This window comes from Cervus canadensis, chromosome 7, assembly GCF_019320065.1.
Source record: "Cervus canadensis isolate Bull #8, Minnesota chromosome 7, ASM1932006v1, whole genome shotgun sequence".
NCBI classification, from domain to species: Eukaryota; Metazoa; Chordata; class Mammalia; order Artiodactyla; family Cervidae; genus Cervus; species Cervus canadensis.
In genome coordinates, this window is record NC_057392.1 from 6,028,547 (window position 1) to 6,316,904 (window position 288,358).

General features: G+C 43.9%; 1 protein-coding gene across 1 annotated transcript; it reads right to left on the reverse strand.

Moving 5' to 3' along the window:
- Nucleotides 1–24,141: 24,141 nt before the first annotated feature.
- Nucleotides 24,142–199,460, reverse strand: CLSTN2 (calsyntenin 2). The gene is made up of 15 exons (XM_043474112.1): nt 199,234–199,460; nt 197,448–197,656; nt 190,600–190,749; nt 152,964–153,149; nt 139,953–140,201; nt 132,324–132,445; nt 77,242–77,404; nt 61,682–61,848; nt 52,739–52,887; nt 48,186–48,403; nt 40,233–40,403; nt 39,613–39,758; nt 39,361–39,484; nt 37,925–38,109; nt 24,142–35,656 (listed from the first exon to the last, which is right to left on the reverse strand). The coding sequence occupies exons 1-15, from the start codon at nt 199,458–199,460 to the stop codon at nt 35,453–35,455; spliced, it is 2,670 nt and encodes an 889-aa protein (XP_043330047.1). The 3' UTR covers nt 24,142–35,452.
- Between the last annotated feature and the right edge of the window lie 88,898 nt (nt 199,461–288,358).

The following is a 288,358-nucleotide window of genomic DNA, read 5'->3' on the forward strand; positions in this document are numbered from 1 at the left end:
CCCGTCCCCACACCCACCCCATGAACTCCTTAAAGGCAGTGGGAGAAGAAAATGGTCCTTCTCATCATGAACTCTCCACTGTCTTAGCACAGAATCCTAAGTAGGTGTGCGATTGTATGGTTGCTATCAACAATCTAACTGTGCAATTAAGAAAACAGTATTAAACACTGGGTCTAATTTTCCTTTATAATATTTCCAGCTGCTTGCCCTTGGGAAAAGCACTTAGTCCATTTGGGCCTCAATTTCCACATCTGCAAAATGGGGCTAATAAGAATACAACTTCATAGATTGTTGAGACGATTAACTATAAATATATGCACTTAGATTGGGCTTGTGCCCTCTAGTGGTTATTTTCACTGGAAGTGCCATATAGTTATCTCCATTGGAGCAGAAAAGACTGAAGAGCCTTCAGCGAGTAGCCAGTAGAGTTTTCTGACAGTTGCATGCTCAGTGTGAATGTCCCTTTCTGCCCTGGGCCATGGAATTTGGTCTCCATGGTGGAGGCCTGGCTTCAAGCAAAGCTTCTGCTCAGCACTTGGGGAGAGGGGAGAAAGCAACAGAACGCAAAACTTCAAAGAAACAATCAAGTTTGCAGTCTCCCTTTGGAAAGTACAGTTTGAGGTAAGTCATTGCAACCACGCCCCAGGGCCATTTAAACATGCCTGGGAGAGAACGCCTTTAAAAATCTGTTAAATCCCTGAAGCAGGAGCATTCAGAACAGCTGTAGTCTGGGACTCAGGCAGCCAACAGGAAAACAGACTGTGAAGACCTGGCAATATGGGAGTCTGAGCAACGTCACAGAGCCACCCTTTCCAAAGAGCCAGCATTAGGGGAGGAGGAGACTGCTCACTGTTTTATTTGGTCAGCAAGAATGCTCTTAGTTTCATGAGCAAGCTCATGAACCTATATCTTTACTCCCACATGCACCAGGGGAGTCTATTTCAGGGGATTATTCATTTCCATGATGTTGGCTTAGCCAACACAGAGGTAGGGCTCTTTGCTGGACTGTGTACATGCAGACAAGCATTCCCAGGACATTTGCCCATCTGTGGAAGGCAGGAGGCATCTGCAGGTTGATGACCTGGCAGGAGCTGAGGCAGATCCCCCAGCTCCAGGTAACGTAGCCTTCGGGACAAGAAAGGACTCTGTGTTTGCAGAGGAATAAACTGTGAGGTGACTTAAGGAGTCACAGGGACAGGGCAATAAGAATCTAGTTGGCTCCCAAGCTTGCTCCTTTTTCCTTCAGTGAGCAAGTGCTGAGGTGTCCACATAAGCTGAGACAGTGCAAATGAGACCGACTGGGACCTGGGACCTAAGACCCTTTACTGCAGTGCTTATACCTGGACAAATATCTCTTGGAGCAACAGAACACAAAGAAACTACAAAGAACTACAAATAACTTTATGTACGCTGCAGCATGAATCCCAGTAAAGACTTAACCTGAATTCCTCATCTGGCCTCTTATCAATTTCTATTGATTAAAGAGTTCAAGGACCCAGGTCAGTAACATAGAAACTTGGAAACAGCAAGTTCTCCCATCAGGGAGTGGATCCAGCATTTGCTTGATTTTTACTGATTATGACTACAAAATTAGATAAAAATGGATATTTATTTAGAATAAGACAGACATTATATCAAATTTCATATATTTAAAAGCTGACAAAATCAGAAAAATAGCATTGAGCTTAAATCAACAATCAGACACAGTTCTATGATGCTTTTCACAAACATATTTTGATAGTATATACTTTGATCATCTCTTCATGTGGGAACAATTTTATAATGTTATTTTCTAAGGAAGAAAGAGATGATTCAGTCATTCCTTTTGCCTAGTTTGTCAAAAATTGCTTTATATTATTGGTAGTTGAGGAAAGTTTCTTTCATCCTCATGTATCATCACAGTAATGGCATGTAAATGGGAGGATTGTAAATTAAGAGAAAACTATCTCCAGTGTAAGGATTATATAATCTATTTCTCTTGCTGTTTTTTTTCTTGTTCAGTGATGTTCTGATTCTCGTCATCTCTTTTATCTCTTCTGCTGTTTTTTAATCTATACATTTTAAATATCATAACTCCTTCCTTATCTTCCTCTGGACCATCAGTGTTTTAGCCTAGAGTGATATAAGAGGTTTTGACATTTTGAAGCCTGTCTTTCAGTTGATATTTTTGACTTCCCCTAGGACAGTTTCCTTCTGTCATATTTTTGTTTTAGAGTGATCATTAATTTTGAAAATTATACAAAATTGATCTGTAATTAAGAATTACACAAAGGACATGGAAATCCACTTCTGTGACGCCAGTTACTGTTGTTCAGACCCTCAGTCCTGCCTGACTGTTTGTGACCCCATGGGCTGCAGCGCACCAGACTCCCCTGTCCTCCGCTGTCTCCTGGAGTTTGTTCAAATTCATGTCCACTGAATCAGTGATGCCATTTAACCATCTTATCCTCTGCCACCCGCTTCTCCTTCTGTCTTCAATCTTTCCCAGGGTCAAGGTCTTTTCCAGTGAGTTGGCTGTTCATATCACATGGCCAAAATATTGGAGCTTCAGCTTTAGCATCAGTCACTCCAATAAATATTCAGCACTGATCTCCTTTAGGATGGACTGCTTTGATCTCCTTGCAGTCCAAGGGACTCTCGAGAGTCTTCTCCGACACCACAGTTCAAAAGCATCAATTCTTCAGTGTATCATCCAACTCTCCCATCTGTACATAACTACTGGAAAAACCATAGCTTTGATTATACTGACCTTTGTCAGCAAAGTAATGTCTCTGCTTTTTAATATGTTGTCTAGGTTTGCCATAGATTTCCTTCCAAGGAGCAAGGTTCTCTTAATTTCATGGCTGCAGTCACTGTCAGCAGTGATTTCAAAACTCAAGAAAATAAAATCTGTCAATGTGTCCATTATTTTCCCCACATATTTGCCATGAAGTGATGAGACCAGATGCCACGATCTTAGTTTTTTGAATGTTGAGTTTTAATGCAGCTTTTTCACTCTCCTCTTTCACCCTCATCAAGAGGCTCTAAAGTTCCTCTTCTTTTGCCATTGGGTGGTATCATCTGCCTATCTGAGGCTATTGATACTTCTCCCAGCAATCTTGGTTCTAACTTGTGATTCATCTAGCCTGGCATTTCACATGATGTACTCTGCATCTAAGTTAAATAAACAGGGTGACAATATACAGCCTGGACATGGTCCTTCTCCAGTTTTGAACCAGTCTACTTTTCCATGTCCAGTTCCAACTGTTACTTTTTGAATTGCATACAGGTTTCTCAGCAGACACATGAGGTAGTCTGGTATTCTCATCTCTTTAAGAATTTTCCAGTTTGTTGTGATCAATACAGTCAAAGGCTTTAGCATAGTCAATAAAGCAGAAGTGGATGTTTTTCTGGAATTCCCTTGCTTTTTCCATGATCCTGCAGATGTTGGCAATTTGATCTCTGGTTCCTCTGCCTTTCCTATATCCAGCTTGTACATCTGGAAGTTCTTGGTTCACATACTGTTGAAGCCTAGTTTGAAGGATTTTGAGCATTCCCTTCCTAGCAAGTGAAATGAGTGCAGTTGTACAGTAGTTTGAATGGCAGTACTTGGTGTTTAACTGCATAATTTTGAAATAAACTTACTTTTATACTCCGTACACTGACTATGTAGGCGTTTGGCCAGACAAGTTTCTTCAGGTTGTTTTTTTGTGTCAATGCTAATTTTGTATGCAGTTTTATCTGTAGCTTCCAGACTTTTTGGAGGACAAATTACGTCAGCTATACTAAGCTGTACCTGATGTATGGGGAGGTTTAAGACATGGTATTTCCCACATAGACATGTTCTCTGTTTGCATTATTGCTACAGGTTTGTGCCCTATAACACAAGAATCAAGATAAAATTTACTGTTACATTCCATAAAAAGGAATTTTAAAATGTGTGCCAAGTTTATAATTGTATATACAACATTATTAATTATAACCCTGAGAAGAGGGACATTTTTATCTGGGTGTGGATGAGCTCCAAAGCCTTTGCTTACAACTGTTTCTTCCTATGATGATAAGAGTATTACATATTTGGCTCTGGCTCCATGCATTCTTTTTTTTTTTTTTTTCGGCTGTGCTGGGTCTTTATCGCAGTGTGTGGGGGCTTCTCTAGTTCCAGCCTGGGAGCTTAGTTGCCCCGTGGCATGTGGGATCTTAGTTCCCCAACCAGGGATCGAGTCCATATCCTGTGCCATTAGAAGGGACATTCTTAACCACTAGACAACCAGGGAAGTCCCTGGCTCCATGTGTTTTAATTTTTTTTGTTGTGGTTCACCTGCAGATGCAATGGAACATGTTTATACTGTCACCCCATCTCTGGAACTTTGTCCCTGACTCTGGAGGAGTTGGCACACATAGGTGAAAGCGTATCCCATAGAAGAAACTGCAGCACTTTTGTAAAATGTCCCACTCAATCCAAACTGAATCTATCCACAGCTGCTTCGGTGCCGCCTGCATGAAAGGAAGTGACACGGGGAAGTCAGATGGAGAGAGATGGCAGTGTGAACCCACTGTATCTTACTTATCTGATGTCAAAACTATCTTATTTTTGACAAATAGCATGACCATGAGGATACCAGAGCCTTGGGAAGGAACACTGGGCAAGTGAGGAGACCTGAGGCTAGAGCATCCTCAGCTTCATGGAGAATCCACCTCTGTCCATCCATAGAGAGGGAAGGAGGAAGAGAGAGAGGCTAGTAGACAGACATGGCAGGATAATTTGATCCTTCTGTGTCCAGGGAAAGCACACGGCAGTGGGGAATCAGAGAGGAGGGGACCTAAGTCAGTGTGGGTGGCAGGGAAGGTATTCTTGGGGAGAGAGTGTCCAAGCTGGAACCTGAATGATGGCCAGCACTTAGCTAGACAAACCAGTTGAGAGAGATGTTTCAGCTGGAGGGCACAGCATGAGCAAGGGTCCAGAGGTGTAGATGTCCACAGAGTCCAGGGATGTACAAATAGCTTGTGCTGTAACTCAGAGTGTCAAGAGAGAAGGGGACAGAAAAGAAGCTCAATAAAAAAGCAGGAGTGAAGTCACAAAGGGCCTGGAAGACCATGCTCAGGGGATTCTACCTGGGTCATGGGGGGATATTTTGAAAAAGGTAGATGGGATTTGCATTTAGAAAGCTCACTTAGAGCAATGTTGAATTGCATAGAAGTGGGGTAATTAAAACCAGGGCCGGTGCAGTAGTATGGATAAGAGTAGCTTTGTGTGGGAAGAAAAGGTCCAAATGTTAGGGGAAAAAATAAGAAAAAAATGAGAAAAAAGACTTTGTATGTGTGAGGATTTCGAAGGATAGTGATCTAAGTGTGTAAATTGATGTGATGTGGAGAGTGGGCAGAGGAAGAGAGTAGCTTTGTTGGGGAGGCTGGATGAGCCGCTTGATATTCTTACAGGGCATCTCTGTGAGGATGAACCAGTTGCATCTGCAGAGTGCTGGGGAGGCACGTGCAGTGACTCCTGGAAGTTAGTGAAGCTACAAGCATGCGTGAACTCTTCCAAGGAGAGTCTGTGGCATGGTAAGAGTTGAGGACATAGCACCAAACCCTGAAACAGTAACAGTGAAGGCAAAGAAGTGGAGGGATATGCATTGGAGATTGTGAAGAAATGGTCAAAATGTAGGAGGAAGATCGGTCTCCAGGGAAGTTTTCTTGGATTTGGGTGTGATCCTAGGACAGGTTAGAATCAGACAGAGCTTCCAAGGAACCAGTGATGGTTGGGAAGTGTTAGTTGCTCAGTTGTGTCTGACTCTTTCATGATCCCATGGACTGTAGCCTGCCAGGCTCCTCTGTCCATGGGGATTTTCCAGGCAAGAATACTGGAGTGGGTTTGCATGCCCTTTTCCAGATCTTCCCAACCCAGGGATAGAACCCAGGTCTCAGGCATTGGAAGGCAGATTCTTTAACCGTCTTAGTTACCAGGGAAGCCCACTGATGGTTGGGGAAGTCCCCCAAATGGCAAGCATGATTTCCATTTTAGAATTCCAGGTTACTTTTCCATGTTGGCATCATCTGGTTTATTGTGCCACTAATTTAAAAGAGAAAACAATTTCTATTTTATTTGTGTTTTTCTTCAGGGGGACTCAAGAAAATACAAAACAAGAGGACTCTCAATATCAGGTAGACATCCATGCAATCAATAGAGAACATAGACATATACAAGATAATTATAGTTTTATATTGCATGCTATTTAGGTGAATACAGTTATCCATTCTTCTACTTAAATTAGCCAGAATAATGCTATATAACTTAAAACAATGAAGGTTTATTTCCCACACATAGTTCATATCTACCATGGTCAGTGATCTCAGCCCCACATGGTTACTCAGGATCCAGGCTGGCAGAAAGTCTACCATCTTGAAGCTACACCATTTGAAACATTTGACTTCTGTAGTCTCTTTACTAGGGAAGAAGAGAAGTCCTGGCTTTGTCATGTCCTGGCTCTAATTTGCTTTGTCCCAGAAGGGGTATGAAACACTTTAAGTCATAGTCCTCTGGCCATGTAACTGCCCATATAACTGCATGGAGCTGGGAAATGTGGAGGAGTATATGGTGACCAGTACATATCTCTGCCATGCTCCATGTTATAAAAATCCAAAGTCCCCAAAGCCAATTTACATCATAAAATATATACAAAAACCAATAATAAAATACCTTACAATTAATATTAGCAAGTATTAGTAAAATGCTTTTATTGAAAATCTAAACAAACATAAATGGAAGTGCATCTATGTCTGGTTTCATTAGAAGCAATTTACTTCTTTAAAACCCTAGTTATTTAGATGCTGACATGTTATCTGTAACACTACCACATTGTCATTACATTTATATATTTTCCAAGCTTCTAATCACAACTTGTTCTTTCTGGTGATTGGCCTTCATCCAGCAGCACACCAAGAGTCACCTCATTAGAACAACAGACACTTCTATCACCCAGGGAATACTAAGCATTTTAAAAGCCCTGTTTAGGAACCAGGGGCAAGGACTAATATATGTATTTTCTACTATTTCATACCTTGAGGAAATTTTCATGCTATTTTATATTTATCTAAAGCTCATATTACTATGGCACAGAATAATTTTGGAATGTTACCAGTTTCTATAGCATATGGAAAGGAGAAAGCAAGGGAATTATTGCTTATTATTATGCTTATTTCTTATTGAAAGGAGGAAACGAGGGAATTCCAGAAAAACATCTATTTCTGCTTCATTGACTGTGCTAAACGCTTTGACTGCATGGATGACAACAAACTGTGGAAAATTCTTCAAGAGATAGGCATACCAGACCACCTTACCTGCCTCCTGAGGAACCTGTGTGCATGTCAAGAAGCAACAGTTAGAACTGGACATGGCACAATGGACTGATTCCAAATTGGGAAAGGAGTATGTCAAGGCTGTATATTGGCACCCAGCTTATTTAACTTTTATGCAGAGTACATCATGTAAAATGCCAGACTGGAAGGTCCACAGCTGGAATCAAGATTGCTACAGGAAATATCAGCAACCTCAGATATGTAGATGATACTACTTAATGGCAGAAAGCAAAGAGAACTAAAGAGCTTCTTGATGAGGGTGAAAGAGGAGAGTGAAAAATCTGGCTTAAAACTCAACATTCAAAAAGCTAAGATCATGGCATCCAGTCCCATCACTTCATGGCAAATAGATGGGGAAAAAGTGGAAGCAGTGACAGATTTTATTTTCTTGGGTTCCCAAATCACTGCAGATGGTGACTGCAGCCATGAAATTAGAAGATGTTTGCTCCTTGAAAGGAAAGCTATGACAAACCTAGACAGCATATCAAAAAGCAGAGACATCACCTTGTTGACAAAGGTCATATAACCAAAGCTATGGTTTTTTCAGTAGTCATGTACAGATATGAGAGTTGTACCATAAAGAAGGCTGAGCACTGAAGAATTGATGCTTTTTTTTTTTTTCATTTATTTTTATTAGTTGGAGGCTAATTACTTCACAACATTGCAGTGGGTTTTGTCATACATTGACATGAATCAGCCATGGAGTTACATGTATTCCCCATCCCGATCCCCCTCCCACCTCCCTCTCCACCCGATTCCTCTGGGTCCTCTCAGTGCACCAGGCCCGAGCACTTGTTGCATGCATCCCACCTGGGCTGGTGATCTGTTTCACTATAGATAATATACATGCTGTTCTTTCAAAACATCCCACCCTCACATTCTCCCACAGAGTTCAAAAGTCTGTTCTGTACTTCTGTGTCACTTTTTCCATTTTGCATATAGGGTTATCGTTACCATCTTTCTAAATCCCATATATATGTGTTAGTATGCTGTAATGTTCTTTATCTTTCTGGCTTACTTCACTCTGTATAATGGGCTCCAGTTTCATCCATCTCATTAGAACTGATTCAAATGAATTCTTTTTAATGGCTGAGTAATATTCCATGGGGTATATGTACCACAGCTTCCTTATCCATTCATCTGCTGATGGGCGTCTAGGTTGCTTCCATGTCCTGGCTGTTATAAACAGTGCTGCGATGAACACTGGGGTGCACGTGTCTCTTTCAGATCTGGTTTCCTCAGTGTGTATGCCCAGGAGTGGTATTGCTGGGTCATATGGCAGTTCTATTTCCCGTTTTTTAAGAAATCTCCACACTGTTTTCCATAGCGGCTGTACTAGTTTGCATTCCCACCAACAGTGTAAGAGGGTTCCCTTTTCTCCACACCCTCTCCAGCATTTATTGCTTGTAGCCTTTTGGATAGCAGCCATCCTGACTGGCGTACCTCATTGTGCTTTGATTTGCATTTCTCTGATAATGAGTGATGTTGAGCATCTTTTCATGTGTTTGTTAGCCATCTGTATGTCTTCTTTGGAGAAATGTCTGTTTAGTTCTTTGGCCCACTTTTTGATTGGGTCATTTATTTTCCTGGAATTGAGCTTCAGGAGTTGCTTGTATATTTTTGAGATTAATCCTTTGTCTGTTGCTTCATTTGCTATTATTTTCTCCCAATCTGAGGGCTGTCTTTTCACCTTGCTTATAGTTTCCTTTGTTGTGCAAAAGCTTTTAAGTTTCATTAGGTCCCATTTGTTTATTTTTGCTTTTATTTCCAATATTCTGGGAGGTGGGTCACAGAGGATCCTGCTGTGATTCATGTCAGAGAGTGTTTTGCCTATGTTCTCCTCTAGGAGTTTTATAGTTTCTGGTCTTACATTTAGATCTTTAATCCATTTTGAGTTTATTTTTGTGTATGGTGTTAGAAAGTGTTCTAGTTTCATTCTTTTACAAGTGGTTGACCAGTTTTCCCAGCACCACTTGTTAAAGAGGTTGTCTTTTTTCCATTGTATATCCTTGCCTCCTTTGTCAAAGATAAGGTGTCCATAGGTACGTGAATTTATCTCTGGGCTTTCTATTTTGTTCCATTGATCTATATTTCTGTCTTTGTGCCAGTACCATACTGTCTTGATGACTGTGGCTTTGTAGTAGAGTCTGAAGTCAGGCAGGTTGATTCCTCCAGTTCCATTCTTCTTTCTCAAGATTACTTTGGCTATTCGAGGTTTTTTGTATTTCCATACAAATTGTGAAATTCTTTGGTCTAGTTCTGTGAAAAATACCGTTGGTAGCTTGATAGGGATTGCATTGAATCTATAGACTGCTTTGGGTAGAATAGCCATTTTGACAATATTGATTCTTCCAATCCATGAACACGGTATGTTTCTCCATCTGTTTGTGTCCTCTTTGATTTCTTTCATCAGTGTTTTATAGTTTTCTATGTATAGGTCTTTTGTTTCTTTAGGTAGATATACTCCTAAGTATTTTATTCTTTTTGTTGCAATGGTGAATGGTATTGTTTCCTTAATTTCTCTTTCTGTTTTTTCATTGTTAGTATATAGGAATGCAAGGGATTTCTCTGTGTTAATTTTATATCCTGCAACTTTACTATATTCATTGATTAGCTCTAGTAATTTTCTGGTAGAGTCTTTAGGGTTTTCTATGTAGAGGATCATGTCATCTGCAAACAGTGAGAGTTTCACTTCTTCTTTTCCTATCTGGATTCCTTTTACTTCTTTTTCTGCTCTAATTGCTGTGGCCAAAACTTCCAAAACTATGTTGAATAGTAGTGGTGAGAGTGGGCACCCTTGTCTTGTTCCTGATTTCAGGGGAAATGCTTTCAATTTTTCACCATTGAGGGTAGTGCTTGCTGTGGGTTTGTCATATATAGCTTTTATTATGTTGAGGTATGTTCCTTCTATTCCTGCTTTCTGGAGAGTTTTAATCATAAATGGATGTTGAATTTTGTCAAAGGCTTTCTCTGCATCTATTGAGATAATCGTATGGTTTTTATCTTTCAATTTGTTAATGTGGTGTATTACATTGATTGATTTGTGGATATTAAAGAATCCTTGCATTCCTGGGATAAAGCCCGCTTGGTCATGGTGTATGATTTTTTAAATATTCTGTTGGATTCTGTTTGCTAGAATTTTGTTAAGGATTTTTGCATCTATGTTCATCAGTGATATTGGCCTGTAGTTTTCTTTTTTTGTGGCATGCTTTTGAATTGTGGTGCCAGAGAAGACTCTTGAGAAACTCTTGGTCTGCAAGGAGATCAAACCAGTCAATCCTAAAGGATAGTTCAGTACAGTTTAGTCACTCAGTTGTGTCTGACTCTTTGTGACCCCATGAACCACAGCACGCCAGGCCCCCTGTCCATCAACAACTCCCAAAGTCTACCCAAACCCATGTCCATTGAGTTGGTGATGCCATCCAACCATCTCATCCTCTGTCATCTCCTTCTTCTCCTGCCCTCAATCTTTCCCAGCATCAGGGTCTTTTCAAATGAGTCAGCTCTTCACATCAGGTGGCCAAAGTATTGGAGTTTCAGCTTCAACATCAGTCCTACCAATGAACACCCAGGACTGATCTCCTTTAGGATGGACTGGTTGGATCCCCTTGCAGTCCAAGGGACTCTCAAGAGTCTTCTCCAACATCAGAGTTTAAAAGCATCAATTCTTTGGCGCTCAGGTTTCTTTATAGTCCAACTCTCACATCCATTCATGACCACTGGAAAAACCATAGCCTTGAATAGACAGACCTTTTCCACAGTTTATTGTGATCCACACAGTCAGAAGGAAATCAGCCCTAAATATTCATTGGAAGGACTGATGCTATAGCTGAAGCTCCAATACTTTCACCACCTGATGCGAGGAGCCGACTCACTAGAAAATTACCCTGATGCTGGGAAAGATGGAGAGCAGGAGGAGAAGTGGATGACAGAGGATGAGATGGTTGGATGGCATCATTGACTCAATGGATATGAGTTTGAGCAAACTCCGGGAGACGGTAGAGGACAGGCGAGCCTGGCATGCTGCAGTCCATGGGATCATAGAGTTGAACACAACTTAGTGACTGAATAACAATGACATACTTTAAAATTAGTAATTAAAATGAGCTTAATTACAATAGCATCTTATTTTTTTATTTTGAATTCATCTTGAAATTTCTGAAAGCTGTGATTTGCAGCTCTTTAAAAGTACTTGCATATAGGCCATTTTTCCCCTGGTCAAAACACATTCATTTCTCAAGAATGCTGTTTTGAAAGAAGTTTTAAAAAACAGTTTTACAAATGGATTTTAGACATTCAATTGCTGTTTTTATATTGGATATTTAAGAGATACCTTTACTTATCAAAGGGCATTCCAAGTACTTAGTGGTAAAGAATCTACATGCCAAGGTAGGAGACACAAGAGATGGAGATTTAATCTCAGTCCAGAAGATACCCTGGAGGAGGAAATGGCAACCTGCTTTGGTATTCTTGCCTGCTGCCCCTTCCAGTTCTCTCATCTCTGTTCCAGGCAGGAGGAATAGAGAAAGGTGAAGTTGCCTTTTAATTCAGGCAAGAACATCTTCCTCAGGGTCTTCCAGCTATATCTAATTGCCCAAACTGAGTGATGTGACCATGCTTAGCTGCAGGGGTACAGGATGGTTGTATAATTTTAACTGTTCTGTTCACAAGTAGGGAAGTGAGAGTATTAACCATATAGGCAATTAGTAACATTTGCTGAACTTACCTGAGTTAAAATAAAGCTACTTATGTAACTAAAAAATTAAGAAGTATATATTTATTTGACCAGTGAGTAACATTCAGTGTTATTTATAATTGGCCTTCCTGTAGAGAGCCATCTTGGAGCATTTCTCAACTCCAGTCTTATATCTTTCTATATCTGACATCTGGGTATTTACCTCCTTTTAAATAAAATGATCTTTGGTTATTTTTAAAATCGAGTGAGGAGGACACTTTTGGTTAACCTATGAGATAACCAGGCAGATATAAATAGATCTAAATAAGGAAATGCTAGAAACCTTAATGGGGCTTCCCAGGTGGCTCAGTGGTAATGTGCCAAAGAATCTTCCTGCCAACAAAGGAGATGCAGGAGCTGTGGGTTCCATCCCTGGGTCAGGAAGATCTCCTGGAGAAGGAAATGGCAACCCACTCCAGTATTCTTGCCTGAAAGGTCCCATGGACAGAGGAGCCTGGCGGGCTACAGTTTATGGGTTTGCAAAAGAGTCAGACATGACTTAAATGACTAAAAAACAATAATAGAAGTCTTAACACAGATCCAAGTGTATCGAATGATTACCAGAGTCTGAAATGTTGTATTTCCCAGCTTTGTTCAATAATATGTTTTAATTTCTTTTGAACTTGCTCATGTCAAGTCCAAAGCAAGAGTTCCTCATCAGTGGTCAGCTCTGCCTCAAGTGGTCCATCTCCTGTTTCTACCATTGTCAACCATTCCTTCCAAGGATGCATGTCAATCTGCACCCGCTGGTAGAAGGGAAAGAACCTGCAGAACTGACTGTTCATAGCCAGTTTCTAACAGTGGCTGGCTTCCTGTCCATGCACATGCCACTGGTTAGAACTTCATCTTGGGACCCATTAAGAGCCCTGTCGCAAGGATGGGGCACTGTAAACTGTTTGCCAGGAAGAAGAGCAAAGGGGTTCAGAAAGACAGCTGGGCTCTGTCACATAACTGATTTGCCTGGTCAACAATTACCTTTTGGCAAACACTGGTTGAGTCTGGCAAGGTTGGTGGGGCTATATTTCTCTCCTCCACAATTTTGCTGCGGAAGAACCACAGAAACATGTTTTAAACTCAAGTCTGATCAATGTACGAGAAGTCACAAGACAGTCACATGAGCTCTGCCTATAAAAAAGGAAGTCCTCATTCTCTATCCTTAATAACTGCTATGAATACTTTGAGTGAAAGGTTCACTCCTGGGCAGACCCTCAAATACTTAAAATATTCTGATGGCAGGAGCAGCCAGCCATTAAGCTGGGGGGCTGGATGAAGTGCTCTGTAAAGTGGGTGCTCCCAGGACCAGGGAACTCTAGACCTTAGTGCTGGTCTGAAGGAAGCGGGCTGCTATGCTTGCTTTCTTACTGTTTTTTTTTTAATAATTTTATTTAATTATTTATTTATGTTTTTGGTTGTGCTGGGTCTTTGTTGCTGTGCTCGGGTTTTCTCTAGTTGAGGTGAGTGGGGGCTACTCCTCATTGCGATGGTTTCTCTTGTTTTGGAGCATGGGCTTTAGACATGCGGGCTTCACTAGTTGTGGTGCATGAGCTTAGCTGCCTTGCAGCATGTGGAATCTTTCTGGACCAGGGATGAAACCCATGTCCCCTGCATTGGCAGGTGTATTCTTAACCACTGGACAACCAGGGAAGTCCTCTTACTGATTTTAATACAAGGGCCATGGAGATCCAAACTCTCTCTGTAGGCAGCCATATATCCAGAACCAACCCTCATTTCATCTATTCAAGTTCCTTTATTGTTATGAGTAATAGTAGCAGTAATACTAATTTGGACCTCAGGTGCAAAAGGGCTGACCCAGTGCACCCTTCAGCTCCTGTCGTGCTGTCATTATTGTTCTCTGTTCAAAGTCCCGTTCCTCTCCTGTTCTCTTCTCCGTTGCATAGGTAATCCATGTAATGTTCTTTTATCTGTATGTGTTCTTGAAAGCATGTGTAGTTTTGTATGCCTTTTTAAAAATTTTATATTTACTCTATTGGGTTAGAGACCTCATTCTACTATCATTTTTTTTTCTGCCCTTATCACTGTTCTTTCATGATATGTTCTTACATGTTGCTATGCATGTTGGGTTGGATTTCCCAGGAAACAGACTATGAGATAGAGATTAGCCTGAAAGAAGTTTACTTGGAATGTTCTGTGCTTCAGGGTCAAGCCCTGGGACAGTGGGGAGGAGAGAGGAGGGAAGAGAAGCAGGACTGGGCAGGGGGAGGACCTGACCTGTGACCCAGATGATGGGGACCTCAGGGGGAGCTCTGGAGCTGGGACATTCCAGCAGAGTTGCCCTGACTTAAGGCAATGGGTCCATCCTCAAGGCATCAACCAGTTACTGGACCTGGGCTGCCCTGGTAGCGTGACTGGGAGAGGGGTTGACAGCAGTTGTCAGAGAGGACTGTGGGTAAGAGTATCAGTGGCCAACAGTTCCTGGGCCTGGAGGAACTGTTCAGTTCTGAATGCCTCTGTTCTGACAGAGGGCGCAGAACACACTCTACTAACTGCCATGCTACACGCTAAATCCAGGTTGTTCTTTCTAAGCCATGCTTCATAGCCCACCATGTTTACTTGCATGGCTTCAGATGGCCTGGACTCCCTGGTACCAGAAATGATGTTACAACAAACATCTCTACTTATCAGGTGGATCCAAGATGTTTCCCTGGGGATTGTCAAATGGAGTTTGATAGTGTTGGGTGCCTATATTCCCACCCGTGGTGCACAAGGGTATTTGGGCTTCATCAACTTGAAGTTATATAACTCTCTAATTTTTGCCATTCTGATGGGTCTGTGATGTTTGAATTTGGTTTAAATTTGCATTTCTATCATTTTTAATGGGTTTGAGAATATCGTTATACACCTTTTAGCCCCCTGAGTTTCCTCCTTTTTGAGTTGTCTGTTCACATTCTTTGTCCATTTTCTCTCGGGTTCTTAAAAATATTTCTGATCTCTCTTTAGCTGGTAAACAAACCTCCTGTATAGATTTTAATAATGATATCTAAAGAATTTAAGCAACCCTCCCTGGAGTGTGGATTCCTGTTCAGAATATTTCAATATTAACTAACCATTTTCTCTCTCTCTCTTTCTCTCTCTCTCACACACAATGCTATTTATGATGAAGTATTTTTGAAGAAATTCTCACTTTGATTATATAACAATTGTCTAGTTAATTTTAGCTGAGGATTTCTTTGGAGTGGCTGACAGTGTATGTGTGTGTGTTTAACTCTCACTGTTTTCTCTGTGCCTATTATTAATCCTTTTACATCTAAATCTACAAAACTTATAATATTTTCAACATTTAGGGGTTAGAACTTCTCAACTTATATTCAACTGAATCTATAAAGGAGCTGAAGGAGGTAGAAAGACTGGTTTTTCTTCTATCTCTCTTGCAGTCTCCCCTGCTCTCCTCTTTTCTGTCTCTTTCTGGTATATTGGTCAAAATAAGGCCTTGGAATCCCTGAAGTCTATCATTTTGGGAATGTTTTTAAGGTACATTATTTCATCTAAGACAGAATATCCTATACCTGAGGGAAATGTTTTTCATCCCAGAAAATGTAAAGCCTTTCCAGACATGTGATGTGCACACAAGCTGGGCCACGATCCCAAACAGGTTCATCTTCAGACTCTCCTTTCATAGCTCGAATGGCAACCCACCCCAGTATTCTTGCCTGGAGAATCCCATGGACAGAGGATCCTGGTGGGCTACAGTCCATGGGGTTGCAAAGAGTTGGACAGGACACGACTGAGCGACTAACTCTTTCACTTCACTTTCATAGCTCACCGCCCACACGGGGGAGAAACACCCTCAGGGTGGTCTGCCTCAGCTTTCCCCAGGGGAAGTTTATGTCGGGGGATGAATCTAGTCACACCCATCTGCTTTGGGTTAAAATTTTCACTGAATACAGACCAAATCCTCCTGCAGTCTTTCCTGCAGAAGCCTGGGTTGTCTTTAAGATGGGCTGACAGTGCAGACTGTGTCCTCCCACACCCACGAAAATTCAGAATAACTATTCCAGCTAGAGCACAATATTTTAAAAATTCTTTTCCCCCTTGTTTTTGGGCCAAGCCACATGGCATGTGGGATCTTAGTTCCCTGACCAGGAATTGAACCCATACGGTGAAAGCACAGTGTCTTTAACCACCGGACCTCCAGGGGAGTTCCTAGTGCACTGTTCTGAAACTGGTATCTTAAATTCATTTCCGAGCTGGAAGTGGCTTCTATTTACCTCATTGATACCACCTTTATCCTTGAGTCTAGATACCATATTTCCTCTTGGATGAAGGAACTTGGAAAGTCTGGCAGCACAACTGGCAGGGATGGTGGACATGCACCCAGGTTGCCCATCTCAGAAAGCGCTCACCAGAGCCTTCTGGTAGTGAGCAGTCTGCCCCACTGTCCCTCTGTCAAACTTAGCCAGAGTTACCTTCTAGTGGAAGAAGCATGCTTCTAGCTGTGTTTGGATCAAAATCTGCTAGCACCAGTCTCTCATGCTACCTTTTGGCTGCTGTTGAGAAGCAGAAAGTGTGCACCAAAGGGTTTTTTTAAATCAAAGTGTGCTCCCGCCAAGTGACAGAGTGGACATATTTTTGTCAAGTGAAAAGTTACCCCTCTTATCATTCATTAGCAGGAGGAAAATGCACAATGTAGTTTTTAAATTTTTTAAACATGTCATGTCTGAGAAGGCTCATGGCTGCCCATCATCTGCATTACAGGTAAACAGCTACATTTCCCAGAAAGTAGCCTCTTTCTTGAGATCACTTCAGGCTCCCCCCCGGCCCTCACCTTACCCCATATTAGTTAAGTCTGATGGGCACACGCATGCGCTCTGGACTGCAGGATTCCCCCCAAGAAGGAGTGGAGGATGTGTGTCTGTTACAAGTAGGTGGTGGCCAGCTTATTAACCGTATTATAAGCCTTGCAGTGGGTCTCCCTTTATCTTGCAGTTATGGGGGTCTCTTGGTGGATTTCGAGCAAGGAAGTAGCATAATCTTAATTGACAAAATCTGAGTCCATTTGGATTAGAGTAGCCCCAAGCTTAGTCTACATACTCACTGACTCTCTACCAGTGGGCTCATCCAGGCTGAGACACGGCATTTCAGGAGGTAGAGTCACAGGAAGTTTGGAGTGAAAGTCTTAGGGGAAGAATGCAGAGAGGAAAGTGAGATGGAATTCCTTCCAGATCTGCAGCCCATATCTGAACTCCCGCCTTGGTTCATTCATGCTGGAGAAGGCACTGCTGGATGGTGTTTCTGGAAGCTCAGTTTCTCTTGCCATCCCAATCATTCTGTTCAGGAATATCTGCTGGCTTCCACTAGCTGATGGTGCCTTTCTCGTTTGCAAATAGAAACCTTGACCAATTCACTTCTCTTTTCTCCCTCTTCTTAACTTAATCCTGGGAACTTTGGCTTTCTGATGAAGGTAATCTACCCTGGCATAGATGCCTGTAGCTTCAGAGGTGCCTCCTTTACAGTGTTCATAAGTACGATTATACTCTACTTATGAGTTATTTAATAATTGCTTCTGTCCTCCACTCGGCTGGTCATCCAGTGAAGGTGGGAAGCTGGTGTTGCTGGTATCCTGGTACCTAGCATGGTGGATGGTTCACAAGAGTCATTGTTAGGATCATGGAACAGCTTTGGGCAACTAACAGACAAATGAATGAATGAAGACTCCAAGTTGTTCTCAGCATTGTCATGGATTCCAGGATTCAGAGGTCAACAGAGACTTTGAGGACACTTAGCTGGCATTACTGCTCTGGGAAAGGAGACCCATTTGCCCTTGTTTCTGAGTATGTATTTTCATATAGTTTCCTTTCCTGTTGGTTTTTAGACTTCCTCTGGTTTACATACTTTTAGCATTTCTATTATTTTTAGAACTCTAGTTGGCTAATCAGGGCTTTTCAGTTCCTATCTGCTGTGTACTTTGGGAATGGTGGTAGCCCAAGGCACTAAAAAGGAAAAGAGCATTCTTCTCTGGGCTCTGGCACCTGCCATTGGCTTTCTCAAAGGCAATATTTTACTCTTCAAGGCTGGTTTTTTACTCTTCAAGGCTGGTTACCTCTTAGCTGCATGGGCAGACACTTGGTTCAGTAGCCCAAACACATTCTGAAAACCACATCTGTGTGGGAATCTGGATTCTGCCATTCACCAGCTGTGTAACCTTAACAGGAGACCTCCTCTCCTAGTTCCTTCATGTACAGGATGAGGGTGAAGGTTCTTTCCACATGGGGCTGTTGGAAGGATTCAGTTAGAAAATACCAATGAAGTGCCTGATCCACAGCAATACCTTCTCTTTCCAAAAACCTCCACATCAAGGAGATAAAGTGGAGATACCTATTGAGAGTGTTGTTCAGGGCAGACCCCAGGACCACTGAATGAATAGATGAGAGAATAGACAAAGGACGGACTGAATGAGTGAGGGTGTGACCCACACTATCTCTGACTAAGGGAGACTGGAGATCAGAACCATGATGTAAATACTCAGTGAATGCCCGTAGAGCTGGACATCGTGGGAGACTTGTTTTTTATTGGAGTATAATTGCTTTTTAATGTTGTACAAGTTTCTGCTATACAATGAAGTGAGTCAATCGTATGTATGCATATATCCCCTTTTTGGACCTACCTTCTACCCCCCTAATACCACCCATCTAGGTCATCACAGAGCACTGAGCTGAGCTCCCTGTGACTTACAGAAGGTTCCACTCACTATTTTACACACATGATAGTGTATCTATGTCAGTTCCAATCTTCCAATTCATCCAACCCTCTTTCCCCACACCCTGTGTCCCCAGGTCTATTCTCTACGTCTGAAAACAGGTTCATCTGTATTATCCTTCTAGATTCCACATATGTGCATTAATATGTGATATTTTCTCTTTCTGACTTACTTCATTCTGTTTAATAGACTCTACGTCCATCCTTGTCTCTACAAATGACCCCCTTTCATTCCTTTTTATGGCTGAGTAATATTACATTGTGTATATGTCATCTTCTTTATCCGTTCATCTGTAGATGGACATCTAGGTTGCTTCCATGTCCTGGCTATTGTAAATAGTGCTCCAGTGACATTGGGGTGCATGTGTCTTTTTGTTTGGCAGATTCTTAAAGGAAATTACCTCATTTAATTATCACAAGAATCTCTTAAGAAAGGTATCATTATCACCATTTTGTAAATGAGGAAATGAAAGCTCATGGAGAAGGTCACATAACAGTGGTACCATGACTAGTACGTGGTTTTATTAGGGAATCATGAAAATGGAAGGCCCTAGATATATACATGTGTGCACAGGGGTATTTGCAGATATGTATATGTGCCTATGGTGTTTAACTTCATCCCAAGAAAACGGTAGGCCCTGATTACATGCCTGTGCAATGATTAGATGACTATAAATGTTGGTGGTAATTAGAAGGGACAAGGCAGATGAAGGGAAGGGTAGAACAGGAATAATGGTTTTGACAATGTGGCCTTGAGGAAGGGAACTCAAGGTCAATTCATGGAGGACTTCCGGGGCTGCCTTCCTATATTTTAGGGAAGAGAAAACTGGACTGAAGGTTCTGAGCAAGGTCAGAGGGGTGTGCCTGAGGATTCCAGGAGCCATGGCTGGGGGCCTTGTGTCCAGCGAGGGTCCTGGTGAGATTCATGGGCACATGAGGAAGTCTTTTCAATATGACCAGTGTATACGAGCACTCAGATCTTTTCCTTTTAAAGGTTTTTGAGTAGCTCCATAAATATGGAGCTCATAGACTATAGGCATCTGCTTTTGGACTGATTTGTTATTTCTGTTTAGTCACTAAGTTGTGTCCAGCTCTTTTACGACCCCACCATACTCATCTGCCCATGGGATTTTCCAGGCAAGGATACTGGAGTGGGTTCCCACTTCCTTCTCCAGGGGATCTTCCTGAACCAGGGATTGAACCTGGGTCTCCTGCATTGGCAGGCAGACTCTTTACCAATGAGCCACCTGGGAGAGTTAAAAACACCAGTTTGAGCCTGAGTGACCCTGAGCTTTATCATCATGTAGCCTCAGATTATGCACTTGGCCTCTCTGTACTTTGTAAATGGAGATATAAATCTAATAAAATTTTTGTGAGGTTAAAGTAAAATAATGCATATAAAGCACAGCACAGTTCCAAGTACCTAGTTAGTGCTTAATAAAATACATATATTAATAATGATTCCCATGACAACATTTGTTAGAATGGAAAGCACTTCTAAGCCATAGTCCATTTGGTTTTATTTTAAGATCATTACAGGGGCTTTGCTGGTGGTCTAGTGGTTAAGAATCTGCCTTGCAATGCAGGGACATGGGTTCAATCCCTGGTCAGGGAACCAGGATCCCACATGCTGTGGGGCAACAGAGCCCGTGCTCCACGACTAAGAACTGACACAGTCAAGGAAATAAATATTTTTTTTAAAGAAGATCATTACAAAAACACAGAGAGGCTCTTTGGAGGCCTGTCCCTTGGTTTGCTTTGCTAACATGCTGTGGTCTCAGTTGGGTGGGACTGACCCAGAGTTTCAAGCTGGGTGTTATCATGGTGACCAACCAGTGGCAAGGAAGAGAGTCCCTGCAGGTGCTGTGGCCACCCGTGGTACCCGGTCTTGAAGCTCAGTGAACCCTTTACCTTCTCCACTTCCCTTTGGCGGCCCAGCATCCCAGTGTGCAGGACACCAGCCAGCTCCAGCCTGTACGTGTCACCCTTCTGTTGGCCAGGCAGCACTGCTGACATCACACCCCGACGCTGGCGCCATCAGCAGCAATCCATACATGCTTGGGTTCCACAACTTTTCTTGGCCGATTGAACCTGAGATATTGCCTTCATGTGCAAGATCAAGAGCATAGAAACTGAAGGGACTTCCCTGGTGGTCCCTTAAGACTCTGCGTCTCCAATGCAGTGGGTATGAATTTGACCCTCAATCAGGGAACAAAGATCCCACACACCACATGGCCAAGAAAAGAAAAAACAATGATCAAAAAAGAGGATTCACACTGGAAGTTAAGGTGTGATACTGAGTGGGCTGTTGGAGCAGATAGGTATTGAGGGAAGTGGAGCTGGGACTCAGAGGTGTCATGCTTGGCATGAAATTAACTGCTTGGTTCTGGATGATTCCCTCAGATGAGGCACTGACAAAGGGAAGAACTATGGGTCTGGGCTCCAGGTCCTTATCTCAGGCTAAAGGCAAAATTTCCCAAAGTGAATGCTGGTCAGAAGGATCTTTAGGAGGGCAAGCATTCCACAGTCCAATCAGTTTGAGAAACTCTCTTTCCTACATTTTCTTCCAGATTCCCAATGCATGTTCTGAAAATTTCTGGCCTTAGGTCATGGGTACAGGTGCTCCGGGAGTCCTCTTGATACCTGAACTGTAAATAGTGGTGTGTGAAAGTGGCCTTGAAAAAGCTCACCATTAGGATCTCTTTCTAACCCTGACTTTAGTGATATCACGTTGGTGGCTTCAGATCAGCCAAAGAGGGAGTAGTTATGTCATGGGAGTCAGCAAATGCTACAAATTTGAACTCTTTTCCCCAGAACTGCTTGATAGACATCCTCCAGTACACCATGGCCCAGAGACCTGCTCGCCTTGGTCACGTCTTTGAGTACCCACATAGCTGACCATGACCCATAGGACCAAATAATAGGAATCAAGGGTGGTGTGATGATTCTTTGTTTCTGATGAATTGTACTCACCTGATCCACACTAATATGGTCTAGAATAGAGGTCACAGAATGGTCAACTGAGTCCTGAAGTCAGCCTGCTAATCCATTTTGGCTGGGGGTTGGGGGGAGGGGAGTCCATACAACATTTGTTAAAACCCAGGAATTAGTGGCCAAAACTTAAAATCTGGTCTATTCCACATGAAAACCCAGGCTTCTGACTGTCTTGAAAGAGAAAATCAGAAGCTCTGGCAATCTTGAGCAATACCCTTGCACTGAGACAGGGGCTGGGGCTGAGAGTCAGTCACCCCTGTGGACTTGCGCACATTTGTCTTTACACTGAAGGCCCCATCTAGGTAACTGTTCTCCCTTTGGCTACCTTTACCTCTGCAGGCATGTGAGTTTGGCTTATAACAAAAAGTCAGTCCCGCGCTCTGTTCCTCCCACAGTTGGCTTGAGGTGCTTTACAGTAGGAAGGCCATGCTCCAGGGTGCAGAGGTGGGTAGGATCATCTTCCACTGGGGAAATCAAAGTGGCATTACTGATCTATAGCCCTGAAGCTCAGGGGGGAACTTTCTATCAGAGATCAGACTTCCATGATTTTGGGTATGCGAGAATGGATGGCATTACAGGTAGTAGGACCAGCAGGAGCAAAAGCATGGAGATAGGAATGTTCACGTGTGCTTCGGGAATTCCAAGACCTAGGATTCCTGCTAGGCAATTGGGTGATATAAGGGTGAAAGCGTAGACTGGGCCAGGTCACAGAGCCCCTTGGATTGGAGGTTTAATTCAGTTTAGCTTCATAAATGCTCTCTGAGCCCTTTCTAGCCCAGGTTCTCCACTAGAGCATGAACACAGGTCTGACTGAGATGAAAACCTCTGTCCAGGACTTTTATCCATAGTGTAGTCATTTATAAGTTGGTTTTTGTTGGTGTGTGTGTTTGCCATGGACCCTCATCAGGTTTACCTAACGTAAAGCCCTTTATTCAAACCTGATAAACCAGAAAAAGTTCAGTTAAAAAAAAATCTATCTTGTTTGACCTGAGGGACAAGGAAAGCCCTGGAGTTCCAGGGGATTTCCATATGAAGGGTAAGTTCCTAGAAGTCTCTGTAGCCTGTCTGCCTGGGAGGGCACCGCCCAGCAGAGCTTCACTCTCATGTGGACACAGTCAGAGAGGGAGGCCAAGAGCAGGCCGTTGTGGAGGCTGAGGGGTGAGGGGATGCTTTTGGAAGAGATGAGAGGGAATAGGCAGGAAAGATAATGAAGGGTCCGTTTATCAGACAGCAAGACCATGGGCCCAGTTGTTTCAAGAACAAAGGAATGATGAGAACTGTCAAGGGCCCTCTCTATATAGGGCTCCAGAGATGCCCAAGGATAGGGGTGTGTGTGTGTGTGTGTGTGTGTGTGTGTGTGCACTTGTGTATAAGTGTACTTGTGTGTGTGTTATCCAGGTGAAGATGGAAGGAACCCCAAACAGACAAAATCTTCTCAGGCTTCTTGCTGACTCTCTGAGACATAATACAAAAAATACAGTTCATTGTGTCTTCACATAGAACAGAAGAGCTCCTCTTAGGGTGTGAACAGCCTGTATTTGGGGGATCCTCATAGATGGGGAGATGTAAGCAGGGGTAGGAAAGGAAAGGGTGGCAAGGGTAGGTAGATAGCATATGGCTGGAGGAGGGTAGCCTGAGGTACATTAAAAAAAAGGGTCTATTGGTGATGTTTGCTGTGTTGCATGCAATGTGAATCCCTTCCATGACCTCAAAACTTCCAAGAAAACTGACTTTTCCTTCCTTCTCTCTGGAAGCAAAAAGTAAGACTTAACCCCTGGGTGGGCCCAATATAAATTAGGAGGGAGAGGCAGCTGTATCCGCGACTCACATAAAAGTCCTCTGGATGTCCACTGGGTTTGGATGGGAAGACAGCCCATCTTCAGGTTTCAAGAACAAGGTGGACCTGACTGGCACCTGGGTGTAAGGGAAGGTCAGCGGGAATGGAAGAGCAAGAAGCAATAGGCTGGGGAGAGAGAGAGAGGGGGAGAGTGCTGGCCTCAGCCCCACCTGCCCTCTTCAATGCCCCCAGCTCTCTTGGGTCTCATCTTCATCTTAATTAAGATCACACACATAGAGCTCCAGCGCTTTGTAGGTGCTCAGCAAACACCTTAGCACCGCCTTTGCATTGGTCTCCAGTAACAGTGCAGCCCAATTCCGCTCTGTGGGTAACAGGGTGCCCTGATGGAGCCCAGAGAGGGGCCAGTTTGCCATGTCACCATCCCTCAAATCGTCCCACGTCCCTCTCTCCCCCAGGCATAGATTTAGGACAGAGCCCCAGAGACTACTGACCCAATCAAAGCTGTTCTTAGCATCTCACCTCATCAGATAGTCTCGAGAACAAAAGCTCTCCGAGGTCACCTTTACTGTGAAATTTGAAAATCATATTTATTCACCAATTCACAGAAAGTGTCATAATGACCACCAACATGAATCAGTTTGTAGGCATTTACAAGCCAAGGCTGAAAATAAATATCTGTGTTGAATAGGCATTTAACAAATTACTTGGAAACAGCAAGAATCTGAATTGTTAGAAATTCAAAGTTTGTGATTCACACACGGGTAAGATCACAGTCATGGGAAGGAGCCCAACAGATTCCTATGATGGTTCTTATTTCTTCTTATATCTTTATATACATACAGCTTCTCGGTGCGCCTCACCTCGTGTCAGCCTGGAGTGGATCCGACAACTCAATTAGGCAGGGGAGGGGAGCTGAGAGAGGGTGGGGGGAGGCAAAAGGGCATTTTCCTCTGTGACTGGGCAATCTTGCTCAATGAGCAAGATGACAGCATGATCCCCTGAAATTAGATTCAGTATAAATGCATCTTTCTAATGAGATAGTCCAGAGTTTGCCTTTTATCACACTCATACACACACAATAGTATATTTAGTAAATAAACCCATTTTCTAAATTGAAGGAATTCACTCTGAGACAGCTAGAAGATCTCAGAAGTCTGACATGTGTCAGGTACACACTGGCCCAGCCATGGAGCTGCAGATGGCCATGGCGAGAGGCACTCTGGCCTCACTGGCAGAAACTGTCTAGACAGTGATGGTGATCAAAGGTGATTCTATAGAATGATGCTGCTGGCCCTTCCTCTGTCTATAGTGTCAACACCACAGAGGTTCTGAGGAGAGAAAGCTCACAGGACCTTTCCCCCACCCACTGTGGTCAGGCAGATTGGAATAAACAGTCATCCAAGGCTTCTAAATGCCGGTGGTAGCTCTGGATAAGGGAGAAGAAATCTCTAGACCTTTGAGATCAGCTGAGCCCAGAACCTTTTCATTTAGCTCCAGAACTGAAGTTGGCAAAATTCCACAGCATTTCATTGAGTATCTAGGAAATGGCAGAGACCACAGGAAGAGAGCCCCTAGCCCTGTTCCTTGTAGAAATATCTTGCTGGGAGTTATGCAGATGTGGCTTCAGTGGTACTGACTGACTTACTGTAACATTCTGTCAGTGATCACTACCAGAGAGCCTGACCCAAGACTTGCAGCTGGCTGACAGGATGCCGAATCTGTGAATCCACAAAAGCTTCTCATCCAGCTGTGATGATCTACAAGGGGGATGTGGCTGACCTGCTTCTCTGCAACTCATTTAACTTGGGGTGTGTTGATTCTAGGGCTTCCCAGGTGACTGATTGGTAAAGAATCTGCCTGCCAAGCAGGAGATGCAGGTTCCATCCCTAGGTTGGGAAGATCCCCTGGAGAAGGAAATGGCAACTCACTCCAGTGTTCCTGTCTGGGAAACCCCATGCAGAAGAGCCCAGCAGGCTACAGTCCATGGGGTCGCAAAGACTCAGACATGACTTACTGACTAAATAGCAGCAGCAGGGTGATACTACCGTCTACTAAGTGGCAACAAGCTGGACCTTCAATTTCTAAGCGTTTACCAAACTCTTACTATGTGCCAGTGTTTTGAGAGCAAGAATAACAGTAAGAAAAAGCATAACATCCAAACCAGGGCTTCTAAGGAATTTAAAATGTGAACCATTGACATCTTCATTTTACACCTCACTTATTTCTTCATTTTATATATGTGTGTGTGTATATATATATGACACATATTTAGCTGTCCTTAGCTACTTGTCTGAAAATTTATATTTAATATACTAATTTTCCAAACATATGTCCCAAATCATTTTGACTCTTACCTTACTGACATTATAACGTCCATACCAATATAACATATCCACTCTACTACCTACAGATGTCTTTGAAAACAACTGATTTCTGCATGCAGTTTCTTTTCTAAACTCATCAACTGTTTTTCTTCCATCTCCTATCAAGTCTGTCCAGTAGAGACCACCAACAACCCCTTTTGGAAGCCACTGAAGCCAGGCTGGAAGCAGTCAAGTGGATTGATCCGTAATAACTAGTTCATCCAGAACTGAAATCAGCTTCAAACGACTCAGTTTGGAAGTGATTGATTTGCTTGCCTCAGCAGTCACATGACCAGACTCACCCATCCTTGGCTGAACCTTGGATTCTACAGCTGTCAATCTAGAGCAGTCCTCTGGCTTCCCCAAGGAGCCATGTCCCTCTTGCTGTCACTCTTCCTCAGCCTCACCTGTTCCCTCTCCCAACTCTGAGTCACCTTTCCCCTCAATCTCTTCTCTTGTTTTTTGAGTAGTCAGTCCTGGGTAGCAAGTCTGGTTTCCTGATCTCCTAAATGCTTCTGCTTTATTTCCAGCATTTGAAATTAGTGAAAATGGGCATGACCTCTCCCGAATCCCACATGTCAGAGCCTCCTCTGCAGCCATGTAAGGGAGTTGGGGTTGGGGGTGGGGCTCCTGATCCTTCGTTCCAGACCCACCAGGATGGATGTACTTTTGTCTCAGAGGTGGACATTCATCATTACATTCACATCTGTGACCCCGCTCCCTCCCTCAAGCACAGGCGGAGCCCCGCATCAGAGAGCTATTAACCCTTTCCCAGGGTTGATGTCTCCTCCTTTTCATTCCCTTTTCTGTAAGAGGGGCTGGAGCCTGTAGCTGAGACTTATGGTTGGTTCTCTGCTTCTGCAAATACACAAAACCTGTGGGCTCATTTCTCTGAGAGTTCTTCCCATTGGGGAAAAAGAACCCTCCAATTTGTGTGTGTGTGCATATGCATGCATGTGTGCGTCCCATTTCTGTTCTGAAATGCTCAGGAAAAAAGGTCTTGGCAGCCAAGATGCATTTTTGTTTCAAGATAAAAGCAAACAGACATTAGAGCTGACATGTTTCTCTTGCCTGTGATTAATACACACCGTCTGCCTTTCAGCTCTTCTCATGTCTGTTGCCCTCTTTTCATTAGTCTGTTGGGAACTGAGCTTCATCTTGATGAATCTCCTCTGCAGTGAATCTGATAAAAGGGCCTGAAGAGCAGCACAGGCATTAACAGAGTATGACTTTCTCTCCTCGGTCAGGATGCTGCCCATGACCTTTGGGGCAAAGCCAGTCGGCTCATCAAGGCCCACCTACCCCGGCTCCTTGCCTAGGGGCTCCTGTTACTGGTTATAGCTGGGAGAGGGTCCCTCTCCAAAAAACCCCACTCTCTTCTTCCTCCACTGGGGCAGCAGGAGTGCTCCCCTTTCTCTACTGCACTTCTGTCCTCCTCCACCTGAATTTATAAAGGACCTGGACTTGTATGTGGAGAGAAAAGATGGAGCCATCCTCCCTCATTGTAGCATCTTAATTTTTCAAACCCCAAATTCATGGAGGTTAAGTGATCTCTGCTATTCCATTTACTTCAGCATGTATAGAGCACATGCTGTGGCCGAGGTGCCTTGCTAGACACCCAGGGTGTTGCGATAGATACGTTTCTCTTCTCGCTTTGAGGAGGGGCCTGGGGCAGCCGAGGAGGCCACAGCCAGGGAGCCATCCTAGCCTTACACAAGCACGTTTTCTAGTGTTCTAGTCACCCCCTCTGGTGCCTGGAAAATGAGGGCGGTGGTTCCTTTTCACTCAACGGAAAGTTTTCATGGAGTGGGCCCTGATTCTGGACATGTGGCACCTCAGCGTCCAGAGGTACCAGCTCCCCACTGCTCCTCAAGATGGGAGGAACTGCTGGTATTGGGACATGATTTTCTCTGGTGTTTCTGGCTAATGTAAATGGCTGTTATGTCCTGCCCAGTGCCACACTGCGTGTGTCCCACCTATATCTAGGACTTCAATGAACACTCCCCCTTATTCACTCACTCTACCTGATGTCATGGCTAGATCTGTGTCCTCACCCTCAGTTCACGGTGTGTCCCTGTCCTGCCTGCCAATAAGAACAAAACCCACCTGCTCCTGGAACTACTGAAGGCCTCTCCATCCTCTTTCTGCCACCCCCATGGGAGCTTTTGTCCCACGGGAGCCTTTGTAATAAGTGGCTAACCTCAGGGAAACATATAACGTTGCCTTAAGGTCATGGGCGAGAAATGTTTCATGAGAGAACTCACAAAGAGGCCAGCTTGTGAACAGAGGCTCTCCTGGATCTAAGTGACATGAAGGAATGCTTTACCTTCCCCTCTTGGGTCTGGCTGATTCTCCCCTCTCTCTTCCCACAGCACACAACTGGCCAGCCCCATTTGCCCTTGTCAGTATATTCTAATCTATGAGAGATGAGTTAATCCCAATAGGATCTTTGTGGTTTTAGGACACTGGACATTTAATTAGAAGATCTTTTCCAAGCTGGATTGGAGAAACAGAGGTGTCCTGGGGAGAGGGGGTGGCATTTGGGAGGTATCAGCAAGGAGATGGCTGAGAGGACCAGGAATGAGTCTGATCAGGAGGGGATGGGGGTTCGTAGGAGTTAAACAGTAGATGCTGGATCTCTGAGGTCATGTATCTGGGCTCCTTCCCAGCCCGTTTCTCTCTGTGCTTCCACCCCAAGGCCCAGCACCCCATTCTCTGATTCCCAAAAATCCATACATGAAGACAGATTCAGTACCCCAGAGCTAGGTGTAAATGACTAATAGGGCGCCAACTAGTTCCTTCCAAAGGTTTGTGGACCTTCACAGTTTAAACCTAATCTAGAAACTAAATCAATAAAAGGTGGACCTCAGGGATCCAGTTGATGGGGGGAAAGGGCATTGGTGGAGCCTGGCACCTTTGTAGGTCTTAGAAATTTGAGGGCCAAGACATTATTTGTAGGGAAGGCTGCACATTTGTTTTGGGGTTTTGTTTTCTACTTTCAGTAGCATCCAGAGTGAGTTACTGCCCTTCCAAGAAAAGCCATTCATTCCCCATCCGATTTAGTGGCTGCATGTGACACCGCATGGCACTGTCTCATTACAAATGGAGCCATGCTACAATCATCTGGCTGTGTCCTTAACTGACCTGGCTCCACTCCTGCCAGGCCCTGGGCCACTCCACCAGTGTACTGCAGTTTAATTGTTTCCCCTTAAAATACAGACGTGAAGGAGGCCACTCATCTTATAGGACCCTGGAAGGTGGCCTCCCTATGGCTGGGTGGCCTCGCTGCAGCTTCTCCTGGGCTGTCTTTCTCCAGGGTGAGTGGGGCCAGACCAGCAGGGAGTGGTTCATGCCCTAGGGGAGGAGCGGAATTGGGACTAGGACCAGGGTTCCCGGAAACCACTGACTCAGAGAGAGAGTGGATTAGAGCCTGGAGGACCCAGGAGAGAGGTGGGGCAGTCTGTTTCAGCATTCTCATCAGTACACAATTTAAAAAAAAAATCTTGTTAATAGTCATCGGCTCCCAATGGCAGCTTTAATCTTTCTTCTCATCCTCTGGATCAGTGGTCCTGAAACCTTAGTGTGCATCAGAATCAGAGAGCTCCTTAACACACAGGTGCCAGACACCACCCCAGTTTCTGGTTCAGCGGGTCTTGGGTGGGGCCCAGGAATTTGTATTTCTCATTTGATCCCAGGTGATGCTACTGCCTTGGCCTAAGGACACCTTGAGAGCCTGGATTCCATAGCATGGGGTGTGAACCTGCAGTAGGTCCTCACAACTCAGCCATTTTTCCTTCTTCAGCTCTAACCTGGGACCTCCGAACCCCAGGCTGTTCCACCTAGGCTGTAGATCTAGGCTCATGCTGGCTCCTGGACCTGGGTTGCCCTTCCTAACTTCCAATGTCTGGCTGCCTGCTGTTTCTACATATGAACTTCCTTTGGCTGGTTTCACTGAATCTCAGCCCTTGGCCATGCTATTTCTGCCTTGTAGGCAGGGTGACTGGCTTCCATCTACAGGCGAGCTGAATCAGCCTGGAATGGAATTAAGAAAAACCATTACAATATTGTAAAGTAATTAGCCTCTAACTAATATAAATAAATGAAAAAAAAAAAAAAGAAACATGTAGGATAAGGCTGCCTACATCCCTAGAAAGTTCTCCACTTGGCCTCAGCAACGTGTGGCAGGGTTCCCACCTACCTCCTGACACAGTTGGAGAACTGCCAAAGCAAGCTATCCCCCTCTCCCAATCCCAACTTCTGTCCCCACCATCCGGACTGCTTGTGGACAGCCTCCAACAGGGCAGAGGAAACATCCCAGCAGCTTGGAAGATCCTCACAGGTAAAACCACCACTCATCCATCCTCCCTTCCCCATTCCTGGCACAGGGCCTGGCACGCCATAGGGGCTGAGCAAGGCTTTTCTGAATTACATTGAACAGAGTGGCAAACACAGAATCCCATCTGTTCGCTCATGGCATACAGGGGGTGTCTGATTGCTTTCTGGGGTGCTCATGAAGGTAACATCTTCTATCTCTTTTCGTCTCCCTGGAAGAGTCAAGTTTGGCTTCTAACCCACTTGTTACCAAGCCAACTCTTCTTTCTGGTTGGCGCCCCAAGGAAAACCAGAACAAGATCTATAAAGCAGGTACAGAATGAATTTATAAAGTAAAGCAAATAAGGGCAGGGAAATGAAGGTGCTGGAGTAGATTTCAAAACTTTCATTACTCATTGCCTTTGCCCACAGCTGGACAACAGAAAGTGGTTACATGAAAATTAAATTGTGCCCAGGGCTTTGGCTTGTCAGCCTCGATAAATGTCTGATGCCAATGGAGAATGCTGTAGCATCTTGAGCCTGCCAGGGTGCATCACAGGAGGCTTAGGGGGTCCCCCAAAGACCTCAGGATGGTCTTCCCTGAAAAGCATCTACATTGCACTGGTACATTTTTTTTCAAAGGATTAGACCAGCTCTCTCTCTCTCTCTCTCTTTTTTTTTTTAAGTAAAACTGATCTGGTTAATTCAAATAAGGGGATGGTTAAGAAGAAAGTTCTCCTGTTTTCCTTTTCTTCCTTTGGCTAATGTTGACTCATACAGCCAAGAAGACTGCTAATTTTGAAGTGTGCCCGGCTGGGCTTTCAACTGATTATGCTGTATTGATTTAAACAGTCACAAGTTTTTTAGATCATTTTTATAGCAATGGCATGAGCAGGGCTGAATGGAAATCAGTCTGAGATAATGAACATTCCTGCTTAGAAATCATTATGGGCTGAGTTGTTGGGGGAAGGCCCTGCACCTGGGAGCCAGCACTTAGCTCAGTGGGCTTCATGCTCAGCGGTCAGCGGGTTCCTGGATCCCAGGCTTTTGGCTCTTGACGAATGCTTGCCTGAGCTTGAGTCAATTCAACTAGTAACAAGTTATTTTTTGGTTTTTGTTTTTGTTTTCCCTCTGGAACATGGATTTTAAAAACAGTTTAGTTAAGGACTATGCATTATTTGCTGTTCATTTTGGAGGCAATGACCCCTGAGTAGTTAATGGGAGGGCCTAAGATACCTGCTTTCTCTTGGCAAATGAAAGGCTGGAAGGCTGCTTTCCACACACACACGGTTGAGGTGTGCAAATTGTGGCCCCAGGGCTGAATCTGCCCAGCTGCTAGTTTCTGTAAGGTCCATGGACTCAGTTATTTCTGTTTTTAAATACTGCAAAATAAAAGTCAAACAAGTAATAAATTTTTGTGACATCTGACAATAATATGAATTCAAATTGCCTGATTTTTTAGTGTTCATAAATAAAGTGTTTTTTTTTTTTTTTAATATAGCCATATTCATCCATTTAAGTGTATTGTCTGTAGCTGGTTCATGCTACCATGGCAGGGTAGAATACTTGCGACAGAGACCTTATGGCCTGAAAAATCCAAGATATCACCAACTTGCTCCTTCCAGGTGAAGTCTGCCAATCCTGCCATATGTATAAGAACAGGGTACATTACTTCCCTTCCAGGAGTCCATCTCCCTGCAGGGTCCAGATCTGCCAGGTCACAGCCCTTACTACAAGCAGAGCTGTGTGGGCTAAGCCCTGCTTGATAGAATGACTGTATATATTTAAGACAGAGGTGGTGAAAGCAGAACCCACTTTTGGCAGAAATCACACTTTTGGTAACTAGACGAACTGAGGCCTCGGTCAGATTTATAGCACTTGATTAAACCTACTAGAGTGTACTTAGTATTATTTAACGCAGGTGGCCAACTAGTTGATTGCTTTACTCCACTAGGGCAACTCATTCTGTACTAGCCTTTCCCATCAACCTCCTCCTTCTCTTCTTCCTTGTCACCTGAGGTTTCAGCCTATGAGTTTCCAACCTCCAGAGAGCAGGATCTGGGCATCTGCTTGGCAAGACAAGCAATGGTCTGTCCTGTGGACAAACTGGTCAGCTGTTCCTTCCTGTCCAGATGGACATCTGCTGCTGCTGCTGTCTGGGTGAGAGGCCGCAGGGTATCCGGCCATCTGGGAGTTTGGGTTCCTACATGCCAACAGATGGAGACTGGAAAACGCTGGACTGATGAATGGCATTTTTCACCTGTGGTTAGAATCCTTGAGAGATGGCAATTTATGTTACTCACCACTTCCTGGACACTCCCTGGAGCTTCTGCTACTTTTATATAGTTGCCCCTTCTTGTTCTCACCTGTGGGGCTGAGTTCGGTGCTGGGAACACCATAAACACCCACAGACCCAGCAGTATCTCAGGTGCCTCATCCTCAGGGCTGGCAATACAGGCTGATCTCCCACAGTGGGAGCAGACAGAAAGGGCTCTGACCTGACCCCACTGTTTCTCTGCATATGAGTCCTGTCACAAGTGAATCGACTGCGCTGCCCTGGCCAAGTGCTACTTTCACCTGCTCCCTTCCCTCCAAAAGTCCCCAAACGTATAATGGTTTTTTGTGCCCCAAACAGCTCACTCAGCCGTAAATAAGTGATGTAGCCATTTGAGGCAGCAGAAGGCATGGGGACCACCTTCCCCACCCCAACCAAACCGAAAGACCTAGCAGAAGAAAGCACTCTCCTGAACACCAGACTTAAATATTTTAAACAAAAATCCAATTCCACAAGAATTGGCTTTAAACATATCCATACAGTATTCATTTTACTGTTATAATTTTGCAAGACTTCTGTTAGCTCCTGAAGGCCCAACTAAAGGATCTCTGTTTAACTAAGGGGACTGTAAGGAGTAAAATCCCGAGATTTTCTTCTAGTAGATGCATAGACCCAGCCTGACAGAAAAGGGCTATTGGGGAAATTCACAGAGGCGCTTATTTCCATTCAATGAATAGAAAAACCACAAAGTTCTGCTAGTGCTTCTTCTAAGAAGGGAAAAATGAGAGCATGGGTTGAGTTTGTGAATGAGTCCCTCTTCTTCCTGCAACTTCTCCCTCTCCCTCTGCATTTGTCTCTTACATGATTTCTATGCCTATTTCTCCTCTGCAGCTATCAAGTCCTTTAAAGGTTGGAAGAGTTTATTGTCTGCTTTCTTCCTTTCCCACAGCTGCTGGTAGAGTGCTTAGCACACAGCAGATTCCTAGCAATGCCTCTTGGTTCATGAACACAAATAAGTAGAATCAGAGTGGCAGGCCCTAGGCAAGGAGTGGATGGTGGGGAGTCCCATCTAGTTGATGCATCAGAAAAACTCTGAGCAAGATGCTGAATCTCTGAAGCTCAGTTTACTCAACATGAAAATGGGTCTAATAATAGATGTCCCCACTACCTCATAGGATTATTGGAGGCTTGAAGGAGAGAATAGATGCAAAAAACACTCTAGGCGATGGAAAAAACTGCCTAAGGTGGTTTCCTCAAATCAGAAGGTTTCCTTGAATCAGAAAGACCTGTCATGGATCCTCACTGGGTGGAGGTCAGACTAAAGGACACTGACGGTGGTCCCCCTTCATAAGTTCTGAGTTGGTAACACAGCAAGTAGAGTGAATAGATTCTGACCTTTCTTTTGAACCTGAATGCCCTGTGCCTATGGACCAGCTCATTGCTGTGCCAAACCAATATGAGATGGTTGGGGAATGGGTGTGGGGAGAGTTCGCGGACAGACCATACATACTAAGGACAAAAAAGCCCAAGACATTTGAAACAAAGACATTCGCAGAGCCTCGTGGAAGTCCTATAACAGCTCTAGTTCTTGCCTGCTATCTTCTTGGCCACAAAAGATCACAGACCAGTTACTATAGCAACAACTCTCCTCCAAAAGTGTCCACGTTAAGATGGAGATGGAAAAGATTTTCTTATTTAAACAAAGAAGAAAGAATGAAACTAGGTTTTTGGATATATCTGCCGTCCACCTAAGGCGTTGCTCCTTTTCTGAGAAGAAAAAAGAAGCTGTTATTATGGCAAACATGCTTCTAATTCCTAGCAGTTTAATCTCCAAACTCTTATTTTAGATTTGACGCTGTCCATGCTTGTTCCAATACATTCAAGAGGAATGTATCTTCTCAAGAGGCAGAACTGTGAACTAGGGGATGAGGGACCCTAAGACTAGATGGTGAGAGCCTTGTCCACTTTGGGGCCACCTTCTGGCCTGGGAGGGCCCAGCCACCCTCATCACGCAGCTGTGTCCACCATGCAGCCCAGCCGTACTTCTCCTCAGCCCTTCCTTCTGCTCCCCAGTTGTAGGTCTGTCTCAGTTGCTGCCGGGGGCAGTAGCTGTCTGGAATGCTTTCTGGCCTCCATGGTGTCCTGTGGTGGGAGCTGCCAGCAGGGCAGCCCTGCGGGTCTCAGTGGCTGCCAGCAAGGCAGATTTTCAGAGCACTTTGGCAGGAACCAGACCCTGCTGTGGCCAAGGACCTATTCTTGGTTTTGGACTTTTCATATAAGCTTCTATGGCCTCAAGAAGAACAAAGGAAAAGGCTCTCCAAAATGAGAGAGCGGATGTGTGTGTGGGGTGAGGGGAGCCCAAGCAAACCTGTCCTGCAAACTTAATTCCACCTGGGTAAGGATGTTCCTTTGACGTGCAGAGGACTTAGACCTCCGGAGTGTAGAGTCTGACTACCCTGCCTGTAGGAAGCAGCCTAGAGAGTCAGGTGAGGAGAATCTGCCAGACTGTTTGGAGAGAACATGGAGTCCGCACTCGCACAGTGGGTTGGAACTTAAGAGCCCTGGGGACGCGGAGCCCCCAAGTTGGGGAGCAACATAAAGGCTGATCTTCTCCCCTACTGGGAAGAGCAAACAGAGAGAACCCACAGATCTGGTTAACAGAATGCTGGGTGAGCCCTGGGCCAGAGAAGTGGGTGTCACAGGAAAACGTTCACCCTGAAGTTCCCACTAAGGATGACGCTGGGCTTCTGGAAACTGCCCCAGGACTGGGACACGAGCAGAGCCCAGGGCGTAAAACGTGGGTTCCAGAATGCTGGGGAAGGCCTGCGCGGACCATCATGGAAATCAGAGGTGACATGTGATAGGCTGCGGTGTACATCGGGGCGGGGCTTACAAAACGGACAGGCGGGTGGGCGTGGCCCCGGGCACTAGTAGGGGAGGGTGGAGTCGTCCCACTCCAGCTGGGCTTTCTTGGCTCCACTCTGACCGTGTCTGCCCCTGCCCGACCCTTCCTCCTCCTCCTCGTCACTGCCCTCCGACTCGCTGCTGCTGGAGCTAAGGTCTTCCTCCGCTTCTTCCTCCTCCTCCTCTTCCTCGGTCTCCTCTTCCCCACGCCCTGGGGCTCCGTGTTTCTGGATGTCAGAAGAGAGAAGGGAAACGCTCATCATGGATGAGACAGAAGCCATGTTGGCGCTTATGTCTCTCTCTCCATTAAGGAGATAATTAGGGCACCTTGGAACTCCTTCCCTTAATGCTCAACCCTTGGGCTAGGAGATGGACTTTGGAAGGGAAGTCCTCTGGAGAAAGACCAGTTGGAGGACTAAGGAAAAGACAAGAAATGGCGAATTCCAAGACCCAAACTCAAGATAAATTGTTGTTTTAGGTACTGCACATTTAAGTTGATCCCATCCATCATCCAGTGAACCTTTTGGGTTAAGGTTTTGTTGTTGTTGTTTTGTTTTGTTTTAAATTTTTGGTGAGACTTCCCTGGTGGCTCAGATGGTAAAGAATCTGCCTACAATGTGGGAGACCTGGGTTTGATCCCTGGGTCAGGAAGATCCCCTGGAGAAGGGAACCCACTCTGGTATTCTTATCTGGAGAATTCCACGGACAGAGGAGCCTGGTAGGCTACAGTCCGTGGGATCACAAAGAGTCAGACACAACTGAGTGATGAACACTAACACACTTACATTTTTGGCAGCACCCCACAACATGTGGGGCCTTGGTTCCTTGACCAGGGATCAAACCTGCACCCCCTACTTGGAAGGTGGAGTCTTAACCACTGGACCACCAGGGAAGTCCTGGGTTAAGGTTTGTTTTCTGGCATTTCTGGAACCTATCTACATGGAACTTTCCAAGTCTTTAGTGACTTGCTTCTCAATGAGAGAATGACATTTAAGTTTGTACCCCTTTTCCAGGTAGGAAAATAATGTCTCTGGGAGCAGGTGGTCTTCTAAGCCAAGACTCAGGTGGGCTGCCCCTCAAAAATACTCCTTCCAGAAGGACAAAGTTCATGGTCCTCATTTTCCCTGCCTGCCCTTCATCACCCGACTTGTGTCCTAAACTCCACCCTACTCTTTTCCAGTCTTATCCCCTCCCCTGAGCTTTTTGGTGATTCCAGTAAAATCTGATATCTGGATTTATGCTTTGAGTTGATGACTAGCCATAAAAAACACGCACCCATGCCTGTCTTCATCCCTTCTCTGTAGTGTTTTCTCTTCTACCTTTACCTCCCCCTAAATCCTACCCATTCTTCAAGGTCTCTCTTAGGTTCCAAGGAGTATTCCCTGGACACTCCAGCCCCAAAGGCTTGCCCTACTCTTGCTTCACTGACTGCCAGGTTACCCCTTGGCAAGCACACTCTGGTCAGGTAATCAGACTGCTTCAGGCATAATGATCTTGCATCCCACACCCAAGACTCAGTTCTTTGAGGGTGGAAATTATGGGGTTCCACAGTGATGCACTTAATACTACACCTCAGCACATGACGGAAGCTGCATCAGTGTGTTGGCTCTGAAACTGAAGCATGAAGCCAGGTGAGGGGGAAACGGGACAGGCTGGGACACTTCATTGTTGACTGGCGCCTCGATGGCCAGTGGCTACCTTGCTTTCCTGCTCCAGCCTTTCCCTCCACCCAGCACCCACGGGCAGACCAAAGGGCACAATGGAAGTGGCTTTTGTTGGTATTCATATGCCCAGATCAGGAGGACTGGACACTCATGGGCGGATTTGGGGAGCTGATGGCCAATTGGGACAATAAGAACTTTAGAATCAGGCAGTGGTGAGTTTGAATACTGGTGCTGACATTACCAGTTATGGGAGTCTGAACACTTTACTTTGCCTCCCTGAGTTGGTCCCACATTGGTAAATGAGGATGGGAACTCCTATGTCACAAGTTGCTGGGAAGATTAAATGAGGCGATGTGTACTGAGGACCCAGTGCAGTTCTGGCATGATGGGGGCTCAATAAATGGCAGGTGTTAGCATTGTGCTTTTGTATTTACCTACTCTGAGCCTCTAAGTGAGCTTTGCAGGCAGATGGAGCATAGCCACCTAATTTATACTGGTAGCTAATCAAAAATTCAATCCTGAGTCCCTGAGTATGAGTCAGCTCTGAGTTAAAGACTATGGGGGAGGCCAAGGACAGACACCACTTTGCTGCTTGGCTTAAGAAATGTCTGGTTCTGTTTGTTGACTGAGAGCAGTTCACAGGTTTTTGAGCAGTGCATGCAGTGGGTAGGAAAGTGTGGACCGTTCAAGTTGAGAGGGCTGGAGGAGCCCAGAGAAGGGAAGGATGAGTGGGATTAGGCTAGCTGGGCAGGGCTTCCAGCACAGAATGGATGGAACCCAGTGGAGGAGAGACATCCCACTTCAAGCTCCCAGTCCCTGCCTGAGGATCACCTCCATGGGGTTGACTGTGATAGTGAGCGCAGAATCATCCCAGTCCATCTCTGCTTCCTTGGCAGCCTCAGTCTCCTGGATGAAGTGCTGGTGGGCGATCCGGACCCGGTACACGCCCATGGCCACGACAAACACTAGCATGCACACGGAGATGATGATGACCACTGTGGCAATGCTCGGGACCACTGGAACAAGGAAGGAATTCGCATGACACAGTGAGCAAAGGACTAGCTTACTCTTGGGATGGAACATGATCGAAACATTCATGTGTAGCTTAAAATCTGCCTACACCTACCTCAGCTGGAGAACTCTGGGTCAGCACCTTAGTCTCTCTGGGCTTCACTTTTGTCATCTATCGATAATATAGTAGACTTAATCTTATGTTTATTGTCTGCATCTGTGTCTCTATTTCTGCTTTGTAAATAAGATCATCTATACCAATTTTTTCAGATTCCACATATATGCTTTAATATACCATATTTGTTTTTCTCTTTCTGACTTTACTTCATTCTGGATGACATCTCTAGGTCCATCCACATCTCTACAAATGACCCGATTTTGCTCCTCTTTATGGCTGAGTAATACTCCATTGCATATATGTTTGCCACATTCCTCTGTTGACGGACAGTTAGGTTGTTTCATGTCCTGATTATTGTAAACAATGCTGTGATTTGATACTCCGTATAAAGTGGATGACTAATGAGAACCAACTGTGTAGCACAGGGAACTGCTCGATGCTCTGTGGTGATCTAAACAGGAAGGAAATCCAGAAAAAGGGGATATCTGTCTACGAATAGGTGATTCACTTTTCTGTAGAGTAGAAACTAACACAACATTGTAAAGCAACTATAATCCTATATATATATATATAGACTTAATCATTCCTACCCCATGGGTAGTTGTGAGAAGTAAATGAAATCATCCATGTGAATTTTCACAGAGGCACACAGTAGGTGCTTAATAAATGCACACTCTCTTTTATCTCTTGCTTTTTCCATCAAAGTGTAGGGCAGCTGCCCTGAGAGCCAGGGACTGTGGAGTTAAGTCAGGACAGAGAGAAGTGCCCACCAGACAGGAAGACGATATGCTAAGTGCTGGAACAGAAGGAAGGGTAGGAGCCTTTTCAATATGTTCACATGTGTGTGTGAGCATATGTGAGTTGTTCAGGGAAAGTGCCATGCAGCGCATAGCTTTGAATTAGGCTTAAAAAGATGCTAAACTATACTCCAGCCCTGTGTACGAACATGTTTTATCATCCACTGCCTGTAACTTCTTGTGTACTTGACCAGCTCCCTCCCAAGGCTGTGAGCACCTCAGAGCAAAGCTCATAGCTTCTCCATAGCCGGGTGCCTCCTTCAGTTCTGGCTGCTGCACCCTAACTGTTGAGTCACAATGACCACCTGGTATCCTGAGGTCCCTCCCCCCAGGTGACCTACCTGAACTGTGCTGGATGCTAGTCTGGGACTCCGGGTGGTGGATGGACTGGAGGAAGGGCGGCTGCGCGATAAGGTGGTTGACGTGCTCAGTGTCCGAGACTCTGACCTCATGGAGGACACTGACCTGGGAAGAGCAGGGAGAAGGTGCCGCTGACCGGGAGTGGCCAGTGGACCAGTGGTGCAGTTTCCTGAATAAATGAGGGAGTAAATGGGTGAGCTGGGGCTTCCCTCATCACCGCAGGTCTCACTCACCTCCAGGTTGAACTCATTGCTAGTGTAGCGCCCGTTGAGTTCTGAGCACTTGATCCTGAAGCGCCGGGACTCCAGGGCAGCTGGACGCCAGTTGCGGTAACGGATGTGACGCAGAACCTGCTCGTAGCGACTCATGGAGCCCACACCTGTCATAAGAAGGCAGAAGAGGAGATGCTGTGGAGACAGACTGTGCCTATGGGGAGCGAGGGTCTCCCTGAATTCGGCTAGGGTAAGTGCTTGGTGTGTTTAGGGGCAGACAATGTGGGAAAGCAGAGGTTCCAAGGAACCAATTAAGCTGAAGCACAGATTTTCCATGTAGACTGGCTCTCACTGGAATGTTTGACCTCAATCTGCCAAATGCTGCTGTAATACTTGCTGAGATCAAATATGATAAGAGCAGACTTCCACCTGGTTTCTACAGAAGACTTCCCCAGGAATGGAATGGAAGCCAGAACCAGAGGAGGTTGGAGCATCTTGTCCAAAGAGGGGCTAGAAGTCCATGCTTTGAGCTCAAGTGTTCCCTCCTGACCCCCCTCCATGGGTGATGGAGCTCCCATTGCACTCACGACTCCCTGGATGTGAGAGGGGACCACTGGGTCCAGGATTGAGCACCGCCTTACCGTAGATGGAGTAACCTGCTGTGGAGTTGGTGGCGTCCAGGTGTCGCTGGTGGAGCTCACTGTGGTTGAGCTCCAAGCACTCCTGTCTGGGGTCCAAGTCCCCTCCCAGCACTAAAATGTCACAGAAATCTAAGTTGTGAAGCATTTCTTCTAAAACTGCTGATTTGGGGGCTGTGGGAAGAGAGACAATGAAAAATACAGGCATGAGGACAGCGCAGATATTGGCGCCCACACACCCCGTCCTCCTCCGTGTCTGTACCCCAGGTTCAGGCTGGGTCAGGAGGAGAGGCTATAAGTCCCCCCAGGTCACCATCTCTGCTCGGATGGATGTCCAGGCAGCCCCTGAGGCAGGGCAGCATGAATTTGTGTGAAGAGCGTGAATACTGCAGTCAGAAGATGTGAATCTGAGTACTAGCACCACTCCTGAGAACCTATCTAGTTTACCCATTGATTTCCTCATCCACAAAGAGGGCGAGAGCATTGAGAGGGTGGAAGACAGTGTCTGGCCTCTATATGATTTCAGTACCTTTAAACTATGGAATTTTGCACCTTGTTTAATATGTTCTATGTCTCTGGCTTTATAGTCTATGGGAACTGGAATAGAATTTGTATCCCGCCATTGTGTGAAAGTTGTATAAATCTTAATTTGTTGAGTTGGTTCATAGTGCTTTTCAGGTCTACTATATCACCTCTACTTTTCTATTCATTCTATTAAGTTTTGATAGTTTGATATTGAAACTCCAAATAAAAATCTTAATTTATCTACCTAAAAAGTAATTGTAATATATAGGGAGCTGCAGTCCATGGGGTCACAAAGAGTTGGATACAACTGAGTGAATGAACAACAAACAATGGAACTATATATAACTTTGTTCTGTATTTTCCAAGTCTCCTGTAAATGTATTATCATGCTTTTATAATTTGAAAAAGAAAAAAGAAAGAAAAAAAGCAAATGGTGTCTGGCACAGAATAGATGCTCAAGAAGAACTGGTCTCCTTTGGGACCAGAGGTGAGTTCCCCTCCATGAGGCTCTCATAGCTTTCCCCACGTGGTTATGGTGTATGTCTCTGTTGTTCCCAGTAGACTCTGAGAGTCTCTGAAGCACTTTGCATGACTGATTCCTCAGTATCTGACCCAGAGGCTGGTAGACACCTGTATTATGACACATTGCTCAAGTGGAGGTACACTGTTTATATAATTAAATAAGTAAATTGGTTAATCTAGTTGGCAAGCTATTGGTCAGCCTAGCTGTCCTTGACTGATATTATGACACCCAAATTTCCCAGAGGATGTCTGAGTACTAGAATGCTGAACAGGTTGGTAGTCCTAAATTAAACTCCTACTTTAAAATAAAAGTGATTTGTGTTTGTGGAGTCTTTGCTTGATGCTAGGCACAGTGCAAAGGAAATCCTGATAGACACTAGAGGAGGTACTATTATTATCTCCATTTCCCTGAGTGGGGAATGGAACATCCATGAACTGGGCTAGATTGCCTGGGGTTACACAGACAGCCGGGGAGGAGCTGGATGGCAACCATGACCTTCTTATTTTTTAAAGATTTTTTTGATGTGGACCATTTTTAAAGTCTTTATTGAAGTTGTTATAATATTGCCTCTGTTTTATCTGGGTTTTTTCCTTGTTGTTGTTGTTTGTTTTTTGGTTTTTTTCTGGCTAAGAGGCATGCGGGCTTTTAGCTCTCTGACCAGAGAACAAACCTGCACCCCCTGCATTGGAAGGCAAAGTCTTTTTTTTTTTTCCATTTATTTTTATTAGTTGGAGGCTAATTACTTAACAATATTGTAGTGGTTTTTGCCATACATTGACATGAATCAGCCATGGATTTACATGTGTTCCCCATCCTGATCTCCCCTCCCGCCTCTCTCCCCACCACATCCCTCTTGGTCTTCCCAGTGCACCAGGCCCGAGCACTTGTCTCGTGCCTCCAACCTGGGCTGGTGATCTGTTTCACCCTTGATAGTATACTTGTTTCAGTGCTATTCTCTCAGAACCTCCCACCCTCGCCTTCTCCCACAGAGTCCAAAAGTCTGTTCTGTACATCTGTGTCTCTTTTTCTGTTTTGCATATAGGGTTATCATTACCATCTTTTTAAATTTCATATATATGCGTTAGTATACTGTATTGGTCTTTATCTTTCTGGCTTACTTCACTCTGTATAATGGGCTCCAGTTTCATCCATCTCATTAGAACTGATTCAAATGAATTCTTTTTAATGGCCGATTAAATTCCATTGCGTATATGTACCACAGCTTCCTTATCCATTCATCTGCTGATGGGCATCTAGGTTGCTTCCATGTCCTGGCAATTATAAACAGTGCTGTGATGAACATTGGGGTGCACGTGTCTCTTTCTGATCTGGTTTCCTTGGTGTGTATGCCCAGGAGTGGGATTACTGGGTCATATGGCAGTTCTATTTCCAGTTTTTTAAGGAATCTCCACACTGTTTTCATATAGTGGCTGTACTAGTTTGCATTCCCACCAACAGTGTAAGAGGGTTCCCTTTTCTCCACACCCTCTCCAGCATTTACTGCTTGTAGACTTTTGGATAGCAGCCATCCTGACTGGAGTGTAATGGTACCTCGTTGTGGTTTTGATTTGCATTTCTCTGATAATGAGTGATGTTGAGCATCTTTTCATGTGTTTGTTAGCCATCTGTATGTCTTCTCTGGAGAAATGTCTGTTTAGTTCTTTGGCCCACTTTTTGACTGGGTCATTTATTTTCCTGGAATTGAGCTGCAGGAGTTGCTTGTATATTTTTGAGATTAATCCTTTGTCTGTTGCTTTGTTTGCTATTATTTTCTCCCAATCTGAGGGCTGTCTTTTCACCTTGCTTATAGGTTCCTTTGTTGTGCAAAAGCTTTTAAGTTTAACTAGGTCCCATTTGTTTATTTTTGCTTTTATTTCCAGTATTCTGGGAGGTGGGTCATAGAGGATCTTGCTGTGATTTATGTCAGAGAGTATTTTGCCTGTGTTCTCCTCTAGGAGTTTCATAGTTTCTGGTCTTACATTTAGATCTTTAATACATTTTGTATTTATTTTTGTGTATGGTGTTAGAAAGTTCTAGTTTCATTCTTTTACAAGTGGTTGACCAGTTTTCCCAGCACCACTTGTTAAAGAGGTTGTCTTTTTTCCATTGTATATCCTTGCCTCCTTTGTCGAAGATAAGGTGTCCGTAGGTACGTGAATTTATCTCTGGGCTTTCTATTCTGTTCCATTGATCTATATTTCTGTCTTTGTGCCAGTACCATACTGTCTTGTTGACTGTGGCTTTGTCAGGCAGGTTGATTCCTCCAGTTCCATTGTTCTTTCTCAAGATTGCTTTGGCTATTCAAGGTTTTTTGTATTTCCATACAAATAGTGAAATTATTTGTTCTAGATTACTGAGGGTAGCTTGATAGGGATTGCATTGAATCTATAGATTGTTTGGGGTAGTGTAGCCATTTTCACAATATTGAGTCTTCCAATCCATGAACATGGTATATTTCTCCATCTATTTGTGTCCTCTTTAATTTCTTTCATCAGTGTTTTATAATTTTCTATATATAGGTCTTTTGTTTCCTTAGGTAGATATACTCCTAAGTATTTTATTCTTTTTGTTGCAATGGTGAATGGTATTGTTTCCTTAATTTCTCTTTCTGTTTTCTCATTGTTAGCATATAGGAATGCAAGGGATTTCTGTGTGTTACTTTTATATCCTGCAACATTACTGTATTCATTGATTAGCTCTAGTAATTTTCTGGTAGAACTTTAGGTTTTTCTATGTAGAGGATCATGTCGTCTGCAAACAGTGAGAGTTTTACTTCTTTCCTATCTGGATTCCTTTTATTTCTTTTTCTGCTCTGATTGCTGTGGCCAACACTTCCAAAACTATGTTGAATAGTAGTGGTGACAGTGGGCACCCTTATCTTGTTCCTGACTTGAAGGGAAATGCTTTCAATTTTTCACCATTGAGGAAAATGTTTGCTGTGGGTTTGTCATATATAGCTTTTATTATGTTGAGGTATGTTCCTTCTATTCCTGCTTTCTGGAGAGTTTTAATCATAAATGGATGTTGAATTTTGTCAAAGGCTTTTTCTGCATCTATTGAGATAATCATATGGTTTTTTATCTTTCAATTTGTTAATGTGGTGCATTACATTGATCGATTTGCAGATATCAAAGAATCCTTGCATTCCTGGGATAAAGCCCACTTGGTCATGGTGTATGATCTTTTTAATATGTTGTTGGATTCTGTTTGCTAGAATTCTGTTAAGGATTTTTGCATCTATGTTCATCAGTGATATTGGCCTGTAGTTTTCTTTTTTTGTGGTATCTTTGTCTGGTTTTGGTATTAGGGTGATGGGCCTCATAGAATAAGTTTGGAAGTTTGCCTTCTTCTGCAATTTTCTGGAAGAGTTTGAGTAAGATAAGTGTTAGCTCTTCTCTAAATTTTTGGTAGAATTCAGCTGTGAAGCCATCTGGTCCTGGGCTTTTGTTTGCTGGAAGATTTCTGATTACAGTTTCGATTTCCTTGCTTGTGATGGGTCTGTTAAGATCTTCTATTTCTTCCTGGTTCAGTTTTGGAAAGTTACACTTTTCTAAGAATTTGTCCATTTCTTCCAAGTCATCCATTTTATTGGCATATAGCTGCTGGTAGTAGTCTCCTATGATCTTTGTATTTCAGAGTTGTTTGTTGTGATCTCTCCATTTTCATTTCTAATTTTGTTGATTTGGTTCTTCTCCCTTTGTTTCTTAATGAGTCTGGCTAACGGTTTGTTAATTTTATTTATCTTTTCAAAAAACCAGCTTTTAGCTTTGTTGATTTTTGCTATGGTGTCTTTTGTTTCTTTTGCATTTATTTCTGCCCTGATTTTTAAGATTTGTTTTCTTCTGCTAACCCTGGGGTTCTTCATTTCTTCCTTTTCTAGTTGCTTTAGGTGCAGAGTTAGGTTATTTATTTGACTTTTTTCTTGCTTCTTGAGGTAAGCCTGTATTGCTATGAACCTTTCCCTTAGCACTGCTTTTACAGTGTCCCATAGGTTTGGGGTTGTTGAGTTTTCATTTTCATTCATTTCTGTGCATATTTTGATTTCTTTTTTGATTTCTTCTATGATTTATTGGTTATTCCGAAGTGTGTTAGTTAGCCTTCATATGTTGGAATTTGGAAGGCAAAGTCTTAACCACTGGACCACCAGTCCGTGTGTGCTAAGTCGCTTCAGTCATTTCTGATTTGTGACCCTATGGACCATAGTCCTCCAGGCTCCTCCATCCATGGGATTCTCCAGGCAAAAATACTGGAGTGGGTTGCCATGCCCTCCTCCAGGGGATCTTCCTGACCCCAGGGAACCCACATCTTTCATGTCTCCTGCATTGGCTAGTTCTTTACCACCTTGGGAAGCCCCACTGGACCACCAGGGAAGTCCCCAGCCATGACTTTCTGATTTCACACTTTGTGACAGTCTCAGCCTCTGGGCCATTGCTCTTCAAATGTTTTTGATGTTGCAGGCATTTATTAAAAAAATTTGTGACCTGAGATCATGTAAATAAGTATATTTATTCATTAAGCAGACTGTTGTATTTTGTGCCTGATAAAACATTTATGAAAACAGAAATTTTAAAAGGATTCACAAAAGATGAGAGCTATTTTGAAATAATTATTTTATTTTGTTTAACTTTTAAGGAATACCCAAAATATTTTTTATTCTCACTGGATATATGTTGTTAATAAATAATTCCATATGCTTAATTTTAAAATGCTTGCCAGTGTCAATGGCTTTATGTATTGTTGGCAAAATCTAAAAGCACATTAATAAATACTTAACAAGGTCTATTATTAATAATGGTGCACATATATCTCTCTTTCAAATGGCATATGGTTTCTGGGGTTTCTCTGGAGCTATATCCTTCTGAGTCAGGTTGGGTCATCCTTGCTTCTAGGACCGCACGTGATTGACTGATTGCTCCCCCTAGGCAGAGGTGTGTTGACGCCACAATCTTCTCTTGTTCTCTCATGCTTGCATAATGGGCTAAATATTCCATTGGCAGTTTCCCTGATTCCCACTGCCCTAAGGGGACTGTTCTGGGCTGAGGAACTTACTGGAAAATCAGCCATGGTTAGTCCTGGAGGAGCTCCTTGTCTGGTTATTAGTAAACAGATAATCACCAACCATGAGCCTGCCAATGTGTGTGAGAGGGAGCCTTAGTGGTTGGGGGGCATACAGAGTGGTTAGAGGTGTATAGTCTGGGGTCAGGCTGGGGGCTGACCCAGTGGTTGGGGGCTGCCCTCTGGAGGAGACATTGAACGTAGACTGTTTTTTTCAGTAATAACAGGGAATAGGACAGAGAAGGACCTTCCAGGCCAAGGACAGACCATGAGCAGATGTGTAAACTAACACAGAGGTGTTGGGGGAGAGAGGGGTGTGTGTGTCGTTGGCACTGAAACAGCGCAGTAAATGAATCCATGGGGGTAGAAGAAGGATGGTGGAAAGGGTCACTGGTGGAAGTGCCATTAGTGTGCTTGTTTAAGGCACCCACAATAATGATTATTCTTACAACCATAAGAGTAAAATTTTAAAAGTACTGATAATAGCTCTCAGGCACTTGGCTACATGTTTTGCATGCACTCTCATAAACAGAAGGTGACACGTGGACCCATACAATTGCTTGTCGCTAGATTACCTGTATGCTGATGTCAGGCCTCGAGAATTCAGATACTCTTAGCTATGGCCTGCAGCCCCTGCAATCAGAGTCTCTTCTTTTTCTGTCTGATTTCAGCCACAAATGAGGACCAGAGGGAAGATCACATGACCTAATGCATCTTGGAATATAACTGGAAAATGGTTCTGCCCAGCCAGTTGGCCCAACACCATCTATTTTTGTGAGCTTAGAAGGACAGCCTTGCCAGGCATCCCATTCCTAGGGACCAGCATGGATTAAGGCAGTGGGTAATTAGGATTATTATAGGAGCAGCCCTTCAGGGACTCAGGCCCACTGGCACTAGCACATCATTAGCAGCTGCTTTTGGAGGCAGAGATGGAGAGTTGAAAATATTGGAGGAGGAGGCAAAGATGGTTCTTAAACATATTCTTCCCATAGCTCTGGCCCCAGAGGTTTCCTGCCTTCTTTCTTTATCTTTCCATCCTTCTTCCCCTACCAGCTGAATACACTATAGATTTCAGATCAACGCAGTGTTTCTTCCTAGCAGGTAATTCAAATTACTTTTACTGAACGGCCCTCCCAACAATGAAACCACTGGAAAGAACAATTGCAAAGTTCCCTGAGAGTTGAGAGTGATATTACTGAAGCATGTTTCTTCATGCTTCTTTAGCTTTTCTTCTGATCACCAGAATGATACATGCCTACTATAGACCATTTTGCAGCTGTAGAAAAGTGAACAGTAGAAACAAATGTGCTCTCCTGCTTCTCAGAGAATATCACTGTTATCCCTAGGTGTGTTTCCTTCTGGGCATTTTTCTATGTATTTTTTTTTTTCTTGACATAGTTGTTATCAGTATGTGTGTAGATACTCTGTAATTCACTTCTCGCTTTTTTTTTTTTTAAACTTACAGTTTGGCATAAGTGCCTCCCCTCCAGCATCATACCTCTTATGTGTTGTTGTAGTTCAGTCACTATGGTGTGTTTACTCTTTGTGACCCCATGGACTGCAGCATACCAATTCGTGTTTGTCTTTCAACCATCTCCCTGAGTTTGCTCAAACTCATGTCCATTGACCCAGTGATGCCATGGCATCACCTCTTATGTGAGGGTACCACAATTTGCTAAGGCATTCACTCCCCGTGTTATTTATCTGCATTATCTCCAGGATTTTTTGTTCTGTTATAAATTACCCCACTATGGTGAACAATACTGTTGTCCTGAAGTGTGATTTGATAAGAAACATACTTTATGTGAGAATTTAAGGTCTACCACCCCTTGACTCAGTGTATGCACCTGTACCTGTGGTCTTCAAGTCACTGGGAGCCTCAGCTTTGGCGAAGGTGCTCACAATCTTGATGTCAGGGAAGAGGATCACCCCTCTGGTACTTTCAAACTGGGCAGCGGGTCTCCAGAAGCGGTCTGTGCCGTGGAGGGTGATCTGGGGCTCGACTGCCTGCAGCACCATCACATAGGCATCCATGTCAGGGATGCTGATACACACATCTTCTCCAAAGCACCTGGGGAAACAGCAGTCATTGCTGAAATCATCTATCATCCAATATGGACAAGTATACCTGCAACCACCTCTGGCCTTCAATGAGACATCCTGACTGCTTGAGAGCCTCTGATGATGTCAGCAGACATTCAAATTTAAAGTTACATTATTGGCTCAAGTGCTAAAGAATCCCCCTGCAGTGCAAGAGACATAGGAGACAGGGTTTGATCCCTGGGTCAGAAAGATCTCCTGGAGGAGGAAATGGCAACCCACTCCAGTATTCTCACCTGGGAAATAACATGTTTAGTGGAGTCTGGTGGGCTACAGTGCACAGGGTCACAAAGAGTCAGACATGACTGAGCATGAACACATAGTCAAAACTACTAGCAATCTAGGAGAAATGGGAATTTTCTATACCCAGCAACAAGTAACCATTAAACCTTTAATTATCCTTTAACAGAGTAATCAACAGCAACATTAATTAGACAACAACTGCTTGCTCTGTGCATAAGGATTTAGTAAACAAGTTGTCGTCTCGCTGGTTAGTTACAGCCATCTTACTAGGTGAGACCCCAGGGCTAGTCTCCCCTGTCTGCTGGAGCAGTGTATATGTTCTGTCTCTATGAGGATATCACACACATGCATGCCTGTTCCAGATGTACCGGCAGACTGCTATTGTAACCACACTCCTTAGTCCTGATATACTGCCACAAAAATGTCTGGGAGCCAGGGTGGTGTGACAAGAGCAAAGCCTGGGAAGTGAGACAGGCAAGGGTCCACTCCCGACTCTGCCACTCCTGGGCTCGGAGAATCTGGGCAGGGAGCATGACTGCTGCGAACCTCCGTCTCTTTATCTATAAATGGGACAATAATTATCTTATAGTAGTAAGGCTTGAGTGCAGGTGCCGTGTAGATAGGAAGCCACCCAAGAGCCTGCATCATGGTTAGAGCTCAGTAAATGCTGACAGACTAACACTCTCTTCAGACCTCATCAGGCATGCGTGTCACTGGCATACTCTGCTGCTCCTTGTGACCAAGACCCAGGTTACATGGGGAACCCTAGGGTCTAGATGGATGCTCTGGGAGTGATAGTGGATTCCAGCTGGTGGCAGTCATCAACTTATATCCTTTGACAAGGTTCCTGGGGGCAGGATAGGCTGAGCCACTCCATCTTCTTCTCCAGGGTGGGCTAGGTGTGGGCGTGGTGGTGGGCTCTTGCTCCCACTTGTTTTTTGGCCTTTGTGGCACCAGCAGCCCCTCTCCTTGCCAGTTTATGGAAGCCTGGTCCTAGAGCTGGAGACCAGCAGTCTGGTCTCTCTTCTTCACTGTAGGACTGACCTGGAGGTCAGCTACCTCCTGCCTGTTGTAGCCTCCAGGGGTGGCCTTTAGTGTGGAGGTGGAGCATTTTCTCCATCACTAGAACTGTTGGATGTATTTGCCATCTGTGAGCTCTGTTTTGGCATCTGTTCCAGGCCCCAGCAACCTGGTAGGCAGCAGACCCATGTTTCCCACCCTTCTTGCTGTCTTTCTGGGTCCTCCTAATGGCTCCAGGTGCCAGGTGATTCCCTTTGTGCTTCTCAGGAGTTTTTCTGGGATCCCTTTCCTAGCTGCCCTCCCACGCAGATGTTTGGCTGAGAAACATTTTGATAGACCAGAAAAGGTGTCATCTAAATGTCACAGTGATAATCTCATCTCCTTAATTTAACTCTGATCCCTGGGGACAAGAACTATGCCTTCTGTTTCTCTCGCATACTTACGGTATTTAGGAACTCTATCAAGGCTAGGTTGGTTAATTTAATTCAATTAATAAACATTTGTGAAGCATGATACTATATATAGAAAAATCCTAAAGATGCTACCAAAATCTATGAGAACTAATAAATGAATTCAGTAAGTTGCAGGATACAAAATTAATATGCAGAAATCTGTTGCATTTCTATACAGTAACAATGATCAGAAAAAGAAAAAGAAAACCATTTACAATTGCATCAGAAAGAATAAAATACCTAGGGATAAATCTAATTAAGAAGGTAGAATATCTGTACTCAGAAACTGCAAAACACTGATGAAAGAAATTAAAGATGTTACAAACAAATGGAAAGTTATGTATGGCATGTTCATGGATTGGAAGAATTAATATTATTAAAGTGACCATCCAAAGCAATCTACAGATTCAATGCAATCTCTATCACAATGCCAAGGGTATTTTTTTTTTTAACTAAACTGGAACAAAAAATTCTAAAATTTGTACAAAACCTTAAAAGATCTCAAAAAGCCAAAACAATCTTGACAAAGAGGAACAAAGCTGAAGTCACTGAAGTCATTCCCTGACTTCAGACTATGCTGCCAATCTAGAGTGATCCGAACAGGTAAGGTACTGGCACAAAGAAAGACATGTAGACCAACGCAACGGAATAGAGAGCTCAGAACTGAGCTCATGCAGAGATGGTCAATTAATAAATGACAGAGGAGGCAAAAATATAAAATGAGGAAAAGACAGCTTCTTCAATAAATGATGTTGGAAAAACTGGACAGGTACATGCAAAAGAAACAAACTGGACTACTTTCTCACATCATACACAAAAATAAACTCAGAATGAGTAAGACCCAAAACCATAAAACTCTTAGAAGAAACACAGGAAGTATGTTTCTTTGACTTCGGTCTCAGCAATATTATTTTGGATCTGTCTCCTCAGGCAACGGAAACAAAAGCAAAAATAAACACATGGGACAATATCCAACTAAAAAACTTTTGCACAGTGAAGGAAACTCTCAACAATATAAAAAGGCAGCCTAATGAATGGGAGAAGATATTTGCAAATGACGTATACAGTAAAGGGGACTTCCCAGGTGGTACGGTGGTAAAGAATCCGCCTCCCAATGCAGGGGACGCAGGAGATATGGGTTTGATCCCTGGGTTGGGAAGATTCCCTGGGGAAGGAAATGGCAACCCACTTCAGTATTCTTGTCTGGAAAATTCCATGGACACAGGAGCCTGGTGGGTTGTAGACCATGGTGTCACAAAGAGTCAGACACAACTGAGCACACACACTATATAGTAAGGGGTTAACATCCAAAATATGCAAAGGACTCACACAACTCTATAGCAAAAAACAGATAACCCAACTGAAAGATGGGCAGAGGACATGAATAGATATTTTTTCAAAGATTTACAGATGGCTGACAGACACATGAAAAGATGTTCAATATCACTAATCATCAGGGAAATGTGAATCAAAACCACTAGGTATCACCTCACCCCTATCATAATGGCTAATAGCAAAAATAAATAATAAGTGTTAGTGAGGAGGTAGAGTAAAGGAAGCCTCTATGCACTACTGGTTGGAATGCAAATTGGTGCTGCCACTGTGGTAAACAGTATGGAGGGTCCTCATAAAAACTAAACATAGAATTGCTATATAATCCAGCAATTTCATTTCTGAGTATTTTCCTGAACAGTGCTAACTTGATAAGATATATGCACACTAATGTTCACTGCAGCATTATTTACATTCGTTAACTATGATATGGAAGCAGTCTAACTGTCCAAGGATAGATAGATAAAGAAGATGTGGATTTGTACATTTATGGTAAATACATATTTGTGTGTATATCTATATAGTATATATATTTAAAATATAATTATACAGACATAATTTATATAGTATATTTATATAGTATATATCTAATATACATATTAATGCTATAGCAATAATAAATTATATATATATAATATATATACAATGGAATATTACTAAGTCATAGAAAGAATAAAATCTTACAGTTTGCAACAATATGAATAGAGGATGTTATGTTAAGTGACATAAGTCAGACAGAGAAAGACTGTAGGATTTCACTTATATGTGGAATCTAAAAAAACAAACAAAACCAGATTCATAGATACAGAGAACAAACAGATGGTGGCCAGGAGGGTGGGGGTTGGGGTTGGGGTGAAATACGTGAAGGAGGTTAAGAGGTACGCACCTCCAGTTATAAAATAAAAGATCCACAGGGATGTGACATACAGCATAAGGAATATGCTCAATAGCATTGTAATAACTTTGTATAGTGACATATGATTACCAGATTTATCATGGTTATCATTTCATAATGTATGCAAATGTCAGATCACTATGCAGTACACCTAAAACTAACATAGTATTTTATATCAATTATATTTCACTTAAAAACAAAACCAAACAAAAGGAGAACACAAATCCATTGGGGTGGACTCAAAGGGACAGTAGAGAAGCTGCCAGCAGCTGAAGAGAGGTGAACCCTAGTTTGCAAGAGAATATTCCCCAGGGACTATCCCTGATGCCTTGGCTGGGCCCCAGGCTGCCCAGTGTCCACTCACTGGACTTTGGAAGAGACTTTCAGGCGCCGCACACCCGCAGTTGGGAACTGCCTGGAGTTGATGTAGGAGACCTTCTGGAGGGCACGGTTGATATTTCCGATGTCATCACCTTCCATCACCAGGACGGACTGCGAGGGGTTGAAATGATACTGGAAGACAGGGGTATCACAGGAGAGAATGGTCAGTCATGTTCACAGTTCCACAGAGACCCTCCATCTCCATACAAAGGCCACTGAGGCATCTCCAGAGCTTGTGGAAGTGTGGCAGCTGTGTGCACAGTGGCTGTTTTAATCCCTCAAACAATCTCGACTCTCCCCTGGTGGACTTTGGAACTCTCCACTGTAAGATACCCTGGGATTATAAACTGGTAATACCACCTGGAGCCACAGGATCAATCCTTTTTAGTCATCATGCTCCTGTGGTCCAGCCTTTGGCGGGCTCATGCTCAAGGCTACTATGAGGTCCTTCTCAGAAACTTTCAGCTCCTGGACTGCCCACCGCTTCAGCTGACAGCCTGGAAACCAGGGGCTTCAGCTCCTTTTGCTATCTTGACTTTGACCTTGAACTGCTCGTCCATTCACCCTGCACTCCACTTCCTCACCCCATGTCCCATCGTTTCAGCTTCCAGTCGTAAAGTTCATTTTTAAGTTAATGGCCTTCTCTCTCTCTTAGATCTGATTCTTGATCTTGCCTTCTTGGTGCTAAACTTTGGCTTCCCAGGACTTCTAATCACTTGATATTTACACACCTGTCAGCTGCCTATCTGTCCCATTTGGGGTCCCTGGTATCACACATTCAGTGAAGGTCAGGGGGCTCTGATACTCCCCACTGAGTCACTTGGGTTCTCTAACCAGATAAACTCAATCCAAACTTCTATCTCTTCCATGGTATTATTCCATCCTCCAGCAGTTACTTTATTTTTGAATGAAGCATGGAGAACCGCCTTTGTACTAATCTGAGTTACTGACCCTTGACACACTTCTGAGTAATAACTATTAGGAACTACTATCTATAATATGTCAGGGACTTATCTGTGGATTCAGATTTTTTATCCAGTACTCGTGTCATAGGAAAGAGAGACATGGATATATTTTAATGTAGCTACTTGCCAACAATTATTTATATTTTTGAATAGATAACATATCCACATGGTTCAAATATATATATGGATATATGCGTGTATATATGTGGGGCTTCCCTGGTGGTTCAGTGATAAAGAACTTGCCTGTCAATGCAGGAGACATGGATTTGATCCCGGGGTAGGAAGATCCCGTGGAGAAGGAAATGGCAACCCACTCCAGTATTCTTCCTGGAAAATCCCATGGACAGAGAAGCTTGGAAGACTACAGTCCATGGGATCGCAAAGAGTCAGACATGACTGAACGACTAGACAACAACAACGGTGTGTGTGTGTGTGTGTGTGTGTGTGTGCGCGCGCATGCATGTGCACATGCACGTGTGTGTATGCTAAGTGAAACTGTCCATCTTATTTTTATCTCCTGTGAAACTAATTTCCCCAACCCCATCCCACAGGTGATTGCTGTTCCATTAATTTCTTAGTGACAAATTGCATTATTATTCATAATTAGTTACTTCTCCTCCTAGGGAAAGGCTTATACAAGCCTGTCAACAGGTTTGATCATATAATTTATGGTACCCTTCTACAGGATATACATTTTTGTCCTGTTGCACTCAATAGTGATCATGTGACTTGCTTGGCTAACAAAAAGTGGGCCAGTGTGTTATTTGGTTCACAACTTGGGTGGAAGATTTAACAGCCAGTTAATTCATGGTGCCATGTCCCTTTCCCTCTGCCATGAAACTTGCAAACTTCCCCAATGGTCTAACAGCCTGGGTCTCACAGTGAGGCGGGTATGGATAAGAGTTGCAGCTAATCTTTAGCGGACATGAAGTGTGCACAATAAAAAAAAATTCTATATATTCCATTGAAATTTTAAAGTCATTTGTTACTGCAGCATAACATAGCCTATCCTGACAGTTATATTTAAGCATTTAATGAATGTGTAATCAATGAATATAGATTCCCATTTTTCTTCTTTCTTCCACCAAAGATAGCTGGTTACATGCTATACTGTACTTTGTTTTTTCACTTAGCTTGTGTCTTAGAGGTCTTTTCTTTTCTTTTTTTAAAGTTGTATAATATTATTTAATATTAAATAATCTAACCAGTCTTCTAATATGAACATTTGGGTTGTTTCCAATCTTCTACTAATAATGCCACAGTGAATAATCTTTTATATATAACAATTTTAAAGTGTGTAAATATATCTGTAGAATAAATTCCTGTGAGTGAAATTGCTAGGTCAAAGGGTATATGCAGTTTAAATTTTAACAATGTTGCCAAATCTCTCTTTGCTAGGGATTATATCACTATACCCTCCCTCTCACGGTGTATGAGAATGCTCTTTTCTCAAAACCTCAACAGAAGAGCATGCTGTCAAACTTTAGGATTTTTGCCAATCTGACAGGTGATAAATACTATCTTGTGTAGTTTTATTTTGCAGTGCTCTTTCCAGGAAGTAGACTCAGTATATTCTGAAGGATTTAAGGGAAACATCTATTTTAGCTTTTCCCTGATATGACCTGGATGTCTTCACAAGAGTTTCTCATTCTGTGTCTGGACCCCACTAGGATGTAGATGTCTCATGAGCACTGTGGAACCATTGCACATGGCAACCCACTCCAGTGTTCTTGTCTGCAAAATGCCATGGTCAGGGGAGCCTGGTGGGCTATAGACCATGGGGTTGCAAAGTTGGACATGACTGAGCACACACAACGCACATGGTGGCCCCCAGCCAACAGATGCTTAATCTCTGTCTCTTTCAAGTATCATGCTAGTGTTTCATTGTTATGTTCTCCTTAAAGCCTCCCTGGCTTCCCTCACTTATGTCCCCACTGGGTTCCTATAGTGCCTATGAAATGGTTTGTTGTTGTTTAGTCACTAAGTCATGTCTGACTCTTTTGGGACCCCATGGACTGTAGCCCAGCAGGCTCCTCTGTCCATGGGATTTCCCAGGCAAGAATACTGGAGTGCATTGCCATTTCCTTCTCAGGGGGAGCTTCCTGACCCAAGGATTCAACCTGCGACTTCTGCATTGTCAGGAGGATTCTTTACTACTGAGCTACTTGGGAAGCTCACATGATGATAGTATAATTATAGTGCAGTGACCATGCACTGAGGACGGGAGCTGTGACTCTTATCCCTGAATCTCAGAACCTCATCCTGAGTGCCCAGGAGCCCCTGTTAGATGAATGAGTGAATGGTCTTCCAACCCATATTTTACTCAGTATTTTTCTTTTTACTCCCCAAAAGGACTTTTTTTCGTCACTTGTCTTTTCAGTCAAGCCTTGGAGCAAATCATTATCAGTGCTTCCCAAACCGTGTTCTGCTTTCCTTCCTGGGCTTCCTGGAGGCTGTATGCCTCAGCTGCCTCAGGCCACCTGCAGGTGGACCATGTGGCTGTCTGCCCAATGGCATGCGAGAGGAAGTGATGCAGCCACTCTGGGCTGAGGTAGTGAAGAGCCCTGCTGGACGCCCCAGCTGTTTTCTTTCTCAACTCTGGTGTTCTAGGCAGAAAGCCTACCTCATTTCCCTGACTTAGGGTGGGAGAAAAATAAACTTTTAAGCACTAAGTGATAGAGTTTTCAAGTCATTTGCCATTGCAATTGTTTTATCCGTTAGAAGAATTTAGCCCTTCCTTCCCAGGCATGAGTCATGTCCCCCAAGGCTATGTGGTACTTTTGAAAGGTCATGGGCTGTGTAGACTTTGTACCCCAGGTCCAGAACGAGCTACAGAATACAGCTTGGGACTATTCACTTCCCCTTTCTGGACTTCATTTCTTCATTGAAAATAATGGGGATATTAATATTTACCTGTCTGGAGCTTAAGTAAGATAATGTATATAAAGTATCTAGCACTTAAAAAAAGGTACTCATTCTATAATAGTTTTTATTATAATTCTTAATACTGTAACTATTTCTGCACTGAGGCTTTGCCTATGCTGGTACCATTGCCTTCACGGTTCATCGTTCCCTGTGATCCAGTTTTCTCCCATCCTCAAAGCCCTGAGCAGAGTCTCTCTGAGCTGTGACATGTGGTCCCAAGCACTGTTCCCTGTGTTGGATTTGGGAGCCTACGGGCATATGCACAGCCTTTGGGTGATGCTACAGTGGGCCCCTAGCTGGCTTCTCTCTTCTTCTCACTAGCTTAGAGTGCTCAGCTGTGGAGATGCCACACACTGGTGAATCATCAGTAGTTCACAGTGTTTTACAAATCATCCACTTCTGATCTGAGCAGATTCAAGATCATTCTTCTAAACATACCACTTAAGTTTCTATGTTTTCCCCTGCCCTCATCTCTACCATCCCTGCTATGGAAGTCTTCTGGTGCTTTTGCTGTCTATCTCCTCCCCCAGCAGATTGCAAGCACCTCCAGGGCAGGATCGGCTGACTTTGTTAGCATCACCACAGGTCCAGTACACAATAAGCATGAGACAAGATGATGTCCCCTGCAGAAAAGGCTGATTTCTGAGCCTTGCATGAGGGCTGCATAGGAAAATCAAGCAGTGCTTCCAGAGGAATGGACTGGCAGCAACCCGTGGCATCAGCATCAGCAGAAGGCATTCCCACTGCAGGCTCCTTGAGAGAGGATGGGTTAGGGAATGTGTCGGATCTCTGATGAATACACAATTCTAATGAATACACAATTCTGGCTTCCAGAGCGTCCCAAAGACTGCCACAGGACATAAGGTGGGCACTGGCCTAGCCATCAACACATTTTCCTACAAGATCAATAAAATCCTCCACTAGAGTAGGTTTTGTTTGTATGCTTGTGTTGTCTTTTGTGGCATGACTAAAGGTCCGGCTCTGGTACTACAGGACACAGAATGGTGTTGGCATTACCACAGGGGCAGGCGATGGCTTCTTGGGAATCAGCGCTCACTCAGCCTGGAAAGCTGGTCTGTAGCCAGTGGTTCCTTTTTTTGAACCAAGGAGTGATTAGACAGATGGCCTTTGCAGAACGATCAGCTGTCCTGGAGGGTCAGGCTGGGACATCAGTGAAGTCCCTGCCCAAAGCCCTGGCCTGTTCTTGGGGAACAGACTGGCCATGGCACTCTGGGCATGTTACCCTTCCCTTGGGCACCTGCCAGCTTTTCTGTGCTGGGCCAGGGGAAGATTCACCACAATAGAGGCTATTCTGTTGCAAATATCACCCAGACTGACTTTTCAAAGGAAGCTGGGGCAGCAGCAATGCCCACTGCAAGGTCAACCCATCAGGAGAAGGGAACTGATTTGTTCAGAGCCTATTTAACAGGTTTTCTAGGGGAGATTTGTATCTATACCTCATCTATATGGATATCTTTGCTATATCTGATATATAAATATATGTACAAATATATAAAATATATGTATTATTCAATTCTTACGTTGCTGCACGATGATATTAAGTCCATTTTACACATGAGGGAATTGGGGTTTAAAGGATTAAAGTACCTTGCCCAAGGTCACCCTGCTCAGAAATATCCATACTGTGCTTTGAATCTATAAGTGTTTTGTCCCAAAGTTCTTTCCCACACTTTTACACCAGAGATGACAAATTGGCAGGGATGAGGCTATGAAAATCAGAAGCAGATTTTCCTCAGGAATGTGGCGATTCCACTGTGTTTTGTATGAGTACGTAACAGCAACCACCTTGGCCATTTACTCACTCCAGACAAGCAGGTGAAATATCCAGAAACGCACATTTTCCAGAGGAAAACAAGTGAGAAGAGGAACCCGCCTGGGTCCATGTGAGCAATCAAGATATTTCCTTAGTTCGTGGGAGGCTCTGGCTTCTTTGGACTAGCCAGAAAAGAAGGAGGAGTCTGGGAGCCAGCAGGGAAAACACTGCATGCGTGCTCGGTTGCTTCAGTCACGTCTGAAACTCTTTGCGATCCCATGGACCATAGCCTGCCAGGCTCCTGTGTCCATGGGATTCTCCAGGCAAGAATACTGGAGTGGGTTGTCATGCCCTCCTCCAGGGGATCTTCCCAGCCCAGGGATTGAACCCGAGTCTCCTGCATTGCAGGCAGATTCTGTATTCCTGAGCCACCAGGGAAGCCCAGAGAAAACACTAGTCATTATTCAAAAACAAAATGAGGGATAAGAGGGAATACAGGTAGGAAGCAATTTTAATCATTTTCAAGAATGTCTTCTAATCTGAGCTGTGTGGAGGAAAGAGCCTAGACTTATTTTGGACAAGTCCCTGAGCCCCAATCTCCTTATATCTGAAATGGGGTCATAATATTTAATTTGTTGTGAGAAGTAGGGATAATGAACCTAAAATAGCCCCCAGTGGGTGCACCGTAAGTCATGTGTGTTATCATTAACTTTTCATATGCAATCTAGTTCTTGCCTGCTGAGTCCCAAGGATGGAATAGGATCATTTGCAGCGGCTGGTTCTGAGCAGGTGGTATACTAAAAAATGTCGGATTAGCCTCCTCTACCCGCCACAGCTATGGGTGCCCCTGAATTTAGCACTTCCTCTTTCCTAGGTAGGAACTGCCACGGTTCTTAATTCATATTCTGCGAATGTGTGGTTTTTAAGTCAGCACCTTTTGTTGATTTGTCTGGAGTGCTTGCAGTCCTGACACTGTGGCCCCAGGGGATGGTCCAGAGCAGAAAAGATCCACCCAGAGGCAGGGAGCGAATACAGAGTCAGAGAGGGGACAGATTCAGGATCTACCGCAGGACAGATTTCTGCATCACTGGCTTGAAAAACACTGAGAGAACAACGCACACAGGAGATCAGGGATCAAACCCCAGCTCTGCCTGTGAGAACACCCGTGTGAAATGTGCGTGAGGGCCTTGCCTGGGCCAGCTGCTGTGAAATTGACCAGTGGAAAGCTGGCCTTTGTATACATGTGGTCTTCTGAGTTTCCTTCGATGACAGGTGATTAGCTGTGTATCCAGAGCACCTGAGTGTGTGTTTTCATGCATGTTAAACAGTGTTCTGGAAAGCCATTCTTTACATTGTCCATGTACTCCTCCCATCATCTCCCGCTGACCCAGGTTCCAGGGTGAGCATTCTGAACCCTACATCTGTCCAGATCATGTTCCCTTGCATGGATAGAGCCCTTCAATGACTGCTTGTTGCCAAAAAAAAAAAAAAAGAAATATCAGACATTAGCAAGGCCCCATGATGTGGCCTCTGCCTACCTCTCAGGTCTCTTTCTAGCTTTCCTCCTGCAATCTTGGTACTTGTAACACTGACCTTCCACCTAGAGTGACCTCCCTGCCCTCGGCCCCACCACCCCCTGCCTTTTTCCTGGGTGGTTCTTACTCATCCTTAACAATGTGCTCAGACCGAATTTGCCTGAGGAATCTAATTCTTCCAAGAAGCCTTCCCTCACTGCCCATGCCCCAGGTTCTGAAGCTCTGGAGCACAGCTGTCTGGGTTCACATTCTGGCTCTGCTCTTTACTCACTCCGAGATCCTTGGAAACTTTCTCTTCCAGGCCTCCATTCCTCATGTGTAAAATGGGAATATTCATGGTATAATTCTTTTTATCTTAGGGGTTACCTGGGGTTAAGGGAGTTAAATCAAGGGAGTTAAATTCAGGGCTTAAGGGAGCTTTTAGAACAGTGCCTGGCACCTGAGAAACCCTCAGTAAATGTTGGTGCTTATAAATTACAGATATCTACTTGGACCACTGAGTTTCCCAAAGACAGTATACTTGGACCATTCACTTCTGTGTCCCTCTCCTCTACCCAGAACTGCATTCTGTGGTTGTCTGTGGAATGTTTGCTGAAGTGACTGCTACAGAAAGAGAAACATGATGTACCTAGACCACTGGTTCCTTCAAGGCCAGCCTGAATCACAGCCCCACAAGCTGTTGGCCACTAAGAACATAAACAAGAGGCTCCTCTGTTGGAGGGGTGACTCCTTGGGTTCTGGCTGGGGACAGGAAGGCAGGGCAGCTCCATGGACAGTGCTGAGTGGGGACAGATGGGAAGCAGTGGGAAACCTCTGCCCTGGTCACCGCCTCCTTCAGAAAACTTCTCAGGGCTCTCCTGTGTTCCCAGAAGCAGAGGGAGGGCCACCCTGACTCTCAGAGAGGAGGCCAAGGGACTGCGTGCTCCCACTGGGATCCGCTATGATGCAGCACAGGCCGTGATGATGTTTACCCCCCTCTTTGCTCAGGACTCTGAGGCCTGAGGCTGGCATGTGCTTCCTGATCCAGGTGAGGCCAGAGCTGTTCCTGCCCATCGGGGCTGAGAGGCTTGATGAGGACAGCCACTCATATCCTGCCCCCTTGGGAGGAGCTTTTCTCAAAATGTAGCTGGGATTCCCTGGGATCACTTTAGTTATAGCGTGCATGGATGACAAAAATTGTAAATCTGCTAGTATTCTCTCTGATGGGAGACATTGCCTGGAGCCCAGTCTGGGCCTCAACTTAATAATGGAGGACCCAATGACCTCAGCATCTGCTTTCTACTCCCACCCCACACCAGGATGACCTTCTGTGCTAATTCATATTTTCCATGGTGCAAACTTTTAATTCTATTTTTTTTTTTTTGTATTTCTGAAAGGTATGCTTGCATGATCCCTCAGTTCCTTTGGGCAAATAAACAACAAAGCAGCCCACCACCAACGAAAACAGTGAAATATAACAATTCCCTTCAGGTAGACATTGAACGTATGCCTGCTTTTGTGCATCAAACTGATTACCCTCAGGCTTCATCAGGGAATTTCAGGAGATGGCACAAAGTCTGTTGTGTAGTCATGGTCACGATTCTCCCCGCTGTGGCCACACCGTCACCGTGGCACTGTCTCTGTGTCACATGGCAAGGAGCAACTCGGCTTCCAGGAGTGCACTGGTGCTGGGTGCCTCCCCTCACAAAGCACCATCTGGCTGGGGGCGAGACTGGCTCCTTTCTTACCTTTATTCCTTGGCCCAGGCTTTCCAGGGAATTAATATCCAGCCCCTCCTTGCAGGCCTGCAGGCAGGAAATCACCTTCTGACTGTCCATTTTGCCAGGGCGGATGGTGAGACTGGCCAGGCTGCCATGGAAGAATTGAGCAAAGCGTGGCTTGGTGACTTCTCCTCCTAAAAGATAAAGAAGCACCATTATCTGCCCTGTGGAGATTGGGCAGGCAACACTTCTTCATGGTGCCATCCGGCCACGGAGCCAAGGATCCAGTGGTTGTGTCCCTTAAACCCGAGTTTTTCCTTCCAAGTGGAGAGTGCAGAGTCGTGAACACAGAATGTCAAGAGGATGTTATTGGCTGCCAGGACCTTGGCACTCCCCAGCTGCACCTATTTCGGATTCTGGAATTCTTGAATTTAAAACATTTACTTTCAGAGGCACAGAATGTTTTAAAACAGCGATCCCCAAGCATTCTGGCACCAGGAACCAGTTTTGTGGAAGACAATTTTTCCATGGGACAGAAGAGGGGGATGGTTTCAGGATGATTCAAGCACATTTCATTTATTGTGCCCTTTATTGTTATTGCATCAACTCCACCTTGGATCATCAGGCATTAGATCCTTGGAGGCTGGGGACCCCTGTTTTACAAGACAGAAAGTGCCTACAGAGTAAAAGCAGGGGAGAGGGAATCTACCAGTGATGCAAGACGTGCTGTGTGCCAGGCTGTCTGCTGGGGACTTCATCGGGGTCAGCCTGCAAAGAGGAATCATTGTTTCCAAATGACAGATAAGGAGCCCTGGGACTCAGAAAGGTGGAAGGACTTGCCTCAGGACATACAGCTAAACGCTGGAGCTGGTACTCTGGTTCTGGTCTGTGTGACTGCAGAGCTGGCATCTGCTACCCAGTGTTCATTTCACTGAGAGGCTGGCATGCAATTGACGGGTCCTAGGGCCCCGAGTCCCTGGGCTCCAACTCGCAGAGAGTTGATTTCATATCTGCTCAAATCCAGGTTATTTGTCATGCAGGGGCTTGCTTGATTCTGTTCTACCTCTGTCCTTTCCCTCACCTACGTCCTTCTGCTGTCTGTGCCCGGGTCAGCTCTTCAGCTGGGGCAATTGTTCAATGTGGCTTGTGTTGCAAGGGCAGCCTGGAAGCTGCCTCCTCCCATTCTCTCCCTCATTTCTCTAAGTTCCTTAACATCGGTGCCCCTTTAGGTCCAGTGGAAGCCTCACCTCCTCCAGGAGCCCCTTCCCACTGACTTCATTGAGCACAAACACTGTTCCATTTGGGGGCAGCCTATGTCAACAACCTGAGCTTTGATCTTGTACTTCAGTTCATTCAGAGAGGTAGCCAAACGTGCAGGAAAGATGGATCTGGGCAGAACTCCAGCTTTGCTAATTCCCCGTGGGAGGTTCTGTAGCCTTTCTGAGCCTCCACTCACTTGTAGGGGACACTGCTGGGTTTTGCCTCCTGGTTCTCCTGTGCTGCCTCAGTGGCCCCCTCATCAGTTTCTCTAGCACCTGGAGGGCAGGTTTCTGGAAGGTTCTGCCAGAGTAACACCACGGTGACTTCTCTGACCATGAGTGAGCCATGCTGTGTCAGCAAAGTCTGAACATCAGCCTGGGTGGCAGAGGATCCTCCACTGGGGGCCCTGTGTCAGTCTTATGGGAGTGGGCATCCTGATATCTGCATTCCCATAGTCTTCAGAGTTCTCTCTTAGCAGCTGATCCTTCATTATTCTAGTGGTCTGTTACAGTCAGTGAGTTTTTATATTTTCTTGTTGAAATTACTGTGTGGTTTCTCTCTTCTGATTGGGTCCAGACTGACACACCCTCTATGTTTGCACACATACTTTTGCTCTCACCCATTCTTCCCCATCCTGAGATACCACCTCCAAAGTGCTCAGGTCAGGAAGATCCCACAGACTCTCCAAGACCCCTCAAGCTCCCAGCTCACCTTGCCTTCTCTCTGCCCTGAGCCTTGGCACACAGAGAATTCATTTCAGTGTACCTCTAAGAACTCAGCATTGTTAGTTAATGCACGTGTGTTTCATGTCTTCAAGAGCCTATAAGGGGTGGTTGTCAGTTTTGGCTGCACATTTTAATCATCTGGGGAATCTTTAAAAGAATAAACTGATTCTGGTACTGTATCCCACCCACAGAGGTTATGACCTTTTTTTTTATAGACGTATAGTTGATTTACAATGTCACGTTAGTTTCAGGTGTGCAGCACAGTGACTCAGATATATATGTATATATATATATATATATATATATATATTCCTTTTCAAGTTATTTTCCCTTATAGGTTATTGTAAGATATTGAGTATAGTTCCCTTTGCAATACACTGGGTCCTTGTTGTTCATTTTATGTATAGTTGTAGGTATATGTTAATCCCAACCTCCTAAATTATCCCTCCCCCGCACCTCTCTTTCCCCTTTGGTAACCATGTTTGTTTTCTATGTCTATGAGTCTCTTTCTCTTTTGTAAATAAGCTTATTTGTATCTTTTTTTAGGGTGCACATATAAACCATATTATATTTGTCTTTCTCTGACTTCCTTCACTTAGTATGATATCTCTAAGTCCACCCATGTTGCTGCAAAGTGGCATTATTTCATTCTTTTTGTGGCTGAGTAATATTCCATTATGTGTGTGTGTGTGTGTGTGTGTGTGTGTGTTCAGTTCTTCAGTCATATTCAGCTCTTTGTGACCTCATGACTGTAGCCCACCAGGCTTCTCTGTCTAGGGAATTTTCCATGGCAAGAATACTACAGCAGGCAGGGGATCTTCCTGACTTAGGGATCTAACCTGTGTCTCTTGTGTCTCCTGCATTGGCAGGTGGATTCAAAGTCATATATATATGCCAAGGTTCAGAACCACTGGGCTATCAGCTTCTTGAGGCTGGGCTTCTGCTTACTCCTAAGTGATCTCTCTCCTTTATGCCACCTGGTGGCTTACTCTTGCCCATCCTCACACATTGCTAGAATTTATTTAAGTCTGTCTCCTGGTTGGAAGGGAGCAGTCATGCATGATTCATTGTAATGAAGACAATACTGGGCAGGTAGCAGGGGCACTCAGGACTGTCCCAGGCACTTTGCACATGTTGTTCATTTATCCCTCTCAACAACATGAGCCCCTGTCCTGGTGTCATTGGGCATGCTGTCTGGCACACAGTGGACACTTCCTAATTGTTGGTGGATTGAAGGAGATGCTCCAGCAGAGTAGCCGACCTGTGGCATCTCTCCAGCATCCACCTCACTCCTGCCCTCTTGCACTGGCAGCACTGAGGTTTGGGGGGTGGACTCGAGTTCCAGGGATGGATTCTATTTATTCAAAGCTAATGCTATATATATACATGTATGTGTATATATATATATAACTTTGAATTCACCTGCCAATGCAGGAGGCACAAGAGACACAGGTTAGAGCTCGGAGTCAGGAAGATCCTCTATTTAGTCAAAGCTGGGTTTCCCTGGTGGCTCAGCTGGTAAAGAATCTGCCTGCAATGCAGGAGACCTGGATTCGATCCCTGGGTTGGTAAGATCCCCTGGAAAAGGGAAAGGCTACCCACTCCAGTATTCTGGCCTAGAGAATTCCATGGACTGTATAGTCCATGGGGTTGCAAAGAGTTGGTCATGACTGGGCGACTTTCACTTTCAATCAGGCTGTTTTGTCTCCATTGCTCCAGTGACTGAGTCAGGCATGGACTTGGGATTGGTCATACCAGGTGAAGCCAGTCAGCACCTGGCATCCAAAAAGCCACAGGGGCTGGTCTAGGGATAACCAGGAGATCAAGTTTAAGCCAATGAGGTGGCAGAGAAACTGGCTGGCAGCCTCTGGGACAAGAGCTTCCGTCTTCTCTCTAGAAGGCTTCTGGAACCTACTCTTGCTCTCTTTCCCTGGGGATCATTCTGTGAAGATAGAAGGCTGAGAGCGGCTGCAGCCATCCTGCAAGCAGACCAGGGACAACTAAGGCAATGCCTGGAGCAGGGGCAGAACCAGGAGGGTACAGCAGGCTGAGCGAATCCTGAGTAGACCTCCTCACTGCTTTACTGTGGGATATTTTCAGCTGTGGGAGCCAAGCATCCATCTTTACGGGTTTAAGCTGTTTTGACTCAGGCCACCCAGAACATCTTCACATTGGAAATGAATGGACAAGGCTCTATCAAAGTGCTCGGTCCACAGGTTTGACTTTGAGAGGTGACCTGAGGTGATCTCTCAGGCCATGGCTTTGGGTATGGAGGAGCCAATCTGGGGGTCTTTGGGTTTAGGCCCCTGAAGCCATCATGGTTAAGGTGCTCCTCACAGCCATTAGTATGCTCCTGCCCTACTGAAAGAACACTTCGGTTACCCTGCAGGAAGAAGGGTGTGAGCCTGGATCTGACTGGTAGACTGCCACACTCCAGGGCAGCCAGGTGGTTATCTCTTCCCTGCCTTGTCTCCCACTTAGAGCAGCAGATCCCACAACAAGTCTCAGTGACTAGGCATGAACTCTGTGCCCAATGCTCTGTGAAGTCCTCAACATACATCATCTTATTGAACCTTCATAGAACTCTTGAGAGGTAGGCATTTCCTCTACAGTTAAACAGGAATAAACTCAGGTTTAGAGAGAAGAAAGTGGCAAATGTCCCCTGGAGGAGTAGTTGGTGAAATGTGGGCTTCTAGAGAGTGAGTGCATCCATCCATGCTCAGGACCAGCTGGTCATCCTGGTGGTACTGGGCAGCCTAGTCTAGAGTGTGGCTGGTACTATGGAGAAGAGCATGGGGATTCCTTAAAAAAACAAACAAACTAGGAATAAAACTACCATATGACCCAGCAGTCCCACTACTGGGCATATACCCTGAGGAAACCATAATTGAAAAAAAAAGACATGTACTCCAATGTTCACTGCAGCTCTATTTACAATGGCTAGGATGTGGAAGCAACCTGACTGTCCATCCACAGATGAACGGATAAAGAAGTTGTGGTACATATACACAATGGAATATTACTCAGCCATAAAAAGGAACACATTTGAGTCAGTTGTAGTGAGGTGGGTGTAGACTACACTGATGTAGTCAGTGTAGCGAGGAACCCAGAGCCTGTTATACAGAGTGAAGTAAGTCAGAAAGAGAAAGACAAATACCATATAGTAATGCATATATGTGGAATCTAGAAAAATGGTACTGATGAACCTATTTGCAGGGCAAGAATAGAGACACAGACATAGAGAACAGACTTGTAGACACAGTGGGGGAAGAAGAGGGTGGGACAAATTGAGTAGCATTGAAACACATACATTACCATGTGTGAAATAGAAAGCTATTGGAAAGTTGCTTTATAAAACACAAGGAGCTCAACCTGGTGCGTTGTGATGACACAGAGAGGTGGGACGGGGTGGCGGGTAGAAGGGGGGTTCAAGATGGAGGTCACATAAGTGTACTTATGGCTGATTCATGTTGATGTATGGCAGAAACCAATACAATATTTTAAATCAGTTATCCTCCAATTAAAATTAAATCAGAAAAAATAGAGTGTGGCTGGGAGAGAGCCCTTGTGGTCTCCCACCCAGAGCGCGTCAACTGCTCACTCACCACTCACCATCCTTTACACTCTCCTGGATGCCAGAACATCTTCCTACACGCTATTTTCACTCAGCAAAACATCCATGTTTCCTTTTTGACTTAAGAATCCTAGACCTATGATACACTCTATTTATTAATGACATGACTCCAGGAAAGCAATTCAATTAGCATTGTGCAATAGGAGGCTGGCAAAAACTAGAAATATATTTGCACTCAGAGGTGGTTGTGATGCAGGATTAAAAAAAATAATGGATACATATACTGAAAAATCTTTCTATTTAATATCTAGGGTGTCTGCACACACCACATGGCTTCTCTGCTAACATTTAGATATACACATGCTCATGAATTATTTTAAGAAAAGAAAATAACCTGATTTCCAACACAAAGAACCTTCTCCAAATATTTGCAAACACAGATTCCTGAGGCTAGATCTGCACACATTTTTAAAGTGTTTGCTGTTTGCCTAGCATTCTGTTTGATTCAGCTGATGATAAGATAGGACTGTGTTTTCCAGGAGCTCACATTCAGTTGGGAGAATAAAGTATAGACACTGGAAAAGTAAAATAAAAATATAAGAGTAAATTGCCAGTTCAGTTGATTTCCTAAGGCAGTGCATGATTAATTTCCAAACACATGATATAGAAAATACATCCAACAGATCAGAGGAGAAAAATACTAGCCATGATTTATTAAGTCCCCAGGTGATGCTATTAAGGGATTTCTTAAGTCCCCAGGGCTTCCCTGGTGGCTCAGATGGTAAAGAATCTGCCTGCAATGCAGGAGACCTGGGTTTGATCCCTGGGTCCAGAAGATCCTTTGGAGAAGGGAGTGGCTACCCACTTCAGTATTCTTGCTGGGAGAATTCCATGGACAGAGGAGCCTGGTGGGCTAAGTCCATGGGGTCAGAGATTGAATACGACTGAGCTACTAACACACAGGTGGTGCTAGTGGTAAAGAATCCGCCTGCCAATGCAGGAGACTCAAGAGGTGCAGTTCGATCCCTGGGTTGGGAAGATCCCCTGGAGAAGGAAATGGAAACACACTCCAGTATTCCTGCCTGGAGAATACCATGGACAGAAGAACCTGGCAGGATATGGTCCATAGGGTTGCAAAGAGTTGGGCATGGCTGAAGCAACTTAGCACACACACATTAGGTCCTTAAAACATAACGATTTTTTTTTCCCCAGGGTATTTTATTTAATAATGCTTAAGTGGCAGGATTGTACTTTTGAGATCATAGTCTGTCTCTTCTAATTTCTTCCATCTTACCCTCAGTTTAAACATCTCTCTTCCTTGTGCTCACTGCTGCAAGAACGGTTGTGACAGGAGGGAGAGAAGATGGGGCTTGGAGCTGAGTCTCTTCCTCAATTTCATTTCAAGTCCTAAATTTAGAAGGGTGGGGAAGATGTATCTTCAACATCTGTGGACAATAGAGGGGGGAAAAAGCTGCCTTTCCCCAGTCTAGGAGATGATACCCCAGGCTAGGGGGTGGCAGGGGAGGTGTAGATGGATAGGATGACAGAGATGCAGAGTGAGGGCGAACACCCTGGAAACAGTGTGTGATGTTGGGAGGGAAAGCTAACCTGGCACATCTGGATAGATGGAGAGAAGGACTAAGAATGGCTTTACAAGGTATGAGAAGCAGAAGAGGTATTTCTGTGTCCCTAAGTAAGACAAGGAATTACACAGAGCACTGATGACCCCGAAGGACCATTAATGACTGAGGATCAAAGAGATGGACACCGTTTCAGTAGACACCTGCTTGGAAAGATGACTGGAGGCCCCTCAACACCCTAGCACCTTATACATCCCCCTGAAATCATCTGGCACCCTAAATGGCAACCCACTCGACTAATCTTGCCTGGAGAATCCCACAGACAGAGGAGCCTGGCAATCTGCAGTCCACGGGGTTGCAAGAGTCGGACACAACTGACTAAAGAAATGGGAGAATTCCAAATTTACCAAGGTTGAATCTCCCCGACTCAGATAGAAGAGGGACTGGAAGTGACACTAAGACGGATGTGGAAAAATGACTTTTTTCTTTGTGAATTCAGATTCTTACCTGCTAAACTACAACTCCTTTTACAGATGATGTTTTCACAGCTAGGTAACTTGCCTAAGGCCCTACAGGCAGAAGTTAGTGAAACTCTGATTCAGACTCAGGTTTTTCTTGCTCTCAAGCTTTTGACCTGAGTGCCATACAATACATATGGCTGGGAGGGTTCAAGCAGAATTTCTTGGAGGATCCCATAATTGGGCTGCTTCAGAAAGATGAGGACAGGTTGGGATTGATACAAGGCTGAGGGAGAATGTCCAATTACACGGAGTTCTGTAGACACTGAATGATTTCAGCAGCAACTCCCAGTGATTTGTGTCAAGCTTTCTGGGAAATATAGTTCTCATGAAAAATAATAGTATTTGGAAAAAGTGATTTAACATAGCTTGTGTTATTCTGAGCCAGAGTTTTCATTCAGCTTTCTTTCCACTGAGAGGTGGGCCCACCAACTATACACATAGCTTTAGAATCAGTATTATTCACTTTCCTCTGAGTGAAAGACCTGTGTTGTGTGAATGGACAAAGTAGCTTCCCTTTGCAGAGTATGTGTGGGATGTCGCTGGTCTTTTTTTTCCTGCTGTCTTTCCCACAGCTATTTAGTCTGAGAAGCACATAGAAAGGAGTGGGGCCATGTTCCCTCCTGCTTGAGTTGGATGCGGCTCTGCGCACGGCTTGTTGATGGGGATGCCCCTCAATGAACACAATTTCACGGAGGGTTGGCTATCAATTTTGAGCAATGCAAATGGTGAGACCATTGGAAATCTTGCTTTCTCTCATTTCAGTGATGGAGATACCCACTGAATGCAAAGACTAAGTGAAGTGTGTAATAGACTCCCATAAACTCTGGCTTTAAAACCTGCACACAACCCCAGGGTTTAGAACTGTAATTGTAAGGACTGGTGGTCAGGGATGCTCTGCCCACAGGACTGGCCATGACACAGTCTCAGCAGGCTTTATTGATCCTTTGGTGGTTATGTCTCCATCCTTCCAGCATTTTCAGTGAACATTTGCATGGTGGGTTCTAAGTTCATAAGAAACATATGACTTATGGGATGACCCCAAAAGGTCAGTACTCTGGGGTTAGGCACCTAGATTCACAAAGTTGGAAGGGCCCTCATATATCAACCAGAATGGCCCGCCATTCTCCAGGAGCACAGAGGCAAGACACAGTCTTAAAAGACCCAGAGAAGGTAAGCAGCAGCAGTGAGGGTCTGGAATTCTTTTCTGACTCCAGATTCAGCCCTCCCATTAAACCAAGATGCCCAATGGGCCAGTCATTATCTTTGGCCTCAGCTTGACTTTGTCTGATCTGGGGAAGAATGCCCGGGGAGTCTAGGCAAATGGTTTGACTGCAGATTCCAGAATCTTCTGGCCTTCCTTGCTTGGCTATTAAACATCATCTGGTTCTACATGTCTCTAGAAGCAGAGGTGGGTGTAGCAGTATAGTTAAGGCTGTGGGTGACACAATTCTCAGTGCAAATCCAGGCTCTAGGTAACCCTTCCCAAGTTCTTATGTTCTTTGAGTCTCAGTTTCCTCATGAGCAAAATGGAGATGATAATTACATCCACAACATAGGGTTGTTAAAGCGAAGACAAGCCAGAGCTGAGCACAGTGCAGGAACTCAAAACTAGCAGTCAGTTTTGGTGCCAGCAAGAACCAAGGGAACTCTGAGATGAGATGTTGTCATGGGAGTCTTCTCTTTCTTCAGGGGCTTCTTTCTCTTTTCTTTCTCCTTGCCCAAGTGTGTCTCTCAGAGAAGTTAAAATGATACTTAGAGTTAAAATGGTCTTTTTGCTCTAAGACCCTTGCTAAAATTTTCTAATTAATGTAACTTTCAGAATGAGATTCAAAGTTAAAATTGTAACTCAGTTATCCTGTGTTTCCACACATAAATCACTGAATTTTAAAGCTGATTTCATCTGTGTTGTCTTTAGACCAATATACCCTTATGTCAAATGAAGTCTAGGGCCTAGAATCATCTTTACTTGATTTTTAAAATACAGACAATGCTAAGAGACACCGTGTTAGTCATCTCTGTGTGTAATACATGAGCCATACACCTTTGTCAAAACAAACTCAAAACTGGGATATAATGCAATAACCAATAATTATTGACCTTCTCCAGGACATGACATAGGAGGAAAGGGGAGGGAAGGGGAGTCTTTGAGAGCAGATAGTCCTTGCCTTCTGCAAATCCATGCCTTAGTGGGGGATAGAGACCTCGATTAATAACTCCAATGAGATGGTTCCCAAACAGTGCTCCAGGAACACTAATCTACAAAGAGTGAGTTCCATAGTGAAATAAGACTGAGAAACATAGGTTAGGTAATGTCAAACTGATTGGTTCCTTGGTGGGCTTCTGAGAGCTTTGAATAAACAAAGGTGCATTGTGACTCTTCAGTGTGGGGCTGTGGGGATGGCTTATATGGTTTCCCAAACTTGACCTTGGCCTTCTTGTGGAACCTGGGGGAACTAAGCTTCATGAAACCCTTGGGAAATGCCACTTGAATGTAAAGCAGACTATGCTAGCACGTGCCTCTCTCCCAGCAGCAGAGACCTCCAGGGATGCAAAATAATTTCAACACAGACTTTATTAAGAGAATTTGTATTAAATTAGACCAAGTTTATTAAGTGATGACATGCACTCCAAGTCTGCACTAATTTTAGTGTCTGGCAAAAATAATGACCTGAAAATGTACACCAGATCTCAGGACCACATGTGGCTCCAATTCCCCTCTGTCTGAGGAACAGATGCTATTGATTACTGCAACTTTCAGCATCATTTCTGCCTTTTTATTCCTTCTTTTGGCCATTTGTATTCTTTAACTCAGCTCCTCCCAAAAGCCACAAGGAAGTGGGAGTTCTGTTTCTGTTTCTTAACAGAGTCTAATTTTTATAACCATCCTCTTCTCTATCTCCTGCTGCTTTGTTAAGTAGCGGGCAGGACTCAGCCAGACTAGGAGCTAGGGTAGAAAGCCCTCCCCACCCAAGATCAGGGGGTGCCATCATTAGGAAGAGGTGAAGCTGGACACTCTAGGAAGGCCAAGGTCCAGAGCACTGGAGGAGAGTCCCCAGCAGAGGCAGAGATGAGGTGGTCACTGGGGACAGAGCCACAAACAGGGAAGACAGTGATGAGCTCTGCCAAGAACAGATAAGGCTCAGGCAGGGGGCAGGGTGGTAGCTTCTTAAGTGTGTGTTTACAGCTATGCTTCTTCAAACACGTTTAGCCATTTCATTAAAACTACTCTAGCTCTGATATCATATAAAATAAGTAAGTCAGAGCTTCTCTGGTTGTCGTGTTGGGGGAGAGGTGCTCTGGAGTATCACCTGCTGGGGCATCTCTGTGGCTGGCGCATCAGTAGCCTTCCTAACTCACTCCCATGACAACAGAGTTATAGGTGCTGGGTGGTTGGACCCGGGGTAGAGGTCCAGGCACAAAGAAGATTATATAATTTTTATCATATATGAGTAGAACTTGAATTTTTGTTGTTAGAAATGGATGAATAGGGACTCTAAGGAAAAGGACAAATTAATTAGTCTTTTAAACAATCTTCCCGCATGGCATGACCCAGAGCGAGACAAGGGACCTGGTATTTGTTTAAAGACAGCAGTTTCTCAGTCAGCACTGACTGATTTTGGCCAGGAGGGTCTGACTCCATCCTGGAAACACTGACAGAGCACAGAGGTGATGGCTAGGTGGCACACAGTGGCCACACAGAGACAGAAGGACTCTCTTGAGATGCAAGGTCCATCCTGACTTCAAAAGCCCTTCTCTAGAATTAAGATATGCTGCCTGCTTAAGGCCATCCTGGCAATATTTCTTAAGTGTAAATGAAATCTCATTTTTTTTAAATTACTGGAAAAATACCAATGAAAATGAAGTTCCACTGATTACTCTGGCTTTCCGATTCAATCACAGGACACAGTAGGCTAAGTGGGGCAGCAGAGTCCTGCCTAGCCTCTGAGCTGGAGCCTCTGAGTTCCAGCTGTGAGTTCCCGGGAGCACCCAGCAAGCAGCTGCTAGCACATTATTTTCTATCCCCATTGTTAACACCCTGAATGGGAATTTCACAAATGGGAACTGGTTCCCTTGCCAACCTCAAAAGTACCTGAAAAACTCCCCACAATTACAGGCCCAAAGGGCCCTGTTCACACAGCGGGCTTATAATGTGTATGTATATAAGCGGACTTCGGAAGGCTTAGAAACATGCTGAGACAAGGGCCGTATCACAGGCCACCAATTTCACGGCACAGTGTGCTATTGAAAGACCTTTTGATGTCTCCTCCCAAGACAAAGGGGACTTCCTTTGTAGCTCAGACAGTAAAGAATCTGCCTGCAATGCCAGAGACCCAGGTTCGATTCCTGAGTCGGGAAGATCCCTTGGAGAAGGAAATGGCAACCCACTCCAGTATTCTTGCCTGGAGAATCCTATGGACAGAGGAGCCTGGCAGGCTACAGTCCATGGGGTCGCAAGAGTTGGACACGACTTAGCGACTAAACCACCACCCAAGACAAAAACATGGCTCCAGGGAGCATGTACATATTCATGAGAATCCAAGCTCCTAACAAGGCAAGATGCACCCTATGGTCTGGTCTCAACTCTATCTCATCCTCTTCTCCACTCATTCCAATCCATGCACATTCCAGTGATAGGGCACCCTGGGCATGCTGACGTTAAGCTGCTCTGCCATGGCATATGCTGTTGCTACCTTTATCATCCTAGTGAATTCATACTCCTCCCATAAAGCTCAATTTTAGACTTTAAGGGATTTTTCTCCCATGCTGAAAATTCACCAGAGATTATCTTTTCCTTTCAGAAAAGATACCCAAATCGTCTCCGCGCTCAGAAGCCTGGATGATGAGTTCTCTCCTACAACATCAGCCCCATCTTCCAATGCTTGTCTTCTGACTGACTCTTTCCCAGGCTCAGTGACCTTCTTTCTGACCTAGAGATGGACCTGGTTGGCCAGGGCCTGTCTGTGAGGGTTAGTCCTGGGGAAGGGGAGAAGGTCAGTACGTTCAGGGAGCCGTGGGGAAGCTGGAACCACAGAGGCCAGAGTGTACCAAGGTCTTGTGGAAAATCTGCCATACAGGGTTTAGGTGCAAGGAGCAGAGAAGGAGGTAGAGGAGGCAACCAGCAGATGTTTTCAAATTTACACGTTCATTCAACTGAAACATGCCAAGCACACTCCAAGTGCCTGCCACCGAGTCCTTATAATAACCTTGCAATACAGGTATTACTCTAGATAAGGAAATAGGTGAGAAAGTATTAATAGGAGCTCAAGGAAGTTAGAGATTCTGCAGGTTTCCATTGCAGGCTGGGATGATGGGGATCAGATGTGGTCCCTGAGGGCCTCTAGGGAAGTCATGGTAAGGTTCCTGGTGACGACATGATTAGGACCCTTTCTTCCTTTTTTAAATTAATTAATTTATTTTAATTGGGGAATAATTTCTTTATAATATTGTGGTGGTTTCTGCCATACATCGACAGGAATCAGTCATGGGTGCACATGTGTCCCCCCATCCTGAACCCCACTCCCACCTCCCTCCCCTACCCCATCCCTCTGGGTTGTCCCAGAGCACCAGCTTTGAGTGCCCTGCTTCATGCAACAAACTTGTACTGGTCATCTATTTTACATATGGTAATTTACAACGCTATTCTCTCATGTCATCCCACCCTCGCCTTCTCCCACATAATCCAAAAGTCTGTTCTTTACATCTGTGTGTCTTTTGCTGTCTTGCATATAGGACCATTGTTACTATCTTTCTAAATTCCACATATATGCATCAAAATGCTGTATTGAGGTTTCTCTTTCTGACTTACTTCACTCTGTATAATAGGCTCCAGTTTCATCCACCTCATTGGAATTGACTCAAATGCATTCTTAGCACTCTTTCTTATGGGAAGCATCCAATCTATGTTCCAAAATATCTACGGACTGGCTGTGGCATCTAGCTGGGGCATGAGCCACATGAGAGGGCTATTGTTCTAACACCGTGTTCAGTGACTAACGATTCAGAGGCAACCTCTGAATTAGTGCCTTGCTATACTAACTAGTTTCATGGGTTTGCGCCAGATGACACAGTCTTCCTCTCTTGATATCCTGGGGAATTCTGCAATACTGAGGGAGCTCTTACCATGTTCTATGAAATGTTTGAGAAGATTTTTACTGTCATGTGATGTACATCAGACTTCAAGTAGGTGACTTCTACTCAAAAATACACTCTTACTCATAAGAAAAGAATGAAATAATGCCATATGTAGCAACATGGATGGACCTAGACATTATCATACAAGGTGAAGTAAGCCAGACAAACATTGATAATGCCTATATGTGGAATCTAGAAAAAAAAGAGATACAAATGAACTTATATACAAAACAAAAACATGAGAAAGTAGCATTGACATATATATACTACTATGTGTAAAACAGATAACTAGTGGGAAGCTGCTGCGTAACACAGGGGCCCAGCCCCATGCTCCGTGATGCCTTAGAGGGCTGGGATGAGGGTGGGTGGGAGGCCGGCTCAAGAGGGCGGGGATACACATACACATACACATAGAGCTCATTCCTATTGTTGCACTGCGGAAACCAATGCAACCCTGCAAAGCAGTTATCCTCCAATGAAAAATTTAAAAAGTTAATGCTAAATAAATTCTTTTCATTAAATAACAAATATATTTAGAAACTGGAAAAAAGAAACCCAGATACAGACTTACAGACAGAAAACAACCATGGTTACCAAAAAAGGAAAGGGGGGAATGGATAAATTAGGAATTTGGATTAACATATACACACTACTATAAACACAATAGATAATCAAGGACCTACTATTTAGCACAGGTGACGCTACTCAAGATTTTGCAATAAACTGTAAGGGAAAAGAGTTTGAAAAAGAACATATATAACTGAGTCACTTTGCTGTATACCTGAAACTAATACAACAATGTCAATCAACTATCCTTCAATTTAAAAAAACACACTGTCTCCCGCTGCCTCGTTCCTGCTTTGTCTCCTTCCCAGGTTCTGCACCCCTAGTGCTCCCAGGGCTGCACCTCATGCCCTCTTGCATCTTCTCTTGCATGGAGCTGCCCAGAACTTACTCTTTGTCCCAACCCAGATGGGCTTATGTCTCCCCTAGAGGGAGCCAGTCCTCTGAAGTCATAATCTTGTACCACAACCCACCTTTTCCCTCCGCCTGCACAGCAAATGGTTAAGGTCTCAAATCTTAGAAACCCGCAAAGAAGGCATCAACAGGAGTTTGAGGAGTCATCTCAAAGTACTGATCTGCTTATTTGAGGAGCGTTTTACTTCCCCTCTGGTCTCTCACTGATACTTCAAAGAAGCCCAGCTGTTAAGGGAGCAAAGACAAAGATGCCAACAGATCTGAGTGGGGAACAGAAAGGCTAGATGCATGCTGAGAGAGCTGGCTCTCCTACTTCCAAAGAGGTGATGAGTCTGGGTTTGAGGACTGGAGGAGAGGCAGCAGCAGAGGAAGACAGTTCCCAGAACAGAGGATCGGGGTCTTAGACAATTCAAGTGGGGATAAAGAGAGATCCTTGGCTCCTGACCAGTGTAGAGAGCAACAGAGCCAACTGGCAATTTTTTATACCAGATTCCACTTGCAGGCTTTTCTCTACACAGCCCCAGTTTGAAACCAGATAAGGTTCCAGAATAATAAAATGCATTAGCAACTCAGAGGCAATCCTGAAATTGCTCATGTTGATCTAAAGTCAAAATCTGGTCTCAAGCCAAGTGCTTTATTATTACACAAGCTTAGTGCTTGGATTCATTCTTATCTTTTTAAGTCCTGTTTTATTAGTAGGGGACAGTAAATTTTCCTGGCTGAAGCTCATACCACTTGCTATGCCCTTTTCTTTGCCTTTACATTTGATGGACTGTACACAGATGGGCCAGGGAGAAGGGCTGGACTTAAGGGTTACCTTGCCAACAAGCGCCGACTGTCAGTTGCATGGCAATGTGAGATGGATGAATGGGCCAATCGTTAGTCACCAGGTATGGTTCATACGTTGCTCCATCCATGTATAAGGTGACCACAGGAAACTCCACATTGATGACATAGTAATGCCATTCTTTGTCACAAATCTAGTGAAAAGAAAGAGAAGCAACACTTAAAATTGAATACGCAATGAAACATCCAACAGACTTTTATTCTAATTATGAAAGAGGGAGAAGAGACCTTTAGGTTAACAATGTTTATTGCAAAGGACTCAGTGAACATAATGGCTGATATGCACTGAGGCTATAGAAATGCACATCAAACATGATGGAGCAAACCATGGGGTAGAGGAACACCTGGGAAACTAATCATTGGGTAAATAACTGACTATGGACAGATTATCTTGGTTACATAATTACCAACTGTCTAGGTTGGCAAGTTCTTGGTGGACAGGTGGGGGTGTCAACTTAAATTTTCTCTGTATGAAATTTTTTCTTAGTTCCTCAATAGAGAAAAAGTTAAAACTGTTTTTCGAAGCTTGGGGATGGATGGAGCTATAAAAAGAAAGATGCTAGGCTGGAAGCAGAAATGAAGATGAAGATAGAGAAGGGGCAGAGGAAGGGAAAGAGAAAGAACAAAACAGAAGAGGAAGAAATTAGGAGTTATGAGCAAGGACAAGGCAACAGACAAAGGAAGAAGGATTTTTCATAAGAACAGAAAACCTTCAATTCCTTTGTCTTTATATTATGCTTGCCCAAGGAGCTGTTGTAGTCTCCTGCTCCTTTCAACTGAAGCAAAATAAATTCTGAGACAGATAGTCTTCTCAAGAAGATTCAGTTTCATCCTTCCTTAGAGCCCCTGGGAAGCCAAAGAAGGATGAGAGATGAGTCCTCCTGGCTGAACTTGGTACAGAGCACACTCACATTCACGTCCCCTCATAATTTCAGTACCTAAGACTTATGGTCTTAGACCTGGGAACCAAAACCTAACCTTAATGGGTGGGTAGAGACATTTGGAGCCAGGATAAAGTCACTATTCCTGACCTCAAGGTACTCAAATCCCACTTGTTGTTCAGTCGCTAAGTCATGTCTGACTCTGCGACTGCATGGCAGACTCCTCTGTCTTTCACTATCTCCTGGAGTTTGCTCAAATTCATGTCCATTGAGTCGGTGATGCTGTCTAACCAGCTCATCCTCTGTTGCCCCTTTATCATTCTGCCCTCAATCTTTCCCAGCATCAGGGACTTTTCCAATGAGTCAGCTCTTTGCATCCGGTGACCAAAGTATTGGAGCTTCAGTTTCAGCAGCAGTCTTTCCAGTGACTATTCAGGGTTGATTTCCTTTAGGATTGACTGGTTTGATATCTTTGCAGTGTGATCCAAATTAGAAACCAACATGGCATGTCTTGGAAAACGAGCTAGGAAGAACAAAAGGTGGCAAGGCTGGGGAATGGCACCCCCTCCCTCCAATCCAAGCAAGTGCCCTAGAAGTCACATTAGACTCCATCTCTTCCCCGCTCCCTCGCCCTCAGATCCTTCTGCATCCTCTTGTCTTCATCGCTCTTGTCATCTGTGGCAGCGGAGACAGATGAGTTCTGCAGGAAGGTGACCCCAAGTGAAGGCATCAAAGTCCTCCCTACACCCCACTCTGGATTAAATGTGCTGTTTCTCATGAATAGATAACACCAACAGGGATGCTAAATGATCTTTTCCCTTTCATTTTAGAGTAAGATTTTTTCCCCTTAATGTTCTTTTTTATACTGTCTTGTCTCATGTCTCAGAAAATTACTCCTTTTGAAGTCCATTAACCTGATAAAGCCTGATGAATATTTTAGGGACCCTTGGAAGGTAAGCAGGAGGGGTCCAGGCAGACATTTCCAAAATCCTGTTATATTTCACTGAGTACACAGTTCAGCACTGCGTATATCCCACTAGAGGCCCTAACCCAGTTTATACTCCCCTCCTGCTTGATGCCTGTGATCAGACACTGGACTGAGTACACGAGTCTGGGGGTGGGTCTGGGACCCAGATGAGGCTGACCTAGAGGTATATGTATGGCACAAAGGAAGACCAGGAGACAGGGTCTGGGGGCAACAGGAGACTGAGGAACTAAGGAGATTTCCGAGTGAGGAAGCTTGCAACCCAAGGAGGCCCAACATGCCCTGGACTTGCAGTCCAGGATGCAAGTCAAGGATGGCTAGTCAGAATACCCCTGCCCCCAGGATATTCTCTGAGGCATCAGGAAAGCTCTCACCAGCCCAGGGTGGGAAGGGAGCAGGTGGAAGTGCAATAACCCTCTCCGCATCTCATCCCCTTTGAAATGTAGACAAAGCACAAAAGTCAATTGGGCAGCACAAGGGGGCTCCCTTGCCCCGGTCGCCTGCACCCCACTTCCAGCGGCCGTGCTCTCGGGCCTGATGGCCACATAGAATCCACGTGCCGGTTGACTCTGCAGTGCTGCATGTCTGCCGGGGCTGGGTGGGGGCTGGGTCCTCTGGCTTGCTTTCTTTCACATCACTTACAGGGTGGGTAGCAGGAACAACGCCAAGGAGGTCTGGGCTGGGAGCAGGGTGGTACTCCAGGGTGAGCTGGGGACTGGAGAAGCCATTCACGAGAGGGGAGGAAGTTAGGCTGCCAGGAGTTGGTCTAAATGGCCTAGAAAGGGCCACATGGAAAGTTCTGAGTTTGTTTCCTCAGGAAGTCAGGTATTTTTTTTTTTTTTTAGCTTGGTTAATCTGGTTTTGTTTTAATGTTTTTTTTTTTTTTTTTTTGTAGTGGTTTTTGCCATACATTGACATGAATCAGCCATGGATTTACATGTATTCCCCATCCCGATCCCCCCTCCCACCTCCCTCCCCACCCCATCCTTCTGGGTCTTCCCAGTGCACCAGCCCCAAGCACTTATCTCATGCATGCAACCTGGGCTGGTAATCTGTTTCACCCTTTATAATATACATGTTTTGATGCTGTTCTCTCAAAACATCCCACCCTCGCCTTCTCCCACAGAGTCCAAAAGTCTGTTCTGTACATCTGTGTCTCTTTTTCTGTTTTGCATATAGGGTTATCGTTACCATCTTTCTAAATTCCATAGATATGCGTTAGTATGCTGTATTGGTCTTTGTCTTTGAAATCAGGTATTTTTGAACATAGTTATTCAATATGTGATGCATTTACCTACAAACCAATGTGTGAGGGAGTGTACTAGAGGCTGTGTGGAATGCAGAACTTATCAGGTATGTGCTTTGCCTTCAGATTTTCAATTTGGGGCAGGGGTGGTGGTTGTGATAGTGGTGGTTAGGTATCAAATACACAAGAGACTCAAATGAAATGGGAATTGAGATTAGTCTTACACACAAGACACAACGCACTGTGAGATCCAGACTTCTGGCTGGGAGAAGCGGGCACGTAGGGTCACTAGAACTGCTAAGCCTCCATTAGGAATGGACGGTAAGGAAAACATTCCAGGCAAATGGAGCAGCAATCTTTTAATCCTTCATTCATCAATCCTACTGCCAAAAAAAGATACTAGGTTTGGGACGAATGGAGATTCACTCATTCATTCAGTCCTGCGGACATTTACTAAATGCATATCCTGCTTTGTGAAGGAAGGAAAGCACCTGTCCTCATGGAGCTTCCAGTTCAGACACAGAATTGACAAAAAGGCTTGCAACAATTGTGACTCCTGCCCACAGATTTGTGTGAGGCACTGGGATGACATGGTGGAGGGGAGTGAGGGTCTGATTGCCCTGTGAGGAGGGAAGGAGCACAGACACAGTCCCACTGGTTTGGGAAAGGTGAGGAGTGTGAGACGAGGCTACAAGGATAGCTTGGAACTGAGGTCCTAGGACTTGGACAGCTTTTTTTTTTTCCTACAGGCAGTATGAGGTACCAGTCTTTGAGGGCTGGAGGAAGATGGTAGTCACAGCAACAATCAATCTTGGGACATGCTTCTCAATGTCAAAGCAGCTTTTCCTCTTCCTTGTACCACTTAATCCTCCCTTGTGGTTGTTGTTTAGTTGCTAAGTCCTGCCCGACTCTTTGTGACCCCATGGACTATAGCCTATCAGGCGATTTCCCAGGCAAGAATACTGGAGTGAAATGCCATTTCCTTCTCCAGGGGATCTTCTCAACCCAAAGATCAAACCTGCATCTTCGGCATGCTCACTGCCAAATCATGGTCTTGAGCAGATACTTAACTCTTATTCTTTTTAAAATACTTAGTTTTTTACTTTTAATTTTTTTTTTTGGTTGCCTTGTATTTTCATTGCTGCATGTGGGCTTTCTCTAGCTGCAGCGAGAGGAGGCCGCTCTTTAGTTGCGGTATGCAGGCTTCTCTTGTTGTGAAGCACAGGCCCTAGCGCGTGCAGACTCAGCAGTTGTGGTGCCCGGGCCTAACTGCCCCCTGGCATGTGGGATACTCCCAGACCAGGGGTCGAAGCTCTGTGCCCTGCCTTTGCAGGTGGATTCTCAACCTCTGGACCACCAGGGAAGTCCCAGACGCTTATCTCTTGAGTGATGGACTCACATGTCAGATTGCCCGAGTGGTCCGCTCGGCTGTCCCACAGGCACTTCGGACTCACCGTGTCCCAGACTGAGCCCTATAGCCCCGTGCCCCAGCCTCGCCTGCTCCTTGTCCCGTGTGCCCCGCCTCAGCGAATGCTCCCTCATCCAGTCTGTCATCCAAGCCAGTACACTGGGCACTGCTTTTGACTTCCTCCCTCTGTCCCTCCCTCCAGCTAAGTTACTGCCAAGTTCCGAAGATGCTCCTCTCATTTGCTCTCACCACTCCATCCTCGCTTCTCCTTAGAATTTACAGTATGTACTAGAGAGGGCTTGAGAAAGTGTGTTTGACATTTCAGTAAGATGGAAGGCATTTCAGCGGGGGGAGAGGACCAAATGTAGTAGGAGAAGCATGAGAAGTGGGTAGGACAGGGTGAGGGGCTGCCCTGGGGTTGAAGGCAGCCACAGAGTGCAGTGGGCGGGGCAACCAAGGAGGGGGTGGGGAGTCCTTGTAGGGTGAGCCTAGGGGTCACAGGTTGGGTATCACACTGGCTTTAGGAATTTCTGGGGAACCATGTTCTGGACTTGAGGAACGTACTTCAAGCTTCCTGATCCTTAATTCCTTCACCTGTAGAGTAAGGATAATAATAGTATGTACATCATGGGGTGGTTGTGTGAATTGAGCTAAAACAAAGCACTCAAAATACTTAGAGCATATTTTCAACCTGAACAGATATGGAAACTCCTTCCCTTTTCCAAACACATGGAGATGCTGCATAAACTATAACAACAATAGCAACAATATAAAACAAGAATAAGAGAGAAAGGCACGGCCTATCAGCTGTGGTTTCAAAGCCCACAGGAATCAGGAATGACTCAGGTCTTCTGTGCAAAGAAAACTCGAGTTGGCATGTCTGCATAAAGTCTGGGACTGTCTGAAGTCTGGGTCTTGGGACCACTGCCAATATCCACCCAGGGATGTGGGGGGAGGCCAGCCAATCACTCTGGTAAGCATCTCTTCTGAGATGTTACCCCTCCAAACCATTCCTGAGCATACATGTTAGCTTCAAGTGTAAACAACCCATTTGACATGGAAATCCAGAACTTAGACTCTACTTTAAAAAGGCATCTTTGAAGTCTTTAGGCCTTTAGCAAAGACATACTCAAAACCTCTGGACAGACGTGTGCTCCCAACCCAGGGCATGAGCAGGACCATTCCTGCTGGAGATGAACTGAGAGTTAAAACTGATAAAACATAGAGGGAACAATTCTTTGCATGCCTGAGAAAAAGCAGACAAAACAGATGATCAAACACATTCCAGGAACCAGAGAAAATGGAGCAATTGGAAAGGAGGTAGGAGAAGGCAGGTTTGAAAAAGAACCAGAGAGAAATTTCAGAAATAAAAGACATAGTTGTTGAAATAAATCAAGAAAGCCAACAACAGAGTTAGTGAATTGGAAGAAAGATAAGATTACCGCAAAATGAAACATTCGATAAAGCAATCAAGAGAGATGATTCTGTGCATGATAGAAAGATACTTTCCAACCAGTGTTGTGTCAGATATGTGTGGCTGGAGGTGAGGCTGGTGGAAAGCAGTGGGGCTGGGATCCTGAGAAGCTTGTACACCACGCTAAGGAGTGTGTTACTTTATTTAAGTAAGTGCCTTGTGTTCTAGAAAGCCACTCTTCACTGCAGCAGCCTTCTCATGTGTTAGATTCAGATGAGAGTGAATACATAAGCTTCATAAGCTCCTACCCCACAGGACATATTTGAAGGGTAGGTCAAAATTGAACTTTGGTTGCTGAAATGGAACGCTAATGAACCAAGAGGATTGAAACCAACTACATTCTCACCGAGGACTTGCAAGGCCACCTGGCCCCAGGCCACTGTTTTGGAACATTAGAAAGATGAGGTTTTGGTTAGTGCTAAGATCAACCTCACACCAAGGCAAAGATGCCACTCTTATTTGCAAATCGATTTAAGATCTCCCCAGGAGGTCGCCTGCACTTCTGAATTGGCAGGGAAAAGTTCAGTGGTTTTTCAGCAGCAGGTGTTTATGACAGCTCAGAAAGCACCTGCTGGGTCTTCTGTCAAAAAGCAATTGCTGACTCAGGGCAGTGGAGCCCAGGGGAGCAGGAAACATAAAAGGTGGCCGGTGTCAAAGAGACTACTCCCATTTGCAATTTGGTTGAGGAACATTTGCGCAAATCCTCAAAACCATCCCAAAAGGTTGTCCTTGTAATTTGTGCTCAGAGAGTGTAAATCAAGAATTGCTAGCACCCAGGATTTAAATTTATCCATGGGGAGAGAGGAACACCTTTATTATGCAGCAATGATAAGACTGGTGCCCTGGCCCCATGATATGATTTTTGCCTGTGTGATCAGCTTACTGGATCAGCTGGTGTCACCCCAGCATGACACCCTGGGGAGATCCTTTAACTTCCAGGTCTTACTGATGGGCCTCATTTCCATGCAATGAAAAGTGCACTTCAATTAGTCCCTCAACCAGGATAAAGGTTCTCTTGCCCAGCCTGGGGCTGACTGGCAAATTCTGCAAAGCCCCACAGAGGTAGGGTTGGCTGAGTTGATGTGAGAGTCAGAGGTTAGGGCAGAAATCTCACTCTCAGTAAAGTGAGAGTACATCAACCCTGAATATTCATCAGAAGGACTGATGCTGAAGCTGCAGCCCCAATACTTTGGCCACCTAATGTGAAGAGACAACTCATTGGAAAAGTCCCTGATGCTAGGAAAGATTAAAGGCAGAAGGAGAAGGGGACAACAGAGGATGAGATGGTTGGATGGCATCACCGACTCAATAGACATGAGTTTGAGCAAACTCCAGGAGATGGTGAAGGACAGGGAAGCCTGGCATTATGCTGTCCATGGGGTTGCAAAGAGGCAGACATGACTTAGTGACTGAACAACAATAACAAACATCTGTTGTCTAAACTGGCAATTGTGGTATTTTGTTATAGCAGCCTGAGCTGAGACATTTAGGAACTTGAAGCTCTACACATGCAAATTCTCAAGCCCTACCCTAGACCACTGAGGAGGAGTGCGCCTGGCAGTCTGTGTTTTAATAGGCCCTCCAGGTGGTTCAGAGAGGCTAAGTTTGAGAACCACTGCTGCAGAGCACTTACTGTGCTACTGTGGGGAATAGAATAGTCAGTTTGCCAAATTTTCTGAAGCCCTTTATTTTATTTTCCCGTGTGTGTGTGTGTGTGTGTGTGTGCTCAGTTGTGTCCAACTCTTTGCAACCCCATGGACAGTAGCCCCCCAGGCTCCTCTGTCCATAGGATTTCCCAGGCAAGAATACTGGAGTGGGTTGCCATTTCCTACTCCAGGGGATCTTCCTGATCCAGGACTTCCTGATCCACAACTTTTGTATCTATGGCATCGGCAGGTGGGTTCTTTACCACTGAGCCACCTGGGAAGCCCTTGGGGCACCTATGAATATCGCCTGGAAAAAAACTCTCAGAAGACACATCCTGTGAGATTCATTCAATTCATTCAACACAGACTGATCAAGTGCCTACTATGTCCCAGGCACTTCCCTGGAACTGGGAATGTGACAACAAACAAAACAGGAAGATTTCTGCCAGCGACTTCCCGCTATCCACCAGACAGATGCTCCTTTCTCTGCACACCCTCCCCTCCCGCCATCCCTCCTGCCCCACCTGGAAGCTTTCCTGCCTCTGATCACACATTTGAGCACTCCCTCACACCCCCCCCCCCCAAACAAAAAGCCTCCCAAGCCCGGCTTTTCCCCTTCCTCCCTGGTTTTTGTTTCCAGGACATGCCATGGAATTCATCTGCAGGTATTCTCCTCCTGAATTTCCCGAACAGATGACATCTTTCAGGGCCCTGGGGCTCAGATCGGAGCCTTGAAGGCATGGTCTGCCTGTTGCAGGTTGTAAGCGACTGTGTACAGAGCAAGTTTAATATTTTAACAGGCCAGGAAGCATATGTCTTCAATTTGACAATTAGGAAAGAGACTATTCCTCCTCTAGGGTACTTTCCCTGATCACAATTGACTGCACAAAGAAAAGATTGCTTGGTTCCAGAAAGGAACTGTCTTGAAAGTGAGTGAACCCCATCACTTTAGGATGGGGTTGAGGCAGTTAGAGTTCCACCACATGAGTAAGACTCCCTCCCATAAAAGACTATGAGTTTCTCAAGGTACGGTCTAAGGGAAACAATGGCCACTTTCAATGAATGAATGAATGAATGATTACAGTATAAGCCAGCAACAGTGGAATCGGTTTCTCTAGAAAAAGGTGATGAGAGTCCAGATTAGGAAGCTGGAGCATGATCCTGATCATGAGGATGAGGCCCTATCTGTGTCAAACACTTGGAATCCTGGTGACCTCACTAGGCTGGCAGCCCAAGAGGAAGGGTTGCAAAAGTTCAGCAGACATGGAGAGTTCTGGAAGGTGGGAGCCTCATGGTGTAAAGGAAGCAGGGTGAAGGTCGTCAGATATGAGTGAGTCCTAGTAACAGTAAGACCCCGGCCTGGAAAGGACCCAGGACTGTCTTATCAGCCTCCCACCCACCCCCCCATCCTACACCCAGGCATGGTTGCCTCCTTGCAGTCTCACTGACTGGCAATGGCTTTTAGTGGGGGAAATTGCCTTTCTGATCTGGAACCTGGGGCAAGTTTCTTTAAGTGCCAGTTTCTTCATCTGTACAGTGGATAGAACATCCATGTTGCAGGAAGATCTGATTATGTATCCAGTGGATATTTACTGATAGCAGTAATGGGTCAGGAATTATTCTAGGTGTTGCATATATAAAGTGAGCAAAAATAGACACAGTTCCTTCCCTGAAGGAATAGACAGAAAATGAAATGTTCACATAAATAAATATAACTTTATATCTGAAAGAAATACCAGAAGGGGATGTGCATGCGTGTGTGCTAAATCCTTTAACCCATGTCCGACTCTTTGCGACCCTATGGACCATAGCCCACCAGGCTCCTCTGTCTATGGGGATTCCCCAGGCAAGAATAGTGGATTGGGTTGCCATGCCCTCCTCCAGGGGATCTGCCCAATCCAGGGATCAAACCCGCATCTCTTATGTCTCCTACATTGGCAGGCAGGTTCTTTACCACTAGCGCCACCTGCAAAGCCCATGAAGGGGATGTACCAGGTGCAAAATGAGTCCATAATTGGGAGATTTATCCAGTTATGGAGGCTGGAAGTGATGGTGAAAGGAAGGAGGCAGGTGAGGGGGTCCGTAAGAAAGCTGGAGGCAGAGGGACAGCGCAGGTGGTGGCCCTGTGGCTAGAGCACAAGGATGAGGGCCAGCTTGTAACAGGGTGGGCAGAGAAACTGGCAGAGCAGGTGCCGTGGAAGCACCAGGCTCAGCCCTTCTCCCAGCTGCACTGCTGCCAGCATATACTGGGGTGTCCTCCAAGCTCCCTGCCCCCCGATTAGCCTTCCTGTCTCCTCAGACCGGGCCCTTTGCTGCTCCAAACCTATGGGGGCGCCCATTCCCCACCAGGGGCTCACTCCTCAGCCCAACCCTAGAGAGGGGCTGAAGCAAGTTCAACACTGAGGCTCAGGAGTCTGGCCTCCACACTCAAATCCTGATTTGACTACTTCCTGGCTGTCATGGCACAATGTGACAGGTGACAGGCAAGTCACATTCCCTCTTTCTGCCTCAGTTTCTTCATCTATAAAATGGAAATAATAACATTAGCAACCACCTCATGAGTACCTCATATATATGACTTGACATCAGTTCAGTTCAGTTCAGTTGCTCAGTCGTGTCCAACTCTTTGTGACCCCATGCATGCCAGGCTTCCCTGTCCATCACCAACTCCTGGAGCTTGCTCAAACTCATATCCATTGAGTCAGTGATGCCATCCAACCATCTCATCCTCTGTCATCCCCCTCTCCTCCCACCTTTAATCTTTCCCAGCATCAGAGTCTTTTCAAATGAGTCAGTTCTTTGCATCAGGTGGCCAAAGTATTAGAGTTTCAGCTTCAGCATCAGTCCTTCCAATGAATATTCAGGACTTATTTCCTTTAGGATGGACTGGTTGGATCTCTTTGCAGCTCAAGGGACTCTTAAGAGTCGTTTCCAACACCGCAGTTCAAAAGCATCAATTCTTCAGTGCTCAGCTTTCTTTATAGTCCAACTCTCACATCCATACATAACTATTGGAAAAACCGTAGCTTTGACTAGATGGACATTTGTTGGCAAAGTAATGTCTCTGCTTTTTAATATGCTGTCTAGGTTGGTCATAACTTTTCTTCCAAGGAGCAGCATGTTTTAAACTCAGCATTCAGAAAACCGAGATCATGGCATTTGGTCCTATCACTTCATGGCAAATAGATGGGGAAACAATGGAAACAGTGACAGACTTTATGTTTTTGTGCTCCAAAATCACTGCAGCCATGAAATTAAATGATCTGACATAGTGAGTGCTTAAAAAAGAGGGGGCTATTCTTGGTGCTTGCTTGGTCCTCATTACCTTCAACTACTTCCTCTGCCCTCCCCGCAGGTGGTCCAGGACGTGCCCAGCTTCTCACCCCCTCAGGCTACCCAGGCTACTCTGTATCAGCCCACACCACCCCTGCCCACCTCCACCCTCTCAAGTCCCTCTCAAAACTTAAAGCACACATGTAATCCCACATTTTCTAGTATCTCCATTAAAAATCTAAAAAGAAAAAAAAGTGAGTCAATGTTAATACTATGCTCTATTTAATCTGATATATCCATTTATCATTTCAACATGTAATCAACAGTAAAACTTAGAAAGACATTTTCCATTATGTTTTTCTTATGAAGTCTTTGTGTCTGTCACATTAACAGCACATCTCAGTTCAGACTAGCCGCATTTCAAGGACTCAACAGTCACACGTGGCTGGTGGCTGTCCTGTTGGTGAAGACAGTCTTTGACTCCAAGATCCACGAGGTCAAGAACCATGTCTGTCTCCAGGTATGTGGTAGGTTCTTGGTAACTGCAGATCGCATGAGTGAAAGCATGGATGGAAGGATGAATAGGTGCCATATTCTGCAAAGCCCCATCTGCTCTTCCCTGAGGCCTCTTCCTCTGTTACTGGGCACACAGCCTTTCAGCTACGATGGGGACCAAGTCCTGGGAAACAAGTGCCCAATGACCTTTCCAAAAAGAAAATGAGGGGCGAACTTAAAGGACCTGGAGACCGGGTGAGCACCATAAGGAGGGATGCGCAAAGAAGGAGAGGGGGTGGTGAAGATTTATGTTGTGTCAAGGAGGATAGACCCCATCCTCGGGAGCCCTCAGCCTCCTGCCTTCAGCAAGAGAGGGAGCTGCAGAAGAGTAGGTGGGAGGGTCCCCTGGAGCCTCTGACCAGTCTTTGGGTCAGAGAATATCAGGGATTCGGTCATGGTGAAGGAACTTGTAGGTGGCAGGGCTGGAGCCCAGAACTCCTGCTTCCTGTCCTCGGGTGCCTTTGAATGTTATCCTTTGACAAAGATAAAAATGAATCATAGGCTCTTTGAAGGGGACCCCAGGCTGCTCAGATGCAGCTAACTATTCAGTAATGTATGCATTTGAAGAAAATTAATTTTTCATCCTGCCACTCAGAATATTAAGACTGGCTGTCCATAAACACACAGTTTGACTCCTCTTTGCAAGTTAAAAAAAAGAGGAGGCATCTCAGCAGATATCTTTAGGGAAACATAATTATAATTTAGTTGGCATTTATTAATATCTTGGTGTAGATGAATAAAACTCCCCTGAATAATTCAAATAATAAATTCTGCCCCCTTGGAAAATTGAGCTGATCTTGAATGGAATTGTTTAAGTGTTTCCATCTCCAAAGACAGCACATGCCAAGTCAGCCAGTGCCTCCTGTATCTCAAATCTCACTGGGATCTCCTTAGGTATTGGCTCTGCGAACCAGGTGCCACGTGGCTAACCTCTCTCACAGGTCACATGCCCACCTGGTATGTATCTGTCAGCTCTCCTGAGCTGAGTGGAGAGTAGCTGAGACTCTACCCACTCTGAGGGTTGAGTGGCTGAGACAAGGGTGCCTTCCAAACAGAGCAGCTGAACTTCTAGCACAGAGACTGTACCACATGGGCTTCCCACTTTGATTTTGCCCTGGTGGCCTCTGGAGTTCCTGATTATAATTACAGACTGTCAGTGCACCTTGGCTATAAACTTCACATGGCTGCTCCAGAAAAGATGCATCCTGGCCACATGTGGATCACCTGCTCCTCCCCCCGCCCCCACCCGCAGAGTGATTTCTGGAGAGGGAGGGGCCGATCTGCATTTTACAGGGGCCTCCAGGGAAGGCCTGTGAACAGGTTGCCTCTGCTAGGAATTCCACAGCAAAGAAATTGGGTGCCCTGTCTGAACTACAAGTCAGCCCATTAAGTTTGGGAGACTGTGTAGAAATCTTTAGGGAACAGCCACAGTTTTAAAAGCATCAGTACATCCAAGATCTTAAGACCGGTCTGTTAGGGAGATTCACCACTTGGAATTTTCACTGTTGGGTTTTAGTCTCACACAAAGCTTTGGGAACAGTTTTTAAGATCCAGCAATATCTCTTCTCCCTCCCCACTTCCTCTTTCTTCTCCACTGGAACACCCAAAGAAACACAGGAACCTGCCAGTACCAACCTTCTCTTGTTTTGGAGACAAGGTGGGGTATGCTCTGACCAGCTCCATGCCCAGACTAGTCACTCAGCATGGACTCTGGGGCACCAATGAAGCACTGATCAGGGGCAAAGCACCTGCTAGTTTTAACCTTGGGTCTGATTGTAGATGTCAGGAAATACAAATGGGCCACTTCATTAAGAGAGATATGTGTGGTTCACCTCTATCCAAGCTACACTGTGTGGGGACCAGGTTGTATAGCCTTCAAACAAGACTGGGGAGGTCTAAGTGCACAATTCTGTGTTAGCCTTTGTATTAGTTTGCGAGGGCTGCTAGGAACCCTAGGTAGTACAGTGGTAAAGAATCCACCTGCAATGCAAGAGACACAGGTTTGATTGTAGGGTTGGGAAGATCCCCTGGAGGAAGAAATGGCAACCCACTCCAGTATTCTTGCCTGGGAAATTCCATGGACAGAGAATCCTGGTGGGCCACAATCCATGGGGTCACAAAAGAGTAGGACATGACTTAGCAACTAAACAACTACAAGGAAAGAACCACCAAAGAACCAAAGAACCACCCACTAGTAAGACCAAGAACTATTGGTCTTACAGTTCTACAGGCTAGAAGTCTGAGATCAAGATGTTAGCAGGGTTGGTCCTTTGGAGGGTTCTGAGGGAAGGTCTGCTCCATGCCTAGGGTCAGTAGCCACAGGCCTCTCTCCTTGGCTCACAGATGCAGTCTACCAATCCTCCATCTTCACATCGTCATCTTCTAAGACACCAGTCACATTGGGTTAGGGGGTTGCAGGTCCGCCCTACTCCAGTATGACTTCATCTTCCTAATTCCATTTGTAACAACCTTTGCAAATAAAGTCACATTCTGGGGTATTAGAGGTTAGGACTTTAACAGCTGTTTTGGAGGAATCCAGTTCAACCCGTAACAGCCGTGTTCTGGCCATGTTCCCAAAGTGCAGGGCTGGGACTTATTAATAGAAAGTTCTCCAAGGCTGTGCTCAGCATTCTATCTTACCATGTACCTGATAGAAACAGTAAAGTGACCACATAGGTCACCATTGTTCTGGGGATGAGAAGAGGCTATTTGAATCCTATGTAATAATAGTAAACTGGGACATGTTATAGGTGTTCTGGAAATGTACATAAAAGAAGAATCAATAATTAAATAATTGAATCCCATTGAAAAGTCTGTACACTATATTCATTCATTCATCCAACAAATATGCATGCAGCCTGCCATGTGCTAGGCACCCTGCCTCATGTGGAAGAGGCTCAGTTCCTGCTTGGGGAGCCTGGAGCCTTGGCTCTGCCAGGCCAGGCCTCTGAGGTTCTCTCTGGTGACCTGGCAGAAGTGGGGGAGAGGCTCAGGCTTAAGACCACTTCATCAAGCGTTTATTATTATGCCTGAATATGAGCAAGATAATACTGTATATATATATATACATGTATATATGTATGTATATATACATGTATATATGTGTGTGTAAAATACTGGCCTCTGCCTATGGCTCCTGACCTAAAAATCCTTGTAAATAGCGGTGCTAGGAGAATCTTTTGTCCTAACATTTAGTCTTTGATCCCAGTTCCTGACACAGAGCTAAGACCTTTGTGATTTCCTTAATGATAAAAGCATCTGAGACCAAGCACCTCACTCTCTTGGGACTTCCTGTGTGGTAGAAATGCCATTTGTTCTAACAAGGCTACTCTTGGTGGATGAGAGTCAGTCACTAGAAAGGCGAAACCATGATTGGAAGCTTGGAACTTTTAGTCCTACCCACTATTCTAGGGAGAGGTGAGAGGGGAAAGGGGTTGCAGAAAGAGTTACTCGTGTGTCATGCCTACATGATAAAGCCTCCATAAATATCCCAATAGTATGGGGTTCAGGGAACTTCCAGGTTGGTGAATACACCTATGTACTAGAAGGGTGAAAGTGAAACTGAAGTCACTCAGTCATGTCCGACTCTCTGTGACCCCGTGGACTGTAGCCCGCCAGGCTCCTCCATCCATGGGATTCTCCAGGCAAGAATACTAGAGTGGGTTGCCATTTCCTTCTCCAGGGGATCTTCCCGACCCAGGGATCGAACCCAGGTCTCCCACATTGCAGGCAGACGCTTTAACCTCTGAGCCACCAGGGAAGCCTAACAGACCCCAATTTCACAGGAACAGAAGCTCCTGAGTTTGGGACCCTTCTAGACCTCACCCTATGTGTCTCTTCATCTGACTGCTCACCTGTATCCTTTATCTATTTATTTTATTACATAAAAGTGATCAACACAGGTAAATGTTCCCCTGAATTCTGTGAGCTGTTCTAGCAAATGATCAAATCCAAGGAAGGGGTCATGGGGACCTCCGACTTGTAGCCTAGCTGGACAGAAGTGGTGGGTAACCTGGGGACTTACTACTTGTGATTGGCATCTGAAGTGGGTGTGTCTCATGTGACTGAGCCCGCAATCTCTGCTAATTCCAGTTAGTGACAGAAACTGAATCGAATGGTAGGACATCCAGCTGATACTGGGGAGAATTGCTTTGTATGAAAAAAACAAAACCACATCTAATATCAGAAGAGTTATGAGTGTGGCATAGTATGAGAGTAAAGGAAAAGTACACAGGTGAGTTTTTCTTAATACACTGAGATTCTAGGGGGAGGCGTTGAATTTATCAGGTAAGGGGAGGGTAGTGCTGAGAAGAGGGAGGGAAGGCCAAGACAAGGACTCTCCCAGGTCCTCATGGCCTGCAGGCTGCCTTTCCCGTGCTGTGGCTCTTTCTTGGAGATCCCAGATGAAGGCAACTCTACCAGGATGCCCTGTATGACCTTGGTCCTCAGTGTTTGTGTCAAGGGGAAGTTCTCCTTACAAATCTGCTAATATATTAATATAGTTGGGTCATGAAAAAAAATTTTCCCTCTGTCCCAAACTCTTGGATAAAACTTTTCTTTTCTTTCTTTTTTTTAGGAACTTCTTTAATAAGTTACATTTCTAACAAAATCCTGGAAGACAGACACATTAAAGTCACCCCCAACTTGGAGGCTTGGATGTGAGAGTTGGACTATAAACAAAGCTGAGCGCTGAAGAATTGATGCTTTTGAACTGTGGTGTTGGAGAAGACTCTTGAGAGTCCCTTGGACTGCAAGGAGATCAAACTAGTCAATCCTAAAGGAAATCAGTCCTGAATATTCATTGGAAGGACTGATGCTGAAGGTGAAACTCCAATACTTTGGCCACCTGATGTGAAGAACTGACTCATTGGAAAAGACCCTGATGCTGGGAAAGATAGAAGGTGGGAGGAGAAGGGGACGACAGAGGATGAGATGGTTGGATGGCATCACCGACTCAATGGACATAAGTTTGAGCAGGCTCCGGGAGTCGGTGATGGACAGGGAAGCCTGGCGTGCTGCAGTCCATGGGATGGCAAAGAGTCGGACACGACTGAGTGACTGAACTGAACTGAACTTGTAGGCAGAATAATGGCCCCAGAGATGTCTATACTCTAACCCTAAAATCTGTGACTATGTTCTCTTACTTGGCAAAGGGACTTTTCAGAAGTGATTAAGTGAAAGATTTTGAGATGAGAAATTAGCCTGATTATCCTGGCAACCTCAAGGGTCCTTGTAAGTGAAAGGGAGGCAGGAGGGTCAGAGGTTATGTGATGAAGCAGAGGCCCATGTGACTGCTAACATGGAAGATATAGGAAGTGCCACAAGCTGAGGAACATGGGGGAAGCCTCCAGAAGCCAGAAAGGAAAGGGAGTCCCATTCACCCCAGGGCTTTCAGAATGCACACCACTCTTCTAACACCTTGATTTTATTGGGTTGGTCAAAAAATCCCTTCAGGTTTTTCTGTAACATCTTATGGAAGAATCAAAAAAACTTTTTGGTCAACCCAATAGCTCTGATTTCAGACATCTGACCTCCAAACTCCAAGATTATAAATTTGTGTTGTTTGAAGCTACAAGTAGGTGGCAACCTGTATAGTAACAATAGGAAACCAACACACCCGTCTCACTAAACCCATAATCCCTGCTTCTCCAAACACACCCATTTTCTCACTGTCCTCTTTTGGTAGTCATCTCCATTTTTGCATCTCACTTCCATCGGTCACCCCTCCTTTTACTTCCCTCACCCTGGTTGGCCCACCCAGACCAGTTCCCAACTACACACCCAAACAGCTCTCTAACTCCCCACCCCAGCTCCAATCCTTCACTGATACCAGGCACAGTTATTACTCTGATCCCTGATTGCCCTCAGTATTTCAAAGAGTGTTTCTCATTACATGTCATCTATGGTCACTTTAAACAAACAAACAAGCAAGAATTCTATGTATCTAAAGACATTTAAATGGGCTGGCCACACACCACACAACTGGGGACCTATTGAATCTCCCCAAAGCCAGTTTCCTCATGAATTAAATGCTGTTTAGTAGGGGCTCATTTTCCTGAAATGCTAACAGTCTTTACATTCAGAGATGTGGAAATGGTTGTCCTTGGCTCCAGCAGTACTGAACCTGAATGATGTGCTCTTCAAAATCTCTGAAACATCTTCCCAGGGAAGGCACCCTTAGGAGAAGGGTTCCCCCCATCATCCTGTGACCTCACTCAATGTTGGTACTGCAAGTACCACCCTCTCTCATCTGCTTTGTGCTACTCCCAGGGCCAAGAATTCTGCAGGCATTGCCTTACTCAATTCTTCCAACAATTCTTGGAGGCAATACTATTATTTTTGCCACTTTACAGATCCAGGGAGGCTCAGAGAGGTTAAATAACTGGCCCGAGGTTTCACAGTGAGTTTGTGTCCAGAACCTGGCTGGAAAGCCTTGCTGAGCAAAACATGAGTCATCCATCAGCAACAGTACTTGCTAGTAGCAAAGGTGTCCCCTGGGAGCTGGTCAGAAATGAGAATCTCAGATCCTGCCCCAACACTGAATCAGAATGACATTCTAACAAGATCTCCAGGTGATGGGCTTACACATGAGAATTGAGAAGCTCTGCTCTACACCAGGATGTGGTGTTCTCACTCAAGAAACATCAATTCATTGTTGGATGAGAAGTTGAAGAGGGTGTCTGTCAGGGGTCCTTGCAAATCAAGTGGACATAGGCACTGTTGGAGGCCGGAGGGCCTTGGGAGAGGAGGTGAGGCTTCCCAAAGCATTCCATTTCATCCCTAAGCACTGAGAGGCGGGCATCCCTCAGGCCGAGCAGGGGAGGCTGCTCCTGCAGGGCTGAGGACTGCTGAAGGACTGACACCATACCGGGTGTTGGCCCTTGTGGGGTGGCTGCAGGTAGATGGCCTGCAAAGGGTGTTAGAATGTCAGAGCGACGGTGAGTGCCCTTGAAAACACCCCTGTCCAGACTGCACCTTCAGTCCCTTAGCCTAAGGAAAATGGGGCAGAAATTCAGGCAAGCTAGCTAGTAAGGAGAGGGAGAATAGGAGTAGGTCAGGGGAGGGGATGGATTGCTTTGGAAAGAAGATGCCTCGCTCGCCAGCAGTGTTGAGTACAGGGCCGGCGCTCTCAACAGACTTCTTCCATTAAGCGGGTTAGGGAGGTCTCCCCTCCCCACAAGACTCACCTAGAGATTAGAGGAGCCAGGCTGGTTCTCAATTGCTATCATTACTGCCTTTTAAATCCATTCACTTAGATCTCTTTTACTTATTTATACCCACCTCATTCCTCATCAGATTTAGGATTAATTTGTATTTATAATGGATACTTAATAACCACCATTAATGGCAACAGCACTCATCATTTTCCATTAATGAACTAACACCTTATTCTTTTCTTTTCTTTTTTTTTTTTACCTTATTATTTTCAAAGTGCCCCTCATGTTATCCAACATTCTCCTGAGTCCCAGGGAGGAAGAATGGGTGAGCGTTCTATGTGTTCTACAAATGAGAACCATACATGCCTGCAGAAGTGCCATGATTCCATCAGAGGCAGCTTAAGGAGCTGGGGGGCTCCTGATTCTAGATGACACTGCTTCCTTGGCATTTCCTTCAACCCAGTAAACACATGAAAACTGACCCAGCAGTAACAATACAACACTAGCGCAATGCAGGCAAAAAGAGAGCAGACTGCCCCACCCTGATTCAGGAACACTTTTCCCAGTTCCCCATCCTCTGAGCACACACCATGTTTTTGATTCATGACTGCAGGCTCCGGCTTGAACGCTTTGCTTTGGTTCCACTGTGGGATTGCTTCTCTCCCTCACAGATAGGGGTGTATTTCTAATTTTCAAATACATTTCTCTATTTTAAATTCAAGTATCGTTTAAAATATTGTGTTAGTTTCAGGTGTGCAACAAAGTGATTCACATGTATTTTTACATATATATTCTTTTTCAGATCCTTTTCCATTATAGCTTATTACAAGATACTGAGGGGCTTTTATTCATTGGAAAAGACCCTGATGCTGGTAAAGATTGAGGGCAGGAGGAGAAGGGGGCGACAGAGGATGACATGGTTGGATGGCATCACTGACTCAATGGACATGAGTTTGAACAAACTCCAGGAGATAGTGAAGGACAGGGAAGTCTGGCATACTGCAGTTCATGGGGTCCCAAAGAGTTGGACACAACTTAGTGACTGAACAACAACAACAAAATACTGAATATAGTTCCCTATGCTATATCTACTACTGTGGGCAGGAAGCCCTTAGAAGAAATGGAGTAGTTATCATAGTCAACAAAAAGAGTCCGAAATGCAGTATTTGGATGCAATCTCAAAAATGACAGAATGCTCTCTGTTCATTTCCAAGGCAAACCATTCAATATCACAGTAATCCAAGTCTATGCCCTGACCAGTAAAACTGAAGAAGCTGGGTTGAACAGTTCTATGAAGACCTACAAGACCTTCGAGAACTAACACCCAAAAAAGATGTCCTTTTCATTATAGGGGACTGGAATGCAAAAGTAGGAAGTCAAGAAACACCTGGAGTAAAAGGCAAATTTGGCCTTGTAGAACAGAATGAAGCAGGGCAGAGGCTAACAGAGTTCTGCCAAGAGAATGCACTGGTCATAGCAAACACCCTCTTCCAGCAACACAAGAGAAGAAGACTGTACACATGGACATCACCAGATGGTCGACACCGAAATCAGATTGACTATATTCTTTGCAGCCAAAGGTGGAGAAGCTCTATACAGTCAGCAAAAACAAAACCGGGAGCAGACTGTGGCTTGGATCATGAACTCCTTATTGCCAAATTCAGACTGAAATTGAAGAAAGTGGAGAAAACCGCTAGGTCATTCAGGTATGACCTAAACCAAATCCCTTATGACTATACAGTGGAAGTGAGAAATAGATTTAGGGGACTAGATCTGATAGACAGAGTGCCTGATGGAGGTACGTGACAGTGTGCAGGAGACAGGGATCAAGACAATCTCCCTGGAAAAGAAATGCAAAAAAGCAAAATGGCTGTTTGAGGAGGCCTTACAAATAGCTGTGAAAAGAAGGGAAGTGAAAAGCAAAGGAGAAAAGGAAAGATATACCCATTTGAATGCAGAGTTCCAAAGAATAGCAAGGAGAGATAAGAAAGCCTTCCTCAGAGATCAATGCAAAGAAATAGAGAACAAGAGAATGGGAAAGACCAGAGATCTCTTCAAGAAAATTTCAAGGGAACATTTCATGCAAAGATGGGCTCAATAAAGGACAGAAATGGTAGGGACCTAACAGAAGCAGAAGATATTAGGATGAGGTGGCAAGAATACACAGAAGAACTGTACAAAAAAGATCTTCATGACCCAGATAATCATGATGGTATGATCACTCACCCAGAGCCAGACATCCTGGAATGTGAAGTCAAGTGGGCCTTAGGAAGCATCACTACAAACAAAGCCAGTGGAGGTGATGGTATTCCAGTTGAGCTATTTCAAATCCTGAAAGATGATGCTGTGAAAGTGCTACACTCAATATGCCAGCAAATTTGGAAAACTCAGCAGCGTCCACAAGACTGGGAAAGGTCAGTTTTTATTCCAATCCCACAGAAAGGCAATGCCAAAAAAATGCTCAAACTACCACACAATTGCACTCATCTCACACGCTAGTAAAGCAATGCTTAAAATTCTCCAAGCCAGGCTTTAGCAATATGTGAACCGTGAACTTCCAGATGTTCAAGCTGGTTTTAGAAAAGGCAGAGGAACCAGAGATCAAACTGCCAACATCTGCTGGATCATCGAAAAAGCAAGAGAGTTCCAGAAAAAAACATCTATTTCTGCTTTATTGACTATGCCAAAGCCTTTGACTGTGTGGATCACAATAAACTGTGGAAAATTCTGAAAGAGATGGGAATACCAGACCACCTGACCCGTCTCTTGAGAAACCTGTATGCAGGTCAGGAAGCAACAGTTAGAACTGGACATGGACCAACAGACTGGTTCCAAATAGGAAAAGGAGTACATCAAGGCCATATATTGTCACCCTGCTTATTTAACTTATATGCAGAGTACATCATGAGAAACGCTGGGCTGGAGGAAGCACAAGCTGGAATCAAGATTTCTGGGAGAAATATCAATAACCTCAGATATGCAGATGACACCACCCTTATGGCAGAATGTAAAGAAGAACTAAAGAGCCTATTGATGAAAGTGAAAGAGGAGAGTGAAAAAGTTGGCTTAAAGCTTAACATTCAGAAAACTAAGATCATGGCATCTGGTCCCATCACTTCATGGCAAATAGATGGGTAAACAGTGGAAACAATTTCTCTGGGCTCCAAAATCACTGCAGATGGTGATTGCAGCCATGAAATTAAAAGACGCTTACTCCTTGGAAGGAAAGTTATGACCAACCTAGACAGCATATTAAAAAGCAGATGTTTCTTTGTCAACAAAGGTCCATCTCATCAAGGCTATGGTTTTTCCAGTGGTTATGTATGGATGTGAGAGTTGGACTATAAAGAAACCTGAGTGCCAAAGAATTGGTGCTTTTGAACTGTGGTGTTGGAGAAGACTCTTGAGAGTCCCTTGGACTGCAAGGAGATCCAACCAGTTCCTAAAGGAGATCAGTCCTGGGTGTTCATTGGAAGCACTGATGCTGAAGCTGAAACTCCAATACTTCAGCCTGCTGATGTGAAGAGCTGACTCATTTGAAAAGACCCTGATGTTGGGAAAGATTGAGGTCAGGAGCAGAAGGGGACGACAGAGGATGAGATGGTTGGATGGCATCACTAACTCAATGGACATGAGTTTGGGTAAACTCCAGGAGTTGGTGATGGACAGGGAGGCCTGGTGTGCTGTGGTTCATGGGGTCGCAAAGAGTTGCACATGACTGAGTGGCTGAACTGAACTGAACTGAATGTTATACAGTAGAATATTGTTGGTTATCTATTTTATATATAGTAGTATGTATATGTTAATCCCAGCTAATTTATCCCTCCCTTGCTTTCTTCTTTGCTAACCATAAGTTTGTTTTCTATGTCTGTGAGTCTATTTCTGTTTCATAAATAAGCCCATTTGTATCATCAAATATGCTTTTCCTCTGTGGTCTTCCATATATGTGTATGTGCTGCTTGGTCTGCTCATTTCCCAGATGTTTTCTGTCTCCTTAAACATTGATCAGCAAGACTGGTTTGGGGACCAGCCTCTGATATATAATGAGAAATGCCTTCCTCTTACGCTAAGTGGATGAAGGAGGAGATATTTATGTTCAGAATCCTCAAGGGTCATAAGCTGACTCTGAATTCCTGAGCCCCAACTTGGGGACCTCTAACCTGGACCTAGGGCTTCCCGGGTGGCACTAGTGGTAAAGAACCTGCCTGCCAGTGCAGGAGGCCTAACAGACATGGGTTTGATCCCTGGGTTGGGAAGATCCCCTGGAGGAGGGCATGCCAACCCACTCTAGTATATTCTTTTTCAATGAATTAATTTATTTTAAATGGAGGCTAATTGCTTTACAATATTGTGGTGGTTTCTGCCATACATCGGCATGGATCAGCCACTGGTGCACATGTGTCCCCCATCCTGACCCCTCTTCCTCTGGGTTGTCCCAGAGCACTGGCTTGGAGTGCCCTGCTTCATGCATCAACTTGCACTGGTCATCTATTTTATACATGGTGATAAATATGTTTCAGTGTTATTCTCTCAAATCATCACACCCTTGTCTTCTCCCACAGAGTCCAAAAGTCTATTCTTTACACCTGTGTCTCTTTTGCTCTCTTGCATATAGGGTTGTTGTTACTGTCTTTCTAAATTCCATATATATGCATTAATACACTCTATTGATGTTTCTCTTTCTGACTTAGTTCACTCTGTATAATAGGCTCCAGTTTCATCCATCTCATTAGAACTGACTTAAATGCATTCTTTTTCATAGCTGAGTAATATTCCATTGCATTTATGTACCAGAAGTTCCTTATCCATTTGTCTGCCAATGGGCATCTAGGTTGCTTCCATGTCCTGGCTATTGTAAACAGTGCTGCAATAAACATTGGGGTACATGTTTCTCTTTCAATGCTGGTTTCCTCAGTGTATATGCCCAGCAGTAGGATTGCTGGGTCATATGGCAGTTCTATTTCCAGTTTTTTAAGGAATCTCCACACTGTTATCCATAACGGCTATACTAGTTTGCACTCCCATCCACAGTGTATGAGGGTTCCCTTCTCTCCACACTCTCTCCAGCATTTATTGTTTGTAGATTTTGTAATGACAGCCCTTCTGACTGGTGTGAGATGGTACCTCATTGTGGTTTTGATTTGCATTTCTCTAATAATGAGTGATGTTGAGCATCTTTTCATGTGTTTGTTAGCCATCTGTATGTCTTCTTTGGAGAAATGTCTGTTTAGCTCTTTGGCACACTTTTTGATAGTGTCGTTTATTTTTCTGGTATTGAGCTACATGAGCTGCTTGTATATTTTGGAGTATTCTTGCCTGGAGAATCCTGTGGACAGAGGAGCCTGGCAGGCTACGGTCCATAAGGTCACAAAGAGTCAGACATGACTGAAGTGACTGAGCATGCACACAGCACAGCCTGGACCTTCCTAGCTCCCTATGAAATGCCCTGATATCCACACCCTGTCCTCCCTTTGGTAAGAACATGTGTCTTTTTTTTTTTCCCACGAGGGTCTTAAATATCCGTACCCCATGCAAGGCAAGGGGTGAACCTCAGACACCCAGGCAGGCCAGTGAGAGGCAATCCACAAGAAATATTCAGAGACAGAGGAATTGTACCACCCACTCCACCCAGGGCATTTCTGCCAGTAATCCAGCTGCCTGGCACAAAGACCAGTCCCTCCATCTCCAAACGCTACCCTCGCATCCAGGCCTTAGAGCAGCTTGGCACCAGGCTAGGTCTTTGTTTGTGGGGCTGCAGTTCTCAGGGCCTCAGCCCAGAAGAAGACAGAAAAGCATCCCAAGTGAAGGGTGTCTTCCCACGTGTTTCTCTGACCATTTAGTTACAAGGGCCAGTCAAACTAATTACACTTTTGGGACACTGAAGATGTTAGGTAATTAAATTAAAGGACACTGCCTCACTGCTGAGTTCTGGAAGGTAGATGGTTTTTAGTGCAGGCGGTAGATGGGGTGGCGAGTCACGCAGTGAAAAGGAAACCTGGAGACCAAGGCAACCAGAGAAAGAGAAGCACCCGAGATGGTAAACTCTCCAAGGACTCAATATTGTGTTGACATTTTCAGGGAGTTAGTATATAAATTTTTTTCTAGCAAAATTCATCATCATAGAAATCTGGTTTTGCCATCAGGTTGTACGGCTGAGCCACAGATGGTAGGAGCTGAGTTCTGTGAAATTCAATGACATAAACTTGTTCCAGGGCAGGGTTGGGCATATAGTAAATGATCAATAAATGGTTCTTATTAGTACATAATTATTGTTACTTATTTGAGTTAGTACAAAAACATTCATCAAGTGCTCAGTGTTGGGGACTCCAAGGAATATTGTTCTTGCAGGTTCTTGGGGTTTTCAATAACAGATGTAGCCAAGGTTTAGAGGAAACACTTCAGGAAACCAAGCCTTACACTTGGCATGAGAGTTCAAGGCTACCAAGTTGTGTAGAGAGGTGATGACAATGGCTAGTGGTTGAACCAATTTAGCCTCAAGCACCCACTTTAGCCACCTTCAAGGATGAACGAGAAGGGCTGTTTTGAGGACATGACTCTCACTGGAGAGACAGGATTAACACACAGCAAAGATTTTGGGATTTATTTATACCTCAGCCCATCCAAAAGCAGATTTCATGTGGCTTATGAGGATAAAATCAATACAGGTTAAGAAAGCAGGTCAGAAAATAGGAAGAAGCAATGAAAGGCAAGATGTGGGAAGAACAGTTTGTCAGATCCACCTTGGGTCTTGGTACCACCTCTCTGTGGGTGGTGGGGAGGGGCATGGCCACACATTGGCTCCAGCTATGCGGCAACTATCTCTGCATGGTCTGCCCAGCTGCTGACCAGTGGTGAGCTTCCCAAGGGCACAACCCACAGCCCTGCCCCTGCTATGGGCTCCCCAGCCATCTCTGAGCCATAAGACACAGCAGGACTCATGCCACCCAGAAATACAGAGGGGTGAACGCTCCTGGGGCAAACAGGAGGAAGGTGCCTGTGGACGAATTCTTCCTTTCTCTCCTCACCTAAGACACTGTAGCTTGTTATTCAAAGTTAATAACTGCTTTGGAAGAGCCATCACCTGAACTTGATAGTAAGCAGTGTCCAAGCCTGTAACATACTCTCTTCTTCATTGTTTTAATATTTTTTAATTGAAGTATAGTTGGTTTATAATGTTGTGTTAATTTCTGCTGTACAGCAAAGTGATCCAGTGTATATATATACATTCTTTTTAATACTCTTTTCCATTATGGCTTATCACAGGATATTGAATGTAGTTCTCTGTGCTATATAGTATGTGTATGCATGCTAAGTTGCTTCAGTCATGTCTGATTCTTTGTGACCCCATGGACTGTAGCCCACCAGGCCCCTCTGCCCATGGGAGTCTCCAGGCAAGAATACTGGAGTGGGTTGCCATGCCCTCCTCCCGGAGATCCTCCCAACCTAGGAATCGAACCCATGTCTCTTATGCTTTCTGCATTGGCAAGCAGGTTCTTTACAACTAGTGCTACCTGGGAAGCCCATGCTATATACAAGGACCTTGTTTTTGTCCATCCTATATATAAAAGCTGGATTTTTACATATAGATATATAAAAGTTATATATAAATGTAGGTGACCCAGGCTTCTTGCATTGCAAGCAGATTCTTTACCATCTGAGCCACCAGGGAAGCCATATATAAAAGCTTATATCTGCTAACCTTGACCTCTCAGACCATACCTCCCACAACCCTCTCCCCCGTGGCAATCACTAGTCTGTTTTGTGAGTCTGTTTCTGATTCTGTTTCATTGATAGATTCATTTGTGTCATATTTTATATTCCACACATAAGTGATATCATATGGCATTTGTCTTTCTTTTTCTGTCTTACTTAAGTTAGTACAATAATCTGTAGTTGCATCCATGTTGTTGCAAATAGCATTATTTTGTTCTTTTTATGGCTGAGTAGTATTTCACTGTATATATGTACTACATCTTCTTTATCCATTCATCTGTCGATAAGATATTCAGGTTGTTTCCATGTATAGACTAGAACACACCCTCTTTATTTATCTCCTTTATTTGTGCCTCACTCCTTTCCCCCTCACTCTCATCTCCCTGAGCTTATCCTCTTTATTGTAAAGGAAAAACTCATATGTTTTCACTTTAGGCTTTGCTTTCCAGTGACTTGGGTGAAAATAGAAAGTTAAGATGAAGCTTTGGAGGGAGTATGTGTAGTTTGCCCCTAAATGTGTGCTGAAAGGGTTTACATTCTTAACAAAGGGGCCACCAGTTTCTACAAGCTAAAGAAATCAATGCACAGATGAAACCTGCTGAGTCCTATTACTGTACCACACCCATGCAATGAAGAGGCAGCTTTTGTCAAAGAGAAGCAGAGTTCTTCCTTGTACTTAGTCCAGACAGAGATCTCTCTTGTGGTTCTCAAAAGAAGACACTGTGTGTGATGTAGACAACACTATATTCAACATCACCCTTTACAGATTTGATAATGAGTTTTGGGGACTGGTTCTTATAACACACTTCACTGTAGTCTGAGAGTTTAACATCAAGGTATACTCCATTAAGAATACATAACTGAAAAGATAGTGTAGTATAAGATTAAGAATAGGGCTTTGAAGTAGCTTAGTGTGATTTCCAGTTCCTGACCACCTCTGTGACTTTGGGCAAATTAAATCCTCTAAGTCTCAGTATTCTTCATCTGTAAGACAGGTTGTGGAAAGGACAAATAAGATAATACACAAAATGTTTTCAGTATGACACTCAGCACACAGTGAGTATTCAGGATAAATCGCTATTGATAAAACTGTCCTGAGAGGGGCCCTGGGATGAAATCTAAGAACAATGTGGTTCTCAGATAGTCTGTCTTAATTCAAGGATTAAGTGTAGAGTATTTTGTGTTGTAGCTCCCATATTTTTTCAAATAATCACACAAACAAAAATATATTTTAAATCATGACAAATGCTTTGAAGAAAGAGCCCTGTAGTCTAGGGATTGGAGAAGGCTTGCTGAAAAAGCCTAGGGCCTCCCTCCTCAGACTAGCATGATGGGCAAAGTGATTCACAAATGTGGAAAAGGGCAGCCTTCATGAACAGTGGCCCCTCAGCCTCTCTAGGAGGCAGTATGCTGAAAGAACACAGGTTTTTAGACAGCTCAACTACAGAGTTGTGTGGCTTAGGACCAGCCACTTCAATGCTCTGAGCCTCAAGTCTCCTGTCTGTGAAATGGGAGAAATGGTTCTCCTGAGCAGACTGATGTGATGACTAAAATAAAGAATGCAGGCAAAGTGCCTACAGCAGATTACAGTATGGGAAATCTCAGTAGTGTTCAGCCCTTCATCCTCCTCCCTTCTGCTGAATTATAGCTGGTGATGTCATCCAGCTCCTGGTATGATAGGCAGCAGTTTTGCCAAGAATTTCTCTGTGACCCCCTCAGAACCTAGCTTAATGACTAGTATACAGCAGGCATGCACAGTAGGTGCTGCTCACAACATATTTGACTGAAGAAGCAAACTTGTCATATTGCCCTTAGGTTCCATGACTAATGTCATAGTTATAAGAACAGCATGACTGAGATTCTAAACAAACCCTGTAATGCATGTAAATGATTTTCCACCATCCTAAATAATAACACAGATTTAATTAAAAACACTTTAAAGACATCCTTTCAAAGCCTCAGTCCATCCCTCTGTTCCTTTATCAGCCTCTCAATTTGCTGACTAGAGTGTGATTTTTGCTGAAACCTCTGAATGGCAAATCACATTTTCATCCCGAAGTGTCAGACATAAAGTCATGCAAGAGAATAAAATAATTAAAGGCCAAAGAGGTAAACCCAGCTAGGAGTGCAATGGGAAAACATAAGTGGGCCAATGATCTTCACAGACTTTTTTTTCTTTTGCTGATTAAACCAAAGTTCTTTACTGTAAATTAGAACAGTGTTCTCCTAAAATATTAATCTATGTTGTAAGTAAAAAAAAAAGTAGTCCATGGTTGATTGTAACAATTCAAACCACTGATGAGTGTTCTTTGTAGAGATGAGTGAGTTTATCAAACTCTTTGGGGAATATTCCTCACATGGTTAGAGATTTCTACCTCCAGTGGGAGCAGAATTAATCTACAGACTACTAACCTCTTCCCATTTATCGTTATTTTCACCCACCCACCCACTCACTTCCATCCATCCACCTCCCTACCCATCTACCCACTCAATCCATCCATCCATCTATCCACCTATCCATCCATCCATGCTGCCTCTAGCATGTACCTCACGAGTCCCTGCTGTGAGCCAGGCACTGCTAAAGTCCAGGGGGACACAACAGGAAAAAAGACTGGTGGGGTTCCTGCTCTCATGGAGAGAGACAACATAACTGCACAAGCAGTTACAGAATACAAACCAGGATTGTCCATACTGACATTCATGCAACCAAATTTCCTTGAGCTAAATGCAAAAGGCCAAGATCTCCTGTTTGTTGAGAAAGTGACTGTGTTTTCCCAAGAGAGTACAGCCCATCTCTGATTTAGCTCTGCATTACTAGTGCCTAGCATGAGACCTGGGACAGTACACACTCAGGAGAAGTGTTTAGTGATGAGAATCTACTCTGGGGCAACTTAAGGACCAGGATACTGTCTTACCTGCCTCTGCACAAAGCAGTGCAGCTAGGTTTTAATTCTACTAGCATTTCCTGAGACCTGTTCATTTCCCAAATACTGTACATGTTGTTCGGTGAACACATGTATGTGCTTTTGCTGGGTAGACTACTAGTAGTGAAACTTCTGGGACTACTAGGAGAATTACTAGGAGATCCTGCCAAGCAGTTTTCCAAAGTGGTTGTACCAATTTACATTCCCATAAGCAATACACAAGAGTTCCAGGTGTTCTGCACTCCTGCCAAGTCTTAGTATTGTCTTTGGTTCTTTTCTCTCCTCTTTTTCTTAACCATTCTGGTGGCTGTTTAGAGCACCTCATTGTGGACTTAGTTTGCATTTCCCTGATGTCTAATAAAGTTAAGCCCCCTTTTAAGCATGTACTGGCCATTCAGATAACCTTAGTGCAGTGCTTGCTTGGGTGTTTTGAAGCCCCAGGATTTCTGTCTGCTTGGCTCACTGTGCATTCTCAGGGACCAGAGCAACTCGTGCCACGTACTAGGTGCTTGTTGTTAAGTAAACGTGCAAATTCACATACCTTTTCTACCATCATTTTCCTAATATTTTTTCTTTAAGTCAACTTGTGGTGGTGGTGGTGGTGGTTTAGTCACTAAGTCACATGCGACTCTTGTGACCCCATGGACTGTAGCCTGTCAGGCTCCTCTGTCCATGGGATTCTCCAGGCAAGAATACTGGAGTGGCTTGCCATTTCCTTCTCTAGGGGAATCTTCCTGACCCAGGGATTGAACCTGGCTCTCCTGCATTGCAGGCAGATTCTTTACCAACTGACCTATGAGGGAAGCCCCTTAAGTCAACTTACTCTTACTTAACTAACTGACTTAAAAAGTAATTTAATATAATTTCACAGCTCTGAAATCATGGCTGTAATATAAAAGTTACACTTTTCCTCTTACGCATTAAAATAAATGGGCAACAATTTTTTTTTAAAATCCACTCATGTATTTCTAATTTCTCTCCCTTACCGCAAATGGTGATAGACTAATATCACCCAAACTAAATGATTTGATCCCCATGAACATTTAAGTGCTCTTATGGGTTGGGTATGACTAGCTTTCCCATTTGCATTAGTTGCTCAGTCATGTCTGACTCTTTGCAACCCCATGGACTTTAGCCCACCAGGATCCTCTGTCCGTGAAATTCTCCAGGCAAGAATACAGGAGTGGGTTGCCATTTCCTTCTCCAGGGGATCAGCCTGACCCAGGGATTGAACCCAGGTCTCCTGCATTGCAGGCAGATTCTTAACCACCTAAGCCACCAGGGAAGCCCAGCTTCCCTGTATACCAGTGGTATGGGAACCACACCAGCATTCAGGGCAAGGGTGAAGTGGGCTCAGGAAACATGTATAGGTCAGACAGTGGTGCTGCAGCTCCTGCAACATCTTTAGAAAAACTGCCAAAGCGAGGTAGCCAAGTGGACAAAAGGCTGGGGGCAGAGGGGTGAGGGAGGGCAGGCAGATGGGTGAGCCACGTGAAGACATGGGAAGACAAATTAACATGACTAAGCTTGTGATGTAAAATATGTTTTCCAAGATTTTTTTTTTTTTCCAAGATTTTAAGTGACCAATCGTGCTTTCCTCCCAGGATAAAAAGCCTGAAATCTATTAGAGACAAATGACTTACAGGGGATTGAGACTGTGCTAAAATCTTATTAAATGAACAGCCTTTAAATGTTCAGCCTCTCTCTCCCTAGAAAAGCGGCTGTTAGATGAAATGCAGAAATTGAACACTCTCCAGTAATAAAGTGTAATGAGGAAGCCTCCTAGGCTTCTTTAATTGACTGCATGTGAACCTGCCCTGACATCACAGCCAGGAAGGCTGGTCTGTGGGACCTCTGCAAGGTGTGGGGTCTGCACATGGTGACTGAGCCGATGATGGGGTCAGTGTTCAGCCTACAACACTGCCAAGCGAGCAGACTGCCCATAGCTGAAAGGTGGTGAGCCACAGAATCCTGTCTGTTCAGAACATACTCCCAGGGGGTGGGCCACATTCTGAAGTGGTCCAGGGCAGTTCAGGCAGACTGGATAAAAGCCTTCTCTGTAGCTCAGGCATAGGGTTCTGGAATGAAAGTCAGTGGAGCCCCTACTCTGGGGGCAAATGATTCTTCAGTGTTGCCCATTAACTGTTTTTTCTGGGAATGGGTGTCTAACACACAGGCCCCAAGGGGTGTTCCAGTAGGAAGAGCCCTGGTTCCAGTAGGAAGGTATCCTTCCTTCATGTTAGTTAGTTGATGTTAGTCGCTCAGTAGCGTCCGACCCATTGTGACCCCATGGACTATAGCAGGTCAGGCTCCTCTGTCCATGAAATTCTCCAGGCAAGAATACTGGAGTGGGTTGCCATTCCCTTCCCTTTCCCACCTCAATGGGGGTGTAAACATGCACAGAGAAGAAGTGATTGGTGTGGAGCCCAAAGGATCCACAGAGCAGGGACCTAGGCTGCCATGCTTGTTCAATGGGCTGAGCAATAGAAGGAAGCAAAGACTCAAGTCTTTCATGTCTTTAGCCTTCACGGAGTCACTGCTTAGCAAAGTCAGAACCTCTGCTATGGAAACAGGAGTTGAGAAGCCCCAGAGGAGCCAGTGATGCCCAGGGAAGGTGCCAGTCAGATTGATAGGGATGCAGAAAGCCTGCAGTCAGAAAGCTACAGAGGGTACAATGCACTGTATTACCAGGTTTAATCCTCCCAGTCCTATGGGGTGTTATTTTATCCCCATTTTTAGAAATTGGGAAACAGCGATACAGTGAACTTACTTTCTCAAGTTTGCTTATGGCAGAGCACAGATTCCAGCCCAGAAAATCAGGTTCAGAAATCTGTGCACTTCACCACTAAACCAGGCTACCATCCACTGCCAGGTACCCTAGAGGGCAAAACTTCTTGTTTCTATTAAGCCCAGAATTCTAGAATTCTCCATAATAGATTCAAACTGGCTAAGCCAAGACTTTGATCTCTAGGATGAACAAGACCAAGTAAAAACAAGGACAAAGATAAAACAATATAATTTATTATCATCCAGCATGAATCAGGTGCTTTATATGCACACAGATAATGCTCATGTTTAAGATGAGGATATGGGGACTTGGAGGGATTAAGTAACATTCCTAACTTCCCACTGCTAGAGGGTGGCCATGGTACGATGTGAACTTGAGATTTCCTGTTCAAAAATTACACTCTCACTCCTATATAATTTCTTCTGCCTTCATGAGGCTGTATATTTTCTCCAAGTCTAGTGTACACACATCTGTCCTTCTTCTGTCATGGGTGTTTGAATGGTAAAGTGTCATCTGTCACCTGGGAAGGCGGCTGAGGCCCCAGGATAACCCTGGGAAGCTTGCATGGATTCATAGGTGCCCTGTCGGCGCACATGTAATGTACCCTAATTGTGCTTGGTACTCCCATTAAAACAAAAGCTGTGTTACTTTGTTGTTTTACTTGGTAACAATGACTTTTTCACTTTTATCGTTTGTGCTTTTCTGTTGCCAATCCCTTCAAGTTCTGGTCAGCCCACTCCCACAGACACACCAGCTGGACCTGTCAAGGAATCTGTCTCAGCCTTCCCTGGGAATGTCATTGGTTCAAAAGTGTAGGTTTGGGTTCAACTCTCAGCCCTTCTAGTCACTGACCAGTTGATCGAGGGCAAATTGTTCTATATCTTGTCTAAGCCTCAGTTACCTCCCATCTGAGTAATGGTGCAATAATGTCTGGCAGGAATTAATGAGACAGAGAAGAAGTGGTGTGAAGTTCAGGGCAGGGTCCCTGTCTATGAGCAGATCATCTGCCCACATCACCATAGTGAGACCGTAGTCAAGTTCCTTTAGAGCCAAGACAGAGTCACTATCACCCCGTGTGCTCACAATGGACCAGTGTATGGGTGGTATTCACAGTTGTTAGGTTCTGTCCTTGCTGTTCACGACAAGCCTCAGCTGCCCCTCAGAGCTGGCCAGGTGCCCCTCCCTGTCCACCTCTCCCTCTCTCCTAGCTCTGATTGTGGTAATGCAACTACCTTCTTTCTCACTCAGCTCTAACCTCCTTCAGGGCCAGGCTAGAGCTTCCTTCATTGCCAGAGCACATGGCAGAGTCTCCAGTGCACAGCAGCCCTACCCCAACACCTGCTGCATCCTAATTACCTTTAAATTTTTTAAAAAAAAGTGTGGGGGCCTAGCTGTGTAGCATGTGAGATCTTAGTTTCCTGAGCAGGATCGAATCTGTACCCCCTGCATTGAAAGTGCCGAGTCTTAACCACTGGACAACTAGGGAAGCCCCTAAGTACATTTTTACTATAACTTGAAATAAGATGCCAAGAGCCACATAGATTAAGTGTAGAACCTACTGAACTATTTATATTATTGAGCAAACATCCTTCCAGCCACTGTTTAGGCTGAGAAAGAACTTTATCTGTTACAATCTCCCAGAAGCTCACCCTTCTGGTGATCCCTTCTGACAGGTGGATCCCACCTGTCAGAACCCCCTTCCTCCTCCCAAGAGTATGGTGTCCTGACTTTTAAAGTCTTTACTCACACAGTATCATCATTCAAGTGGGGCTTCCTAGATGGTGCTAGTGGTAAAGAACCTGCCTGCCAATGCAAGAGACCTAAGAAATTCGGGTTGGATCCCTGGATTGGGGAGATCCCTTGCAGCAGGGCATAGCAACCCACTCTAGTATTCTTGTCTGGAGAATTCCATGAACAGAAAAGCCTGGTGGGCTACAGTTTATAGGATTGCAAAGAGTTGGACACAACTGAGCAAATTAGCATGCATGGTGACACACGCATTGTCATTCAAATTTGTATCCCTAGATACTATGGTTTAGTTTTTCCCATTAAAAAACTAATTTGTTATGCTTTTAAGTTTTTTTTTAATCTAAAGATTCCTCCTCCGTTGCTTTTTTCCTCAGAATTTATCTACTGAAGAACATAGGACATTTGACAAAGGAGGCAAAAATATACAATGGGGAAAAGACAATCTCTTAAACAAGTGGTGCTGGGAAAACTGATCAATCACCTGTAAAAGAATAAAACTAGAACACTTTCTAACACCATACACAAAAATAAACTCAAAATGGATTAAAGATCTAAATGTAAGACAAGAAACTATAAAACTCTTAGAGGAAAACATAGGCAAAACACTCTCTGACATAAATCACAGCAAGATCCTCTATGACCCACCTCTTAGAGTAATGGAAATAAAAATAAAAATAAACAAATGGGACCTAATTAAACTTAAAAGCCTTTGCACAATGAAGGAAACTATATGCAAGGTGAAAAGGCAGCCTTCAGTATGGAAGAAAATCATAGCAAATGAAACAACTGACAAAGGATTAATCTCCAAAATATACAAGCAGCTCATGCAGCTCAATACCAGAAAAATAAATGACCCAATCAAAAAGTGGGCCAAAGAACTAAACAGACATTTCTCCAAAGAAGACATACAGATGGCTAACAAACACACGAGAAGATACTCAACATCATTCATTATCAGAGAAATGCAAATCAAAACCACTACCTCACGCTGGTCAGAATGGCTGCCATCATAAATTCTACAAACAATAAATGCTGGAGAGAATGTGGTGAAAAGGGAACCCTCTTACACTGCTAGTGGGAGTGCAAACTAGTACAGCCACTATGGAGAACACTGTGTAGATTCCTTTAAAAACTTGAATAAAACTGCCATATGACCCAGCAATGTATGCTGGGCATACACACCAAGGAAATCAGAATTGAAACAGACACATGTACCTCATATTCACTGCAGCACTGTTTACAATAGCTAGGATGTGGAAGCAGCCTAGGTGGCCATCAGCAGACGAATGGGTAAGGAAGTTGCGGTACATATACACAATGGAGTATTACTCATCTATAAAAAAGAATGCATTTGAGTCAGTTCCAATGAGATGGATGAAACTGGAGCCTATTAGAGTGAAGTAAGTCAGAAAGAGAAACACCAATACAGTATATTAATGCATATATATGGAATTTAGAAAGACAGTAACAATGACCCTATATGCAAGAGAGCAAAAGAGACACAGATGTAAAGAACAGACTTTTGGACTATGTGGGAGAAGGCGAGGGTGGGACAACTTGAGAGAATAGCATTGAAACATATATATTACCATATGTAAAATAGAAGACCAGTGCAAGTTCAACGCATGAATCAGGGCACTCAAAGCTGGTGCTCTGGGACAACCCAGAGGGATGGGGTGGGGAGGGAGGAGGGTGGGGGGTTCAGGATGGGGGGACACATTCACCCATGGCTGATTTATGCTGATGTATGGCAAAACCCTCCACAATATTGTAAAGTAAGGAACCCCCAATTAAAACAAATAAATAAATTTTTAAAAAGTCACCCTCCCCAAAAAACAAAAGAACACAGGACATTGACCTGTTGAGTTTCCCAGTCTTGATTTCATTAACTGCATACTCAAATTCAGCTCTGTCCCTACTGGAATAGGAAACCAGATCCAGATTTGTATTGTTCATTTTCTGCCCCAAGCCTGGAATTAGCTATTTCTTCAAGAAAAGCTAGTTTCTTTCGACACAAATGATATGCTAAAACCATAATCTGAATAAGGAGAGCAGAGGCCTATCAAAGTTGTTTTCACCAGATCAGTGCCTGGCATGGAGAAGCTGCTAAAATAGCATGTATTAAATGCTTGTGTATTTAGAAATAGGAGAGTGCTTATTCTACATCATCATCATTTATCATCCATTTATCTATCTATCTATCTATCTATCTATCTATCTATCTATCTATCTACCTATCTATCTATCTATCTATCTCCCTCTCTTCCCAGGTTACTCAATGGTAAAAGACCTGCCTGCCTGTGCAGAAGATGTGGGTTTGATCCCTGGATTGGGAAGACCTTCCAGAGAAGGAAATGCAACCCACTCCAGTATTCTTGCCTGGGAAATCCTATGGACAGAGGAGCCTGGTGGGCTACAGTCCATGGGGTCGAAAAAGAATCAGACACAGCTTAAGATGCTTGCATCTATCTACCTAATTATTTATCCATGTGTATATATATATTATGGCAGTGATGGCCCTATACCACACTTACATGGATCTGAATAATCTGCTGCCACTCCTTCATTGACCTTCCTTTATAGTCATTATATCATTTAATCTTCACAAACAACCTTGAGGTGTTTACAACTAACCTCATTTCACAGATGAGGAAACCAAGGCTCAGAGTGGTGAAGTGCCTCATCCAGATCACACAGCTAATAAGAGCAGAGCCCAACCACAAACTCAAGTCTGACAGACTCCAAAGCCTGCCTGCTTTCCACTGCTCCTTCATGAGCATTTACCCCTGAAATATTTTGTATGTTCATTTGGAAATTTAATCTCAATTGAAATTTGTTATAAATGAGTGACTGAATAATCCTAACTTCATGGGGCCAAGTATAGACAGTCAAGCTTTGCACTCAGCCCATGAAAGAATCTTTCCTTCCTTATTTTATTTTTAGTTCCCAATGTGACATGTTTTGGCTGGGTATGGCAGAGGGATATTTTTAGTATTCTGGAATAAACCTGAAGGTATATTTTTCACTCTTGGCTTGTGAGGCTCATTTTATTCATATGTTTGCAGATACAAAAATAAGTGAATAATATCTTTAAGTCATTCGTGTCTCAATTCTCATGTACACACCAATTATGGGCTCACTTTTTACTTGAGTTCAAATAATAGTTATAAGAGTTTCTCTTTGCTTTGTGCCCACATAGCCAAAGCCTCATTGTCCCCTTATATTTGTGATGGTAATGAAACCTTTTGAGAAGGTTGTTTGATGGAAGGGTATGTGACCCTTTTACTAGAAGCAGACCACATTACAAAGCTGATACAAAGCTGTTTCCTGGGAAACCTAAATAGAATGATAAGGGGTACTTGGTGTCTAACATTTCATGTAATGTCACGAAGGCAGATTTCGTATTGGGATAGGAAAGAGTTCTCTTCCCCATGAGCACATGGGAAGTTGCCACCTACACACTAAAGAGAAGAAGACAATGAATCCATAGGGTCAAGCACCAGGGCGGCTCCAGCACTGTCCTGTTTTCGTCTTGGACAATGAAATCAGGACAGTGTTTTTAGGAAGAATAATTTATCCCTTCTGATAAAGATGAGGGAGGGTCATAACATGTTTGTACCTTTATTTAGCCTAGAAGATTATAAGGAAATTGACTGCAGAGCCTCCATGGAACTGTTCATAGAGGCTATTTTGGCTTTTGAAGACGAAATGGCCACAAGGTCTGGAGGTGAGAGATGAGGATTTAAGGAAATGCCAAGTAAATATGGGAGACTCCTGATGTAAACGAGGGATTATTTCTGAGACCTTTGTGAATACCTTAATTCATAAATACTGTTTATAATTTCCCCCTTTAACCTCTAATTTATGGCTAAAATCATTACTTTTGTAGCCCTCTTCACTTATTCTTTATTTAAACACAGAGTGATACCTACGTTTTAAAAGGGAAAGAAGGATACTTACTCCATCTCAGGTATGCTGATTATCAGATGACACACACAGTCCTCAAGGCCTCTATGGTACACAGTTTTTGTTTTACTTCAATTCCAGAAAAATAAATGACCAATCAAAAAATGGGCCAAAGAACTAAACAGACATTTCTCCAAAGAAGACATACAGATGGCTAACAAACACATGAAAAGATGTTCAACATCACTTATTATCAGAGAAATGCAAATCAAAACCACAATGAGGTACCACTACAGGCCAGTCAGGATGGCTGCTATCCAAAAGTCTACAAGCAATAAATGCTGGAGAGGGTGTGGAGAAAAGGGAACCCTCTTACACTGTTGGTGGGAATGCAAACTAGTACAGCCGCTATGGAAAACAGTGTGGAGATTTCTTAAAAAACTGGAAATAGAACTTTTAATTAATTTATTTATTTTAACTGGAGGCTAATTACTTTACAATACTGTGGTAGTTTTTGCCATACACTGACATGAATCAGCCATGGGTGTAAACGGAACCTAAGGTTCGTTATAATCAGGTATGGTAAGATACACCTATTAGAGAAGTTCTTATACTCATAGATCCCTAGAAACAGGAGACGTGGCACACCATGAAGGGCTACACAGGGAAGCGCTAGAGTTGCTCAGGAGGCAGAGGGGGTGAGAGGAGAAATAAGCTGAATAATTCCAATGGGCTCTAGGCTATAAGTGTGGTCCCCAGTTGTCCAGTACTTGGTTCTAGAATGCTTTAGGGCAGGTGTATAGTGTCCTGGTCTGCAGAAGTCCAATCAAAGGAGGCAGGTGGGGTAGGAACTCGGCACACCTTTCATAACAGAGAAGTGCTGGCAGACAAGTCATTTACTATCTCCAGAAATAAACTAGCTCTGAGAGGGACGCTTCCTTCATGGGTTCACAAAACCCCCAAATGTCAATGCATCAAAATATAGGGGAAAAAACCCCATGACTGATACATGAAAGGGACAAGGTTGACACACTGCTTGCAGCCATAAGAGCAGCAAATTCCACCTTTCTTTCTATTCCTACACTTCAAGGTCATTTTCTAAATCCCTTAAACTTATACCTGTTACTTCTCTTGCTTACTTTCTGAAACCCAAACCTCAGAATTTTCTCGCTAGGCCCTCTAAAGCATGACAACTCTGTTTCATGGCAAACAGACAACCATACATTCTTAAATATTGTGCCCAATTCCAATTAAAGATTGGGAGGTAAAAATCAGGCCCTCCTTCATCATTCATACCAATCCGTGAGCACTCTTTTTAAGCATTATTTAAAAATCCCAGGCTCAATTTTTTCACTCCTTTTGTGACCCATGCACATCAATTGTTCTTTCCCATTGTCACCACCATCACCCAATTTTGTCTGTTTCAAGAAATCTACAACATCCTGAGCTTGTTTTTTTTTTTTTTTTCTGAGCATCCCTTTAATTTCATGGTCTCTACTCTAAAGTAGGCCTTCTTTCACATGCATCGTTAGCTTATCATAGTATACTTAGAGCTAACATTAAAGTACTTTACATAAAATGTAAGAAGCGTGCAACAGTATAACTCCATTTCCCACACTCATCATTTGGTCTACTGCATTTATGTATTTTAAATCTATGTACATTTTATGCCCAGAGCACACTTGTAACTGTTGCAGTAAAAGTCATCATTTAAAGAAGTTAGGAGAGAAGTAAAGATAGTCTTTTATGTTCACTCACATATTACCATTTCCAGTTCTCTTCTTTCCTTCCTATAGATTTGTTTTTCCATCTGATACCACTGCCTTTCTATCTTGAAGACTTTGTCATCCCATCGTCTTCTGGTTTCCATCATTTCTAGTGAAATGTCAGCTGTAATTCATATTATTGTTCTCCCACATGAAAAAACAATTTTTTTTTCTCTTTCTCAGTGCTTTCAAAATTTTCTCTTTATTTTGGGTTTTCAACTTGTTTAGGAGAATGTGTTTAGGTGTGGTCTTCTTTGTATTTATTCAGTTTGGAGCATGCTTATCTTATTTAAATTTAAAAATGATGTTTTGTACCAAGTTTGGAAAACTTTTCAACCATTATGTTTTCAGTTAATTCTTTTATGCTCCATTCACTTATTTTTGTCCTTAGGTCCTTTTGAGACTTTTCTCTGTTCTTTATTCCTTTTTTCTTCTCTCACCCTTACCCCTCACTGACTCTAGATTTTAAAAAAATCTATCTCCTCTTTCCTTCTCTCTTCATATTGTACCACTGCTTTTGATCTCTCTTCCAGTTTACTGACTCTTCTATCTCCAATCTGCCACTAAATCCTTCCTTTCATTTTAGATATCGTATTTTCCACTTTAGATTTTACATGTATGCATAGTTCCCATTTCACTGCTGATATTCCCTATCTATTCATTCATTGTGACAATACTTACTTTAAAACAATTTAAAATAGCTGCTTTAAACTTGCTTTCTGAAAATTCCAATATCTGTGTCATCTCAGGAACTGTTTCTTCTGAATGATTTTACTCTGAACCTTCAGTCAGTTCAGTTACCCAGTCATGTCCGACTCTTTGCGACCTCATGGAGTGGGGCATGCCAGGCTTCCCTGTCCATCACCACTCCCAGAGCCTGCTCAGACTCATGTCCATCGAGTCAGTGATGCCATCCAACCATCTCATCCTCTGTCCCCTTCTTCTTCCACTTTCCCAGCATCAGGGTCTTTTTCAACTCTGAACCTTAGGTCACATTTTTTCCTGTTTCCTCACATGTCTAATAATTTGTATCTCATACTTGGGACTGTGAATTTTACATAGTAGAAACTCTGGATTCTTGTTATCTTTCTCTGAGACTGTTGATTTTTATTAAATTATTTAAAGATCACTTTGCACCTGTAGACTTTGATTTTATACTATATAAGGGTATTAGTGTTTAGGTTTATGCTTAATCTTGAACAAGTCCCATAATCCTGACATGTGAACTTTACTTCTAATATATGTTTATTCTGTCATTTTTATTGGAAAACTCTAAGTGTTTATTTAGCCCTTATAACTCGGAGGAATTCTAAAATTTGTCTCATTTGAAATAGACAGTAACTAAAATCTCTGATCAGTATTTTCATCTTTTGTGCTATCTCTTTTCACTGGGTTTCCAAAATCTCCTCTGTGTGTCCATAGTCCAGGGGTAAGTCAAGGATCTGAAGTAAGTTTGCCTTCAGAGTTTGAGATCTCTTCCTATATATTCCTCCTTTCTGGTGTTATGTATGCTGTATGTATGCTTAGTCACTCTGTCATGTCTGACTCTTTGTGACTCTATGGACTGGAACCCCCCAGGCTCCTCTGTTGGGATTCTCCAAGCAAGAATACTGGAGTGGGTAGCCATGCTCTTTTCCAGGGAATCTTCCAGACCCAGGGATTGAACCTGAGTCTCCTGCACAGCAGGTGGATTCTTACCATTTGAGTCACCAAAGCCTTTCTGGTGTTAACTCCCTAAATTTCCAGGAATTCTTGAATTGATGAACTTCATCTTATGACACCTCAAGCTCAAGGAACTGTGGTTTTGCTTTCTTAGTTCCTTCCTTCCTTCTTTTCATTCTTCTTCACTTTTTAAAATTCTTACTTTTAATAATTTTATTAAATAGCTTCATAGATAAAAGCTATCTTATACATCATTCAATTCACTCATTGTAATTGTGCAATTCAATAATTTTAAATAAATTTATAAAGTTGTGCAACAACCATCACAATCTAGTTTTAGAACATTTCTGTCACCTAAAAATGACTGTGTTCATTTGTAGTTTACTCCTCCTCTGACTTTGAGTCCCAAGCAACCATTGAGCTATAACATTTTCCATCTTAAAACTGTGTTTTGCGGACATTTCATGTAAATGAATTCATGGACTATCTAGTCTTTGTTGTCTAGTTTTCATCACTTAGCAAAATGTTTTTGAAATTAATCTATGCTGTGTAAGTCAATATGTTGTTCCTTTTTATTGCTGAAAAGCATTCCATGTATGGATATACAATAGGCTATTTATTCATTCACCTGTTAAAGGACATCTTGGTTTTGTTTTGTTTTGCTTTTGGAAGCTTTTTTTCAATGTTCCTCAGATAATACTTATATAGCCCAACTGGTACTTGTAAGTCTATGGACCAGTGTTTGGGAATCATGGTGTAGAAAATCAAATTATGACATTCAGATAAGGACTCATCTTTTTAAATTTAAGAAGCATATTTTGGACACATATTTGTGTTAGATGCTGTGTTAAAGGTTAAAAAGGTGAATAAGACATGATATCCCAGCACAGTGGGAGAAATAAACCAACAAACAAAGACATGTAATGAAGTGTGAAAAATGGTGTGATAAAATTCTGGAGCCCTCATAGAGTTAAGGCTAATTCTTTATGGGAAGAGAATTACAGAAAAGTCTTATAAAGGATGTGATCCTTGAGTCTTGAAAGATGGTCTTAAAAGATGAACAAGTAATTGGTCAGTAAGATAGTGGAAATAACTTGCTTTGCCACGACAAATTCTGTTTTATTTTTAAAAGCTATGCAGATAGGTGTAAACATAGTATTGTCCAAACTGTCTTTACCTTGGAATTTTATGGAAACAAATTATTCCTGTGAGTGTCTGCTGAGATCAATGGATGGAGAAATATGGTAAAAACTTGGCAGATACTCCATTATGCCAAACTATATAAATAGTTCTCAACAGGATAAACACATAATGGAAAATAACCCATGTTCTTTTGTAGAATAGTAGACTTGGTCCAATACCTTAGGCAAATTGCTTAATCTTTCAGAGCCTCATTTTCAGCATCTGAAAAACTGAATTAAGAAATAGCTTCAAAAGTAACTGAGCAGATTAGACTTAATGTATGCAAATCAATGTATTTAGGGATTGGCACATAACAGCTTCTCAAAAAACGCCAGTTTTCCTTCTTTCCCTCACACATTGGCTGTTTGCCATTCTTGCACATAAGGGCTACAAGAAGTTAATGCAATCACAAGGCTTATTTGTCTTTTGATTCCTATTTCTGTTGTCTCAAGAACAGTACCTTCTTCCTAGTAACCAAGGGGTGCAATAGCTGTTTCATAATGAGGCCTTGCTTCCTTCTAAATATGCACTAATTGTCAAGGTGATGGAGGAGGTTCATTATTTAAAAGCATAATTAAAGGGCACTTCCTTTAGCTAAACTAATGAGCAGAAAGTGCAGCAATATTTGCATGTTTAGACATTAAGGATGGAAACAGATGACTCATAGGAGAATGGGAGGAAGCAGGGAAGGTAGGGCAAATTAATCTCACTGCCTAGGACCTCCAGGGTTATTGCATTGCAGGACGTCCCTGGAGGAGTGATCTTCCCTGAGAAGTCAGCTTCACTGGCTTTTCTTGTTTTATTGGATGAACAGCCCTCTTACCCCTGTACCTCAGGATAAAGCTGATCTTTACTGCAAAAGATGCTAAAACATGATTCTTGATAAGCTGATCTTGGAATCTGTTTCTTGCTGGACATCCATGCCCTGTTCTAAACACTTAGGTATCAGCAAGATATTGATTCATTCTTCTCATGCTGTGTATTCACTAAGGTTGTAAATCCCCCCAAGTCAATACCAGTGCATTTTACCCTCTTGGCACATGTGTGTTAAGGTCATATTCAAGGTTCTTCCATTTATTAGAGGAGGGCATGGCAATCCACTACAGTATTCTTGCCTGGAGAACTCCATGGACAGAGGAGCCTGGTGGGCTGCAGCCCATGGGATTGCAAAGAGTTGGACATGACTGAAGTGGCTGAGCACATTTATTAGATAAGAGATGTGGAAAGCACCCTATTATGTCTCCTATTCTTCATCCTTAACCTGGGTGTTTTGCCTAAATTGCAAGAGTTTTGTTAGAATAAAAAAAGAAAGTGTCTGAAGCAAAGTAAGAATAGAAATAATGTTCAATCCAATTCTCTTTCTCACTATACAGCAATTTCGTGGTCATCAGTGCCTCTCTCTGCCTTGTGTCTCCTAAATGAGGGTGTTAGCATTAGAATGTGCCATTTTATATTAGGTTTCAATTATGCCAATTTCTTGTTTCCTATACTGTGGACGTGACACAGAGAGATGCTTGGGTTTGATGGCAAGGAGGAGTCTCCCTCCCCTCCCCCTGGTACCTAATCCCCAAAGCAGTCTAGAAAGATAGGAGCAAGTCACAGTCAGTGTGGTGACTGAGTCAAAGCTGCTTCCACTGGGACCACCCCAAGGCCTGAGCATCTTATTACTGAAATGGTAATTTGATTTACTAAGCATTTGTAATTATGTTGACATTGTTTTTGTCTTTTTAACAGTAAAATGAGACTGATTTTAAATATGTATTACAGGATGTCTACTGACCAGAAAATGTATTTGTTGCCTCTGGGCAGAGGTACAGGCTAAGACACAAATAATGATTTCACAGGAGCGAAAGGAATTACTGAGCAGATGCTCATCTGAGGAAAAGAGGCCAGAGAGGAGACACGTCTGCCAGCAGAGGGAGAAGGTATAGGATAATTAGCATCTTTGATTTGTTTAAATTTACCAGTGGTATAGCCTTCTACTTCAGGATGGAATAAAAGAGTGGGAGAAGCCAGGTGAGATCACAGCAGAGAAGAGAATTATAACTGAGCAGGACCCTATGAGACCTTTCTGGAACAAACTTCCCCCTCCCCACCTCCCTCAAGTCCTTTGTTTGCCTCTTATCTGAAGAAAAACTTTTGCCTCTTAGGCGTTCCCTGAGTTCCAAAGAATAAAATTAATCAGAGACATGAGAAAATGAAGAAAGGAAGGAAAACAGTCAAGCAAGACAAAATAATAGTTTAGCCATTAAACAAAGTCAAGGACCTTTAGATCCTCCTCAAGAGCCATAGATAATATTGTGAGAAATATCCCTTGAGATGTTTTCAGGTAGTGAAACCTCCACTAGGAGGAAGAAGTTAACTGTATGTTGCCCATAAGCACATGGACCCCAGACAAGTTGACACTAGGAGTCCAGTGATATTGACTCCCAATTACCTCACCACCAACTAATCAGAAAATGTCCAAAAGCTGATCAAGCACCTCATAACCCCTTTCCATCACCTTGGCTTTGAAAATGTTTCTTTGAAAGCCATCGGGGAATCCAGGTCTCTTAGGCACAAGCTGCCTGGACTCCTTGCTTGGCACCCTGCAGTGAATGCTGCACTTTCTTTCACCACAACCCAGTGTCAGTAAATTGGCTTCACTGCATGCAGACAAATGGACCCAAGTTTGGTTTGGTAACAGAATTACATTCCTGAAGCTCTTAATTCACCAAGAGTCTGGATTCTCCTTTAGCACAGGCTCTTCAGAAGAAAATTAAAGAAAATCCTTTGAGCAATAATGGAAAACCAAGAAAGCCTTGCAAAACCCCCTCTTTAAGCCATGACTCAGGATGTACTGATGAGCAAGGCTAAGGGGACCCTCAGCAGGTTTGTGGAGACTATGTCCCCAGTACAATGGATGGAATTACCTATTCGTCATCAGATCATACTGCAGGTTAGGCTTGTGATCATTTCCACTCACAGTCCTGACAGCCTTCATCTCCACCTTGCTAACCTTCCTTTGCTTCCTTTGGCTCACTTCATTTTGGTCTCTTGGTAATTTTCCCCTTTTAGTCATGGTTCTGCCTCTGAAACTCTGCAGAAGTCCCTTTCTTTCCAATAATAATAGCAGTGGCTGTTTGCTAACGGCCCACTGTAGATCAAAACTCTACCTGTGCATGCTAGCTGGCCAAATCAGAGCAGAGAGTTCATTTGGGAGCTGATTCCAGGGAGGAAGAAAGAAGAAGTTTACAGAGAATAAGACAGGGGGCACGGACAAGGTCATGGCTGTGGCTGGTGGGGTAGAGGGTTGGCTATCACTGGGACTCCTGAGAAGAGTGAAAGAGGCCACTAAGAAATGCTCCCCATCTTCACGCCTGGCTGCTCCCACGCCCTCTGAGTGAGGGGTGCTCCCAGGGCAGTAGGGCTGCTGCTTCTGGGCGGTGGTCCCTTGGAGCCAGCAGGCTTCTCTCCCCTGGAAGCAAGCCCTGTGGCACCAAGCTGAGAGCACAGCGGGGTGAGGTGTGAACTACAGTAGAGACCTTCCAGTGGAGGAGGTTTCTGTTCTTCAGGGGAATGACAGGTATTATCTAGAGGATCTCATTCAGATATCAACTCTGTCATTCTTAAGGTTCCAAGTGAGGCTCTGTCAAGAAAAGGAGGATTTTCTAAGTTTGTGTTAGCATTTTTCAGAACCAAGCATAAAGGACTCATGCTTCTTCCTTAAAGGCAGAGAGGTACCCTTCCCACTGATCATGGCTGGTGAGGTGACCTTAGGCTAGAGGAAAAATATGGCTTAGGGCAGAAGGAAAGGCTCAATCTGCCCCTTGGGGATCCTAATTCAGAGGCTTGTGAGGAAGCAGGCTTGGTGAACAGCAGGCAGTGAATGGGGGATGTTAAAGGCAGTGGTTCTTTATCCCTCCCTCCTAGGTCCATGCCTCCAAGGGGAGGGGTTCTATAGAGACCCTGGACAGAGGCCCCACACTGGGGTACAGAAGAGTCTCTGAACCTGCCTGGAAAGCTGGGCCCAGGGTCACCTCAGTAAAGTGTGGGAAGATGGGAGGTGATCTCCCAAAGGCCCATGAACAATGTATGTGTTTCCTATTGCTGCTATAAAAAAATAACCTCAGTTTTTCTGTTAAAACAACACAGATTTATTATATTACAGCTTTGGAGGTAAAAAAAAATCTGAAGTGAGTCTGTCTGGGCTTCAATCAAGGTGCCTTCTGGAGACTATAAGAGACAATCTGTTTTTGTTTTTGTTTTTTTTTTTAACCACCAGCTCACAGAAGTGGGTGCATTCCTTGGCTCATGTCACATCCTCCCTAACCCTTCTGCCTCCCTCCTGTAAGAATCCTTGTGGTTACATTGGATCCACTTGACTAACCCAAGATAATCTCCCTAGCTCAGGATCTTTAATTATGTCTATAAAGACCTTTAGCCATGAAAGGTAAAATATTCAGATTTCAGGGATTAGGAGGAGGACCACCTTTGGAGCCATTATTTTGTCTACCACAGGTAGGCACACTTACTTCACCAAGAATAAAAGATTTCTCCTTTCCCAGGAGCTTTGGATTTCTAAGCAAGTAGAATGGACTTAATGGGCAAAGGTGTTGGTCTGACAAATGTGAGTATTTGACTCAAATCCTGGCTCTGTCATTTTTTTTCCAGAGGAACTTGGGCCTGTGATGTGTTCTCTCCTTTATGTGGGAGGAAAGAAGACCACTTGAGTCTAAGAGACCCTGCCCCACTCACAGCTGCCCCTTCTTCCTGGGTGTGGTGAGGGGGCCACTGGGGACAAAACATGCACCATAGGTGGCTCACTGGGGGCCCTGAGGAGCCTGGGTGAGGTGTTGTGTGATGGAGGTAACCAGTGCAGCAGAGATGGGCAGGATGAAAGGCTGCCAGGAAAGGAGCTTCGAGGGGGAGAGAACATGGCTCAGGAAATGGGTTGAAAGGATGGATTTCCAGGATGTTGGTACCGTCTCTAAAGAAAACAGAACGATTGGGATAACCATGTCGGCAGTCACTTTCCAGAGAGCAGGAGATGCGGTCACTGCACAGTCCTGACCCAAGAGGACCGAGGGCGTCTGAGGACCGTTCTCTGCCAACACCAAAAAATCACAGATACCCCCCTCCCCAAATGTCTCTAGAAGTTCTTAGAGGTGAGAAGAGGCAGGAAGAGGGACATTGAAAAAAAGTAAGGACTTATAAAGGGAACTTATGTATTACAGAAAAATAAAGAAATAAGAATCACTGTGTTTGTGACTCTCCCCATCTCCTTATCCATTCTGAACAACCCTGCAAGTTGGCATCTTAAGGGAAGTCAATTGGGATTCTGCCTAAAGGAGAGACAAAAGAGGTTCTGAACATTCTTCCTCTCCATCTGATTAGGACACATGTTCCTAAAGGGAAGCAGGTCTCACCAAGGGCCAGTGTGCTGGCGGAGGCGGGGGGGGGGGTGTTGAGTGGGGTATGTCACTGCATCAGAGGAAGCATGGCCAATGCACCCAAGAATCAGTCTTTAACTGTGGAATTTAGAGCACTGACAACGCCCAATTATTTTGCTCATTAAGACAACTGGTCTGGACTAGATTGACCATTTTCCAATTAACTCCTTGGCACTTGGCTATAATAATGATTGAACTAACTCATTTGACTTCCAGTGTGGCTGAAAGAGCAGATGTGAGTAAACTCATTCTACATCATTCAAACACACTTTCTTCACCAAGAATTAAAGATTTCTCCTCTCCCAGGAGCTTTGGATTTCTAAGCAAGTAGAATGGACTTAATGGGCAAAGACGATGGTCTGACAAGTGTGAGTATTTGACTCAAATCCTGGCTCTGTCATTTTTTTCCAGAGGAACTTGGGCCTGTAACTTATTCTTTCCTTTATGTGAGAGGAAAGAAGACTACCTGGATCTAAGGGACTCTGCCCCACTCACATCTGCTCCTTCTTCCTGGGTGTGGTGAGGGGGCCACTGGGGACACAACATGCTCCCCGCCCCCCCCTCCCCCCCACTTGACACTGGGAATCCAGCATTCTTCATGGAAGGTGGGGCATGGGACTAGGACAGGAGGTGCTCAGAAAGGACAAATGGGCCTTATTGACGAAGATCAAACTTCTCCAACAGTCATGGTGTGGTTTTTCCTGTGTCCAAATGACAGTGGGTTTTTTGGTGACTGATCTTTTGTTTGTTTTTATCAGTGACCAGATTATAAAGTATACCATGGGAACATCTGGTTTGATGATACATTTTTAAATGAGAAAATACTCAATTTGGAAGGTTTTCTATGGCAATCTGACTCCCCATTTGTGAATGACTGGAAGTGCAGCATCAGGCTTGGATTCTTGTGTGGCCTGGATCTATGTGGTAGCTGAGTCTGAATGAGGACCCACAGTCACCCAGCCAGGCATCTGCACTCACTTCGACTTCTTCTTCTCTCCATGACTACTAGAGTTTGGGACTCTTGCAGGAGAATAACCCTCAGGTCTCTAAAACTGAGCATAATCTAGGCAGGGCTGTGGGCTCCTAAGGCAGGATCCTTTGTGTCTTTCTTCTCTCCCCCAGTGCTTGTTGCAATTTCTGGCACAGAGAAGGTGAGGTCAAACAGAATGGATTTCACTTCCTTGCGATTTTTCAGAGATGCATTTTTTTTCCCTTGTCTGAGCCTGGGGTGCCTATCCTCTTATTGCTCCATTAAGGCTGCCACCCAAGCTGTGTCTTCCAATAAGTGAATGTGCCGTCTCCCTCCAAGCACCAGTAAGTCCAAAGGGAAGATCATTAGAATTTGTGATGCTGAGTCAACCATATCCAAATAACACGGAAACTGGGAGGGCTGTAAATTAATAAACCTTTCCCATGTGAACTGGCAACTGGCCTTCTCCTCTGCTCTTGTCTGGGTTTGCACATGACTAAGTGCAGGCTTGAGGGATTTGCATTAGCAGATCATAAGTAAAAATCCCATTAAAATGACAGTCTCCTCATCGTGGATTCATTTTCAAGAAGTACACTGGATAGTTGGGGCACTTCTTGGGGTTGCCTGGTAATGGATTTACCTGGCAGCCTATATACCCTGGCAAAGGCCTTCTGAGGTGCAGGGGGAAGGGATGGGCTTTTTGGAAGCATGTAGCTCCTCTGTTGACAACTACCACACTCCCTGGGCACACACTTGAAGAGCTATGTAGAAGCCAGCCCACCTATCATGCCCTTGTTTCCATGCCCACAAGCAGCATCTGTCACGTGCTTAGTCTCCTGGCTGCAGAGAAAGAAAGTGAATGACCTGGCCTGAGTTACATTTGCTTGAATGTGATATTTTATGAATGTCATACTAGCATTCCTTGCAGTTGTATCCCCCAAATTATGTTATTCTTTTGAATAACAAAATGCTTTGATTGTGGCCCATTCTTTGGGGATAAATTACTCAATATCATGCTATAAAAAGCTTCTTGATGCTTAATTCTCACCTGCTCCTCCAAACTGGGTCCTAACACCTGTTGAAACCGTACTCAAATCCCTATGTCCATGTCTTTGGAAGTAAAACTATTTTATTTTAGTCCCCCAGGTCACCTCTCAGTCTTAAAAGAATCCCTAAGGTGGGCCAGAAATTTGAATGCACATAATACATGGCTATCGTTGTTTAGTTGCTAAGTCCTGTCCAGCTCTTTTGCAACCCCATGGACTGTAACCCACCAGGCTCCTCTGTTCATGAGATTTGCCAGGCAAGAATACTGGAGTATTCTCCAGGGGATCTTCCTGACCCAGGGACTGAACCCATCTCCTGCATTGGCAGGTGAATTCTTTACTACTGAGCCACCAGGGAAGTCCACACAATACATTAGAGTGGCTTTGAAGGGTTAATGATTAGGAATTGTGAAACAAAGACTCGTTGTTGAACTAACAAACTGGTGACAATTTAGACAATAAGGCATCCACAAAGCAGTGTCACCAAACTCCCAGGTCCCTGAAAAATACAGATAAAGGTCTGACACACATTCCTAAGTTGTTTTACAGGTTACAGACGCTCATCAGATGAAAGTTGCTGACTAAAAGCAGAGAGACTCCAGACAGGTTGAAACCAGATTGGTAATGCTTAAAACTTCACCTTGATGCCAATCAATTAGAACTATGCATGAGCTGATCATGTACTCTGAGGCCCACTCCCTCACACCACCTTTAAAATACTCTTCCCTGAAAGCCATGGGGAGTTCACAGTTTTTTGAGCATGAGCTGCCCATTCTTGTTTCTTGGAGCCTTAGAATAAATGCTGTACTTTCTTTCACCATAACCTGTGTCAGTTGGACGAATGGACCCAAGTCCAGGTTCAGTAACACTGTCAACGTCTTCCCCTTCCACCGTGTCCTTGTGCCCTGACACACAGAAAGCTTACAGTCCCCTGAAGACAACCCTCCTTCTCATTCCCTCCTGGCTTGGCTACCTGGCTCTACCTCCTCTGAACCCTTCCATCCCTCCCAGAAGCTTTCCCAGGCCCTTATACCCAGGGACATGTCAGGATCCTTCAGACTCTTCTCCACAGACTCCCCCTACCTGGTTCCCTGCCTTCTTCACATATCACATAGGATTGTACACTGTCTGTTTATGTGTTTGTCTGCCCCGTTGTCATGGATACTTTCAGAGAGCAGAGGCTTTATTTCAGCTGATCTCTGGTACCTAACAAAGAGTTTGGCACAAAGTTTATGCTCAGAATAAATGAGGTCTCATCAGGCAGTAGGACATTTATTATGCTTTTAGAACCCCGAAGGTGGGCCAGCAATTTGAATATACACAGCACATTAGACTGGCTTGAGCCTTTTCCACTCAAGGCCAGAAAGTTTTATAACAGTTACAGAACCACTGGGGGTAAAATCAGTGAGATCTTTGAAATAGTAAATTTATCAAGATCAAAGCTGAACCTTTGAGATCCAGAGAGTTAAAAAGGGCAAAATTTTAGAATTTTAAAATGTTCCATAAAAATGGATCAAAAGATCAATTAATCACCAGGAGGTTTTAAAAGATCTTGATTTTTCTTCTCTACTTCCCTCTCTTCCTCCCTCATTTTGTCTCTCCTTTCTTTTGATCTCAACATCCATTCATTTTTATGCAAACATTTACTGGACACCAACTGTGTGCTCAGGGCTACAATCTGTACTGAGAATTTGGAGAGAGTAGGACACAGACCTGCCCTCCAGGATCTCAGCACAAAGTGGGAAAAAAGGCAGGACAAATAAATGGGTAACTAAGGTAGAGTAAGTATTGGGATGGATTCTGCATGGAGTCTGGAGAGCATTGGGAAGAGGCAAGCTATACAAGAGGTGACCCAGAATGACTTCCTGAGGGAGGTACTTTATCAGATATACACAGTTTGGCATCAAATGACTTACATCCAAGAAACTTCGGTTATGTTTCTGTCTACAGAAAGAAGCTAGAGAGCTAAATAGTGGACAGAGGAATCTGGGCTGGTCTGTATATACCACTGGATTGCTAGTATGAGTATGGTGGAGGTTCCCTATTCCCACCTACCGTAGCTCCTCTCAGGGTGTGGGCAACTGTTCAAGTGAGCTGGGGCTTCTGATAATCAACAGGCAGGCTTTACATTTTTTTATGTTAATTTCTTTAGTAGAAGAATGCTATAGCTAAATTGTTGTTTGTTGTTTTTGTTTAGTCACTAAGTTGTGTCTGACTCTTTTGCAACCCCATGGACTGGAGCCCACCAGGCTCCTCTGTCCATTGGATTCTCCAAGCAAGAATACTGGAATAGGTTGCCATTTCCTTCTGCAGAGGATATTCCCAACCCAGGGATTGAAATCACGTTTCCTGCATTGGCAGGTGGATTCTTTACCACTGAGCCACCAGGGAAGCTCCATAAGCTAAACTGTGTCCCTGCAAATTCATATGTTGAAGCTCTAACCCCAAACACGGCTGTATTGGGAGAAAGGGTCTAATTTTCATTAGGAGTAATGAAGGTTAAATGAGGTCATAAGGGTAGGACTCTAGTCCAATAGGGTTCCTGCCTGATAAGGAGAAGGAAAGGTACCCAAGCTCTCTCCACCATGTGAGAACCCAGTGAGAAGGCTGCTGTCTGCAGCTAGGAAGAGGGTCCTCATGGGGGAACAGAACTGGCTAGCACCTTGATCTTGGACTTTCCAGCCTCAAGAACTGTTGAGAAATAAACCTCTGTTGTTCAGGCCAGCCAGGCTATGGTATTTGGTTATGGCAACCCAAGCTGACTAAGACAAGGAAGACAGAGCTTGAGCAAAGTGAAGATTTGACAGTTTCATAGGGTTTCATCAGGATAAACATTTTGCATAATTCCAATCTCCAGATAAAAATTATTTGAAATTTAAAAATGTAAACATTTTGCATTTTAATGAGCATGCTCACCAAAGAGCATTAGAGCATACGGAAAAAGCAGGTCCTAGCCATGTTTATTGTGTGACCTTGGCCAAGTTGCTGGATCATGGTCTCCTGCCCCATATTATCCACCCAGCAGGACTTGGGGAGAGAAGAGAATGAGCTATGCACACACAGTACCTGGCACAGAGCAGGCACACATGAATGGTAGTAAATGAGACCAGAGAAGTTTGGAAGATATTCAGTGGCTCTCAGCTCCTCCTTAAAATCATCAGTTTGGGAAAAGATTTCAGAATTCCTAGATTCACTATAGGGCTCCCCTGTGGCTCAGATGATAAGGAATCCACCTGCAATGCAGGAGACCTGGGTTCGATCCCTGAGTCGGGAAGATCCCCTGGAGAAGGGAATACTCGCTCCAGTATTCTCGCCAGAATTCCTTCCGCACCTAGTTTAAATTCCAAAGCCTATGACTTTCATTTGCCTATAACAGTGCTTTTCAATCCCATCTTAGGAAATACTGAAGGGCATCTATAATGATCTCAGCCAGTTAGAAATGTTTTTGTTAAAACCCCTCACAATACGGAATTTATTCTAATACACCTCAATTCATATTATGTATTTATAAAAACATCCCATAAAAATCATATGGCATTTTAGAAGGTAGCCAAGAGGTTGCTGGGAAATCAGATAAGCAATGTCAAGATAGTGTAATTTCTGTAAGACCCAGAATTCCTAATTCAGAAGAACATATATTAATCCAAACGCCATATTTCCAAAACCCCAGGGTCCAGCAGGATGGGATTTATTGAGAATGGATTAGGCAGTTGCCCCAGGGCTCCCTCAAACATCTTTCCCATCAGCCTGGCATCCTTGACCTTGTCACACTGCCTGATGTCCCACCATTGAGACATTCCCTGAGATTAATGAATCTCTCTCCTAAAGAGCATATGTCAGTGCATATAGAGGAAGAGTGGTAGCAATCATTCTCATCTCGGTGGAAATGAGTTCCTTCTGGCATGCTTTCCAGTGACACACTCTGAGATCAGCCCCACTGGGTGCCTGGGGCTTCAGCAGTAAAGGGAGTGGGGAGTGGTAGACACAGGTAATAAGGAAAGAGAAGGGAAAGGATTATGAAACATTCCGTCCCAAGCATGCTGAGGCAGGTGGCATCCACCTGGAGGGAGAAAAGAAGGTTGAGGGCCCCAGAAGCTCTCAGAATATGGGTTGGGCAGAAAGAAAGCAAACAAGAGATGAAGTAGAATGAGCATCATTTCATCTGCTTCATTAAGCAGCACCCATGCTATGACCCTCTTCTCTGCTGACCACCACGCTCCCTCTTGACAATATAAAACCATTGAACAAAAATTTACAACTCCCTCCCCCCCCCCGCCCCCCGCCCAATCTAAGCAGAGGGCAACTCTAGGTTTGCTGCACTGACACTTCTTCAGCAACATGGCCCCCCAGAGAAATGCCACCTCCACAATCTCATCACTGCACAGCCCTCAGAAACAGACACTTCAAAGCATCTCATTCCAACCAGACACTTCATATGTCATTGACAAGTACGACACAGCGGCCCTTGTGATCACAAGTCAGGAGTCAGAGATTTTCCTGCTTCAGAAGAGAACATGCACTGCTCACAGAGCACTGCGTCACTGATGACTTCAAAGTCCTCAGGTCCCTGCTCTCAACCTGTGTCACTAACGGCAAGGCTGCACCGTCACCCAAAGGAGAGCATCAAAGAGGAGACACAGAGCATTTATGACAAAAAGATGTGCTAACAAAGATCAGAAACCGGGCCTAGAGATCAAGAGGATCAGCTTCCAGGAGCTCCACAGGGAGCAAGCCGACAAGATGCACACTGGCAAGTCCACTGATGGGTGAAGGTCCCAGCCGGGAAGGGTGGTCCTCCCCACTTCCTACTGGCCTTTAAGGCGGCAGTTTCCATCCTGACTTCAAGATGTTGTGTGTCTCCCAGAGTTGCTGCTGCTGCTACTGCTGCTAAGTCGCTTCAGTCGTGTCCGACTCTGTGCGACGCCATAGACGGCAGCCCACCAGGCTCCCCCGTCCCTGGGATTCTTCAGGCAAGAACACTGGAGTGGGTTGCCATTTCCTTCTCCAATGCATGAAAGTGAAAAGCGAAAGTGAGGTCACTCAGTCGTGTCCAACTCCTAGCGACCCCATGGACTGCAGCCCACCAGGCTCCTCCGTCCATGGGATTTTCCAGGCAAGAGTACTGGAGTGGGGTGCCATTGCCTTCTCCGCTCCCAGAGTTGATTTTCCTCCAAATCAGCAAGTGACCAGAACCGTGAGATACCTACCCATTGCCATCATCCCTGGACCACATCAACCATCCCGGCAGAGGGGTGGGGGTGGGGGGGCAGGCGCGAGGGGAGCCCCATACCTGGTCCAGCTTCCAGTGGAACTCCGCGGGGCGGAAGGTGTCTGCCTGGTCAAAGTCCTTGCGCAAGAGGAAGACGAGGCGGCAGTTGTGCACGTACAGCGCGTAGTGATGCCGGTTCATCTCTGAAAAGCAGAAGGAGGGTGTGAGCGGCGCCGGAATCCCCAAGCCCATCAGCCCTGGAGGCGTCTTCCCGGTTCATCACTTCGCACAATCCCAGAAAACAAAGAAATGGGCATTCTAGCCTTTTCTTTTCCAACTGATCTAGAACACACGTGTGGAGCTCTCTGAAATGGAAGAGGTAGATTCCAGAAAGCCCACAAGAAACTTCTGCCGAGAAGCCATCTGGGCCTTAAATACCCACATTTACTGCATTAGCACCTGGATAAAATTACATATGTTCACAAGCTCTCTCTTTTTTGTACATAGACTTTTGGGAGTGCCAAGGACACTCTCTGACAATCACATCAGCCACTCTCGGTGCCTTTAACACAGCTGGATCCTCCCAGAGTTCTGGGCTCTTATTTTATTTCATCAGGCTTGACAGCAGTAACCACAGCGCACACCTTCATTTCTGTGTGAAGTTAAGGAGAGCTGCCTCTCCTCTGGCTGCTGAGAGGAGGGGGCAGGTCAATTTTCCAGCTCTAGACACAGTTCCCTGAATTTCCAAAGCAATGAATAAATACCTTTTTCCCCATACACAGACAACAGATGGGACTTTCTCTTCCCTACTAAAACTTCCTTTTCTGCTTAAAAAAAAAAAATCAACTGGGCCCCAGCCATGATATCCTGTAGTCACAATATAACAACCATTGGGAGGGGAAGAGGTGTTCTTTGACCAATACTCAGAGAACTCACACTGTACTACAAAGAATCACAGAAGTCAAGTATGATGCACATGTTCTGTAAGTATTGGGCAAATGAGCAGATACAGCAAGAAGGGCATGGGCCCTGGATTCAGATAGACTTGGAGTGAAGCCATACCTCTGGATGATGCTGGAAAAGTAATTTAACCTCTTTAAGGCTTGATTTCCTTAGCTGTATCATGACAGGGGTGCTGGATTATCCTAATGTGTCATGAGAATAGGATGTTAGGATTGATTTTTGCACATCCCGTACACACCTTGCTTATGGAGGTATAAGTGGGAGGAATCAACACCAAATCCCACTTCTAGGCATGGGCTCTGAGTTGGTTTAAGCCAAAGGGGTTCATGAAACACCCCCCGCCACAGTGTTTGGTTCAGAACCCAGGTCCACGTCCAGTATTGCAGACCATTCTCCTGGCCATGGGGCTTCTGTCAGGAAAGTGACTTGAGTCAGGCCAGTGATTCTGGAGCTGTTATAAGTAGTCTAGGAAAGAACTGTCTCCCTCTTTTAGCAGCTAGCAAGAAGAGACTCCCATCTCTTTCAGGAAGTTGCAGTATATAAGGGAGGCTTGGAGCTGCTGCAGCCATGTTTGCTAAGATGAAATTGATACATATAAGGTGGCAGATCTGAAAAATTGTAGAGAAAAGAAGCCAGGACCTTGATCACACTTTATCAGAAGCTGTCTGTCTTAGCTCTAGCCACTTTTAGTTACAAGAACCCCACATTCCCTTTATAATTTTGATTTTTAATCATTCAATATCAGTTTGCTCTGTATTTCCCATTCCTTGTAACTGAAAGCATCTTAATTGATACAATGAGGAAATGTGTATAAACCATCTGCCCAGAACAGATGTTCAATGGCTGTTGGTTATTATAAGGACTACTACACTGCCTCGTGACCATGACAACATAACAGAGTAGTGTCAGATGCTGTTTTCACGAAAGCATTACCGTTCTTCAAGATGCAACCAAAAGATGGACAGAAGGAGAATGGTCAGTTGCCAAGTGTGGCAGTATTGGTCAAGGCCAAAATTCAGGTGACTGCTTGGTCTTTACATTGATGAAATACCCAAGGCCTGCTTATAGGAATTTTACTAACCAGTTCTTGTCTCCCACACTATTGCCTAACTGATTTCCTATAGTTTCTATAGATAACTGTCAGGAAGATACAGAAAGATTTCTCCCCTTTAGCTTCATTTGGTATCAGGAGAGGTTGTGGTGAAGAGGTAAAAGAAGAATGAAAGGCCAGACCTCATGGGAGGTTTACAGCATCTCTTGGCCTCCCTCCCCCGCCCTCTGTTAGCTGGATCCCTGGAGTCACCACCCCCACCAGGGATAACTGGTTCCTCAATGACATGAGGAACATCAGTGACATGATACACTCAGAATTCAGCTCCTCTTTTGCTGTCCTTCAGTGCTCTCCCTAGCAGCCCCCCTCCTTTTCCTTGCCCATATGTCTGGCATATCTTAAAGTCTTCTGGCCACTGTCAGATATTAAAATAGTCCAGAAAGGTTCTGTCCAAATCAAATACCAGAGTGTCATTCATTAAAAGATCTTCCCCACTCAGCCTTGTCTGTGGCTCGTTGGCCACCAGTGGGGAAAGGACTTTTCTTGTCCCACTGCCTCCTCCCCCAAACTCCTCCCAGCTCCAGTCTTGGTCAGGGGCAGGGAAGGCAGATAAGGAGGAGAGACGTGGAGTCCCTTTAAAGAGGCAGTGGACTTTGTCATTTTCCCAGGGATGTCCAGTGTCCTCTGTCATGTGGGTCTACATGTGGGTTCCTTCATGGGTGCATTGGCTGGTTTTTGGAGAGGCTTTGCAGGGACCACCTGTAGCCATGAAACTGGGTATGGGCCCTGGTTAAAAAATGTTTTCAGCCCTTCTCCCTCCACTGTCCCTTCAATCTCCATGCCCTCAGTAAGAAAGGGCCTGTTACGACCTTCACACAGGAGTTGATCTGATACATGACACAGTCCCAATCTGGACAGCAGGGACATTCACACCACTTCCAGCCAACTTTGTTGGCTCTTACCTCTCCATTTGGAGAAGAAAATGGCAACTCACTCCGGTATTCTTGCCTAAAGAATCTCATGGACAGAGGAGCCTGGCAGGCTACAGTCCATGTGGTCGCAAGAATCAGATGCGACTTAGCAACAAAACCATCGCCACCACCACCTCTCCATTACTTCTCTAAGTCATTCTTTTCATGATTCCTTTGATGATTTTCGTGACACCTTTCCTGATCTTGGCACCTGCCCTTGGTTACTTATCCCTGCCCCTTGTCAATCTGCTTCTCCTACTGGAGTCCCACTTCCTGGCACTCAGCCCTCTTGGCTCCAGTCTCAACCATTTCTGGATGTCCGTTTGGTTCCCAAGAATACGAATAAAAACACTGATGTTCTGCTAAATTGTAGTAGGGCAGCCCTTCCCCCTGATGCTCATCTCTCCTCACTGCTCCCCACTCAGAGGCAGCCCCCATTAGCCTCTTGCCTTCAGATCATCTGGGCAAGAGTCAGAGCCAGGTACACCTTTCCTGTACCCTAAACTCCTAGGACACGAGTCACACTTGCCCAGAGCTCCCCTGGGCTCTGCTCCAACAGCAGGCTGGAACAGATGTAAGAGTGTTTGCAGCTCAGCCAACTGGCAGGTGGGAATGAGATTCCCACCTCCTCTCTACTTTAGACAACCTTGGTCCCTCTGAGAGGTTTTCTGGGCATCTCTGGACATGTGAGCATCCCTTCCTTGTCCAGCAGGCTGAGGGACCATCCTAGGACTCTCTACTAGGCTAGTACCTCTGCCCCCATCACTTGGCGATTTCTGGACTGGTTGGCCCCTCTGTATTGGAAAGCCCTGTATGAAAGTAGCTGGCACTGCAAGTGGCACATCATATTCAAATGAAACTCAGAGGCAGCAAGATGGCTGATGCCAGGAAGAAAGGGTCCCACAGGAGGAGCGGGTGTATAGGGGGAGAGGAGTTTCTAAGAGAGGCCAGGAAAGGACATTGCTCACACCAGGAATGGAGAAATAGGGTTAACAAAGGTGGGGTTGGAGGGAGCACAAGTGCCCCTCACAATACCATGTGGTAGAGCCATTGCTATGTGTTCACCTAACCTTGTATCCTTGCTCTTAGAGACATAGCTTAAGTCATATCGCTGCTTCTCTCATGGTCAGATGGAACACTGAGATCAAATTCTCACCAGAAAACTGTGAGTATGTGGCTTGCTGGTCTAGCTAATAAAACCCTTCTGTGTTCAACCCTCTAGTCCAACTTTCTGTTCCATGGTTGAAAATGGCAGTGACAAATGATGGAAGGATCTTGAGTCCCCGAATGTCTGGGCAAAGCTGAGCCTCACCCCGCAGCTCCATCTCGGGCTGCTGGACAGTGACAGGAGGGAAAACTAATGAAAGGTGTTAGTCACCGTGAGGCTTCTTGGTGGTTGTGCTGAGAGTGGTTTTCTTTCTTTTATAAAACTGCAATTAACCCTTGATGACTAATCAGTTCTGTTATCCAACTATTAATAAACTACTTCATCATAGGCTAGCACTGGTGAGTTTTACTTAGTGGGTAAGACAGAAACTAGTGCAATTTTCATGAAGGGCAATTTTGTAATTTGTATCAACAGCCTTTCTAACATTTATTGGGTTGACCAAAAAGTTTGTTTGGTTTTTTTCCATGACATCTTATGGGAAAATCCAAATGAACTTTTTGGCCAACACAATATATTCCTTAACTCAATAATTCAGCTTCTGGTCAGGAAATAATCAGAACTATCCATACAGGTATATACAAGAATGCTTATTATATATTGCAATAATGCCTATTACAACATTATTTCAGTTGCATTTAAAAGGAAACAATCTAAATGTCTAACAAAAGGGAGCCAGTTAAATGAAGTATAATAAAGCCTCAGGACTGTCATGTAATTCATATTTGTAAAGAATATTTTATCACATAGAGAAATGACCTGGATACATGTAATGCTATTTAAGAGAGACATAATAGTATCAGAGGTATTATAAAAATAGATTGAAAAATGTAAGAATACTCTATATATACATAGAAATAAAAATAAGATTTCATTTCATAGTGAAATATGCCAACTCTTGTCAGAAAATACCTCCAATTATTAGAATTTTAGGTGACATATATTTTTTCTACTTTTCTGTGATTTTTAGGTTACCTGCTATAAACATGTGTTGCTTTTATAACTTGACAATTCTTTTCCTGATACATAAAAGCCCTAATCAAGCTTTAGTTGATCCTGACAAATGTTTTAATTTAGGGCAGGAGATATATATAGGTTTATTTTCAAGTCAGAGAAATGAGAAAATCTTCCCCATTTTTTGTGTGCCAGTGTTGAGCGGATTGGCCCAGTGTTATTTCATGCTGAGGCCAAAGCTGAGCAGTGCCATAACTTGCTGGTTGAAGGGGCTGAAATGCCTACTGGGGGTGTTACTCTGATGAAAGTGAGGCATCATCATCTAATGCAAAGTTTTCAGCCATGGCTGCACGAAAGAATCCCCCAGACGCTGACTCACTGAGCCGGGGCAGGGCCCTGGCATTAGGTATTTTTACAGGGTCACCAGGTTATTCCAGTGCATAGTAGGGTTGAGAGCTGCTGTTCCAATCGCATGGTCCTGAAACATGAAATCAGTCCTGAATATTCATTGGAAGGACCGATGCTGAAGCTGAAACTCCAATACTTTGGCCATCTGATGTGAAGAACTGACTCATTGGAAAAGACCCTGATGCTGGGGAAGATTGAAGGCAGGAGAAGGGGATGACAGAGGATGAGATGGTTGGATGGCATCACCGACTCATTGGAAGTGAGTTTGAGTAAACTCTGGGAGTTGGTGATGGACATGGAGGCCTGGCGTGCTGCAGTCCATGGGGTTGCAATGAGTTGGATATGACTGAGGGAGTGAACTGAGCTGAAACCTGAGCCAGAGGAACTAGGGCCAAGCCTGTTTCTTTGGCAGTCAATTGTGTTATCTTAGGTTAGTTGCTCAACCTTTCATATTCCAATTTCCTTCTCTGGAAGCCTGAAGGTCTCTATCTGCCTGACCTGCCTCTCAAGGGCATTTGATACATTTTAGAAATGACTCCATGTGTGTGGCCACTAACCTTAGCTGGGGATGCTTTGCATTTGGGCTCCTGGGTTCATGATGGAAGCACCCTGCCAGGCACTGCAAAGATGGGGCCACAGGGTGGTTCCTAGGGTCCTGGGCTGAGCGCTGAACCCAGTCCCAATCCCCCATGGCACCTTAAGCAGGTCTGTGGGGCCCTTCCTAGAGAAAGATCCTAGGAAAACCAATCCTTGGCCCTGGCTCTGACACCATATGCCTAGAAAAATGGGCAACTTCCTTTGTCTCAGTTTCTACATCCAAAAAACACTTTAACATGTATTGAAAAGATTAGGTGAAATAGGAAATGTGGGGTTCTCATAATAATAGAATGTGGAATAAAACCAGAAATAGTAGTGACAATGACAACCACATTGAGTAAATTGGCACTGATTTTATGTCTGGATCTGCTAAGTGATTTCATACATTATCTCATGTTTATCTCCCCCATGTTACATATGGGGAAACTGAACTGAAGCTGAGTAGCAAGCCCTCAAAGGTCATGTGTTAAATAGTGGGAAAGCTTCCATGTGAACTGTGGCTGTCCAGCGGCAGAGCTGAGCATGCAGACTTCCTTCTCTCCTGTCTTCTCACTGCGCCATGGGCTGCTGTTATTTATTTGAAGTATTTTAACAAGAGTAGCATTTGAAATGGAAAACTGTGGGCGTCAAATTTTCATGAGATATCAGAGTATTTGTGTGTGTTTGTCTTTACATGTGGGGTGTGATGAGCAGAACATGGGGTTGGAGTTAGCCGGAGCTAAGCTTACCTTCCAATTCTGATACCTACTGGCTGTATAATTTGGGATAAGCTACTTAACCTCTCAGGGATGTTTCCTTATCCTTAAAACTGAAAACACAATATTGCTTTTATAAAATCAATTGTAGAGATGTGAGACACTGTTTGGAACAGGAAGAGCTAACACAGATTGCACTTCCTGTGTGCCAGGTACTGTTCTAAAGCTCTATACGTACATCAAGTCACTTAATTCTGATAAAAAACCTTATGAGGTAGATAATACTATTAATAAAATGCATGTTTTATAGACTGGGAAATTGAGGCCCAGAGAGGTTAAACAACTTGCTCAAGATTACACAGCCGATAAGTGGTGGAGCATTTTTGACCACCAAGCTGTGAATCTCCTTACACACACTTAGCATACTGAAAAATAGCTAAGAAGACTTAGCTATCATTATTATGCACAGCAGTGATTTTCAACTACTGTTGTAAGTTAGCAGGACCCTTTCATTGAAAATTATCGTAATGGAAATATGCCTATATATAATACAGCGAAGGTGGAGCTGCTTTGCTTGAAGTCAAGATGAAATCCCCTCCCTCAGCCCCAGTCCCTGGTACAGCAGCCCTAAGTTACATCTGGGGAGGCTGAGGTTCTGAAGAACCCAGTCTGAAAACCACCAATGCCAACTTTTCAATTCTTTGGTGTCTGTACCCTACCTCCCATTTGTGGTCTTGCCCTACCCCAAGCCTGGGAAGTCAGCAGGCAGAAAACCAGAGACCAGATTGTTTTCCCAGGTCTCCTCTCATGCTCCTGTTTTTCTCCCACACTCTTGGTGGCCGTGGCCGTGCCTGACCAGCTGGGACATAACGGGCAGCTGCTAGGAAAGCTGGATGCGAGGCTCACCGGTTTTATCTGAGTTGCAGAGGATGGTTTCCTTCTCGGCTCTCACACCAGGGCTGGGGCCGTGCTTCATCCACATGGTGATGGTGAACTGGTCGGTCAGGTTCTTGGGCACAACTCCGTCAGGGATCTTGGCACCCTGCCTGCCATCGAACTTGAAGATCATTTCACTGCTGTCCACCAGCAGTCCTGTGGTCCAGTTGGTGGCAGCACTGGGGGATGGCAAGAGGTCAATGATGCCAGAGGAGGCTCCTACAGGGGGTGGGGACAGAGAGAACAAAGGGTCATGCCTCCCAGGCCAGGTGTCCTCATGTTCTGTTTTCTGCTCTCAGGGTCACAATGAACTAATCTGCGTACTCACCCAGAACTAAGAGCTCCGCCCTGAGCTGGGTGACTTGGGAAAAGAAGGGTTAAATGCCATCCTTGCCCAAGTTGCCTATGGTGGCTTGGGGAGGCATCAGTAACTTACAGACAAAAATATTCCATGTGAGAAAACAGAGTGCAATTAACCATTATACAAGGGAAAAAGTGCTGAAGGATTTAGAGAAATGAGATTACCCTGGGGGCTTTGATAAGCAGGCAAGGTTCCTGGAGAAGGCCAGGGCTTGATTCCAATCAATTGATTCATTCACACACTTATCCATTCATTAACCTGTCAGCCATTTATTGAGCACCGACCAGGTGCCAAGACCCCTCCCGGGTGCTGGCAAAGTAAAAGTGAATCAGCGCAGTCCCTGACCTGGAGGAGCTTGGTCCCCACAAATTGAAGGACACCTGGGATGCAGTGAGACCAGGGCTGTGATGGGGAAAGTCCTAGGTCCTGACCTGGAGGAGCTCGGTCCCCACAAATTGATGGACACCTGGGACGCAGGGAGACCAGGGTTGTGATAGAGGACACACAACCTGATTCCAAGAGGAGTGTGAATCACTCTGCACTCATCACACTTTTTTCCAATCATTTGTTTAGGCCAAATGGTACAGTGGTTGAGAACATGGGTTCTGAAGTTGGCAGAACTTAAATCTGATGCCTGGTGGTGGCCTGACTTTTGAGCCTCGTGACTGTGAGCAGAGACGTCAACTCTCGGACCCTCCGCCCCCTTCTCTGCCACCTGCCCTCCCAAGTGTTGTGTGGACCGGATGAGAGACGGCATCCTGGCTTGGACGGTGTGCTTGGCACACCACGAATGGAGCTCACTCTAGTTAGCTATAACTCCATCATTTTTATTAGAGTTACTGTGATTTCTGCTACCACTACAATTCCAGGCTAAGGATAACCTGAGGCAGTGGGAGTGCCATAGGCGGATTTGTGTTTTGGAAGAATTACACCAACAGCTTTGTGGAGGGTGGGGCTGAGTGAGCCAGAGGAGGTGGCCCAGAAGGTAGGATGGCACAGCCAGGAGAGTAACTGGGCTGCCGTGGCCTTTTCATTGAAGCTCAGGTGCTGCCAGCAGTGTTCTTGGCATCCTTATGCTCTAGAGAGGAGCAGAGCTCAGCTACTCAGGGGATGAGGAAGGTTGAGGTCTTCCTAATACCAGGGAACAAGAACCAGGGAGTCCAAGGTATGCCTGGTGCAGGGGACCAGGTGTGTGGGGCTCCCTCGGCACAGTACCGACCAGGCGGTCATAAATGGATTTAATGGACAGCGGTTATGTGTATATAACCTGCCATTTGTCAGGGATCGCTGGACTTCTGAATTCTGTATATCAGAGACTTATCTCACCTGGGGACTGTGTTCCAGCCTCGGCCACCACAAACACCCCCTAGAATTGAAATGACCCTTGAAAATTCCTCAGAAAGGTGCTATATTAGAAACCAATGTACTTTGAAAATGTTTCACCCAGCCAGTTTTCCCTCTAGCCTTGGAACCTATTGGTTTGCAATTGAAGGCTGGCTGCGTGAAACATTTGTATCCTGAGAGCCAGCTGCTCTGCTTAGCTGGTGAGAAGCTCACCTTGGGAAAGGCCTCTGGGGAACTACAGCGTCTGAGATGTAGAGGGTGGCGATTCCAGTCTCTTAATTCACAATCACCCTGTAGCTAGCTTATCAAGGGAAATTGTGGGCAGCGTTGACTGTGTTATTAACAAGCATGTTTCTTAGGGCTTTTGCCTGGTAGCATGCCTGACACATAGTAGGTGCTCCATTAATGTTTATAACTGCCTTTCCTTCTGCAGAGTACCTCCGTGAGATGCTTCTGGCCCCTACCCAATACCCACTGAGCTTATTCTCCCAGCCTTTAGTCCATACCCTGCATCTCTCATCAATATGTACTTGGGATTTCCATGGTGGTCCAGAGGCTAAGACTCGGTGATCACAATGCAAGGGGACCAGGGTTCAATCCCTGGTCAGGGGACTAGATCCCACATGCCACAACTAAACTTGCATGACATAACTAAGACCTGGCACAGCCAAGTAAATAAATATTAAAAAATAAATTTTACTTGTTCTCATCCATACTCCTAGAGCCTTATGTGATATCCATTTTACTTATCTGATAAGCTAGTTCACACTAACATTGTAATGACTAGCAAAGCCTGTAGGGCTATGAATCTCCCTAGGTATTTGAAAGAAGGAAACCTACCAAGGTAGTGGTAGGTAAAGATTTGGGGGTAGTTGGGGAGTGGGACATACATGGTCTTTGGAATAAGTTCATTTTCCTAGAATCTCCCAGAATAATGCAACCTGGCAACAGCTTCTCTGTCCCATAAGTGAATTGGTTCAGACACCAGGATTTGTCCAGGATAACAGCTGGTGACTAAGGCTCACACAGAATGTATGTCGTTCCTGAAATTTCAGGTGGCCAGGGAGATGCAGGCTGACCATGCAGGGCTCCTGACTTCTAGCTCAAGCCAGTGCCCTCAATGCAATCTGGCAGGGCCTGGTACAAGGATGTGTGTTTGGCCGTTATCAAGATCAGCTTCACCACCACACAGAGCCAGAGACTTGCATACCAGGGAACCAGGATGACATTGATATGGCTCAAAACTCCACCTCTTGAGCTTCCTTTTTGACTGAGGACCTTGCTGTTGTTAAGGAGCCGGTGTTCCTGCAGAATTCACTAGTCATTTAGGCTAGTGAAGGAGCTGATTGCTAATTTTCCCCAAAAGCAAGTTTGGATAGACGGAGGGAGGTGCAGAGGAAGGATGAGGTGGAGGGTGATGGAGAGAAAACAGAAAGAGAAGGTTAGGAGGAACAATTGGTTACATATCATTTTATGTATGTGTATTTAGGGAACTTTATTTTTCGTAGTTACAGACCTTTATTATTTTTTGACATTGATTTACAATGTTATGTTAGTTTCTGCTGTACACCAAAATGACTCAGTTATCCATATGTATACATTATTTTTTATATTCTTTTCTATTATGGTTTATTACAAGATATTGAATATAATTTCCTGTGCCACACAGTAGGATCTTGCTTATCCATCCTATATGTAATAGTTTATTTCTGCTAAACCCAAACTCTCACTCTATCCCTTCTCCACACCCTCTACTCCCTGGCAAGTGCAAGTCTGTTTTCTATGTCTGTGAGTCTGTTCCTGTTTTGTAGATAAGTTTCTTTGTGTTAGATTCCACATATAAGTGATATCATATGGTATTTGTCCTTCTCTGTCTGACTTACTTTACTTAGTGTGACAATCTTTAGGTCCGTCCATGTTCCTGCAAATGGTTATCATGCTTCTATGAATATGGGGTGCATGTATCTTTTGAATTATACTCTCAACAGACATTTATTCTTATTTTCCTTGAAACATTTTATTAGACACTGAGTGGGTCCAGACTTAAGTACGTCAATGCTTTTCCTTAGTTATTCATCTAAGTGGTGGATATTATTATGATTCCAGTTTACAGTAAGAAATCCAAGGCTCAGCAAGCCCAGGATCACAGCCAGCGAGTGAGTGGACCCATCATCAGAACTTGCCAGCCCCAAAGCCCACACTCCCCACTGCACCACCTCGATCAACCTGGAGGAAGATCTTATCATCTCCTGCACATTAAAAAAAATGGAAGTATAGTGATTTATAATATTGTGTTAGTTTCAGGTGTATAGCAAAGTGATTTGGTTACACATATATATGTATGTATCTATACACTTTTTTTGATTCTTCTCCATTTTAGTTTATTACAAGATAGTGAATATAGCTCCCTTTGCTATACTGTAAAACACTGCTGTTATCTATTTTATATATGGTAGTGTACATCTGTTAATTCCATTTTCTCCAATTATCTGCTCCCAACCTCCTGTACATTTACAAACATGGAAACCGAGGCCCAGAAAGGGGAAATGACTTGACCAGGATCACACAGCCACAGAGCTAGTTAGAGGCAGGCCCAGCTGTCGGACACCTGGTGATATTCTTTCTACCATATAGAGCAGTGTCCTGCCAAGCTCAGCCCAGAGCCCAGGACCAGGTTGCTGTCCACAGAGAGGCCTGCACCCTGGAAAGGCCATTGATGTCTTCCTTGATGAGGGAAATATCATGTCACTCTGCCCAGCCCACAGATGTTGCCTCTAGGAAAGCATGACACTGTGTTTCACTAGATGATACAGACTTCCACAGACTTAACTGATTGTATTTCATTTTCTAGGGGCTTCCCAGATGGCTCAGTGGTAAGGAATCCACCTGCCAATGCAAGAGGCTCAGGTTCGATCCCTGGGTCAGGAAGATCCCCTGGAGGAGGATATGGTAACCCATTCCAGTATCCTTGCCTGGAGACTCCACGGACAGAGTCTAGTGGGCTATAGTCCGTGGGATTGCAGAGTCAGACATGACTTAGTAACTGAGCAACAATTTCATTTTCTGGTGCACTGAAATAAAATGAGAGAGATTTCCTTTTTCCTAAAGTTCTCTCTCCTCTCCCCAAGGTATCCCATGGAAAGCAGTGGGTAAACAGGATGCATAAGATAGTGCAAAGATAGTGCGGTATTATCTGCATGTCAGGGTGTATTTAAGATGCAAATGTCCCTGGGACCCACTGGGCTGCTGAGAGCTCATACTGGTCTGGTGCACAGAAACTGTGGCCTGAGTGTAAGGGGCTTGCAACCAGAAATGAAGTCTGCTTTGAGGTCTCTGAGCCCTATCAAGGTGGAGAAGCCTTGCTGAGCCAGCAAGTAGATAAAGACAGGGGTGAGTTAGGCAGATTTCAGGACACACAGTGGAGTGAGAGCCCACGTGAAGCCTGGGGGCAGGGGTCACCATCTGGTCTTTTCTTTTTTAATGTTTACTTATTTATTTGGCTGCACTGGGTCTTAGTTGTGGCACATGGGGTCTTTAGTTGTGGCATGTGGGATCTAGTTCCCTGACCAGGAATCGAAGCCAGACCCCTGCATTGGGAGCAGGGAGTCTTAGCCACTGGACCACCAGGGAAGTCCCTGGACCTCTTAACTGTAGGGTTTGTGTGCTGTTCTGGATGGCCTTGGTGAAGGCAGAGTGCCCTCAGCATTTCACTGTGGGCCTGTGGCCATGGTGAGAGACATGGAGCCTCAGTCATGACTCCTTATGGTCCACAGTGGGATGCAGAAAGGGATAGGGAGAAGGGGAGGATCTCAGGGGAGAGGAACCATTGTAATCAAGGACACAGGCCTCATTTTGTAGCATCTTCCAAGATTAGCAATATCAACTCCATATTATTTCATTACATGCTTATATAATGTCTTAGTTATGCCAGGCACTGTGGTGGGAATACAGCAGTGAACCATGCAGCGATGGGCCCTCCCTCTAGAGACCCAGTGGAAAGTCTTTTAGTTTTGGTGGGTGGAATAGTTCATCAGTAGAGAGTCTTGACAAAGGTCCTACTTGAACTACATGAACTGCATGATGGTAGAAAGAATTCTTCTGTTCTTAACATGCTTCAGTGACCCACTGATCACAGTTGGCTGTGTGACTTGCTCTGACCAAGAAAATGTGAATGCAAACAACATGTGTCACTTTAGGGCAGAAACTTTATGAGCCAGTCCAAGCTTCACCACATGTATTTTTTCCATCTGCCATGAGATCAGCAATATTCTAGATAGAGACTATTCAGTTAGCCTGGATCCTGGTGGGAAACCGACATGCAACAGAGCCACAGTCAATCCAAGAAGGACATGTGGTAGGAATGGAAATTAACTTTTGTTATTTTAAGCCAATAGACTTTGGAATCATTTGTTACTGCAGCCTAACTTGCCCTGTCCTGACTGATAATGCATAAGTGACTAACATCAGTGGCTACCATAACCACTTTTCAATCTGCATGCCTTCAGGATGGAGGTGGAGGACTTCCTGACATCCTTTCCAAAGCTCACAGCTTGTTGATCCTACCATCAGATTATCCTTCCATCTCTGGAATCCTAGACAACAGGGCTTCTTCAAAGGCCTTGGAATCTCCCGGTGAAGCAAGCTGAGCTTTGGATGAAGATGGTCAGCCAGATCCATGGCAGGGCCGTGGATCCCCAGTGGCTGATCAGCCTGGGCAAGGCTGCTGCAGGCAAAAACCTTCTCCCCAGAATAGAAGGGCATGCTATATGGTAGCTACTTCATTGACTTTAAAGAAATCATAACCAAAGAGAAGCCCATTGCTTACTGTCATTACCCATTGCTCAGTGCGTGCAACCCTTGCTCATGTATGAATAGTGATTTAGTTGGATTCCCAACATGTGTGCATCAATTTTCCTTATACTAAAAGGCCCAATTCAGCTCTGAGAATGGAAAAACTGGTTGTGACTGGGGAACTGGTGCTGTCCTCCTTGGAAGCACTGGCTCTTTAGAAGAATCTTGGAGGAATTGACAATGGTTTCTCATAGTTGAGCTATGCTGAGGGTATAAAACCTGGAACTGTGATTCTTAATGAGGACAAGCTCTGTTAAGCTGCCCAGTGTAGTATAAAACCATGGACTAAATTTTTTACATGACTGTCTTCGCCTTAAACTGTTAAGTGGTCTTATTAACTTCTAGATAACCTCATGAATGAAAGCATTTGGACACTGAATAAATATTTGCTGAATTAAAAATAAGCAAATGAGGACCTGGTGGTCCAGTAGTTAAGAATCTGCCTGCCAATGTAGGGGACATGGGTTTGATCCCAGGTCTGGGAAGATCACACTGCTGCGAGTCAGCTAAGCCCATGTGCTACAACCACTGAAGCCCGCATACTCTAGAGCCTGCGCTCTGCAACAAGAGAAGCCACCATAAATGAGAAGCCCATGAACTGCAACTAAACAGTAGCCCCCACTTGTCACAACTATAGAAAGCCTATGCAGCAAAAAAGATACAGTGCAGTCAAAATAAGTAAATAAATTAAATAAGCAAGAAAGCTGAATCTGAGTTTAAAAAAAAAATGAATGAATGAATGAACAGATTCTCTTTGAAAATCTCCTGTGCTCACAAGTGTATAAACTCTGAGAATAGCTCATGCCTGATGATCTGAGCTGGTCTGATGGATTCATTTCTTGATTTAACAGCAGGCTCTCACACTGCAGCCTCTCCTTCAACAGGCCTGTCCTTGGAGCTCTTGACTCCACACACAGAGCAGCTGACCCCGGGTGTCATACGGGTGGTGCTGGACAGATGCCAGGAGCCTGTGGTTTCAGGAAGGAGCAGTCCTGGCCTCAGGGCTCCGAGAGACATGTGTGTCACAAACTGCTTTGCTGCTTACTGTAATATGCAGTGACTCAGGGGCATGGAAGAAGGCCTTTTCTTAGGCTTGGGTTCATGTCAAATTGAATTTGGTCAGGAAGCCTCACTGGGGCCTCATCGTACATTTCATTCTCAAGGCAGTTTTGTGGCACTTCATCTTGGGAAGACCTGGGACTGAGATGGCAGAGTCCTTCATCTTGAATTTCTGAATCCAGAGGAAGTGATTAGCGGCTTGTCCAACTTCCCCATGAGGCCTGGCTTCACATACAGGAAGGTCAGTGGGGGACCGTGTTAGGCTAAATTTGTTCCTGCAAGTGGAAAGGGACACAGGTGCAGGACCTTGCATCACTTTTCCCAAAGTCTCAGCGCGCAAACCTCAGGCAGCAATATGGCTGATGTCTGGTGCTCCCTTGGAAACAAAGAGGCTTTTTTCTGGTGCTATTGCACCTGCCAGGTACTTCCTGACAGCGGCTCCGTCCGGCTGTTGTTTGATGGCTCCTTATTCAGGGATGCCATCACTGCTCCTTGTGAACGATACTGCAGGAAGAGGAAGCAGGTGGGCACTGATCCGACCTCTCTCAGAGGGGAAGGCAGCCTTGCCTGGGCTACTGCACAAGGACAGTGTCATAGAAGCAATGCCAGAATTCAAAAGCACCCAGGAGCCCTCCTGCACTGCTTCTGGTAGCAGAGATGACAGGCAAATATTGACTTAAGCAAAGGGTTTGGAATGGTAAAGGGGAAAGAAGCTCTAGCAAGAAAAAAAGTGAGCAAAGACATAGGGATGGGAATGAGCTGGGGATGGGGGAAAATGGAGTACTGTGGCCCAGAAGAGGCCACACACTGGGAAGAAATGGGCTCTAATGATGGACCAGTGTGATGGTGGCAGGTCCTCGGGAGCTCAGGAGGGTGGGGAGTCATTCTAGAGCCGGGCACCCATACCTGGCTGTTCCACAGGTATTTGTCATCACTGTTCCCTAAATCCACCCTTGCCTGGAATTTCTAGTTCTGGTTGGTGGCACTCTCATCCAGTTAGATGCTCACATTAGAATCTTCTAAGATTCCCTGTTTTTCACTGCTTGACAGCTAATCATGGTTGACTCTTACTGATTTTGCCTCCTAAATCTGTCTTAGGTTCATCCCTACCGCCACTCCCCCAGTTCAGAAATCATTATCTCTTGCTTAGACTATGGCCATAACATCCTAATTGGTCTCCCTGTTACCATCCAAAGTCAATGGAGACATGTAGAATGAAAAATGCATGAACACTGGGGCTTAAAGTGTCGTGGTGGCCCTCTGGCTGGGAAACCCCGCCAGCAGCTTGTCGACGAGCTAGGGAAAACACAGAGAAGCTTGTCTTCAGAACCTAAGGAGCCCTGCATGAGTCAGGAATCACAGCCCAGGTTCTGCTTTAGAAGAGATCTGGTCTGCCTTACCCTCACGGTCTGGAGAGAGCATGGGGCCCGAGGAAGCAGACTTAACACAGATCAGATGGGCATATGTCTCACTCATTTGCTTCTGCCTTTTCTCCTCTGTAGATTCAAGAGGCAGACTCCTGATCTGGAGGCAGGAATAGGCCCGCCCCGTCAGGCTCACTTGGGGTTCCCAGAAGTGTGCATCAGGAAGTGAAAGTGAGGACTATACAGTCCATGGAATTCTCCAGGCCAGAATACTGGAGTGGGTAGTCTTTCCCTTCTCCAGGGGATCTTCCCAACCCAGGGATCAAACCCAGGTCTCTCACATGGCAGGCGATTCTTTGCCAGCTGAGCTTGACAAAGGGTCGCTCTCAGTACCAGATAAGCTTGCATCTCAGGGTAAAGTGCTTTCCTGACTGAATTAACCTGCCTTCCTGCCAGGCGAGGCTGGCAGCCCAGAGGAGTGAGCTATATTAACAACCGGATGCAATTTTGCTCTAAAGTTTTTTCCCTTGAAAAATCCTCTCCTTCTCTCCATCTCCTGTTATCCCCCCAGCAACATTCAGAATCAAATCACCCGTGCGTGCCCTTGGGCTCATCTGATCTTTAACAAGTTGACTCCATCATCTCCTAACCTGGAGGAGTTGAGGAAATGACTGTAACCTGCGGTGGCGTGGGGTTGAGCTGGCTTATAATTCAGGTGCACAGGGAGCGGGATGGGATATTCATTCAAAATGAGGTGTTGGCGGAGACGGCTTCTCTGTGCGTGGAGTAAAGAGCACTGGAGGCAGCTTTCTCGGTGCTGCGGGCTGCTGATGGGCATTTTTACAAGAGCTGTTTGGAATACTTAGGTTGTGCTGTTTTCCCCAATCTCCTGCATCATTCTAGAAAAACCTGCCTTCCCATGGGCCCTCCTTCCAGCCTGGCAACATGATAAATGGGCACTGTGCTACCCAAGCAGGGCATACTACACATCCAGTTCTCAAATTGTCACTTGGTCCTTGGGCAAGAGCTACGTGCATGAAGGTGTGAGTGTGTGCCTGTGTACGTACCTGTGTGTTCACTGTGTGCGTGTGTGTACCTGTGAGTGCATGTGTGCGCCTCTGTGTGTGCATGTGTGCACCTCTGTGTGTGCATGTGTGTGCTTGTGTGCATTGCCCACCTAAGTGTGCATGTGTGTGTGCCTGTGCCTACTTTGTGTGCCTGTGTGCATCTGTGTGTGAATGTGTGTGTACTTGTGTGCATGTGTGCACTTTGTGCATGCGTGTACCTGCGTGCACCTGTGTGTGAATGTGTGTGCCTGTATGTGCATACATGTGTATTTGCACCTTGTGTGTGTGTGCACAGAAGTGTGTGTGCATGTGTCTGTGTGTCGGTGGTAAGGGAGAAAAACTGCTCCAAATACAGTAGTGGAGAGGTCCCCAGGAGGGGCTGCAGGCTGTGTTCAGGAAGCCACATCTTCCTTGGGAGATGGAGTTACCCCCAAGTACAGGCCCCGTCTTAAGACTAAGCTCTTTCTGGAGCTGCCCACAGTCCGGCTGGAGACGCTGTGTGAGGGCCTGAATAGTCTTGGAGAGAACAAGAAAGAAATGAAATATACATGGTGGGGAGGAAAGAGGCCCATCAACACATCCATGATCTGGTTTACCAAGCAGGTGGGACCACTTCCACCACACTGTGTCTTATTCTGAAGTTGACTTGAGAGATTTACATTCCAGCTCTAGAGGTCTGGCCCAGCATCACAGATCCAGAGCCAAAGAGCCCCTCCCTCCCATAGACCTACTTTCAAAGTCTGGCTCTGTCACTCCCTGTGTGACCTTAAAAATAATTTCTCCTCTCTGGGCTTCTAATTGTCCGTGTTTAAAACTGGATGAATAAGACCCTCCTCAGTGTGAATTAGGGTAGGTCATGTGAAGCTCACTGGAGAATGGAATGGAAACCCACTTCAGATTTCTTACCTGGAGAATCCCGTGGACAGAGGAGCCTGGTGGGCTATAGTCCATAGGGTCGCAAAGAGTTGGACACGACTGAACGACTAACACACACACACGTGAGGTGCACACAGCAGGTGCTCAGTAAAGCTAAGGTTCATCGGGTAGAACCTGCATCAGCCTGGCTCCCAGTTCCAGCCTGCTTCTTTCTTGGGGCACCATCTCTCAGCCCACTGACAGCCAGCCCTCTGTCCCCCACACTTGGATCCTTCACATCCCCCATCTCTCCTCCCAGCCCAGCTCTTCTCCAACACGGGCACCCAGGCCCGGCTTCACCAGCATGTGACCTGAAGTCACATGGGGCCCCCGGCTTGGTTTCATGCTTTGCTGTCTCTGCCTTAAAATTCTTCATAATTTTGGAACAAAGGTCCAGCACTTTCATTTGCAGTAAGCCCTTGTGTTCCATAGCTGGTCCTGGAGAAGGAGACCCACCTCTCCCTAAGAGGTAGGCACCACCCTTCACCTTGGCCCCTGGGAAGGCACCTCTCTGAAATCAACACAGTATAGGGGAGCCGTGTTCCTTCAGGTCCCATGCTAGGTGCTCTTCCACACCTGGGGCTTGTGTCTACATGTGTGTGCCTGTGTGTGTACACAGGACCATAACATCCCTATGTTACTGATGAAGAGTAGAGGCTTTGTCTCAGCACTTGCCCACAGCCTTGGAGTCGGTACATGGTGGGGTCTGACCAGGTATGGTTGGTGCTGAAAGCTATGCCTTCCAACCCTTTAACCCAGGGGTCCCCAACCTTTGGGATCTAATGCCTGATGATCTGGGGTGGAGCTGATGTAATAATAACAGAAATAAAGTACACAGTAAATGTAACATGCTTGAATCATCCTGAAACCACCCCCCACCTCCAGTCTGTGCAAAAATTGTCTTCCACGAATCTAAAAAGGCATGATACACATGAAGTTACTAACAAAACAGAAAGAGGTTCACAGTCTTAGAGAACAGACTTATGGTTGCTGGGGGGAAAGGAAGGGGAAAAGGGATAGTTAGAGAGTTTGGGATGGATATGTACACACTGCTATATTTAAAACGGATCACCAACAAGGACCCACTGTATAGCACAGGGATCTCTGCTCAGTGTTACGTGGCAGCCAGGATGGGAGGGGAGATTGGAGGAGAAGGGACGTGTATATGTATGGCTGCGTCCCTTTGCCATCCCGCAGAAACTGTCACTACATTGTTTGTTAATCAGCCATGCGTGTGTGCCTGTGTACTCCATTGCTTCAGTTGTGTCCGAGTCTTTGCAACCCTGTGGACCATAGCCCCCCAGGCTTCCGTCCATGGGATTCTCCAGGCAAGAATACTGGAGTGACTTGCCATGCCCTCCTCCAGGGGATCTTTCTGACCCAAGGACCAAACCCCCATCTCTTAGGTATCCTGCATTGGCAGCTGGGTTCTTTACCATTAACACCACCTGGGAAGCCTGTTAACTGGCTATACTCCAATACAAAATTGGAGAAGGCAATGGCAATCCACTCCAGTACTCTTGCCTGGAAAATCCCATGGACGGAGGGAGCCTGGTAGGCTGCAGTCCATGGGGTCGCTAAGAGTCCATGGGGTCACTGCAGTCCATGGGGTCGCTAAGACATGACTGAGCAACTTCACTCTCACTTTTCACTTTCCTGCTTTGAAGAAGGAAATGGCAACCCACTCCAGTGTTCTTGCTTGGAGAATCCCAGGAACGGGGGAGCCTGGTGGGCTGCTGTCTATGGGGTTGCATAGAGTCAGACACGACTGAAGCGACTTAGCAGCAGCAATACAAAATAAAAAACTTAAAAAAAAACTGCCTTCCATGAAACTGGTCCCTGGTGCCAAAAGGTTGGGCATTGCTGATTTAACCACAATAAGTAAACTTAATATTCATCCAGGGGTTACATGTGCCAGTGCAGTGGGGAGGGGCTGATTCCTTCGTAATATAGTAAGATACACTTTGTATATATTGTTTAAAACAATGAATTAAAAAACAACCCGAACAGGGAAGCCTACCACATAATTTCTGAAGGGACTTCTCAGAGTAGGTCTCCCGGTCACAGCCCTTCCCAATGTAGTTGGTCTGCAGCTCCGTGGTGATCTGGATGGAGGACACGGCCCCGTCGCACGTCTCCAGGTGGATGCTGGGGAACAAGGGCATGCTCCCTGAACCAGGCTGGTACTCAATCCTCTTGGTCCAGTCTGAGTAAACAAGGCAAGAGTGACTGTCAGTCAGGTGCAGACCGTTCTGCTGTAACATGTGCTTTGAAAATGTGCATTTGTTCCCACACAATTGATACCTTTGGAGAAGGAAATGGCAACCCACCTCAGTCTTCTTGCCTGGAGAATCCCATGGACAAAGGATAGGCCTAGCAGGCTTCAGTCCTTGGGTTCGCAAGAGTTGGATATGACTTAGTGACTAAACCACCACCACAATTGATACATTGGGAAATGATTCAAGGATAACAGGGATTTCACATTTGTTTATGCAAGATTTTGTCCCCAAGAAATGCTAGATGAATTCAGAAATCCATGCCTAGCTGAGCTAAGCCACGTAGGAAGGCATAAAACAGGCCCATGTACAGACCTCAAAACATCTACCAGCTACTCCACTCACCATGTGTGCTGAGCCACATCTGCCCGCAACGCAGTCACAGCTTTCTGTGTCATTCGGAAAACCCTCTTCACAATAGTGCATCAGCTTCAACCCTTCCTATATCCACCACCACGAGCAAACCTCAGGTCTCTTCAAGGTAAGGTACCGCATTTACTGTAGTCCTTATATATTTCGTAACCATTTAACCTGTGTAAAACTGTGCTGGTGTTTTTTGTTTGTTTGTTTGTTTTCTGTCTCTTTTCTTCAAATAAGGTTGCCTTTTAATTTATTTTATTATTATTTTTTACTATGCTGGGCCTTTGTTCCTGTGCATGGGCTTTCTCTAGGTGTGGTGAAGGGGTGGTGTCTACCCTCTAGTTGCTATATGCAGGCATCTCACCGCAGTGGCTTCTCTTGTTGCAGAGCACAGGCTCTAGAACTCTGGCTCAGTGGTTGCGGTGCTGGCTTATTGCCGTGGGGGCATGTGGGATCTTCTAGGACCAGGGATCAAACCTGTGCCCCTGCCTTGGCAGGTGAGCTCTCAACCCCTTTGTCTCTTTTCATGCATCACTGATGATGTGTTTGACTCTTGAGTCCCTCGTCCCATTTTTCCCAGCAAGGTGATTTTCAGTAATGCATACACCTTGCCACAAGCAAACAAACAAAATAAGAGACCAAGGTAATTCAGGATTCCATGAGGGCCTGGGGTTAGGCACAATGATTCATTCCCTTTCAGGACTGTGACTTAAGTAGGGCTGATGTTCTTATCCCCGCATTTTAGTGGAAAAATAACTTGAAGACATCAAAGTGTTGGAGAGGAACAAAATCACAATCAAAATGACACCACACAAAAAAGAGCAATCAACAAAAATAAACACTGAGAGTGAGTATACACAAGAACTGATTGAAACAACAATAGTGGAGAGTCAGAGCCTAGGCAAGGCCATGCTCATGGTGACTGGCAACAGCACTTGCTGACAATGATGCCTGCCTGAGAAGTCTATGTAGGCCTGAGCCAGATTTGTGGGTAGAAGTCGAATCATCAAGGAACATGAGTTGTGGATACCATTATATATGACTCTCAAAGGTTTGTCACATTGCTAGATGGTATCTCTTTTTTAAAAAAGTTTTTTATGTGAACTGTTTTTTAAAGGTCTTTGTTGAATTTGTTACAATATTGCTTCTATTTTATGTTTTGGTTTTTTGTCTGGAGGCATGTGGGAGTTTAGCTCCTGGATCAGGGATTGAACGTGTACCCCATGCATTGGAAGGCAGTCTTAACCACTGAACAACCAGGGAAGTCCCTGGATGGTGTCCTTATGCCAAGGTAAAAATGAAAATCTATGGACTGCCTGCCTCACCCTTGGGAAACTCAGAAAGTCTTGCATTTAGGATCATTCATCAGCCACCAAGGGGTTCCCTGATAATGCCCACTGGCCACTGGCTGCCATCTTGAGGAAACCAGCAGAATGAAAGTTGCTGGGCTTAGGGACAGATGGCTTTGTTCAGTGAGCAAGTATGTGTTTGAGCTTCTTATGTATTCAGCTCTGCTTGGAGCAACACAGATACAGCAGTGAAGGAGTCAGAAAGGGTTCCTGCCTTGTGGAGCTGAGAGAGAGGCAAGCAATGAATACGCCATGCTGTCCTATTGCGGAGGGTAAGTGCTATGAAAGGAAAAGTGGTGACAGAGAGGAACTTCTTTAGCTGGAGAGAGTTCCTGTCCAAGCTGACGCCTGAATGTCAAGGATGAAAGCCCATGGGGAGCCTCAGAGAAGCTTGTTTGAAGTAGAGGCAGCAACGATCTTGGCTTGACTCCATCAGGTCAGGAAGTTCTTGGGCAGGCTAGTGAAGGTCTCCAAGCCTCAGGCATCTTATCAGTGAAGTGGGGACCATAGTGTGGGGGTGAGGACTAGGTGCAACCATGTGGGCCTGGCATGCAGTAGGGCTCCAATCCTCGCTATTGCTTCCCCGGAGAGGAAAGGAGATGCTCATGCCCCCTGCACATTCCACATAACCCAGCAATCTGGGTTTAGCTCTGAACCCCCAAGTTAACCAACCACCCTTTAATGTATTTTTTGGAGTCATGAGCAAAGATTTAACACCACGTTGTGAGGTTTATCACCAGGAAACTTGCTATGGGATGATTTTTGTTTGTTTGTTTCTAAATGAAACTTTATTGGAGTATACTTGCTTTACAATGCTTCCACTGTACAGCAAAGTGAATCAGCCATACATATACATATATTCACTCCCTCTTGGATTTCTTTCCCATTGAAAGGATGTTTAGATGACAATGACTATAGGTAAAAGAGATTATACCCAATTATATGTCTTTCTTCAGAGCCCCGAGGAGCTGTGTCTGGAATGGCCCATCACCTCCTGGAGGATTAGACTATGGAGTTGCTATAGCCCATGTGGCCCCAGGTCAATCTAAAGGACAAATCACTGGCAGACAGGAGGGCTTTTTGTATGATATATCTGAAAATCAGAGTGCTGTAAGCAGCAGTCCACACATGACCAGGCTCGTCTCAACCTAGGTTCAAAATTTTGCATACCATTGTGCATTCAGTCATGCAATTTCTTCTGCATGGAGCTCCCTTCCTATTCCTTTCTGTCTGTTACCTCTACCACATAACTTTCAAGATATCTCCAGTCTGGATAGAAACCCTCCTCTGTGCCCTCACAGCATTCTCAACAGTAGAGTCCAAGCTGATGGTAAGTCTGAATCCCCATTATGCTGCACAATGCCTAGCACAGGGCAGATACTCACTAGACAGCGGTAGGAAGCGTGTAGGATATCACTGGACTGATCCATTTGTGTGCCTTCCCCTTCTTGTAACTAGGAACTCTTCAAAGGAGGAATTGTGAGTTTTTGATCTCTCCACACCTCCACACCAAGCTCCGAGCCCAGGAAATATTTTCCAGGTGGATCTGGGGAGCCCCAGAGACCTAACCTTGACTTCAGCCTTGGCAGCCTTTCTTGAGCCACAGACAGAACCCAGAGCCTATTTGTAACTTCTCTCGTACTTCTCCTGTCTGCCCCTATTCTCATCGTACAGAAACAACCACTCCAACAGAAGCCATCACATGTTTGCTTCTCTTTGTTCTCAGTAAGGCAATTGGCCCAGAAATGATAATGGAAAAATCTCTTCCCAGTAAAAAGATATAGTATCAAGGAGGAGGCTGCTCTTCTTCCCTTCCTCACTCCTGTCTCTCTGCGTCATCCTTCTCTTTAGAGATGCAATTTAAAAAGATCAGAGACATGGTTCTGTGCAGGATGCCCGTGGTATGGCCCGACATCACCAATTCTTGAGTCTCTCCTGCTAGTGGGTGAGAGATTCCTCACAACATCTGCTTCTGGAAGCCTCTTCTGTTAGAGAAGCCCAAGACATCCCTGGTATTGGTGTTCTGTGGGAGCTGTGGGCATTTCTTTCTCATCCAGATATGTTAGTGGTTATCTCTGATGAGAAATTCCAGCTCAAGTCATTTTAGAAGGCATGTAAGTTCTGGACCAAATAAATAACAAGGCTTTATGTTGTCACCCTGCTTATGTAACTTATATGCAGAGTACATCAGGCGAAATGCCAGGCTGGATGAAGCACAAATTGGAATCAAGATTGCTGGGAGAAATATCAATAACCTCAGATATGCAGATAACACCACCCTTATGGCAGAAAGCAAAGAAGAACTAAAGAGTCTCTTGATGAAAGTGAAAGAGTAGAGTGAAAAAGTTGGCTTAAAGCTCAACATTCAGAAAACTAAGATCATGGCATCCGGTCCCATTACTTCATGGCAAATAGATGGGGAAACCATGGAAATAGTGACAGACTTTATTTTCTTGGGCTCCAAAATCATTGCAGTTGATGACTGCAGCCATGAAGTTAAAAGATGCTTGCTCCTTGGAAGAAAAGGTATGACAAACCTAGACAGCATATTAAAAAGCAGAGATATTATTTTGCCAACAAAGGTCCATCTAGTCAAAGCTATGGTTTTTACAGTAGTCATGTGTGGATGTGAGAGTTGGACCATAAAGAAAGCTGAGTGCCGAAGAATTGATGTTTTTGAACTATGGTGTTGGAGAAAACTCTTGAGAGTCCCTTGGACAGTAAGGAGATCAAATCAGTCAATCTTAAAGGAAATCAGTCCTGAATATTCATTGGAAGGACTGATGCTGAAGCTGAAACTCCAGTACTTTGGCCATCTGATGCAAAGAACTGACTCATTGGGAAAGATCCTGATGCTGAGAAAGACTGAAGGCAGGAGGAGAAGGGGATGACAGAGTATGAGATGTTTGGATGGCATCACTGACTCGATGGACAGGAGTTTGAACAAGCTTTGGGAGTTGGTGAAGGGAAGCCTGGCGTGCTGCAGTCCATGGGGTCACAAAAAGTTGGACACAACTGAGTGACTGAACTGAACTGAACAGCAGCGACAGAGTCCTACCAAAGTTTTCAGTCCTTTTTCTGCCTTTGGTTATGGGGGCAAGGCCCTTTCCAAGGAGAAATCAGGCAGAAAAGAACTTGAAGAACATCACACCTGCCAGTAGCTTTTGTGATCTCATGAGGCTTGTTTTTGAGGGTTTATGGAGGGCAGGCAAACTGTAACCATATCATAAAAGAAATCAATGAAGCTTTCTGAGTGTAGCATCCTTGAGATAGTGGGAAGCTCACACAAACATCTTTCATTTTCCAAGAAAGGGTGGGGGTTTAAGAGAGCAAAAGGCAAGTCATCAAACTCAGTGTTTGCCACATGAAATATCTATTCATTTTCATTTTCTGGAGGGTAGATGGCAGGATGACTAAAAGTATGACCCCTAAATTCAGGGTGTCTGGATTCAGATTCCAGCCTTCTCACTTCCTGTGTGGACTCTGAGTAAACCACAGTGGACTCAAGTGGGTAAGTAAACTTACCCACCTTGAGCCTGAATAAAAGTAGCACCTACCACCCAGGATCTGGGGAGATTAAATGCTGAATCATTTCAGCCTCAAACACAATGGACACATTCATCAGATATAGTATTAATGCTGTTAATTGATCATGTATTCAATAACATTTACTGCAGGAAATAAGAGGACATACAATTATTAGCATCTACAAGATGATAAGTGCTTTGACATCTGTTCTTTCATTTAATCCTCCCAGCGACCCAGTGAGTAGGTGTTACTATCTTAATAGTGCATATGGCAAAACTGTGGCTGAGTGTTGGTGTGACTTGCTCAAAGCTATATAGTTCTTTTACAATAACTCCTCTATGATTCTGAGGTTTTGCTGGGACTGAGAATGGCAATTTTTATGGATTTAGCTTTGAATATTCAATTTACACTGATAATTTTTTTTTTAAATGATAATTTATGATGATGGTAAAGGATCAAGGAATATTGTCAGTTTCATCAATGCTTGACCTTGGGGGCATTTGTAGGGGTCGAGGGACTGCTTTGATACCGAGGACTTGAAGAAATCTGGGCTTGAATCTCATCTCACCCAAATTCGGGTGATGTGACCTTTGCGAAGCAGTTATCTTTGGGCCTCTGTGGCCTCACCTGTAGATCTGAGATACTTATACCTCCTCATGGGCTTGATGTATGCATTGAAGGCTAAGGGCCCAACAGAGTGACCTTCCCTCTGACACCTCATGATAGAAACATCCCACTTTGGTTCACAAGCTTCCTAAACTTCTCTGAACTATCCCACTTGGAAACTAAATCTTTTCGGAAAGAAAATCATGAAATGGTTCTTGAAAGATCTAGAGACTAGTTAATGAACTGTTGTTCATTATTTTTCTTAAATAAAGAGAAGAGAAGTGGACCACCTATTGTTTTAATGCTCAGGCTCAATGACATCATAAGCATTCCTAGAAAGGTTACCCTGGAATGCCTTCAGGAATTAAATTCCCTCTCAAGGGATTAAAGATTTAGAAATGCGATGAATGTATTATAACTCATGCTGAATTTGGGGAACATATATTTTCTCATTAGGAAAAGATTAACTACTTAGAACTCTCTTATTAGATGCCTGGAGGTGAAAAAAAGCTAAGCTGAGACTTCTGGAAAGCATAGGCTTTATGGGCTCTTATAATTCAAGACACTTGGTCCATCGTTCCAACTCTACACTCAGAAGTGACACAGAAGGATAGAAGGGAAAGACACAGGTGTGTCTGATGCTTCTTTTTCCTTAACTGTGCATGTTCAAGGGCCTCCAGCTCTTCCTGGTCTCAGCTCCTAGCAGAGGAAGAAGCATCAGGTTGTCCAGGAAATTGCTCCATTCATACAAAATAAATGGCTGGATGTGGGGATGCTGGGCAAGGGGAGAGATAGGGAAGGGGTTGTCCTGATTAGGGACTGTTCAGGCAGCTGATATCCTAGCCAGTCTCTGTGGGTGTCAACCACCTGGCATCTTTCAAGTCTTTCTTCCAGGAATGGGTGACTTTGATTTGGCACCCAGGGACTTCCTTTCCTACTGGGAGAAGCTCAGGAGGTATACACGCTTAACGGTAACATGCTTAACATCTTTATCTTCACTGGCATCCGGTGCACCTGAGCTGGGGGTGAGTGAAGAGGTAGAGATAGGCTGGAGAGGTAAGTGGAGGTCAGATGATAAATGCTGGCTAAGCGGTTTGGGTTTCATCTTAGGACCAGTGAAGAGCTATAAATGGGTGTTTAGTGAGGGTATGAAGAATCCAGACTGTGCTTTGGAAATGTCACTTAGCAGCTAGATTAGGTCTGGTGTTTAGAACACTAAAATATCTCCGATTGCCACCTCAAGATCAAGCCACACAGAGGTTCACCGCTGACAGGGTCACACAATAGGGAAATTAACTTCAGTTCAATTCAGCCAAATTCAAGAGTGTTAATTCTGCAGTTGGACAGACTCAGGTCTGAAGCATGACTCTGCCACACTTGGCTGTGTGGCCCTGGGTAAATCACTGAACCTCTCTGAGCTTCATTTTCACATCTGAAGAATGGTGATTACATAAATCCACCTTGGGAATTGGAGAAAAGGTATGCAAAGCACAGGGCTTCCCTGGTGGCTCAGGGGTAAAGAATTTGCTGGCCCGGCAGGAGATGCAGATTCTATCCCTGGGTAGGGAAGATCACCTGGAGGAGGCATGGCAACCCACTCCAGTATTCTTGCTTGGGAAATCCCATGGACAGAGGAGCCTGGCAGGCTGCAGTCCATGGAGTTGCAGAGTCTGACGACTTAGCAACAAAACAACAATAACAACAAATGCAAAGCACCAGGAACAGAGAGCTACTGCTACTACTCCTATCATCAGTCTTGATCATTCTTATCATTATTCTGATGCTATGCATTGACTGAGCACCTACTATGGGCCAGGCAGAGCCCCAGGCATGAGAGACAGAAAAGTGTAACTCATGAGCCCTAACTTGCAGGCACTGACAGCAGGTAAGGGGAGTGACAGACACACAGCCAGCTTTAAGGCAGACAGAGGGACAAAAAGCAGACCCCAGAGACCAAGAAGAGGTAAGTTTTACCAACTAGCGTGAACAAAGGAGGCTTCCTGGAAGAAGTGACCTGGACTTTGTTTTAGCATAGGTTGTATTATTACTTAAGTGTGATAAGGCCAACAGATCAGGATATAATTGCCACTGAAAAGAGAGTTTGTTATACTCACAAGTCCCAAATGGGGGGGGGGTCCCCCACCCTGGGGATGCATGGAGAATCACCGATAGTTAGGAGACAGAGGGAGAGGAGAAAACCATGGGCAAGAGCCTGTGTTATGGTTTGCATGGAAGGAAGAGGTCAGGCAAGGTAAGCAGCCTTAGAATCACCTAGTTTGTATAATTTCAGTGGCCTCTGGGGCATGGAGCTGTCTCTAGCTGTCTGGTATCTGGCCCTGGGGTGATTAGTGCAGGTAAACGTTGGCTGGAGTGTGAGACCCTGATAAAAGAGGTGGGTGGGATGTAGGTTCTGGGTTGGTTGATCAGTGCCTGAAAAGCAAAAGGGTAAGTTGTTCATTCTCTCTAGGAATGAGCTGACTGAGGGGGCAGTCCCTCCAGGCTCAGCCAGGCCCCAGTTGTCAAAGCATCAGGATGCAGGCAGTAGAAGGCATGGTTAACCCAGCACTGCAGGATACGGGGCACACAGTGGGCAGAGAGAATTCAAGGGTGTCACCACCGCGGCCTTGGGGCTGCACAACAAGCAGTCTACTTAGACGGAAAATGGTCTGAAAGGTGCGCCCCACTCAGCCGCCCGGCAGGACTCAGCAAGTGTAGACAAGTGTAAGGCCAGGAGTGGGCATCTAGGAGGCCGGGTGTGAGATGGGCCAGAAAGCAACTTTGGGGCCAGATTACAAGGGACTCGAGTGTTGGGCCAGGAAGCGAGCTTTTTGGTAAAAGAGTGACAAGAGTCAGCTTCTGAGACTCTCCTCATGTCTCCTCTCCCCCCCGGGCTCCTGGAGTGAGGTCCTCAGAATCCCAGCCTGACTTTGGTTAGAGCCATGGTGATGCTTAGACAACCGAGTATAGACATGAGAGAGGAGGAGTCAGATGCCTGCCTCCTCTGCCTGCCAGCTACTGCACCTTGTGTAAGACACCCTTTGTCTGTAAAATGGGGAGAATTTACAACTATACCTCATGGAACTGGTGTGGAGATTAGGCTAGATCATACATGTGGTAAAGCCGGGACTTGTGCCAGGCCTGCAGGACTCCAAAACTCAACCTCCAAAAGGATTGCTGGCTTTTCTGAGCTCATTTTCTTTTAACATTTTCTCTACTGCTGCTGTGGGTCTATAAGCACGGGATGGGACACTTAGTTGGAAGGAGTCAGAAGCTGGGCATCCAGTCCTGGCTCCAAGGCCAGCTTCCTGTACAGAAAGGCCCCATGCTTGGTGTAATGCTCTGCTGTCACTGTCTTGAAAATCATTTTGACCCCAATAGCTGCCTTTCTAGCTGAATAACCATAATGTTTCTGAGCCTCAGTTTCTTCATCTGTAGAATGGGAATATTAATTAACTATCCCAAAGAGAGGAGCCCAGGCTTTGGGGTCAGACTCAGGTGTAAGTCCTAGGTCTACCTATTGGTACCATGTACTGGGGGGCTAGTCAGTTCCTTTCTCGCCTAAGTTTACTCATGCAAACACTGGTGATATTATCACCTATTTCAGAGCTGTTGAAAGGGTTTATATCAGATGATAAATGCAAACTACTTAGCTTGGGCCCAATACATAAGACATACATCTCTTTTTAAGCATTAAATTATGTGATTTGCCCTTCCCCAATTAAAAACAATTACACACAGGCACACTTTCAAAAGAAAGAAAACACAAACTCTCTGAACGCAATTACAAATATAAGGAATCCTCTCCCTTCTTTCATTACTGACCCCTTTCCATTTACTATACTTTCTTCACAAGAGCATTTTATTACCTTTTAATTCTTACTAAAAAGAGAGATCTTAATTAACTACAAAAAAGAAGGAGGGAGAGAAAAAGATAGCCACGGTTTAGATCAGGGGGTACAGCTCAGAGCAGCCCTTTGCCTGGTGCTCAGTCCCTCCCACCCCTGGGGCTGGTCCTTCTCTTTCTCCAGGCCCCAAATCACATGTGACTTGGTAAAGGAGGTTGTCTGGGTCTCATCTTGGTGATGACCCCTACCTCCACCCACCTCCTGCCTGGTCTTCCCAACTGAGAATTATTGACTCATGTATCATCTATTCAATGTACTGGAGCATAACCTGTACATCACTCTGCAGGGCTTGGCACATAACTGGTGCTCAATAAATATCTAAGAAATGAGTGAATGATTAGACATATGAAAATCAAAACACACACACTGACATACACACTCACACACACATACATTCTAATTTGGCTGCCTAATGCAGGGAAGCTAGACTGCCAGACTTTACAATGGGAAGGGTCCTAGATGTAGCTGCTGTGTGTGTGTGTGTGCGTGTGCATGTGTGCATGCGTTTGTGTGTACACAATACATACACTTCAGCCTGAGTGTCTGTGGACGAGTGTGTATGATGATGAAACTGCACTTACATGCGACTCCAATTTTGGAAACCCTCATGTATTTGAAACCTTTTTGGTCCCCCAAGATGTCTCAGTAAATGTCAAATGAGACAACCAGCAATTTGTCCTCAAATTTTGTCCTGCCTGTGAAGTTCTCTTTAATTTCCTGATAACAGAAGGGGTTTAATTTCACCCCAAATCACCACCTTGATTACCAACTTCACAGTCTGAGAAAACCCTCACATCGTCACATGGGCAATTTCAAAGTCAGGCATGTGGGTGGACACTTTCAGGTCTTATTCTGGAAGCATCTGAGCAACTGCAGATAGTTTCCTGCCCAATGGCTTTTTGACAAAGTCTGGGGCTTCTATCATACCCTTTTCCCTGACCTGTTATTGTCAACCAGGAGAACGTACCATGAGTTAAGTAAGGATCATGTAAAGATGGCTTATGATCAGATTAAATTGAAAAGATTTGCATGTTGCATGTGCATGCTCATTTGTGTCCAACTCTTTGCAATCCCATGGACTGTAGCCCACCAGGCTCCCCTGTCCAGGGGATTTCTCAGGCAAGAATAGTAGAGTGGGTTGCCATTTCCTACTCCAGGGGATCTTCCTGACCCAGGAATCAAACCCACATCTCTAGGGTCTCCTGCTTTGCCAGGCAGATTCTTTACCACTGAGCCATTTGGGAATCCCAAGCCTAAACCATTTCTGATTTTGTGGAGGGCAAAGGAAACAATAGATTCTGGGAGAATGCTACTCACTGTGGTCTATAGATGGGAGTGGCCTTGGAGTTGCTTGTTATAGGTCTTCTATAGAAATCCAGGGTAACATTTAAAAAAATTTTTATAGCAATTTGACAGGGTGATTTTGTTTATCGAATCTAATAATACTTTAAAAATTGGCTTGTATTTTGAATGTCTTTGCTATTTATTTCATTTTTTCTAGAAATTTGTCTCTTACTGTTTTTACAAAATTAAGGTTCATGATGATTGGGAAAAAAACCAATCCTTCACCATAGGTGATTTGAGAAGTACAATAGGGAAGAACAAACCTGACTGTCTATTAGATCTGTTTCTTTTATTATTTTTTGACTACAAGAATGTTGCTTATACTGTGAAATATACATGATAACCTACTCTCAATGCTCTAACCTTTAAGAGTATAAAAGTTTTCCACTTATATAAAGGTAAGAAGTTGCAGAACAGAGAACAACATTTGTCTTATTGGAGGTCTGTAGAAGTATCATGACCTGACCTACATGGATAGTTGGAAGAACAAAGGATTCCAACACAAGATGTTTGCAACAACCAACCACATCCCCTTCTCCTTTTAGTATAACAGCAGTCTGAATTCTAACTCTGATAAAATAGTTGTTTGGGACACCAGTCGACCATCTTCTTGGTCTGCTGACTTTCTGATAAAGTCGCTATTCCTTGCCCCAGCAACTTGTCCCTTGATTTATTGACCTGTCTGGTAGTAAGCAGCATGAGCTTAGATTCAATCCAGAAGCATTACTCTAGATAATATCCTATCTATTTTCTAAAATTTACATCCAAAGACTTCAAATCTAGAAGGCAATACTTCAGAGGACTGTAACATTTTACTCTATACATCTACAGGGCTACTAATGCCCTTCTGCTTCTGAATTTTAGATGACTCCTGAGATCAAACTGTTTCCATTCCAGGTTTTTTTTTTAATTCTTTTTTAAAAATTAATTTATTTATCTTAATTGGAGGCTAATTATTTTACAATATTGTGTGATTTTTGCCATTCATTGATGTGAATCAGCCAAGGGTATACACGTGCCCCCATCCTGAAACCCCCACCCACTTCCCTCCCCATCCCATCTCTCTGGGTTGTCCCAGTGCACCGGCTTTGAGTGCTCTGTTTCACCCATCAAACTTAGACTGGTCATCTATTTCACAAATGGTAATATAGATGTTTCAGTGCTATTCTCTCAAATCATCCCACCCTCACTTTCTCCCACAGAGCCCAGAAGTCTGTTCTTTACATCTGTGTCTCTTTTGCTGTCTTGCATATAGGGTCATCGTTACCATCTTTCTAAACTCCATATATGTGCATTAATATACTGTATTGATGTTTTTCTTTCTGACTTACTTCACTCTGTATAATAGGCTCCAGTTTCATCCACCTCATTAGAATGGACTCAAATGTGTTCTTTTTAATAGCTGAGTAATATTCCATTATGTACATGTACCACAACTTTCTTATCCATTCATCTGTCGATGGACATCTAGGTTGCTTCCATGTCCTAGTCCACTCCAGTTTTATAGCCATCATTGCTTCTCACCTGGACCAATCACTGCAACAACTTCCTACTTTACCTCTCTTTTTGGCCTTCTAACCTACAATGGTTAACATTGCCTAACCACAATATATCCAATTATTCTTCCAGGAAATCTTCCGTGATTGCTCCAACCTAGACTGTGCTCTCTCCTCCTCAATTCACATGCCTTGCAATTTATTTCATCTACATGGAGCTCACACTGTGCTCCCCAAATTCTTGTCTATACACAGATTCAGGGTCAGGGTTGGCTTCAGGAGAATCACCTATAAAAGTTCTCAAGACACCCTTTTGGGTCTCACCTTGGGAGATCCCGGTAGAAGGTTTTGAGGAGGAAGCCCTGGAATCTGTCATTTTAACCAACCCCCCTCCGCAAAGTGATCTGGATGCAGAGATAGACTTGGAAATGACCAGCCCAAACAATTTGCTATTTAGTTGCTAAGTTGTGTCCAACTGTTTGCAACCCCATAGACTTCAGCACATCAGGCTTCCCTGTCCATCACCATCTTCCAGTGAAGGCCTTGCTCACACTCATGTCCACTGAGTCAGTGATGCCATCCAACCACCTCATCCTCTGATGTTCCCTTCTCCTCCTGCCTTCAATCTTTCCCAGCATCAGGGTCTTTTCCACTGAGTCAGCTCATCGCATCAGGTGGCCAAAGTATTAGAGCTTCAGCCAAAACAACATTGGGCGTTAAACTCCCACTCCATCTCTCACACATTCATGACTGCCAATAGTCGGGGAGGGGCCTGAGAAGGGATTTCTGCTCCCTATGCAGGATGCCCACAGGGAGATCTGTTTGCTGCCTGAAAGCTGACCCAGCAGAGTAGGACTTCATACCGAAGGAGCTTAGAACAAGTATTCTTTTCTTTCTTCACATTGTGTGGGTTCCGATTCCAGAAGAACTGCAGATGCAAGATCAGGGCTCTCAGTGGAGAGAGAGCCACTTCCAGCTGTGAGGCCATGTGATTGATAAAACACTTTTTTATATATTGAGATATAGGGAAGTCACTTTGGTTTACACGTGATGTAACTTGAAGTTTATGCTAACTAAAATAGCCTGTTTGTGGCCTATCAAACACACAGTATACATCTGCTTTAATTATGAAAGAAAAGGGCACACTGGCCAGAAGCAGACAATGTCCATGTTAACAATAAGGATTAAGTGCCCCTCTACCTGGTACACCAATGCTGGTACTCTTCTGATGATAAGACTTCCTTCCCAGGTGCCAAAGCCATACTGACTCGCTGTGTATGTGCTGGTCTGGTTTTTTTTTTTTTATTTTTGAAACCTTAAAGAAATGTAACCATGACTTGTTTAATATTCTTTGTTTTGACAAGATACAAAACTGTGATGAAAACTCTGCTTCTCTGGAGCAGTTTCTCAGAGTAATCTAGGAAGCTGGCTTCTGGCTTAGACTTCAGTTTGATTCAAATAAAACTCTTTTCTATTCTTATTATTGATTGTTTATTGACTGTTTTCATTGACACCCTCCCTGGTGATTTTGGGGTTGGCCACATGACTGGTTGTGAACAGTAGACTAAGCTGTTTATTTACTTCTGTGATTGTTTTCCACCTGAAACTCTCACCCCTCACCTCCATCTCCATCTACCAATCATGAGTTCCATAAAAGTGGGTCTGTCTCTTTTGCATAGATTTGAAATCTCCAGTGGTTGGTGCGGTTCCTGGAACATGGCTGGTTCTCACTAAATATCTGGGGAATGAATGATATGGCTGCTTTGTGGAAGGTATCTGCTCACGTTCTGGGTTCTGGGAATTCTCCAGGCCCTTCACTCTGGTCAGACTTTCTTCTTGCTGTCTTTATTTTTGGATTCTCCTGCTCCCTCCAGCCTCTCTGAATTGAGGATGTTGCTGCTGTTCTGCTGGACTGGGTTTAGGGTTCACTCTGTGCGCTGCTTCTACAGATCGGCCCACAGCCCTTGGGCAAGGTCTGTTCTGCTTCCATGCCTGACACAGGCCCCCTTGGCACTGCACCCCGATCTGGTCAGCCCCTGGCTGTTTGTATGCTAGAAGGGAATCCATTCACTGGTTCTCTGATGCCCTTGGGAGCACCTTAGTTTTCCAACAAGCCTCTGAGCTTGCTGATGTGAGCACCACTTCTTTAAAGCTTGGGTCCTCCCCCTTTCACCTTGACTCCACACTCTCTGGGATTGTCAGTGCTGTCATCGAAGTGAATCGTGTGGTTTTCAAAAACCAGGGCCCCACACCAAATTTGGCTACCCTTACTCCCCACCCTTTTCATTCCTAGAGATTCTCAGCTTACATGCCGAAACATGTCCAGTAGAATTGATGCTGGAAAGGTACAGAAACCAGGCAATTTAAGAGCAGCCATTCTGGAAGACAAGTCTCCCAAGGGGACAATAATTAACTCAACCAACCAGGGCACTTTCTCTAGGATTTATAGAAACTCTTCTCTCTTATGTCCGATAAACATGAGCATTTTCCAGGCAATTTTCTTATCTTGGGATGAATGCATTATTGGTACAAGATGGAGTAGCTATTCTTCTAGAATCTTTACTTTTATAGCCTTGAAAAGCATTTACAATGCAAGAATATGGTTTTTCAAGCACACACTTTCAGTCTTTTTGTAAAGATGGCTTATGTAAACTTTTCAGATTCCGGTCACTTAAATCTCTTTAATCGATAGATTGAGTGGCACATGGTTGCAGAATTTATTTTTTTAAACAAAAGGACCACAACTCCAGGTGATATTAGAGGACTGCAGTGTTTTTCATTTCACTGAGTGACTTTCTAAAATTGGAACCAAATTATCATCTCTTTGGAAAATATGGCACAAAGCTGCAGAGTCCATCAAATACACTGGAAACCAGAGTCCAAGTGCCCAGGAGTGGGGAGAGGTGTCCCTCACGTGGATGGGCAGTGGGAGTCATCACAGATGATTAGACTGATGCTTGGAAAAACATATCTTGAGCCTCAAAATGACCATATGCTTTGGCCCAGGTGATAATACTCCCGAGAAAGTAATCCAAAATGCAGACAAAGATTTTTGCATAGATATTCACCGATACACAGAAAAGCAAAACCGAGCTAAAGCTGGCCAATCACGTTGCCCCATTTGACTGCAAGAACCCCATCAGGCACACTTGACCTTCTTTGAAAGAATGTTATGCAGCTGATGAGAGGGTGGTATGGTTTCATGAAGTGGGATAATATGTATGGCACTAAGTTAAGTAGGAAACACCCAAAGTTCAAATGACTATGTATGAAGGGAGAAATGAATACTATAATATTGATAATACTGCATTCATTAGATCATGGGAAACTTTTATTGTAATTATTATCTTTAAAAATTTCTTTTCAAGGGCTTCCCAGGTGGTGTTAATGGTAAGGAACCTGCCTGCCAATGTAAGAGAACCAAGTCCCTTCCCTGGTCCAGGAAGATCCCACATGCCATGGAGCAATTGAGCCCATGTGCCACAGCTCTAGAGGCCGTGAGCTGCAACTACTGAAGCTGGCGCACCCTAGAGCCTGCACTCCACAAATGAAGCCACCATAAAGAGAAGACTGTACACTGCGACAAAAAGGAGCCTCCACTCACTGCAACTAGAAAAAAAGCCCGCTCAGCAAACAAGACTCAGCACAGCCATAAATAAATAAATAAAATATAAATATATATATATTAAAAAATTTCTTTTCAAATGAGCAGGAAACACTTTATAATTTAAAATATATTTATATCAAAAAGTTGCAGTGATCCAATTGCTACTTATCATACAGAACTTTTAAATGCTGCTTGAAAACCATCCCTCCCTTGGCCACTTGGGCAGACAGACAACCTGCCACTTCCCTTTGCCACCGAGCTCCTGTTGGCAGGTCTGAGTGCTGCCCACACACTAGGCATGGGGTGCTTTGTCTTGCATTCAGTCATGAAGGGTGTTACAAATTCATGGGGGGCTGAGAGCCTGAAGAGCAAAAGCCTTGGAGGTTGGCAGGGAGTGACATGCCGTCACTGTTTGCTTCTGGGCCTGGAGCCTGGAAGAAGGTGGGCGAGTCGGTCCACATGTGGCTGCCATTCGCCAGACCTCAGTGGGTAGATGAGCTCTGCTGTGCTCCTTGCCAACGGGTGTTGCCAAGTGCCACTGGCTGCTGTCACCCAGGCATGCAGAGTCTTGGGTCAGAGACAGACCCAGCACTGGGAGAGAGAGAGGGGCTTCTGGCTTCCCACAAATGACTCATCACTGAAACAAGGCTGAACAACCCATGTGTCTTAGACAGGCTGAAAATGAGGTCACATTGCAGTCTAGATACTAATTTCCATCAACCAGGTTATCAGAAATTCGTCATCCTCAGAGTGTACTAGTTTCTACAGCCCCAGACAGATACCCCACATTGGCCCACAATCTGAGAGGGGAGCTCCAAGACCCCCAGACCCCTTGAGCTTCCACATTGCTCTGGGCCCATGTGCCCATGCCTTGCCCTGCCCTCCCGACCAGGGCGACCAGCCTCCTGACTGAGGACCCCAACTGTGGATGCTCTGAAGGCCCCTAGACCTCGGCGGCTGACTCAGTTCCATGGGAAGGGCAGGGGAAGGGAAACTCCTCCCACCTACTGAGGCCCACCATGCTCCTTTGGGGTCCAGTGAAGTCTGGTTGGTACACCCACAGCCCAACAGACTCTCCCTGGAAAGTTCTGTCTACTTCATTCACTGTGCACTTTGGAAATCTAACCTCATCTGTCATGAAAACAAACAGGAAAATACCCAGTGGTTCATCCACATGTGCCGAGTTTTCTCAGCACTCTTATCTGCAACTGAAACTCTTGTCTCCGCTCATTCACAGAGCGAGAAATGTTGAGTTGGACACAGACAAGAACCCATGGCTGGCAGGTGCAGTACTGAAGGACCAGAGTCTGCGGGAGCACTCCTCCCTGCCTCTTCCCATCACAGAGTCCATCCCTACCCCCTCGGGGCACCTGGAAAATTGGACTGGCCCCTCAATACAGCTTCAGTGCCATTTCATCCCTTTCCAAAGGCTTAGGCACCCCTGCTCTGACTTCCCTGGCATTATTCTGCCCCCATTAGAGATGAGGATGAGAGTGGCAAGGAGAGGTGAGTGGCTGGCTGTGGTCACATTCATCATGAGAACCAAGTGTCTGGTTGATGTTCAGATGACAAATATCAGGGGGGGCCCCAGTCCCCGCTCTGACTTCCCTGGATTGGAATCATATATTCAGGATCTGGTCACCTGCTTTCTCTCATCCCTCTTCCAGCTCCCAGCCCCAGGGTGCCCTGCCCACCTGGCTCAGGGTGGGCCCTGGGGGAAGTTCCCTGTGTTGAATGGGAAGCATTGAGCTACTAGGGAAGCCTTGAATGGAAGCATTGAAAGCATCTCTTTTGTACTGGGACCTCAGCCACCCCTCTGCGTGGTTAGAACAGAGTTAGCGCTCTAGGCCACTGTCCTGGCATCTCCAGGGTCATTACACACTTCACTCTGTGAGTCCAGGGTAGACTCCTAGCTCTCCAGTCTGTTGCTCAGTCCACCAAGAGCCACATGATGAAGTTGCAGAGAGGGGTTGCTGGCATTATTCTGCCCCCATTAGAGATGAGGATGAGAGTGGCAGGGAGAGGTGAGTGGCTGACTGTGGTCACATTCATCATGAGAACCAAGTGTCTGGTTGATGTTCAGATGACAAATACCAGTGTCTAGGCTGATGATGCTTTCCAGTAATGCAGAGCAAGAAGGAAACCACCACTTAGTAAACTCTTGACTGGGCCTTTTATATGTACTATCAGTCTGCCTGGCATCAGCTGAGAAAGGGAGCAGGCCCTCCAAGAGGAGGAGGGCCACTTCACCGATGGTATAACTGAGGCTGAGATGTGAAATGACCTGCCTGAGAGCACATCCCAGCAAATGGCACCGACTAGCTGGCCTGACTCCTAAGCCCACTTTAGAGGCCTCTGTTTCTTCATCTCCTTCGTGGTTCACATGGAGATGCTCCTGCAAGCTGGGCACAGCTCTGCCTTGGGACCACCCTCTCAGACAAGTGCTGTTCTTAGTCTCTTGCAGACACCATATCCAAGGACTCAAAGAGGTAAGTGACCTGCCCAATGTCCCTGAGTCAAGATGTGATGGAACCCGGATTTGAACCCAGATCTTTCTGGCTTTGGAGCAGCCCTCCCAAGCCCCATCCTCTGTTGACTCCCTTCAGGGTGAAATTCAAGTTGCCTGCAAATATTTAAAAGAACTATCCATGGAAGAAGGAGTTGGCTGACTACATGTGGCTTTGGGGCAGACCCAGGCCCATGGAGAGATGGGGTGGTGGGCTGGGGCACTGAGTCAGGAGACCTATACCAGCCCTGATTCCACCTCTCAGCATTTGGATGTCCTTGGGCAAGTCCCCCCTTCTCAGGGTCCAAGGGGTCATCCAAGAAGGCCTAGAGATGCCCTGCTCTCCTGAGCAAAGGCAGGCATCAACTGTAGGCTTGTGTGGCAGGATTGGCACCCTCCCCACCATTACCTGGCAAGCCACTGTCCTCTCTCATGGTTCCCTACTGTCCAACAACATGCTTTCTTATAACACGAGGAAAGGCTTCTAACTATGGGACTGTCCCCAAGATAGCTTTCCTCCAATGGTCTCCCAGGAGGCCAGTGTCCTCCTTTGCTTTGAGACACTGCAGCTGAATGAGCAGGGGTCCTGTGTCTGCAGGCAGACAGGACTGGGTTTGCAGGCTGGTCCTGGGTATTACTAGCTGGCTGGCAAGAGTCTCAGCCTCCAAGTCCTCATCTGCAAAATGGGAAAAACACAGCTTTCAGGGTGTGATGCAGAGTGAGTGGGTACATGAGTACCTGCCTCAGCCACACACAGGGCATGGCACACAAGAAGTGCTCGGTCAGCGGTGACTATTATTGTGGCTGAGCGCTGCTTGCGGTGAGTGCAGTCCACTCACCCCTCCCCCTGAGGATTGAGATTATGGACCCAGAAACCCTGGGGCTCATTTCCCCCCAGGCTCACATGGAGCCCGGGGAGCTGGGTTTTCGGGTGAGCACATTTATCCAGCAGGTCTTTAAGTGAATTAAAAAGTCATGGAGGGACTTCCCTGGTGGTCTAGTGGTTAAGACTCTGCACTTCCTCTGCAGTGGGCTAGCGTTCAGTCCCGGTGCCACATGCAGGCTTCACAGTGTGGCCAAATAAAGAAGTCACTGAGTAGGTAAATCAGCATCCTGTTCAGAGCCATCTGTTGCACCTTAAGGACCGACTGTGTCAGTGGTGTCCCAACAGGTCACTATTCACAGAGCAGGAGAGCCCCAGGAAGCCTCTCTGGGGGCACAGAGGTGCACTTGGCAGATCTGTGCTGACTCAACAGCCACAGTCCTGGGGTCACACCCACTGGAATTAGTGGAATTCTAATTACTGGGGTTGGGGGCAAAATGTTCCATTGTGATCTTAAGAATTGAAATAAAGGGAACTAAAAAGAGCTGCTGTTCATTAAGCCCTGTCACGTGTGGTTCTGAGCATGGTACGGGGCCCATAACCTTTCATCTCATCCTTACAAGAAGGCATTATTGTGCCCTTTACACTTGGGGGAAGCCCAGTCAGGCAGGAGTAACTTTCTCAAGGTTGAAGACTGGGTTGGAGCTGAACTGGGACTGAGACCTGGTTTCTCGGCCCCCTAGACTGTGCTCTTCCCACCCCCCCTCACTGTCTCCCGTTGGTCCCAGTCTTAGCCTCCAAAATCAAGGACATGGTGCTTAAGCCACACAGCCTTACCCAACTGTATGGATTTCAGTGTGTGTATGTGTCTGACCCATTTGTATGATAGTATCTATTTTATCAATTTTGGTCACAACATTATTTGCCTGATGATTTAAATTTTGCAAAACACTTCCACACATAGAGCCTCTTGTGGTCTTCCTAAATCATACAGAAGAGCCCTTGAGCCAAGGGTCATGATTTCTTAAATTTATAGTTGAGGAAACCCAAGCTAGCCAGGGAAGGGGCTTCAGCAAAGCCTGCAGATCATGATGGAGCTAAGTGTTGAGGAAATCCTTTCCACCCCCATCTAACTGTCTGCACTGTTTTTGTACCTGACTTCTGCATCCCTGTGCCCCCATCACCTTCCCCTCTGCGGGGATATGGGGTGGGAAGTGGTAGAGAATCCTGATAAAGAGGAGAGTCAGGAGGACAGGAGGACAATGAAGGGAGGGCACAGGGGATGAAGGAGCTGAGCCCCTGGGATGAACCTCAAATAAAGCCAAGTTTTGTCCTGTTGAGCGGAAGGGTAGATGGTGGATAATCTTCAGGCTTACATCTCTGACAGGAGATGGTGTCATCCTACTCTGGTGTGAGAAGCTGAGCTTGGGGCCAGCATCTTTTGGTTTGAAGCTTAACACCCAGGTCTTAGGCTCACATTGGGTTTCTCTGGCCCATGAGATCACCAGAGGCAACCTGAGGCTCAGACAAATGGTATCTATTTGTGGGCTTATTTTCAAATGAACTGCAATCTCAAGGGAACAGGGCATTGGATGAGGCTCAATTAAGGAAATGTGAAAAAGGGTCAGGCATGGAGAAGGGAGGAAAAGAATACTGGGCACCATTTAGATGCAACCTATATATTAATTCATTGAACTCTAACTGCTTCTTCAAGGTAAGTCTCATCACCATTTTGTAGATAAGGTGATAAAGAGATTACATATATTCCCGAAAGACATATGGTATCTCTTGAACAGCTTTCTCAGATGCCCTTTGTATAGAGCTGCCCCGTTGTAAATTCCCAATCTCCTTGTTCTATTCTCCTCCTTGCTCCTGACACCTTAGTCCCTCTGGGATAGACTGACATGAATGTGAATTCCATCTCTGTGATCTATCAGATCTATCAGCTGTGAGGTTCTGGGCAAGTCACTCAGTCTCTCTTGCCCCAAGTTTTCCTCATCTGTAAAATCGGCTAGAATTGCTTCTCCGTCTTCTGTGTGGTGAACCTTGCTTTGGACTTTTGTATCAATACTTCTTTGCCTCTGTCTAAATGTGTTCTTTTGTTGCTCTATTTTTTCTAGGCTTCCCTAGATACTCTGATAAACTACTACTCACTAAGGTATCAACGGACAATCATAGCTTCATGCAAGTGTCCGCAAACATTTTATGGAAAGGGCCAGATAATATTTTGGCTTTGAGGGTCATCTGGTCCCCATGAAACTCCTCAGCTCTGCTGTTGTAGTGCAAAAGCTGCCTTGAGATAATACGTAAATGAATGAGTGTACTGTATGCCAAAAACTTTATTTATGGGCAATAAAATTTGAATTTCATGGAATTTTCATGTGCCACAAAATATTATTCATCTTTTGATTTTTTTCAACCATTTAAGATGTGCTAACATTTTGTAGCTCACCGTTTCACAAAATCAGGTCGACTAGATTTGGTGAATCCTGGCTTAATAGTGACATTTGGCATTTGCAATTTAAGTGGGGATTATCCTGTTAAAGAAGAAAACCTCAGGGTCTAAATGGCATCACTAGGCTAAGGCCCCATGATATCAAACCTAGATTTAATACTTGACCTAACTGCAGTTCCAAACTTGTCAAGAAATGCAATCTTAATAGGGCAGTCTGGAATTTTATTCTCAGCACTAACAGGGTACTCTGTCATGTGAGATCTCTCCATCCCCCAAAGGAAAAAGCAACCTTCATGGTAGACTCTTGCCCTTTCCCCCCAAGAAAGTGGGCTGGTCTGAAACTATACTCTCTTTCTTTCTTTTTTTTTTTTCCTGCTAATAGCCTCCTTGCTCTACCCTCCTTCTATTAAAAACCTTCCATTTTGTACAACTTCTTGGAGCATCTGTCTAGGTACTAGATGAGATGCTGTTTGTTTCATGAATTATTGAATACAGCCAATTAGATTTTCACATTTACTTGGTGGCATTCTGTTTTTTAACAGATTTGATGGCAGTAGCAGGACTGAAGCAAACTTTCAATGTCATCTGGGGACAGCAGGAAACACAGGCGTGGTGTCCCGTGAACACTTTTAAGTTCACTGTCTTTCTCACCGTTTCAGAGCGCCACTGGTTCCTCTCAGATTGAGCTCCATTCACTTTGCTCTCAAACTCCCAGTATAGTCAGCTTGAGCTGGTAAATGATTCTGCCTGGAGCCAATAGAGCTGGCAGATGACTCTGCCTGGAGCCAAGCCCTTGGCCTTTCAGACTGCAATTTTCAGATTTTTGAGTGGAAAACCCCAGCCCTTGATTCTGTTCCCAGATTCCACATTGGGAACTGATGAAGGTTTAGTGTGCAATTCCACATTTGCTTGGAATTCTCCAAATTCCATGTTGGGAACTGTTGGTGTCAGTTGCAGTTATCCATTTTGTTTGGAATCAGTCCTCAATGCCTCAGTCCTTGGGGTCTGCTGGTTCAATCCTTTCCCCAAGCCTCCAGGGGAATTGCTGATGTTGCATACAGGGCCTTCTTGTAGCCAAGATGCAGAATCATCTCTTGGTTACTGCCTATATGTTAGTATGAACATGTTTGTCTTGTCTTGTATTGATTGTGTAGATAAAGGTTAATTGCTAATGAGATCCTTTATATCCAAAACTTGAGTGTGTCACCCTCTGGCATACCTTCTTATTTTATATCTGAGAACTGTGATTCCAGAAGCTGTAGACATTTTCAAAAATGGCAAAATCTTGCTAAGCTTGTTTTGTGTCCTGAGAGCTGGGCTCAGTAGCCATCCGGTTGGGGGTTCCAAAATATGACCAAACAGAAATGTGGGTTATGCTCCATTTGTAACTAGAGATAGCTGGATAGAAATGTGGGCTAAACTCCATTTGTAGCCAGGGATCTACCAGATTGCTGTCAACTCTCAGAGGAGTTACAATGGCCATTATGAGGGATAGATAGATCATTTAAAAACCCTACATAAAAGCTAGGGCTCCCAAATCATACAAACAGAATGGGATATCTATTTTGATAGGTATGCAGAAGTCTTCAAAAATTTTTGAAATTCCAAAATAGCTTCATTGAAAGACTTATTGCAAAACCTGTGAAAAAAATTAAAGACATAAATGGTACCTAAAACAAAAGCTACATCCCAATTCTTCAAGGAATTGGAAACAACTGTCTATATGTTGCAAATCTCTGCAGGACTTTTTTTTTTTTTTTTTTTGTCTTGTCAACCCCCAACCCTCACCTATTCCTCTCAAAATGCTTTAAAAAGTTAGGACATTGGACACAGAATTGTCCTGCACTTAATCTATGCCTTTGTGATGTAAATTTCCTACCCCTGTCTTCCGTAGGACCAAAGAGTCATTCTTTGAAATGCAAACTTAATAGAGAGTTTCTCACCAGAAGAAATAGAAGAGACAAAAAGGGAGAGAGACAGAAACAGAACACATATTTGGAAACTGGCTATAAGCTCTCTGCACCTATATATTTGTGTGTCTATATTATATGCATGTTGTAGATTATGATATGTTTCCCCACCTTTGGGGGGGTATCACCAAAATTAATCTGTAAAAGAGCTCCATTTAGTTGATTTGAAGGCAAGTGCTTGTATGAATTGGTCATTCTGAAGTTCTCAGAAATACAACAGAAACTCAAACATTTTTCAAGTTCACATGATTTGGGATAATCTTCAGCAAATAAAAGCTATTTTAAGTTGGTTGGTTTAATTTAAACAGATCTGTCTTTAAAGTTCTCAACAGTGAATATAACACAGATAACTTATTCTACCCAGGTTTACTAGTCAAATTCATGTTTCTTGGCCACAAAATTTGTCAGCAAAAATTAAAATAACTCAGGACAATGGCTGATTTTGTCATGAAGTTTTTGGTGGGTGATTTAGACATAATTGATGGCAGCAAATGAGTTGAAGTGAAAGTGAAAGTCGCTTAGTCCTGTCTGACTCTTTGCAACACTGTGGACTATACAGTCCATGGAATTCTCCAGACCAGAATACTGGAGAATCCCATTTCCCTTCTCCAGGGAACTTCCTGATCCAGGTATTAAACCCAGGTCTTCTGCATTGCAGGCAAATTCTTTACCAGCTGAGCCACCAGGGAAGCCCAGCAAATAAGTTATATAGGTGTAAATAGGATAAGAATTTATACATCAATTTTTTAGCAACAGTTATATCTTATTGTGTATGTACTTAAGAATAGCCTCCAAAGTCATTTTGGTAACTTGAAACTTTTGAATTTTCTTAAGTTAAATGATAGAAATTTGTAAAATATCTAGGTCATTTAAAATAAGACAGTCATGAAATATTAATTACTGAAATGTTTATCTACTTTTGGCTTCCGATTGCAGAAAAACTCAAGATAAATTTGGTTCTATTAGTAAATATGTTCTGTATCACACTGAAAGACTGTACTGTGAAGAAAGACATGTTTCTAGAAATTATGAAATATATTTATAAATTTGCCAATCTAAAATAAAATGCTTATCTGACATGTGGTTTACAACTACTTACTTCTTTAGTTTTCACTAAAAATTAAAGTTTCTAAGGGTTAAGAATTCTAATCAATATATGTAAAGTTATTGTAATAATAAGGGACACAATTTTGTATGCAAGGAAAGTAGGATGTGTTTCTTGGTTAAGAAAAGATATGAGGTGTGGAAATGCATACCTGTTAAGTGAAGTGAAAGTAATTTTGCCTAAACTAGAACTTCCAGTTATGAAAGACAAACTAAAAAAGTTGAAAAGAAAGAGAAAAAGCAGGAATTTTACCTTTTATAATCAATCAAGCTGGCTAAAATTGAATTGATATTATATGGATTTTATTATTATTTTTTTTTATATGGATTTTAAAATATACTTTAAACTAAAACTTGGTTTTCTTTCATCTGCTAAAGTGACAAAGGAGATTCTCTTTCCACATGCACTAAAAACCTCACTGACCCTTGGACTGAGCAGATAAAGGCAGAGAATGAATCCATCTCCTGGTTAGGAGTAAATACAAATGAGATATAAAATAAATTTCTCCTTAACTCTTGGAGACATTGCAGATTCTGTTGTAAAAGCACTAGCTGCCCAACAAAGATCCTTAGACTCTCTGGTCAAGATCATTCTTGATAATAGAATAGGCTTTTATCCTATTTTATTCAAATAGCTGAGCAAGTTGTCTGCGCTATACCTGGATTGACACTCAAGGGAAGTTGAAACTCAGTTACATAAAATTACCGAACAAACCACTTGGCTTGAAAGGGTGACTGCTTCAGTGGAGTCTTTCTTTGATTGGTTTGGGTCTTGGGGACCATGGCTCTAAAGCGTACTCCAAGCATTGTGAATTCTCCTGCTTATTATAATCACAGTAATACCTGAGTCTGTTTTATTTTCCTGAAAGTCTTAAATGCGTGTTTGCAGTTGCTAACCACCAAGCAAATGATCTCCATAAGACTAGAACATCAGAAAAAGGAAAATGAGAAGACTGATCAACTTAAGGATTATGAACCCAGAACCACGGCCTGTGAATGTCACAGGGATTAAGCAAAGACATCATGAGCTATGGACACCACACCCAGGCTCAACAAGGCTGTGAGAACTGCAGAGCAATAGGTGAGAGTGGTGTTTATGCCTGAACTTCTGATCGCTCAGACTGAGCATTTGACCAAAAACGGGGAAGTATTCAAGGGAAAATCACAGGCTCAAAAGGGCATTGCTTGTGCTAAAGCCCTGATACCAAACCGAGATTTAATACCTGACCTGATCGAGGTTTTGACCTTCTCCAGGCATGTAATCCTTTCTTCCTCTCTTTCTCCCTTTTTCTTCATTCCTTCTTTCCTTTCTTCCTCCCTCCCTCTCTCCCTCCCTCTTTCTTTCTTTCTTCTGAAGTATAGTTGATTTACAATATTATATTAGTTTCAGGTGTATACAGGGATATAATTTTATTGGCCAACCTGGAATTTTCTGATCAGCACCAGTGATTTGCCAGAGGGACCCTTTTCATCCCCCAAAGGAAGAAGAGATAATCTGAATAATAGACCCTTGCCTTTCCCCTCAAAGAAGGTGACCTGACCTGGAACAATTCTTTCTTTTCATGTGCTCATAACTTCCTTGCACCTCCCTCCTTCTATAAAAATTCTCCATTTTGTACAACCTCTGAGAACAGTAGTTGGGATGCCTGCCTGACTCACCTATTTTTCAATAAAACAACTAGACCTTCATATTTACTACACTGAGTTTTGTTTTTTGACAGTCTTTTAGAACAAAAAGTTGGTACCCCGTAGTGGAATGTTGGACCACCTGGCAGGACAATGAAGGGGGGAACAGAGGTCAAGGAGCTGTCCTTTCCTCTGTCTTTCTGGAAATGCCCTCTTGTATATCAGCCTGCAACAAGGCTGACATCACCAAAAATCCTCCAGTGGACACATCTCCAACTTCTGAACCCCATCTGTTTCTGTTTCTCTAAGCAAATCTGGGTACCTTTCTGAGCTTATCACTTTATGATTCAAAATCAATGTCTCTCAACTAGTAAAATCTAAGTCAGCTCTTTGCTATACTTGATCAATAACTGATCTGACTTTTGCAAGGCAGAGGGTGAAGCCAGCTGACCCCTGGGACCTGGGTATTTTTCTACATGGCAGGGTGGCAGGGAAGTGGACAGCTGCAGAGGGAACAGACTATATACTTGACAAGGCTTAGCAGGCATCTTTTCTACTCTAGACACGCCTGACTGCCAGCCTTGTCCCCTTGCCTACGGAGTCTCATGGGATTTGCCTGAAAATCAAACCTCCTTTGCTGCTCAGTACTTTGAATTGGTTTTGGAATAAATACAGGACTTTAGATATTTTTCTAGAAGTGTTCCACTTAGTATGCTCTGGAATAATTGTCTTTTCAGGTGGTCTCCCTGCCCCAGTTTCTGCATCCCAGCCACTATCTACGTGGTCAGCCAAGCAGTGCTTCTGCTTCAGTACCCCCTTCATCATGCCTGGTGGAGCCTCTAGGCTTCCCATTGCCCTTGGGGTAACATAGGAGGTCCCCCTCTGGATCTGGTCCCCATTGGCCTGTCCAGTCTTCTCCCCCATGCCCAGGCCATATCATGCTCTCCCCCACCTTCCTGTCACCAGATCCCTAGTCTAGGACACTCTTCTTCTCTGTGCTAAAACTATTATCCTTCAAGATCTACCCCAGGTACATCTCCTCTATGGCCTCTGCAAAGTAAAGTGTCTCTCCTTCATGTCCCCAATGCTCCCTCCAGCAGAACTTGTGTCCCTCTTATTGCCTTCTATACTATGAATCCTAATAGGTCTCTTTCCTCTATATCCCCAGCTTTCAGCACACCATGGGCCTTCAATAAAGGGGGACTGAACTCTTTCCAGAATATCTCCTACTGTGTCATGTGTGTGTCAATTTCAGTTGTCTCACAATGCAAATAACTAAGGGAAAATGAATCTTATCCAGCAGCTTTCAGGCTGCTGTCTTTCCAACATAAAAATCTTAGACACCCTCTAGGTGTTTAGTAATATTTTCTGCCTGACCATCTGACTCCAAGCAAAAGCCATGGACCAGGAACATCCAGGTCTACCCCAGACTTACTGAGTCAGAATCTGGATTGTGCCCGCCCCCCAGGTGCTCATGTGCACACTCAGACGTGAGAAGCACTTCTCTAAAAGACATCCATCTCCTTCCTAATGAAGGCCTGATTTGTGGAATGGTAGAAACACCTTGACAGTTTGACGCACCTGGAGAATTAGTTAATCCCAAAAGAACAGAGAAGAGATGGCCATTATGTGGTTGCATCTCCTTTTCTTTCTGTATTAGATAGGACACCTTACTGCGAAGGTAAAAGGAGCTGGAACTGGGCCCGAGGGAGAAGCTCTAGGAACCGCCAGCACTGGGCGAACTGATACTGGGCAAGGTGTAATTGGCTGCCATGGGATGGTGCTCAGGGATGAAGCAGGCAAATTCTGCAGGGGCTGGAGTCAGAAAGCTGATTTGATGTGGGAACTTCAGACACAGAATGACTGGATGTCTGGTTAGCAACATGCCTGGGAAGAAAGGGTGAAGGCCTAGAAGGGAAGCATACAGCGGTTCTCTTCAGAGGGGAGCTGTTTTGCATAAAGTGAAAAAGTGAAAATGTTAATTCATTTAGTTGTGTCTGACTCTTCGCGACCCCATGGACTGTAACCCGCCAGGCTCCTCTGTCCATGGGATTCTCCAGGGAAGAATACTGGAGTGGGTTGCCATTCCCTTCTCCAGGGGATCTTTCCAACCCAGGGATCAAACTTGAGTCTCCTGCATGGCAGGCAGATAGATTCTTTACTGTCTGAGCCATCAGGAAAGCCACCATTTTGCATAAAGGGGACAGTAACAGACTGATCTTTGGGTCTCAGCTGGCAGGAGCAAGTAATAAATACAAAATCTGACTTGCAACAATAAAAAGGAAAATGTCCTAAGTAAGTGCTGTGTGGACGATACGTTCAGCTTGAAATGTAGAGAGACATGGTCAAGGGATTATAAAGAACAATAAAGGGAGGGATACAGAAGGGATGTGGGGCTTCACTGGTGGTCTAGTGGTTAAGAATCCGCCTGCCAGTCTAGGGGACACGGGTTTGATCCTCGGTCCAGGAAGATCCCACATGCGGTGGAGCAACTGAGGCTGAAAGGCGCAACAACTGAAGTCTACCTCCCTAGAGTCTGTGCTCCGCAACAAGAGAAGCCACCGCAATGAGAAGTCCAAGCATTGCAATGAACAGTAGCCCCCCACTCTCCGCAACCAGAGAAAACCTCTGCACAGCAACGCAGACCCAGCATAAGCAGAAATAAATAAATCTTTAACAATAAAAAGGAAGAGATGATAGTCCATCACATAATATAAAAGTTAAACAAACAAAACCCTCAACCAGCAACTGAACTGCAAATGCTCCTCCAGGACACAGTCTGTGGCTCCTATAAGAGGAGGTCAGCAGCACCTTCTCAATGTCTGTTGCTGTTACTGCCCCCATCACCCTGAGAGCCTCTGAGGGCGCTGCATCCTCTGTGGTGCTCTGACCCATGGAAAGATGCAGATTCGTCCTGAAGTCCTCAGGTGTGGGCATGCACAACTGCTTGGCAGAAGGGAAAGAGACCCTAAGAAGACTGCAAGTCCAGAAGCCTGGCATGAAAGGCACAAGCTCATATTCAGTGCATGTGCGGCAGGCACACGGTTTTCCTGGTTCCTATTAGAATCGTTCATTTTCATCTCCATGAATAAGAGCTGCTATCAGGCCCCTATGAGTTCTCTGAGCTCAGGACAAAGCACAGAGATTTAGTTTTCCCTTCCACTTGCACTAGTCTAAGTGATGCTTTGAGGAACCTCTTCTTCCCTGGGTAGCTGAGAAATGGGAATAATGCAAACTCAGGCAGATCTCCACCTATCCCTGCAGAGCAAGCTGACCCCTAACACCTTTTCAGAATTACAATCTCAGAACACAGCACAGAAGACAAAACGTAAGAGCAAGACACATGCCCCTAGTATCCTGGGGTCATTTCTGGATGCCAAGCCTTCCTCCCTTGCTGTCAGCTGAGCCTCTGATAAGTCTTGCTCTGCCACTGGTGAGTGATGGTGGTAAGCAAGTTTACGTTTAGGTGATGGCTGGAAAATTCAGTGAGTGTCTGTGGGAAGTCCCACCGACAGAACCCATATCATTTCTGGGAAGACAAGATTCACCCACGGAAGAAAGTCAGAGAATGGAATACAGGAGCCCAAGAAGATAAGGCCTCAGCCAAAGTCTAAAAGGTAGATGGCAGCAAAGCCAGGGGGTGGGAGGTCCTCATATATAGCTGGGTAAGGCCAGCATCACCTTAGGAAAGCTGCAGCCCTATTTTCCCAGAAGGGGTTATGGTGATGGATAAATGGTCCAGTGCCCTAGGGCATCACCGGGGTCTGGGAGGAAGGGAGGGTTCTAACTGTGAGCAGGTCCCTGGCTTCCCCAGGACAGTTCCTGGGGAGAAGCTATGTACAGCATGGCTTCAAGGGCTGATTGGGAGAGAGTGGTCCAGGGGAGACAGAGGGCTCTGAGCGTGATGGATTGCTTTCACTATGCTGCAGTCCCCTCCTGCCTGGAGGGAAATGACTTAGAACAGGTACAAGAATTTGAACTGCCAAACTGTGTTTGGGTGCTGGCTCTTGCTGCTTGCCAGAAGCCAGCCCAGGGAGGAGCCTGTTCTTCTGGGCAGTTACGCCTGGCACATATCTGCAGATCCCTCACTCAGAACTGGGTCCCAGGGGCTTGGGGATCATCGCAGCTCCTCACCCTGCATCCAAAATCTTGACTGTCAACCCTCCCCTCCCCCGACCTCTCCAAACTCACTCCCCACTTCTCCCTAGTCCCTACCCACTCCACAAACCAGACTGGCTTCCTGATACTGCTCACTGTGCCCTGAATAGCCTCCTACAGTGTAGCCTTCACCCCTACACCTGCTTCAGGAAGAGCCCACCCTTTCCCCTAGGAACCGAAGGCCTCCCCCAGTGAGGGGCAGCCTGCTTCATCTGCGATCAGTAAAACAAAACAAAACCAACCCAGTAAAACATGGCTCACTCCAGTTTGCTCTACAAAGCTGGGAGAAGGGGCTGGACAGGAGGCATATATCTGGGACTACTGGCGATGCTCTTCCCTGGATAAAGGAACACTTTAAGTTCCCTGGCAGCCCTAGCCAGTAGAAGAGAGAACTGGCCCCAAGTGGGAGGCAGAGTTTGCCCCCGTGGAGGAGTAAAGTGGGCCGGTATGGTGGAAGGAGGGAAGATTCTGCTCTCAGTCTGGGAGCTGGGATAGGAATTCCAGCAAAGTATTTTGATTTTGACCACTGCCACACATATCAGAGACCCAGGAGCATCTGTCTGTGATCTGTTAGCCTGCTGGGGTGATGGCTGGGGAGATAGACCTAATGCTGTCTACAGCGAGTAAGCTTGAGGGAAGAGGGGAGTGATGCAGAATCAGCATCAGCCACCCAAAGCTGGCAGACTCAGGCAGGGAGCCATCATCAAGTCATTGGTCCTAATGTAACACCTGTTTACACCATTTTGCCTGGCATGGTGAACTGATACAGGGAGGCGCTACTTCCTTCTTATTTCTGTTCCACACAAAGTTACATGTTCCATCATTCATTTGTCCACTCAACACTTGCCAATCACCTGCCTTGTGCCTGGCCCTGTGCTGGGCACTGCAGACACGCCAACAAATGGACGGCATCCTTGCCTCCTTGGCCTCGTTGTCAAGAGCGGAAACTAGCCTTGTGCCCCAAGGTAGGGCCCCACGCGTTTTTCATATACAGAACAAAACATTGTCAACATGTTTTACTTTGCATACATTGAACACTGAAATAAGTACAAACTCTGTTTGGAAATTACATTTAAATTTAAGTACAAAAATGTGATTCCAAATCTGTAGGTATCTCATTTATCAAAGACAACACAGATTGGGATCATTCTCCAGACATGGCTTTGGGTTTTGCTTAAAATCCCATTGGGAACGTGGTCCAGGCTTAGAAAGCTTTTATATTCTCTCTAGGCTTTCTTTTCACTTTACTCAAATAGCTTTCCATTCACTCATTCATTCATTCAAGGCCTATTTCCTGAGCACTGACCATTGGGGCCAGACATGTGTTAAGCCTGAGAAATTCTACTGTGAACAGGAGAGACAGAATCCTGTCCTCAGGATCCTAAGGGACTAGTGAATTACACTCAACCAGAGCTCAGGCCTCCTGAGGTTGTGAACACACAGTTTCCCATTCTGGTTTGTACTCTTTTCTCTGCCTCTGGCTTGATCCTAAATAGATGGACACCGAGATGACCCACCGTGCTCTTTACATCTCATGTATCTCACCTGTGTCTCCTCTTACTCAGCATTTCATCTTTTTTACTTTGTTCAAAGGGGCCACCCTTGTGGCTCAGCGGCAAAGAATCTGCCTGCCAATGCAGGAGATGTGGGGGTTTGATCTCTAGGTCAGGAAGACCCCCTGGAGAAGGAAATGGCAACCCAATCCAGTATTCTTGCCTGGGAAACCCTACAAACAGAAGAGCCTGGTGGACTACAGTTTATGGGGTCACAAAAGAGTTGGACACAACTGAGTGACTAAAAAACAACAAACTTTGTTCAAGAGCTAATGATTCTGGCTCTCTCCAAGGGTGGATTTAATTACCCCTCCCATCTTTCTAGCTTCAAGATTAAGGGAGATAAAGTTGTGCAGGGGACAATCTGAGGGCAGAGATTCAGGTGGTCCTCAGGTGTTCTTGCTTTGAACCATGAGGTCCTGCCAGTCTGGCCTGCTGAACTGGATTAGGACTGAATGCCTGACTAAAAGGCAGCCATTCAAAATCTGACCAGTGGTCTGGCATCAGCCTGTCTGATAGGGACATGAATGAAAAACACAGCTAATCACACCCTTTCTGCGTTGTTCAGTCACCAAGTCATGTCCGACTCTTTGCGACCCCATGGACTGCAGCACACCAGACTTCCTTGTCCTTTACCATTTCCCAGAGCTTGTTCAAACTCATGTCTATTGAGCCAGTGATACCATCCAACCATCTCATCCTCTGTCATCCCCTTCTCCTCTTGCCCTCAATCTTTCCCAGCATCAGGGTCTTTTCCAGCGAGTCAGCTCTTTGCATCAAGTGGCCAAAGTATTGGAGCTTCAGTTTCAGCATCAGTCTTTCCAACAAATATTCATGGTTGCTTTCCTTTAGGATTGACTGGTTTGATCTGCTTGAAGTCCAAGGGACTTTCAAGAGTCTTCTCTAGTACCACAGTTCAAAAGCATCAATTCTTCAGCACTCTGCCTTCTTTATGGTCCAGCTCTCACATCCATACATGATTACTGGAAAAACCATAGCTTTGATTATACAAATCTTTGTTGGCAAACTGATGTCACTGCTTTATAATGTGTTGTCTAAGTTTGTCATAGCTTTTCTACCAAGAAGCAAGCATCTTTTAATTTCATGGCTGCAGGCACCGTCCTTAGTGATTTTGTAGCCCAAGAAAATAAAATCTGCCACTGTTTCCATTTTTCCCCATCTATTTGCCATGAAGTGATGGGACTAGTGCATTCTCTTGGCAAAACTCTGTTAACCTTTGACCTGCTTTGTTTTATACTCCAAGGCCAAGTTTGTCTGTTACTCCAGGTTATCTCTTGACTTCCTACTTTTGCATTCCAGTCCTCTATAATGAAAAGGACATCTTTTTTGGGTGTTAGTTCCAGAAAGTCTTATAGGTCTTCATAGAACCATTCAACTTCAGCTTCTTCAGTATTACTGGTTGGGGCATAGACTTGGATTACTGTGATATTGAATGGTTTGTCTTGAAATGAACAGAGATCATTCTGTCATTTTTGAGATTGCATCCAAGTACTGCACTTTGGACTCTTTTGTTCACTATGAAGGCTACTCCATTTCTTCTAAGGGATTCTTGCCCATAGTAGTAGATAAAATGGTCATCTAGTTAAATTCACCCATTCTAGTTCATTTTAGTTCACTGATTCCTAAAATGTTGATGTTCATTCTCCATCTCCTGTTGACCACTTCCAATTCATGGACCTAACACTCCAGGTTCCTATGCAGTACTGCTCTTTACAGCACTGGACATTACTTCCAACACCAGTCACATCCACAACTGGGTGTTGTTTTTGCTTTGGCTCTGTCTTTATTCTTTCTGGAGCTATTTCTCCACTGATCTCACATAGCATATTGGGCACCTACCAACCTGGGGAGTTCATCTTTCAGTATCCTATCTTTTGTGGATAGAATAGTGACTGTGGCTCAGATCATGAACTCCTTATTGCAAAATTCAGACTTAAATTGAACAAAGTAGGGAAAATAACTAGACCATTCAGGTATGATCTAAATCAAATCCCTTACGATTATAGAGTGGAAGTGACAAACAGATTCAAGGGATTAGATCTGATAGACTGTGTGCCTGAAGACCTATGGACGGAAGTTCGTGACATTGTACAGGAGGCAGTGATCAAGACCATCCCCAAGAAAAAGAAATGTGAAAAGGCAAAATGGTTGTGTGAGGAGGCCTTACAAATAGCTGAGAAAAAAGAGAAGCTAAATGCAAAGGAGGAAAGGAAAGATATATCTATTTGAATGCAGAGTTCCAAAGAATAGCAAGGAGAGATAAGAAAGCCTTCCTCAGTGATCAGTGCAAAGAAATAGAGGAAAATAATAGAATGGGAAAGACTAGAGATCTCTTCAAGAAAATCAGAGATACCAAGGGAACTTTTCATGCAAAGATGGGCACAATAAGGACAGAAATGGTACAGATCTAACAGAAGCAGAAAATATTAGGAAAGGAGGCAAGAATACACAGAACTATACAAAAAAGATCTTCATGACCCAGGTAACCACAATGGTGTGATCATTCACCTAGAGCCAGACATACTGGAATGTGAAGTCAAGTGGACCTTAGGAAGCATCACTATGAACAAAACTAGTGGAGGTGATGGAATTCCAGTTGAGTTATTTCAAATACTAAAAGATGATGCTGTTAAAGTGCTGCACTCAATATGCCAGCAAATATGGAAAACTCAGCAGTGGCCACAGGACTGGAAAAGGTCAGTTTCATCCTGATCCCAAAGAAAGGCAATGCCAAAGAATGTACAAACTACTGCACAATTGCACTCATCTCACACACTAGCAAAGTAATGTTCAAAATTCTCCAAGCCAGGTTTCCATAGTAGGTAAACTGTGAACTTCTTGATGTTCAAGCTGGATTTCGAAAAGGCAGAGAACCAGAAATCAAATTGCCAACATCCACTGGAATATCAAAAAAGCAAGAGAATTGCAGAAAAACATCTACTTCTACTTTATTGACTATGCCAAAGCCTTTGACTGTGTGCATCACAACAAACTATGTAAAATTCTTCAGGAGATGGGAATACCAGACCACCTCACCTGCCTCCTGAGAAATCTGTATGCAGGTCAAGAAGCAACAGTTAGAACTGGACATGGAAAAACAGACTGGTTCCAAATTGGGAAAGGAGTATGTCAAGGATGTATAGTGTCACCCTGCTTATTTAACTTATATGCAGAGTATATCATGTGAAATGCCAGGCTGGATGAAGCACAAGCTGGAGTCAAGATTGCTGTGAGAAATATCAATAACTTTAGATATGCACGTGACCTCGCCCATATGGCAGAAAGCAAAGAACTAAAGAGCCTCTTTTTCTTCCCCCTTCTAAAGATCCTCTTGATGAAAGTGAAAGAGGAGAGTGAAAAAGTTGGCTTAAAACTCAACATTCAGAAAACTAAGATTATGGCATCTGGTCCCATCACTTCATGGCAAGTAGATGGGGAAATAATGGAAACAATGAGATACTTTATATTCTTGGGCTCCAAAATCACTGCAGATGGTGATTGCCGCCATGAAATTAAAAGACGCTTGCTCCTTGGAAGAAAAGCTATGATCAACCTAGATAGCATATTAAAATGCAGAGTTATTACTTTACTGACAAAAGTCCGTGTAGTCAAAGCTGTGGTTTTTCCAATAGTCATGTATGGATGTGAGAGTTGGACTACAAAGAAAGCTGGGCACAGAAGAATTGATGCTTTTGAACTGTGGTGTTGGAGAAGACTCTTGAGAGTTCCTTGGACTGCAAGGAGATCCAGCCAGTCCATTCTAAAGGAAATCAGTACTGAATATTCATTGGAACAACTGATACTGAAGCTGAAACTCCATTACTCTGGCCACCTGATGTGAAGAACTGACCCATTGGAAAAGACCCTGATGCTGAGAAAGATTGAAGGTGGGAGGAGAAGAAGCCGACAGAGGACGAGATGGTTGGATGGCATCACCGACTCAATGGACATGAGTTTGAGCAAGCTCTGGGAGATGGTGATAGACTGGGAAGCCTGGCATGCTGCAGTCCATGGGGTTGCAAAGAGTCAGACATGACTCAGCAACTGAACTAAGTGATGGGACCAGGAAGCTGAACAATGAAAGATACAGAGAGACATAGATAGAGAAGAAGGTAGAATGTAACAGGGGCTTTAAAGACATATGAAGGGAAGGTAACAGACAAAGGCCACGAGGCAGAGAAGTCCATGGAATACCATGAGTTATCAGTAAGCAGAAGCTGCAGCAGCAGCAGCAACCAGATGGCAGCACAGAGATGACTCCAGCATCCCTGCCCAGCCAGCAGGACTACTGAGGTTACCACTAGAACTCTTGTTTCTCCATAAACTCTTCAGTCCTCTGTGAGCTCCTTCTCTGCACTGGCCTTCCCATCCTTATTTCTCCTTAGTTCATTGCTATATCTCCATCACCTAAGAGTAAGCTGAACCTTCTATCTTTGCATCCTAAAAGAGCTAAACAAAAATGCACATCCATCTAAGGCCACTGTGTCTCCATTGCCAGGGCCAATAGTTTAGAAAGCTGCTAATGCAGAGGCTGTATTCTGAATCTCCAACCTCTGCCGGTATGCCCTCCATGCAAGCCCAAGGAACACGCAACCTTCCCTGGCTGCTGAGCGATGATCAAAACTTGAAACGCACTAGCAGCATGTAGGCTTTCTGGCACTTTCTCCTGAGCACTGTGGGATAATTACTATTGATTGGAAGATGTCATAAGACTTGAGAAAAGGCACCCTGGACAAACTGGGCACATGAGTTAGATGAGTTGCCTTGGACGTTCTGAGCTGTACAATGGGGGTAATATATCACCCAGGAGTTGTGAGAACAAATGGGCTACTCCATTTCTCATAGCAGAGTGCCTGTGCTTTACAAACTCCTCTATGATACACTGCGGTGATCAGAAGGCAGGTGCAGCCCCTCTGAGACGCACGGCCAGGCTGCCTTCAGCCGGCAAGACTGACAAGAGCAGGCCCACCTTGCCAGCCAGGCTTGCAAACTGGCTTCACGTCCACCTGCACCAGGGTGTCCTGCGCGGCGGGCTTCTGTCCACAGTCGTAGGCGGTTACTAGGATCTCATACTGGTGCTGCTTGTCATAGCTCAGCTTCTCCGTGTTTCTGACATTTCCTGAGGACACAGGGACAATAATTTCAGATCGAGTGAACCAAGTTGCAGTTCTTTAAAATCCCTTCTGGCCTCCTCCAACCTTCACCAGAATAAAATGTCCCCATTTCCTATCTCTTTATAAAAGCTAGGGCACGTACGGAGCGTGGCTTCCACACGTGGCCTGCTTGAGCCTTAGTGGCAGAGTCCTAGGAATTGCTGGCTGGAGCCACTCCAGCTGTGGGACAGAACTGGCAGGGAATTCTGTGCATCTGGAGTCCAACTGGTTGTATTAAGTATGGGGTTGTCAGAATACCACCCTAAACTGTGACTACGTCCCTGATATAGGGTGTCGTGTGCTCACGTTACATGAAATCTCTGGGGAAAAGATGGAATTCAGAAACTTCTCAACATGTATTTTTTTTTTTAACATCTGGGCTCTTTGCCAGGAACATGCGCTGCCTCTTCTCACATTATTTTGCTACCAAAGAGGAAGTAAAATCAATAAGAGAAAACGTGTGACCTCTCTTCTGAAAGCTACACAGAATAATAGATTCCTTGCCCTGGTGGCAAAGACATTTTTCTTCTCCAAGAGAGATCAGATATTGTTTCTGAGGCATTTGTGTGTTTTTATTCCTGTGGGTTTGATACAATGGTTCAGAAATATTTGAAAATTAATGAGCAAACTTTTATTTGACTATTTTTGCTGAAATACAATTTTGGTTTCAAAAATGAATCAAGGCCTGATGTGCATTTAATTCTTTTAACTTTTTGATTCCCAGAGATTAAAGTCTTCCTTTGAGAAGAATAATTTCATTCTGGCTTTTCTTTTCCAATGAAAATTAGAGCTGACAGCAAATTAGAACTCAAATGATATCATCATCCTTTGCTAGAAGCAAAGATGGAAATTAAAAAACAAATCAACAAACAAATACACAAACATGGAATCACTGACTCAGGTATACAATTTCTGTGCACGTTTGTTGAATTTTTTGAAAAAAATATGAAAGTATAGTTGATTTGCAATGTTGTGTTAATTTCTGCTGTACAGCAAAGCGACTCAGTTATCCATACATATTCTTTTTCAGGTTCTTTTCCATTATGGTTTATCATAGGATATTGAATATAGTTCCCAGTGCTATACATTAGGACCATGTTGTTTATCCATCCTATATGGACTAGTTTGCATCTGCTCATCCCAAACTCCCAGTCCTTCCCTCTCCCACACTGCTTTCCCTCAGCAACTACTAGTCTGTTCTCTATGACTGTGTGACTTAGGTATAAATTTGTTTCAGTCTCAGCTTGGGGCCCCGCGCATGTGTGAAAGGACTCAGTGTGGGTTTAGTAATGTTCTCTTTGGCTTCTGTTAACAAACTAGTTCATGGTTATAGCCATCACAAGGGAGTACTTCTGCCAGGTGGAAGCACTGTAATAGGACCACGAGAATATGCTTCAGTAACATCAAATTGAATTTTGAACAAAAAGTTTTAGCTTTCTTTTTCTTTAAAGTTAAATGGCTCTCAAAAGATACACCTCGTAGAAGAGGAAGGCTCAGGGTTTACAGGCCGTGTGACATTCAGCAGACCAACACTATTGATTGTGGGAGAAAAATAAACACATGAGCCTGCAATCTTTGGCTCAATTTACCACAGCTCCACTTGAGTAAGAAGTCTTAATGAAACTGTCTGAGAAACTAATTTGCTTTCTCCACCACCACCAGTTTCACACAAGGGAGAATGGGTTTCAGAGGATAGGATTTGAAGCATTAGGTAAAATGAGAGTATAATATTGTTGCCGATGGTTGTGGGGGAAGGGTTGTATTCGGCTAAGTCACACTTTAAAAAAATTTTTTGAAAGATCACGAAAAACCATTCTTTTGCTTTTGTGACAATTGTTATTATTCTCCCAACTTGTTAATGATTTCTCCTAGTGGTATCTTCTCAGGAGACCTGAGTCCACAGTTACCCCAGGTGAGTACTGATCTCTGTGCGTGTTTCTCTGTTCCAAATGAACCTGGGAAGCTAACTCTCAAAGAACTATCAGTATCTACCACGTGTCATAGTGAAAGTATTTTTTGAAAACTCAGCTGGGGCGGCGGATGCAATGAGACAAGTGCACTGACCTACACTCTCCTTCTGCCGGAATTTAAATTGGAGCAGCCGTTTTAGAAAGCTACACAGGTTGGTCACTTGGCAACTACTCATACCTTTTGGCCAAGCAATTCCACATCTAAAAACTGACTCCAGGAAAATGATACAAATTGCAAACCAACAAACATGTTCATCTAAGCATTATTTATTATTAAAACATTGAAAAAGAGTAAAGAAACTGGATGCCCAATGGTCAGGAGACAAGCTAAGCCTGAATCTCTGCTTAGATGGACTGCTGTTCACAGTAAAGTATTAATTATGAACTGTTTTATGGATGGAAAAAATCCATACAATCGAATGAAAAGTGAAAAAGGGAAAGTGTGGCCTTACTTTTGTTTCAAAACTTCGTGGAAAAATTGCTGGCAAAATGTCAGTAGTAGTTCTCTTTGTTGGGATTACAAAAGTGACTTCTTCATACTTTTCTATGCTGCCCAGTTTCCCACCAGGGGAGTGCAGATCCTCTTCTATTCAGGTGGAAGAGAAGCATGTTCACATACTTGGAGATAAGCAGACTCAGGTTCACACCTCACTCTTAGGTGGCCAAGGGCCCTGACTCTCCAGGGCAGCCTGCAGAGGGCTCAGCGGAGGCTGTGTGCAACCAACCACCGCTTGGAAGGTACGGAAGCCTGCTAAGTGGAGGCGGGTGTCCTGGTGAGCCCTGCAGCTCCCTGTGAGGTCATCCCCACCCCTGGCTGAGTGCTTGCTCTGTGCTGACAGTCTGAGGAATGCCTTGTGAGATCCGCCCTTTAACACAGGCACAGTATGCATTTATTTGCTTACTTCGGCTGCGCTGGGTCTTCACTGTGGTGCTCGGGCTTTCTCTACTTGTGGCTGATGTGGGCTTCTCAAGTTGTGCTGTGCAGGATTAGCTATCCCACAATATGTGGGATCTTAGTTCCCTGACCAGGGATTGAACCCATGTCTCCGGCACTAGAAGGCTGATTCTTAATAACTAGATCACCAGGGAAGTCCCTCGGGCACAGTATTTAATTCCCATTTTACAATGAGGATCTGACATCAAGTTTAAGTAATTTATCAAGGATCTACTTCTTCCCCTCTCTCTCACAGCGGTGGGCAGAGGATTAAGATGAAACTTTGAATTTTTGAACTTAAATACCATTGTCATACATTCCTGTCAAATATCACTGAAGACAGTGATAATATCACTGGTGAAAAACCTTTGGGATCAACTCTCAGGGGACCTGGCTCCAGTCCCCACTCTGCCAGCTCTTTACTCTTTAGGAATGTTTCTCCATCAGTTCAATGAAAGTGAGGATCTAGGACCTACCAATCTGAGAGAGACTAGTCAAGTGCTAGAAGTTTAGGGGGGCCAGAAGCCATCTGAAATGGATCCAAAATATCCCAAGAGTTGGCAATGCCACCAAATTAGTTACCTACTCATAATCTCAGCTTGAAAATCCACGGGGAGTGAGTAACCTTCATGTCCTGGTCAGGTGTCTGATAATCACGGTGTCGTGAATGGAACACTCTCTATGCCAGGTACACTGTTAACATCATCCACGGGCACTGCCTCTCCTCGAGGCCTCCCTGCTACTGCCATGACATTTTAGGGGAGGAATTCAAGGGAAGGGAGGCCGAGGACCCCTGGTTGGAAGGGTTTGATTCTTGCGTTCAGACAGGTCAAACCACTTCCACGTAATGTCATCTATCCTCCCTGATGCCCTGCTCTGCTCTTTCCCCCACAAGCAGAGAGTCTGGCAGGTGGGAGGACCTAGGAGCCATCTCCCTAAAGTCCTGGGGCCAGAATGAGTAGACCCCAACTCAGCAGTACTTTTTCTAATGTGCATGCGAGGAACTTCTTCAAGGAGCTGGGAAGGTCGCTGGGAGAAGTGATGGATAAGGCCCAACAGGAAAGCTCATTAGAATGGGAGCTGCTTCTGTGTCTGCCCTGAGGTCCTGCCTTCATTACTGGAGAACTGCTTTTGTAAACCTTGCCATCAAGGGCCCACAATCCCTGGGAGCGCCCGCTCTCCTCTACATCTCAGGCTGTAAACCGACGTTGGAGGCAGAGGCCTGGCGAAGGACCATTACTCACTTTTAATGAGACAGTCAGGGAAATAAATTGGCATATGTTAGTGAAATGGCTCATCAAGGTGAGTAATTATCTTCATGGCTGGGGCAGTTTACCCTCTGATAAAGGAATTAGCATCTCCTCTCTCCTGGGGCTGTGGCTCCCCAGAACTAAGGCAGGAGGCCAAGGGCAGCTTGACCACTCGTTCTGGATGCCCTCCCCTCATCCAGTCCAGCTCTACGGCAAGGACTTGTCACTCCCCCAGCTCCAGAGCTCTCAGAGTCATAGACTGCACAGCTGATCATAGGAGACCAGAAAAATACAAAGCGTTATTCCATATTCATACAGTGGGGTGTGCGTGCCTGTGTGTGTGTGGTGGGAACAGGTCAGCCATGTCACAGGGCCTTGTAGGAAAAGCTATCCAGAGCAGTTCTGGCAGGCTCTACAAATGAAATCACCTGCTTCTTAATCCTGAGCCAAACTTTAATCACAGTACAATATTTTCTCCTTTACTTTATCATGCACTGATTTTGTGTCCCACAGAATTAATCTCTAGTGAGTGATGCCCAGGTGTGTGACTGACACTGGCCATGTGTTTCAGCATCTTATAAGGAAACATCTCTTCTATCATGTTATCTGCTTTATGAATATTGGTTTCATCTTTCGAGACAGATGATAAACTCCTGGAGGCCAAGGATGAAGGGATCTGTAACAGTTCCCAGGATGCAGAGCACTCTGTTACAGGGTATGTTTCTCCCTGGTCTCAACATCAGGAACCCTGGGAAGCACCGAAGGTTTGCAAGCAGGTGACTGATGCTGTTTCCCTCTAGGCACTGGCTACCAGGAAGCTCAGGGCTAAGTCACTGCCTACCCCTGGGTCTGGTTCAGGGCACGCTTTGTGCACCACCCTCATCCCTGATGCTGCCTTTCTAGTTTTTTTTTTTTTTTTTAATTTTGCTAGATGGTAAGCTCCATGTGGGCAGGTCCACTTGCTTTGACTTCCCCTCTCTCTCTACTCCCAGTTTCCAGACTGTGCCTGGCACTTAATAAACATTGACAGAGTGGATGAACCTTAGGTCATACAAAGTTTACATCTTTGAGCAGTTAAATCCTGTTTGAAATAAAATGAGGATAATATACATATAACCACACACTCATGCTAATAATGAAACAATGTACTTGGCAAATAATTATCATTTGATTAATATCAAGTTATTGAGAGTTGAAGTGGGCCAAGCTGCCTGGGCCTCTGCCTATGGTGTTTATCCTGGAATGAGTTTTTAAAATAATGCTGGTGGGGAAATATCCAAATGGCTTTCTAAGTTTAGTTTGAGATTGGGGTGTAGTGGGAGGGGTCTTTCACTCCTCATTCCCACTAGGGTGGAAATTCTAAAAAAACATTGGCAAGAATGGATAAAGATGATGTGGCACACATATACGATGGAATATTACTCAACCACAAAAGTGGTGGAACGGTGCTGTTTGCAGAGACATGGAGGGACCTAGAGACTGATACAGAGTGAAGTGAAGTCAGAAAGAGAAAAACAAATACTGCATATTAATTCATATATGTGGAACCTAGAAAAATGGCACAGATGAACTGTTTGCAAAGCAGAAATACAGGCACAAATGCAGAGAACAAATGTATGGATACCAAGAGGGGAAGGGAGGGTGGGATGAACTGGGAGATTGGGATTGACATAGACACACTACTATGTATAAAACAGATAACTAATGAGAGACTACTGTATAGCACAGGGAACTCTACTCAATGCTCTGACCTAAATGGGAAGGAAATCCAAAAAGGAGGGGATACATATACATGCGCAGGGGATTCACTTTGCTGTACAGCAGAAACAAACACATCGTAAAGCAACTATAATAAAAATTAAAAAACAAAACAAACCCCCCCCCCCCAAAATGGCAAGAGCTTCAAAGATTGCTATAGATCAGAAAATCTGCAGCTTAGAAGGTGTTTCCAAAATCTCCACCTGTTCTTTTAGTGTCTCTTTGGGAACAGACTGTTTTGGTGCAGAAGTGATGTTATAGCTTGTTATCTAGGAAACTAAGATGTGGCTGCATTGATGGTATGGCTCACGCTTGAATGAGAACAGGAAAATTCTACCAGAAAACCAACCTGTCTTCAGCATCCAGATATATGGCATTGTAAGTTCTATAGACTATTCACTAAAGAGATTTACAAAGTGTCTTGGGGTGTTTTGGAGAAGGGAATGGGAACCCACTCCAGTATTCTTGCCTGGAGAATCCCATGGATAGAGGAGCCTGGTAGGCTATAGTCCACTGGGTCGTAAAGAGTCGACCACAACTGAGCTTTAGACCTGGCTGGACTGCTAATTATGTGAAGTCATCCCTTCTAGCGCAGGGAGTATACCCAAGTTCTGGGTACAGAGCCTAGATCAGGGGTGGCAGGGAGGCATCACCTGGCCAAGTACATTCAGAGCCTAAACTTGGCCTTCAGAGGGGTGGGGGGTGGAGCTGTTCCCTGCTCCCATCCACTGGGGTCCTCTAAGGACACTCACCATTCCTGTCGATGGCAAAAGGCACATCAGTCGTGACAATTTCATAGTTGCAAATCTGGCTATACTGGGGGGAGCAGTCTTCATCGATGGCCTCCACTTGCAGGATGCTGTCATAGATCTTGCCCTCCGTCACAATAGCCTTGTAGGCTGGCTCTTTGAAGGTGGGAGCAAACTCATTGACGTCCTTCACCTGGATATGGACCACAGCCCTAGGACAACACACAGGAAGGAAGAGATGCCAGTAATGAAAGAATTGCACCAGACTCTTGCACTTCCCATGGGCACTGATTCAGGTCCCAGGGCCAAGAGAGTGGAGAAATCATAAGACAATTGGGGTGGCTGTTGTCTGACGGCTCTGTTCCCTCTTCCACTGAGATGCCTTTGCCTGTCCTGCCCCAATCCTTTGAGATGAATTCATCCCAGAGAGATAGCCCCCACCCAGCTTCTTTGACCTTCCTTGTCACCCAGCTTTAGGCAACACATTTCGTCTAGAATTCAGTGGTCTCCAAGCTTTTTGGCACCAGGGACCAATTTCGTGGAAGATAGTTTTTCCATGGACCACGGATGGGGAAGGGATGGTTTCAGGATGATTCAATCACATTACATTTATTGTGCACTTTATTTCTATTATTATTCTGTTAGCTCCACCTCAGATCACCAGGCATTAGATCCTGGAGGTTAGGAATCCCTGCATCTCTCTAACTCATTTGTCCATTCACACTCCACTCAGCAAGAATTGAGCCACTCTTTAGCTCAGTTCAGTTCAGTCAGTCACTCAGTCGTGTCCGACTCTTTGTGACCCCATGGACTGTAGCACGCCTGGCTTCCCTGTCCATCACCAACCCCTGTACCTTGCTCAAATTCATGGCCATCAAGTCGGTGATGCTATCCAACCATCTCATCCCCTATTGTCCCCTTCTCCTCCTGCCTTCAATCTTTCCCAGCACCAGGGTCTTTTCCAATGAGTCAGTTCTTCACATCTGGTGGCCAAAGTATTGAGCCACTCTTGTGAAAAAGTGAAGTTGCTCAGTCGTGTCCAACTCTTTGTGACACCATGGACAGTAGCCCACCAGGCTCCTCCATCCATGGAATTTTCTAAGCAGGAGTACTGGAGTGGGTTGGCATTTCCTTCTCCAGGGGATCTTCCCAACCCAGGGATCAAACCTGGGTCTCCCACATTGCGGGCAGATGCTTTAATCTCTGAGCCACCAGGGAATCCAATTTGAGAGAGTTATAACCCCAAATGAGGCTTCCTTGGTGGCTCAGATGGTAAAGAATCTGCCTGCAATGCAAGAGGCCAGGGTTCGATTCCTGGGTCAGGAAGATATCCTGGAGAATGAAATAGCAACCCACTCCAGTATTCTTGCCTGGAGAATTTCAGTTCAGTTGTCCATGGGGTTGCAGAGTTGGACACAACTGAGCGACTACCACTTTCACACTCTCTAACCCCAAAATGAAAGGTGTTGTGATGGACAGAAGCATATGGCCCGCCAGAAATCCAGGGAAAAGTCCCAGCCAGTTCTGCAGGGATAGGTTGGATCATGGAAAGCTTCCTAGAGGAAGCGACAACTAATTTCAGTTTTGATAGTAAAATCAGAGTGTCTGCATGTGAAGCAGAGGGATAGAGTATTCCAGGGGTAGAAAGTGACCCATGCTGATGCCTGCAGGGGTCTATGGACCTAGCCAGTGGTCTGGCAGACTGGAGCTTCAAGGAGTGACGTGCATGCGTATCGAAACAGACAGGCAGGCAGGAGAGCGAGGCAGGGAGCTCCATCAGGTCTCTCACTTGTGAGACTTCTTCCAGGCTGTCTCCCGGGGCCCTGTGCCACAGTCATAGGCCTGGATGATGAACGTGTACTCCTTCTGCAGCTCACAGTCGATGGGGCTCTTGGCACGGAGCCGGCCTTCTCCAGACGTCTTGTTGAGCACCACGGCCTCAAAGGGCAACTCCTGGCCATGTATCTTGAATGCACAGATTTCTCCTGCAGGAAGACAGAAGGACAGAGCAAGCATCTTAAGAACAGCCAGATTGCACACAGAACTTCGACTGGACCAGACTTACACACCCAAAAGCCCTAGGCCATTTCCCTCCACACAGATAATTGTCAAGCCGGAAGCAGCCTTTAGGGAGCCAGCTGAACTTGTTCCTTTCTGGGATGGTAACAACCAAATATCCCCCATCCAGTGTAGCTGGCAGAAAAAGCATGGGGGTGGGGAGGGTGGTCATCACGCAGGGGAGCTGGCTGCTCATCCCAGCTTGCCAGTTTTCCTGGCAGGTTTCTCGCCTGCCCTCTGCCCAGTATGAGATTAAGGAATTTGACCACAGTCAAAAGACAAATGACTGCAGAGGAAAGGAGAAAAAGGCCAAAGCTTTCACTGTCTTTTGTTCTGTGACAACATCCTCGATTCTTGAAAGTGTGCTCCGTGAAGCAGTGACCTGGGCATCCCTGGGGAGCTTGTTAGGATTACAGACTCCTAGGACCTGGACCCTGGACCTCCTGAGTCAGGAACTGTATCTTTTTAATTTTTTTTAGTATGTCCATTATATCTTTTTTTTTTTTTGAAGTATAGTTGATTTATAATATTGTGTTAATTTCTGCTGTACAGCCAAGTGACTTAGTTATACATACATATATATGTATATACATTCTTTTTTATGTTCTTTTGCATTACAGTTTATCACAGGATATTGAATATAGTTCCCTGTGCTACAGTAGGACCTTGTTTTTTATCTCTCCTATAAACGATAGTTTGCATCTGCTAACTTAATTAGGGTCCCCAGGTGACCTTTTGCTCAGTAAATGTGAGCAGCACTGCTCTGCTCTGTCCTTCACTCCTGGTTTAAGCACCCCACGATGCTGCAGCCCCCTTCCTGTCTCTCACCCACTACTTCTCTGTGGGGACCGGGACAGACACCACTCCGAGTTTGCCATATTCTCTCCAAACAGTGGAGCTGAGTCTATGTGAGTTTCAGAATCCCCGTGGAGCCTGAGAAACCACCTTCTTAAAGAACTGACCATGTTGTAAAATGAATGCATTTCTCTCCCCCAGCTGGGTTCATGTGTATTATACCTTTTTCTCTGCATTAAAATGATAAAGCAATGAAAATATCTTCTTTACCTCAATTGGTGAATATTGATTTCTTGAACCCTGACTGTGAGCCCTGTAGTAAGTGTTCTGGAAAGTATTAAAGGTTTGAGACACATTCTCTCCCTGGGTTGAGGGAGCTTACAGACTTGTTGGGGAGACAATGTGTAGATGTCCAGAAGGACCATTCATAGTGTAAAGAGCTGGGTGAGCATCATGTGACATGGGCATCAAGGGGTCCAGGCTTCTGGTGAATAAAATATAGGCTTGAGCCCAAGGGCCTGAGTCATGTTGCAGGTTTGCTACTTACTAGCTGATTTAGTCAAATTATGTTGACTCGCTGGGTTTAAACTGTGTCATCAGTAAAAGCATCCAGGAGATGATGTTGCAGGGAGAGCATCTAACTGGCATGCCCCAACCCTGGTCTGACATTGTCCCAGCTGCACTGCTGGGACCAGGGTGAGGTGCCTACTGTATATACTTTAATGGGGTCCTCACATTCAGAGTGACCAGGCACCTGCCCAGCTGCTCCAAAGAACAGACACCACGAGAAGAAGGGATAACATGACTACATGTCTGCTCTGCCCAGGCATCCAGCTTTGTACCTCCACCCAGGTGATCTGGTTTAATCATCCCAGCAAACCTGCAAGGCAGACATTTTATACCAATTTGTACAAATTAACAACAAAAAGGATCAGAGAAGTTATTGCTTGCACAATGTCACAAAGTGAAAATTGGTATAAACCCCAGGTATGGCTGAATCCTAACTCCACACCCTTTCTGCTGCACTGCACTGTCTCCAAGCAGCCTTCTCAGAGGACCACTGCAGGAATTGCTTCCGGTAACATTCTAAAATCCTGTTCAAGCCTCACTCAGGAGAGAAAGCCCCCATTTTACATAGAGGAAGCATGCCCTGATCTCTTACTAACAATGTTTTCTGAGATGGTCAATCAATACCAATTTTACCTTTAGGCTTTTGTTTTTTATTATTTCATCGATCCTCAATTTCATTATGAACACTCCATTTTCACTACATTCCCTCCTGACCATTTCTCAAATGTAGTCATGGAATAATGAACAAGACAGACAGCTTGTGGGCCAGGCTCTAACAAGAAGGCTGCTTCCCATTCTGTCACTGCACTGCCTCTTGGACAAGACTAGGTCTACAGCCTTGAAGGTGACAGAAGGGGTTTCATCCCATCCTCAAGTTTCATTTCTGCTCTGAACTGGCTGGGCTTGAAGAGATGGACTTCTAACATGCCTGCCTTGAGATTCTATCTCAAGATCAATGCCAGTTACAGGAATACTAGCAGTAAATGTGCCCAGATTAGTTCTAGGGTATTCTCTGAAGTTCCCAACTACTGCCACAATTCTAAGACTCATTGGATCCTTTCTCTTTGAAGAGTCCAATTAAACTGAACGTAAATGAGGGCAATTCTCTGTTGGAGACACTTGATCTCATCTAGAGTAGTCCTCAAGGCTCAGAAATCCTGAACCAGAAGAAAGGAGAGGAAGGAGGAAAAGGCAAAGGAGGAGAGGGAGATGCAGACACAAGGGGAAGCTGAGAAAAGTAAACCTCAGGGCCACATGTTATCACGGAACTAAATGCAGTTCAATTCAACTCAATAGAACCAGTAATTTTTGAGAACAGAGTAAGTGCAAGGCACTGTGCTGGACCTGGAGACACAAAGAAAACAGCTTGGATACCTTAAGGCAGTGATCCCCAGGGCCTTTGGTACCAGGAATTGATTTCATGGAAGATGATTTTTCCACAGACTGGGGATGTGGGGGGATGGTTTCAGGATGATCCAAGTCATTGAATTTATCGTGCACCCCATTTCTAATCCAATGTCACCACTGATCTGACAAGAGGCACTGGTCTGTGGCCCAGAGGGTGGGGATCCCTCCCTTAAGGCATAAAACTACCCAATCCTCAAGTCCTCATTACCTCCTAAAAGAGACAGTGAAGTTCACAAGGGCTATGCCATGCTTACTTAGTCTGCACCAGCTCAGACTGAGATGGGACTTAGCCTCCTTTGAACAAAAATTAGAACTCACCCTAGTGAAATACATCGCCCTCGTTGATCCCACCTCTTCATTTGACTTTTGTGTTCTGGCTGCAAAAATGTTCATTCATTTATTCATCCATTCATCCATTTCATAAATATTTATTAGGAACTATGCTCCCTGCTTTATTGACTATGCCAAAGCCTTCGACTGTGTGGATCACAACAAACTGTGGAAAATTCTGAAGGAGATGGGAATACCAGACCACCTGACCTGCCTCTTGAGAAACCTGTATGCAGGTCAGGAAGCAATAGTTAGAACTGGACATGGAACAACAGACTGGTTCCAAATAGGAAAAGGAGTACGTCAAGCCTGTATATTGTCACCCTGCTTATTTAACTTATACGCAGAGTACATCATGAGAAACGCTGGGCTGGAAGAAGCACAAGCTGGAATCAAGATTGCTGGGAGAAATATCAATAGCCTCAGATATGCAGATGACACCACCCTTATGGCAGAAAGTGAAGAGGAACTAAAAAGCCTCTTGATGAAAGTGAAAGAGGAGAGTGAAAAAGTTGGCTTAAAGCTTAACATTCAGAAAACTAAGATCATGGCATCTGGTCCCATCACTTCATGGGAAATAGATGGGAAGACAGTGGAAACAGTGTCAGACTATTTTTGGGGGCTCCAAAATCACCGCAGATGGTGATTGCAGCCATGAAATTAAAAGACACTTACTCCTTGGAAGGAATGTTATGACCAACCTAGATAGCATATTAAAAAGCATATTAAACCTAGATAGCACATTAAAGAGACATTACTTTGCTAACAAAGGTCCGTCTGGTCAAGGCTATGGTTTTTCCAGTAGTCATGTATGGATGTGAGAGTTGGGCTGTGAAGAAAGCTGAGCACCGAAAAACTGATGCTTTTGAACTGTGGTGTTGGAGAAGACTCTTGAGAGTCCCTTGGACTGCAAGGAGGTCCGACCAGTCCATCCTGAAGGAGATCAGTCCTGGGTATTCATTGGAAGGACTGATGCTGAAGCTGAAACTCCAATAATTTGGCCACCTCATGCGAAGAGTTGACTCGTTGGAAAAGACCCTGATGCTGGGAGGGATTGGGGGCAGGAGGAGAAGGGAACGACAGAGGATGAGATGGCTGGATGGCATCACCGACTCGATGGGCATGAGTATGAATAAACTCCGGGAGTTTGTGATGGACAGGGAGGCCTGGCGTGCTGCGATTCATGGGGTTGCAAAGAGTCGGACGTGATTGAGCGACTGAACTGAACTGAACTGATGCTCCCAGCACTGATGAAATAGTGATGATCAAACTCCACCCAGGCCTGACCTATAAGCTGATAGCAGTCCAGCACAGGAGGAAGTTAAGGAATTGGATAATCACCTGCTGTCAGGAAGGATGGTGATGGTGATATGTGTATTGAAGGAGGTGCTAAGAGTCCTGACCTGGGCAGACTGGGCAGGGAGGTCTGAGCTAGATGTGATAGATGAGCTGAAATCACAGGAAGAGAAAAAGGGAGACACCCAGGCCACAGGAGAATGAACTGAGTTTCAAGCGGGGGGTAACACATGGGAGTGCCCTTCAGCAGGAAGGGACAAGGGGCTGCAGAGACCCGTGTGGCAGGAGCAGAGGCAATGGGGCAGGGCCAGCTTCATGAATTTGCAACCAGAGAGGCACTCAGGGGCCGTGTGCTCAAGAGGGCCCTGAGCATGGTTGAACTCTCCACTGTTGCCACACTGAAATTCTTAATAATGTTATCTTTGAACTTGGGTTTTGTAAATGAAATCTGGTGGGACAATGGAGTCTTTCTTGAGCAATGGAGGTGCTCCCTATTCATTGCTCCCCCTTCGTATCTAGTGGTCAGGATATGCCACGAGCAGAGCATTCTAGTGGACCCATGATGTGGAGAAGGAGATTCAGGAGCCTCAGTGACAGCAAAGTGAGCATGTGACATCTACAACTGAGTAATCCACTAGGCAGGGAGCTGATAACCCCATGAGGCTACCCTTTCTATTTAAACCAAAATTGAACACAGAACAAAGGCAAGTGACCAAAGAACCTTGTAATATCCTCTCTTACTATGTTCTTCCCTGTAGTAGCCAATCACTTAGGCTGAAAAGGATGACAGAGAGGTAAAGATAAAACCATCCATTATTCCTTTTCTTTTTACACCATCCTTACTACCAGCAAGCCAAAGGTACAGAACATTGGTAGAATATATGCATATGAAGAAGTGAAATGAAAACAGTTGAGTATTGCTTATGTAGCATTTATACTGCTCTGGTGAAGAATAAAATATGTATGCATACCTGAGCTAGGACATGCAAATTCTGTAATTTTCAGAGATGCTGCATAGCAGTTAACTGCTCTTCTATTTGAATTTGAAACTGCCATTGCATAGATAGTATAAAGATAAATGGTAGAAATTATGCTAATAAATGAAATTTTTAATTTTTCTTTACTTAGAATCACATCAAATAGCAAATTAAAAACACAGCAAGTTGAAAGAGACACTGAAAGACAGGAATGTGCTGGGACAGAGTCCTGAGGAAGAAGGATATTTAAAATTGCAGTTCCCAATATCTGTGAGTGACACATTGGGCTGTCCTGATCTTTTGTGAGGCCTGTCACCAGAATTTGTTATCACTAATAAAGCACAGTAGTAGGAGGGTGATATACTTAAAAGATCAGACCTAATGGCTTCCATATAAAAAATATCACTTTTAAAATCTTGTTTTCCAATCTGCTTTCCTGGGTGGGACAGTTGGTGTGTGACCTGTATGTGGGAATTCAATGCACAGATGCACAAGCACTTGGGATCAGCAATGGACTCTGTGGTGAAATGAGGCCAGCAGCACGGGGCATTAGCTGTGGCTCAAGGTAGTTGAACTCTGCTTCACTGAGAGTCCCTGGAGGGGCCAGACCAGTAGAGGACCCCCTGCAATGTCTGAGCAAGGGGGATTGTCATGTGGCTCCAGCCCATCATCACCTGCCTCTTTCTCACAAATACCTTTTCCTCTGCACCAGCACACCATATGACACATCAGCAGAAACTGGGGTAGTTTTCTCTTGAAAAAAAAAAAAAAAAACTCTCTCTTAATTCCTCCTGTAAGATTCTGGGGAAAATGGAATGAAAAAATAGATGAAATTGATGAATGAATGAATTAATGAAACTGATTTTTAGAATATATTTTCTTTATACCCTTGAATACCCTTGACCAACAGATTGGATTGATTTTCTTTTTCAGGTGTGAAGACTGAGCCTCAGAGAGATTAAGTTGTTGACCCAAGGTCTCTTTGATAGTAAGGAGTGGATCAAGAACTGAGATCTAGACCCTTTGAATGTAAATCCTGTGCCCTCTGTCCTTTCATGTTGCTTACCACTCGGTGGGTATGATTTTCTAAGAGAGGGGTTTTCAAAGTGTGATTTGTACACCCCTTGGGTCCCTAGCAGAAAAGGCAATGGCACCCCACTCCAGTACTCTTGCCTGGAAAATCCCATGGATGGAGAAGCCTGGTAGACTGCGGTCCATGGGGTTGCTAAGAGTCAGACACACCTGAGCAACTTCATTTTCACTTTCTCTTTCATACATTGGAGAAGGAAATGGCAACCCACTCCACTGTTCTTGCCTGGAGAATCCCAGGGACGGGGGTGCCTGGTGGGTTGACGTCTATGGGGTTGCACAGAGTCGGACACGACTGAAGTGACTTAGCTTAGCTGGGTCCCTAAGGACCTTTCTGCAAGGTCCTCAAAGTCAAAACCATCATGATATTAACACTGAGATGTTATGTGACTTTTTCCCTGGTGATATTTGCACTGATGGTACAAAAGCAATGATGAATAAAAGTACTGATGCCTTAGTAGCGCCTGACTGCATTCTATGTGACAGGTACTAGCAAGTATTAGTTGCGGTAATTTACATGGTTTGGTTATTCAGCTTAAATCTGAGCTGTGTCTTGTATTATACTGTCGTTGGTGTGCATTGTTTCTGAAATTCAAAAATCATTTGTTTAGTGAGTAAATAAATGCATAAATAAACATTTACATTTTATCCAAAAAATAAAAAAATAAAAAAATAAAAAAATAAAATAAAGGAAGAAGTCCAATTTCACTTAAGAATGTCTTTAATGATGCAGCAAATATTACCAATTTTCATAAATCTCAATCCTTGAGTACATATATTTTAATATTCTGCATAACAAAATGGAAAGTACTCATAAAGCATCTTTGTAGAGCAAAGTATGGTAGGAAAAGCATTCCTGTGATTAAAGTTGAGTGGGAGTTAAACTAGGATGTTTTCATAGGAGATGCTACTTTTACTTGAAAGAATGACTGACAGACAAACTATGTTTATTCAAATGAGTGTGTGGCAGACTTTCTTTTAAACTAAGTCTGTCACTTCAAGGAAAAGAACTCATCATAGTGGTTAACCAATGATAAATTTGAGACTTCAATTTTGGAAAATCTGTGTCTGCCACAGACCGTGTGACAATTTACCAATGCTTTAATACTTTTCTGATGAAATGAGTAGTGGTATTAAGGAATGTAAATGTTGATAGGGTATAATGAAATATGTCAGCTTTTGAAAGATCTACTTAACCTGAAATCAATATCTCCTAAACGACCAATGCATATTGTTATGCAGAATGTATGAGTAAAAGATTCATTCAAAGTGTGAAATGGACCAACGGATTTTAATACAGCAGTATATAATAAGTTCATCGATGTGATTTCAGATTCTTGATGGTAGCTAAACTTTAAGAAACTATTACTGGGACTTCCCTGGTGGTCCAGTGGTTGAGTCTGCCTGTCAACGTAAGGGGGTATGGGTTCGATCCCTGGTCTGGGGCGATCTCACACGCCTCAGAGCAACTAAGCCCATGTACCACAACTACTGCGCCCACACTCTAGAGACTTCGGGCCACAACAGGAGAAGACACCACAATGAGACGCTCACACACCACAACTAGAGAAAGCCTACTTACAGCAATGAAGACCCAGCAGAGCCAAAACAAATAAATAATTTAAAAAAGAAGCTATTACTTACAGCATTCTGGGGCAGTATCAGAGAAGAACAGCTACAATTATCTGAAAAGATTAAAATACTCCTCCCTTTTCCAACTATATACCTGAGTGAGGCCCTATTTTTTTCTCCACATACTTTAACCTACACAGCATATCACAACAGATTGAAGGGAGAGAAGTTATGAGGATCGAGCTGTCCTCTATTGAAGCAGACATTGAAGAGACTGCAAAAATGTGCACGGTACCACTCTTCACACTAATTTTGTTTTGGAAAATTTATTTTTTGGGTCAAATCAGTTATATATGTTAACCTGTAATGAGTTTATTATTGTGATTTTTTAAAAAATAAGTTAATAAATTAGCATTTGGAAGCTTCTCAATTTTTGTTTTGAATAGAGTAAATATCAGTAGGTATAACCCAAAGTGTCATTAGCAATGTTTAAGAGTATAATGTGGTCATGAAACCAAAACATTTATCATTTACCAACCATAGTGACCAGCCAGATCATGATTCCATATTCTATTCCTGGTACTTGCAACATGATCCACCACCTGTCAGAAAACTCCTGATTTCAGAGCAACTCAGTTTTCTTTGCATTGCACAGCTGGGGCATTTGTAATAAGAAGAACCAGGCAGAGCTTGATATCAACAAGGTGCTGGGGGTGGGGCTTCATTTCTACATCTTCACTGAAGCATGGATGGTTAACATCTGGCTCTGGAGCTAGACAGGCTGGACTCGAATCCTCCATTATCTACATGTGTGACCTTGGGCAAGTCACTTATCTCTCTGTGACTGCTTTCTCATCTATGAACTGGCATGATATTAGTAACAGTTATTCATAGCATTCTTGGTTGTTGGAAGGATTAAATGAGCTAATACATGCAAAACACTTAACAGTGCTTGCCATGAAGTAAGTACTATATATATATGTTAGTGCTTACCAGTGTTATTATATTGAAGAAAAGCCACACACTTCTGGCAAACTCCCTGCTCATGTTTCAGAATGGGAGAGGCCAAATGTGGAGTTCATTTCACCATCAGAAATATTTTCAATGTGTGTCACATGTGCCATTAAAAACAGTCTGGGGGCTTCTCTCATGGTCTAGGGGTTAAGAATCCACCTGCCAATGCAGGGGACACGGGTTTGATCCTTGGTCTGGGAATATGCCATGTGCCATGGAGCAACTAAGCCTATGGGCTACAACTACTGGAGCCCGAATGCACCAGTGTCTGTGCTCCACAACAAGAGAAGCCACCATGATGAGAAGCCTGCACACCACAACTGGAGAGCAGCCTCTGCTTGCTGTAATTAGAGAAAGCCCCATGTGCAGTAATGAAGACCCAGCACAGCCAAAAGCAAATAAAAGTTAAAAAAAAAAGAGCATTTGCCTAACAAGCAAACAGTCTGGCAGCTCCTTAAAGTACTTTACACTTATCAGTCACAGCTTAACAACTTTCCTGGATATTGTTGGCCAATGATTGCATCCTGTGAATCTGCAAAATCTCGTCCAGGGCCAGTCCTGCCTCATGGGGAGAGATTCTGTGGGGCTGGGTTTGTGTGTCTGTCTGATTTTGCTCATCACAGTGACAGGAGGTTGCTAATGGCCTTTACCAGGCAGGAGTCAAGGGTGCTAAGGGCTTTCCTGGTGGTTCGTTTGGTAAAGAACCTGCCTGCCGGTGCAGGAGACACAAGTTTGATCCCTGGATTGGGAAGATCTCCTGCAGAAGGAAATGGCAACTAGCTCTAGTATTCTTGCCTGGGAAATCTCATGAACGGTGGAGCCTCGCAGGCTACAGTACATGGGGTCCCAAAGAGTCGGACATGACTGAGCGACTGAGCATGTATGCATGTAAAGGTGCTAAACGGCCTGTCCTGAGCGGGCCAGTCTTATAGCACTGAGAACAGTCTCACCCGGAATGGCCATAGCATCTCCTTGAGAAACACTGCACCCCAAGCAGATAGAATTGTTGGAACAAACATCAGGCCAGGTCCATGATCCCAGGTTTGAGGAAAATGAGAGATCTTGCCAAGGCTTCTGCTTCAGATTGGTGAGGTCCCTGCCGTTGGAGGATGGCACCATCTGCTCTGAGCTGCATGCTCTGTTCTCCCAGAACACACACTCGGCAGGCAGGGAATACTGACCACACCGCCTGAGGGCTGGGCAGAAGGGTTTCTTAATGTGTATCCCACACCTCTATGAGGAGCCACCTGTAGTCACTAAAGGTGTAATAAAAAGGACAGGACAAATGCTAATCACACCAAGCGGTAATCATGCGCAGAAAATCAAATTAAGGCTGAACTTAAACTTAAAAAAAAAACGGTTGATTATAAGCCCTCCCACTTCAAACAAAAACTTGAAATTTCCAAAAGTGAAAAGTTGAAGGGAAAGGTTCAAAGGAGTGTCCTTGAACTTGGCTGCCCCCTTATGTATCTAGGTGGCAGGAAGATCTCAGATCAACCTACACAGGCCTTGCTCTGAGCCCCATCTCTGCTCTTCTTAGCTTTATGACCTTGAGTGTACCCCAAGTTCCTCTTCACAACTGAGGATATAGCCATGCCTAATCCTGAACATTCAGTGAGGCTGCACTGACACCCTAAATGTGAAAGAACTTTGGAAGGCATAAAACTCTATCTACTTTTTATTATTACAGTTATAATAAATCCTGCCTGAAGACCTGCAGCAGCTACAAGCATATTGGCAACTTACTTTGTTTCTATTAGAAACCAAAGGTGGCGGTGGGGGAATGTCACCATTTACAGTTATCTACTCAGTATTGAGCAAAAGTAAAATATACTCTCTTATTTCAAAAGTCATTTTCATTTTCCTAAAGCTTTGTGCTAAGTCAAAATCCCCCTCCTTTTGGAAGATTAACACAGCGGTTATGTTGTTGCTGAAACAGCAATGAAGTTAATGCATTTTTTCCTTCTTCAACAACATTGTTGAAAGAATAAATGGTGTAGCAACCAATGTATATGGTGAGATTTGGAGTGATCTCCAGGGTTCAATGAGTCACAACTGGGTCACAAAGAGCTTGGAGAGATGTCAGGCAACCATTTGTCTGGTTGGAGCCCATGGTCTGGAGGTGAAGGACTCCCAAGTACAAAAGCATGCTGTAGTTATCATTCACTCATCAAATCTTCCCCAGGTATAAAAAAATAAAGTAAGAAGAAAATGAATAATAATAATTTATAAAATTTACTCTAGCTTACATTTATTGGGTATTTATAGTGAGCCAGACATTAATTTAGGGCTACACCTTCCCTAGTTGCCCAGTTGGTAAAGAATCCACCTGCAATTCAGGAGACCCTGGTTCGATTCCTGGGTCAGGAAGATCTGCTGGAGAAAGGATAGGCTACCCACTCCAGTATCCTTGGGCTTCCCTGGTGGCTCAGCTGGTAATGAATCTGCTTGCAATGAGGGAGACCTGGGTTGGGCAGATCCCCTGGAGAAGGGAAAGGCTACCCACTCCAGTATTCTGGCCTGGAGAATTCCATGCACTTATAGTCCATGGGGTTGTAAAGAGTCGGACACAACTGAGCGACTTTTACTTCACTTGAAAACAAGTAGCCCGCTTCTCTCTGTGCTGACCAGCCTGGCCAGGGATGGGAGGTTTAGATGAACCAGAGATCAGCTCTGTCTTTGAGAACAGGAGAAGGAGGCAGGCATACAAAGAGATGAGTGCGACAGTAGCCGTTGAGGCTATAGTAGGTGTCTGCTCTGGTGTTAGGACATAAAGGATGATGGATCAGTCAGTCTCTCTCCTAAATACTTTCAGAATTAGTCGTGGTTGTCATGTGGCCACCACCATAACTGCAAGAAGGAAAACCTTTCAGCCTCTGTTGAGACAAGACCCTGTTCTGTGGACACAGCCATGTCTTTCTCTTTGCAAAGGTTTTGGTGCCGCTTTTCACAACAGAAGGATCAGTGTCTAAGAAAAGGTAAACCTAGATTCAAACCCTGACTCTTCACTTGTCTTCTCTAAAATTTATAAAAAGTTAATCTTTCCTATACCTCCATCTCTCCATTTGTGAAATGGGAATACAGCTGTCTCCCTCCAATGGTCACCATATTATAATCAGAATAGTACTTTTTTCTTTCTGAAGCTGAGAATTTATGATGGCATCAACTGGGTTAAGTGATTTGTGAAAAGCTATAGAGTGGATTCTCATCACAGCTGAATGAGGGAGGCAACAGAAAGCAATGGCAGGCCATATCAGATGGTCTCTTTCCTAGTTCTACTGTGTGATCTTACCAATGTTAGTAATGCCCAGTCCTTCTGCTGACCTCACTGGTTGATCCTGAGGTGTCTACAATTCAGATCAGGTGTGGACAGATGGCAGGAGGAGGGAATGAGCAAGAAAACCTCATTGACCAGGACAGTGACTGTTTATAGTGGCTGGATTTTTAATATTTGACAAGAGAGTGTTTAATTTTTGAGTGTATCAAAAATTACTGGCCTAGATACAATTACAGGAGGGGATAAGTACCTTTCCCACTGCCAGTGGGAGTAAGGACTGTAAAATAAGGGTAGAGAAACTTATTTAAAAATGAAGAATCTTGTTTGCACATAGCTTTTGGATACAGATGAAGACCTACAAAACCTTCTAGAACTAACACCAAAAAAATATGTCCTTTTCATTATAGGGGACTGGAACACAAAAGAAGAAATTCAAGAGATACCTAGAGTAACAGGCAAATTTGGCCTTGGAGTACAAAATGAAGCAGGACAAAGGCTAACAGAGTTTTTCCAAGAGAATGCACTGGTCATAGCAAATACCCACTTCCAACAGCACAAGAGATGATGCTACACATAGACATCATCATATGGTCAATACTGAAATCAGATTGATTTATTCTTTGCAATCGAATATGGAGATGCTCTATACAGTCAGCAAAAACAAGACCAGGAGCTGACTGTGGCTCAGATCATGAACTCCTTATTGCAAAATTCAGACTTAAATTGAACAAAGGAGGGGAAACCACTAGACCATTCAGGTATGACCTAAATCAAATACCTTATGATTATAGAGTGGAAGTGACAAATAGATTCAAGGGATTAGATCTGAAAGACAGAGTGCCTGAAGAACTATGGACGGAAGTTTGTAACATTTTACAGGAAGTGGTGATCAAAACCATCCCCAAAAGAAATGCAAAAAGGCAAAATGGTTGTGTGAGGAGGCCTTACAAATAGCTGAGAAAAGCAGAGAAGTTGAAGGCAAAGGAGAAAAGGAAACATATATCCATCTGAATGCAGACTTCCAAAGAATAGCAAGGAGAGATAAGAAAGCCTTCCTCAGTGATCAGTGCAAGGAAATAGAGGAAAACAATAGAATGGGAAAGACTAGAGATCTCTTCAAGAAAATAGAGATACCAAGGGAACATTTCATGCAAAGATGGGCTCAATAAAGGACAGAAATGGTATGGATCCAACAGAAGCAGAAGATGCCAAGGAAAGCTGACAATAATCCACACAACTATACAAAAAAGATTTTCACAACCCAGACAACTATGATGGTGTGATCACTCATCTAGAGCCAGACATCCTGGAATGTGGAGTCAAGTGGGCCTTAGGAAGCATCACTACGAACAAAGCCAGTGGAGGTGATGGAATTCCAGTTGAGCTATTTCAAATCCCAAAAGATGATGCTGTTAAAGTGCTGCACTCAATATGCTAGCATATTTGGAAAACTCAGCGGTGGCCACAGGACTGGAAAAGGTCAGTTTTCATTCCAATCCCAAAGAAAGGCAATGCCAAAGAATTTTCAAACTACCACACAAATTTCTCTCATCTAGCATACTAGCAAAGTAATGCTCAAAATTCTCCAAGCTAAGCTTCAACAGTACATGAACCAAGAACTTCTAGATCTAGATTTAGAAAAGGCAGAGGAACCAGAGACCAAATTGTCAATATCGTTGGATCATAGAAAAAGCAAGAGAATTCCAGAAAAAAAAATCTACTTCTCCTTTATTGACTATGCCAAAGCCTTTGACTGTGTGATTCGCAACAAACTGTGAAAAATTCTTCAAGAGATGGGAATACCAGACCACCTGACCTGCCTCCTGAGAAATCTGTATGCAGGTCAAGAAGCAACAGTTACAACCAGACATGGAACAACAGACTGGTTCCAAATTGGGAAAAGAGTACATCAAGTCTGTATATTGTCACCTTGCTTATTAACTTCTATGCAGAGTACATCATGCAAAATGCTGACAGGATGAAGCACAAGTTGGAATCAAGATTGCTGGGATATATATCAATAAACTCAGGTATGTGGATGACACCACCCTTATGGCAGAAAGCGAAGGGTAACTAAGGAATCTCTTGATGAAAGTGAAAGAGGAGAGTGAAAAAGCTGGCTTAAAACTCAACATTCAAAAAACTAAGATCATGGCATCCAGTCCCATCACTTTATGGCAAATAGGTGGGGAAACAACGGAAACAGTGAGAGACTTTATATTCTTGGGCTCCAAAATCACTCCAAATGGTGACTGCAGCCATGAAATAAAGACTCTTGCTTTTTGGAAGAAAAGTTATAACAAACCTAGACAGCATATTGCAAAACTGAGACATTACTTTGCTGACAAAGGTCCATCTAGTCAAAGCTATGATTTTTCCAGTAGTCATGTATGGATGACTACTTTTCCCTTAGAGAAAATAAAATGGATGTTGAAGCACCCCAGAAAGTGAATAAGTCACATACAAATATAATGGCCTTTCACTACTGTCCAATTATCTCCATCAACAAAATTTTTGTAAGCACCTACTTGCTGTCAGAAGTGAATCTTACTAGGTGTCGAGGTGTCCAGAACCCCAAGACTCTGTCCTTACTTTCCTGGGGCTCACAACCGACTTTTAGAAATAGAAGCTGTATATTAGATCAAATAATTAAAGATGTTTGAGGCTAATAAGTGCTAATGAGTTCTCAAGATATAAGGGCTAAATATTGCAGCCTCTTCAATTAATCAGAGGAAGACCTAATATTCAAATAGAATTGGTAGAATCATGCTGACAGCTAAAATCTTTGGAATCTTTCTGTCCCCCTTTTCCTCAGTGTCCAGACAGAGTGCTCAGACATGGCCTCAAGATTGAACCCGTCAGAGGTTCAAGCTCAGTTTTTATTTTCCCTGCCTCCTTTATTCTGAGTTTTTTTCATCTGCAGTGTCTTTTGGAACTTGGATAGACACAGGATGAAAGTTTCTCTTCAAAGAATAACTTCTTGAACACTTTATACTTTTCACTGTGGAAAAAGACCTTTTTAATGAAAAATAGAATGTAAAATTTCTCAATAATGTTCTATTTGCTAACATATCAAAATGATTATATTAGATAGTTTGGGTTACATAACATATATTAGTAAAACCAATTTCACCCGTTTCTTTTTACTGCTTTAGTGAGGCTACTAAAAAACATAAATCATGTATCTGTTTGAATTATTCCTCTGTTAGACAATGCTGCTCTACATTATTAATAATATACATCATTAAAGGCTAATTTTCCCATGAAAATAAATGAAAATAGAGAGATTCACTCTGTAGAACTGTAGAACTGTTCTGCTTTAACACTGATTTTTATTTCTTAGCATGATTCCTAACATTTAGGAGAATGCTCCCTCTTAAAAAACAGCCCATTTGGCCTTCTTCAGATAATAAATTCAAATTTACCTCAAGTTCCCAAAGTGTTCATTGTCAGGCTTTGAATTAACATCGCATCTTAATGATTGCTTGGATGGCATTGTTATAGGACAAAAAATATTTGAAATTTTAATGACAGTAAAAATTTAAATAATAGCACAGTGGTCACTTTTATAAATTCACATGTATGTATTGATAAATGGTTTTAATACTAATTACCAGCTATGGTAGAAGTCTTTTGACAATAAAGTTCTAGTTTACAATTCATTTACTCTCTAGAATTCAAAATGTATAGCTCTTTATAAAGAAAATTTTATTTTTATAAAACAAATTTAATATTACACTAGTCATATTAATACTAAATAATACTTTTATAAAATAATAAATATATATTGCAAAAGTCATACTATGTCAATATTGTTATTGTACTTTTCCTAGTTAGAATCATTCAGATTCACACAAATTCAGTGCACTGTGCTCCTTTACCTGTGAGTAAAAGGATAGAACACTTGAGATTGTCAAAGGGACCCAAAGCGAGATGAGAAGACTCCGAACACAGACTCTCTCACAGGAACATCCATAATCCTTGGAAAATACTACCCCTCCTCCCCAACCCCCCCAAAAACCTAACAGTCTGGAGAGCGATTCAAAACAGGTAGATACTGGAGGGGAGTAGAAATTAGAGGAAGCTACACACACTGTGTGAATTTTTTTTTTCTGTTTTAAAATAATTTTTTAAAAATCGGTGTAAAATACATATAACCTAAAATCTAATCTTAACCACTTTTCAGTGTGTATTTCTGCATTACTAAGTGCATTCATGAGTTTTCTGTTTTGATCCTGCAACTTGAGAGCAACTGTGGCTCTGGTGGAGCAGGGAGGGGCTGAGACGCTAATAGAAAGTCTGGTCAAGTACACAGACCTGCTGGAGCAGGAGGGAGAATCCTAGAGAGGAGCAAGCCAGGGAAGGGGAAGCCCAAATTCTATGCTTAAAGTCTACCAGTTGACCCCAGAATGATGTATGGTGGGGACAGACTGAAAGCCATCTGCAATGAGATCTGAACTGCTGCCCACAGCAGGCAAAAGAGTTCACAGTTTGGGTGGACCTAAGTAAATTGTCTATTAAACAAAATATCATCATTTTTTTGAAGGGATATCACAATCTAGATTCTTCTTGAAATAACATTCAAAATGTCTAGGATGCAATCCAAGATTACTCGACACATGAACAGACAGGAAGATGTGATCCTTTCTCAGAAACAGGGGCCAACCTCTAGATGACTCAGATATTTGTATTTTCAAACAAGTACATTAAGTTCTTATAAGATGTGTAAAGCTATAAAAGAAAACATGCTTGTAATGAATGAAAAGACGAATATAGAAAAAAATAAAAAAACAAATTCTATAACTAGAAGAGATAATATTTGAAATAAAATATTCATTGGATGGATTTCATGGCAGAATGCAGATGATAGAAGGACAGGTCAGTGAGTACATGACAGATCAATATAAAAGTAGCCAATCTGAAAGAAAGAGAGAACAAAGCTTGGAAGGAAAGGAATGGTGCTTTGGTGACCTGTGGGAAATCTGAAGTAGAAAAAGAAAAAAATATTGGAGAAAAATACAACCTCAGGGATGTACGGATTGATATAAAAAAGACTAACATAACAGGTAATTGGGGTCTCAGGAAAGAGAGGAGAGGGAGAATGAGGCAAAAATAATACCCAAAAAAATAATGGCTGAAAAACTTTTCACATTTGTTGAATGGCATATATTTACATGTTAAAGAGGCCAATAAATCCCAAGAGGACTAAATATAAGTGAAATGACACCTGTGCACATCAAAGCCAAAGATAAAGAGAAAACAGCCACAGATTAATGACATTACATACAAGGAAACAATAACTAGAATGTTTGTGGGCTGATCATAAACCATGGAAACTAGAAGACAGAAGAACACCAGCTTTAAAAAACTAGAGAAAAAGGATCTATCAGTCTCTAATTTTATAGCAAACAAAAATACCCTTCAAGAAAGAAGGTGAAATAAAAACATGTTAATTCTTCTCCACTAGACTGGACCTACTAGAAATATTGAAGGAATTATTTTCCAGCAAAAGAGAAATGATACTAGGGAAACACGGGTCTAAAGGGATAAACGATGATCAATAGGAATTTTAAGTATCTAAAAGACAATTCTTTCTTCTTAATTAGCTTCAGTTCAGTTCAGCCACTCAGCCATGTCCGACTCTTTGCGACCCTATGGACTGCAGCACGCCAGGCCTCCCTGTCCATCACCAACTACTGGAGTTTACTCAAACTCATATCCATTGAGTTGGTGATGCCATCCAACCATCTCATCCTCTGTCGTCCCCTTCTCCTCCTGCCTTCAATCTTTCCCAGCATCAGGGTCTTTTCAAGAGTCAGTTCTTCACATCAGGTGGCCAAAGTATTGGAGTTTCAGCTTCAGCATCAGTCCTTCCAATGATTATTCAGGGCTTATTTCCTTTAGGATTGGCTGACTGGACCTCCTTGCAGTCCAGGGGACTCTCGAGAGTCTTCTCCAACACCACAGTTCAAAAGCATCTATTCCTCAGCACTCAGCTTTCTTTATAGTCCAACTCTCACATCCATACGTGACTACTGGAAAAACCATAGCTTTGACTAGATGGACCTTTGTTGGCAAAGTAATGCATCTGCTTTTTAATATGCTGTCTAGGTTGGTCATAACTTTTCATCCAAGGAGCAAGCGCTTTTTAATTTCATGACTGCAGTCACCATCTGCAGTGATTTTGGAGACCAAGAATATAAAGTCTCTCACTGTTTCCATTGTTTCCCCATCTATTTGCCATAAAGTGATGAGAGCAGATGCCGTGATCTTAGTTTTCTGAATGTTGAGTTTTAAGCCAACTTTTTCACTCTCCTCTTTCACTTTCATCAAGTGGCTTTTTAGTTCTTCTTCACTTTCGGCCATAAGTATGATGTCATCTGCATATCTGAGGTTATTGATACTTCTCCCAGCAATCTTGATTCCAGCTTGTGCTTCATCCAGCCCAGCATTTCTCATGATGTACTCTGCATATAAATTAAATAAGCAGGGTGACAATATACAGCCTTGACGTACTCCTTTCCTGACTTGGAACCAGTCTGTTGTTCCATGTCCAGTTCTAACTGTTGCTTCTTGACCTGCAAACAGATTTCTCAGGAGACAGGTAAGGTGGTCTGGTGCTCCCATCTCTTTAAGAATTTTCCACAGTTTATTGTGATCCACACAGTCAAAGGCTTTGCCATAGTCAATAAAGGAGAAGTAGATGTTTTTCTGGAACTCTCTTGCTTTTTCGATGATCCAGGGGATGTTGGCAATTTGATCTCTGGTTTCTCTGCCTTTTCTAAATCCAGCTTGAACATCTGGAAGTTCACTGTTCACATACTGATGAATTAGCTTAAAGTATGTATTTTAAACTATTGTTTAAAGTAAAACTATAACATCATTTCTAGGGTTTATAAGGATGGCAGGAAAGGCCTTGTGAATGAACCAGTTGGTTGCAGGCTTTCTGCAATTTGCACAAAGTTAGAAAATATAGTTGTAGGAAGACTGTGAAAATTTACAGAGATATATATAAAGAGAAAGTAGTCACTAAAAGAAAGAAAAAAGACATTGCAGAAAAGTCAATAGATAAATGAAATTATAAGAATATTAAAATAATCCCAAAGAAGACAGGAAAGGAGCAATAGAGAAACAAACATTAGAGGCTAAACAGAAGAAAAGTAATAAAATGGTATACTTGGCTCTAATCATATCAATAATTATGTTAACTATTCCAGTAAAAAGAGGTTATCGGAATGGATAAGAATGCAAGACCCAATAATAGGCATGCTATCTATAAGAGATGCGCTCCAAATATAAAAACATATATAGGTCAAAAGAGATGAATGAGAAAGAATCCAACACAAATAGCAAGTATAGGAAGGCTGGAGCAGCTAAATAAATAGCAGATGAAACTGATGGCAAACAGAGATTAGTGCTAAAGAAGGACACTTTGTAATTGTAAAGGGAAGAGACAATGATAATAAAACATATACACCAAATTATTATCCTCAAAACACATGAAGCAGAAATGGACAGAATTAAAGGGAGAAATAGACAATTTCACAGCAATGTAGGAGAGTTTTAGTAATTGACTGAACAACAAAACAAATATGATGAATAAAGTCATAGGTAATCTAAATAACACTACCAACCGCTTTGTCCCAGCTGATATTTACAGAACTGCACCCAACTGCGGAATACATATTCAGTTCAACCTCACAAGTTATGCTGACAAAGAACATACTCTGGGCCATAAAATGACCCAATCAAACAAAAAGGTTGAAATCCTAGAGTCTGTTCTCTGATCACAATGGCACTAAATTGGAAACCACTAACATTTAACAGTAAGAGATCTAGAGAAACTCCACATATGTGGAAATCAAACAATACACAATTAAGCAGTACATGAATCAAAGAAGAAATTGAAAGGGATATTAGTAAATAATTTAAACTGAAGATAATATAAAAACAATATATCAGAATGTGTGGGTATGCAGATAAATCTGTTCTCATACAGAAATATGGCTTCAAGTGTATATATAATAAAAGAAAAAGATCTGATATCAAGAAGCCAGGAAAAGAAGAGTAAGGTAATCCACAGTAAGTGTATTTTAAAAACCCTATTATTACCACATTTAACCAAATGTTAAGTAATTTGTAATTTTTATAAAAATGTCTTCCCACAAAGAAAACTCCAGGCCTGAATTGTTTCATTAATAAGTTCTATCATATATCCAAAGAAGAAATGACACCAATTATACACGGCTCATTTTTAGAAAATAAAGGAGGAGGGAACACTGTCTCTTTTTAAGAGATTGATGCTATTCCAATACCAAAACCTGAAACAGACAGACATTAACAGACATTATAAGTAAGGGAGATGACAGACCTCTGTCATGAACACAGACACAAAAATCCTTAACAATATCCTAGCAAATTTCATCCAATTCTAAAAAAGGATTATGACTAAGTAGAACTTCTCCTAGAAATGCAAGACTCAGTCAATGTAATTCACCCAAACTTAGTAACAGGATAAAAGAGAAAAACCATATGGTCATTTTTCGATAGACAAAACAATTTGCCAAAATTCAGCACCCACGGGAAATATAGTCTCCCAGTAAATTAGAAATAGAAGAAACTTTTTCAAACTGATAATGGGCATCTATGATAAATCATGCTAATGGTGAAATAACAAATCCTTTCTTCCTGAAATCAGGAACAAGGTGGGAGGTCTACTCCTGCTACTCAGCCGTTCTTGGGTGATTATTTTGTGCCGGGTACAGTGCCAGTGACTTTAGAGCCACTCTTTGTGCCAGCAGAAATGAGAAGACTGGCGCACAGAGAGGTTAAGAAACTTCCCCAACATCACGGAGCAATCATAAGCCAACATTTACATTCAGAGACTTCAGAGTTCACCTCTGATCCCACTGTCTTCTCAATAGTATAGTAATAATTATTACTATAGAACCTAGAGGTGGGGAAAAGGCTCTGTATCTGGCTCCTTTCGCTCCCCCGCCCCCCAGCAGGCCCAGAGGCAGAAATGACGGCTGACACTTGTCCACCGGGGACAAAGCTGACACAGGCTGAAAGGTACATGGTTCTTAGGAGATGCTAGTGAGGGCTGTTGCCTGATTTACACCTCTCCATCAAAGACGCCATGCTCTCCGTCAAAGCAATATTCACATTACAGTGGTATTTTGCTATTCAAAGTGAGTCTAATTTGCTCATTTTCATTATTTAGAGGTAGTTAATTAAAAACTCAGCTGATATTTATTTTGCTTCCTTCACATCACCAGTGATTTCTTGCTGCTGTGTGTTCTCAGCATTACAGGTTTATGACTTGACACAGCCGATTGTGGGATTCTTATGGTTTTGTCTCCCATTATTTTAATTTCTAGCAAGACATTAAACTGCTGTAAGAATTCAGCCATGGCTGGTGAAGCATGAGGAACAGCCACGGTGCTCATCTTAATGGAAGAGCAGGCCCTACTGGGTTTTACAGTAGGGAATGGACACTTCATCCTTTCTACAAGGAGAAGGGAGGCTTTGGGGCTAGTAAAGGATTGACTGCAAGATTATACTGGCCAGAAACTGACAAACTTAATCCTAATCCCATCCAGCCACTTCACTATCACCTAATGATGGAATAGGAATTGCTATGCCAAAAAGTGGGCTGTGTTAACTGTGATGTTTCTAACAAAGCTAATGTGTTATTTCTCAAGAGTCATGCTAATTTTGCAATTCACTCTGTAAAATATCTAATATCTTTAAGACTTCTCTGGTGGTCAAGTGGTTAAGACTCCATGCTCCCAATGCAGGGGGCCTGGGTTTGATCCCTGGTCAGGGAACTAGGTCCCGCATGGCACAAACTCAAGATGCCACACAGTCAAAGATACTTATTTTTAGTCAAAGATATTTCTTTATTGATTGATTATTTCCCTGAACCAGACCTTAATTGTGGTACTCAATCAAGATCTTTGTTACAGCATGCATGATGCAACTAAACAGATTCTGCATGCACAACAAAGATCTTCTATGCCACAACTAAGACCTGGCACAGTCAAATACTAAATAAATAAATACCTTTGATTATGAAATTAATGTTGTTTATCCTTGCCTCTTTGAGTAGAATTAACATTCTGAGAAAATGTGTCATGCTTATCTGGCAACTCCAGACTTGCTTGGCAAGGGCCACTTCAAGTAGAGAGAAGCTCTGCTCGAAAATTGCTGGTTGAAGGTTAGGATATCAGAAAGCCAAATGGCAACTAATGCATAAGCTTTTTAATCTGGAAATCAAGGAGCAAAAATACCCCAACAAGCAGGCTTCTGCAGACTATCTGCAAACAGAAACCTGTGGAAACAGAAAGGCTTGCAAGCTGCAAGCCTTTTGAGAGGTTAGTAAGCAGCTGATATTACCATCAGCAGCCTTTATTCCTAAGAAAAAGGGCCATCCAAGTTGCTCTTGGTCAACTAACAGAGAACTCTCCCTTATAAGTATCTCCTGGGAGAACTCCTACACAAGCTTCAAAACCCAGTTATCTCCTTTGAGGAGCCTGCTCTGACTTCTCAAGCTGAGATGGGCATCACCTCCTTGGTGCCCATACTTCATGCCCCATGCTTCCCAGGCTCCCTGCACATTCTGCATTATGAATTGCTTCCACACATTTTTTCCCCCCTTTGGAGCTTCCGGAAGTAAGAATCTATACTTATCTTTCTGATTTTACTGCCTAGCTTAAGACCTGGCTTAATATAGGTGTTCAGGGAATACCTATTGGATGTCAAAGTCTTGATCAACTCATAGGAAAAATGGGATGACGGTTAAGAATCATTTGGAATCAGGATGACTTGGCTTCAAGTACCAGCTCCAACATTCCTACTCTGTGAACATGGCCAAAACGCATGGACTTTTCTAAACCTCAGTCTTCTCATCCATACAATGGGAATAATAACAGAACCTACTATATTGGGCTTTGTAAACTATAAATCAACAAAGCAAAGTGCAGGAAGCACTTTACAGGATGCTAGCATGGAAAAAGTATACAGTAGGTGTTGGCAATTGCTCACATCAGTGGTGGCACCTTTGTACTAAAGCTGGGAAAATAATTTTCTTTGGATTTTGTCCCCCTAGGAGAGAAAGAGCCTCAGAAGTCACCATCTGGTGTCAGAAAGATCCCAGCAAGGTCATCACTAGGACCCTGCCTCCAGGTTTCTCTTTGCCCCTTTCTCTTTTACCTGGTCATTTCAAAGTCTGTTTAGCTCCTACCTCAGATCCCAGTTTGTGTCTGGGGCTCTGTCCTGTAAGACATCTCTGGTGGGCTGTCATTCCAGGTGCCAGGGCTCCTCTAACGCCTAATGCTATCAATAATCTTAGCCATGGCTTGCTTCTTCTGAGCTGGATACACCGTTGCATTCTTCCCAAATTAAGTTCTAGTCAATGGGCACACTACCAGTAGAACTATCACCTTACCAGCAACCCCACTGTCAGTAGGTATCCACCCCACTTGATGGATGAGTCAACTGAGGCACAGAGCAACTGGATGACCTGCTCAAGTCACTGTGGGATCTGGTCCCATGCGTTTCCTTGCTCTGGTACTCAGTCTCCACATCAAGCTTTTTCCTTGTACAGCAAGGCCTCTGAAACTGACAAACTACTGCAGGTGTACAAGACCTCACATTTTCACTTCTTGAGAAGTTCTGCTCATAATCCATATCTGGTACTGAAGTTCCCAAGTGTTCAGGTGGGGAACCCCAAAGGGGCATAGGCATATTTTAAATGTTTAATTCAAGTTAAGGCAAGTGTCAGAAAAATCCATATTTCCAGCTGCAGAAGAAAGAGAAATGGCAGCCCAATCAATATTACAGAAGTATATGGACTCTTTTTACTGTTCTATCAATTCTGGGAGCTAATAAGTCAGCCTCCCGGGGGACAGCTTCACAGTTTAAAACCAAAGTTCAGAGGCCGTTGCCTGTCAGGCATGACTCCAGCTTTCATTCTTATCAAGGTGGCTGGGAGATGAAGGACCTTCTTACACAAGGACCTGATGACCCCCTGGACACTGCTCATCAAGACCAGGGCTGCCTGGCTGATAACAAGCGCCTCCGATGTGGTTGGCTAATTCTTCATTTCCTTGTCATCAATAGTGCTGGCAAAGCCCCCCCAGAAGGCAGGCAGATTAAAATGTTAAATCAAACTCAGAAGAGAAATTTGAAAATCAATTTGAGGTTCCTGAAGAAAAGGCCAGGGAAGATAATTAAGGCTTGTAACTCCCAGCTTCATCTGCTTCATTTTATAATTCTGGGGCAAAATAAAACCATCACCCCCCAAGGAATCAGAGGGAGTAGGGATGCAATGGAAGGTCTGAGCATGCTCTGCAGACTGGCAGCCACCATAGCCAAGGCATTCCAAGTTCACGGACAGGACGTGCACTCCAGTAAACCAGCCTTTCAGCGAACTGACTCAAAACATCTTTCTCATTTTCTTTTCATGTACTGTTTTTTTCTTCTTTTTCCTGGCAGCAGAAAGCCAATGCAAATGTGAAAGGTTGGCTGCTTCCAAGTTTACAGTAAATAACTTGAGAGAGTTGTAGATTGCCCAGGCCCTGGGTGTCAGGAGCTAATGCATTCTAAATGTAACCCATTTCCAGCAGAGCCAAACTCTGCTTTGACATTTTCCTTTGCCTCACACAGATATTTGTATTATCAGTGCTTTGCTCTGGCTCTAATTTGCCGATTGTGATTCACACGGACCAGCAATGCTAATAGGACGCTTCATTTCTCCCATGGGCCAATGCAAGATAAATTACAGCTTCATGATCCATCTCATTGTACAGTAAATACCCCTTTGCTTCTTCATACTTTCCATGCAAAACATATGTGGATGTAGTTCACTTTTTTAAGCTACAGAGAAATGGAAAGAGAAATGGAATTCCTCCTTCTCTAGGTAGGAGTTATTTATAGAAGACCCAGGAGAATTTAATTCCCTTGCTGCCAGCAGCAAAGGTCACATAATTATACTATCTCCAATAAGATCCAAAATTCTGCACACCCAAGTAAAATAAAATTGACAGAAGGAGTCATTTCTGCAGCTACTCAGAATTACCTTTGTTTTTATTGATTAGGAAGTCTGCATTGCACATTTCTGCACAAAATTATCAGCCCTAGTTTTTCATCCTCCTCCTGCTTGGTGAATGGCATTTGGCTTAGAAACTCCGGGATAAGCTTAGGGTACAACTACTTACATCTTTTGTCACTTGTTACTCTCCTAGCCAATCACAGTCATGCATGGGATATTAGGAATAATTAACAAGCACCTGTTACATTCCAGACACTGCAGAAGAGGCAAAAGAAATAGAATACCAGCTGACATCTTCTTAGGAAGAGGAGCTGTATGCACATAGCAGTGTGAAGTTTTAGACCAAAGAAAGATTCAGGCTTTTCTGGTAATGTTTCTCATCCTCGGTTTTTGAAGGATCACCTTTGTGATTTTGTCTATAATCCACAAAGACCTTTTTTTTTTTTTAACATTTTTACTTCATAATTTCAATAAGATTTGCTCATTTTTACTTAAATTTATTTATAAGGAGAACACACTGGTGGCTCAGCGAAAAACAAATCTGCCTGCCAAAGAGGGAGATGAGGGTTCAATCCCTGGGTTGGGAGGATCTCCTGGAAAAGAAAATGGCAACCCACTCCAGTATGCTTACCTGGAAAATTCCATGGACAGAGGAGCCTGGTAGGCTATATAGTCCACAGGGTTGCAAAGAATTGGACATGACCTAGTGACTCAACTTATTTATAAAGAATATTTTTAACTATTACTACAGTTTGATAAGCAACACAATAATTCACAAAAACAAGGTGCTGTTTAGTTATGATTTCCAGTTTGACAGTGTTACTGCATAGTGAGTAAATAGACACATGCCCACCCATTTAATATAGCATCTGAGAAGTACAACAGAGACAAGCTAGTCAAGAGTAAGGTGGGGAAGGCTTCCTGGAGAAGGGGACATCTAAGTTGGGCTAGAAGTATGATTAGGAGTTCATCAGGAAGACAAGAAAAACTCCCATATTCCCTTGAGGTTTTCCTTGTGTCTCTGGCACCAGCCAAGATGTCTTGGTGTTAATTTATCTGTCATCCTTTCTGGAATAATGCAGAGAAATAAATTACTGACTATCCATCATGGACATCAAAATTGATTTGCACCAGCACCTTTCAAACTGCTTAAGCAGTTACTGTGACATGATCTGATCATTTTTTTTGTGAAACAACTCAAAAATGTCTGCTTTCACACTCAGCATCTCTCACGTGTTTTGATTGCTATGATTTAAAGACCACATTATAGGCTATTCCCACTTTCCCCAGGTTCTGATCCTCTGTTAGGATCAGAACCTCAGTCTCTCTAGCTTGCCACAAACATCCCAGTTTTCAAAGTGCATGAAGTGTAATGATGCCTGGAGACTTGGTTGTGGTGACCTCCCTCCTGGAGCTGAAGAATCCATTTCCTGGTTGTCTCATTGTCATACAGGGGAAAACCCCAGAGCCTTTTAGTTGGAGCCCCTCCATTTCTCCTCCTGAGGGCATAGAATCATCTCATTTCTCACAGAGCCTATGTGAAGCATGCTTGAAGTTTATGCAAAGAATAACAGCCTCTGCTGCTTCCTGTTTTTGATATTACTTTTCTGTAGCAGGAGGTTTTTAGCAGGGTTATCCCAGTAAATTGGGCCCCAAAAGGAATGAAGTAGAGCATAGTCCATAGATATTGACGAAGATGGTGCTGGTTTTAGGGGTGCTTGTTAACGTCCACGAAAACAAGCAGACTTCCTTGGCAAATCACATTGACTGAATCACTCAGTTGGAAGTAGAGACTGTGAGTTACTAATTTTCCCTGGATGATCAGCATCCCTTGGCCTTATGGGGCCACATGTTATCTAGAGGAAATACTGTTTCCATCTGTTAGAGACCCACAAAACAGTCCCCAGCACCCACTGTGAGCACAGCCTGAGTTAGGTGGCAGTAACCCATGGATAATAAACTGGGCAGGACCTTGTAGTCTCGAATCTGGTCTAATGGTAAAACTAAGTCTCCCTGAAACCAAGTTCCTCTGCCAAATTTATGATTAACCTCTCTATCTAAAACGTTATTCCCTCTCTCCTTGTCCCCAACCTGTTTCCCCCAGGAACGAAGAGTATCAAAGAAAAGGGGTGACTGAAGCCTAGCAGGCCCCTCTGGAGGCGTCCCAGGGCCAGGTCTCCACTCAGCCCACCACCGTGCCCCCCAACCTCTTGCTTGTTGGAAAACTTTAGTTTTCCAGGCCTCTCCTGAGTCTCAAAAGACTGGCTAAAGGCTATGAATAACAGTATGGAGGCCCCTTAAAAAACTAAAAATAGAACTACCATGTGACCCAGAAATCCCACTACAGGACATATACCCTGAGAAAACTATAATTCAAAAAGACACATGTACCCCAAGTTTCATAGCAGCACTATTTACAATAGCCAGGACATGGAAGCAACCTAGATGTCCACTGACAGATGAATGGATAAAGAAGATATGGTACATATATATAATGGAATTTACTCAGCCATAAAGAGGGATGGATTTGAGTCAGTTGTAGTGATGTGGATGAACCTAGAGCCTGTCATACAGAGTGAAGTCAGAAAGAAAAAAACAAATATCATATATTAATGCATATATATGGAATCCAGAAAAATGCTACAGATGAACCTATTTGCAGGGTAGTAATAGAGATGCAGATGTTGAGAATGGATGTATGGACATGAGACAGGGGAATGGGGGTGGAATGAACTGGAAGATTGGAATTGACCTGTATACACTACCAAGTGTAAAATAGATGGCTAGTGGGAACCTGCTCACAGCTCAGGGAGCTCAGCTTTGGGCTCTGTGGTGACCTAGAAGGGTGGAATTGGGGCAGGGTGGCAGGGAGGTCTAAGAGGGATGTATATATGTAGCTGATTCATTCTGTTGTACAGCAGAAACCAACACAGCATTGTAAAGCAGCTATACTCTAATTTTTTTTTTAAGAGTTAGTCATTGTAAGCATGTGAACATGCAGTAACAAAAAATAGCAGTTGGGCCAGAAGAATGGGCAACAATTTCAACCTCAAATCAGCCATACTGCAGACTCACAGAATCTTTACTTCCTCCTTGATGGACATAGATAACAGTCTCTGATATGCATTTCTGAGTTGCTTTTTTACAGAAGTCAGACTCCCATCAGATGGAAACTGCTGACCACAAGCACATAGACCCCAGGCCAGTTAGAACCAGAAGGTTGATGATGTTGACTCCCAAAATAACACCTGGTTACCTCACCATGCATGAATCGGAGAGCTGGGCACCAGCTAATCACACAGCCCAAGATCCCGCCTCCATTTTCTTCCTTTTGTTTTTAAAAAACTCACACCCCAGCCAGCAAGATGGACCTGAGACAAACTGAAGTTCCCTATCCTCTCAGCTGGTGCCTTCTCATTCAGCAAACTTCTTTCTCCTTTGGTTTGTTTGGTCTTACTGTGTGTCAGGCATATGAACTTGGAACAACGGAAAACAATGGAAAAGACAGGTATCAAATGAGTACAAGGCTGATGATGTGGTTACACACTGGGTTTAATGCTAGGATGGGAACGAACAAGAAAATAACTGCACGTAGGGAGGATGCTAGGTGAGTAAAAAAATGAGAAGAAATTTGTCAGTTGTATTGGGAGACAGGGAAGAAGGGTGGAGGGTAGATGTATAGGGCACTTGGGGTAGAAGAAATAGCAGTGCAAAGGCCCTGAGGTAGGAGTGTGCTGCTGCTGCTGCTGCTAAGTCACTTCAGCCGTGTCCGACTCTGTGCGACCCCATAGACAGCAGCCCACCAGGCTCCGACGTCGCTGGGATTCTCCAGGCAAGAACACTGGAGTGGGCTGCCATTTCCTTCTCCAATGCATGAAAGGGAAAAGTGAAAGTGAAGTCACTCAGTCGTGTCCGACTCCTAGCAACCCCATGGACTGCAGCCTACCAGGCTCCTCCATCCATGGGATTTTCCAGGCAAGAGTACTGAGGAGTGTGCTAGCCTCTTGTTAAGGAAGAGAAAGGGAGTCTGAATACAGTGAGGATGTGATCAGTAGCACAAGAAGAGTCAGAGAGGTAAGTATAGACATGTTTTCTAATTCAAGGCTTTCTGGTCTGACCCCAAATATATTCTTTAAAGGCCTCTTGTTTTCTGTTATTCAGTAGGCCTTGTGGCAAAGGTGGCCTCAGTGATGTTGTTTTAAAATGGCAAGGTCCAGTTGTTCAATTCAACAAACTCTGATACATTACCAGCCTCGGGTTGGCACTGTGCTCTTGCTGGGGACACCTAGCCAGACAATTTGGGAGGCTCCTGATGGCCTGTCACTCTCAGACTCTCCACATTGTGGAATCAAAACTGTGGTGTCAGCTCTGAGTGGAGGAACTGTGTGGTCAATAAGTGTAACTTGATAACAATGAGAAGTCCCACCTAGGATGAGCCAGGCATCATGCTGTGTGCTTTACACACAGAATTTCATTTATACCTTGCAATGACCTTGGTGTTAGACTTTTATATGTGTATACACACACACACACACACACACACACACAGACATATATACATACGTATGTATATATATATATAATTCTCTTGGATTAAGCCACCCAGCTCATGGTATTTTGCTATAGCAGTCTAGCAGTCCTTGGAAATTGATACAAAAATCAAACCAGGAGGCTGACACTCTCTGCTTTCTGAGCTGCAAAGCCCACAAACACACTTATGCTTGGCTGCCCTTCAGGTCCAGTTGGTCCTGTGTGGGGGCCCTGGGGAAGCAGAGGGAGAGAACGTCCTTGAAGGACATGCAGTCCAGCCATGACTGTCATGTATGTATCATGTTCACTATCACAAGCCCCATGTGAGCAGATGGGAATCCAGCACACAGTGTGCTCAGAGTAAGTTTGTTAAATAGATGAAGAGTCAGCCACAGGGGTGGCTGAAGAGGTCCAGGCAGGGGAGCCCAACCAGGGGGTGTCTTGAGGGGGCTGGGCAGGAGGCTAGGGTCACCATAAAAAGCCCTGCAGAGTCGGTTGAAGGTGCTTAACTAGGTATTGTGCCTCTGACTAGATTTCTTTCAAGAGGAAATGAAAATAATCCTTGTCCGTGTTTCCAAAATTTGGAGGAACTGCTGACTTAAAAAAAAATAAATTGTCAAGGACGTCCATAAAAGGACTATACATAAAACCATTATTACTTCATTGCTACTTGCTGCCTCTCAAGGTGGTCAGTCTGATAGGCATTCTGGTTTACAACTGGCTAGACAAGACGAGATAGAGGGATGATGCAGAATGGGGGTGGGGGGCACTTTTGGGGTGAGGTTGTGATGTTTCAGTGGAATCATTTACTTATTTATTTTTAAAGATTTTTTTTTTTTTTGATGTGGACCATTTTTAAAGTCTTTACCAAATTTGTTACAGTAGTGCTTCCATTTTATATTTTGGCTGTGAGGAAAGTGGGATCTTAGGTCCCCAACCAAGGATGGAACCCTTACCCCCTGCATTGGAAGGCAAAGTCTTAACCACTGGACAACCAAGAAAGTCCCTCTGTGGAATCATTTATAAGGAAAAAAAGCATCCAGGCTCTCTCCCTTCCTTGTCCATCGTGGCCTTTGGGCAGGGAACCTGCCTGCTACAGCCTAGAAAGTGCAGTCTTGGGTACTACTTGCCACCATCCTGTCGGCTCATGCATGTGGGGGTGGGGCGAGAGACGGAAGTTGAAAACTTAGCCAAGCTAAACCGCCCAATCAGAGTGTCTCTTCCTGGTGTTTGGACTTGATTGACAGTGACTGAGTCATTTCTACCGTAGTAGGTTCTGGACTATGAGTCAAGCAGACTTGAGCTGGGGGCTGGGGTTGGGCCTTTGGGAAAGCAGATCTGAACTGTTTGAAGAGGACACATGAAAGAGAGGAGCAGAGAGGGAGGAACAAGGGACCCCAGAATGAGAGACAGGCAGAGAAGATAGCTGTTGATGATAATTTTCCACTTCTAATAAGGCTTGAATATCCTTACTGCACTTTGTTTCTTTGGCATGAGCCTGTATCCTTTCAATAAGCCTTCTTTGTACTGGAGACAGCATGAGTGGCTTGCTGTTTCTGACCACTCAAGGTGTCCTTTCTGAGACACTGGATGAACCCTCACATCTGCTTCTTCCAAGACTTTTCTCAAACTTACCATTTGGTAATTAAAGAGCATACAAGACATAAAGTAACAGTGGGCTATCAACAAAAGAGATGAATCAAGGCAAAAGCCATTTTAAAACAGCATGAAAGGCAAATAACAAGGCTAAAATAAAAACGAACAACATAAAGCTCAAAATAAAAGTTGAATATGATGAGAAAACTGGTAGATAAAATATAAGCCAGGGATAAAAGTATAAGCAAGATAAAAGAAAGTCATTAAATCCTACATCAGCTGAGAACAATTAAAATATAAGAAACTGAAGAGCAAAGTGAAGAAGAAGAATATAATCTACAAACTATAAAACTAGGATAATCAGGCAATAAAACAAAATGGATGGGAAGATAGAGCTCATTTGTCTCCAGTGCATATGCCAAAGTCTTGAGTCTCTAAGAACAAAGACCATCAGGGCCTCTCCAGCCACATTAGTCACTGCTGGGCCACAGGTTTCCAAAACTGTTCCCCCATGGCAACCAGCTCCTAAGCAAATTTCTCTGACTAGAGCGTCCCAAGATCAGACAGCAGGCGTCTGTCTTCCCCTTTTCCCTTTCTTTCCTCTCTCCCTCAATTTATGCCTCCTCCCCAGGCTGGCTTCTTTAATGCAACACGGTGAAACCTGCCAGTCCATCCTAAAGGAGATTAGTCCTGGGTGTTCATTGGAGGGACTGATGTTGAAGCTGAAACTCCAATACTTTCTCCACCTGATGTGGAGAGCTGACTCATTTGAAAAGACCCTGATGCTGGGAAAGATTGAGGTCAGGAGGAGAAGGGGATGACAGAGGATGAGATGGTTGGATGGCATCACTGACACAATGGACATGGGTTTGGGTGGACTCCAGGAGCTGGTGATGGACAGGGAGGCCTGGTGTGCTGCAGTCCATGGGGTCGCAAAGAGTCGGACACAACTGAGCAACTGAACTGAACTGAACTGAAACCTGCACCAGGGCAGCTGCTCTCCATTGGTCCCTCAACTGCATTGTGAGCACCAAGGACTAGAGCTCATTCATTCAGTTCACTAGATAGTTCAGATGTCAAGATTCAGAACTGCCAGAGATAGGGGAAAGGGAACTGTTGGTGGTCATGTCAACTGGTGTATCCGCTGTGGAAAACAATATGGCGATTTACCAAAAACTTAAAATAGAAATCCCATATGAACTAGCAACTTCACTTCTATTTTTCTGAAGAAAACAAAAACCCTCTTTGAAAACAGAAACACTCATTTCTGTTTTCTGTTGAAAAACAGAAACACTGTATTCTTTGCAATATTATTTGCAATATCCAAGATATGGAAGCAACCTAAGTGTCCATCAATAGATGAATGGATGAAGGCACATGCGTGTGTGGGTGTGGAATACATACTGAAATATATAATGGATATATAATTATTATAAATTCATTGTAATGAATATATAATGGAATACTACTCAGCCATAAAAAAGAATGAAATATTGCCATTTGTGACAACATGGATGAACCTGGAAGGAGAAATAAGTCAAAGAATAACAAGTACCATATGAGGTCACTTGTATGTGGAATCTAAGAAACAAAACAAATGAACAAACATAACAAAGCAAAAACAGACTCATAGACAAGGAAATAAACAGGAGGTTGCCAGAAGGGAAGGAGGCAGGAAGATGAGTGAAAAAAGTGAGGGAGATTAAAAGATACACATTTACAGTCACAAAATAAATGAGTCACAGAGAAATGTGCAGTGTGGGGAATACAGTGTGGGGATAACAGATGGTAATCAAACTTATTGTGGGGATAGATCATTTTGTGATGTACAGAAATATTGAATCATTATGTTGTGTACCTGGAACTAACATAGTGGTGTCGGTCAATTATACTTCAGTTAAAAAAAAAAAAGATTCAGAATGGTCATCCTGCTCCTAGATGGGCAAAGGGAACTGGAAGGCTAAAGGCCTTATCTGAAATTCTGTAAAAGACACAGAAGCTTTAGGTTGGGCTGGGGTGGCCAGAGGAAACCATCAGAGCAACAGAGTTGTCTGGGAGCAGCTGGCCTTCTCCCAACTCTCTCCAGAGTACTGGGAAGGATAGGACGGCCAACCTCAGTCAGGTGATACCAATATACATTCTGACGCAATCAAGAAGTTACCAGGGAGTTGACAGCAAAGCTGGTAGGAAACAGGCATCTGACTATGAAAATTATTTGCTCCATTTATTTAAGAGTTATATGATTGTTTTCCATTTATTTTTTATCAATTTGAAAAGCAATATTAGAAATTTGTTTATGTTGGTTATATTTTCAAATTTTTTGTCATAGTCATTTTTAATACATTGGATTATCATGTATTTAGGTTGGGCTGTCTCCTCTTTTCTTCTTGCTATAGGTTATGTCTTCTTTTTAACCTGTTCATCATTAGCAGAGGTTTATCCATTTAATCAGTGTTTTCAAAGAACCAGCAAATCCAAAGAATAGAAATCAAGGAAACAGCAAAGAAGCTTACAATAGAGAGGCTTATTTGGCAGCAGGGGTGGGGGAGGATCTATAAAACACAGTTAACAACATGGAGAGGAAGGTGAATGCTATATGAGTGTTTAGTAATGGGTCCTATCAGAATTCACTCTAAAGACACACCAGGCAGGCTGTGGAACATCAGGCGGGCTGTGGAAAAGGATAGAATGTGCACAGTCTGAGAGGAGGAGGAAGAGGAGGGGTGGGGGAGGATGAAGAGGAAGAGGAGGAGGGGGAGCAGGGGAAGGCATAGAACAGACAAGTTGACTGACCTGGTTCCTCTGCTAGGATTTAAGGCACAGAATTACACAGCAAATAAAGGCCAGGTCACAAAGGGCTGCTATGTGAGAGCCAGTGGGCAGGGGCTGTGGCACACCCTACAGCTAGTGGGCCTTGAAGGAGTCTGATGGATGGAGGATGCCGCCCTGAAGGACCTCTCTGCAGAGGAGCAGAGGGGCAAGCAGCTGGACAGGGAGGCAGCCAGTGGCACCGAAGGCCCAGGGCCCAGGGGTGGGGTCCAGCTGCAGGAAGCCTGCAGAGAAGATGAGAGAAGGGTCTAGAGCCTGAGCAATTGGGAAGGAAAATAGCTGGGGCCACGTGAGATGTCCAGTCCAGAGGGAGGGCTCCAGACAGTGGCCCATTTAGCACCGCAGTGCTGACAGGAGCCTCAGCCTCTTCGTTTTGACCCCTTCCCTTGGGCAGATTGGGGAGTGAGGCTCCACTTCACTCTTCAAAGACGTGATCACACCCCTACCTTTCCCACCATCAGAGCCCGCTCATGACAGTGTGTGTAGGTCAGAGCAACTGCTCCTATTGCCCTAAACAGGTAACAGTTGGCGCCTTGCTGAGCCAGCAGTCCTGACTGCTAGCACTCCACACATTCAGAGAGCTCTTCCCACTAAAGATGGTTGCACACCCTGGATGCACAGCCCCACGCTCAAAAGAGAAAAAGCTGGAGAGATTCCCTCTGAGCTGTTGGTCTCTGAGTCTCCTCTCAATAGACAGCACATAAGGGTGCAGAAGGGACCTTATGTGGGAGCGCAGTGAAGCAGAAAGCTGATTGCTTTCCATTTGGAAGTGTAGCTGTTCACATTGGGCATGTTTTAATGCCGGTGGGCACTCACAGAGCAGTGGCGGGGGAAGAGGTCATATTTCCCTCTGACTGAGCTGAGCTTCTCTCAAGAATAAAAAACAAACAGTCCTCAATGTTTCAGTGAAATTCTCTCTCTTATTATCAATATTAAAGTAGTCTTATGATCATGTTTGCTAGAATATAGTCTGCCATTTTTAAATGGATATTACACACACTTATAGTTTCCTTTATGCTATGAGCTATGTTTGGAAATTGTTGGCTTAAAACAGGTTCTTCACTCCAAGGTTTCTCAGACTTTAATATGCTAATTTGTACTGGGAATTTCCAAGAGAAATGGTGTTTCTAAGACTATGCATCCTTGGAACTATGAATATCTTTTTGTAGAGCATCTCCTGCAGCTAGCACTTCACAGGGTATCTTTAGGGAAGATTAGATTTCATCCTGGAAACTATGAGAGTATTATGGTCAGGGACACAGGCATGCGTGTTTAAGTGTGGGCTTCCAGGAGCAACAGCGTAAACTGAGCTCCTATTCCTCCCTCCCCAAGCTGGATTTCCCAGGCTGGGTATACCTCCATCTGCTGCACACCTTTCTCCAGATTCATCCTCTGCCCTTGCTCCACCCAGATCCCCCAGTTACAGACCCCCTTGCCACGCAGCTGTTACTGGCTTGGTCTCTCTGGCCTCCACCCAAGGCCCATTGTGAAGCATCAATGTATTACAAGTGCTCCAGGAAGGGTGAGGTGGACATCGTGGGTGTCCCTCTGGGGTGAGGGTTGATGAGGACAGCCTGCCCGCTTCGTGGCAGCACTACTGTTTAATGTGAAGCTCCTTGACCACAGATTTGCTGAGCATATGCTACTCAGCCATTGTACCCTAACTGGTTTGATGCAGAAATCCTGAAATTGATGAAAATGTGTGGTCCTACCTGAGTCCTATACTTTTCCTGAGATGTAGTTGTTAGTTGTTCAGTTGCTAAGTTTAGTCTGACTCTTTGTGACTCCAGGAACTGCAGCACGCCAGGCTCCCCTGTCCTTCACTGTCTCTCAGAGCTTGCTCAAATTCATGTCCATTGAGTCAGTGATGCCATCCAACCATCTCATCCTCTGCCACCCCCTTCTCCTTTTGCCTTCAATCTTGCCCAGCATCAGGGTCTTTTCCAATGAGTTGGCTCATCGCATCAGATGGTCAAAGTATTGGAGCTTCACTTTCAGCATCAGTCCTTCCGAAGAATATTCAGGGTTGCTTTCCTTTAGGAATAACTGGTTTGATCTCCTTGATGTCCAAGCAACTGTCAAGAGTCTTCTCCAACACCACTGTTCAAAAACATCAGTTCTTTGGTGCTCAGCCTTCATTATGGTCCCATTACTCAGCTGATGTGCAGTTACTCAGCTGAAAGTAAAGATACACGTTCTTTCTCAGGCTTTCTTTTTATTTATTTATTTATTTATTTATTTAATATTGTAGTGGTTTTTGCCATACATTGACATCCTTTAGGATGGATTATATTGGATGATGGGCATTTAGGCTCTAGTCCAAACTGAGACTGGACTCAATATACCTGGACATAGGTGGCATGGAGGGCAGGCATCAGGATGATTTACAGGAAGGTTCCAGGGTGACCACGTGTTGTCCCCAATGAAAGCAAGGGTTGAAGAGTATATTCATTGGGCCAAGTTGCTCCACAAACTGGGTGGCTTCAACAACAAAAATTCATTGCCTCACAGATCTGGAAGCTGGAAGTCTGAGAGTAAGGTGTTGGCAGAGTTGTTTTTTTCTGAGGGCTGTGAGGGAGAATCTATCCACGCTTCTCTCTCAGCTTTCTGTGAATGCTGGCTTCACCCCAATCTCCACTTTCACTTCTGTGTGTCCATGTCCAAATTCCCCTTTTTTTATCAGGACAGCAGTCACATTGAACTAGGGGCCTACCTACCCCAGGATGACCTCATCGTACCTAATCATATTGGCAAATATCCTCCTCCCACATAAGGTCACAGTCTGAGGTACTGGGGCATAGAACTTCAGTGAAAGAATTTTGAAGGGACACAATTCAACCTACATCAGGGAGGAATGTGGGATGACCCAGGAAGTTCATATGAGACCTGGAAACTGCGGGACTTCGCATGGTCTGAAGCCTGAATCGTGCCAGTGTCTTGAACAGCCTAAATGTTGTGTTGCTCAAACTTATGTCCATAGAATCGGTGATGCCATCCAACCGTCTCATCCTCTTGCCACCTTCTCCTCCTACCCTCAATGTTTCCCAGCATCAGGGTCTTTTCCAATGAGTTGGCGCTTCACATCAGATGGTATATTGACAGTATGTTATTTGTTACTGGTATGGAGGCTCCACTGGCACCAAAGATTGGTGCAGTCTGTGAAACTAGCTTGTGCAGAGAATGTCTAGCCTGTATCTGGTCCTTAGTCTAAGACAGCTCCTTGTCAGCCACCCCCTAACTCCCTATGTTCCAGCATGTTCTCTCCTTAATCCTCTTGTCAATTTTGTTTTTTTGCCACCATTTTCCAGGGCCATGTCTTCCAGGCCCAGCCACTCCTGACTTCAAAGATCAACCTACATGCTTCCTATGGCTGAAGCTCTCTGCTTCCCAAAGCCCTGGCAGACCCCTGGCTCCAGAGGTCCCTGCCAGGACTTGTAGAGGGCACGTCATACTTGGCCCCCTTTGTCTTTTAGCAGCCTTGGTGCCAGGGGAATTGCTGTGTGAAACATGTCACTTCTGAGAAGTGAGAAAATTCCTGCAAAAGGTGTTGTTTTCACTTATCAGGTGTTTAAATTTTTATGAGACACACAAACTTGTGGAAATTGCAGACTTTCAGATGGGTGTTTGGTATCTAGAGTCACCATGGTTTCCCAGCCAAGTCACTGGAGGTGGTGTGGGGTGTGTGTTTGCTTGGGGAGGGGTGGTACTAGGATGCTTCTTCTCATGGAAAAAACATAGTGTGCTCATGGGTCCAGCATGGTCCCTGTGGAGCTGGGTATCAGAAGTCAGCTTATCTCTAAAACATGTATTTATTCTTCTGTAAATTTGAAGGATTTTCTTTTTTCAACTACATGTCCTTCCCATGTAAGCTTGACTCCAGACTGCCCAGGGCGAGAACATGCTGAGTAAACACAGTTCTCTCAAGCTAGTGTAGTCATATCGGGGTCTCCTCCTTCCTCCTCAAACCTGATATGACAACCATATTCTAGAACCACAAAATCAGAGCCAAGCTGGATCATAAGCTTTCCATGATAATGCCTTATTTCCCTCCCTTTCTTTCTTCCTTCCGTAAGTATAAACTGAGTATCTACCATATGCCAGGCACTGTGCTAGGAGAAGTCTATAACACCAAGCCATCTTGGGTCTCTGGTGTGGTGGGGCAGACAAAACCCCCAAGCTTTCAACCCAGGACTGTATTTCAGTCCCATGCTTACTGACCTTAAGAAGACAGACTTCCTTGGGATCAGTGATTCTGTACCATGATTGCCCGTAAGAATCATCAGGAGACTTTTTATCAATACATATGTAGGTCCCAGGCCTCCCCTGAGAGCAGCTGAGTCTGACTGGGCATTCTAGTACAGAGCCAGGGTGGAGACCTGCCCTGGACCACCCCAGGGCTTCTTTAGACAATCCAAACACATGTCTTGTCCCCTCTTAGTTCAGTCATCCACCTGGTTAGTTCTCATGATTGATGGGGTGTTTCTAGACAAGACATGGAAATCAACCCTGCCTGGAGTAGGGGACTCTCAGACTGAAGACATGTTCTCACAATCCTATGGCAGTAGTCCTTATTCACTCCCAGGATAAATATGTAGTTTCAGCTTTTAACATAACATATATGTCTGTAACAAAAGGTGATCCCAAGAAACAACTTACATGGGGCCCTACTTGCAGCTCCATGTGGTGCTTCCCAAGGTGAGGCCTGTGTGTCCATCTCCAGCCTTGATCCTCAACCATCTGCAATTAGGGATTTCAGTTCCTGGTGGTAGTAATACAAGGCTGGGTAACAGAAGTGAGTGGGGCAGGCTGAGTTAAGGATGACAAGTGGGAGGTTGGCCATAGGAGTGCTGATGCCAGGTCCAAAGTGGTTGGACTGTATTTAGCTCCCATTGGTTCTGGTCAAGCAAAAACTGAGATGTCAACTGTAGATGTACAGTTGCTTTGCAGATTTTTATAAAACATCTCCTGATTTTCCAATATTAAAAGCCAATCATTTTTTTAAAAAAAAATTAAAAACAAACAAGCAGGGGCTTCCTTGGTGGTCAGGTGGTTAAGAATCCATCTGCCAACATTGGAGATGTGGGTTCGACCCTTGGTCTGAGAGGATCCAACATGCCTCAGAGCAACTAAGCCCATGTGCCATAACAACCAAGCCTGTGCCATAGAGCCTGTGCTCTGTGACAAGAGAAGCCACCGTAATGAGAAGCCTTCATGCACCAGTGAAGACCCAGTGCAGCCAAAATTAATTAATTAATTGGTTTTTTAAAACAAACAAGCGAAACACACACTGAGCAATGCAAGTCAGACATGTCAACTGATCTGATTCAAGTTCTGGACCAAAAGGATGGGAAGTACACTGGCCAGGCAGCACTCTTAACTATGTACAGATCTTCCGTGATGGATCATTGCTGGTGACTTCTGCTGGATCCCAGGGTTAATTACTTGACGTTAGAGGCAGGATAGCCCCGTAGCTGGCATTCCTCTGCTGCCTGATGCGAAATGCAAGTATGAAGTTCATAAAGATCCATGATGTGAAAATCTTTCTCACTGACTCGGTATTGACTTACAATGGTTACTGATGAATTTTACACAAGACAGTTAAACAGGAAGCTGTAACAATGGAAGTGCCTAGAATCCAATTGATGAATTTGTTAATTACTGTTTCTCATCTCAGTGATGGGTCTTAAGTGTGGCTGGGTAACACTGGAGCCACAATCTAGCCAGAAATTCATTTGTTTACTGAAAAATTACTACTGAACCTCTGCTTAAGGTGGGGGGCAGGTAGGGGGTACTATGACTCAGATGGGATGGTAAGGTCAACACTCTCCTAGAGGAGAAGAGACAACTGTCAATCAAAATGCCTCAATCATGCTGTGAGAGGGGCAGGCTAACTCTGGAAATCTATACAATAAACTACATTCTTTTATGGATCAAGAGGTTGAGTATGTGGCTAACATTTCTTTTTTTAAATTAATTTATTTTATTTTATTTTTTTTTTTTTTTTTCACTTTTCTTTTCTTTTTTTTAAAAAAATTTTTTTATTATTATTTTTTTTTTCCCCAGTGGGTTTTGTCATACATTGATATGAATCAGCCATGGATTTACATGTATTCCCAATCCTGATCCCCCCTCCCACCTCCCTCTCCACCCGATTCCTCTGGGTCTTCCCAGTGCACCAGGCCCGAGCACTTGTCTCATGCATCCCACCTGGGTTGGTGATCTGTTTCACCATAGATAGTATACATGCTGTTCTTTTGAAACATCCCACCCTCACCTTCTCCCACAGAGTTCAAAAGTCTGTTCTGTATTTCTGTGTCTCTTTTTCTGTTTTGCATATAGCGTTATCGTTACCATCTTTCTAAATTCCATATATATGTGTTAGTATGCTGTAATGTTCTTTATCTTTCTGGCTTACTTCACTCTGTATAATGGGCTCCAGTTTCATCCATCTCATTAGGACTGATTCAAATGAATTCTTTTTAATGGCTGAGTAATATTCCATGGTGTATATGTACCACAGCTTCCTTATCCATTCATCTGCTGATGGGCATCTAGGTTGCTTCCATGTCCTGGCTATTATAAACAGTGCTGCGATGAACATTGGGGTGCACGTGTCTCTTTCAGATCTGGTTTCCTCAGTGTGTATGCCCAGAAGTGGGATTGCTGGGTCATATGGCAGTTCTATTTCCAGTTTTTTAAGAAATCTCCACACTGTTTTCCATAGCGGCTGTACTAGTTTGCATTCCCACCAACAGTGTAAGAGGGTTCCCTTTTCTCCACACCCTCTCCAGCATTTATTGCTTGTAGACTTTTGGATAGCAGCCATCCTGACTGGCGTGTAATGGTACCTCATTGTGGTTTTGATTTGCATTTCTCTAATAATGAGTGATGTTGAGCATCTTTTCATGTGTTTGTTAGCCATCTGTATGTCTTCTTTGGAGAAATGTCTGTTTAGTTCTTTGGCTCATTTTTTGATTGGGTCATTTATTTTTCTGGAATTGAGCTGCAGGAGTTGCTTGTATATTTTTGAGATTAATCCTTTGTCTGTTTCTTCATTTGCTATTATTTTCTCCCAATCTGAGGGCTGTCTTTTCACCTTACTTATAGTTTCCTTTGTAGTGCAAATGCTTTTAAGTTTCATTAGGTCCCATTTGTTTAGTTTTGCTTTTATTTCCAATATTCTGGGAGGTGGGTCATAGAGGATCTTGCTGTGATTTATGTCGGAGAGTGTTTTGCCTATGTTCTCCTCTAGGAGTTTTATAGTTTCTGGTCTTACATTTAGATCTTTAATCCATTTTGAGTTTATTTTTGTGTATGGTGTTAGAAAGTGTTCTAGTTTCATTCTTTTACAAGTGGTTGACCAGTTTTCCCAGCACCACTTGTTAAAGAGGTTGTCTTTTTTCCATTGTATATCCTTGCCTCCTTTGTCAAAGATAAGGTGTCCATAGGTTCGTGGATTTATCTCTGGGCTTTCTATTCTGTTCCATTGATCTATATTTCTGTCTTTGTGCCAGTACCATACTGTCTTGATGACTGTGGCTTTGTAGTAAAGTCTGAAGTCAGGCAGGTTGATTCCTCCAGTTCCATTCTTCTTTCTCAAGATTACTTTGGCTATTCGAGGTTTTTTGTATTTCCATACAAATTGTGAAATTCTTTGTCTAGTTCTGTGAAAAATACCGTTGGTAGCTTGATAGGGATTGCATTGAATCTATAGATTGCTTTGGGTAGAATAGCCATTTTGACAATATTGATTCTTCCAATCCATGAACATGGTATGTTTCTCCATCTGTTTGTGTCCTCTTTGATTTCTTTCATCAGTGTTTTATAGTTTTCTATGTATAGGTCTTTTGTTTCTTTAGGTAGATATACTCCTAAGTATTTTATTCTTTTTGTTGCAATGGTGAATGGTATTGTTTCCTTAATTTCTCTTTCTGTTTTTTCATTGTTAGTATATAGGAATGCAAGGGATTTCTGTGTGTTAATTTTATATCCTGCAACTTTACTATATTCATTGATTAGCTCTAGTAATTTTCTGGTAGAGTCTTTAGGGTTTTCTATATAGAGGATCATGTCATCTGCAAACAGTGAGAGTTTAACTTCTATTTTAATTGGAGGATAATTGCTTTACAATATTGTGATAGTTTTTGCTATCAACACGAATCGGCCACAGGTGTACATGTGCCCACCCCCCATCCTGAAACCCACTCCTAGCTCCCTCTCCACCCTATCCCTCTGGGTTGTCCCAGGGTACTGGCTTTGGGTGCCCTGCTTCATTCATTGAACTCACATTGGTTATCTGTTTTACAAATAGTAACATACATGTTTCAATGCTATTCTCTCAAATCATCCCACTCTTGCCTTCTCTACTGAGTCCAAAAGTTTGCTCTTTATGTCTGTGTCTCCTTTGCTGCCCTGCAGGTAGGATAGTCAGTACTGTCTTTCTAAATTCCATATATATGTGTTAATATGTGGTATTTGTCTTTCTCACTTCACTCCATATAACAGGCTCCAGGTTCATCCACCTCATTAGAACTGACTCAAATACATTCCTTTTCATAGCTAAGTAATATTCTACTGTGTATATGTACCACAACTACCTTATCCATTCATCTGCCTATAGACATCTAGTTTGCTTCCATGTCCTAGCTATTGTAAATAGTGCTGCAATGAACATTGGGATACATGCGTCTCTTTTGATTCTGGCTTCCTCAGGGTGTATTCTCAGCAGGGAGATTACTGGGTCATATGGCAGTTCTATTCCCAGTTTTTTTAAGGAATCACTGGAAGTAAATGTTGGATTTTCTAGATTGATCCTCCATGCCATAGAGATTTAATGGACAAAACCAGATCTGGTGGGAGAAATCTGCAACACCTCAGTTCTAAAGAATATATGAATCTTAATTTGTTTTTTAAGGAACTGTAATAAGTATGGAAAATTTAATCTTTTAAATATCTTAAATGTATTTAAGAGTATCCAAGTGTTTAATAAAGGTCATGTTGTACTTCATTTAAAAAAAAAAAAAAAGGAGTCACCCACCTTTCTTTCTGCTTTCCAGATTGTTCTTTTCACTTAATGCTTCCATAGAACACTGTAAGATAATCAATGAATGCTAAAGCTAGAAAAAATAATTCTTTTATAAAATTGGGGTATAGTTGCTTCCCAACAATGTGTTAGTACAACAAAGTGAATCAGCTATTTGTATACATATATCCCCTTCCTCCTGAACCTCCCTCCTAGCCCTCTAGGTCATCACAGAGCACGGAGCTGAGTTTCCTGTTCTGTATAGTAGGTTCCCATTAGCTATCCACTTTACATATAGTAGTGTATATAGATCAATTCCATTCTCCCCATTCTCCCCATTCACCCCAACCCCCATTCCCCTCTCCCTGTCCACACGTCCATTCTCTATGTCTGTGACTCTATTCCTGCCCTGCAACTGTACCATTTTTCTGAATTTCACATATATGCCATAATATACAGTATTTGATTTTCTCTTTCTGACTTACATCACTCTGCAAGAGTCTCTAGGCCCACTCACATCTCTACAAATAACCCAATATCATTCCTTTTCATTCTGAGTAATATTCCATTGTATATATGTACCACATCTTAAATTTTCCCAGTGAATGAATAGCAGGTGGTAATAGGCTGCTATAGGTAATAGTGCTATCCCAATGTGGAGAAAGATGGCAATTCCTCTGCTCTCTGATTGTAGGTGAGACAGAGGCAGAAGTAGGGTGGAGGTGAAATTTAGTGACGTGAGTACATGCTGGGTGCTGAAACAGTTTTTTTACAACTAACATGGGTCATCTTGAGGGCCTTCAAGCATAGGTAGAGACAAGCACAAGTTGAGAATTAAAGGCCACTTGGAACCAGCAGGAAAGATGAGATCCTGGCTCTGACCCATTGAGGGATGGGGCTTGATTCAGGCCAAAAATTGGATCTCCCAATAGGGTCTGGAGAGCTCCAGGTCCCATCCTTCCTTCTGGCGACACTGTCTCCTCCAGCCAGGCTGGCTTGTGTCCTTCTACTGGGTTATTCCCACATTTGAGCCTCTCCTCATGGAACCACAGAGGCCCTGCCTCTTTCTCTGCACATCCCCCAAAGTCATCTACCTCCAAGGCCAGTTTTAGTCCCACAGAGCCTTCTCCTTCAGGAGCCCTTCCTGTCTACCTCATTTCCCTGGTGGAAGTTCCTGTACACGTGTATTTACCGAGTGTCTACCACATCGAAGGTACTTTATCTATAAATTAGCCTCTTTCACGCTCACCTGCTTTGGCCACCTGCTGTGAAGAACTGACTCATTTTAAAAGACCCTGATGCCAGAAAATATTGAAGGCAGGAGGAGAAGTAGACGGCAGGGGATGAGATGGTTGGATGGCATCACTGACTCAGTGGACATGAGTGAGTAAACTATGGGAGTTGGTGATGGACAGGGAGGCCTGGCGTGCTGTGGTTCATGGGGTCACAAAGAGTCAGACACAGCTGAGCGGCTGAACTGAACTCACTCTCACCATCAGCCAGCACAGAAGGTTCACAGAAGAGAACATGGAGGGTCAGAGAAGTTCACCACAAGGGATGGGGCCACCCAGGTGCTAAGTGTTATGTATGGAGTTTGACCTCATACTTTTTTCCCTTTTAGGAGAGAAGTCACTCATTTTCTATATGGTACTTGTTTCAGCCTTTCCTTCAGGAACAACTATACCATGTACAAAAAAAAAAAATCTCAATTATTTTTTAAAGAATTTTTAAGGTGTTCTCTTTCATTTAAAACTTCTTTGGGACTTCCCTGGTGGTCCAGTGGTTAAGAGTCTGCCTGCTAAAGCAAGGGACGCTGGTTTGATCCCCAGTCCAGGAAGATTTCGGGCTTCCCCAGTGACTCAGTGGTAAAGAATCTGCCTGCAGGATTCTCTGTGACCCAGAGTAATGGAAATAAAAGCAAAAACAAACAAATGGGGCCTAATTAAATTTAAAACCTTTTGCACAATGAAGGAAACTATAAGCAAAGTGGAAAGACAGCCTTCAGAATGGGAGAAAATAATAGCAAACGAAGCAACTGATAAAGAATTAGTATCAAAAATATATAAGCAGCTCACGCACCTCAATACCAGAAAAACAAACGACCCAATCAAAAAGTGGGCCAAAGAACTAAACAGACATATCTCCAAAGAAGACATATAGATGGCTAACAAACACATGAAAAGATACTCAACATCACTCATTATCAGAGAAATACAAATCTAAACCACTATGAGGTACCGTCTCATGCCAGTCAGAATGGCTGCTATCAAAAAGTCTACAAACAATAAATGCTGGAGAGGGTGCTGAGAAAAGGGAACCCTCTTAAACTGTTGGTGGGAATGCAAACTAGTACAGCCACTATGGAGAATAGTGTGGAGATTCCTTAAAAAACTGGAAATAGAACTGCCATATGACCCTGAAATCCCACTGCTGGGCACATACACTGAGGAAACCAGAACTGAAAGAGATATGTGCACCCCAATGCTTATTGCAGCACTGTTTACAATAGCTAGGACATGGAAGCAACCTAGATGTCCATTGGCAGACAAATGGATAAGGAACTTGTGGTACATAAACACAATGGAATATTACTCAGCTATGAAAAAGAATGCATTTGAATCAGTTCTAATGCGGTGGATGAAACTGGAGCCTATTATATACAGAGTGAAGTAAGTCAGAAAGAGAAACACCAATACAGTATATTAACATATATATATGGAATTTAGAAAGATGATAATGATGACTCTATATGTGAGACAGCAAAAGAGACACAAAGAACAGACTTTTGGACTCTGTGGGAGAAGGCGAGGGTGGGATGATTTGAGAGAATAGCATTGAAAGATGTATATTACCATATGTGAAATAGATCACCAGTCCAAGTTCGATGCATGAAACAGGGCACGAAAAGCCGGTGCACTGGAACAGCCCAGAGGGATGAGATGGGAAGGGAGGTAAGAGGGGGGTTCAGGATGGGGGACACATGTACACCCATAGCTGATTCATCTCAGTGTATGGCAAAAACCACTACAATGTTGTAAATTAATTAGCCTCCAATTAAAATAAATTAATTAATTAAAAAAAAAGAATCCACATGCAATGCAAAAGATGCAAGAGCTGTGGGTTCGATCCCTGGGTTGGGAGGATCCTCTGGAGAAGGGAGAAAGGCATGGATACCTACTCCAGTATTCCTGCCTGAAGAATTCCATGGACAGAGGACACTGGCGGGCTTCAGTCCATAGGGTTGCCAAGGGTTGGACACGACTGGAGCAACTGAGTGCAGACACACATCAGGAAGATTCCATGTGTCGTGGGGCAGCTAAGCCCATGTTCCACAACTACTGAGCTGGCACACCCTAGAGCCTATAGTCTGCAACAAGAGAAGCCACTGCAGTGAAGAATAGCCCCTGCTTGCCACAACTAGAGAAAATCTGTGTGCAGCAATGAACACTCAGCAGAGCCAAAAATAAATAAATTAAAAAAAACTTCTTTTATTTTTAGTATCTTGATAAATGGAGTTACCATCTACCAAGTGTTTTGATCCAGAAATTCAGAAAGTTTCCTAGATTTTCCCCTTCCATGTATCCCTCACACTTTACATGTAATTAATCCGTGTACTCCCACCTCCTCCTTATCTCATCAAAGTGCCTTTGTCTCATCTTATAGTTTACCTGGACTACTGCAATAGCCTCCTAACTGTCCCCGCTCCAGTCCAACCTTTATAAGGTCACCAGAAAGTTCTTTCTATAAAGCTAAGCTGATCATGCTACCCCAGTGTTGAAAATCCTTTAGCGGTTAGCATTATCTTCAAATATACTCCAACTTCCTCAGCTTTAGCACCTCAAAATTTCATAACTGTATGAACTTTTCTTTATACAGTTAGCTTCTCTGTATGGGGTACCTGCTTTCTTCTCCAGTATAACCACCCACCAGCCTCCCATGCAGAGGGCTTTGCAGGGCCCAAGGCCAGCTTTTGTCTTTTCACATGGGGTAGGTTTCTCTCTACCTCCCTCTTCATCTCATCTCTACCTAATAGCCACAGTCCCAGGAGGAAAGAGGAGAAGTGGGCACAGGGACTATTGCCCAGGGAGATGACGTTCAGATGGAGAGAAACCACAGCGACTGGAGCAGAAGCCAGGGACACAGACAGTGCCGGGGCCTGGGTCAGGGCGAGGAAGTGGTCACAGAGGTCTGAAACCAGAGGCTGTGATGATCAGGCCACCTGACAGGACCTCTGGTCCTTGATCAAGCACACATCTGCCAGCAGTGGCCAAGCAGGGAGGGTGCCTGGGCAATGAATAACCTGGTATCTCTTTTTCTTCCCCTGAGCTCCTGCATGGCCCCAGTGACTGAACCAGCTGGAAACCAGAGGGCACAGCACAGAGCAAGGCAGGAGAGGAGGACTCTGGAGAGCAAGAGCCCCTGTACCTAGGCCTCCAGTCATCCATTACACCTTCCAGGCAACCTGGCCTAGGAGGCCCTCTTGACCACCCCATCCTCCATCCTCAGCTAACTCAGGGGTCCCTCCTCTGTGCTCTCAGGGCTCCATGACTGGCTTAGCTTGGGGACTCAAAGAAGCCACACTGAGCATGTGAATGAATCTAAGTATTTACATTCCACTGGTGGCCCCTCTCACCTCTAACTTGGGTAATGAGCTTCACATATTTACAATTTTCCATGTCAAATAGGTGTCCAAAGCCCTCCGCGGTTTAGATTTCAGGTTCTGGAGATTTTTAGATTCTGGAGAGTCTTAGAACTTACTTAATTCCCTCCTTCACCCTAGTGATGCCACAAGTTACCATGACAACTGCCTCCTGAGCCCAGACAGGAGTAAATGACAGTTTGGAGCACTGGTTTTCTCCAGTTCCCATCCTCAGAACTTACAGGCTTACCAACTTCATCAAACATCCTAGGAGGTAGTGATACCATTCCAGTTTGACAAATGAAGCAGAGGTTCCCCACCATACCCAGTGCTACACATTTACTAAGTGGTAGAGCCAGGACTGGGGTGAGCACTTTTGGAGCTTCGTGCATTAAAAATGCTCTGCAGCCACAATCTTCCCAATTCAAAATATAAATGAAACATTGACACAAAACCAATGTAGATGATGGAGTTTTAGAATTCTAAAGCTCTGGATGCACATCTCTAGAGCTGGACTGCTCTCCCTTTTGTGTGTTCCCCTCTTTTGCTGGTACCTGAAACACCCCTTGGTATCCCTCCTGGCCCTGAATGAGAGGGCCGGAATCTGGGTGGTGGGCTCAGCATACAAGTTCTTAAACACCAGGCCCGCTGCCAGGCCATCCTGGTAAGCACTCTTTTGAGTGTAGAGTGACCTAGAATATTTCCTTCTGGCTGCATGTGGTCATACCAGTCATGTGAGTTTGGCTCTCCCTGCCCTCCTGCACATGCTGTCCAGCCCCAACCCAGTACTGCCTCTGCTCTGGGTTGGTCAGTGTGAGCACCAGGGTCATTCCTAGCAATCAGGTCATGGCATCTTCCACCGTTCCCAGGTGCCAGCTGGTCCCAGAGGCTGGAAGGGAAAAACTCAAATACAGTAGTCCTCACATATCCATGGTTTCAGTTACCTGCTCTCAACCATGGCTTGAAAATGCTAGATGGAAAAAAATCCAGAAATGAACAATTGAAACGTTTAAAATTGTGCACCATTTTGAGTAGCATGATAATATCTCATACACCCTACTCTGTCTGGGATCTCCATCGACATTCTCTGTTCCAGACACCCAACCTTGGACATCATCACGGCTCGATTATTCAGGATCAGCCTAAGCAGATAACCCTCTTTCTATGTAACATCAGAAGGTCAATAGCAGCCTAACACACCATCACGGTGCCTACATCATTCACCTCTCTTCCTCTCATCATGTGGGCATTTTATCATATCACATTATCACAAGAAGAGGGAGAGTACACTACAGTAAGATATTTTGAGGAGATTCCCTGGAAGTCCAGCGGTTAGGAACCCTACTTTCACTGTTTAGGATGTGGGTTCGAATCCTAGTCTAAGAACTGGAATCCTACAAACTGTGTGGGGTGGCTCCCCCCAAGAAGAAGATATTTTTAGAGGGACCACGTATATAGCTTTTATTAGAATCAGTTCAGTTCAGTTCAGTTGCTCAGTTGTGTCTGATGCTTTGTGACCCAATGGACTGCAGCACACCAGGCTTCTTGGTCCATCACCAACTCAAACTCATGTCCATTGAGTCAGTGATGCCATCTAACCATCTCATCCTCTGTCATCCCTTACTCCTTCCGCCTTTAATCTTTCACAGCATCAGGGTCTTTCCCAATGAGTTAGTTTTTGGCATCAGGTAGCAAGAGTATTGGGGAGAAGGAAATGGCAACCCACTCCAGTGTTCTTGCCTGGAGAATCCCAGGGATGGGGGAGCCTGGTGGGCTGCCGTCTATGGGGTTGCACAGAGTCAGACATGGCTGAAGCGACTTAGCAGCGGCAGCAGCAAGAGTATTGGAGTTTCAGCTTCAGCATCAGTCCTTCCAATGATTATTCAGGGCTTATTTCCTTTAGGATTGGCTGACTGGACCTCCTTGCAGTCCAAGGGACTCTCGAGAGTCTTCTCCAACACCACAGTTCAAAAGCATCTATTCCTCAGCACTCAGCTTGCTTTATAGTCCAACTCTCACATCCATACATGACTACTGGAAAAACCATAGCTTTGACTAGATGGACCTTTGTTGGCAAAGTAATGTATATGCTTTTTGATATGCTTTCTAGGTTTGTCATAACTTTTCTCCCAAGGAGCAAGCATCTTTTAATTTCATGGCTGTGGTCATCATCTACAGTGATTTTGGAGCCCAAAGAAATAACGTCTCTCACTGTTTCCATTGATTCCCTATCTATTTGCCATGAAGTGATGGGACTGGATGTCATCATCTTAGCTTTCTGAATGTTGAGCTTTAAGCCAACATTTTCACTCTCCTCTTTCACTTTCATCAAGAGGCTCTTTAGTTCTTCTTCGCTTTCTGCCATAATGGTGGTGTCATCTGCATATCTGAGGTTATTGATACTTTTCCCAGAACTCTTGATTCCAGCTAGTGCTTCATTCAGCCTGGAATTTCGCATGATGTACTCTGCATATAAGTTAAATAAGCAGGGTGACAATATACAGCCTGGATGTACTCCTTTCCCGATTTGGAACTAGTCTGTTGTTCCATGTCCAGTTCTAACTGTTGCTTCTTGACCTGCATACAGATTTCTCAGGAGGCAGGTGAGATGGTCTGGTATTCCCATCTCTTGAAGAATTTTACATAGTTTGTTGTGATCCACATAGTCAAAGGCTTTGGTGTAGCCAATAAAGTAGAAGTAGATGTTTCTCTGGAATTCTCTTGCTTTTTCGATGATCCAATGGATGTTGGCAATTTGATCTTTGGTTCCTCTGCCTTTTCTAAATCCAGCTTGAACATCTGGAAGTTCACGGTTCACATCCTGTTGAAGCCTGGATTGGAGAATTTTGAGCATTATCTTGCTAGTGTGTGAGATGAGTGCAATTGTGCAGTAGTTTGTACATTCTTTCTTTTGCATTGCCTTTCTTTGGGATTGGAATGAAAACTGACCTTTTCCAGTCCTGTGGCCACTGCTGAGTTTTCCAAATTTGCTAGCACATTGAGTGCAGCACTTTCACAGTATCATCTTTTAGGATTTGAAATAGCTCAACTGGAATTCCATCACCTCCACCAGATTTATTCATTGTGATGCTTTCTAAGGCCCACTTGACTTTGAATTCCAGGATGTCTGGCTCTAGGTGAGTGATCACACCATCGCGGTTATCTGGGTCATGAAGATCTTTTTTGTATAGTTCTTCTGTGCATTCTTGTCACCTCTTCTTAATATCTTCTCCTTCTGTTAGTTCCATACTGTTTCTGTCCTTAATTGTGCCCATCTTTGCATGAAATGTTCCCTTGGTATCTCTAATTTTCTTGAAGAGGTCTCTAGTCTTTCCCATTCTCTTTGTTTCCTCGATTTCTTTTCTTTGATCACTGAGGAAGGCTGTCTTATCTCTCCTTGCTATTCTTTGGAACTCTGCATTCAAATGGATATATCTTTCCTTTTCTCCTTTGCCTTTAGCTTCTCTTCTGTCCTCAGCTATTTGTAAGGCCTCCTCAGACAACCATTTTGCTTTTTTGCATTTCTTTTTCTTGGGGATGGTTTTGATCACCACCTCCTGTACAATGTTATGAACCTCTATCTATAGTTCTTCAGGCACTCTGCCTATCAGATCTAATCCCTTGAATCTATTTGCCACTTCCACTGTATCATCATAAGGGATTAGATTTAGGTCATACCTGAATGGTCTAGTGGTTTCCCCTACTTTCTTCAATTTAAGTCTGAATGATCTGAGCCACAGTCAGCTCCTGGTCTTGTTTTTGCTGACTGTATAGAGTTTCTCCATCTTTGGCTGCAAAGAATATAATCAATCTGATTTTGGTATTGACTATCTGGTGATGTCCATGTGTACAGTCTTCTCTTATGTTGTTGGAAGACAGTGTTGGCTCTAACCAGTACTTTTTCTTAGCAAAACTCTGTTAGCCTTTGACCTGCTTTGTTTTGTACTCCAAGACCAAATTTGCCTGTTACTCCAGGTATATCTTGACTTCCTACTTTTGCATTCCAGCCCTCTATAATGAAAGTACATCTTTTTTGGGTGTTAGTTCCAGAAGGTCTTATAGGTCTTCACAGAACCGTTCAACTTCAGCTTCTTCAGCATTACTAGTCGGGTCATAGACTTGGATTACTGTGATATTGAATGGTTTGCCTTGGAAATGAATAGAGGTCATTCTGTTGATTTTGAGATTGCATCCAAATACTGCATTTTAGACTCTTTTGTTGACCATGATGGCTACTCCATTTCTTCTAAGGCAATCTTGCCCACAGTAGTAGATATGATGGTCATCTGAGTTAAATTAACCCATTCCAGTCCATTTTAGTTCGTTGATTCCTAAAATGTCAATGTTCACTCTTGCCATCTCCTGTTCAACCATTTCCAATTTGCCTTGATTCATGGACCCAACATTCCAGGTTCCTATGCAATATTGCTCTTTACAGCATTGGACTTAACTTCCATCACCAGTCACATCCACAAATTGGTGTTGTTTTTGCTTTGGCTCCATCTCTTCATTCTTTCTGGAATTATTTCTCCACTTATCTCCAGTAGCATGTTGGGCACCTACCGACCTGGGGAGTTCATCTTTCAGTGTCCTATCTTTTTGCCTTTTCATGCTGCTCATGGGGTTCTTAAGGCAAGAATACTGAAGTGGTTTCCCATTCTCTTCTCCAGTGGGCCACATTTTGTCAGAACCCTCCACCATGTCCCATCCAACTTGGGTGGCCCTACACAGCATGGCTCATAGTTTCATTGAGTTATACAAGGCTGTGGTCCATGTGATCAGTTTGGTTAGTTTTCTGTGATTGTGGTTTTCATTCTGTCTGCCCTAATTGCTCTATTTTATTATTAGTTATTGTTGTTAATCTCTTACTATGCCAACTCATAAATCAAATTTTATATATTCTGCATTCCAATCCTTTATTACATATATGATTTGCAATTTTTCCCCCAAGTCTATGGCTTATCTTTTCTTATTCCTTGTAGTGTCTCATGAAGCACAAAACTTTAAAAATTTTGATAAAGTCCAATTTATAGATATTTTTATGGGTCATACCTTTGGTGTCATATCTTGGAATTCCTTGTCTAATTTAAGATCATGAGATTTATAGTAAGTTTTGAAGTCATAACGTCTTACTCTCCCAACTTTGTCCTTTTCAAAGTTGTTTTGGCTATTCTGAGTCCTTTGATCAGCTTGTCAGTTTCTGCAAAAATAAGCCTGCTGAGATTTTGATAGGGATTGCATTGAATATACAGATTCATTTGTGGAGAACTGCCACTGTAGTAGGGCTTCCCAGGTGGTGCTAGTGGTAAAGAACACGCCTACTAATGGAGGAGATGTAAGAGATGTGGGTTTGACCCCTGGGTTGAGAAGATCCCCAGGAGGAAGGCGTGGAAACTCCAGTATTGTCTGGAGAATCCCATGGATAGAGCAGCCTGTTGGGCTGCAGTCCATAGTATTACAGAGTCAGACATGACTGAAGCGACTTAGCGCACACACACACACACACACACACACACACACACACACACACACACACCATGTAATAATAGTTAATCTCCCAGTTCATCAATTTGGAATATCTCTCCCTTTATTTTGATATTTATTTTTTTCTCATCAATTTTAAAAATAATTTTCAGTGTGCAAGTCTTACACTTCTTTTGTTAAATTTGCTCCTAGATATTTTATCAATTTTGATGCTATTTTGAATGGAATCATTTTCTTATTTTCACTTTTGTAGTGTTCATCATTGGTATATAAAAATACAATTGATTTTTAATATTGATATTGTATCTGTGACTTGCTAAACTCATTCATTAGTTCTAGTAGAATTTTATTGATTTTGTAGGATTTTCTATATCCAGGTTCATGCTGTTTGTGAATAGGGACAATTTTTACTTCTTCCTTTCCAATCTGAATGTCTTTAATATCTTTTATATTTTTGTTGTCTTATATCACTGACTTAGAAGCATCAGTTCAATGCTGAATATTAATAGAGGTGTTGAGAGTAGACATTCTTACCTTGTTTACATTTTGTGGGAAAAGCTTTCAGTCTTTCATCATAAAATATAATAATAGTTGTAATGTTTTGTAAATTCTCTTTATTAAGTTAGAGAAGTTTCTCTATTTTTAGTTTGAGTGGATGTTGAATTTTTTTCACATGCTTTTTTTTGTATCTGTTGAGATGATCATGTGGCCTTTGTCCTTGCCATTTTTTCCTGTTCTAGTAAGATGGTGTAGTATATTAATTGGATTGGTTTTTGGACACTAACTCAGCCTTTGATTCCCAGGATAAATTCCACTTAGTCATGATGCATAATCTTTTTTATGTGTTGCTGGATTTGATTTGTTATATTTTGAGAGTGTTTGCATCTATGTTTCAGGAACCCATTCCAGCATTCTTGCCTGGAGAATTTCATGGACAGAGGAGCCTGGTGGGCTATAGTCCATGGGGTTGCAAAGAATCAGACAGGACTGAGTGACTAACACTTACTTATGGTCATGAGAGATATTGGTGTGTGGTTTTCTTATGCCTTTGTCTGACTTTGGCCCCATAAAATAAGGTGAGAAGTGCTTCCTCCTCCTTTAGTTCCTGAAGCATTTGTGAAGGTCTGGTGTTATCTTCTTTAAATATGTCATGGGATTCACCAGTGAAATCAACTTGACCTGGGCTTTCTTTGTGGGAAGATATTTCATTACTAACTCAATATATTTGCTTGCTAGAGGTTTATTAATATCTTATATTTCTTTTTGAGTCCGTTTTAATTATTTGTGTCTTTTTAGAGATTTTTCCATCACTGCAGTTATCTACCTTATTGACATAAGCTTGTTCATGATAGTTCCCCAGCCTTTTGTTTGCCTTTGGTCAATTTCTAGAGTCCAGAAATGGTTGTTATTTATAATTTTTTTAGTTTTATTGTCTTAAAAATTTTTTATTATCAGTTTTACTTTTTAAATTAAAACGTTTTATTATTATTTTTTGTTATACTCCGTTTTGAGGAGAGTGAGAGTATTTGCCAAGGTCCTCACTCCACCATTCCAGAAGTCACACCCTCCTTTTCTGGCTCTGATACTGTATCCTCATTTCTCAGTGAAGGACTTAGTGTGGATGACTAGTCAGATGTTTGGGTTTCTGTTCAAATGACAACTCCTCTGAGAGGCATTTCTTGGTCAATCTCCTCTCAAAAGCCTCCTCACTTCTCTTCTTTCCAAGTACTTATGATCACATCAGTCAGTTGTAATGTATCATAGCACTGATCACTAGTGGAATTTACTCAATTTAGTCAGTCAGTTTTTCACTTATTTTGTTTAAACTTTTTATTTTATATTGGAGTATAGCCTATTAACTTTGAATATTCATGGGAAGGACTGGTGCTGAAGCTGAAGCTCCAATCATTTGGCCACCTGATGCGAAGAGCCAACTCACTGGAAAAGACTGATGCTGGGAAAGATTGAGATCAAGAAGAAAAGGGGACAACAGAGGATGAGATGGTTGGATGGCATCACTGACTAATGGATGTGAGTTTGAGCAAGCTCCAGGAGATAGTGGAGGACAGGGAAGCCCATTGTGCTGTAGTCCATGGGGTCGCAAAAGACTCGGACCCAACTTAGCAACTGAACAACGACAATAGCCTACTAACAATGTTGTGACAGTTTCAGGTAGACAGTAAAGGGACTCAGCAATACATATACATGTATCTATTCTAGTTTTTCACTTGTTTGTGTGTTTCTTGCTCCATGCCTCCCTTAAGCCTCTCTGCCAGAATATTAGTGCCATGAAGGCAGAGGCTGCCTTCAACTCTATCTACAGCTGCCTGGCACCTTGAGGAGCCAGACAAATATTTTCTGAAGAATGAGGGAATGGAGGAAAAAAGAAAGGAAGGGTATAGGAGGAGTGAGGCCTTAATTTCCAGATCAGTGGTTTTCCCACCCTCTGTTACTCCTTTCTAAATTATAAATGTGTTCCCAGGAGCACAATGAGGGAAAACTAATATACATGGAGCTTTACTGCCCAAGGGTGGTAGTAGACATTTACTGCACATTTCTAAGCCTCCCTTGCCATTAGGTTGGGGCCAAGTGACTGGTAGAATTTAACCGGAAGTAAGCCTATTATGTCTTGACTGTCCTAATTCAGCAAGATAGATATTTAGAGATGAGGCTGCTAAGGGTCAGAGGTTAATAAGCAAGATGACCAATCTCACCCAACTGATAAAAGGTGAAGCTAGCCTTCTTTTTAAACCTGATTCAGAAGATTTGTGATCTTTTTGTGTTTTCATTATTCCTGGCAATCTACATGGGAGTAATTATGCCATTAAATTATTATAAACAATTAACACCATAAATGGTTTATTGCGAGTTAGGCAGAGAATCAAAAACCCCATTTCTTTTTCCTTTGCCTTCCTTAATGTGAGTACACATAATGTTTAGCATCAGTGCATCCCTGGCTAACTATCAAAATGATTTTTATGCTTACTTAATTAAAATTTAGGACAGAAGAGCTAGTTGAGTGTGGAAATGATTTCATTATATGATGTTCAAGGTTTAAATTTAAACCTCGTGTTTGAGCACTTCAGATGCTTTTGTTCATCCACTTAATCTCTCACTCACTCGCCCACCAAATGTTTTTTTCTGGTTTGATTTCCTCTGCTGGGGGATGCAGAGATGAGGACATTCAGCCCCTGCCCTGAAGAGCTGAGTCCAGAGGGAGAACAGGACAACAGGCTGTTTTACCCACAAACACCAGCAAATAAACCACCATCTCCTGCTTTGGCACTAATTCCCAGAACAATATTCGTGGCAGATGTTTTTGAGGTGGGTGGTGGTAGGGTGATTGCAGACTTGAAGATGATATATTTGATTGACAGGATTTCTGCTGCTAGGTGTAGATGCCTGGATGTCAGAGGGTTTGGTTTCTGGCCTGCCTGGCAGGGCTTATATTTTCTTTTTTTTTTTTGGCCTCCTGGTGACTGCCTCCTGTATACCTGTGGAGGGGTCCCACTGCTCCCAAATTCGCTGCATCAGTACCTCAAAAACCAGGGGCTGAACCAAGCCAGTCTTTCCCTCCCCAGGTGCACAACATCTGTGGCATTTAAAAACCACTCATGTTGTTATCCCACCTCCAGACTAATAGGATCAAAATGTGAGAGTTGGAGGGTTGGAGTGATGGGATAGGAGGTGGTGGTAGAGGAATGGTTCTTTTGAAAAAGCTCCCAAGAGCTGCCAGGGTTGGGAACTAGAATAATATTAATCTAAAATAATCTTCTGTGTCCCTTCCAGCTCCGTGCAGAGGTTCAACTACGCAAGACATGATCCAAGAAAGGGTCACAGTCTCGAATCATTTCCATGGCCAAAAGGCATTCTTATTGCCTTACTTTTGATATTGGCTTACGCTTTTCTAAGTGCTTTCATATTCATTAAGGGAATGATCTTTAAATACTAATATTACAGCAAGATAGGCTATTTTCACCATTTTATAGGTGACAATTTTTAATAGATGAAAAATCCTCCTCAAAAGGACAGTCGAGAGTCTCTCTCAAGGTCACCAACTATTCAGCCACAAACTGGGACCAGAGTCCAGCCAGGCTGTGGACTTTCAGCCCAGAGCCCCTTCCAGGAGCTCTTGCTGCTCCCTAAAGCCAGGAAACTTCTGGGAAGTTTTTCCAAGGGGAGGTGGTATGGGGCTGGCCATGTCTCCTTGACACTGTAAGAGACCAAGGACCCAGGCTTCACAGAATCCTCAGCAGAGGAGACCCACTGATGGGCCGTCTCCTGACACACAGCATGGGGAGCTCTAGCCTGCCCTTGGTCTGCTGGAGGATCAAAGACATCTTAGGGCCATGTGGGTGTGGTGAGAGCAGGCTCCCTCAGCATCAGCCTGGCTCATGCTGTAACAGGAAGAGACATTCATTCGAGGGCACTTCATACTTCACCCCTCGCTATTGGCTAATGGACTGTCAGAATCCATAAGAAAGCCTGCATTTCTGCCATGCAATCCAGAAACATATCATACTTTCCTCGGTACTAAGTTGACAAGACTAGTTGGCTCAGCACTGGATTTAACGGCTCAGATGGAGAATCTGAGCCCCTGGAGCACCCTGGTGATTCTTAGCTGGGCTGGAAATGATGGCATCTAGATGTCCCTGAACCACAGTCCTCTGTGCCCTGAATAAGACAGTCTGAGTCCCAAATATCCCCTTCCCAGAATCTCATTCTAAAGGCACGTGAAGAAAGGACAGGATGAGGTGGAACATCGAGCCTTAGGTGAGCTCTGACCCCTGTAAGCAGCACTCCCCCTGCCTCGTCTCTGCCCAGGCTCTCTGTCTGCGCCTGCCTCCCTCACGTGAAGGGAACATCCTGGGAGAACTAGGCAAATGCTAATTAACAACACTAATAAAAATCTCTGTGCTACAGGGCCACATACTCAAGGCTCCCAGCCCAGCCTGAGGCCTGGAAGGCTTCCTGGAGGAGGTGTCCAAGCAGCAGGAGGAACACACAACTGGTGCTCCATGACCACTGGTGGGGATGTGTCAAAGTGAAAGTCGATCAGTTGTGTCCAACTCTTTGCGACCCCATGGACTGTAGCCCACTAGGCTCCCCTGTTCCTGGGATTCCCCAGGCAAGAATACTGGAGTGGCTTGCCATTTCCTTCTCCAGGGGATCTTCCTGACCCAGGGATAGAACCCTGGTCTCCTACACTGCAGGCAGATTCTTTACCATTTGAGGTGGGGGTTGGGAGGGGTATTTTCTCATTTTAGCTTCACAACAATCCTCTGTGACTGATGTTAATATGCCCATTTTACAGATCAACAAAGAGAGGCCTAAAGAATCAAAACAAGCATGTGGAAAGAGATGAATTCCCTGAGTCAAACTGTGAAGGTTCATGTTTAAGTCTAGAGAAAGAAAATAAGAGGTGCCATTTTGAAATAAAAAATGCCATTCTAAGATGGGTAGTTCTTATGTCCACACACAGTTGGCTAGCAAAGCCCCTTCTTTCTGTAAAACACCTCAGACCTACATGTTAGCTTAGGTGTTCTTCTGATAACACAGTGAGAAGTGTGCGGCCTCTCCTCACTAACTCACTCTGGACCTCACCAGGATTGGTAGGGAGCAGGTGTATACAACCTCAGACACCTCAGAGTGGGGCACAGGCTTGAGCATGTGACAGGGTTTGAAGAGATGCCCACGCTGAAGAGCATCTACCCATGAGCAGTACACCTGTGCAATGGGCAGCCCCCAACCTGAGGTGCAGCCTAGCAAAGGTAAATGTGAAGATGGCCAGGAAGACATGCAAGGGGAAGTGGGTGAGAAAGCAAAGTCTCTCTTCAAGACTCTCTTGCAGAAGAAAGTTAAAAGGGGTAACTTTATGTACTTGATTCCTACCAACCACGGGGCCACTCCAGATTCACCCTGTCCATGTTAAAACACAACACACTTGGAGCTACAACGCAGGCTGGAACTGCTTGCTTTGAAAGTGGATCCTCACAGAATCTCAGGAGATGCCCAAGGGGGTGGGGCACAGTGGGGGAGTCAGGGAGGATGCAAAGCAGGCAGAAATCCTCTTTCCCCAACAGCGCCATCCAAAGTGCTGGAACACTGGGCGGGGTGGGCTGATGTGGGGCAATCACACACATAATGACGTGAAGATGAAGTTTACATGTTGTCACAAAGATGACATTGTGGTGGGTACCATTGACTACAAAGGCTGTAAAGTTTCTGTACAATTAAAGGGCATAAAGTATCTTTAATCACACATGATAAGTAATCTTACAATGCTAGGTACACAAACACTCCCGGATGGAAATCCAGCATCCACCTGTGGCTCAAAGTTCTGCCCTGATCCATGGAACCAGGGTGACATCATGGTCTGGAGACTGGATGCAGTCAGGTATGAGCATCCATTGCCATTTTTTAAAAAAAAATTTTTTTCATTTATTTTTATTAGTTGGAGGCTAATTACTTTACAATATTGTAGTGGTTTTTGCCATCCATTGACATGAATCAGCCATGGATTTACAGGATGGGGAACATATGTAAATCAATTGCCATTTTCAGGATGGTTTTTCCTAACTGTTTTCAGCCTCACCCTCTCCACCTCCCCTCTCTCCTAGATAGTAAGGCTATGTGCCCAGCTACTCTCCGAATACAAGGAGCCATTTCAAAACAAGCCAGCACACTCCTAAGTGGTCAAGTGTGATGGACGAATAGGAGGCTTGTGGCCCAGGCTGACCATTTTCCAGTGGGCTCATCCTTCAGAACTGCCTTAGGTCCACTCTTGAGGTTCAGAGTCTGCAGTCTGATGTGGACTCAGCACTGGAGCTGTTCCTCTGCCCTGGATCACTAGGCAGCATGTTGGCTTGAACCCCGGCAAAGATGGACAGCACTGTGTGGCATTTGTATCATTAGTCTAACAGTGGGGACTTCCCAGGTAGCACTAGTTGTAAGGAAACCACCTGCCAATGCAGGAGACACAGGAGATGACTGTTCAATCCCTGGGTCAGGAAAATCCCCTGGAGGAGGGCATGGTAACTCACTCCAGTATTCTTGCCTGGAGAATCCCATGGACAGAGGAGCCTGGCGGCTAAAAGTCGCAGAGTCTGACATGATTTAGCACACATACATGCACATTACTATTTAGACATTTCAAAGAAATACATAATTGGTCTGGAGCAAATACTTTATCATCATTATTTGTTAATATTTCATTGTAGGCATCTGAGTAAGCGTTAGAGCTGCAAACAGAGGGCAGATATTACTAGCAACCTCAATGAGACTGAGGGGGGTGAGGTTGCCAGGATGTTGGGTGGGGAGACATGAACTCTTCTGCTTTGAAGGAGATAACTGGTCCCAATTAGCAAACAAACAAACGAAAAAAAAAAAAAAACTAATAATAGGTAGTTTTAAAGAGTGGCTTTGAGTAAGTGCAGGACACTGTTGACAGGGCCAGGAGCAAAAAGGGCTGCTATCTTTCTTAGAGAATCTCTTAGGGCTTTAACAAATGGGTTGGAATCATTCTTAATTAGCACATCCATTGTCTGAATGCAAATGTGGCTGCTAACCCAGCTGTCTTGCTCAAAGTACACTCACTGTGCTTGTTTATAAAGTTATTGTCCACAGAGCGCTGTTGCTTATGAATTGCTAAAAAGGGTAGGGAGGGGGTGTAAGAAGATTTTTTATAGGAATTTCAGGAAAGGGGTATTGAAGGGAGAGATTGAGTTGGTTTTAGGACAAAGCCTCAAAATACCAAAGACCTTAAAGGGCATGGTAGGGAGCAATAGGATTTTCCACTCCTCCTTCACGAGCCCAGCACCTATCCTTTCCAACAAATGATTCAACTGTAGCCCTAGGACATCCCTTTGGTTTTGATTAATAAAGAATATCAATGATGATTTTATAATTAAAACCTATCATTTGTTGAGTATTAGGACATGGATTGTTTCTTTTAACTGTCACAGCAACCTCTGGTGGGCCCAATATTATCCTTATTTTTGAAGCAGGAAAACTGAGATTTAGTAAGATTCACTCAAACTTCACAGGTCACTCACTGGGATTAGAACCAGGTCTGGCTCTCTTCCTTGCCCAGGTGTATTACTCAGGTACACTTATAACTACAGGTAAAATGATGGCTGATTTCTTCCCTAAATAATTCAGCTTTATTTTTAATATGGGCTTCCCTGGTTGCTCAGAGGTAAAGAATCTGCCTGCCAATGCAGAAGACTGGGGTTTGATCCCTGAGTTGGGAAGATGCCCTGGAGAAGGAAATCGTAACCCACTCCAGTATTCTTGCCTGGGAAATCCCACGGACAGATGAGCCTGATGGTCTACAGTCCGTGGGGTCGCAAAGAGTTGGATATGACTTAGCAACTAAAACAACAACAGTCCCTAATACACCCTATCAATGCTCCAGGAATTTTAACTTGGTCATAGTTCCCAATACAATGTGTGAGCTCATGCCCTATGCCTTTGCATTTGTTATTTCTTTTACTTGAAACCTGTTAAGGAAAAAAAACACCCAAAACATCAGTTTTCTGATTGAAAGTAAGTTCATTGATGATTATGCCATCTTTTCAGGTCATCATGGATCAGATTCCGTGTCTTGTGGGCCAGATCTAGATAGCTACTTGGTTTTACAAACAAAATTTTATTGAAACCCATCCATGCCCATTTATTTAACGACTGTCTAGTTAAACTATTTATTTAACTATTGTGCTGTGAGAGCAGAACTGAGTAGTTACAATAGTTACCAAGTCTAGAATATTTACTCTCTGGGCCTTTATAAATATAGTTTGCTAACCTTTGCTCTAGGAGGACTTGGCTGTGTTTTTCTTACTGCTTACTATTGATTTGGACAGAGTATTTTGTATTCTACAAAGGATAAAGGTTAACATATAGAAAACATTTGTTTTCTGATAAGGAAGAGACGCTGGTAGAAAAGAAACTGAAAAATTATGTTATAGTTTCACTGCCCTGCAGGAATTACCTGGCTTTGCATCTAATTTATCTATCTCTTTTCACCATTCCTTTTTATGTCACAAGTTATATAAAATCCCAGTTTTCATTTTTCTTTTGTACTGATTTTCTCATCTTGCCGGTTCCCTCATTGAAAAGTTAAAACTCTGATACATTCTCGCTCTCTTTCCATCCCTCATACTGAGAAATGTTTTTTGACAAGCTTGTCTAGCCTCTTCTAATCATACTTCCATACTTATCTATGTTGCTCTGCTCTCTGGGCAGTTTTCCCTTATCCTGGTTACTGGCCCCTCTCTCTGCCCCTGGAGCATCCTGCCACTAATTCTTCCACCAGCACTAATTCTCTTAGGTTAGGGGTAAAACAAGGGATGCTGGGTCAATAAAGACTAATCTTTCTGTGGGATCTGAGAAAATAAACTGCTCAGGTGTTGGCAGGAGAAGGTGGGTGGGGATTAGTTTAAGGGTTCAGGGTTTGTCAAACACCTAATCAGCCTTATGATAACTGTACTCAATGATTTTCTCCATCTTGAACAGCTAATCACTCACTCTTTAGAACTACCGAGAGCCCCAGGCTTCAATAACCCGGAGTCTAAGGCAGAAAGTCATGGATTACTTAGATGAAGGAAGAAACCAAAAGAAGTGCCTCATTCTGTGTATACTACTTGCAGAAGGCTAACATGAACTTAAAAGCATCTTGTGAAAACATCTGGGACGAGACAACCCAAGAAGTTGCTAGCAAGCAAGCAGTCAATGAGTAAACGAAACAGAATCACACAGAGCACCCACTGTTAAGACTTTGAGATGGCACTATGTCACTTATACACTCATTACTTAATGTGTCCTTCAGTGTTTTACTTTTGGAAACTTATAACACAAGAGGGGCTCTCACAAGTTATTCCATCCCTACCCTGTATCCTATTTTCTGCATGATATCTGGTCCCTCACCACTGAACTTTCAGAAACCCAAAGCTTTGTGTTGAAGGTGGAAATCTGTAGCTAGCTATGCAGGATCTTAGTTCCCCAACCAAGGATCAACACCCCCTACAGTGGAAGTGTGATGTCTTAACCACTGGATGGCCAGGGAAGTTTCTGCAAATTCATTTTACATGAGTGACACTTCTCTAGCTGTTATTACCCTCTGAGATTAATGTGAGTGTTCTTGGCATCATTTAAGAAAGATTTGCTTTTCTTGGATGTGCTTCTTTCAGCTTTCCAAAGTTATTATCTTTTTTCTTAAGCTGCTGCCAAGTCAAGAGGGAGGACCTCACCTGCCGTTGCAGCCAGCTCATTTCCCCTGGGGATGGCAGGGTGCCTATGTGCAGAAAGAGGTTCATTAGCCCTCAGCCACTGCCTGACTCTGGCTCTCCTTCCTATACTTCTGGCAAAGTTTCAAAAACTGTCATCGAAATGAACCCCTCAGTTTTATGAGAGATGTCAGGGAAGCGAGAGGTGGGGAGAGTCAGAGAAGCTTTGGAGAGAGATACCGGGAGGCAGAATGCTTGTCCTCTGTTTGCAAGCCAGCCAGCAGTGCAGAGTGATAGATGGGGATATGTGTGGCTGCTCATTCCCCCTGAACCTCTGTATCTTCAGAGTCTTGTTAGAGAGAGAAACAGCCATGGAAGGAAAGCTAGCAAGAGTTCATGGGTGCCCTTCCTGTAATAAGGGTCTTTCATTCCATATAGAAATTTCAAATTTTATTTTCCAAGAGAAAGAAAAACAGTGAAACTCAAGCTGAGATGTAAATGACTAACAGCACATCCTTTCTTGAGAGCAGACTGGTGCTGAAGCCGGGCTGGCAGGAAAAGTACCCTGGCTGACAGGGACCCAGACACAGAAAAGTGAGAATGCAAGGCAAGTAAGACAGTCTTCACTAATTGACCCTAAGTGGGGGCATGGATATAAAGGCGGTCAGAGAAAGAAAATGCCCTTATAACTTGAAATGGATTTAAATTTAATTTTAAAATTAAAAAAAAAAAAAAAACTTGGTTTGGGGCATCAGGGTTCATTTCATTCAGAAGTTCAGCCTGTCTAGGCCTGTGGGATAAGAATGAATGAATTAGTTTCTATCCGAGAGTTTGAAGCCAAAGAATTACAGCCACATCTCATCTTGGTTACAACAATTTTAAGAGAAACTTTTCCAGGGGCCAAAGCTTGAGAACTTGACTACAACTGGTTAGGTTTGCAAGCCTAAGATCCAATACCCAATACCTGTGCCATGACTCTCTCTTTCTACCCAATGACATGTGTGCTCAGTTGGTCAGTCATGGCCAAATCTTTGTAACCCCATGGACTGTAGCCCACAGGCTTCTCTGTCCATAGGATTTCCCAAGCAAGAATACTAGAGTGGATTATTATTTCCTTCTCCAGGGGATCTTCCCGGCTCAGGGATCGAACCTGTCTCCTGCATTGGCAGGTAGATTCCTTACCACTGAGACACCTGGGAAGCCCTCTAAGTGGTACAGAGCAGTCCAAACTTGGTTAAAGCAGTGAGTGCCCCTCAAGTCTAAACGTACTCTAGAGTCCTACATGTACGTGAAAGATTAAAAAAAAAAAAAAAAAGCAACAACTAACCCAGTGATTGTAAAGATGAAGAAGGAGAATTTTAACTACTTCAATTCTATCTTCCATGAGACAACTTGTTGAACAATTTTTTATTTGTGTTTAACATTTAAAACAGTGAAACAGTATGAAGTGAGAATTGTAGTAGGTGCAAATTTTCCTTATAAGTGAAAATTTTCACCCAAGTGACAGTCAATCCCAATTCATCACAGTATCCTCTGTACTGAGTCAATATTAAGCGTCCGATTCTTCTCAACCCACCTCTTTATGCTGCCAGAATTAGTTGATGGGACTTGGCTCTAGGGTCAAAATCTAATATTTTTTTTCTCCATCAAGTGCAATGAAGAGATTCTACATATAAATTCTCCAAAGGTTCCATCTCTATGCTATTTTTCCCTGAAGAAGCAATTCAGGAGAGAGCACCTTAGTAGATATGCAGTAGGTCTATGAGCATTTGATAAAAATTCATATGAAAACAAGCACACACCATTGACCCCTTTAATAACGATTGCTGAGAGGCAGACTGAAGGAAGCATTACCTGGAGATCATAAAAGTATATCTGCTATGACTGCTAACTCTCTCTTGCTTTGAGAGAAGAAATGATTCATGGAGATCTTATCTACACAGAACAGCAATAAAGAAGTGCTGTAGTCTGTGTTTCAGTGATTAATCAGATGTTTGCTTCACCAAACAACAGAGGAACCATGATGAGGTAGTAAGTCCATCACAAGTGACTCACCTTTGTTAACTCTCTGATTTAGGATGGCAGGAAAATGACAGCTCACCAATATGGTAGACTCTGTAGTACCATCCTGTAAATATCCATTGAACAAAGTCACAGTGGACTCAAGATTAAGCAAAACCTGCCTGGGATCTCCAACTCACTCAGATTTCACATCATTGGAATGATTCAATCTCTCCTGTTCAACAGGGAAAAGTGCAATAGCAAAATATTTTTGTGTGTTTATTTCAGGTTTTTTTTTTTCCTTTGGGTCTATTAGGAGACTTCAAATAACACATTTTACTCAATGGTACTTTGTGAGAAAAGCATCAAGAAAATGACTCTGCTCAAAATGTGTGTATCATTCTCAGAAGAAAACAGAATCAGGGCCCCTTGAAAGAAAATAAAGCAAAACTTTGGTAAAGCTGTGAAATCTCTCTCAGGAGAGAAAAGTTATAAAAAAAATGTTAGAAAAGATATTCTTTCAGTGTTTACTGTTTATGTATTAGAAGAAAATAAAAATATGATAACCTAGGGACTAGTACAGGGAAGTCTGATATTAGCTGAGGCAGGTTAAGTGTATTGGTAGATAGAGATAGCTTGGTAGATAGATAATTTTAACCATTATTTCAGATTCCAGATCATATAATGAGGGTCGCATGCATTTTGTTCTCTATCCATTACCCATAATCCTCACAGCCACAATGAAGGTTGTCATTATCTCACTTTTTGGTGAGTACTGTAAGATGCTATAGGATAAAGTCAGTGGCTAAGAGTCATTACAGAAAGTGAAAGGCTGACTATACAAACATATTCAAAGAGTTTTCAACCCAAATTTTAGATAAATAGGAATTGAAAATGGCTCAGTTCAGAGTTTCTGCATATTGGACTTTTGTTCCTAAATGTACTTAATTCTCATATTTCAATCCGACATGTTTTTTGAATAACTTCTCTGTACAATGCCCTTGGACTAGCAGGGGATGCTGCCCAGAAGATCTGAATGGGCAGAACTGGGAAGGTGGGCAGGTAAAGCACAGCCCAGGGCTGTGGATACAGACTGAGTCGGATGGGAGCAATGAGCAGAGTGGGTCACTGAAAATGAGATGAAGGTGCCAGACAGGCCCTGTACCTCTATCCCCCATGTTCTTAGAATAGCTCCCTGAGGCCCGTTCCTAAATAAGAATACCCAAAAGAACTTGTTTGGGCCATTATATGCAGGGTAGCTGCATGGACTTGGCTACAAGAAATTATAAACTTGAATAAACAATGCAATATCTGCCTGATGAATTTCATGGAAATTCAACTGGCATGGAGAAAAACATCTTTGAGGTGGTGAGACTCATCTGAACATTTGCATGCCTAGGGGGGTGAAAAATGACATTAGAAGAGGTAGCAGGGTTTGGAGCTCTGCCATTCCCTCTGACCGCTCATATTCTGTGTATTGATTTGGAGAGGCTTTTGAATGTCTCCACTCACTTCTTTGGATGAAGACCCAGCCTGGGAAGCCATGCATTGTTTCAGAAAGCTGAGATGACGGGTTATTACGTCTAAGAGCACCATATTGAACCGGCAAATGCAGATAATTGAGTTACCTTCAAATTGATCATTCACAGTGAAAGATTTTGGAGTTCTTTAAATGAAGAACAGCTGTGACTTTAAAGCACCACCTGGGAAACATAGAAATTCCTATTTCCAACCTCATTCTGAAGAAGTTGAAGAGGGTTGAAAGCCTGTAAGTCTGTCCCCTTCACCCTCCTTACTGCCTCTGGAAAATTCCAAACAGAGATGAGCAGTGGCCACATATGTTACTGCCTTTAACCACATGCACAGCCTTCTGCTCCACATTCCCAGCCCCACAACCTTTACCAACAACAAAAAAAAATCAACACAGGAAAATCAATGGCAAATCGATGACAGATCCTGCATAAAACAGCCTGTATCTATCCAATGCCTCTTGGCCTCAAATTCTCCAAGCCTACTCCTTGGGGATCAAACAAGCAGTTAATCAGACCCACTCCCCATCTAAATCAGGATAGGAGGAACAAAATTCAAAATGGGCAAGTCAGGATCTGATGCCCTCCAGAACAGAACCTAAGCCACACAATCTACATTGATTTCCCAGTCTCCACATGCCTCCAAAGCAGATGGCATTTGTTGGACACAGTTAGATGTGCCCAGACAGCTTGGATAGTTCACTCCAAATGGCCCTCCCCCTTGGAAATGTTGAAACCCCAGTTCTATCTCTGCTTCTTCCCGAGAGCTGACAGTGTAGGAAAATCTCAACCCTTCACCCAATGCCACAGACACAGTGTGCCTTTGCTTTTTAAGTCCTTTGAGCCTCGGCTTCCCTGGTGCCTCAGTGGTAAAGGATCAGTCTGCCAATGCAGAAGACATGGGTTCAATCCCTGGTCCCGGAAGATCCCACATGCCATGGAGCAACGAAGCCCATGTCCACAACTATTGAGCCTGTGCTCTAGAGCCCAGGAGCTGCAACTACTGAGCCCATGTGCCACAACTACTGAAGCCCGTGTGCCCTAGAGTCCATGCTCCTCAACAAGAGAAGCCACTGCAATGAGAAGCCTGAGTACCACAATGAAAAGTAGCCCTGACTCTCTACAACTAGAAGAAAAGCCCTTGCATCAGTGAAGACCCAACACAGTCAAAAATAAACAAATAAATGCAAATAAATAAATAAATAAAATTTAAGAACAAACAAAAAACAGGACCAACTTCTGAGTCTCTGCTATATGCTGGGGAAAGAATGGTGACTCAGATGTGGTTTAACACACATGAATGGGATGGTGGGGGTGATACAGACCAATAGATACATCCACTTGGTTCAGGATGTACAGAATATTATGGGAACCCGGAGAAGAGTCCAGGAACCCAAGTGTGTTATCAGGGAAGGTGTCCTAGAGGAGGCGGCTCTGGCCTGTAATCTCAAAAGATGAGTCAGGGAATCGGATATTTTGACCCCCAGTGGAAGAGTATTCAGGTCCAGGGGATGGCATACTAAGGTCCAGAGGCCAGAAACAGCATGGCTCTTATAGAAGAAGTACTGGGTGTGCTAGATTAGATTACTGCTTAATAAATATTCAAGCACTTTCCCCCTACCTCCTGGGGGGAGTCTACTGATATGCAACTTGACTTTTGACTGAAAATATGACTTGTTTTGGTCACTGGCAAGTTAGTAGACAGGCTTCCCAGGTGACACTAGTGGTAAAGAACCCGCCTGCCAATGTAGGAGACATAAAGATTCAATCCCTGGGTCAAGAAGATCCCCTGGAGGAGGGCATGGCAATTCACTCCAGTATTCTTGCCTAGATAATTCCATGGACAGAGGACCCTGGTAGGCTACTGTCTACAGGGTCACAGAGTTGGACACGAGTGAGGCGACTTAACACACATACGCACAAGTTAGTAGACATGATATGAGCAGAGGTGTAAAATACACTTGCAGAGTGAGATTTGCTTTCTTTGCTCTTGCCTTTGTCATGAGAACACGTCTTAGCTAGCTTCAGGTCCAGCCATGAGATATGTGTAAAGCAAACTTGAACCCAATCTTAACTGAGCTCAGCTTAAATCAGTCAACCTCCAGATAATGGTAAATGCTTACTTTTGTATGCCAACAAGAAGTGAGGTGGCTCGTTATGCAGGATTACTAAAAATATAGCAGACTGATAAACCAGGAAAGGCAAAGAATGGGAATAGAGGAGGCTGGAGAGGGAAGAATAGGCTAATCATAACCAACTATAAATAAATGTAGCAGATAAACAAAGCTAAAAGGGCCCTAAGACTTGATGTCTGCCTTCTTTTGGATAGCCACCTATGTCTGCCACTTAGAATGAGTCTAAGCACACAGCTGTCAGTAAAGGACAGTTGAATGATCAAACCAGGGAGTCCTCAGCCAGGAACAAACAATGAGTTGCATGTACATCAGCAATGCCAGACTATTTGCAGCATCAGCTCAAAACTACCATAGGCAAAAATTTAGCTATGGCCACCTGGCAACTCAGATGGTAAAGAATCCACCTGCAATGCAGGAGACCTGGGTTCAATTCCTGGGTCATGTAGATACCCTGGAGAAGGGAATGGCTACCCACTCCAGTTTTCTGGCCTGGAGAATCCCACGGGCAGAGGAGCCTGGTGAGCTACAGTCCATGGGTCTCAAAGGATTGAACATGACTAAGTGACTAAGCATAGTACAGCTTAGAAACTCTTTCAAGTTATATTATTTCAGAATAATTATGTGTATTACTCAGTGCAACTAGGATTTGCATGAGGATTAAATGAAAGTAAAACTTTATATTCTGTTTCTCTTTTGTCTAGATCTTCCAGGCTTAAGGAAAATATCACAAGCCTCTGATATAGACAGTACTAAATATAATAAAATGCCTGGTCACCGAGGTCAGAAACAGTTATTCAGTAAACACTGAGAACGCAGTGTGTGCACTGTGCATTGGTGGATTCTGGAAGACACAAGTTTACTCTTTAGAACAGTCTCCGAAATGCAAAGATTTGTGTGAAATCTTATTTCAAGTATACCAGTCTCATAATTCTTTACTGAGCTAACCTCGATATCGAGTAACCAATGCTGTGGCTTTTGCTTTAAAATGAGCTTTTTCAAGGTAAAATGGAGTTAGCTATTCTTAGGACCTCTAGACTTGAGAATCAAAAGGTTCTCAGAAACACTGGAGATATTGAAAGGGAATAAACCAAACAAAACCCCAGTATTATCCTTTCTAGCTGATCTGGGGGGTAATTTCAACTCAATTTCTTTGGTTATGGGGGAGCCTCTATGATGACATAAAAGAGAGGAGAAAGCCTGAGAGAAGAGAGTCAGGGCCCATGCGATGGGGTGAGGGAAATACCCTCTTTTAGAAAGATAAAGTCAGGGAGGGATCTTGGGGAGATAGCTATAATAATATACCCCGCCCATATGCTCTTCATACAATGTGACTTTGACACACCTGCCATCTGGGAATGCTTCTGATCACAGTGGAAGCTGCAGCATGTGAGTTCCAAAGCTTGGTCATAAAAGGCAAGACAGTTTCCCCCTGCTCCTCTTTTGATAGTCACTTTTGGAACCCCAAGACACCATATAAGCATCTGAGTGCTCTGAGGCCGCCATGTTGTAAGGAAACCCAGATCACATGGAGAGGTCACAAGTACATATACTGGCTACAGTCCCAGCTTAGTTCCAGATGACAGCCAGCATCAACTAAAAGTCATGTGAGTGAAGACAGCCTTGGATGATTCTAGGTCCCAGGTGTCAAGCCCCTCATAGCCTTCAAATCTTCCTGCTGAGGGACCCAGACATCAAGAGCAGGGACAAAAAGTCCCCTCCTAAAGACCACAGCATCCAGAAATGGTTACTGTTTTATTGCACTAAGGTTAGGGTGCTTTGTTACACGGCAGTAGATAACTGGACCAGGAACCATGATGGGGACTACCTTCCTGGTTTCAAACCCTTGTACTTTCTGCAATTAATGGTTAGCAAGCTGTTTGCCCTATACAGGCAGGAAGTACCTGCATCTCCTAGTCCTCAAGCAGAAACACATGCATAACCAAGAGGTGTAAATGCATTCCACTGTACAGGACCTAGACGGATACCCAGCCCTTTACAATAGTGGTTCTTAGTGAGGGAGATTTCCCCTCAGGGGACACTTGGCCATGTCTGAAGACAGTTTTGTTTGCCACGACTTGGGAGAACGGTGCTACTGTCCTCTTGTGGGTGGCAACCAAGGATGCTGCTACATCCTAAATGCACAGGACAGTCCTCTACCACGAAGAATTATTCTGTCCACAGTGTCAGCAGTGCCAAGGTTGAGAACCTCTATGTGAGAAGGCAGCAGCCACCCAGAGCTGTGAAATTTGCTGAGAATTTTCCATATTCCCAAAGAAACGCTACCTGGTCCAGGAAGACAGGCCAGGACAGGGTATGACTGAAGACTCTTTTCTTCTCTTTTAGGTGTTAAATAAACAAAGCTCAGTCCACTGGTCAGCCATCCATCCTGGGGAACCCAGACCCAACAGTGTTCTTTCTAAACCTTGCCTTCTGTATCAGGCTCCTTTTAAAGCAGAGAAATTAGCCACCTGCTCTCAGACTCACTCTGGAGAACTGTTTCCTTCACAAAACAAACAAACGAAAAACAAGAATAGTAAATTTCAGGACAGCATGGCTGCTGCAGGTGGCCAGGAAACTGGTATCATAGGCAAAGCTGTCTCATTTTCATGCATCACTCTCGTTTGCTTCTTTGACAAAAAGCCAGGGATGAGAGGAGGGAGGAAACTGCTACAGTTTACTCATTTATCCCACTGAAAATTGAACACAATATGCCTGGCCTGGAGCAGGGAATGTGTGTTCTGAAAGGACAGAGTTGAGAAGCAGGTTGTCTTCCAAGCTGCGGGGACGTTTTCAGGTGGCTGGATAAGAACTTCTCCTTCAGCAAGATTTACGCCCTGTTTACCTTGGGCAGCAATGAGAAAGTACAGCTGAAAGGCCCCTTTAATTTTACAGTGAGGGCAAGGTTCCTGGTTGATTTATGGGGCTGCTCACATGGCATCATCAGAAGTTACATTGCAGGATACACTCTCCATGAGGTGATCAGCCAGGGTCAAGGTCAGGGTCATACTCAGGAGGATCCGAGACTGTGACCAGACCACTCCCTGCAGGGTCTTCTGGAGGAGCCAGGAGCAATAGTATGAAAATTAAGCCATAACAATATATAGAGAAAGGATGAAAGTTTGATGAGACTTTGTCATTTTTTTTCTAAACAAAAATATATTTTTTCTCCCTGATTATCAAAGTAATTACTGATATATTCATTGAAAGAAAAAACTTCAGAGTATATGGAACAGTAAACAAAAGAGTATAGTATAGAAAGTAGTAGGGGTACAACTGCATTTATGGTGGAGAAACCTGACAAACACAACTTCAGTCGGGTGATCAAGGTCAACATCAACAGTGGTGAGTCAGTTTGACAATGTGCCCATGATACAATGTGATGAAAATGGCTCTGGACCACTGAGATCTTCCTCCACAAAACCCATAGCCTCAGTCTAATCATGAGAAAAACGTGATACAAAGACCCATCAAGGGGCATTCTTCAATATATCTGATCAGTCTACCTCGAAACTGTCAAGGTCACCAAAAACAAGGACAGTCTGAGACACTGTCTCAGCCAAGAGGAGCCCAAGGAGACAGGATGATTGAATGTAATGTGATGTGCTGGATGCGATCCTGGAGCAAAAAAGAACATTCAGTAAAAAAGTAAGAAAATCGGAATAAAGTATGGACTTTGGTTAATTAGAATGTATCAATACTGGTTCATTAATTGTAACAAATGTACCATCTTAATGTGAGATGTTGACAATGAGGCAAACTGAGAGTGGGGTTTATGGGAATTCTCTGTACTATCATGTAAAAATTTTCTGTAAATCTAAAACTACTCTAAAAAATTAAGTTTATTAAAAAGCAAAAAGGAAATGAGAATCCTCTACAATTGCACCCACCAGGCTACTGTGAATACCATGCTGTACAACCTTCTCTTTGCATATACAATCATTCTATTTGTGTACCTACTTTTATTATTTTCTTTTTACATTTTTTAAAATAAAAATTAGGAATATTCTATAAGTTTTTAACTGTTTTAATTCACTCATTTCCAAATCTATTCAGCATAGATTATTACAATGTTTCACATACAGGGGAAGGTGAAATGTGTGTATTATGCAGAAGTAAATTAGAGCTCCTGAAAGTCAGGTGTACTTTACAAGGTAGTCTGGACTACGATGAAAAGCATGCTTTAGGAAGACATATGCTAGGCAAGTACTAGTTTCAACAAGATCTTAAAGGGACACGTTCGAGCCATAACCAGGGGAGTGAGACTTGAATCCTGATGCTGTTTTACACACTACTCATGTCATAACAGCTATGACAAACCTAGATAGTGTATTAAAAAGCAAAGACATCACTTTATGGACAAAGGGCCATATAGTCAAAGCTACAGTCTTTCCAGTAGTCATATATGTATGTGAGAGTTGGACCATAAAGAAGGCAGAACACTGAAGAATTGATGCTTTCTAACCGTGGCACTGGAAGAGTCCCTTGGACAGCAAGGAGATCAAACCAGTCAATCCTAAAGGAAATCAATTCTGAATATTCATTGGAAGGACAGATGCTGAAGCTGAAACTCCAATCCTTTGGCCACCTGATGTGAAGAACTGACTCACTGGAAAAGACCCTGATGCTGGGAAAGATTGGGCAGCAGGAGAAGGGGGTGACGGAGGATGAGATGGTTGGATGGTATCACTGATTCGATGGACATAAACTTGGGCAAACTCCAGGAGATGGTAAGGGACAGGGAGGCCGGGCATGCTGCAGTCCCCGGGGTCACGACAAAAATCGGACACGACTTGGCAACTGAGCAACAACAGCAACACCTCATAACCACCGTCTCTTTTAATGTTACAGAAATCCTTCAAGGTTGGACCTGTTTATCCTTATTTTCAGGAAAGGAAACTGGGGGACATATGTACCTGGCCCAGACAATTAGTAAGTGATGGAGCCAGTGTCTGAACCAAGCCCAACCTCCAAAACTTTAATTCTTTCTTCTGCATAATGCAGTACTGTTGCTTAGACCAGGGCTAATATCCAGAGGGGAGGAAACCACGGCCAGATAGGTGTATGATCAACCTCAGTGCAGCTGCTAGAATAACATTTGTTAAGTAACATATGCCCCAAGTACTTGTCTTGCATAATTTGAATATCTGAGTGGTCTAGGGCTTCTATTCTATGTAAGGACATTTGCAGTTCAGCTGATGATGAAAACTTCTCAGCCACATTTCAAGGCCCCCAAGGCTCTGTGGAAGCACGATGCCAGGCTGAGTGCAAAGATTTGCAGGCTCCAGTCCCAGGGATCTCATTTGGTAGGTCTAGTTTGTGACCTGGGAACTGGCATCTTTTTAAAGTTCCCCAGGTGATGCTCATGCACAGCGAGCTTTGGAAACCATTGAGCTAGATGGTCCCTTCTAGCTTTAAGATTCTAAAAGCTATTAACTAGCAAACTAAATGCCTGTAATTACTTTTTACAGATCTCACTGTAATTCCAAAGGGTCTCTTCTGGTCTTCTTAATACATTTTCCCTGAATAATGAGGTGGCAGGGGGTTTGGAGAGAGAGAGAAGGAGAAAGTGAGAGACAGAAGCATAGTTGACCAGCACGGAACATTGATACTAGGGCCAAGGCTCTTCCTCAGATTTCAAAAATAAAAAATCTTGAGATGCTTCAATCTAGCTCCTAATGGTACAGACAAGGCACTAATGTTCTGAGGGCCACATTCAAACGTGGACTGTCCTCCTCAAACCCACAAGCCACTGTCTGGGAAGCAGATGGCACGGTGCTGCTAGTCATGGCAACTGACACAGGGAAGCTTTGCCAAGAGAAGCCACTGCATAGTGTGACATATCCCCATTCCCTCCTAACAGAGCAGAGCATGCGGGTCTGTGTCAGGAGGCCAGAACCCTCATCTCTGCCCCCACCTCGTTAGCTAAGAGCCCATATGCCCCACTATCTGTTTGGGAAAAGCAGAAAAGCACCGTGCACATCAGATTAACAGAGCAGCTGACCAGGTTGAGGATGGGGAGGAAGGGGCATCTGTGCACTAAGAACCTTTAGGCCTGGAGGAAGGATGGCCCACCCTTCCCCCATCTGTTCTACTAGGTGTGTGTCCTCCCGAGTCTCGGATATCAAAAGCCCCTCTGGAGCTAGTGTCAGGTCTGTGCAGTAAAGAACACTAGTATTTGCACAATTATTGCACATCCTTCTAGAGCCCCAAAAGTTAAGAACTCTTGAGTTCAGAGTCAGACAGTGCTGCACATTCCAAGGGTGCTCTTACCCAGAAAGCTGCCTCTGACTGCTCGCCACCTAGAGGCTAGGAGTGGAACTGGACCTGTTCCGTGCATGGCCATGTTCCATTCTGGCTGCCACCCTTGTGAAGTGATGTTATTAAATATTTCTGCTTTATAAATGAGATATAGAGGGCTTAAAATACTTGCTCCATTGGAAGAGCTGGAACTTAAACCCAGGCTCAAGCAGGAATGGCACCCGGAGGGCCTGTGGCAGTGTTGTGGGTGCAGGTTTTATTCTAGGAGCTACAGGGTCACAGACAGATCTGTGGCCTCAGGTTTGCCTTGCAAATAGATTCCTTGGACTGCTGTGTGGAGAAGGGTGGAGTGGTGGTGTATAGACGCCCAATTGCCTCTCAGGCCCATGTGCCTGAGAGGAGAGAGACAGCAGTCAGAGAAGAGGGAGGAAAACGATGGGTGTTACCCTTGCTACTCCAAGGTCTGTAGATGAAAGACCTTTTCTAATAAAGTCATTTCCATGGAAACAGGAGGACACTGTTAATCCACGTATAAACTGTAGACTCTGTAGCAGGATCACTACAGGTACTCTTAAAATTCAGATTCCTGAGCTCCATCTCATATTTGCTAAATCAGAATCTCTGGGTCAGGGGGTAGTGTAGGGGGGAGGGAGGTGGTTAAAGTCTGCATTATCAAGAATTCAGGATTAAAAGTCTGGATCCTGAAGATCCTGCAGTCAGAGTGCCTGAGTTTTCATCCCAATGCTGTCACATTAGTGAGCCAGGAAAGTCACTTGCTGTCTGTAAAACAGGCCTCATGCTAGTATCCACCTCCTAAGAAAGTGATAAGTGTTAAATCAGTTAACATATATAAATCCCTTGAACCAGTTCTAGGCCAAGAGTAAGAGCTCAACTAGTGTCCAGCTACCTCTGAAAAGAAAAATGCAGATATAATGTCAGCTGGTGGAGGCTCAGGCTCCATTCCCTCTAAGCACAGATGCTTTCTTCATGGGCTAGTTCAGAGCTCAAGATCTCAGAGTGAAGAGGGTTATATTCTGTATCTCAGATGAGGCTGTCCCACACCCTGAGTGTCTCTCCATCACCTTGGCAGCCTATGCATCCATAGCTCCCGTGCAGATTCAGACACAAAGGCAGCATCTTGGCTGTTAATGGGTTGATTGTGTCCCCCTCAAAGATGTTGAAGTCCTAACCTCTGGCACCTGTGAATGTGACTTTATTTGGAAATAGAATTTTTGTAGATGATCAAACTAAAATGACAGCATTAAGGTGGGCCCTAATCCAACATGTTTGCATGCTAAGTTGCTTCAGTTGTATCTGACTTTGTGACCCTATGGATCATAGCACACCAGGCTCCTCTGTTCATGGAATTCTTCAGGTAAGAATACTGGAGTAGTTGCCCATGCCTTCATCCAAGGGATTTTCCCAACCCCGGGATCAAACCCATGTCTCTAATACTTTCCACACTGGCAGGCAGGTTCTTTAACACTAGAGCCACCTCTGAAGCCCAATCCAACATGACAACATCCTTAATAAAACAGGAAATTTGGACACAAATGAGACATGTACAGAGGGAAGATAATGTGAAGACCCAGGGAGAACATCATCTATAATCCAAGGAAACCACCAAAAACCATGGAGAAGACTTAGATCTTCCCACACAGCTCTCAGGAGGAACCAACAACCCCTTGATATCAGGCTTCCAGTTTCTAGAACTGGGAGACAATAAATTTCTGTCATTTATGCCATTTGGTTTGTGTTTGTTACTGTAGCCCTTGGACATTAATACATCTGTCAGTACAGAAAGGGCAGTAACTGGGCCCTGGAGTAGACAGAGATGAATGGCAGCTCTCCAGAAGGAAGCCCTATATTCCTAAATTTGGACCGAGGATCTGGCCAGCTGAGCCCCAATGGGCAGCAGCACTTTGGAGACTGTAACATGGCTGCTGATTGGAAAAAGGCAGCTGCTCCATACTTTCCGCAACTGTTCATCCAGGGGGTGGAGGAGGGTGATATTGCCAGGACCACCAGCCCCTTCCTTGCTTGTGAAGCTGTGCAATCTGGTTCATGATAATGGGGTGTACTCATGTGCTCCAAAATCAATGCAGACAGTGACTGCAGCCATTAAATTAAAAGAAGCTTGCTCCTTGGAAGAATAGCTATTGCAAACCTAGACCATGTATTAAAAAGCAGAGATATCACTTTGCTAACAAAGGTCTGTATATTCAAAGCTATGGTTTTTCCAGTAGTCATGTATGGATGTGAGAGTTGGACCATAAAGAAGGCTGAGCACCAAAGAACTGATGCTTTCAAATTGTGGTGCTGGAGAAGACTCTTGAGAGTCCCTTGGACAGCACAGAGATCAAACAAGTCAATCCTGAAGGAAATTAATCCTAGATATTCATTGGAAGAACTGATGCTAAAGCTGAAGCTCCAATACTTTGTCCACCTGATGGGAAGAGTTGACTCATTGGAAAACATGGAAGATTGAGGGCAAGAGAAGGGGACGACAGAGGATGAGATGTTTGGAAGGCATCACTGACTCAATGGACATGAATTTGAGTAAACTCAGGGAGATAGTGAAGAACAGAGAAGCCTGGAGTGCTGCAGTTCATGGGGTCGCAATGAGTCAGACATGACTTAGTGACTGAACAATAACAGAAGCCCCATCAGCCCATCATTCAGTGAAAGCTGCCAATCAAAGCCTCTGGCGGCTGATTTTCTGCAGCACAATTCACAAAAAACAGCAGCAAATGGCTCCATAAAGAAAACACAAAAGACGTCCCCCTCCTCAGTACTTCAGCTTTTAATACATTGAGAGCAGGTGGTTTTCAGTGAAATCTTGGCATGCCTACACTGGCTCTGACAGGCCGATGAAAGCTGGGGGGACTGTGCAATTGGCAGAGGGTCAGTTCCTAGCCCTACCTTGTTAGGTGGGGACTCTGTGCCTATGAGTCCCGAGCAGTGGGAGAGCTCTGCCATTCCATGGACTTGTCCACACTTCAGGGGATGCCCAGGAGGGGCCAGTCCACAGGCAGAGCCTGGAAACTAGGAAGAAGGGAGGCCAAGCCCCCTAGAATGATCCCTCTAGAATAACCCTTCATGACTCATTTCCAGCTGCAGGCTACCCCCCATCTACTTCCTCCTCTCATACACCAGGCTCCAGAAAAACTGAGCAAGGGATTATTCTTGAATTCAAATCCAATCTCCACCACATATCTGCTTTGCAAGCTTACAAAGATAGAAACTGAGCCTCAATTTCTATCTCTGTAAAATGGGGAAACAAATGTCTATTCTTCTTAGTTATTTATAAGGACTATATGAGGTAAAATGTTCAAAGGGCCTTCATGATTCCCAATGCACAGTTAGCACATGGGAGAAGCTATTATTTGTCATCAGTAACTCTTGCATTGGTTAATTCAACAGTATTTAACCTACAGATAACTCTGCTGATTGACAACAGAATCATCAGAATCAAAATCTCAGTCATTGACTCATTGAATCTTACTCCCCTATTGCTTCCAAAGGCCCAACCGTGACTCTGGAAAGGATGAAAGAGGAGTTTTTTGCTAACTAGTGTCTACTTTAACTTAGACTCTGGTGTGGCCTGGAGCCTCAGTTCTGAGCAATGTTAAGGTCAGAGAAGAGGAGGCCATTCTGAGCCTCCCGCTCCTTGCTCTTCACATATACACAGACACACATACACAAATACATACACAGATATGCAGAGACACACATAGAGACACACACAGATATGCAGAGACACACATAGAGACACACACAGAGAGACACACATATACATCATATATACACAAATACACATACAAATCACACACACACAGACACACAGGCACACACACATCACACATACAGACACACACACACACATATACAGACACACATACAAATCACACACAGACGCAAATCACACACAGAATCATAGTCAAGTCTATTGCAAGTTCATTTTCTCCCTCTTCCTGGAAGAACTGACTTCCAGAAGATCATGGCCCCCCAGTTATAGGTGTCTGATTGAATTAATGTCAGCATGGTGGGAATCAACAGCCATTTGAAAAGAACTTTTGACATAATAGTATTCTCCCTTCTGTCTTTATTACACATAATGATAATCCATCAGAAATGCAGTCTCAAAGATTTCTGATCTGATTTATCCTGTCTTTAACTCTCTTTGAGACTCTGGCTGTCTCAATCAGGGTAACCAGACAGAGTTTCTTTGTTTTTTTAAAGGAAGCTTTTAAAATTATTATTATTATTATTATTTGGCCATGCCACATGGCATGTGGGATCTTATATCCCTGACCAGCAATTGAACCCATGTCCTTTGCACTGGACCACCAGGGCAGTCCCCAGGCTTCTGTGTTCGGGCACAGTGGACCCAGGCCTGCAGAAGGAGAGAGGGCCTCAGAACAGGAGAGTGCATGGAGTCCTTTGATTTATGTCAGAAGAAAAAGCCACTTCAAGTCTCAATGGGTCTTTCTTTGCCTTCCTCATCTTCTGAGCGAGGACACACTGCTCTGAGTTCCCTGGATGACTTCTCCCCACCTGCTACCTGTGGTAATTGATCCTTTCTAAGAACTGGAAGGTTGTGAAGTTTATTCCATCTTCCACTACCACCAACCTCAGAGTCACCGGTCTTTCACAGATGAGTCTGCCATGTGCCTCGCTCCATCTCCAGTCACAGCCACCAAATGGGTCACCAGGGCCAAAGGTTCTAGGTGGCCAGAGGCAGGCTGCCTACCCCACACTTGGGTTTTAATCAAAACTAGGATGCAAGTTACTACCCACAGGGCAAGGCTCTCAACAATAGTTCCATACAGAAGGTCTGGGAAGATTCCACTAGCCTCTGGGCAACTAAACCTGTGTGCCACAGCTACTGAGCCCACACACCCTAGAACCCATGCCCTGCAACAAGAGAAGTCACAGTGAGACGTTCACACACCACAACTAGAGAAAGACTGTGTATAGCAATGAAGACCCAGCACAGCCAGAATAAATAAACAAATGAATGAAAAAGAAGCTCCTGCAGCCACTTCTCTACTAGCCTTTAATTTCCTCCTGGACATAAGCAACTCCCCTGGACACCCAGGCCCTGTGCCCACCTGCCCACAAGGTAGCACCAAGTAATGACAATGATGGCACATCCCTGGAGCTCTGGGGTAAAGGAAAGGTTGACTTCCAGCGTCAACTGGCAGACTGCTGGCTTGGCTTTACACTTGCATGCTGGTCCATCCCTACACTTTCCCTACACCTTCTGCCTATTGTTGACATTCAGCCCAAACTCAAGGCTCATCTCCCTTGCCACCTGCCGGCTCCCTGTCCCCTTCTGCAAGTGCCTCACCCATCCTGTAAGACTCCCCTTAACTTCTGTCTCCTCTGTGAACCTCTCTGGATTCCTCTGGATGATTTAGTGATCCTTCTCTTGGTTTCCCTGCCCTTCATTCTGTCACTGATCAGAACATATTGCACATGCTTTGAGTGGGTCTCCCCACATGACTGGGAGGTGGTCTAAGGTAGGCCTTGGCCTTCCATTCATGCCTAGACTGCCTAGTCCAGGGCCTGGCACGGAGCAGGGCTTCAGCACATGTTGGGATGCACTCAGTGAATGAACACAGGGTAGTAAAATGCATGAGTAACACAGAGCAGAAACTTGCAGGTGGGCAGTGACAAATGAGGCCACCAGCCTGTTTCTGCATTTTAATATTTTAGAGCTGCTATACTTCTCCCATTGATTCAGGACATCCATGAGAATGAGTCATTTCTCAGTGGCTGGGGTGGATGATGGGTTTTGCTCACTATACAAAGTCTTTCTGTAATGGGGGATAAGCAATGACTTCAGATACTGTTTGTTCCTCTTTGGGGGTAGCACTTGGCTGTTTTTCCCAAGGGACCTCTGTATGTAATGTCTCAATCAGGGCACCCTCCAGAGAGAAGTGCACCTTCACTTTGCAGATGAGGAAACTGAGATCCAAGAAGGTAAGCAGTGGACTCAAGGGCATATGGTGACTTAAGATAAAGTTGAAATGAGGCTTCTACCTCTGCCTTCTTCTGTTACACTGTCCACAACTCCAGTCTGCCCATCCTTGATCAATGTGACATATCCAGACCTAGAATTCATGTGTGATTTTCATGTTATCTGCTCAAAACAGTCTCAACAACAGGTTGAATGTGGAGCTATAGGTACTTCTGGGGCCAGTGTTTCTGCCCTAACAACTGTGTAGTGAACTCAGCAACCATATCTTTGATTATAAACTCAGGCTTTCTTTGTCTTCCCTGCAGTAATATTCAGAATAAAATTCCAAATTAACACAACGGAAAAAAAAATATGGCATGTCTCCTTTCTACTCAATACTGTTAATTGTTTTAATGAAACAGAATGAGTGAGGAGGAAATACCCAGTGTGATGGGATCCTAAGTGGGAGCAGAGAATTCTACTGGGTTGAGAAAGCAAGGGATTGGATAGTGGAAAAGAGAAAATCAGGGATGATATGAGTAAGACTGTAGTCAAACCATGGGGCAAGCATCCTGGTGAAAGCTCACATGCTATGCTAAATAAAATATTTGAGCTCTAGTTTCAGGACAGTGTATAGCCATGGAATCATAATGTCATATAATGTTGGAGCTGGGAGGACTCAGAAACTATCTGATCCACTCATCCATTCTACAGATGGACATGTTGAGGCCCAGGCAAGAAATGTGACTTGCCAACAGTCACATGGCAAATTACTAGCAAAAATAATGCACAATCAGAGTGCTGATTCAGGATATCCTCACTGGTGGTGACACAGTAGATTAACCTGTAGAGAGATGAATGAGTAGGATGATGCTGACATATCTTGGCAGAGAGCTTGTATATTTACAAAGGGAGGATGAGGGCCTTCCCTGGTTGTCCAGTGGTTAAGACTCTGCACTTCCACTAAAGGGGGCATGGGTTCAATCCTTTGTTGGGGAACTGAGAACCTGCATGCTGCTTGGTAAGTTCAAAAAATAAATAAAAAGAAAAAAGAAAAGGAGGCTGAGAGAAGAGGAAAGAGATCCCTAAAGGAGGGGTGGGTGGAGAGGGAGGAGCAAACATCTAATAAACTTCAACACGGGTCACCGTCAGAACCAGGCTCTGGGCCAGGCACTCTGTTTTGTCCCTCTCATTGTCCAAACAGCCCAAGAAGGCAAGGGCCATGAACTCCCTTGAGAAGGAAACCTGAGGTTCAGAGAAGGCTAATGACTTGCCTGAGCTTGAATCTGGCTTTGAATAAAGGTCAGTGAGACACAATGACCTCATGTTTTTTTCTGCTCATATGAGCCTCCCTACATTTTACAAGGTCATGTTAAGATCTTGAGCAAACAAACAGGAATAGGTCCCCCTCCTCCCAGCCCACTGCTAACCCTCTGCCTTCCTCTCTTCTTGCTCTGTGTCATGCCTGTGTCCAGGAGGGAAAGGAGTCTCTTCCTATAGACTCTCACAGCAGAAATGACAATGGAATTCACCTAGGAGGAGTGTAGACCAGAAAATCCACTGTGTGAAAGGGACAGGGATCAACAGTGATAATCACAGCCTCCGATCCTCATGACTCAGCATCTTCCAAGTTGAGAAGACTAAGTCCACATCCACGACATTTCTCATCCACTCATTATGGCCAAGTGTTCATCCCAGTCCAATGAACTCCAACTCTACATGCTTACCATACAGGAACAGAGGTAGATTTGGGGGAAAAAAAATTAATTGAGGTTTTACTATTTGTAAAATAGAAGCAAGTGTGAAGCCCTTGCTGAGCACCGGGGGTGTCTCCCTATACTGTGCAGGGTTGATTACTGTGAGCACCTTACTGGGTTTATCCTGTTGGGCAGGACCTTGCTTATCACCTGCACCTGCCACCACCCCCCACCCCAGTCCAGCCTCATCTCTCTGTTTTCTCTATCTCCAGTTTATACTCCAACAAAGGCCCTTGTGGACTTTTCTTTTCTCCTTGTCCTTGAACTTGCTATTCTCTCTTGAAATGTTCTCCACATCTCCCACCCTCCACCTCTGCCTCATGTGAGGACAGCTATCTGTCACTGCTCTGCCCCAGACTAGGAAAGGGACCCTCATGCTCACAGAGCCCCTGTGCACTTGTCACTTCACTGTCAACTGTTCTGTTTCTGTCTGTCTGTCTGTCTGTCTTTCCCCAGAACAGGGGTTAGATTGCTTCATGTCTGCAGACCCAGAGTCAAGTATTTATTAAAAAACACTGAATACATTTTTGAAGAATAAACATATGAACAAATGGATGAATCCTAATAAGCACTGTAGTGACCCAGGTCAGCCTGGAAGCTGATAGAACAACTGGAGACTTGAAGACAAACACTGCAGAACATGGGAGTACCTTTTGGGAGAAGAGTGAGGGAGAAAGTCAGTATTAGCCGAGGGTAGATGCAGAAATAAAATGTCATATGGAACATGGGAGAAAGACTGCCTTGGTTACAGTGTTAGGTATGTGGATGAAAGTAGTCAGACACAGGGCAGAATCTTGTGTGAAATGGAAAAAGGTACCTTCTTGGTGTAGATGACAACCTGAAGCCACAAGATCTAGAGAACGAGTGATCAGTATCCTGTTAAGAAACAGGAAACTTTTATTCTGCTGGATGCAGCCTGGAACTTGAGGGTGCAGCCTGGTAAGCAGAACAAGTGCTCACGGGGCTCTGTGAGCAGAAGGAGGGATGGTTGATGCTCACAGAACAAGGGCTCTGTGAGCACAAGGGTCCCTTTCCCAGTCTAGGGCAGAGCAGAACAAGTGCCAACTTCCAAACTTCTGTGGTTTTTTAATTTTTTTCCATTTATTTTTATTAGTTGGAGGCTAATTACTTTACAATATTGTAGTGGATTTGGCCATACATTAACATGAATCAGCCATGGATTTACATGTATTCCCCATCCTGATCACCCCTCCCGCCTCCCTCCTCACCCCATCCCTCTGGGTCTTCCTAGTGCACCAGCCCTGAGCACTTGTCTCATGCATCCAACCTGGGCTGGTGATCTGTTTCACCCTTGATAATATACATGTTTCGATGCTGTTCTCTCAAAACATCCCACCCTCGCCTTCTCCCACAGAGTCCAAAAGTCTGTTCTGTACATCTGTGTCTCTTTTTCTGTTTTGCATATAGGGTTATTGTTACCATCTTTCTAAATTCCATATATATGCATTAGTGTACGGTATTGGTCTTTATCTTTCTGGCTTACTTCACTCTGTGTAATGGGCTCCAGTTTCACCCATCTCATTAGAACTGATTCAAATGTCTGTTTAGTTCTTTGGCCCATTTTTTGATGAATTCTTTTTAATGGCTGAGTAATATTCCATGGTGTATATGTACCACAGCTTTCTTATCTATTCGTCTGTTGATGGGCATCTAGGTTGCTTCCATGTCCTGGCTATTATAAACAGTGCTGCGATGAACATTGGGGTGCACATGTCTCTTTCAGATCTGGATTCCTTGGTGTGTATGCCCAGCAGTGAGACTGCTGGGTCATATGGCAGTTCTATTTCCAGTTTTTTAAGAAATCTCCACACTGTTTTCCATAGTGGCTGTACTAGTTTGCTTTCCCACCAAGCGTGTAAGAGGGTTCCCTTTTCTCCACACCTTCTCCAGCATTTATTGCTTGTAGACTTTTGGAGAGCAGCCATCCTGACTGGTGTGTAATGGGACCTCATTGTGGTTTTGATTTGCATTTCTCTGATAATAAGTGATGTTGAACATCATTTCATGTGTTTGTTACCCATCTGTATGTCTTCTTTGAAGAAATGTCTGTTTAGTTCTTTGGCCCATTTTTTGATTGGGTCATTTATTTTTCTGGAATTGAGCTGCAGGAGTTGCTTGTATGTTTTTGAGATTAATCCTTTGTCTGTTGCTTCATTTGCTATTATTTTCGCGCATTCTAAGGCTATCTTTTAACCTTGCTTATAGTTTCCTTTGTTGTGCAAAAGCTTTTAAGTTTAATTAGGACCCATTTGTTTAGTTTTGCTTTTATTTCCAATATTCTGGGAGGTGGGTCATAGAGGATCTTGCTGTGGTTTATGTTGGAGAGTGTTTTGCCTATGTTCTCCTCTAGGAGTTTTATAGTTTCTGGTCTTACATTTAGATCTTTAATCCATTTTGAGTTTATTTTGTGTATGGTGTTAGAAAGTGTTCTAGTTTCATTCTTTTACAAGTGGTTGACCAGTTTTCCCACCACCACTTGTTAAAGAGGTTGTCTTTTTTCCATTGTATATCCTTGCCTCCTTTGTCGAAGATAAGGTGTCCATAGGTTCGTGGATTTATCTCTGGGCTTTCTATTCTGTTCCATTGATCTATATTTCTGTCTTTGTGCCAGTACCATACTGTCTTGATGACTGTGGCTTTGTAGTATAGTCTGAAGTCAGCAGGTTGATTCCTCCAGTTCCATTCTTCTTTCTCAAGATTACTTTGGCTATTTGAGGTTTTTTGTATTTCCATACAAATTGTGAAATTATTTGTTCTAGTTCTGTGAAGAATACCGTTGGTAGCTTGATAGGGATTGCATGAATCATAAAATTGCTTTGGGTAAGCATAGCATTTTGACAATATTGATTCTTCCAATCCATGAACACGGTATGTTTCTCCATCTGTTTGTGTCCTCTTTGATTTCTTTCATCAGTGTTTATAGTTTTCTATGTATAGGTCTTTTGTTTCTTTAGGTAGATATACTCCTAAGTATTTTATTCTTTTTGTTGCAATGGTGAATGGTATTGTTTCCTTAATTTCTCTTTCTGTTTTCTCACTGTTAGTGTATAGGAATGCAAGGGATTTCTGTGTGTTAATTTTATATCCTGCAACTTTACTATATTCATTGATTAGCTCTAGTAATTTTCTGGTAGAGTCTTTAGGGTTTTCTATGTAGAGGATCATGTCGTCTGCAAACAGTGAGAGTTTTACTTCTTCTTTTCCTATCTGGATTCCTTTTATTTCTTCTTCTGCTCTGATTGCTGTGGCCAAAACTTCCAACACTATGTTGAATAGTAGTGGTGAGAGTGGGCACCCTTGTCTTGTTCCTGATTTCAGGGGAAATGCTCTCAATTTTTCACCATTGAGGGCAATGTTTGCTGTGGGTTTGTCATATATAGCTTTTATTATGTTGAAGTATGTTCCTTCTATTCCTGCTTTCTGGAGAGTTTTAATCATAAATGGATGTTGAATTTTGTCAAAGGCTTTTTCTGCATCTATTGAGATAATCCTATGGTTTTTATCTTTCAATTTGTTAATGTGGTGTATTACAATGATTGATTTGCGGATATTAAAGAATCCTTGCATTCCTGGGATAAAGCCCACTTGGTCATGATGTACGATTTTTTTAATATGTTGTTGGATTCTGTTTGCTAAAATTCTGTTAAGGATTTTTGCATCTATGTTCATCAGCAAACTCCTGTGTTAAGTGCTCTTGTGAGTACCCAACCTGCACAATTGTGGCCTGACCTTGACAGTCTGGGGAAGATGTATAGAGAACAAGATGCACAACTGAAGCCCAGTTATTTTCATAGACTCTGACTTTTAGAGATATTTGTTTTTGTTTTTGTTTTTTTTTTTTTTGGTCAGGTCCTAAGCCTCAAAGTTCACTTTTTCCATAAATCCTCCTCATATTGTGTCCTGAATGGGTCCCCAGAAAGCAGAATCTGAGACAAGGACTTGGACCAGGTAATTTACTTGGGAGGTGTCCCAGGAAGTTGGAGTGATGGGGCAAGGAAAACAAGACAAGGAATCTTGGGAAGGGTCAGAACTGGACAAGTTACTGCTGTGGCAAAATGAGGCTCAATCCTTTGGGGATCCTTTGAGAATCATGTAGAATGCACATAGAGATTGTCCCTCTAAAGGAGGAGCAGCTGAGATGTTAATCAACCATCCCACCCTCTGCTCCATTAGTGGGGAGTTACTGGGACCAGGACCTTTCCCACATTTCTGGGCTGTGTCTGAGCATGAGGTGGGTGCTCCAGTGGATGTAGGGATTCTGACAGTGTGCACTAACCTGTCCATTGTGGTTGCAATGAGACCAGGTGGGTTGAGGGGGCAGGATTTGGGGCTACAAAGAGCATATGACATAGCCTATCCTTAGGTCTCATCAGACACTGGGAATCTTCTTTTTAGTTGAAGAGGTCAGGAAGAGGAGCAGCCCCTTTGGCTCTTTCTCCCAGAAGCCAAAAATGTTAGGTGCAGACCTGGCTCTTTATCAGTCATTCCCTGCAGCAGAAAGCATCATGGGACCCTAAGAAAGGCAGCTTCTAGCTGTGAACAGTAAAGGTGTAGGAACTCACCAGTATTTGGGAGCCAGGCGGGGTACTCAGGGCCATTCCTGCCTGAACAGGGGAAGGAAAATGCTCCAGCTTGGCTCTGGCCTTTGGGTAACATTGAATTACTTACATTTAATATTTTATGGTAGGTGTAATGATATAAACTTCATTCTTCAGCATCCATTAGAAATGAAGGAACATTTATATTTTAGTGGCATCCAGCCATAGATTTCCCCATGCCGGCTTTTCTGGGACCATGCCATGAATACAGGAAGCAGATGAGAAACCATCGATCAGAGCTTGGATTTTAACCCCATAAATATGACCCGGAGTGCTTATGCCTATGAAATCAAAGGAAGAGGCTGATTTTTTATGAGGTTGGGCTCAATTTCTTTCTTTAATTCAAGGTGTGTCACATATATTTATAAGCCCCAATCACAATCCTTTCAGGGAAGATTGGTAGATTGTTCTGTGAATGCAGAGTACCTAGCATAGGAAACTGACATGGGAAGAAGAACCCAAGTAATGTGCTGGGCAGCAGAACCTGCGACCAGTCCATTTCTGCCATATCAAGCAGAAAGTCACAAAGTCAGAAGATATAGAAGACACCAAACACTCCTTAGGGTAGCCACTTAAAAAAAAAAAAAAAAACTTAACCCAGAAAATAACAAATGCTTTGAGGAGGTGAAGAAATTGGAACTCTCAAGTACTGTTTTGTGGTAATATAAAATGGTACAGTTGCTAGTGGAAACAATATTGTGGGTCCTCAAAAAAACTAAAAATAGAATTACCATATGATCCAGCAATTATTTTTGGGTATATGCCAAAAACTACTGAAAGTTGGAAATCAAAGAGATAATTATGCATTAATATCCACTGTAGCATTATTCATAGGTAGCCAAAAGATGAAAGTAACCCAAATGTTTACCAGTGGATGAATGGATAAAC

Coding starts and splice junctions, on each gene's coding strand:
- CLSTN2 (XM_043474112.1), bottom strand. CDS start 199,460: ATGCTTGCTCTGTCCTTCTGTCTTCCTGCAGGAGAAATCTGTGCATTC. Junction 52,888..61,681: donor GCCTGGGCCAAGGAATAAAG/GTAAGAAAGGAG, acceptor CCTGTCTTCCAG/TATCATTTCAACCCCTCGCA. Junction 39,485..39,612: donor GCAATGAGTTCAACCTGGAG/GTGAGTGAGACC, acceptor TGCTCTTCCCAG/GTCAGTGTCCTCCATGAGGT.